Source organism: Bufo gargarizans, chromosome 1 (assembly GCF_014858855.1).
Source record: "Bufo gargarizans isolate SCDJY-AF-19 chromosome 1, ASM1485885v1, whole genome shotgun sequence".
NCBI classification, from domain to species: domain Eukaryota; kingdom Metazoa; phylum Chordata; class Amphibia; order Anura; family Bufonidae; genus Bufo; species Bufo gargarizans.
In genome coordinates this window covers 480,129,269-480,417,626 of record NC_058080.1, presented here as the reverse complement: position 1 = coordinate 480,417,626, position 288,358 = coordinate 480,129,269, and the positions used below count along the sequence as shown (strand labels likewise).

At 43.6% G+C, this 288,358-nt stretch overlaps 1 protein-coding gene across 6 annotated transcripts; it reads right to left on the bottom strand.

Annotated features, from left to right (window-relative positions):
- Positions 1-101,900: 101,900 nt before the first annotated feature.
- On the bottom strand, positions 101,901-284,809 carry AGTPBP1 (ATP/GTP binding carboxypeptidase 1). 6 transcript variants are annotated; one of them, XM_044273638.1, is made up of 26 exons: positions 284,734-284,809; positions 277,580-277,646; positions 228,698-228,828; positions 219,553-219,620; positions 214,963-215,026; positions 211,480-211,626; positions 208,430-208,561; positions 204,007-204,100; positions 197,703-197,740; positions 195,586-195,794; positions 188,277-188,454; positions 187,207-187,304; positions 184,115-184,231; positions 177,320-178,020; positions 171,349-171,432; positions 168,455-168,541; positions 168,227-168,375; positions 163,473-163,560; positions 154,172-154,316; positions 148,783-148,936; positions 145,481-145,661; positions 145,241-145,370; positions 143,120-143,251; positions 142,072-142,248; positions 124,405-124,565; positions 101,901-102,916 (listed from the first exon to the last, which is right to left on the bottom strand). In XM_044273638.1, the coding sequence occupies exons 2-26, from the start codon at positions 277,609-277,611 to the stop codon at positions 102,691-102,693; spliced, it is 3,723 nt and encodes a 1,240-aa protein (XP_044129573.1). In that variant the 5' UTR covers positions 277,612-277,646; positions 284,734-284,809; the 3' UTR covers positions 101,901-102,690. The 6 variants fall into 6 exon arrangements, with proteins under 6 accessions (XP_044129573.1, XP_044129579.1, XP_044129566.1 ...); XM_044273644.1 differs by having other exon boundaries at positions 284,730-284,776; XM_044273631.1 differs by lacking the exon at positions 284,734-284,809 and adding an exon at positions 284,617-284,721.
- Positions 284,810-288,358: the final 3,549 nt, after the last annotated feature.

The window sequence follows — 288,358 nt, the reverse complement described above, 5'->3', positions numbered from 1 at the left end:
TACCTGGTGAATTTACGTCGCAGGTACAAGGGCCCCACGCCATGGAATACCCTATGCATGAAGCATCCAAGCTTGAACATCACCCGTTGTTGGACAGGGAGCCAGTGCAAGAGAGGGAGTGATATGCTCTCGGCGGGCAACACCCGTTAGTAGCCTTGCTGCAGCATTCTGCACAAGTTGAAGTCTATGCAAGTTCTTTTTAGGGAGTCCCATGTACAAGACATTACAATAGTCCAACCGACTGCTGATCGCTGCTCCAACCAAGGCTTTCCTGAGAGGGGATTTGATGTATTTTAAGATCCTCCTCAGAAGTTTCAGCTAGTAGTGGCAGGTACTAACCACCTGACTAACCACCAGGGAATTTCACCCACTGAATTTATTTTTTGGTGTGCTGCTCTTTACTTTCCTATTTTTTGTAGATAGATAAATAGATAGATAACCTGAACTTGAATCCCGGCCAATGATGTGTGTAAATCAGCAATATGAAATTAAATAGGTGCCTTCAAATATGACAGCATGAGTAAATGACAAGACTCAATATCTATCAACAAAAATGAGTCACTGCAGACCAAAAATGTGAAAAATAATAATATACTTAATAAATGCATAGAAAAAAATGATAAACCAAGGAGTTAAAAATGAGTCATACATGGAAACGTGGACACACCAGGGTATTAATAATAACGATGGTAAGAATAATCAAAATACCAGCATAATTACAGTATACTACCTACTTGTGTACTAATACCACTGAAATACAAATACAGTAAGTTGTAAGTGCCACTTATAGGTATCACATGAAAAATACAAATTGTTGATATATTAATAATTAACAGAGTAAACCTTTCCAGACTATATCAACCCTTGGTTTACTTGGAGTGGAGGGAAAATATACAACTAATAAACAAAATATTCAACCACATTGTAGGCATTTACATACCCAATACCCATTCTGTATGTGTGATTACCTAAATGCAGCTACCTTGATGCCCAAGGTAAAAGGGCTGGTTGGGATTGCTACCTCTGCATCCCCTATAGCTATCCCTGCCCCTGGATTTAAAAAAAAAAAAAACAGTAGGGGAACCTTCACTGGAGTTTACCTGTGGTAAATTCAATTGATTGGACATGATTTGGAAAGTTTGGAATTTGAAATAAAAAAAAGCACCTAAAGGATTCTCAGACAGTGAGAAACAAGATTCTCTGTTCTGATTAAACCTAGGTTGAAATTTTTGGCCTCAATTCTAAGCGTCATGTCTGGAGGAAAACAGATACTGCTCAGTCATCACCAGCCCATTACCATCCCTATGGTGAAGCATGGTAGTGGCAGCATCATGATATGGGGGTATTTTTTAGCAGTTGGGACAGGGAGACCGGTCAGGGTTGAGGAAAAGCTGAATAAAGAAAAGTACAGAGATATTCTTAATGAAAACTTGATCCAGAATGCTCAAGACCTCTTACTGGACCAAAGATTCACCTTCCGACAAGACCCTAATCACACATCTAACACAACACAGGAGTGGCTTAGGGACAACTCTCTGAATGTCCATGAGTGCCCCAGCCAGAACCCTGACTTGTACCCAATTGAACATCTCTGGAGAGACCTCAAAATGGCTGTCACCGACAGTCCCCATCAACCCTGACAGAGCTTGAGAGGATCTGCACTGAAGAGTGGCAGGAAATCCCAAATCCATGTATGCAAACCTTGTGGCATCATACCTAAGAAGACTGGAGACTGTAATCACTTCTAAAGGAGCTCCAACTAAGGGTACTTTTACACTAGCGTTTTTCTTTTCCGCACTGAGTTCCGTCATAGGTGCTCAATACCGGAAAATTACTGATCAGTTTTATCACCATGCATTCTGAATGGAGAGAAATCATTTCAGGATGCATCAGGATGTCTTCAGTTCAGTCACTGGACGGTGTTCTAGATGGAGGAAATACCACAGCATGCTGCAGTATTATCTCTCTGTCCAAAATTCTGGATCAGTTGCCGGAATGCTGCATCGCCTAAACTAGACTACACTTACCTTAGAAACAGGCTATATAGAATACACTTACTCAATACAAACACTATGTAGACTACACTTACCCTATACACACACTATATCGCCTGCAATTACCATATATACACACGCTTTATAGACAACCCTTACCATATTACAAACACTATATAGACTACACTTGTCCTACACACTATATAGAATACACTTAACCTAGAGACATGTTATATAGAATACACTTATTCAATAACGCACTATATAGACTACACTTACCCTATGCATACTATATAGACGACCTTATAAACACACGCTATATAGGCTACACTTACCATATACAAACACTATATAGACTACCCTACACGCTATATAAAATACACTTTTTATTCACACACTATATAGACTACACTTACCCTATACACACTATACAGACTACACTACCCTATATACACATGCTATATAGACAAAACTTACCATATACAAACACTTTATAGACTACTCTTACTGTAAGAAACTTACCTGTCCAGGCTCCAGGGGCATTTACATACGACTCTGGCATTGTGTTTGTCTTTGGTAGCATAGGCAACGTCAACCAGTCGTGGTCTAGCTATCTAGGTCATGTACTGCAAGTAGGTAGGGAAAGCAATCTGGGTTCTAGCCTTAGGGCTCACTGTCCTTGTCTGTCCCTACCTAGAGGCGTATACAAACTCTATATAGACTAAACTTACCCCAGCCACATGCTATATAGGCTACACTTATCCTATACATTGGATATAAAAAGTCTACACACCTCTGTTAAAATGTCAGGTTTCTGTGATGAAAAAAAAATGAGACAAAGATAAATCATTTCAGAACTTTTTCCACCTTTAATGTGACATATAAACTGTACAACTCAATTGAAAAACAATGAACTTCATCTTTCAGCATGACAGCGACCCAAAGCATACATCCAAATCAACAAAGGAATGGCTTCACCAGAAGAAGATTAAAGTTTTGGAATGGCCCAGCCAGAGCCCAGACCTGAATCTAATTGAAAATCTGTGGGGTGATCTGAAGAGGGCTGTGCACAGGAGATGCCCCCACAATCTGACAGATTTTGAGTGTTTTTGCAAAGAAGAGTGGGCAAATCTTGTCAAGTCAAAATGTGCCATGCTGACATTTTAACAGGGGTGTGTTGACTTTTTATATCCACTGTATATACACACTTTATAGACTAAACTCACCCTATATACACGCTGTATAGACTTAGAAACATAGAATGTGTCGGCAGATAAGAACCATTTGGCCGATCTAGTCTGCCCAATATATCTGAATCCTATGAATAGTCCCTGGCCCTATCTTATATGAAGGATAGCCTTATGCCTATCCCATGCATGCTTAAACTCCTCCACTGTATTTGCCGCTACCACTTCTGCAGGAAGGCTATTCCATGCATCCACTACTCTCTCAGTAAAGTAATACTTCCTTATATTACTTTTAAACCTTTGCCCCTCTAATTTAAAACTGTGTCCTCTTGTGGTAGTTTTTCTTCTTTTAAATATGCTCTCCTCCTACCCTATGCACACACACTATATAGACTACGCTTACCCTAGAAACACACTATATAGAATACAATTACCCTAGAAACACACTATATAGAATCCACTTACTCAATATTCACACTATATAGACTATGCTTACCCTATACACACACTATATACACTGCACTTACCGTATATACACACTATATTAGCTACCCTTACCATATCACAAACACTATATAGACTACACATACCCTACAAACACACTATATAGAATACACTTAAACAAGAGACCCACTAGAATACACTTACTCAATACACTTACTATACAGACTACACTTACCCTATACACACAATACAGACTACAGTACCCTATACAGTATATACACACTATATAAATTACACTTACCATATAAAAACACAATATAGACTACTCTTACCGTAGACAAACACTATATAGACTAAAATTACCCTAGTCACATGCTATATACAGTAGACTACACTTACCCTATATATACAATATATAGACTATACTCACCCTAGATACACACTGTATACACTACACTTACCCTATATACACACATTATATAGACTACATTTACCCTAGCCACATGCTATATCGACAACACTTACTCTATATACACATGGTATATAGTCTATACTCACTCTATATACACACTGTATAGTAACATAGTAACATAGTTAATTTTGATAATCTTTCAGAGTATTGTAGTCCAACCATTCCCGTTATTACTTTAGTTGCCCTCCTCTGAACCCTCTGCAGCTCTGCTATGTCTGCATTGTTCACAGGTTTCTACAGCTTAGTTTGTGGTTAGGGATGAGTGAACCCTTTTAAGTTCGGGCTCACCGGGTTCGGCCGAACTTCAGGTCAAAGTTCGGGTTTAGGACCCAAACTTGACCCGAACCCGGACCCTATTAAAGTCAATGGGGACCCGAACTTCACTTTATTATTTTTCGTTCTAACATGGTACATACTAAATCGTAACACTGGATAACACTGACATTGAAAAGGACCTAGGAATTTTGGTGAACCACAAATAGGGATGAGCAAAACCAAACTGCAAAGTTATTTGTGGGTACGGGTACCCAGACCCGAGCCCGGACTTTTTCACTGAAGTTCAGGTTCGGGTTCGGTGTTCGGGTGATTTTATTATTTTCCATCATAACATGGTTTTAACGGAAAATAGTCACATTCTTAAGACAGAATGCGAAATAAAATGGCCATTGAGGGGTTAAAAATAATTTTCAAAAAACTCACCTCATCCACTTGATCGCGCAGCCGGTATACTATTCTTTCTTCTTTCTGCAGGACCTGCAAAAGGACCTGCGATGACATCACCACGCTCACCATGAGGTAAACACGGCAATGTCAGTGCAGGTCCTGATGAATGAAGATAAAAGGACCTGCAGTGACATCATCGCAGGTCATTTTGCAGGTCCTGCAGAAAGAAGAGGATACCGGCTGTGTAATCAAGTGGATGGGGTGAGTTGTTTTTTTTAACCCCACAATGGCCATTTTATTTTGCATTCTGTCTTAAGAATGCAACTATTTTCCGCTATAACCATAAGACAGAATGCGAAATAAAATGGCCATTGAGGGTTTAAAAATAATTTAAAAAAAACTCACCTCATCCACTTGATCGCGCAGCCGGTATACTATTCTTTCTGCAGGACCTGCAAAAGGACCTGCGATGACATCACCACGCTCACAATGAGGTAAACATGGCAATGTCATCGCAGGTCCTGATGAATGAAGATAGAAGGACCTGCAGTGACATCATCGCAGTTCATTTTGCAGGTCCTGCAGAAAGAAGAGGATACCGGCTGTGTAATCAAGTGGATGGGGTTAGTTTTTTTTTTTAACCCCACAATGGCCATTTTATTTTGCATTCGCTCTTAAGAATGCAACTATTTTCCGCTATAACCATAAGACAGAATGCAAAATAAAATGGCCATTGAGGGGTTAAAAAAAAACTCACCCCATCCACTTGATTACACAGCCGGTATCTTCTTCTTTCTGCAGGACCTGCAAAATGACCTGCGATGATGTCACTGCAGGTCCTTCTATCTTCATTCTTCAGGACCTGTGATGACATTGCCGTGTTTACCACGTGGTAAGCGTGGTGATGTCATCGCAGGTCCTTTTGCAGGTCCTGCAGAAAGAAGAAAGAATAGGATACCGGCTGCACGATCAAGTGGATGAGGTGAGTTTTTTTTATAATTTTTAACCCCTCAATGGCCATTTTATTTCGCATTCTGTCTTAAGAATGTGACTATTTTCCGTTAAAACCATGTTATGATGGAAAATAATAAAATCACCCGAACACCAAACCTGAACTTTAGTGAAAAAGCCCGGGTCCGGGTACCTGTATTCACAAAGTCCGGTACGAACCCGAACTTTTCAGTTTGGTTTTGCTCAATCCTATTTGTGGTTCACCAAAATTCCTAGGTCCTTTTCCATGTCAGTGTTATCCAGGTTTTACGATTTAGTATGTACTGGTGACTTGCATTATTCCGTCCCATGTGCATAGCCTTACATTTGTCGGTGTTAAACCTCATCTGCCACTTCTCTGTCCAAGCCTCCAATCTATCCAGATCCATCTGCAGCCGTATACTGTCTTATTCCTTTTTAATTACTTTACACAGTTTAGTGTCATCTCCAAAAATTTATATTTTACTGTGCAAGCCTTCAACAAGATCATTAATAGATATATTGAAGAGAATATGGCCCAATACTGACCCCTGTGGAACCCTACTAGTGACAGTGACTCAATCTGAGTGTGTGCCGTTAAAAACCACCTTCTGTTTTCTATCACTGAGCCAGTTACTTACCCACATAGAGACATTTTCTCCCAGTACAAGCATTTTCATTTTATATACTAACCTTTTATGTGGTACAGTGTCAAATGCTTTGGAGAAGTCCAGATATATGACATCCATTGATTCGCCACAGTCAAGTCTAGAACTTACCTCCTCATAGAAACTTATTAAATTAGTTTGACATGACCGATCCCTCATGAAGCCATGCTGATATGGCGTTATTTGCTTATTTTCATTGAGGTACTCCAAGATAGCATCTCTTAGAAAACCTTCAAACAGTTTACCCACAACAGATATTAAACTTACCAGCCTATAATTTCCGGGCTTTTTGGACCCTTTTTGAAATATTGGCATCACATTGGCTATGCGCCAATTCTGTGGAACACTCCCTGTCATTATAGAGTCCTTAAATATCAGAAATAAGGGTTTGACTATGACATTACTTAATTCTCTTAGGATACAGGAGAGTATGCCATCTGGTCCTGGCGATTTGTCTATTTTAATCTTTTTAAGACGCCGCTGTACTTCTTCCTGGGTCAGACAGAGCAATTTTAATAGGGAATTTGCTTTTACATTCTGCACTTTCATCTGACTTTATTTTTTTCTGTGAATACAGTGGAGAAAAAAATATTTAATAGTTTTGCTTTCTACTCATTGCTGTCTGCAGCTCCCCCCCCCCCCCTCATTACTCTGTAAAGGTCTGACACCTTCAGATTTATAATTATTATGATTTTTATAATTGAAGAACATTTTAGGGTTAGTTTTACTGTCTTTGGCAATTAATCTCTCAGTCTCTAGTTTGGCTGCTTTTATTTGTCTTTTACATATTCAATTTTTTTCCTTATAGTTTTTCAATGCTTCCTCTCTACCTCTTCCTGTTTTAGTGATTTAAATGCTTTCTTTTTGTAATTTATTGCTTTCTTTACAATTCTATTTATCCACATTATTTTTTTCTTGTTCTTTAACCTTTTATTCCAATAAAGTATGTACCTTTCACATTTAGATTTTAGGATGGTTTTCTAAATATTTTATTTTGTGGCTGTATTTTTATTTTTGAGGACTTTGTCCTGGTTAGTTCGGCCTATGGCCTCTCTTAGTTGGCTAAATTTAGCTTTTTTGAAGTTTGGTATGTTTGTTCCTCCCTGAAGAAACACTCTTTTAAATGACAATTGGAAGGTTATTACTTTATGGTCACTATTTCCTAGGTGTCCCCCAACCGGCACATCTGTTGTTCTATCAGGTCTATTGGTTAATACTAAGTCCAGTGTGGCCGTCCCTCTAGTCGGGTCCTGAACCAGTTGAGAAAAGTAATTGTCTTTAACTATTGCCAAGAACCTGTTCCCTTTATGAGATGTACAGGCTTCAATTTCCCAGTCTATATCTGTGTTGTGGAAGTCCCCCATAATGACCACCTTATTATGATTTGCCGCCTCGACTATTTAGTTTAGCAGTAGATATTCTGTGGACTCTGGTATATTAGGTGGCTTATAATAAACTCCTATTAGTATTTTATTATAGTTTTTTTCCTCTATGTATTTCTATCCACAGTGACTGCACATGTTCATGTCCCTCACTTATATCTTCCTGGAGTGTGGGCTTTAGACAGGACTTTACATAAAGGCAGACCCCTCTCCCTCTCCAGTTTAGTCGATCCTTTCTAAACAGACTGTAACCCTGTACGTTGATCGCCAAGTCATAGCTATCTCTCAGCCATGTCTCAGTTATTCCCACTATGTCATAGTCCTCCTCACATATCACTACTTCAATTTCACCAGTTTTATAGGTCAGGATTCTGACATTAGTATACATACAATTAAGAGGTTTATGTATATTTTTTACCCCATACCTTTCCTTCTGAACTGTTCTAGTGCCTCCTTCCATTCCTCCCCCCAGTCCCATTACGTTGCCCCAGGTATCTATCTACACTATCTTCCCCTCCTATAACGTAATTGCCCTCCCCCCCAGTTCCAAGTTTGAACACTCCTCCAACCTTCTAGCCATCTTCTCCCCAAACACAGCTGCCCCTTCCCCATTGAGGTGCAGCACATCCCTACAATAGAGCCTGTAGCCGACAGAGAAGTTGGCCCAGTTCTCCAGGAACCCAAACCCCTCCTTCCTATAACAGTTCTTGAGCCACTTGTTAACCTCGCTAATCTCCCACTGCCTTTCTTGTGTGGCTCGTGGTACAGGCAGTATTTTGGAAAACACTACCTTTGAGGTCCTTGCCCTAAGCTTGTGACCTAAATCCCTAAAATCGTTTTTAAGGACGCTCCACCTACCTCTAACTTTGTCATTGGTTCCGATATGGACCATGAATGCTGGATCTTCTCCAGCCCCTCCCAGTAATCTGCTAACTTAATCCGTAATGTGCCGAACTCGAGCGCCAGGAAGACAACACGCGGTTCGACAATCCCGGTCAACAGCCCAGGAAAGGGCTAGAGGGCTGCAAAAGGCAGCAACATGTAGGTAAATCCCCTGCAAACAAATGTGGATACGGAAATGAATAAAAATAAAAATAAAATAAATAAAAATTAACCAATATCAATTGGGAGGTCCCATAGCAGAGAATCTGGCTTCACGTCACCCACCACTGTAACAGTCCATTGTCATATATTTAGGCCCCGGCACCCAGGCAGAGGAGAGAGGTCCCATAACAGAGAATCTGGCTTCATGTCAGCAGAGAATCAGTCTTCATGTCATAGCAGAGAATCATGCTTCACGTCACCCAACACTAGAATAGTCCATTGTCAGATATTTAGGCCCAGGCACCCAGGCAGAGGAGAGAGGTCCCGTAACAGAGAATCTGGCTTCATGTCAGCAGAGAATCAGTCTTCATGTCATAGCATAGAATCATGCTTCACGCCACCCACCACTGGAACAGTCCATTGTCAGATATTTAGGCCCCGGCATCCAGGCAGAGGAGAGAGGTCCCGTAACAGAGAATATGGCTTCATGTCAGCAGAGAATCAGTCTTCATGTCATAGCAGAGAATCATGCTTCACGTCACCCAATACTGGAACAGTCCATTGTCAGATATTTAGGCCCAGGCACCCAGGCAGAGGAGAGAGGTCCCGTAACAGAGAATCTGGCTTCATGTCAGCAGAGAATCAGTCTTCATGTCATGGCAGAAAATCATGCTTCACGTCACCCAACACTGGAACAGTCCATTGTCAGATATTTAGGCCCAGGCACCCAGGCAGAGGAGAGAGGTCCCGTAACAGAGAATCTGGCTTCATGTCAGCAGAGAATCAGTCTTCATGTCATAGCAGAGAATTATGCTTTATGTCACCCAACACTGGAACAGTCCATTGTCAGATATTTAGGCCCAGGCACCCAGGCAGAGGAGAGAGGTCCCGTAACAGAGAATCTGGCTTCATGTCAGCAGAGAATCAGTCTTCATGTCATAGCAGAGAATTATGCTTTATGTCACCCAACACTGGAACAGTCCATTGTCAGATATTTAGGCCCCGGCATCCAGGCAGAGGAGAGAGGTCCCGTAACAGAGAATATGGCATCATGTCAGCAGAGAATCAGTCTTCATGTCATAGCAGAGAATTATGCTTTATGTCACCCAACACTGGAACAGTCCATTGTCAGATATTTAGGCCCCGGCATCCAGGCAGAGGAGAGAGGTCCCGTAACAGAGAATATGGCATCATGTCAGCAGAGAATCAGTCTTCATGTCATAGCAGAGAATCATGCTTCACGTCACCCAACATTGGAACAGTCCATTGTCATATATTTAGGCCCCGTCACCCAGACAGAGGAGAGGTTCATTCAACTTTGGGTTGCCCCGCAATATAATGGTAAAATGAAAATAAAAATAGGATTGAATGAGGAAGTGCCCTGGAGTACAATAATATATGGTTAAGGGGAGGTAGTTAATGTCTAATCTGCACAAGGGATGGACAGGTCCTGTGGGATCCATGCCTGGTTCATTTTTATGAACGTCAGCTTGTTGTCACGGACGGTGTACAGGAAACAAGACAAAGCAACATGCATATATGACTTACTGGATCCAAAGCTAAGGAACCAAAAGGGAGACCCCTGCACAAGACCTAGCACTTTCCCTGGCTGCTCAGCCTATGCAAAGATTCCAAAGGTGGATGGTTGCATATCCACGTACCTCGACTATATAACCCCTGAACACCCTACAATAGTGAGGGGACACAACCACCGGCTCCCTACACCAGACATGGAGGGAGTCAGGGTCACCTGGGATCCAGCAAACAGAAGATAACAGATAAATGTACAGCACTTAACTTAATAGCAGACTGGGAAACAGGATCAGCATGCACACACACTCCAGGAAGAAGTATAAGCCGCCCAGTAATGCATTATGGAGCGGAATTTAAAGGGATGCAATCAGTCCAACTACATGACAGCTGAGAGAGGCTAACGTGATGAGGAACTGAACACCACAACAAAGAAAACTCAAGGAGGAGGTTCTGAAAGGCTTCTGTCAGAGCTTCTCAGCTGTCTGGTTGTGACACTTGTCCACATTGGCTGTAGACAGGCGGCTGCGTTTGTCTGTAATGACGCCCCCTGGCGTGCTGAATACATGTTCAGACAAAACGCTGGCCGTCGGGCAGGCCAGCACCTCCAAGGCATAAAAGGCTAGCTCTGGCCACGTGGACAATTTAGAGACCTAGAAGTTGAATGGGGCCGAACCATCAGTCAGTACGTGGAGGGGTGTGCACACGTACTGTTCCACCATGTTAGTGAAATGTAGCCTCCTGCTAACACGTTGCGTATCAGGTGGTGGTGCAGTTAGCTGTGGCGTGTTGACAAAACTTTTCCACATCTCTGCCATGCTAACCCTACCCTCAGAGGAGCTGGCCGTGACACAGCTGCGTTGGCGACCTCTTGCTCCTCCTCTGCCTTGGCCTTGGGCTTCCACTTGTTCCCCTGTGACTTTTGGGAATGCTCTCAGTAGCGCGTCTACCAACGTGCGCTTGTACTCGCGCATCTTCCTATCACGCTCCAGTGCAGGAAGTAAGGTGGGCACATTGTCTTTGTACCGTGGATCCAGCAGGGTGGCAACCCCGTAGTCCGCACACGTTAAAATGTGGGCAACTCTGCTGTCGTTGCGCAGGCACTGCAGCATGTAGTCGCTCATGTGTGCCAGGCTGCCCAGAGGTAAGGACAAGCTGTCCTCTGTGGGAGGCGTATCGTCATCGTCCTGCGTTTCCCCCCAGCCACGCACCAGTGATGGGCCCGAGCTGCATTGGGTGCCACCCTGCTGTGACCATGCTTCATCCTCATCCTCCCCCACCTCCTCCTCATCCTCGTCCTTCTCGTCCTCCAGTAGTGGGCCCTGGCTGGCCACATTTGTACCTGGCCTCTGCTGTCGCAAAAAACCTCTCTCTGAGTCACTTCGAAGAGACTGGCCTGAAAGTGCTAAAAATGACCCCTCTTCCTCCTCTTCCTCCTCCTCCTCCTGGGCCACCTCCTCTTCCATCATCGCCCTAAGTGTTTTCTCAAGGAGACATAGAAGTGGTATTGTAATGCTGATAACGGCGTCATGTCGGTGGAGTACTCGAAACAGTGCAACAGGGCACACAGGTCTCGCATGGAGGCCCAGTCATTGGTGGTGAAGTGGTGCTGTTCCGCAGTGCGACTGACCCGTGCGTGCTGCAGCTGAAACTCCACTATGGCCTGCTGCTGCTCGCACAGTCTGTCCAGCATGTGCAAGGTGGAGTTCCACCTGGTGGGTACGTCGCATATGAGGCGGTGAGCGGGAAGGCCGAAGTTACGCTGTAGCGCAGAGAGGCGAGCAGCGGCAGGATGTGAACACCGGAAGCGCGAACAGACGGCCCGCACTTTATGCAGCAGCTCTGACATGTCGGGATAGTTGTGAATGAACTTCTGCACCACCAAATTCAGCACATGCGCCAGGCAAGGGATGTGCGTCAAACCGGCTAGTCCCAGAGCTGCAACGAGATTTCGCCCATTATCGCACACCACCAGGCCGGGCTTGAGGCTCACCGGCAGCAACCACTCGACGGTCTGTTGTTCTATACCCCGCCACAACTCCTGTGCGGTGTGGGGCCTGTCCCCCAAACATATGAGTTTCAGAATGGCCTGCTGACGTTTACCCCGGGCTGTGCTGAAGTTGGTGGTGAAGGTGTGTGGCTGACTGGATGAGCAGGTGGAAGAAGAGGAGGAGGAAGCCGAGTAGGAGGAGGCGGCAACAGGAGGCAAAGAATGTTGCCCTGCGATCCTTGGCGGCGGAAGGACATGCGCCAAACAGCTCTCTGCCTGGGGCCCAGCCACCACTACATTTACCCAGTGTGCAGTTAGGGAGATATAGCGTCTCTGGCCGTGCTTACTGGTCCACGTATCTGTGGTTAGGTGGACCTTGCCACAGATGGCGTTGCGCAGTGCACACTTGATTTTATCGGATACTTGGTTGTGCAGGGAAGGCACGTCTCTCTTGGAGAAGTAGTGCCGGCTGGGAACAACATACTGTGGGACAGCAAGCGACATGAGCTGTTTGAAGCTGTCTGTGTCCACCAGCCTAAAAGACAGCATTTCATAGGCCAGTAGTTTAGAAATGCTGGCATTCAGGGCCAGGGATCGAGGGTGGCTAGGTGGGAATTTACGCTTTCTCTCAAATGTTTGTAAGATGGAGAGCTGAACGCTGCCGTGTGACATGGTTGAGATGCTTGGTGACAGAGGTGGTGGTGTTGGTGGTACATCCCCTGTTTGCTGGGCGGCAGGTGCCAACGTTCCTCCAGAGGCGGAGGAAGAGGCCGAGGCGGCAGCAGCAGAAGAGGCCTAGGCAGCAGCAGAAGAGGCCGAGGCGGCAGCAGCAGAAGAGGTAGCAGATGGAGCCTGAGTGACTTCCTTGTTTTTAAGGTGTTTACTCCACTGCAGTTCATGCTTTGCATGCAGGTGCCTGGTCATGCAGGTTGTGCTAAGGTTCAAAACGTTAATGCCTCACTTCAGGCTCTGATGACACAGCGTGCAAACCACTCGGGTCTTGTCGTCAGCACATTGTTTGAAGAAGTGCCATGCCAGGGAACTCCTTGAAGCTGCCTTTGGGGTGCTCGGTCCCAGATGGCGGCGGTCAGTAGCAGGCGGAGTCTCTTGGCGGCGGGTGTTCTGCTTTTGCCCACTGCTCCCTCTTTTGCTATGCTGTTGGCTCGGTCTCACCACTGCCTCTTCCTCCGAACTGTGAAAGTCAGTGGCACGACCTTCATTCCATGTGGGGTCTAGGATCTCATCGTCCCCTGCATCGTCTTCCACCCAGTCTTGATCCCTGACCTCCTGTTCAGTCTGCACACTGCAGAAAGACGCAGCAGTTGGCACCTGTGTTTCGTCATCATCAGAGACGTACTGAGGTGGTATTCTCATGTCCTCATCATCAGGAAACATAAGTGGTTGTGCGTCAGTGCATTCTATGTCTTCCACCGCTGGGGAAGGGCTAGGTGGATGCCCTTGGGAAACCCTGCCAGCGGAGTCTTCAAACAGCATAAGAGACTGCTGCATAACTTGAGGCTCAGACAGTTTCCCTGGTATGCATGGGGGTTATGTGACAGACTGATGGGCTTGGTTTTCAGGCACCATCTGTGCGCTTTCTGCAGAAGACTGGGTGGGAAATAATGTGAACGTGCTGGATCCACTGTCGGCCACCCAATTGACTAATGCCTGTACCTGCTCAGGCCTTACCATCCTTAGAACGGCACGTCCTCTCCCAGCACCAGAGGGTCCACTAACACCACCACGACCATGTCCGCGTCCGCGTCCCTTACTAGATGTTTTCCTCATTGTTACCGTTCACCACAATAAGAAAAATATTATTTGGCCCAATGTATTGAATTCAAATTCAGGCCTTTTTTTTTTTACAGACACCTAACACTATCTGGCTATCTATTTAGGTACCGTATTACGCTAATACAGGCACAGCAGTAACGACAGATTTAGCTGAATATAAATTGTAGGCCTAGTATTTAGGCGCTGGATGACAGGTATACGTTTACGGACAGAATTAGACTTGGAAATGCACAGTAGCGTGTGTGTGAAGTTATTGTGGATGACCCTATCAGCACCTTGAATCTAATATACCCTTTTATGGATAGATTTAAAGTAGTCCTGATACAGCAGAAACCACTAATTTAGGGAATTGCTAAGTTGGGAATTGTATTTCAGCCCAGAACATAAACTGTGCTTTGAAGGACACAAAATAACTTGACCAGCTACAGCAATAACCACAGATTTAGCTGAATATAAATTTGAGGCCTATTATATAGGCGCTGGGTGACAGGTATACGTTTACGGACAGAATTAGACTTGGAAATGCACGGTAGCTTGTGTGTGAAGTTATTGAGAATGACCTTATCAGCACCTTGAATCTAATATACCCTTTTATGGATAGATTTAAAGTAGGCCTGATACAGCAGAAACCACTAATTTAGAGAATTGCTAAGTTGGGAATTGTATTTCAGCCCAGAACAAAAACTGTGCTTTGACGGACACAAAATAACTTGACCAGCTACAGCAATAACCACAGATTTAGCTGAATATAAATTTGAGGCCTATTATTTAGGTGCTGGGTGACAGGTATACGTTTACAGGCAGAATTAGACTTGGAATTGCACAGTAGCGTGTGTCTGAAGTTATTGAGAATGACCCTATCAGCACCTTGAATCTAATATACCCTTTTAATGAATAGATTTAAAGTAGCCCTGATACAGCAGAAACCACTCATTTAGGAAATTGCTAAGTTGGGAATTGTATTTCAACCCTGAACAAAAATATATCCTTTGCCAGACAGCAGACAGTATTACAATTGGCTGGCCACAGCTGAAACACCAGATTTAGGGTACTGCTATTTTGGCAATTGTATTTCACCCCTCAATAAAATAGCAAGCACAGCCAAGCCCCTGATGTAGGATATAGCCAAATAATAACCACACTATTGATGGTTAAATGCACTTGGTGACAGCTTGCCCCTGATGTAGGATATAGCCAAAAAATAACCACACTATTGATGGTTAAATGTACTGGGTGGCAGCTTGTGCTGGCGCACCACAAGACACAAAATGGCCGCCGATCACCCCAGAAAAAAGTGACTGGAAAACGCTCTGGGCAGCCTAAAAACAGTGAGCAATTGAATAGCAGCAGTTCAATGATCCACAGCTGTAGATCGATCACTGAATTAAGTGTTTTGGAGGAGTTAATCACTGCCTAATCTCGCCCTAACGTCGCAGCTGCAACCTCTCCCTACACTGTTCAGAGCAGAGTGACGTGCGGCGCTACGTGACTCCAGCTTAAATAGAGGCTGGGTCACATGGTGCTCTGGCCAATCACAGCCATACCAATAGTAGGCATGGCTGTGACGGCCTCTTGGGGCAAGTAGCATGACGCTTGTTGATTGGCTGCTTTGCAGCCTTTCAAAAAGCGCCAAGAAAGCGACGAACACCGAACACCGAACCCGAACCCAGACTTTTACGAAAATGTTTGGGTTCGGGTCCGTGTCACGGACACCCCAAAATTCTATACAGTTCGGGTTCGCTCATACCTATCCATGACACTTTTCTGGATTTATCATACATTGGATATCATCATCAGGGTACCATTGTGGTGTCCAATAGGAAGAGATACAGTCACTAAACCAGCATTATGCAAAATCATTTTTCAGAGTCTAGCCAAACCTAGCTGGCCATTAAAGGGTTAAAGCCATCTAGTACTGATCTAGTAATTTGATAAAACTGCAAAATAGATAATTTGGGATAAATAATACACAACTTTGAACTGTAAAGTAAATTCTAGCTATATCCAATGAACTGAAAAAAGGCAAAATCTTATTTAAAATTGTTATCTTATTGTAACTCTATTCTTATTCTGCAAGAATAGCAACCCCCACCCCACCGCTTATAATTCGGGGGGGGGGGGGGGTATAAAACATTTTAAGTGTTCACAGTGAGCTCAGGTTGACTATTTATATATTTAGGCAGCTTATCCAGACATTATAATTCCATCAAAACATTCCCTCTCATTAATACAATGCAGAAATGCAATCAACACACAGATCAATAATGGGTAAAAAGAACATGTACATAAATCAAAACATTGGTGAGACAGATTTATAGCAGAGCAATGAGAGGCTAATTCTATTAACTTGTATACAATTACATACAACACTCAGTCCGTGGGATGTGTCATCAGTTAGTGTTTTATATATACACATAATGGCAGGAGACGTAACCCAATGTCTAAATGATATAACGAAGAAGACGTAATTATATCAGTATAGATTTCAACAATTTATACGTATATAATACTTTCGAAATGCCTTCAACTAAAATGGATAATTCCACATGCAAATGTACAGAGGCTGAACAAACAACTTGGTACTAGATGACCAATAAAAAAAAAGAAGAACGCAAATTTTAACCATCTCGTGCCACTCATCTTAAGAGTTCTCCAGCCAGAGGAAAGGTGAAGAAGGACCTAGGTAACAAGGCAGCACTCCGGTCTTATAGTGAAAAAAGTGGATCTTTTATTCAGCCCAATGCAACATTTTAGCTCATCTCAATGGAGCCTTTGTCAAGCAGTTAAAAGGGTTACGCCACAAAAAATATTCTCCTTTTTTAAAACCAGCAACTGGATCTGAATACTTTGGTAGTTGGATGTAATTAAATTAAATTAGTATATCCACTAGGTTAGGGTCCATTCACACGTCCGTTTTTTCTTTCCTGATCTGTTCCGTTTTTTGCGGAACAGATCAGGACCAGATCAGGACCCATTCATTTTCAATGGGTCCTGGAAAAAATCGGACAGCACAATGTGTGCTGTCCGTTTCTGTTGTTCCGTTCCGCATGTCCGTTTAAATATAAAACATGTCCTATTATGTTCCTTAAAAATCGGATCCTGGTACAATGCAAAGTCAATGGTTCCGCAAAAAACGGAAGACATTCGGATGTCATTCCGTATGTCTTCCGTTTTTTGCGGAATCCGTTCCTGGAAACACATAGCAAATAATTTTTTTTTTTTTTTTTTTTTTTTTTCAAAGAAATCCAAACAACTTTATTTGATTATTGAAATGTATACATGTTTCCTGTTTTTTGCGGATCCGCAAAAAACGGACCGAAATTCGGATTATAGAAAAATACTGACGTGTGAATGTAGCCTAATAGTAGCTATGTATCTGTATAGGGCCACCTGCTGTTTTTTGTTCTTTTTCCAATTTTTCTGTTCACCTTAATGAGATGGTCATGTATTTCACCTCCATCCTTTAACTGTCATCAGCCCTGTCTGTGGCAGTTCAGGGAGTCAGCTACAGCAGAAAGGATATATCCCCTGAGAAAGAACATCCCCCTCCTCCCTGAGCTGCTAGCTTGAAATAAATCCCTCAGAGCAATTGGACAGTGTTCACACACTATAGGTAGGTTAGCGGTAGGTCCCATGCTACACTGAGATACCTTGGCGGGGTTCGCGGACTCTGATACGTTCCTGACAGGAATATATTGGCTAATATCTCATTTTAGCCTTGTATTGAGGGTTTAGCCTTGTATTGTCAGTTGCATGCTATTGTGGTACACCATTTGCAGTGATCTATTTACTCTTATATTTTCATCCACACATTATTCCATAATGTGTAGGATGTTTTTGTGGTGCATGTGGTCCGCTGCTGGGATCCTCCATTGTATGCAATTTTGCTGGGGATTGCCATTAGCAATGGATCTCATGTGGAGGATCTGCTTCTCCGGTTATAAATACGCTACAGTATTTAGGGTTTAAGCATTTCATCCCAGTTAGGCCACTCTATTCTGTGATTTTTCTTGATATGTATTGAATGTGTGGACGCTTATTGTTGGTAACATTCTAGTGCACCTGGTAGCCTGTGTCACATGGCCTGCTATAGGTGGGGCTCGCAGCCTCCTCCCATTATATTAGTGATCTAAGGCTACTTTCACACTAGCGTTCGGGCGGATCCGTTCTGAACGGATCCGCCCATAATAATGCAGACGGAGGCTCCGTTCAGAACGGATCCGTCTGCATTATATTAGCTAAAAAAAGCTAAGTGTGAAAATAGCCTGGGACGGATCCGTCCAGACTTTCAATGTAAAGTCAATGGGGGACGGATCCGCTTGAAGATTGAGCCACATTGTGGCATCTTCAAACGGATCCGTCCCCATTGACTTACATTGTAAGTCTGGACGGATCCGCACGCCTCCGCACGGCCAGGCGGACACCCGAACGCTGCAAGCAGCGTTCAGCTGTCCGCCTGTCCGTGCGGAGGCGAGCGGAGCGGAGGCTGAACGCCGCCAGACTGATGCAGTCTGAGCGGATCCGCCTCCATTCAGACTGCATCAGGGCTGGACGGCTGCGTTCGGGTCCGCTCGTGAGCTCCTTCAAACGGAGCTCACGAACGGAAACCCGAACGCTAGTGTGAAAGCAGCCTTACTTTGGAGGTATGTGAGAGTTTGGCTATGAGTCAGACTTTGGCACATATCAGACAGTGTTCACACACTATAGGTAGGTTAGCGGTAGGTCCCGCGCTACACTGAGATACATTGGCGGGGTGCACGGGCTACAATATGTTCCTGGCAGGAATATATTGGCTAAAATCAAATTTTTTAACATCAGTGTGAGGGTTTAACCTTGTATTGTCAGTTGCATGCTATTGTGGTACACCTTTTGCAGTGATCTATTTACTCTTATATTTTCATCCACACATTATTCCATAATGTGTAGGATGTTTTTGTGGTGCATGTGGTCCGCTGCTGGGATCCTCCATTGTATGCAATTTTGCTGGGGATTGCCGTTAGCAATGGATCTCATGTGGAGGATCTGCTTCTCCGGTTATAAATACGCTACAGTATTTAGGGTTTAAGCATTTCATCCCAGTTAGGCCACTCTATTCTGTGATTTTTCTTGATATGTATTAATGTGTGGACGCTTATTGTTGGTAACATTCTAGTGCACCTGGTAGCCTGTGTCACATGGCCTGCTATAGGTGGGGCTCGCAGCCTCCTCCCATTATATTAGTGATCTTACTTTGGAGGTATGTGAGAGTTTGGCTATGAGTCAGACTTTGGCACATATCAGACAGTGTTCACACACTATAGGTAGGTTAGCGGTAGGTCCCGCGCTACACTGAGATACATTGGCGGGGTGCACGGGCTACAATATGCTCCTGGCAGGAATATATTGGCTAAAATCTAATTTTTTAACATCAGTGTGAGGGTTTAGCCTTGTATTGTCAGTTGCATGCTATTGTGGTGCACCATTTGCAGTGATCTATCCATACCCTTCCTGCTGAATTCAGAAATAAATAAATACAATCTGAATTTATTAAATCATCCTAGCATATGGTCCTTCCATGAAATTCATTCATAAATTGCAACCATACATTCAGATCTTCTTTTAATTTGGATGTAATTCTAATATGAGAATATGGATTGAGTTTACCTTTTGTTGAAGCATACAGCTGACTGGAAAATACAGTATTCTACCCACTGGTATTACCCTAGATATAAAATGAAGGTGTCCCAAAACAGATTGAATATCTTTTTAAGTAAGCTTTTTTTTTTTCACGCAAAAGCATACTAAGTTTTTTCATTTTGTTTTGATGATTTTATCCTCGTGGATATGGAATTCAATTTTATTTGTATCTATGGTAATATCAAGGAATATAAGTGACCAAATGGGTAGAACAGTTTTGTCCTCTGCTAAAGGGATATTAAACTATGAAGCTACCTCCTTAAAAGCGTACATTATCGATAAGCAAACACCTGTGTCAGCAGGGACGAACATCGGCCGGGATGATGCACGAACGCGATCAAATATTCGCGAACCGCAAGTTCGCGGCGGACCCCATTCACTTCAATGGCAGGCGAACCTGAAAAACCTTCAGGTCATATTGGCAGCCACCTACTAGAAATGAACAAATCATCCCACAACATGGAAAGTGACATACCAGATGTATTATGCAAATTTGTGATTTCCATTCATTATTTTTTTCATTGCGAAATATCAGCAATGTAATTTCCGCATATGATCAAAATTGGTGTGGCCTAATACAGAAACTGGTTTCCACCGACCCGAAGTTGGATGCGATCAGAAAAGATGGTTCACGACTTTGAGGAAGAACTCCTGATCATTTTAAGTAATTTGACATTAAAGCAGTGTATTTGATTACATTTCACATGCATGTTATAACAATCGCTTTATATGCAGATAGAGTGTTAACTAAAATGCAGTATTTGGCAGAAACAAGTATATGGCACCCCTCAATCAGTATTTTGTGGAAGCAGGCGTATCGCAGCCCTCAATCAGTATTTTGTGGAAGCAGGCGTATCGCAGCCCTCAATCAGTATTTGGTGGAAGAAGGTATATGGCACCCCTCAATCAGTATTTGGCGGAAACAGGTATATAGCACCCCTCAATCAGTATTTGGCGGAAACAGGTATATGGCACCCCTCGATCAGTATTTTGTGGAAGCAGGTGCATCACAACCCTCAATCAATATTTGGTGGAAGAAGGTATATGGCACCCCTCAATCAGTATTTGGCGGAAACAGTTATATAGCACCCCTCAATCAGTATTTGGCAGAAACAGGTATATGGCACCCCTCAATCAGTATTTTGTGGAAGCAGGTGTATCATAGCCCTCAATCATTATTTGGCAGAAACAGGTATATGGCACCCCTCAATCAGTATTTAGCTGGAGTAGGTGTATTGCACCCATCAGTTTTTGTTGGAAGAAGGTATATAGCAATAGCATCCCTCAATCAGTATTTAGTGGAAGAAAGTATATGACACCCCTCAATAAGTATTTGGTGGAAACAGGTATATAGCACCCATCAATCAGTATTTGGTGGAAACAGGTATATAGCACCCATCAATCAGTATTTGGCAGAAACAGGTATATGGCACCCCTCAATAAGTATTTGGCGGAAGAAATTATATGGCACCCCTCAATCAATATTTGGCGGAAACAGGTATTTAGCACCCCTCAATCAGTATTTGGCGGAAGAAATTATATGGCACACCTCAATCGGTATTTGGAGGAAACAGGTATCTAGCACCCCTCAATCAGTATTTGGCTGAAACAGGAATATGGCACCCCTCAATCAGTATTTAGTGGAAGTAGGTGTATTGCACCCCTCAATCAGTTTTTGGTGGAAGAAGGTATATAGCAATAGCACCCCTCAATCAGTATTTAGTGGAAAAAGGTATATGACACCCCTCAATCAGTATTTGGTGGAAAATGGTGTATAGCACACCTCAATCAGTATTTGGCAGAAACTGGTAAATAGTACCCCTTAATCAGTATTTGGCGGAAACTGGTAAATAGTACCCCTCAATCAGTATTTTGGATTTTGTGGAAGAAGGCATATGGCACCCCTCAATCAGTATTTGACGGGAAACAGGTATATAGCATCAGAGAGAATCAAGAGCACTCCCGCGCTCCCATACAAAAAATCCCTCCAGTTAGAGGTCCGCTGCACAGTGTATTTAACGGGCTTTGCTGCTGCCGCCCAGGATACAAAATTGATAGAATGTAGTTACCTTACGGTATAAACTTACACTGGCACTGGTAGGTAGAAATATAACAGATTGAGTACAGTGGCTAGATAAATGTTCTGCTATAATAGAGAATAAGTATCAATTGACGATGCGATTAAATAATCACCGCGGTGGTAGTTACCTTTTCTTTAGATGTGAGCTGAAAAAACAATCTAGTTCCTTTGGATGCTTACACAGTTACCGTTCCTGTGTGCAGGGAAGTGTGGAGAAAACAAATCTTCACTGCTCACCTACCAGCATTCACACTGCACCGGCCGGTAGCTGTGTGGTGCGAGGGAGCAGCCTACAGATTCGGCGTCCAGGATCTTCTGTGCGTGTGACGTCACCGCAAAGTACTACTGCTGCTCCCAGAGATCAAAGTTCATCCGACGCGTTTCTGAGCAGTCGGGCTCCTTCATCAAGGATGGTCTAACCCTTCAAGTCTTGAAGGGTTAGACCATCCCTGATGAAGGAGCCCGACGGCTCAGAAACGCGTCGGATGAACTTTGATCTCTGGGAGCAGCAGTAGTACTTCGCGGTGACGTCACACGCACAGAAGATCCTGGACGCCGAATCTGTAGGCTGCTCCCTCGCACCACACAGCTACCGGCCGGTGCAGTGTGAATGCTGGTAGGTGAGCAGTGAAGATTTGTTTTCTCCACACTTCCCTGCACACAGGAACGGGAACTGTGTAAGCATCCAAAGGAACTAGATTGTTTTTTCAGCTCACATCTAAAGAAAAGGTAACTACCACCGCAGTGATTATTTAATCGCATCGTCAATTGATACTTATTCTCTATTATAGCGGAACATTTATCTAGCCACTGTACTCAATCTGTTATATTTCTACCTACCAGCGCCAGTGTAAGTTTATACCGTAAGGTAACTACATTCTATCAATCAGGTATATAGCATCCCTCAATCAGGATTTTGTGAAAGAAGGTATATCGCAGCCCTCAACCAGTTTTTTGGGGGGCAACAGGTATATCACAGCCGTTGCAATTAGTTACTCCAATAACGTTTGTCCCTCTATCTAGCTGCGGTATCGCAGAGGAACCGCACACAACTGCTGCACAATACAAATACACTATAATATAATTTCTATGTTAGAAAGTATATTATATTATAAGTATATCACACCCCTTAGTATGTCACACCTATCAATAGCAAGCCTATACCAGTCCTTAAAAGGACTTTTGTGGCCCTATTAGCTAGCGTTTGGTGGCCCTAACAGTCTGTTCCTGCTCCACACAGCAACCTCTCTCTACACTGGCAAAAAAAACTGAATGTAAAATGGCTGCCATATTGGGTTTGTTTATAAGGTAGGGGGTGTGTCCTTGTGCTGAAATGTCTCAATTGGCTGCCCTGTCCCACCTGATAGATGTGTCATGGGTCAAAGTTCGGCGCTATGCAAAAAAAATATGGCATATGCGAATATCGCCATATGTTCGCATGTTCGGCAAATCGCGAATGAGCAAAGTTCACAGCGAAACGACCGCCGGGCGAACAGCAAGGCCATCTCTAGTCAGCATGTCCTATAAATCAAAAATCATCGAGATAATGCATCATGTGACCTTTATTAGTATTTTGCAATACTACCCATTGTATAAAGGTTGCAAATGCCTCGACATAGAAACAGGATAAGGTGAAGCCAATAGGAAGAGCCTTTTCATAATAAAATTGTCTGCCAAATTGAAAGCCTGATGAATTATAACGTTTTGGATCGATCAGGAGCAATCTAAAAGCTGACTTTATGTGAATGTTGACCATAAAGTCTCAACAGTTTTATCGCCTCATCAAATGATGACTATTTCACAGAGGCAGTCATCATATCAACTGAGTCTTTTAAAGAGTCATTTTTAGGGAAAGACAAATGGTGGATTTTTTTTTTTTTTAGTTTTTTTCTTTTTTGGTAATAGACCAAGTGTTGAAATTCTGTGAATGGAGTGAGAGCTAAAAGATCCTGCGAACCTACCTGCTTTAATACAAGTTTTTCTTTAACAATGTTCTTATTTTTAATTACAAATTTGAGGTTTTTAACTAAATTACAACCTGGGCCTATAAATTCAGGTATGTAAAAAACTCTCTAGTTACCAAACTGGCCATCTCCCTGTTTGGGTATATTTTTAACCATTGTATTAATCTTGGGATTATCAATGGTGTTACCAGCTTTGTAAAATTGGTTTGTGTTTGTTACCATGTCTTTTGAAACATCTAACTACTGGGTTTGTTCTACCACAAAAGGAACACTCGTGTCTGTATTTTCAATTAGCAGACCGTTTGCATTGGCGTTCATTGAAGGCAAAACATAACCTTTTTTGAATTAATCTGATTAGTATTTAATTGCCTAGACATGGATCTCTGCGGGAACATTATGTTTAACCATACGTCTAGACCCCTCGTCACTGTCGGACACACAGCCATCTTCTGCCTGTAAATTTTATCATATGAATACTAAGGTGTTCCATCAAAATTGTGAAATAATTCCAGGATGGTATCCATATGATGAAATAATCCGCTGCAAAGTTGCGGATGTTTTTCTCCCAAAACTGCTGCATCACGGAGCAGTTATGTCATGGTCTTACCTTCTCACTGTTCTCCTTCGTTTGACATGTGCTGGCGGCCATCTTGGTTTCTGGGTTTCTTGTAGCCTCCCACCCTGCGGCTTCTCCTTCCCACTGGGAGGAGCTGGATGCCTAGCTCATATATATAGGAGGTCTGTGGCTTCAGTTCCTTGCTTGGTCCTCCTGTGTTCACATGCTTCTAAGACTGCTGCTGCTTCTGGTTCCTGATCCTGGCCTCGTCTGACTACCCCGTTGGTTCCTGATCCTGGCTTCGTCTGACTACCCCGTTGGTTCCTGATCCTGGCTTCGTCTGACTACCCTGCTGGTTCCTGATCCAGGCTTCGTCTGACTACCCTTCCTGACCTCTGTCTACGCAAGACCCTGCTTCGGTTTAGCCATCCGTTTGGACTTTTGCTTACGGCTTGATTTTCAATAAAGCCTTCTTATTTCCACTCATCTCTTGTTGTACGTCTGGTTCATGGTTCCATGACATTAGGACCAAGCCATGAATTCTGACGGTACAGGGCCATCCTCGCTACCTACGCTGGTTGCCAGACTTGATCAGCAGGATCACCTGTTGGGTCGGTTCGCTGTGGCGTTGCAAACCCTGCTTGAACGCACGGCTCATTTCGCTTCCGTTGCCGATGGGTCAGTTGTCGCTCCTGGGCCCGCTCCTACTGCCGCTCCGGTTGTTGCGCCAGAGTCTACCCCGACACCTGTTGCTGCGCCTGCGGTGTCTCGGGGTATGACCGGTTCTGCCCCCCTTCCACAGCGCTTTGGGGGAGAGCCAACTCAGTGCCGAGGTTTCCTTAACCAGGTGGGCATTTATTTCGAGTTGCTGCCACATGCCTTTCCTACTGAGAGATCAAAGGTGGGCTTCTTGATCTCGCTGCTCTCGGACAAGGCCTTGGCCTGGGCCAGCCCTTTATGGGAGAACAACAATCCGGTGGTTGCCGAGTTTTCCGGTTTTGTTGCTTCTCTTCGGAAGGTATTCGATGTGCCGGCTCGTGCTGCCTCTGCTGCGAAGCTCCTTATGTCCATCAGACAGGGTTCACGATCCGTAGCTGAATACGCCATTGAGTTTCGTACCCTGGCAGCAGAGGTGGGCTGGAATAATGAGGCTCTGGTCGCTGCTTTCTCTCATGGTCTCTCGGATGCCTTGAAGGATGAGGTTGCAGCTAAGGACCTACCAGTGGAGCTCGAGTCTCTTATTTCTTTCCTGATTTTGATTGACACCAGACTCAGGGAGAGACCTTCCTTTAAGGAGAGCCTGCGGAGGTCTTCTAACAGATTGGCGCCTACGTTTTCTGTCCCACCCGTGCCTCCCTCTCCTCCCACGCCTCCTGGGGATGACTCGTCTGGGGGTGAACCCATGCAGCTGGGGTTTGCTCGCCTGTCCGAAGGGGAGAGGGTACTCCGGAGACGCGAGGGCCGATGCATGTACTGTGGTCTCGGTGGGCATTTTCGGTTGGCATGTCCAAACCGTCCGGGAAACGCTCGCACCTGAGATCCTGTCGGGGGCAGATCTTGGGTGGAGTCTCCTCGTCCCCGGTTTCCCGTGTTGACAAACCACTGATCACTGTTGTCCTCTCCTGGGTCGGGGGCTCGGTGACGACCCAGGCGTTGGTGGACTCTGGTGCTGGTGGTTTGTTCATTGATAGTGTGTTCGCTGCCGCCAATTCCATTCCTCTGCAGCCTCGAGGTTCCCCACTGGCTCTTGAGGCGATAGACGGCAGACCCCTTCTGCCGCCACACGTGACTCTTGAGACCCTTCCAGTGGGGATAGCCATTGGTGCTGTTCACAGAGAGTCGTTCTGTCTCCAGGTGATTTCGTCTCCACACTACTTGGTGGTCTTGGGGTACCCCTGGCTCCAGAAGCATAATCCGACTTTCGATTGGAGATCGGCCGAGATCCTCTCGTGGTCACCGCAGTGTGGGGCTAGTTGCATCCATGGGCCTGTCAAGTTGCTGTGTACTTCCTCGGACTCTCTGTTGCCTCCTGAATACGAAGAGTACCGGGATGTATTCGATAAGGTGCGCGCGGTTGCCCTACCTCCGCACCGCCCATACGATTGTGCCATAGAGTTACAATCTGGTGCCGTTCCTCCTCGTGGCAAAGTCTATCCACTGTCGGTAGCGGAGAATGAGGCCATGGAGGAGTACGTGAGGGAGGCGCTTTCACGCGGACACATTCGCAAATCCTCGTCCCCGGCAGGGGCTGGATTTTTCTTTGTGAAAAAGAAGGGTGGTGAGTTGAGGCCTTGCATCGATTACAGGGGTCTCAATCGCATCACGATCAAGAACGCTTACCCGATACCCTTGATTTCCGAGCTGTTCGATCGCCTCAAAGGGGCCACGGTCTTTACCAAACTCGACCTGAGGGCGGCATATAACCTGGTAAGAATCAAGGCGGGCGATGAGTGGAAGACCGCGTTTAACACCAGGACCGGTCATTATGAATCCTTGGTTATGCCCTTTGGGTTGTGCAATGCGCCCGCAGTCTTCCAGGAATTCATTAACTATGTTTTCCGTGACCTGTTGCAGCAGTGTGTGGTGGTCTATTTGGATGACATCTTGGTATATTCTGAATCCATGGAGGCCCACATTTTGGATGTCAGACGAGTGTTGCAACGGTTACGAGAGAACAGGCTGTTCGGTAAGCTTGAGAAATGCGAATTTCACCGATCCCAGGTAACCTTCTTAGGTTACATCATTTCCGCTGAGGGGTTCTCCATGGATCCTGAGAAGGTTTCGGCTGTCTTACAGTGGCCCCAGCCCAGTGGTCTCCGTGCCCTGCAGCGCTTTTTGGGCTTCGCCAATTATTATCGGAAGTTCATCAGGGACTTTTCTATGCTAGCCAAGCCTCTCACGGATCTGACCAGGAAGGGCAGTAATTTCCAGGTCTGGCCGCTCGAGGCCATCCGAGCTTTTGAGGCTCTAAAGTCCGCCTTTGTGTCGGCTCCGATTCTGTCGCATCCCAACCCTGGGTTGCCCTTTGTCCTCGAGGTGGACGCGTCTGAGACGGGAGTAGGCGCCCTTCTGTCTCAGCGTAGAACACCAGAGGGTCCTCTGCTTCCTTGTGGGTTTTACTCCCGGAAACTGTCTTCCGCGGAGTGCAACTATCAGATTGGTGACAGGGAGTTATTGGCCATCGTGCAGGCCCTTAAAGAATGGAGGCACTTGCTCGAGGGTTCGGTGGTTCCGGTTCTCATCCTGACGGACCACAAGAATCTGACCTACCTTTCTGAGGCCAAGAGATTGACACCACGTCAGGCCAGATGGGCTCTGTTCTTGTCACGTTTTAATTACGTGGTCTCCTACCTACCCGGTTCCAAGAACATCAGAGCGGATGCCTTATCACGGCAGTACTCCGAGCTGTCCGGGGAGGAGTCGATTCCGACCTCGGTCATACCTCCGAATCAGATCCTGGCCGCCATTCGCACCAGCCTGACCTCTCCCCTGGGTGAGCAGATTTTGGCGGCTCAATCTGGTGCTCCCTCTGGGAGACCCAACGGCAGGTGTTTTGTGCCTGAGGAGTTGCGCACTCGGTTGTTGCGAACCTACCATAACTCCAAGGCCGCGGGGCATCCTGGAAAGAATCAGCTGTCCTGGGCTGTTTCACGTCTGTTCTGGTGGCCTTCTCTACGTTCCGACATCGCCGCATATGTAGCGGCATGCTCCGTTTGTGCCCAGAGTAAGTCCCCTCGGCACCTTCCGTTGGGCCTTTTGCAACCCATAGCCACCGGGGAGCGCCCATGGTCACACCTGGGGATGGATTTCATTGTGGACCTCCCTGCATCCCGAGGCCATACGGTCATTCTCATGATAGTGGATCGGTTTTCCAAAATGTGCCACTGTGTTCCTCTCAAGAAGTTACCCTCTGCACAAGAGTTGGCCACGATTTTCGCCAGGGAGGTCTTCCGGTTGCACGGTTTGCCCAAGGAGATTGTGTCGGATCGGGGGAGTCAGTTTGTGTCCAGGTTCTGGCGCGCCTTTTGCTCCCAGTTGGGGATTCATCTCTCTTTCTCCTCGGCCTACCACCCTCAGTCCAATGGGGCCGCAGAACGATCCAATCAGGCCTTGGAGCAATTCCTTCGTTGCTATGTCTCCGATCACCAAGACAATTGGGTTGACCTCCTGCCTTGGGCTGAGTTTGCCAGGAACACGGCGGTGAACTCTTCCTCTGGGACGTCTCCCTTCATGGCCAATTATGGGTTCCAACCTGCCGTGTTACCGGAGGTATTCTCTCCCCAGGATATTCCGGCTGTGGAGGATCACCTTTCCGTCCTACGTGCTTCTTGGGTACAGATCCAGAGGTCCCTTGAGGTCTCTGCGCAGCGCCAGAGACTCCAGGCTGATCGCAGACGAGCGCCCGCTCCTTCCTACCAGGTCGGAGACCGTGTATGGTTGTCCACCCGCAACCTCAACCTTCGAGTGCCCACTCCCAAGCTGGCGCCTCGCTTTGTTGGTCCCTTCCGAGTGCTTCGCAGGGTAAACCCGGTAGCCTATGCCCTTGCGCTTCCTCCTGGCATGCGGATCTCCAACGTGTTTCATGTCTCCCTGTTGAAGCCATTGGTGTGTAATCGTTTCACTTCCTCGGTTCCTCGGCCCCGTCCGGTCCAAGTGGGCAATCGTGTGGAATATGAGGTGAGCAATATCCTGGACTCACGCCTGGTCCGCGGTCGGTTGCAGTTTTTGGTCCATTGGCGTGGTTATGGTCCAGAGGAGCGTTCCTGGGTTCCCTCCGCAGATGTCCATGCTCCTGCTTTGCTCCGAGCCTTCCACGCACGCTTCCCTCAGAAACCGTTCCTTACTCCGCGGAGGAGGGGCCCTTGAGGGGGAGGTACTGTCATGGTCTTACCTTCTCACTGTTCTCCTTCGTTTGACATGTGCTGGCGGCCATCTTGGTTTCTGGGTTTCTTGTAGCCTCCCACCCTGCGGCTTCTCCTTCCCACTGGGAGGAGCTGGATGCCTAGCTCATATATAGGAGGTCTGTGGCTTCAGTTCCTTGCTTGGTCCTCCTGTGTTCACATGCTTCTAAGACTGCTGCTGCTTCTGGTTCCTGATCCTGGCCTCGTCTGACTACCCCGTTGGTTCCTGATCCTGGCTTCGTCTGACTACCCCGTTGGTTCCTGATCCTGGCTTCGTCTGACTACCCTGCTGGTTCCTGATCCAGGCTTCGTCTGACTACCCTTCCTGACCTCTGTCTACGCAAGACCCTGCTTCGGTTTAGCCATCCGTTTGGACTTTTGCTTACGGCTTGATTTTCAATAAAGCCTTCTTATTTCCACTCATCTCTTGTTGTAAGTCTGGTTCATGGTTCCATGACAAGTTACTGATGGAATTCATCGATTATCTCAATTTCTGCCATGAAACTATAAAATTTCAACAATATATTGTTATATTCTAGCTATCACCCCCCACATGTATTCAAAAATATACCAAAAGGTCCATTTATTAGAGCAAAACACATTACTAAATCCTATCACGAGTATGACAAGCATAATAAAAATGTGCTAAAAAATTCACTGATCGTGGTTACCCAGGGAGATTGATTAAAAACATTAGTAGTGAAGTAAATAAAATTTTACGTGAAGATCTATTAGTCAGAAAAGAAAAAAAGGCCAAGGATAATCGCTGCATGTATATAGGGACTGTAGGAAGGAACAAGGGGACATCATTAATGGTCGGTACGTGTCACTGAGGTTCCTGGCCTCGGTGAGGTAAGAGCCGTTTTTCCCCCCTAAAGTGTCATTATTGCTTTGCAGTCTGACACTTCGACTGTTTAGTATGGCTGTAAAGCAGATCCGGGATAGCTGTTACTGGGAGAAGCCAAAGTGCTGGGTGGGTGGCTACTCCTCACGTTCCAGGCCGGGTCTTGGGAGGCTGATAGAAAGCAGTCACCATTAATCAGTTGTGGTGGATTATCCTGCATCTCACAGTGAAGCTGTGGATTCTCTGTGGTTTGGGATCTAAAGATGTGTGCCGTGCAAAAGGGCTGAGAGCCGCATGCTGGAAAACAGGCCCCTAAAGCCTGCTGGGGACCACTGATGAAAAACTGCTAACAAGGGGAATGTTTGTGTTCTGTGGACTTTCCATGGTGTGAACAAACACCAAGACTGCAAACTGTTATTTTGTTTTGCTTCTGTGTGAATAAACACTGAACTGTTTTAGTTAAAGACTTTGTGATTGCCTCTATACTGTGTCCGCTAACCTGCCTACCAGAGCGAATCCCCACAGGACTTATGATAGACATGCAACTCCCATAAAAAAATGCTATAAATAAATATTGGGGATTATTAAAACATGATAAAAAAAATGGCAGTTTATTTAAAGAAAACTCTAGTTTTTTATATCGGAGAGGTAGAACTGTAGGGAATACACTTATCAGAGGTGATATCAGAACAAAAAAGAAAAACAGACTTTTTTAGCTGCAAGGAAGAAAGGAACTTTCCTATGTTTATCCTGTACTAACTGCAATTCCATTTTAAAAGGAGATTCGATATATCACCAAATGCGCCATTTTTCTACATGTATGACAAAAAATGTTGTTTACGGCATTCGATGTCCATGTAGTTTATGGTATCGGACAGACAAAACGAGAAATAAAGGTACGATTAAACCAACATAAATCTAATAATAGACGATATATGAAATAGCAGGAGGTAAAAGCAGGAAACAAAGGAAAGCAAGTATAGTGAAGCTACATTGTTGCAACACTGTTATGAAACAAAACATAAATGACATGATTTAAAATGGCTTGTGCTGGATTGCTTTAATCAAGGTATAAACAGAGATTGCTACAATACGACTAGAAGGGTAATGAAAATAGAGACACTATATCCAAAAGGGTTAAATTAAATCTGCAACTTTAAGGTATTTCTATGATCAGTATCTCAGTAACTGGTTTTAAATGCAACATAAATATTTTGTGTACGTCTGTGAAAACTGAAGCTGTATGAATATATGTAAATGTAAAATGATGACGATGGAAAGAGATTGCATTAAAGCGCATGGTTACAGCCCACAGGCATGCATGATTAAGGGGGCGTGACGAAACGTCACGCAGCATGGGGTAGCAATCAGTTCAGCTCTCTCAGGATTACTATGCATTATATTATAGGTTATATGATTTATTTATATGAAAAATAAAAGGAGTAAAAAAATACAAGCAAAGCTTTAAAAGAGTGAGTATTATTTATACCTTACAAACAACTTTTGAATAAGACTAATACTACTGAGTGGATTATGTGGATATAATTGTGGAGCCTGAGTGAGGTTCTGAATCAGGTCGTGGTATACTACAGGTTGCGCAACAGTTGATAATTTCATAGCTAAACAGAGCCACGGAACCCCAACGGAAGCACCACAAAGTGCTTCCGTGGGGTTTCTGTCCGTACCTCCTAACTGAAAAAAAGTAGTGCATGCTGCACTACTTTTTTGTGATGTGGAAGGAATATGAACCCATTCAATTTGAATCCATCCGTGGAATCGCAAAATTGCGCTCCCCAATGCATGGAAAGGCTGATCAACGGCCATGTGCATGAGGCCTTATAGGTCTCTCTCGTTGGACATTGTGCTCCTGCTGTCTCTATGTGTTATCTTCCTGTCTCATGCAATAAAATGTACCATCCTGAACTTCTGCATTCAGGTAAGTTAACCCATTACACTAAACACCACCAACACATCATATACAGTTGCAAAAAAAGTATGTGAACCCTTTGGAATGATATGGATTTTTGCACAAATTGGTCATAAAATGTGATCTGATCTTCATCTAAGTCACAACAATAGACAATCACAGTCTGCTTAAACTAATAACACACAAAGAATTAAATGTTACCATGTTTATTGTAAACATTCACAGTGCAGGTGGAAAAAGTATGTGAACCCTTGGATTTAAAAGTTGGTTGAACCTCCTTTAGCAGCAATAACTTCAACCAAACGTTTCCTGCACAACGGTCAGGAGTAATTCTTGACCATTCCTCTTTACAGAACTGCTTCAGTTCAGCAATATTCTTGGGATGTCTGGTGTGAATCGCTTTCTTGAGTTCATGCCACAGCATCTCAATCGAGTTGAGGTCAGGACTATGACTGGGCCACTCCAGAAGGCGTATTTTCTTCTGTTTAAGCCATTCTGTTGTTGATTTACTTCTAAGCTTTTGGTCGTTGTCCTGTTGCAACATCCATCTTCTGTTGAGCTTCAGCTGGTGGACAGATGGCCTTAAGTTCTCCTGCAAAATATCTTGATAAACTTGGGAATTAATTTTTCCTTCGATGATAACAATCCATCCAGGCCCTGACACAGCAAAGCAGCCCCAAACCATGATGCGCCCATCACCCTACTTCACAGTTGGGATGAGGTTTTGATGTTGGTGTGCTGTGCCTCTTTTTCTCCACACATAGTGTTGTGTGTTTCTTCCAAACAACTCAACTTTGGTTTCATCTGTCCACAGAATATTTAGCTAGTACTGTTGTGGAACATCCAGGTGCTCTTGTACAAACTGTAAACATGCATAAATGTTTTTATTGGACAGCAGTGGCTTCCTCTGTGGTATCCTCCCATGAAATCCATTCTTGTTTAGTGTTTTATGTATCGTAGATTTGCTAACACAAATGTTAGCATATGCCAGAGACTTTTTTTTTAAGTCTTTAGCTGACACTCTAGGATTCTTCTTCACCTCATTGAGCAGTCTGCTCTGTGCTCTTGCAGTCATCTTTACAGGACGGCCACTCCTAGGGAGAGTAGCAGCAGTGCTGAACTTTCTCCATTTATAGACAATTTGTCTTACCGTGGACTGATGAACAGCAAGGATTTTGGAGATACTTTTATAACCCTTTCCAGCTTTATGCAAGTCAACAATACTTAATCGTAGGTCTTCTGAGAGCTCTTTTGTGCGAGGCATTCTTGGGAAAAGCAAACCCCGAAACTGGTGTGTGTTTTTAATAGGGCAGGGCAGCTGTAAGCAACACCTCCAATCTCATCTCATTGATTGGACTCCAGTTGGCTGACACCTCACTCCAATTAGCTCTTGGAGATGTCATTAGTCTAGGGGGTTCACATACTTTTTCCACCTGCACTGTAAATGTTTACATGGTGTGTTCAATAAAAACATGGTAACATTTAATTCTTTGTGTCTTATTAGCAGACTGTGATTGTCTATTGTTGTGACTTAGATGAAGATCAGATCACATTTTATGACCAATTTGTGCAGAAATCCATATCATTCCAAAGGGTTCACATACTTTTTCTTGCAACTGTAGATATATTATATTATACCTTACACATAATTTACACATAGGTCCCCCCATTGTATTCACATTGTTGTGGGAGCTGACATTCATGGTTAAAGAGACAATAACAGATCAGCATCATTCTGTGTGATGTCTGTTGTCACTGTGCGCTCCTCCAGCCTGCTTTCTGTAACTTAAAGGCTATGTACACTTTTGGTGGTGATTTTCTATTATTTTTTCATTGTACTTATTTTGAGCTACAAATCATTTTTTAATTGGTTGGTTGTTATTAAAAATATTGAGCCATTTTCTCTGTACAGCTTTAATATTCTCTAGTAGCCTGCTGTCTGTTTTCACTCTGTTCTGTCAGGCAGCTCAGCTGAGCTCCTTATCGCCTCCAAAACACTCTTACTGATAAAAATGTGGCTTAGGGTACTTTCACACAAGTGTAAGAGGATTCCGGCAGAGGATCCAGAATTCCGTATGCGGATCCGTCTGACAAATGCATTAAAATACCAGATACGTCTCTCCAGTGTAATCTGGTATTTATCTTATTCGCATTTTTAAAGGTCTGCGGATCCATTTTTCTGGAACACTTGCTACTGGATCCAGCATTAATACATTTCAATGGAAACTAATGCTGCATCCAGCATTTCGGCAAGTGTTCCCGAATTTTGGCCGGAGAAAATGCCAAATACCGTAAAAGTGACTGAACTGAAGACATCCTGATGTATACTGAATGGAATGCTTTCCATTCAGAATGCATTTGGTTAAAACTGAAGTGTTTTTTTCCGGTATTGAGCCTCTAGGATGGAACTCAATACCGGAAAACCTTACATTAGATTATCATGCATAAGTCCATTTATTTCAGTAATGCAAATTAAAAGGAATTGCATTAATGCAGCTTAAAATTAGAATATTGTGAAAAGGTTCAATATTCTAGGCTCAAAGTGTCACACTCTAGTCAGCTAATTAATCCATACCCCCTGAGCAAAGGGTACCTCAAAATTGTGACTTTGGGGTTTCATAAGCGGTAAGTCATAATCATCCAAATTATAAAAAATAAAGGCTCGACATATCTCGCTTTGCATGTAATGAGTCTCATATATTAGTTTCACCTTTTAAGTTGCATTACTGAAATAAATTAACTTTGCACAATATTCTACTTTTTCGAGTTTCACCTGTAGAGATAAGGGTTATTAGATGACCAGCACCAAGTGAAAGTACAAACAGTTACCCTTTGTGACAGAAGGGCTGAATATTTTTAATGAAGACCAATTGAAAAAATAATAATTTTAGCCTAAAATTCATAAAATGCGGTAATAAAAAATTGCCCCAAAAGGTGTACATAGTCTTTAAACATAATGCATGATGCATGATACTGCTAATGAGAAAACTGAAGTCCACCAGACTAGACCAGTGAATCTAGATGTGAGTGGACCTGTGTGCACTTCATTCCTCCAGAGGATGTTTCCTTTGTAGTGATTACCGTTCTACTTAGGTATAAAAAGATCATGAGCAATATTTCTGTACTGTCCATTTATATAACTGTACATTGTAATTACATCTCCACTAAACTGCCTCCCCCCCCCCCCAGACTGAATAACCTCAAGCTGACATGTCTTGGTACTGCAATACACCCATTCTGTTAATTATCTTGGCCTCCCTCTTCTGTACTCAATAATGGGGGGGATTTATCATGAAGGTAATAGTTGTCAGTTTTGCCTAAATCTGTGTCGGCGTAGGTTGCAATGCTACTCCAGATTTGTCAGCCACTCCCAACTGGAAGGAGATTGTAACTTTTTTGCAGCTTCTTTGAAAGTCATAATGATAAATCTTGTATGCACCCAATTAACATCTCCAACTTTTCCACCCACTCAAATTGGGCAAGAGCCATGTACAATTGCAAAAAGTTGCATAAATGAATGATAACTCCCCCCAATATTCCATGTGTGGTCTAAAAAGTTATTTGCATGGAGGCAAAACAATGTTCATGTCATGAGTATCTATGTTTTCATGCATCCCATAATTTTATTTTCCTTAGAGGCAGTTACCTGGCACTGATTACTAAAGTTATGTTTAACAGTATAACAGTATCTGTAAGTCTTTGTCCATGGCAATTTTACCCAGTGTTTAATATTTAAAGTCACTTTTTAAAAAAAATAAAATCGGATGGATGGTTGCCTGGATATCAATTTTTAAGTCTTTCAGTGTTCTACTTCCTGTACTGTCTCTTTAACCCCTTCACGGCTTGCAACGTGCCGGGGATCCTGCGGGGAACCCCCGAGATGTCAGGCAAGACAGCACACAGCAAAACAGGCTAAGGAACACAGAAACTTTAATGAATGACAAACGTGCCGCAGAGTACTGTTACAGATCAGCGGGTGAAAACCCACTGTGCTACTGACGCCCCTTCAGGTATGTACCCTGAAGGGGCGTGACTAAGTAGCTACCTGGACTTGACTAGAGCCCTTGATGTGGGGATAGACTTTGCCAGGTACCACTCCAGAGCCGCACCTGTACAGTACCAACTGGTCAGGAGGACCAGAAGATACCTACGAAGGTATCTACAGTAGTAAAGGCATGACAGAAACCAGGAATAGACAGGACAGAGTCAGAAGCAGTTAGGGTACTTTCACACTAGCGTTTCTGTTTTCTGGTATTGAGTTCTGTCACAGGTGCTCAATACCTGAAAAAAACTGATCAGTTTTACCCTAATGCATTCTGAATGGAGAGCATTCTGTCCAGGATGCATCAGTTCAGTCCCTCTTACGTTTTTTGCATGCTGCAGTTTTCTCTCAGGCCAAAAATACTAAACACTTGCCGGAATGCATTAATTTACATTGAAGTGTATTAGTGCCGGATCCGGCATTAAGTGTTCCGGCAAAACGGATCCGACACGCGCAGACCTTTAAAAATGCAAAAAAAAATTATACCGGATCTGTTTTTCCGGATGACACCGGAGAGACGGATCCGGTATTTCAATGCATTTGTCAGACGGATCCGCAACTGGATCCGTCTGACAAATTCCATCAGTTTGCGTCAGGATTGCCGGATCTGGCGACGGAACTGCCTGCCGGAATCCTCTGCCGCAAGTGTGAAAGTACCCTCACCTTCGCCGCAAGTAGTGGGAGCTAAGCAGCCCCAGGCAGAGCTGCACACAGATGGCGATTCCCCCCCTCCCTCGGGGAAGCCAGGAACCCATGGCATACAAACTGGACAGAACCCATGGACAGAACATGGCATACAAACTGAACAAAAACAACAATGCAGAGCAAGGCGTAACCACATCAAAGTATGGCAGACAGAACCGCAAGGATCAGCAGCAAGGGGAAAAACAAATCATAACAAGGAAATGACTACAGAACAGAATGAACTAGACTGACCAAGAAACACACGGCTTACAGGGAGAAAAACCCGCCCAACAAGTGCACCTGTGAGGAACACACCCACAGAGCAACTCAGGGGGATTAACCTTTACAGGTCAGGGAACCAGAACAAAGTGCAAGGCTGCAGTACCGGGCATTTCCCATGGCAACCAGGAACACTGAACAGAACAGGGCATGGACCTTGGCAACCAGGATACACAGATACAGACACAGTCAAAGGGGTACACACGTACACGGGTAAGTTCACACCAGATACCGCAGCCAGCACGCAGCCCCTTGCAACCAGCCTGCTCAGGATTTCAGCCTGCAGCCAGTACGCCAGGCCTCATGCAGCCAGCTTGCACGGCATCATACGGCAAGGTGAACCGCACCATGACACAGTTATATACATGCTATCTGCAAATGCCCCGTGCAGATAGCATGCACATATATAAACGTTATGGCAGCTCTTTATTCCAAGCTCTGGAAGTGTCCATTTTATATATAATTGTAGTATTCGTTTTCTGAACCCAAATGTATGAGCTTTATCCACATTAAACTTAATATACTACTTCACACCTAGTTCTTGAGTGTATTGTTTTCAGATACAACGTCCTTTTTGTACACCTTTGGTTGTGCCATGTTTCATTTTCATTGGAAAAAAACTACATAAATATGTAAATTAGAAAGCAATATTATAGGAGCCGGACAACAGGCAATATGAATTTATGCCTTGTAAGACGAAGTAATAGGCTGACCCAATGTTATCTGGCACATTCCAGTCTTGCTAGCTACATTCCTGTAAAAGACTGCAGCCCTCTGAGCTGACAGTGATTGGAGTATATCTTGGGTTGGAGGAGACAGTTAACATAAAACAGCAACTACATGGTCCTCAGAGAGGAGAGGTCATAAAGTAAAGTATCCGAAGAGGAGGTTGGGAGGTAGAGAGGTTTCAGTCTTTGTGTCAGATACCAGTAACCATAAGGAAACACTTCATCATCATTAAGTTTATGTCTGCATGTATAAATCTAAACTGGGTCACTTAGGCTGAGATTGCTTAGGCGCTACCATTACCTAACAGGTCAATGTTGCGCTATTTGGATTGTTTTACACTGTACGGCACTATAAGAGAAAAAATACAAATAAATCCAGCTAGGATGTAGAAGTGATGGCATCCAAGATGGTTCTTCCATCATTCAAATGTATAGTGAGTGGCAATACAGGGTAGCCACATATGTCTAGCAACTGCAAATATTAAAGGGTTTTTTCTAAGATTTTTAAAAATTGTCAGAGAGAAGAAGGCTATATGGAATACAGAAAAAAACCTCACTCACCTTTTAAATGTCCTGCTGTTCTTGTGCCATCTGTCCAATTACCACTGCTCCACACCCAGCTGGGTCTGTAGAGGTCATGTGTTGTTCATCATTTATGTGACCACTACAGCCATTCCCTAGTCTCAGTAGTCATGTGCCTTTCATGTGCAGTGACCTGTTGGTTCACTGCTAAAGGGTTAATGCTATAGTTCACTACTAAAGTTGTTTTTATGTTTACGGAGATGCTAACTATGCACTTTCAGTGGTACTTATGCAGTGTCGGACTGAGGTACCTACCACGAGTAAAATTTATTTTGGGGGCCCACCGTACGGATACATTCAAATATAATAAATAAGCTAACAAGTTTTTTATATGAACACAGGCTGGTAGAGGTGCTGTACATTGAATATATGTATGTAGTGTACAAAATCTAATCTTATGTGCCACTTGTGCAGGGGGTGGGAGACTAGGGGCCCACCTTGCTCAGGGGCCCACCCGGGGATTCCCCTGTACCCCTGTGGGCCAGTCCGAGCCTGTACTTATGGCTAATGCGACTTTACTATGCATTCTGTATTCTACAAGGCTGTATATGGGAAGGAATTAGTTAAGTGGCAGTCCTTAGTGAAAGCTGCCAGGTTGTGGGCTGGTCCCACTTCCCCTGGTTGGGAGTTCCTGTTAGGCTACTTTTACATAATCATTTGCATTCCTGTTTTGTAATCCGGCAAAACGCTTCAGTTCATTTACTACATCAGAATGCATCCGATCCATTTGGATGCAGTTGTATTAAATTGAAACTGAACAAACTGGATCTGGCACTAAAAACAATGTAAGTCAATGGGTGCCTGATCTGTTTCTTTTCAGAATCGGCACCATTGACTTACATTGTTTTTAGTGATAGATTTGGTTTGTTCAGTTTTGCAGGGCAAACACAAAACTGCAGCTTTCAGCGGTTTTCTTGTCCGGTCAAAAAAAAGTAAGTATCCTGATATGGTTTGTTCTGTTATGTCCCCATTGACTATGAATGGAGACAAAACTGAAGCATTTTGCCCTGGTTTTGATATTCTCTGATGGATCTCAAAACCAGAATGCAAAATGCATATGTGAAAGAAGCTTTAAGTAAACCAAGAGAAAGGATGTGTATAGTGCTGCTGATTGTGATCCTGACAAGCTCAAGCAGAAGAAAATAATTCTTATCCAGGGAGACACCATCCCAGTGAGTGTAAAGTTGAGAAGCAACTGTGCTAATAACCAACCTCTAAGGGAGAGTGCTTTGAAAAATTCAGTGAAAGGTAATGCATGTTTACAGCTGTAGACTTTACTGCATGTGGATTGAGGTACTTGCTTCTGGCACTCTTTCACACTATTGAGACAGACCGGCCATCCATTCTAGGACTGCACTCTGCAGTTGGGCATTGCAGAGAAATATAAAGAGAGTTTGCACGCCTTTGGTCATTTGGTAGGATTTCTTGTGTCTATAGAGAAATACTCAGGAGGACTATCATAGTACCCATCCTCTATACATAGCTATTGGAAAAAGCTTAGTCTGTGAGATATCTGAGAACTGTGCCTACTACCAGTATTTGTATAGTGCCACCCATAACCCACTCAAAGAGAGACTATATTTGGCTTTACCCATGCCAGCCTTGTCATTTGTCTCCTTAAGCCTGACCCCCTGTTCTTCTGCCTTGCACCCTGCTGTTCGGCTAACACTGCAAGCCAGTGCATGGCACATGTACACATGACTCCTAAAGCCAGTTATTTCCTGCTGCTGTCATGTGAATGATAACAGCATATAACCACTGCAGGCCTAGAGGGATTCAGAACGGTAGGGCCTATAGCAGGAGGACATTTAAAAGGTGGTACAGTTTTTTTTTTTGCTTTGTTTCATACAGCTCACTGCTCTGACATGTTTCAAAAAGCACAAACTAACTATGGAGCCCCAGTTATAGGTCTTCAACACAGTGAAAAGGAAGGGAAACCAAGCAAAGTGTTGAAGACCCATAACATATTACTGTTTACAGGGAGCTTTGCACTTTGGATTGCTGTGTTGAGACTCTTAAATGAGACTCCACTGTGTTTTTTGTAGCTGGTATCCCTAAGATCAGCTATTGTTTTGTTTGAGTAGTCTCCAAAGCCATTGCTCCTGGTTACCAGAATTCTACTCCACACTCATGAGGGGCAATACCCTGAAACAGCTGTCTGTGGATGGATAACTGGTTTAGGTCTTCCCCTGTCACATCCTTTAAGTGTAACTGTCATTTTTTTATTTTTTTGTAATGTATAGGGGCAGTAATACTGACCATTTTTGCAATATACTTTAATTACTGATATTGTACATTTCTATTACAAAAATAGCTCTAAAGTGGCCCATTTTGAGCCTTAGCAAAGCTCCTCTGTTTACTTAAAGCGGATATTCCATGATTAATGTAAAAAATTAAATTCAGACATCATAAACTACAAGACCAGCCCTGTAAACTACAAGCTAGAACCAGCCCTGTACCTCACATGGATCCAGAGATCTCCCCATTCATTGCGTGTGCATATATTGCCACTTAATCTCCAACCTCATCTTTGTAAAAAGATGAGGTTGGAGATTAAGTGGCAATATATGCACAGTAGAGTCGGCATTAAGAATTGGCTTTCTAAGACGTAGCGCATGAGCATCCACTTGATCTTGAAGACAGACAGGTGAAAAATGCATTCTATTCATAATATATACGTATAAGAAACTTACGTCCGTAAATAAAAAGTTCTCGCGCAAGCGCACGGACTTAGAAGAAAAAGCATTCCATCCACAGCATACGCGCAGAACAAACCTATGACCATAAATAAAAGATCTTGCGCATGCGTATGTACTTAGAGAAAAAATGCACTCGATCAACAGTACATGCGCAGAGCAAACTTACGATTATAAACCAAACTAAAAGTTCTTGCGCATGAGCATGGACTTAGAAGACATTGGCGATACGCAATTATGACGAATCAGTATCGACTGTAGTGACTGGTTAGATTGTATCACTACCACATGAGCGCCGCATATTCGATTGGATACATGATAAGGAAAGATCCGCCCACAGTAGTTAAAAATAGTGACTCCAATGGCGCTCGTGTTGTCAGTAGCTCCATTTCCCCTGAAGACGCCACATCAGTGGCGAAACATTTTGGGGGAGCTGCAATCCAGATTTTAGTTTAGGCGCGGCTGTAACTCAGTGTCTGGGCTTGGTGTAACTGCCGTACTAGAGCATACACAAAAAAGTTAAGTCTGGGACTGAGAAACAATCTGACCAGACATGCTGCCTCCCTGAATGCTACCCATATAGATACGGATTTAAGATCCTGGCTGATAGAATAGAATAGAATAGAATTTACTTATCCAGGCTATTCTGAGATAGTTTTACCACTGTCATGAAGTACAATATGTGATGAGAAAACAGTCAAAAAATTTCATTTTTATTTATAAAAAAATGTGCACATTTCCAAATTTCAATTTCTCTACTTTTATAATAGATAGTACTAACTCCAAAAATAGTTATTACTTTACATTCCACATATGTCTACTTCATGTTTGGATCATTTTGTGAATGCCATTTTATTTTTTAGGTACGTTAGAAGGATTAGAAGTTTAGAAGCAAATCTTGAAATTTTTCTTAAAATTTCCAAAACCCACTTTTTAAGAACAAGTTTTGGTCTGAAGTCACTTTGTAAGGCTTACATGATAGAAACCATCAATGTATTTAAAACTAATTTTACAAGCTTTGTTAACCCTTGAGGTGTTCCTCAAGAATCAATGGAAAATGGAGATTACATTTCTAAAATTCACTTTTTTGGCAGATTTTCCATTTTAATAAAAAAAAATTCCCGCTAACAAAGCAAGGGTTAACAGCCAAACAAAACTCAATATTTATTGCCCTGATTCTGTAGTTTACAGAAACACCCCATATGTGGTCGTAAACTGCTGTACGGGCACACGGCATTGCGCAGAAGGAAAGGAACGCCATATGGTTTTTGGAAAGCAGATTTCACTGGGATAATTTTAAGCTGTCATGTCACATTGGAAGACCCCCTGATGCACCACTAGAGTAGAAACTCCAAAAAAGTGACCCTATTTTAGAAACTACACCCCTCTAGGTATTCAAAACAGATTTTACAAACTTTGTTAACCCTTTAAGTGTTATACAAGAATTAAAGGAAAATGGAGATTACATTTCATATTTTAACTGTCACGGCGGGGAATGGGGAAAACCCCCCACCGTGCAATAGCTGAGGCTGCAACGCCAGATAGCAGGGCACAGGGAGCTGGTCACCACCTAAAGTAACCCTGAGCTCTCACTGGACTCCTAGCGCATGAGCCACCTCAGATGGTAAGGGGGCTCATGCTCACGAACCTAGGACCCTACTATCCATTCATCCTACACCACAGATGAAAAGGTGTCTCTAGAGGCCCAGTGGCAGACAGGAAGCAAGACCATGGATAAACAGTACGGCAGGTAAGTTACACAGCAACATAACTATGCTATCCACACTTACCTGCCGTAGCCAAGATAGAATGCGGCTCAAGGCTGGGAAACCCACAGTCTTGTCTTCGCTTAAACCCCTCCGGGAAAGCACGCCCCTTTCGGAGCCAAGACACGACCAGAAAACCTCCATACACAAACCACGCCAATACAACATACACCAGGTGGGGGAGGAAAACAGAGACACACTGGAGGGGACACACAGCCAGGGCAAGGAAACAATATAATAAATAAGGGTGACTCACACAGACACAAAGACATACCGCCAGGGAGCAGAGCTCCTACTCAGGCCGACAACAAAATAAGACTGACCACAGGCTCCAACACATCAACATATAAAGAGGCCTGAGGTCACACCAACCACACCTAGCAGACACACCTAAATTAACCCAGTGACAACCAAAACAGGGAAAACACCAACTAAAGGAAAGTGTACGTGCAAACAGCAAACTACTCGTTGCCCCCGGCAACCAGTCTGCATGCAACAGCGTCACGGTCAGTAATTTGACCGTGACATTAACTTTTTGGCAGATTTTCCATTTTAATAAATTTTTTCCAGTAGCAAAGCAAGGGTTAACAGCCAAACAAAACTCAATATTTATTGCCCCGATTCTGTAGTTTACAGAAACACCCCATATGTGGTCGTAAACTGCTGTACGGTCACACGGCAGGGTGCAGAAGGAAAGGAACGCCATATGGTTTTTGGAAGGCAGATTTCACTGGTATAATTTTAAGCTGCCATGTCACATTGGAAGACCCCCCTGATGCACCACTTGAGTAGAAACTCCAAGAAATGACCCCATTTTGGAAAATATGGGATAAGGTGGCAGTTTTGTTGGTACTATTTTAGGGTACATATGATTTTTAGTTGCTCTATATTACACTTTTTGTGAGGCAAGTTAACAAACAATTGCTGTTTTGGCACAGTTTTTATTTTTTGTTATTTACATTTATTTACATCTGACAGGTTTGATCATGTGCTATTTTTATAAAGAAGGCTGTTACGGATGTGACAATACATATGACTTTTTTTGGTTGTTTGTTTCAGTTTTACATAATAAAGCATTTTTGAAAAAAATAAAAATAAATTGGGTCTCCGTATACTGAAAGCCATAGTTGTTTTTTTTTTTTTTTGGGCAACTGTCTTATGAAGGGTATTTTAGGGTGCGTATGAGTTTTTGATTGCTTGGTATTACACTTTTTGTAATGTAAGGTGACAAAAAATAGCTTTTTTTTTTACACACTTTTTACTTACGGTAATTTCTTTTTACGGTGTTCACCTGAGGGGTTGTATCATGTGATATTTTTATACAGCAGTTTCTTACGGACACGGCGATACCTAATATGTATACTTTTTTTTATCATGTTTCAGTGTCTCCATATTCTGAGAGCCCTAGTTTTTTTATTTTTTGGACGATTGTCTTGTTTAGGGTCTCATTTTTTGCGGGATGAGATGACGGTTTGATTGGTACTATTGTGGGGAGTGTATGACTTTTTGATCGCTTGGTATTAAACTTTTTGTGATGTAAGGTTTTTTTATATTTTTTTATGGTGTTCACCTGAGGGGTTAGGTCATGTGGTATTTTTTTTTATCAGATTGTTACGGACGTGGCGATACCTAGTAGGTCTACTTTTTTTATTTTATTTTTAATGTCTCCATAGTCTGAGCCATAGTTTTTTTATTTTTTGGGCGATTGTCTTAGGTAGGGGCTCATTTTTTTGCGGGATGAGGTGATGGTTAGATTGGTGCTATTTTGGGGGGCATATGCCTTTTTGATCGCTTGGTGTTGCACTTTTAGTGATGTAAGGTGGCAAAAAAAAGTTTTTTTAGCACAGTTTTTATGAATTTTTTTTGACAGTGTTCATCTATGATATTTTTATAGAGCTAGTCGATACAGACGCAGCGATACTTAAAATATCTACCATATTTTTCACCGTATAAGACGCACTTTTTCTCCCCCCCAAAATGGGGGGAAAATGCCCCTGCATCTTATACGGCGAATGCTGTCAGTTTTACATCGCAAGCTGCGATGTAAAGCGAGCGGGGACTCGGGGAGGGACTGGGAGCAGGGCCGGCCTTTGGGGTGTGCGGGCTGTGCGGCCGCACAGGGCGCCATAGCAACAGGGGCGCTGGGCGGCAGACAGCTCGCAATGTAATATGCGGCAGGCGAAGCTGCACTTGTGTTCTCCCTCGGGGGGCCCCCTCCATCTTGCCCTCCCCTGTCTGACCTGATTCGTTCCTCCTCCCCTGTGTCTGACCTGCCTGCTGCCCCCGCAGCTGCCAATAAGAAGAGAGATGGGAGGAGGAGGGGAGGGGCTGAGGCCACTGCGCCACCAATGAAGATAACTGACCTGTAATACAAATACAGGAGGCGGGTGCCGGAATCAAATAGCCGGCACCCGACCTCTGTGACAGGGAGCTGCGATCAGCTGCAGTTGAGTTAACCCTTCAGGTGCGGTACCTGAGGGGTTAACTGCCGCTGATCGCAGCTCCCTGTCACAGAGGTCGGGTGCCGGCTATTTGATTCCGGCACCCACCTCCTGTATTTGTATAAGAAACGTTGGTGGCACAGTGTGCCCCCCCCTCCTCAACACCCCAGTATAAGAAACATTGGTGGCACAGTGGGAAGTGCCAATGAGGGTTAAAGAATAATAAAAAAAATTAACTCACCTCCTCCAGTTGATCGCGTAGCTGCCGGTCTCCTGTTTCTTCAGGACCTGTGGTGACGTCACTGAGCTCATCACATGGCCCATTACCATGGTGATGGATCATGTGATGCATCATGTGATGAGCACAGTGATGTCACCACAGGTCCTTTGACAGGTTCTGAAGAAAGAACAGGAGACGATCAATTGGAGGAGGTGAGTTAATTATTTTTTTATTTTTTAACCCTCATTGGCACTGCCCACTGCGCCACCAATGTTTATTATATGGGGGGGGGGTGCACTGCGCCACCAATGTTTATTATACTGGGGTGTTGGGGGGGCACACTGAACCACCAATGTTTATTATATTGGGGGGCGCACTGCGCTCATGTTTGTTATATTGGGGGGGCGCACTGCGCTCATGTTTGTTATATTGGGGGGCGCACTGCGCTCATGTTTGTTATATTGGGGGGGCGCACTGCGCCACCAATGTTTATTATACTGGGGTGTTGGGGGGGCGCACTGCGCCACCAATGTTTATTATACTGGGATGTTGGGGTGGCGCACTGCGCCACCAATTTTTATCATACTGGGGGGTTGGGAGGGGCGCACTGCGCCACCAATGTTTATTATATTGGGGGGGCGCACTGCGCACAATGACGGGTTAGGGAAATTTCACAGCAGAGTGCGCATGCGCTGGGAGCCTCGCCGGCGGTTAGGGTAGGGAAAAATTATGGGCCAGTGCACAGGTGCGGTGATCGGATGGATGTTCTCAGCTGGACACCGGCCGACACTGCGCATGCGCTGGGAGCCTCACCAGCGGTTAGGGTAGGGAAAAAGCACTGGCCCATACGTAATTTTTCCCTTCCCTAACCGCTGGTGAGGCTCCCAGGGCATGCGCAGTGTCGGCCGGTGTCCAGCTGAGAACATCCATCCGATCACTGCGCCTGCGCACTGGCCCATAGTTTTTCCCTACCCTAACCGCCGGCGAGGCTCCTGGCGCATGCGCACTCTGCTGTGAAATTTCCCTAACCTGTCGTTGTGCGCCTGCGTGGCGCTGCACACCTCCTCACGTCATGTCCGGTGCGACCGGAAGTGACGAGGGTAGGGAGATCTCACGAAGTAGGGAAGTATAACATTACACCGGCCTTTGGGGTGTGCGGGCTGGTAACTACTTGGTTGGATAGTCAGCCAGCCTATGCCATGATGCCAGCAACAAGCAGTGTTTTTTTTTGGGGGGGGGGGGGCGCCACAAGGTTAGCTCGCACAGGGCACCTGAACACCTAAGGCCGGCCCTGACTGGGAGGAGGAGCTGGGGCCGGCAATAGCGGCGGGGCGGTGCAGTCACTGTACTATAGCCCCGCCCCTCCGGTATACTAATATAATATGTCATATTCAATTAATGGTTATTAAATATGCCCCTTTATGCCTAATAGTACCTTAAATCCTAAGCGCTTCAGTACAATGCAGGCCCGGCGGGCGGCAGCGTAACTCCCTGATGTCACGTGCCTGCGCCGCCTACTTTATGAATGAAGCAGGCGGCGCAGGCAAGTGACGTCAGTGAGTGACGCGCCGCGCCGGCCGCCCGGCCTGCCTGCCGGCATTGTACTGAAGCGCTTAGGATTTAAGGTACTATTAGGAATAAAGAGGCATATTTAATAACTATTAATTGAATAAGACATATTATATTAGTATACTGGAGCGGCGGGGGATCTGTGGATGGCACAGTTATGGGCTGGGAGGGTCTGTGGATGACACATGTATAACAGTGCCATCCACAGATCCCCCCCTGTAACAGTGCCAGTCACAGATCCCCCCATAACAGTGTCCGTCATCCACAGATCCCCCATAACAGTGTCTGTCATCCACAGATCCCCCCATAACAGTGTCCGTCATCCACAGTTCCCTCATAACAGTGTCCGTCATCCACAGTTCCCCCCATAACAGTGTCCGTCATCCACAGTTCCCCCCATAACAGTGTCCGTCATCCACAGATCCCCCCATAACAGTGTCCGTCATCCACAGATCCCCCATAACAGTGTCAGTCATCCACAGATCCCCCCATAACAGTGTCCGTCATCCACAGATCCCCAGTAATAGTGCCATCCACAGACCACCATTAGTTCCAAACCCACCAAACACACAGCACACCTTTTGGTTAAAAATATTTTTTTTCTTATTTTCCTCCCCAAAAACCTAGATGCGTCTTATACGCCGGTGCGTCTTATACGGCAAAAAATACGGTACTTTTCTTTTTTATTTACTTTATTTTGGGAAAAGGACGCTTTTTTTTTTTACTTGAAACTTAATTCTTTTATTATAAAAAAAAACCTTTTCAGGGTTTGATTGCCATTTTAATTCTGTACAATACATTCTGTATTGTACTGAATTGAACTGTCAGCGTCTTACACAGTAAGACGCTGACAGTTGCCTAGGAGACCCAGCTCTAAGGCTGGATCTCCTGGGATTTCATAACTGGCAGGCCCCGATGCCTGTGTCAACCATCCGGTCCCCGCCACCGCAGCGCGGGGACCTGATGGCTAAGGAGAGGGAGCGCTGACCACGGCATATGAGAGGTTAATCCACCGGCATTAGCGTTATCACCGATGCTGGTCCGTGCTGCTGATCGCAGCAGCGCACATGGGGGAGAAAGGATCGCAGGACAAGAATGAAGGATGACTATCGGCCATTTAGGACGAGCATTCTCATCCTGGGCCATTAAGGAGTTAAGCATTTACTTCATTAAAAAGGCCGTCAAGGACTAGAAAAAGATAGCTATGTTCTTCCAAAAATAGCACCACACCTGTCCAGAGGTAGTGTGTGGTATTACAGTATGGCAGTACCTGGAACAACCCATGGACAGTGGGGACAGCAGATGAGGTTTCCTAAATCCTGGACAAGCTCTTTAACATTACCAATCATCATAGCAACTACGGTATGTTTAAACTTTAAGGCTATGTACTCATTTATTATTGTATTGTACTCATTTTGAGCTAAAAATCATTTTTTCAAATGATCTCTCAAAATTTTGAGCTGTGCAGGATTGAGATTCTCTAGTAGCCTGCTCTGTATTTTTACTGTTTCCGTCAGGCAGCTCCTTATCTCTGATCTCTGACCTTCTAAACATTCATTACAGCTCAATTCTTATCTTACTGATAAGAATGTGGCTAAGGCTTCCTTCACATCACCGTTCAGCCTTTCCGTTCTCCAGCTCTGTTTAGGAGGTTGACGTGCCAGAAAGTGGTCATGGCTTAAGATGTGAAAATGCTCACCAAAATTGTGCGAAAAATTCTGGAACACAGTAAGCCAAAAAATGTGATATAAATTTGGACGACTGTGAATTGATAACAGGTTTCCAAAAACTGCTGACATGATTTTACAAATTGTGTATAGATAATTCCATAGATATCCTCGATTCATTTCAATAGATACCAACATTTCTTCAGTTGACATGGCATCTTCATTACCATTTTAATTTAAAGGGGTTGTCCAGGATTAGAAATAAAATTCTAAGGAAACAGCATTACATCTGTCCATGGGTTTGTCTGGTAATGCAGCTGATCCTCAAATGAAAGAGGTAAAGTTGCCAGATTCAGACAATTCACAGATGAGGCGCAGTTTCTGGGGAAAAGAAGGTAGGAACTATTTCCTAATCTTAAAAAAATCATTTAATAATTTTGAAGCACTAGAGAATTTTGAAGCACTAGAGAAATTATACATAGACTCTATAGGTTCCTATGAGCCAGTTCAGTTTTGATATATGGCAAGTTATTGTTATTGCTCTACACTCTCTAGGTTCTCAACTTCCCCAGGGAGTACACTCCATGTCACTATGGAGTATGGTCATAGTTTTCGAGTACCCCCTGGGGTTGAAGTACCAATGTTTTTCAGATGAAAAGGAAGTACTCAGCTTGAGAAACACTACCTTTCTATTCATAGTATCCTATCTGTGATCTTCTGGGCCAAATTGGTAAATCAGTCAGTTCCAGGAGACAATTTTGTTCTAAAACTATAGTGGAGGAAATAAACTCATCCAAAAAAGCATTTACTTGCATTATGTGTTTTATAACCATTGAGCTACATTTACACATACAATATGTTAGCTATTGTTGTACACATTTGTCTTTTATATCATTTGGTTTCACAGTTTATTGCACCCAAGTACAATATAATATTTTAATAACCATGGAAGTTTAGTTTACAAGGAACCTTCCAATTCAGAACTATTTGTTCCTGGAGGACAAGATCAGAAACTTGAGTAAATGACAATGTTAGCTGTGTATGCTTTTCTTTGTAACCACATTGTCAATATAGGAAACAAATGGCCAGATGTATAATGTGACAATACTTTGTTCCAATAGGATCAATCAATATGGCGGCTCACCTGGCTAAGATCTGATGTCATTTAAAGGAGTCCTCCCACAAATTTCCTTTTTTCACCTTAGCTGTTTCAGCCCCATAGATTTTGAATTGAGCCAGATCAATATATGCATGATTGCCGCTCCAAATTTTATTCACTGTGTTCACGCAATATGGAGGACTGAGAGACTTGGGACTTTGTTCTAAAGACTGGATGGGGTCCTAGCAGAGGGGTCCCCAACAATCAAAATGTTCTCACCTAGTCTGTGGGGAAATCTCTTTAAAAGGGAGTCAGACAGCAATTTTGACCATGCTCAACTGCTGACAGAACAAAATAGTGGCATCATTCTGACACATTCCATTGAGTTTTACATTGTTAAACTGTTCTATCTTCTAAAATTACTTAGACCTCTCTCATATTTACCTAGGGCCGAAAAAATATCCTGCATTGTATAAAATATACCCCCATATTAAAAGAATATTCATAATAAAGCAGAAATATTAAAATAGGTTCGCTGGGAATTAAAAAAAGGAAATTTTACAGATGTAGAGGAAGTCATTGAAGTTACCTTAAAACACCATGTTGTTTTCAGGTCCAACATTTTGCGCTGATTAATTTCATAATATTTATAGCAGTTGAGGCTTAGTTTTTCTGAAACACAGCCTCAAACCTAGTACATTGGGAAAATTCTACATTAACTTTTTGAGAAGTGAGGAGCTTAAAGAAACAAACACTTATTCGCTGTCCACTGTGTTCTGCTGGGAGAACAGTGACTAGTGATTACACAGCTAGTCCAGAACATGTTCAGCAGAAGGAAAGGAGAGGTTGAGCACAAATCCGACACCATGACGAGCTAGTGCGGCACAGCCGCGTTATATACACCCTGTATGCGGGCGATTGTCAGACAAGGCCTGCTGCAACACAGCCGTAAGGGAGCAGGTACAACTGGGTGTATCTCCTGAAAATGTGGTGTTGTGAGAGACGCATTCATACCCCTGCAATGGGTGCACCAAAGACTAAGCTGCAAACCAAGCCTAGGAGAAGGCCTCATGCCAGGTATTAAGCAAGAACCCTAGCTGGGACAGGGAGCAGCAGTCACCGTGGCTGCAGTGACACAAAGATGGTCACAGTATCAGAGAAATCTATGATGTAAAGTAGCTGCTGGTGCTGTGGAGTGGGATGAGAGACCCCCTAAAGGTGTGTCACTGAAGTAAATGAGGCAGCTGCAGTGACTGCAGTTGAGACAGTGGCAAATGTGATCAACTGCAATGATGACACCCAGAGATGAGAAAAGTGACCAAAATGCCAGCTGGAAAGCTTGGCTCCCTGAGAAAGAAAGCCTCTATAGGTCTGGAACAGATCCAAGTGTATGTGCCTCTGTGAGTACAACCAATAAGTGTGCTGTGTCTTTAAGAAACAGTAACGATTACATGTTTGTGCGCTCACTCAAGAGATGCATGGCTTATTTCCGCGCCATCCAAAGAAAGCATTGCATGAATTTATGTATGTAGAGAGGGAATTACAAGTGAGGGGTGCCCTAGAAACTCGTCCAGTCTCCTGTCTCCTACAGTGCATACAGCATTTTTACGTTCCTTCCCTTACCACAGCGTCTGCATAGCATGCTCTAATTGAAGCAACTAGTCGTCACTGCCCATGTGTCTTTTACTGTCGACCATTTAGCGCCAGCAATAAAGAACGCACTCTACATATATAATTGTAAAAATTAAGATACTTTATTATGATGCATGATTAAAAAACACATATAAGGTATTGACACACACCACAGGTGAGGCACCAAATACATGGTCAAAAATGACACAATAATAGCAGCAAGATATAATTAAGTAAAGCAGGACATCCAAATTGATATACAAAACTGCACACACAGATAAGTAATACAGACCCAGTACGGTCACTCAAAACAACCTCAGCACATGTTTTGCGTTGTGCTTCCTAAGGGGATAGAGGAAGCACAATGCAAATTTTTGACCATGTATTGTGTAATTTTTGACCACACATTTGGTGCCTCACCTGTGGTGTGTGTCAATACCTTATATTTGTTTTTTAATCAGGCATCATAATAAAGTATCTTAATTTTTACAATTATATATGTAGAGCGCATTCTTTATCGGTGTCACTAGTTTGTTATATTAATCTGCATTGTTTCCAATGGGCCCTATGTTTATGGGTGTCCACCATTTACCAACAGCTGCCTTGTAGCAAGTAAGGCCTCTTACACGAGCAGGCCGTTATCAGGAAGGAACAGTTCCTTCCCTATAATTACCTGCTTAGTCGGTGCACATAGATGCACCCCAACTTACCGTTTTGTTGTTGTAGTATGCATTTGGCTGCCTCCATCTTGGTTTTGCACTCCCAATCAACCATCTTTCCCACAGGCAGATTTTAGTTAGTGCAGTATATATGTGGAGAGTGCTCTCCCTGAATTCATTTGAGGCCAGTTGGCACAAGAAGAGGAGTCATTATATAGAGTAGGGTCCCATCTAAAAGAGCTCACATTGCTGTGGTGGATGGGCATAAATGATTTTGAGCTAAATATATTTGCTATGTACCTGAAATTCATTACATATGGTGATTATAGCATATAAGTGACATTTATAACCTATGTATTCAATGTTTGCAGAGTGCTGTTTAAGGCTATTATCACATCGGCGTTTTTGCTGAATACAGCAGGGATCAGCAAAAACGCTTCCGTTATAATAATACAACCGGCTGCATCCGTTCTGAATGGATCCGTTTGTATTATCTCAAACATGACCAAGACGGATCTGACACTAATACCATTGTAAGTCAATGGGCGACACATCAGTTTTCTTTTGTGTCCGAGAAAACGGATCCGGCACCATTGACTTACATAGTGTGTCATGCTAGATCAGTCTTGATCAGTATCCCATGACACACTCAAAAACGTTGCTTTCAGTGGTTTTTTGTCCGGCATGGGAGCACAACCAAACAGAACGGAATTCATTCTGATGCACTCCATTCAATTCAGTTCAGTTTTGTCCTCATTGACAATGAATGGGGACAAAACTGAAGCATTTTCCTCCGGTTTTGAGATCCTATGATGGATCTTAATACCAGAAAGGAAAACGCTGATGTGCAAGTAGCCTTACTTTTATACAAACAGACAGATATATATATCGATAGATAGATGATAGATAGATAGATAGATAGATAGATAGATATGAGATAGATTCAGATGAAACTCGAAAAATGAGAATATCGCGCAAAGTTCATTTATTTCAGTAATGCAACTTAAAAGGTGAAACTAACATATGAGATAGACTCAGTATATGCAAAGCGAGATATTTCAAGCCCTTATTTGTTATAATTTGGATGATTATGGCTTACAGTTTATGAAACCCCAAAGTCACAATTTTGAGGTCCCCTTTGCTCAGGGGATATGGATTAATTAGCTGACTAGAGTGTGACACTTTGAGCCTAGAATATTGAACCTTTTCACAAAATTCTAATTTTAAGCTGCATTACTGCAATTCCTTTTAATTTGCATTACTGAAATAAATGAACTTTTGCACAATATTCTAATTTTTCGACTTTCACCTGTAGATAGATATGAGATCGTCAGATAGCTAGATAGATAGATAGATAGATATGACATAGATAGATAGATATAGGATAGATAGATATGACATAGATAGATAGATATGACATAGATAGATATGACGACACCGACGAGTAAGCAGCACTGAAGATGAGCTCCTGAGTTAACACAAGTTTATACCTTGTAATGAGCTAATTGGAGGACACAACCGAGAAATTTACGACAAGGATAAAAAGACTAAACACGGTGGATAAAGATTTGAAGGAATTTTTAGATACAACAACAAAAAACAACAAAAAAAAGGACAAAAGCTGGGAACACACAGAACTGCAGAGAGGACAAGCAGCAGAGCACAGCAACACCTGAGAGGAGCCCGAGAACAGAGCACCGCAAGGTAAGGGCTTCCTGGCATCACACTGCAAGATTTGAACAGACTGTATAGAATAGTACCTATATATCTAATATATACCTAAAAGGATAAAGTATATATCTAAAAGGATAGAGGATAAAGTATTCTTAAACTGAAACAAGGAAATAACACATCATGCAGGACAACTGTGGAATGCAGGGCACAGCCAGCAGGGGGTCGGAGGTTTTAGAGATAGCGTTCCCAAGCACAGCCAGATCCAAGGAAGCGAAAAAGGCAAAAAAAAATGCCCTGATCATGCAAAGCCCAGAGGAGCTGTTCACAAACTTTGATAACCAGAGGGAGAAAACAGATAAATTATTCTACACAGAGCGCCATCAATACTGGTCTGACACCCTGTGTGATCATTACAAGAACATCACAAAATGTGGGATTAACAGTGGGAAGCAGATCAAGGTAAAACATAGTGATGGTGAAACCTCCCTCATCATCAACGTCTACAATAATGGCACCATCATGGTACAAGGAACTGAGCCCAAATTAGAAGAATTCCAGCAGCTCTTCTCACACATAAAACAACAAGTAAAGACCATCAGAGACATAAATAATCCAGCTGATGCCTCAGCTCCATCACAGATGGTCTCCAGGGACAAGTCTGCATCGGGCCCCACTCTGGAGACACTTAGAGACTGTCTCTCAGTATTGGAAATAGACCTTATTCAATTAAAGGAAGCCAAAAAGTAATAAATGGCAGCGACCATCTAAGAGAAGAGATAGCCAGACTGAAGTCTGAGCACAGTACAGCCCTGCGTGACATCCAGATATCCCTTAACACACTCAAACAAGAGAATGCCCAGCTCAGAGAGGAGGTAACCCAACTGAAAAGATTCAATCAACCCCAAGAGCTGGAGGAGGCCCCACAAAATGGAGGCACCATCACTAGTCCTGTGCCATATTCGATTTCGACAACATTTGTGAATATTCGCTAGAATATTCGTTTCATATTCGTCGAAATCGAATATTCGTCATTATTCTAGTTATCGCGATTAATATGCGATTTAAATAATCGCATATTGCGATTATAACTTAAGGCTACTTTCCTATTGGTTTGATATCTAGAATTAGCGAAGATGGCGAATATGACGAATGTATTCGTCATATTCCTCAAAACGAAGATAACAAAGTATTCTCCATCTTCGTTTTAGCTACCTATTCGTCAACTTCGCTAATTCTAGCAATCAAATGTCAACTTTCCTATTTGATTGCTAGAATTATCGAAGTTGACGAATAGGTAGCTAAAACGAAGATGGAGAATACTTCATTATCTTCGTTTTGAGGAATATGACGAATTCATTCGTCATATTCGCTAATTCTACCAAGCCAACCATAGTAAACAGGTCTAAGTTGAAATCGCAATGCGATTAATTCAAGTTATATTAATCGCATTGTGATTACAACTTAGAGCAGGGTTTCAAATGGGTCGATTTGCTAGAATTAACGAAGTTAACGAATATGGAATATAGCAGTGCTAAGTTGTAATCGCAATGTGTTTAATTCGCTATGCGATTATATTACTTAGCTTTTTTTAAAAAAATAAACAGAATTATAATACTTGATAATTATTATAATTATTCTATTTATAAAAAATAAAAAAAAGTAATATAATCGCATAGCGAATTAAACACAGCTGTCTTTATAGTCAACTTTCCTATTTGATTACTAGAATTTTCGAAGTTGACGAATAGGTAGCTAAAACGAAGATGGAGAATACTTCGTTATCTTCGTTTTGAGGAATATGACGAATACATTCGTCATATTCACTAATTCTACCAAGCCAACCATAGTAAACAGGGTCTAAGTTGAAATCGCAATGCGATTAATCCAAGTTATATTAATCGCATTGCGATTACAACTTAGCAGTGCTATATTCCATATTAGGCTAGAATTAACGAATATGGAATATAGCAGTGCTAAGTTGAAATCGCAATGCAAATTTAACGTAATTCTCAAATACGACAGTACATTCTAGTATAGAGACGTTCCCGGAAGTCGGCAGAAGCGGCAACGGGCACTGACTGGAGCAGCCAGGAAGCCAGGAATCCTAAGGACAGGTAAGAACTGCTTTTGGGAAATATAAAAAAACTAATATTCGAAATAGTGAATTTATAGCACTATATTCGAAATATTCGCTAATTAGCGAAGTGCCGATATTCGCAAAAAAAATAAAAATCGATATTCGAATATTCGCGCTCAACACTAGTCCTGTGCAGGCACATGCCATAACACATAGCGCACACCCCAAAATGAACTTACCAGAAGTCAGTGAAAGCCAGAGTCACAGGAACCCAACAAACATCTTGACCAACACCCAGAAACCACCCCTAAACAGAGAACAAATGGCTGCAATAAATCACCCTGCCTGGACATTGTCCTTATTATAGACTCCAATGGAAAGTACCTCAACACAAAGAGACTCTTCCCTGGGAAACAGGTCACAAAAATCCGCTGCTCAACCAATACACAAGCCGTGGAGGTGATTAACAATCCGTACTTCACCAACCCCAAGCACCTCATCCCACACACCGGCACAAATGAAACGCAGCAAGAGAGCACCACCGACAAACTGTCACAACTAGCAAAGGCTACCCAAGAAAAATTCCCCAGCACAAAAATAATCATGTCTGCCCTGCTCCCAAGAAAATACATATTCCCTAGTATAACCCAATAGATCAACACCGAGCTGGCCGCCAATATTACACAAATACCAAATATAAAACTGGCACAACACCCAGAAATTACACTCAGTCACCTGTACGACGACAAAAACCTTGATAAACAAGGGGTGAGCCATCTTGCCAAAGAACTTAAGGATCTAATACTAGACAGACCCCAGAGACCCCGACCCCAAGGAAGCCAAAGTCCCAAAAATAGATGGCAAACTACGGGAAACAATTAACCCAGACCCAGCCCACAAAGATTGCAGAGGTGGAGGTAACCACCAGCAACACAATGGCAACATACCGCAACAGAGAATAGCAGTATGGCGGAAATAAGAACCCTGCTCAGCACACTCTGTAGCAAACTAATGTAACCCTCAAAACCACCTGCTATGTCTGATGAAAATGGTGCTCATTACAAGGTATACCGACTCACAATGACATCCCTTATTATCAGCAGCTGGAATATCCAAGGGCTTAACGTTTCAGCTTTTGAATCCAAACCTAATGATCCAGACCTCAAAGAAAGACTAAAAAACATTGATATCCAAATCCTCTTGGAGACATGGACCCGGGCAGAGGATGAATCCCTAGCACCCATGGGCTACAAGGAATTTTCCATCTCTGCCCTGAAAAGCAAGACCACCAAACTGGGCCGCCGTTCAGGAGGCATATTAATATGGTACAAGGAGGAGCTTAAAGAGCATGTGAAAGCTATCAAACGAGGAGACAACCATATCTGGATAAAAATAAGCAGCTCCATCCTCAGCTGTCAGTATGACATCTACCTCTGTGCAGCATACATCCCTCCCTCACAGTCCCCCTACTACAACCCAGACATCTATGAGGTCCTAAAAGGGGAAGCTGCCCAATTCCAGTCACGGGGCAGGGTGCTGATCTGTGGTGACCTCAATGCCAGAACTGGCACAGAAAAGGGCTATCTGACCTCTGATGGTAACACAAATATCCTTGGGGGCGAGACCCACTACCTGGACTCTGTACAGACAATAAGAAACAGCTATGACAGAGTTGTCAACAAGAGCGGGAAAGCACTGCTGAACCTGTGCCGTAGCTTGGTTCTGTACATAATGAACGGGCGTATCAGGGGTGACTCGTTAGGACGGTTCACATTAAACTCCCATGTGGGCAGAAGTGTGGTGGACTATGCCATCACAGACGCAGTACCAGCAGACATAAATGCCTTTATAGTCACTCCTGATACACACCTTTCAGACCACAACCAGATCCTGCTGCACATGAGATCCACCGACAAGCCAGCCACACAGCTGCCCCATCAGTCTGGTCTCTACAATCTGCCACCATCCTTTAAATGGGTCAGCCAGTCTGCCAACAAATATGCCAACGCAACCAACCGACCTGAAATCAAAGAACTGCTCACAAACTTTTACATGAGCTTTTATGAGTCAGACCAACAAGGGGTCACCCAGGCAGTGAAGGACATTAATAACATCCTGTACACCATGGCAGAACTAGCAGGCCTGAAACGGACCAACCTCAAACTACCTAATAACCAACAGTGCCATAAATGGTTTGACAATGACTGCAAGGCTCTGCAACGTTTCCTAAGCGTAGCCTCCAACCAAAAACACAGAGACCCCCAACAGGGATGCGAGGGAGGCCTACGACACTCTATGCAGGTGATACAAACGCACCCTCAGAGAGAAAAAACAGAGGCACCTCTCCCACAAACTCCAGCAGCTCGAGGACTCCCTCCAGGACAACTCATTCTGGGAGACCTGGCACCATATGGGCACAAAACCCAAGAAAAACTCCCTCCACATTTAAAATGGCAGCATCTGGCTCAGCTACTTCAGGAACCTCTACAAAAACATCCCTGAAGAAGACCAAACCCCGGAACTGTAAAAGATAACCACAAAACTGAGGGACATGGAGGAGGCCATCAAGAACTTCCAGAACCCACTGGACTCCCCAATAACCATGCAAGAGATACAGGAAAGAATCGCCCTGCTGAAAGGCTAAAAGGCCAGTGGTACTGACGGCATCCTGCCAGAGATGATTAAATACAGCCTCCCAGACATAAACATAGCAATGGCAAAATGATTCACCCTAGTCCTCAGTGTGGGACACTTCCCCCAATACTGGAACCAAGGCCTCATAACACCCATCTACAAGAATGGGGACCAATATGATCCAGCCAATTACAGAGGCATGTGCGTCAGCAGCACTCTGGGGAAACTGTTCAACAGCATCATCAATAAAAGAATACCCACCTTTCTCACATAGCACAATGTTCTCAGGAAAAGCAAAGCCGGGTTTATGCCAAACCACCGCACCACTGACCATATCTACACCCTGCACAGCCTCATCAAGACACACGTCCATGATCCCAAATGTGGCAAAATATTTGCCTGTTTTGTGGAATTTAAGAAGGCGTTTGACTCGGTGTGTCACCCAGGCCCGTTCCTTAAACTTCTGGAGAGCGGAATAGGAGGGAGAACGTATGATGTCATCAAGAGCTCATACACCAGGAACCAATGCAGTGGGAAGGTGAACGGAAAGAGGATGGCCTATTTCCAGCAGGCCCGAGGGGTCAGACAGGGCTGCAGCCTGAACCCAACACTCTTTGACCACTTCAACCCCGCTAGCTGAAACCCCCTTAATGACCAGGCCACTTTTTACACTTCTGCACTACACTACTTTCACCGTTTATTTCTCGGTCATGCAACTTTACACCCAAATTAATTTTACCTCCTTTTCTTCTCACTAATAGAGCTTTCATTTGGTGGTATTTCATTGCTGCTGACATTTTTACTTTTTTTGTTATTATTGAAATTTAACGATTTTTTTGCAAAAAAATTACATTTTTCACTTTCAGTTGTAAAATTTTGAAAAAAAAAACGACATCCATATATACATTTTTCGCTAAATTTATTGTTCTACATGTCTTTGATAAAAAAAAATGGCTTGGGTAAAAGTTATAGCATTTACAAACTATGGTACAAAAATGTGAATTTCCGCTTTTTGAAGCAGCTCTGACTTTCTGAGCACCTGTCATGTTTCCTGAGGTTCTACAATGCCCAGACAGTACAAACACCCCACAAATGACCCCATTTCGGAAAGTAGACACCCTTAGGTATTCACTGATGGGCATAGTGAGTTCATAGAACTTTTTATTTTTTGTCACAAGTTAGCGGAAAATGCAGATTTTTTTTTTTTTCTTACAAAGTCTCATATTCCACTAACTTGTGACAAAAAATAAAAACTTCCATGAACTCACTATGCCCATCACAAAATACCTTGGGGTGTCTTCTTTCCAAAATGGGGTCACTTGTGGTGTAGTTATACTGCCCTGGCATTCTAGGGGCCCAGATGTGTGAGAAGAAGTTTGCAATCAAAATCTGTAAAAAAAAGACCGGTGAAATCCGAAAGGTGCACTTTGGAATGTGTGCCCCTTTGCCCACCTAGGCTGCAAAAAAGTGTCACACATCTGGTATCACCGTACTCAGGAGAAGTTGGGGAATGTGTTTTGGAGTGTCATTTTACATATACCCATGCTGGGTGAGATAAATATATTGGTCAAATGCCAACTTTGTATAAATAAATGAGAAAAGTTGTCTTTTGCCAAGATATTTCTCTCACCCAGCATGGGTATATGTAAAATGACACCCCAAAACACATTCCCCAACTTCTCCCGAGTACGGCGATACCAGATGTGTGACACTTTTTTACAGCCAAGGTGGGCAAAGGGGCACACATTCCAGAGAGCACCTTTCGGATTTCACAGGCCATTTTTTACACATTTTGATTGCAAACTACTTACCACACATTAGGGCCCCTAGAATGCCAGGGCAGTATAACTACGCAACAAGTGACCCCATTTTGGAAAGAAGACACCCCAAGGTATTCCGTGAGGGGCATGGCGAGTTCCTAGAATTTTTTATTTTTTGTCACAAGTTAGCGGAAAATGATGATTTTATATATTTTTTTCCTTACAAAGTCTCATATTCCACTAACTTGCGACAAAAAAAATAAAAATTCTAGGAACTCGCCATGCCCCCCACGGAATACCTTGGCATGTCTTCTTTCCAAAATGGGGTCACTTGTGGCATAGTTATACTGCCCTGGCATTTTAGGGGCCCATATGTGTGAGAAGTAGTTTGCAATCAAAATCTGTAAAAAATGACCGGTAAAATCTGAAAGGTGCACTTTGGAATGTGTGCCCCTTTGCCCACCTAGGCTGCAAAAAAGTGTCACACATCTGGTATCGCCGTACTCAGGAGAAGTTGGGGAATGTGTTTTGGGGTGTCATTTTACATATACCCATGCTGGGTGAGAGAAATATCTTGGCAAAAGACAACTTTTCCAGTTTTTGTATACAAAGTTGGCATTTGACCAAGATATTTATCTCACCCAGCATGGGTATATGTAAAATGACACCCCAAAACACATTCCCCAACTTCTCCTGAGTACGGCGACATTTGGATCCCAGACTTCTTCTCACGCTTTAGGGCCCCTAAAAAGCCAGGGCAGTATAAATACCCCACATGTGACCCCATTTTGGAAAGAAGACACCCCAAGGTATTCAATGAGGGGCCTGGCGAGTTCATAGAGATTTTTTTTTTTGGCATAAGTTAGCGGAAATTGATTTTTTTTTTTGTTTTTTTTCTCACAAACTCTCACTTTTCGCTAACTTGGGACAAAAATTTCAATCTTTCATGGACTCAATATGCCCCTCAGCGAATACCTTGGGGTGTCTTCTTTCCAAAATGGGGTCATTTGTGGGGTGTTTGTACTGCCCTGGCATTTGAGGGTCTCCGCAATCATTACATGTATGGCCAGCATTAGGAGTTTCTGCTATTCTCCTTATATTGAGCATACAGGTAATGATATTTTTTTTTTTCGTTCAGCCTCTGGGCTTGTCACGAGGGTATCGAGAACCACGCCTGACTCCGTTATACCCGGGGTCAGGAAGTCGCAGCGGTTGGCTGCACGCTCTATTTAAGATAGGGCTGTTTTCCTTATGGTAGCTTTCTGGGTTTGCTTTGCAAACCCTTTTGGCTCACTCAGGGATCCGTAGCTCCTTCTCCTCAGCTGTTCCTTGTCCAGCACTCCCAAACCTCCTTATATTCCTCTCTCACACTTCTCTGGTTGCCAGAGATAGAGCTTCCTGCCTGGACATCTATTCTGACCCACTGGAGCGGTGTTGCTGCGTTCTCGGATGGTTGTTTCAGAACGCTACCCTCCGGATCCCTGTTGGACCTTTGTGGACTGCTGTGGTCGCCCACCTGGGTGTTTGTGTTTGTTTGTATTTGTCTGTCCTCTCCCTGGTGTTTCCCTCTTAGTGCAGTGGTGCGGACTAGCGATCCCACCGGCCCGTTCACTATCTAGGGCTCATTTCAGGGAAAGCCAGGGTTTAGGCACGTGATCGCCGCACGGGTGAGGAACCCGTCTAGGGACGTCAGGCCAGTCAGGTGCCAGCCGCAAGGTGAGTTAGGGGTCACCACCTTTCCCTCTCCCTTGGGCAGGGCTTTCCCTGTTTTCCTCCCTGTGTGTGACGCCGGTCATTACATTATCTCTGGCCCTTATTTTGTGTAGGTAAAAAAAAATAAAAAATAAAAGTTTTACCTACTTAGAATCCAGTATGGATCAAATTGCTGCTCTGTCCAAACAATTTCGTGGCCTGTCTTTGGAGGTGGTAGGATTGAAGGCGTCGGTCCTCCAGCAACAGCAGCAATTACAACCGACCGCAAGCCCAGCGGTTGCTACTGGTAACCAGGTTGTTGCGGAACCCAAGGTCCCTCTCCCTGACAGATTTTCTGGGGGAAGGGACAAGTTTTTGACGTTCCGTGAGGCCTGTAAGTTATACTTTAAACTGCGCCCTTACTCCTCTGGTAATGAAGATCAGCGGGTGGGGGTTGTTATTTCCCTGCTGCAGGGGGACCCGCAGTCCTGGGCGTTCTCTTTACCTACTGATTCCCAGGCTCTTCGGTCAGTGGATGAGTTTTTCGGGGCCTTGGGTCTCATATATGACGACCCTGACCGAGTAGCACTGGCTGAATCAAGATTACGGAGACTCTTACAAGGAGAGCGGCCGGTAGAGGATTATTGCTCTGAATTCCGTAGGTGGGCTACGGATACCCAATGGAACGACCCGGCTCTCAGGAGTCAGTTCTGCTCTGGGTTATCCGAAAGGGTTAAGGATGCGCTTGCATTATATGAGACCCCCGTTTCCCTTGATGCGGTTATGTCCCTTTCTATCCGTATAGAGAGACGCCTTAGGGACAGGTAGAAAGAACCGGAGAAATTGGTAACCCCTCCCAAGCAGCAGTTAGTCTGTACGGACTTAGACGAGCCTATGCAGCTAGGAGGAACTACTCGTCAGGTCCGTCCTCCTGAGGCTCGCCGTAGGCGTGGGGTTTGTTTTTTTTGTGGGGAGAGGGGTCATTTCATTAATGTCTGTCCTTCTTTCCTCAGAAACAAAAGACCGTCGGAAAAACTACTAACCCCAGGCTGTGTGGAGGATGTCAGCCGGGGGGTATACGTCTCCTCCATACGTACATCGCAATTTGTGTTGCCAGCGGTTATTATTTTTGGTGATAAGACAGAGACTATTTCTTTCTTTCTAGACAGTGGAGCAGGGGTAAATTTGATAGATGCCAATTTTGCCCGCTCTTTGGGTTTGTCTCTCTGTACGTTACAGAGACCCATTCCCATATTCGCTATTGATTCTGCTCCCCTGTCTCAGAGAAACCTCACCCACATCGTTCATAATTTACACCCTCGGGTAGGGGACCACCATAACGAGATGCTTTCAGGTTATGTTCTGGAGGGGCTTCCCACTCCAGTGGTGCTGGGCCTTCCCTGGTTGGTAGCGCACAATCCAGTGGTGGATTGGCAGGCCAGGGAGATATTGGAGTGGAGTGAGCAGTGCAGAGAAAATTGCTTAAATAGCAATTGCTTAGTCGCCTCCATAACTACCCTACCTACATTTATTTCGGATTTTGAGGATGTTTTTTCTGAAAAAGGTTGTCAGAAGTTACCACCTCATCGTCCTTATGATTGCCCGGTTAACCTTATTCCTGGCGCAAAATTACCCAAGACCAGGTTATATAATCTTTCGGGTCCAGAGAGACAAGCCATGAAAGATTATATCTCCGAGAGCTTGGCTAAGGGACACATCAGACCCTCTTCTTCACCCGTGGCTGCAGGGTTTTTCTTCGTTAAAAAGAAAGATGGGGGCCTGCGTCCTTGCTTAGATTTTCGCGAATTAAATCGGATAACCATCCGAGACCCATACCCTCTTCCTCTCATTCCTGACCTGTTTAATCAGATTGCGGGTGCTAGGTGGTTCTCCAAACTTGATCTTAGGGGGGCCTACAATCTGATTCGTATTAAGGAGGGGGATGAGTGGAAGACAGCGTTTAACACCCCTGAGGGGCATTATGAAAATCTAGTTATGCCTTTCGGTCTGACCAATGCTCCTGCCGTCTTTCAACATTTCGTTAATGACATTTTTAGTCATCTAATCGGCAGGTTTGTGGTAATATACCTAGATGATATTTTAATTTATTCATCTGATCTGAAAACACATGAGGTGCATGTCAGACAAGTACTGCAGGTCCTACGGACGAATGAATTATATGCTAAGATTGAAAAATGTGTCTTCGCCGTTCAGGAGATACAATTCCTGGGTTATTTTTTATCTGTGTCAGGTTTCCTTATGGATCCTAGGAAGGTCCAGGCAATTTTAGATTGGGATCTTCCTGAGAACCTCAAAGCACTACAACGGTTCTTGGGCTTCGCAAATTTCTATAGGAAATTCATTAAAGATTATTCACTTATTGTAAAACCGCTTACTGATATGACTAGGAAGGGGACTGATTTTTCTAAATGGTCTGACGCCGCTAAAGTTGCTTTTTCCTCTCTAAAAGAGAGGTTTACCTCAGCACCTGTACTAGTCCAACCTGATGTCTCTCAGCCTTTTATTGTTGAAGTCGATGCGTCAGAGGTGGGAGTGGGGGCTGTGCTGTCTCAGGGTCCGTCTCCTGGCAAATGGCGCCCTTGTGCTTTCTTTTCTAAAAAACTATCTGCAGCAGAAAAGAACTACGATATTGGCAATAGGGAACTATTAGCTATTAAACTTGCGTTTGAGGAGTGGCGTCACTTCTTAGAGGGGGCAGTCCACCCCGTCACTGTGATTACGGACCACAAAAATCTCCTGTACCTCGAATCAGCTAAGCGTCTCACCCCTAGACAGGCTAGGTGGTCGCTATTTTTTACCAGGTTTAACTTTGTGATTACCTATCGTCCTGGGGCAAAGAACACCAAGGCTGATGCACTATCTCGTTGTTTCCCTGGAGGGGGTACTGTGAGTGATCCGGTGCCCATTCTACAGAGAGGAGTGGTTGTCTCTGCGGTACACTCTGTTTTGGAGGGGAAGGTGCTAGAGGCCCAGGGGGACGCCCCGGTCTCTTGCCCCTCAGAGAAATTGTTTGTACCGTTGAACCTGCGTTTCGAATTATTAAAGGAACATCATAATTCGGCACTTGCTGGGCACCCGGGTAGTAAAGCAACCTTGGAGCTATTGTCTCGTCGTTTTTGGTGGCCAAGGTTGCGTCAGGATGTATTAGATTTTGTGTCTTCTTGTTCTACCTGTGCGCGCGCAAAAGTTTCACATACACGTCCTGCAGGGTCTCTATTACCACTCGTCATTCCCAATAGACCATGGACACATCTGTCAATGGATTTTATCACTGACTTACCTTTGTCTGCGGGTAAAACAGTTATTTTGGTAGTAGTGGACAGGTTTAGCAAAATGGTACACTTCATTACCCGCACTACCTAATGCTAAGACTCTTGCTCAGGTATTCGTCAGTGAAATCGTGAAGCTTCACGGGGTCCCCTCCGATGTTGTTTCGGATCGGGGTACCCAGTTTATTTCTAAATTTTGGAAAGCTTTTTGTTCCCGTTTGGGGGTACACTTATCCTTTTCCTCAGCTTTCCATCCTCAGTCGAATGGACAGACTGAGCGTACCAACCAAAACCTTGAGACATATCTAAGATGTTTTGTGTCTGAAAACCAAGAGTTGTGGTCATCATATTTACCGTTAGCTGAGTTTGCCATAAATAATCGTCGTCAGGAATCCACTGGCAAGTCACCATTTCTTGGTGCATATGGTTTTCATCCCCAATTCTGTACTTTCAAAGAGGGGGGGGTCTTCTGGGGTTCCCGAAGAGGAACGTTTTTCGTCATCTCTTTCATCGGTATGGCAGAAGGTGCAAGCTAACTTGAAAAATATGGGAGGTAAATACAAATGCATGGCTGATAAGAGACGGTCGCCAGGTCCGGACCTAGGAGTGAATGACTATGTGTGGTTGTCTACTAGGAATATTAAATTGAAGGTTCCCTCTTGGAAACTGGGTCCTAGGTTTATTGGCCCTTACAAAATTGTAGCCATCATCAACCCCGTGGCTTTTCGCCTGGAGTTACCTCAGACTTTTAAAATTCATAATGTTTTTCATAAGTCGTTACTCAAAAAATATGTTCCACCTCTAGAACCATCACCGCTGCCACCCCCTCCTGTTGTCGTGGATGGTAATCTAGAATTTCAGATATCCAAAATTGTTAATTCTCGTCGGGTCCGCCGCTCTCTTCAATATCTGGTGCATTGGAGAGGTTACGGTCGCGAGGAAAGAATGTGGGTTCCTGCGTCTGAGGTAAACGCCGACAGGTTAGTTTGGGTTTTTCATGCCTCTCATCCTGAGAGACCTGGTCCTGAGTGTCCGGAGGCCCCTCGTAGAGAGGGGGGTACTGTCACGAGGGTATCGAGAACCACGCCTGACTCCGTTATACCCGGGGTCAGGAAGTCGCAGCGGTTGGCTGCACGCTCTATTTAAGATAGGGCTGTTTTCCTTATGGTAGCTTTCTGGGTTTGCTTTGCAAACCCTTTTGGCTCACTCAGGGATCCGTAGCTCCTTCTCCTCAGCTGTTCCTTGTCCAGCACTCCCAAACCTCCTTATATTCCTCTCTCACACTTCTCTGGTTGCCAGAGATAGAGCTTCCTGCCTGGACATCTATTCTGACCCACTGGAGCTGTGTTGCTGCGTTCTCGGATGGTTGTTTCAGAACGCTACCCTCCGGATCCCTGTTGGACCTTTGTGGACTGCTGTGGTCGCCCACCTGGGTGTTTGTGTTTGTTTGTATTTGTCTGTCCTCTCCCTGGTGTTTCCCTCTTAGTGCAGTGGTGCGGACTAGCGATCCCACCGGCCCGTTCACTATCTAGGGCTCATTTCAGGGAAAGCCAGGGTTTAGGCACGTGATCGCCGCACGGGTGAGGAACCAGTCTAGGGACGTCAGGGCAGTCAGGTGCCAGCCGCAAGGTGAGTTAGGGGTCACCACCTTTCCCTCTCCCTTGGGCAGGGCTTTCCCCGTTTTCCTCCCTGTGTGTGACGCCGGTCATTACAGGGCTGAAAGAAAAAATAATTCTTCATTCGCATCGATCAATGTGGATGAAAAAATCTCTGCCAAAAAAAAAAAAGGAGGGGAAAGGCATCTGCCAGGACATAGGAGCTCCGCCCAACATCCATACCCACTTAGCTCGTATGCCCTGGCAAACCAGATTTCTCCATTCACATCAATCGATGTGGATGAATAAATCATTGCCGGGATTTTTTTTTTATATACAAAGTGTTTGCCAAAGCATAGGAACACCGCCACCTCCTCAGCTCATATGCCTCGGCAAACGTATCTTTTACTGCAGAGGAGAAATCTCGTCTTGCAGCGCCGCATACACCGACTTGTGTGTAATCTGACAGCAGCGCAATGCTTCTGTCAGAATGCACATCAGTGCTGCAGCTAGTCGATCGGTTGGTCCACCTGGAAGGTAGAAAAAAAAAAAAAAACAGGCTGCAACGCAAAAATTTTATTAACTTTTGAACAGAACATATAAACTTTAACTTTTTGAACTGAACCTTTTTGCTTACTGGTGATTTTTTTATTGTTTTTTACCTTTATAGGACAAACCTCTCCTTCCCCATGGGACAATGTGCAAAGCGCAAATCGCCCAAAGATGTGGCGAAGTACATTATGCACTTTATCCCAGGTGAAAGGAGAGGTTTGCAGCAGCTCTGTGTGTAAATGGGCCCTAATAGCCCTGTGTGCCTGTCCTGGTGAGATGTGATCCTTATGCTAGGTGTACCTGTGTGTGGTACTTCCGGAAACACTCTCCAAAGCATAGGGCAGGGTGGTCAGGACAGAAATAACGGGTGTCACGCCTTATTCCACTCCTGCTACAGACACGACATCTTTTTGGGGGTGACGGTTGGGTTGAGGTACCAGGAACGACATTGGGGAAATGTCGCTCGTGTAGACGGCTAACTACACTGGTGGATGGGGCCACGGAACCTCCTGGATACAGGAGGTTCTCGATGATCTCTTCCTGAAATTTGAGGAAGGATCCTGTTCTCCCAGCCTTACTGTAGAGAACAAAACTATTATACAGAGCCAATTGAATCAAATATACAGACACCTTCTTATACCAGCGTCTGGTGCGTCGGGAAACTAAATACGGAGACAACATCTGCTCATTGAAGTCCACCCCTCCCATGAGCGCATTATAGTGGACTAGTTCGCGCGGTGTTACAGGCGCCATTCTGTTCTAGAAACAAATGCCTGAAGAGGGCCACACTTGTGTAGAAATTGTCCACATAAAGATGGTACCCCTTGCCGAATAAGGGTGACACCAAGTCCCAGACTGTCTTCCCACTGCTCCCCAGGTAGTCAGGGCAACCGACCGGCTCCAGGGTCTGATCTTTTCCCTCATAGACACGAAATTTGTGGGTATAGCCTGTGGCCCTTTCACAGACCTTATACAATTTGACCCCATACCGGGCGCGCTTGCTTGGGATGTATTGTTTGAAGCCAAGGCGCTCAGTAAAATGTATAAGGGACTCGTCTACGCAGATGTTTTGCTCAGGGGTATACAAATCTGCAAATTTCTGGTTGAAGTGGTCTATGAGGGGCCGAATTTTGTGGAGCCGGTCAAAAGCTGGGTGGCCTCTGGGACGAGAGGTGCTATTGTCACTAAAGTGCAGGAAACGCAGGATGGCCTCAAATCGTGCCCTGGACATAGCAGCAGAGAACATGGGCATGTGATGAATTGGGTTCGTGGACCAATATGACCGCAATTCATGCTTTTTGGTTAGACCCATGTTGAGGAGAAGGCCCAGAAAAATTTTAATTCCGGAAACTTGGACTGGTTTCCACCGGAAAGGCTGGGCATAATAGCTTCCCGGGTTGGCGGATATAAATTGAGTGGCATACCTGTTTGTTTCTGCCACGACTAAGTCCAAGAGCTCCGCAGTCAAGAACAGCTCAAAAAATCCCAGGGCCGAACCGATCTGAGCTGTCTCAACCCGAACTCCAGACTGGGCGGTGAAAGGGGGAACTACAGGTGCGGCTGAAGTTGGGGACTGCCAATCAGGGTTTGCCAGCACCTCTGGGATTCTAGGGGCTCTACGGGCCCATCTGTGCGGTGGCTGCGACGGGGTAACTAATGCACGTGCCACCGTACCAGCTTCAACTGCCCTTCTGGTGCTCGCCACTTCACCATGTTCTACGGCAGTGCTGGTACTAGGTCCAGGGAGGGCTGCACTGCTGGTGTATGCCTCACCACGTAATCCGACAGCGCCAGCCCCACTCTGCTGCCCTTGAAGCGGATCCTGCACAACCTGTGGTCTAGCGACACGGGGCCAGGTATGCCTGGTGCTATCAGGGACCTCAACCTCCTCGTCCGAACTTTGGGTCAGAGTGCCACTGCTTTCTACAGATTTATATTCATAACCTGCTAGATTCATCAGATGAGGGTTCCCATTCCTCATCCGACTGGGTCAGAAGCCTGTAGGCCTCTTCAGAAGAATACCCCCTGTTTGACATTTGGGCAACTAAATTTAGGGGTATTCCCTGAGACTACCCAAGAAAAAAAGCAAGCCAAGCAAATGGGAGGCTAGCGAAGTACCGGAGGCCGCTGCGGTTGATAAAAAATATCAAAACTGATTTTTTTATCGCCGCAGTGCGTGTAAAGTGATTGTTGTGCAGTGATAAAAAAAAAAAAAATAATTTGTCACTGCGGTGGGGCGGGCGTGGGCGAACGCACGTGTGGGCGACCAATCAGGCCTGATCGGGCAAACACTGCGTTTTGGGTGGAGGGTGAGCTAAGATGACACTAATACTATTATAGATCTGACTGTGATCAGTTCTGATCACTTACAGATACTATAAAAGTACAAAAGCTGATTAGCGGTACGCTAATCAGCGAATAAGTGACTGCGGTGCGGTGGGCTGGGCGCTAACTGATCCCTAAACTACCTAACCAAGGGGCCTAAACTATCCCTAAAACCTAACAGTCAATACCTGTGGGGAAAAAAAAGTGACAGTGTGCGCTGATCACTTTTTTCACTTTCACTAGTGATTGACAGGGGCAAGAAGGGGTGATCAAGGGGTTAATTGGGGTGCAGGGGGGTGATCTGGGGCTAAGTGTAGTGTTTGGTGCTACTCACTGTGAAGCCTGCTCCTCTGCTGGATCCAACCGACCAAAAGGACCAGCAGAGGAGCAGGGCAGCCATATAACACATCATATTTACTAATATGATGTGTTATCTGGCTTCTCATTGGATTTTTTAAAAATCAGCAACCTGCCAGCGACGATCATTGGCTGGCAGGTTGCTGACGTGACCCCCCTCTAACTTTTGCCGGCCCGCGATGCGCATGCGCGGGCCGGCAAAGCGCGTCATCTCGCTTCTCGCGAGATGACGCGTATATGCGTGACTCTGCGCAGCACTGCCACCTCCGGAATGCGAATCTGCGTTAGGCGGTCCGGAGGTGGTTAATATCTATATCAATGAACTGGCTGCAGCTCTGGAGGCCTCCCCCTGCATGAGGGCAAGGTGAAGTTCCTGCTGTACGCCGATGACCTCCTGCTTCTGTCCCCAACAGAGAGAGGCCTGCAAGACAGCCTGGCAGTACTGGAAAAATTCAGCACCACATGGGCACTACTCATTAATCCTAAGAAGACGAAAGTCATGGTGTTCCAGAGGAAGGGCCAGAATAAAGCCCCCATTTGTTCGTTCACATTAAATGACTCCATACTGGAGAAAACCAATAGCTACACCTACCTGGGGCTGGAGCTTAACCAATCAGGGAGCTTAAAAGCAGCAATAGAAACACTGAAAGGAAAAGCCTGCAGAACCTTCTATGCCATCAGAAGGCAACTGTACCACCTCAAACCACCAGTGAGGGTCTGGCTGAAAATATTTGGTGTCATCGCCCGATCCTGCTCTATGTCAGTGAGGTGTGGGGCCTGGCCACCTACCCAGACCAGTCAAAGTGGGATTCCAGCCCAACAGATACCTTCCATCTAGAGTTCTGCAAATACCTCCTCCAAGTCCATCGCAGCACCTCCAACATGGCGTGCCGGGCAGAGCTGGGCAGATTTCCACTATGGCTCACAGTGCAGAACAGGGCAATATCATTCTGGGCGCACTTAAAGGACAGCAGCCCCGGCTCTTACCACCAACAAGCCTGGCTGAGCCACAGGGCCCAGAGCAAACCCTGCGCCCTCCAACTGAGTGTCAGCTGTCTGCCCAACCAAGACCCCCAACATGCCCTGAACAAAAGCACAAATAAAGGGGGTCATAGAGAACTGCAAAGAGTTATACACAGAGGAATGGAGAAGCGAAATAAACACCTCCCAGAAACTGTATACAAATCACTGCAAAGGGACTATACCATGGCGCCCTACCTGGAGAGGATACCCAACCCCAAACACAGACAGACCCTGTACAGAGACTGAGCGCTCACAGCCTGGAGATGGAGACAGGGCGGCACAGGCAGACATACAAGCCGCGGGAGAGCAGACTGTGCCATAACTGTGTGCAGGGGGCCCTGGAGGCTGAGGCCCACTTCCTGCTACACTGTAGCAAATTCTCACCTGTGAGGGTTACTTACTTCCAGAGACTCTCCGCTCATATCCCGGATTTCACCTCCATAGATGAGCAAAGGAAACTCCACATCCTACTGGGGGAAGAGGAGTTCACTGTGGAGATCGCTGCCCAATATGTCTCTACCTGTCACAAACTGAGAGGAACATGAGACACCATGGACTATTATACCCCCATACTGCCCCATTAACCCAACATCCACTCCCTTTAATTCCCACATCAAACCCCCCTCCACAATACCTATTATTTATTTTGCTTTGGCAATGCTAAATGTTTTACTTGGATGTGCCAATAAAGCTTTATTGAATTGAATAGATAGATAGATATGACATACATAGATATGAGATAGATAGATAGAGAGATAGATCTGACATGCATAGATATGAGATAGATAGATAGATACATCTCAGAATACAGAAGCTATCACAGTCATTAATGGGATTATAGCATATGGTATGTCAGCAACACTTTTGAACTGCTGGTTTCACTCAAGTAAACTTTTATTACAAGCTTGCCAATGGCGGAAGAAACACTGTTACTTCCACCAAGGATGTTTACTGAACATGAAGAAGAGGTTATGTGTAAAGTCCATTAACTCTAGCACTTACAGCGTTCAGCTTCTTGTCCAGTAAAGTCTGCAGGCCAGAGAACTCCCAAGTGTCGTAATATGGATTACATTAACTTCTGTAGTAAAATGGACTCCTACAACATCAAAAAAGGTTAATAAAACATCTGTACTAATCATAAAGCACTAAAGAATGGGAAAGATAATAGCATTGCAGAACAGTTCCATTGCTTTGCTTCTGAAAAGTGGTAAATGTCATGGTTTTGATTATGGAATAGCTTTGTCATCTTCTAAAAATACAGTCTGTACAGTAGAGGAAAAATGAGATCTGAAAATTGCCCCCCATAAACGGAGACAGAGCAAATTAGTTTACTGAAAATAGCATAGACCTATTTGGGCTTAATTACGTTATATGCATTACAATTTTCCTTTTGATCGCACAAATTATGTTAGAAGGGCCAGAGATTGGGATATAAATGTCATCCAGAACAATAAATACAATTGAATTTACAGAGTCAACATTTGATTTGTTAACAAGACCTCTACTCAGCAGAAGGGCATCTGACACATGTCTGTGGTCTTCCCCACAAATCTCTGAAGAACAACACTCATAACAATAGTGATCTCCAGTCTAGATCTCTTCCAACCTCTATGAAACATAGATCTGTGGTCTGGATGTATCAATAAATAATAGAAAATTGAACAGTGGGAGACGCCATATTCCCAGATGCAGAGATTATCTTCATAACTGAAAGCTAAGGTTACATGAGTTATGATGCATTGCTAGAAAATGTATATTTATCTTACTAATCCATAGTAACCAAATAGTCAACCATTTTCAAGATATTTGTTAGGCTACTTTCACACTAGCGTTCGGGTGTCCGCTTGTGAGTTCCGTTTGAAGGGGCTCACAAGCTGCCCCGAACGCATCCGTCCAGCACTAATGCATTCTGAGTGGACGCGGATCCGCTCAGAATGCATCAGTCTGGCAGCGTTCAGCCTCCGCTCAGCAGGCGGACACCTGAACGCTGCTTGCAGCGTTCGGGTGTCCGCCTGGCCGTGCGGAGGCGTGCGGATCCGTCCAGACTTACAATGTAAGTCAATGGGGACGGATCCGTTTGAAGATGACACACTATGGCTCAATCTTCAAACGGATCCTTCCCCCATTGACTTTCAATGTAAAAGTCTGGACGGATCCGTTCAGGCTACTTTCACACTTAGAAAATTTTTAACAATATAATGCAGACGGATCCGTTCTGAACAGAGCCACCGTCTGCATTATATGAGCGGATCCGTCTCAGACGGATCCGCTCTGAACGCTAGTGTGAAAGTAGCCTAAGTGGACAGTAAATGAGAAGAATATTGCTGGGCTCTCCTACACAGATGGATGACCAAAAACGAGCACCAATATTCAAGTTGATTACTCCACGTTCAAAAGGCCTTTCACATGACCTGATGCAAAATGGACAGAGGAGTAGAGATGGCCTTGCGGAACTTTGACCCATGACACTTCCATCAGGTGGGACAGGACAGCCAATTGAGATGTTTCTGCACATGGACACACCCCTACCCTATCAAAGAACCCAATCTGGCAGCCATTTTACATTCAGTGTTTTGGCAGTGTAGGGAGTGGTTACTTTGTGGAGCAGGGATAGTCTCCTTTGAAAGACTGGTATAGGTGTGCTATTGATAGGTGTGATATACTGAGGGGTCTGATATACTTATAAAATACTTTCTAACATAGAAAGTTTATTATAGTGCATTTGTATTGTGCAGCAGTTGTGTGCGGTTCTGCTGCGATACCGCAGCTATATAGAGGGGCAAACGCTATTTGAACTACTAATTACAATGGGTGTGATATACCTGTTCCCCCAAAAAATAATTTGATTGAAGGGTGTGATATTTCTATAATATACTTTCTAACATAGAAAATATATAGTACAATTGTATTGTGCAGCAGTTGTGTGCGGTTCTGCTAAGATACCGCAGCTATATAGAGGGACAAGACCTATTGGAACAACTATTTGCAACGGGTGTGATGTACCTGTTGCCTGCAAAAAAACTGAGGGGTGTGATTATCCATTCTTCCACAAAATACTGATTGAGGGCCTAGATATACCTGTTGCCCCAAATAAGCAGGGTGATGTGATATAACTGTTGTGGCAAAGAAAATAATTGAGGGGTGTGATATACCTGCTTCCACAAAATACTGATTAAGGGATTCAATATACCTGCTTCCACCAAATATTGATTGAGGGCTGCGATATACCTGCTTCCACAAAATACTGATTAAGGGGTTAGATATACCTGTTTCCACCAAATACTGATTGAGGCCATCCATATACCTGCTTCCACAAAATATTGATTAAGGGGTTTGATATACCTGCTTCCACAAAATATTGATTGAGGCCTGCGATATATCTGCATCCACAAATACTGCTCTTCTTAGGGGGTTCGATATACCTGTTTCCACCAAATACTGATTGAGGCCTGCGATATACCTGCTTCCACAAAATACTGATTAAGGGGTTTGATAGACCTGTTTCCACCAAATATTGATTGAGGCCTGCGATATATCTGCATCCACAAATACTGCTCTTCTTAGGCACAGGGTCATTTTGAAAATGACAGGCAGGGGAAGAGGCAGGCCGTTCCACAGATGTGGTAGGGGTCGGGAAGGTGCACCTCACTCACCCTTCCGTTTCTGCATCCTCCTCATCCTCTGTATCTGCACCCTCCTAACTCTCTACTGTGTGCACCCCCAAATACACCACCACCACTATAGCCCCTTCACTCGAGTCAGACAAATTATTTTGCCATCCATTCCCATACCATACCGATGCGCAGCCATTCTTGACATCGGATGAGGAAGAGGAGGTAGCAACGGCCGACACCCAGCGGTCTGACGACATTACCCAGTTCAGGCCAAGGAGGGAGGTCCCCACTGGTGCTGCCTACTCCGAGATCTCAAATGACAGTGGTGGTGAAGGGGACGATGATGACTTATCGATGGATGTCACGTGGGTGCCCACAAGAGAGGAAGAGGAAGAAAGTTCAGAGGGAGAGACGGAGCAGCAGAGAGGGAAGAGAAGGAGGAGAAGCAAGCAGAGCTTACAGGGCACAGGATGCAAAAAGAAGACGGCAAATGTATCTGGAGCGAGTCATCCACCATGCACGGTCACTTCTGGCGCTCCCAGGACAGCGGCACATGGCTCCGCAGTGTGGGCTTTTTTAACGTGTCAGCTGCTGACAATAGTGTTGCCATCTGCATCCTGTGCTGTCAACGCATAAGTCGCGGTAAGCCCAACACTCACCTAGGGACGACCGCCTAAAGAAGGCACCTAGCCTCCGCTCAACGTCCTGCCTCTTCTCCTCTCTGCTTCCATCTTCTCCATTCCACCTTCCACCGTGCAGTCATCGCGTTCATCTGGCAGAAGGCAGGCTTCTGTGGCCCAAATGTTTGAGCATAAAAAGTTGATGACGCTAGATAACCCTCTTGGCCAACTGCTGACCGCTGGCTTGTAGGATCTGCTAGCCCACCAACTATAAACCTATAAACTGGTGGACTCGGAGGCCTTTAGATAATTTGTGGCCATTGGCTCACCGCAATGGAAGTTCCCTGGAAGGAAATATTTCTCCCAGAAGGGTATCCCAGAGCTAAATGGCCACGTTCAGCGGCAAGTGAATATATCTCTGACACACAGTGTCAGTGCCAAGATACATCTGACCACAGACACGTGGTCTAGCAAACACGGGCAGGGAAGGTAAATAACTTTTACTGCCCACTGGGTGAACCTTCTGACGGCCGTCAAACATGTAACCCATGGCTCACGTGTGCATTTGGTGTTACCGCCAAGGATTGCATGCAGGCCTGCCTCTTCTCTTCCTCCTCCATCCTTCGTCTCTCCTCGGCCGAGTCCTTCTTTTCCACTGCTACCGACTCTTCCGCTGCACCCCCCAAAACCTATTTGACATCCCAGGTGATACATTGCCATGCTGTGCCGCGGCTGTTGTGCCTGGAAGCCAAGAGCCACATCGGTCCTGCACTGCTTTCAGATCTATGGTCACAGGCCGATCAGTGGCTAACCCCGCTCAATTTGACAGTTGGTGAAGTGGTGTGCGACAACGGTGCCAATCTGCTGAGTGTGCTGAAACAGGGCAAAATGACACACGTGCCATGTATGGCACACGTCCTGAACTTAGTCGTGCAGCGATTTGTTGCCAAATACCCCGGGGTGCAGGACATCTTGCGGCAGGCCAGGAAAATCTCTGGCCATTTTAGAATGGCCATGGCTCGCCTTGCTGACATTCAGCGGCAACACCACTTGCCCGTCAGACGTCCGATTTGTGACAGCCCGACACTCTGGAACTTCACCTTGTATATGCTTGATAGGCTGCTCCAGCAGCAACGTGCCGTTAACGACTACCTGTACGAACTCTGCAGCAGGACAGGTTCTGTGGAGCTTGTATTCTATTCACCTCCCCAGTGGCTGCTCATGCTGTGGCCATTTAATGAGATCACCAAACTGGTCAGTCGCAGCCAGGGCGCCATTAGTGACATTGTACCTTATGCCTTCTTTCTGGAGCATGCATTGCACAGTGTCATTTATCAAGCCGTCGAGGAGCAGGAGCTCGAAGATGAGGCAGTCGCAATGTTGAATGAATTCCTAGGGGACTCTACTCCATCTGAAACAAGTCAGCAGGAGTCTGAAGAGGAGTCAGAGGAGGATAGTGGATGGGGGGAGGAGGAGGAGCAAGAAGAGCAGGCTTTGAGGGGGACTTTAAACTTTTCGGGGATCTCTGGTGTTGTCCATGGCTGGGGGGAGGAGACCGAGGATGACATTCTCTTGGGCGACGAGCAGGAGCCAGAGCGCTCCACCGCTTCCAATTTAGTGCAAATGGGGGCCTTCATGCTCCAGTGTTTGAAGAGGGACCCCGTACAAAAAGCATAAAGGGCAAGGACCAGTACTGGGTGGCAACGTACTTAGACCCCCGTTTCAAACACAAAATGGCGGACATGTTACCAGCATCACAGAGGGCTGGCAGAATGCAGCATTTCCAGGCCTTGCTGCGAGAGATGCTGCATTCTGCTGTTGCAGGCGCTGGCAGAGGAATTTACACCCACAGCGAAACAGGTGCGGGTACCAATCCTACCGCGCCTGCAAGAAGAGGGTGGTTTGAAGATGTGTTGGACACTTCGGATATGAGATCATTCTTGCAGCCAACCCATCGACAGCTGCCCTCTGGATCCAGCCTCAGGGAACGCCTAGACCGACAGGTGTCCAACTACATCGAGATCCATGAACAAAGAATTGTCCTTGTCTTATGTATATACAGCGGCATATAAGGCCTTTTCTGTCAGATGAATGCCTAATTTTTGGGACCTGTACTGGCCTACAGTAAAATTTGTATCCAGTGACCGCCTAATGTACCTCCAGCCACATCATCACAAGTGCTTTTCTGTCAGATGAATGCCAAATTTTTGGGGCCTGTACTCCCGTGGCCTACAGTAAAAATTTTATCAAGTGACCGCCTAATGTACCTCCAGCCACATCATCACAAGTTCTTTTCTGTCATGTGAATGCCTAATTTTTGGAGCCTGTACGGTCCTACAGTAAAATTTTTACCCAGTGACCGCCTAATGTACCTCCAGCCCAGTGGCGTACCGCCAATATAGGCAGACCACGCCGTTGCTATGGGGCCCGCAGCGCAGGGGGGCCCGGAGCGCAGGGAAGGCCCCGCCCCCTCTGTTTATTTTAGCCAGTACTAGTAGTACACTACACACACTGTGGCGCAGGCGCAGCGGGCCCGCTGCACTTGTCTTTGACTTTGATCGGTGGCCCCGCCCCCCTCCTGTCTTGTATTAACTTGCCTCATTGCATGAAGTTGATTCTCCCGGCCAGGCTGCAGGCGTGTTCTCTTTTCACACTGGCCAATCAGCACAAGTCAGCAGCACAAAGAGGCAGCTGCTGATTGGCCAGTGTTTGCAGGCAGCAGGAGCGGGCGCCGCTTAAACCCATTCATTCTCTGACCTGACCCTGCACCGAGCTCAGCCCCAGCCTGAAGGTCTGCCTGCCTGCCCGCCCACTCCTGACCGGACACGGAGTCCCGGACGGTGGTCACCTTCTATTGATTGGTTGGTGTGCCGTTTGTTGTTCTGTATGGGAACGGGAAGGGATAGATTAAGGCAGCATTGCCTGCCACTGCCAGGTAGCAAGAGAACTCATAGGGAGGGGGCTCATAGAGGACAGTCTGCTTTCCTCCTACTCTGTCCTGTATTAGCTCCCCCCCCCCTGAGTCCTCTATGAGCCCCCCAACCCCTAATGCCCCCCAAACTGCCCAGGGCTAGGGGAAGAGGAGTAGAAGGAAAGCACACTGTCCTGAGCATTTTGGGGGGCATTAAGGGTTTGGGGGGCTCATAGAGGACAATCTGCTTTCCTCCTATTCTGTCCTGTATGAGCCCCCCCCCCCCTGAATCCTCTATGAGCCCCCCAAAATGCCCCCATTACCCCAAAATGCCCAGGGGGGGGGGAGTAGGAGGAAAACACACTGTTCTGAGACTCCCCCCCCCCCCAGTCCTCTATGAGCCTCCCAACCCCTAATGCCCCCATTACTCCAAAATGTCAAGGGGGGGGGGGGGGGGAGTAGGAGGAAAGCACACTGTCCTCTATGAGCCTCCACCCCCCCCCCCCTCCTGAGTCCTCTATGAGCCCCCCAAACCCTGATGCCCCCCAAAATGCCCAGGGGGGGAGAGGAGTAGAATGAAAGCACACTGTCCTGAGCATTTTGGGGGGCTCATAGTGGACAGTGTGCTCTCCTACTCCTTCCCCCCCCCCCGGGCATTTTGGGGGGCATTAGGGATTCTTTAATGGGGTGTGGCATGGGAGGAGCCAGGACAGGAGGTGGGATGGGCTAGGGGTGGGTAGTGGGCGGGGTTAAGGGGCCCAATTCAGATGCTTGCTATGGGGCCCAGTGATTTCTATGTACGCCCCTGCTCCAGCCACATCATCACAAGTTCTTTTCTGTCAGGTGAATGCATAATTTTTGGGGCCTGTACTCCCGTGGCCTAAAATAATTTTTTTCTAAGCTCCAGCAGGGCACATTTTTGAGAGTTTTCCATTAAGATGCATAAAAATGGCCCCTGATTAGAGTTGAGCGAACACCTGGATGTTCGGGTTCGAGAAGTTCGGCCGAACATCCCGGAAATGTTCGGGTTCGGGATCCGAACCCGATCCGAACTTCGTCCCGAACCCGAACCCCATTGAAGTCAATGGGGACCCGAACTTTTCGGCACTAAAAAGGCTGTAAAACAGCCCAGGAAAGAGCTAGAGGGCTGCAAAAGGCAGCAACATGTAGGTAAATCCCCTGCAAACAAATGTGGATAGGGAAATGAATTAAAATAAAAATTAAATAAATAAAAATTAACCAAAATCAATTGGAGAGAGGTTCCATAGCAGAGAATCTGGCTTCCCGTCACCCACCACTGGAACAGTCCATTCTCAGATATTTAGGCCCCGGCACCCAGGCAGAGGAGAGAGGTCCCGTAACAGAGAATCTGTCTTCATGTCAGCAGAGAATTAGTCTGCATGTCATAGCAGAGAATGAGGCTTCACGTCAGCCACCACTGCAACAGTCCATTGGCATATATTTAGGCCCAGCACCCAGGCAGAGGAGGGAGGTCCCGTAACAGAGAATCTGTCTTCATGTCAGCAGAGAATTAGTCTGCATGTCATAGCAGAGAATGAGGCTTCACGTCAGCCACCACTGCAACAGTCCATTGGCATATATTTAGGCCCAGCACACACACAGGCAGAGGAGAGAGGTCCCGTAACAGAGAATCTGGCTTCATGTCAGCAGAGAATCAGTCTGCATGTCATAGCAGAGAATGAGGCTTCACGTCAGCCACCACTGCAACAGTCCATTGGCATATATTTAGGCCCAGCACACACACAGGCAGAGGAGAGAGGTCCCGTAACAGAGAATCTGGCTTCATGTCAGCAGAGAATCAGTCTGCATGTCATAGCAGAGAATGAGGCTTCACGTCAGCCACCACTGCAACAGTCCATTGGCATATATTTAGGCCCAGCACCCAGGCAGAGGAGGGAGGTCCCGTAACAGAGAATCTGTCTTCATGTCAGCAGAGAATTAGTCTGCATGTCATAGCAGAGAATGAGGCTTCACGTCAGCCACCACTGCAACAGTCCATTGGCATATATTTAGGCCCAGCACACACACAGGCAGAGGAGAGAGGTCCCGTAACAGAGAATCTGGCTTCATGTCAGCAGAGAATCAGTCTGCATGTCATAGCAGAGAATGAGGCTTCACGTCACCCACCACTGCAACAGTCCATTGGCATATATTTAGGCCTAGCACACAGGCAGAGCAGAGAGGTCCCGTAACAGACAATCTGGCTTCATGTCAGCAGAGAATCAGTCTGCATGTCATAGCAGAGAATCAGGCTTCACGTCACCCACCACTGCAACAGTCCATTGGCATATATTTAGGCCTAGCACACAGGCAGAGCAGAGAGGTCCCGTAACAGACAATCTGGCTTCATGACAGCAGAGAATTAGTCTGCATGTCATAGCAGAGAATGAGGCTTCACGTCAGCCACCACTGCAACAGTCCATTGGCATATATTTAGGCCCAGCACCCAGGCAGAGGAGAGAGGTCCCGTAACAGACAATCTGGCTTCATGTCAGCAGAGAATTAGTCTGCATGTCATAGCAGAGAATCAGGCTTCACGTCAGCCACCACTGCAACAGTCCATTGTCATAAATTTAGGCCCAGCACCCAGGCAGAGGAGAGAGGTCCCGTAACAGACAATCTGGCTTCATGTCAGCAGAGAATTAGTCTGCATGTCATAGCAGAGAATGAGGCTTCACGTCAGCCACCACTGCAACAGTCCATTGGCATATATTTAGGCCTAGCACACAGGCAGAGCAGAGAGGTCCCGTAACAGACAATCTGGCTTCATGACAGCAGAGAATCAGTCTGCATGTCATAGCAGAGAATCAGGCTTCACGTCAGCCACCACTGCAACAGTCCATTGTCATAAATTTAGGCCCAGCACCCAGGCAGAGGAGAGAGGTCCCGTAACAGAGAATCTGGCTTCATGTCAGCAGAGAATCAGTCTTCATATCATAGCAGAGAATCAGGCTTCACGTCACCCACCACTGTAAGAGTCAATTTTCATAAATTTAGGCCCAGAACCCAGGCAGAGGAGAAAGGTCCCGTAACAGACAATCTGGCTTCATGTCAGCAGAGAATCAGTCTTCATATCATAGCCTAGAATCAGGCTTCACGTCACCCACCACTGTAAGAGTCAATTTTCATAAATTTAGGCCCAGAACCCAGGCAGAGGAGAAAGGTCCCGTAACAGACAATCTGGCTTCATGTCAGCAGAGAATCAGTCTTCATATCATAGCAGAGAATCAGGCTTCACGTCACCCACCACTGCAACAGTCAATTGTCATAAATTTAGGCCCAGCACCCAGGCAGAGGAGAGAGCTCCCGTAACAGAGGATCTGGCTTCATGTCAGCAGAGAATCAGTCTGCATGTCATAGCAGAGAATGAGGCTTCACGTCACCCACCACTGCAACAGTCCATTGGCATATATTTAGGCCTAGCACACAGGCAGAGCAGAGAGGTCCCGTAACAGACAATCTGGCTTCATGTCAGCAGAGAATCAGTCTGCATGTCATAGCAGAGAATGAGGCTTCACGTCACCCACCACTGCAACAGTCCATTGGCATATATTTAGGCCTAGCACACAGGCAGAGCAGAGAGGTCCCGTAACAGACAATCTGGCTTCATGACAGCAGAGAATCAGTCTGCATGTCATAGCAGAGAATGAGGCTTCACGTCACCCACCACTGCAACAGTCCATTGGCATATATTTAGGCCTAGCACACAGGCAGAGCAGAGAGGTCCCGTAACAGACAATCTGGCTTCATGTCAGCAGAGAATCAGTCTGCATGTCATAGCAGAGAATGAGGCTTCACGTCACCCACCACTGCAACAGTCCATTGGCATATATTTAGGCCTAGCACACAGGCAGAGCAGAGAGGTCCCGTAACAGACAATCTGGCTTCATGACAGCAGAGAATCAGTCTGCATGTCATAGCAGAGAATGAGGCTTCACGTCACCCACCACTGCAACAGTCCATTGGCATATATTTAGGCCTAGCACACAGGCAGAGCAGAGAGGTCCCGTAACAGACAATCTGGCTTCATGTCAGCAGAGAATCAGTCTGCATGTCATAGCAGAGAATGAGGCTTCACGTCACCCACCACTGCAACAGTCCATTGGCATATATTTAGGCCTAGCACACAGGCAGAGCAGAGAGGTCCCGTAACAGACAATCTGGCTTCATGACAGCAGAGAATCAGTCTGCATGTCATAGCAGAGAATGAGGCTTCACGTCACCCACCACTGCAACAGTCCATTGGCATATATTTAGGCCTAGCACACAGGCAGAGCAGAGAGGTCCCGTAACAGACAATCTGGCTTCATGTCAGCAGAGAATCAGTCTGCATGTCATAGCAGAGAATGAGGCTTCACGTCACCCACCACTGCAACAGTCCATTGGCATATATTTAGGCCTAGCACACAGGCAGAGCAGAGAGGTCCCGTAACAGACGATCTGGCTTCATGTCAGCAGAGAATCAGTCTGCATGTCATAGCAGAGAATCAGGCTTCACGTCAGCCACCACTGCAACAGTCCATGGTCATAAATTTAGGCCCAGCACCCAGGCAGAGGAGAGAGGTCCCGTAACAGACAATCTGGCTTCATGTCAGCAGAGAATTAGTCTGCATGTCATAGCAGAGAATCAGGCTTCATGTCAGCCACCACTGCAACAGTCCATTGGCATATATTTAGGCCTAGCACACAGGCAGAGGAGAGGTTCATTCAACTTTGGGTAGCATCGCAATATAATGGTAAAATGAAAATAAAAATAGGATTGAATGAGGAAGTGCCCTGGAGTCCAATAATATATGGTTATGGGGAGGTAGTTAATGTCTAATCTGGACAAGGGACGGACAGGTCCTGTGGGATCCATGCCTGGTTCATTTTTATGAACGTCAGCTTGTCCACATTGGCTGTAGACAGGCGGCTGCGTTTGTCTGTAATGACGCCCCCTGCCGTGCTGAATACACGTTCAGACAAAACGCTGGCTGCCGGGCAGGCCAGCACCTCCAAGGCATAAAAGGCTAGCTCTGGCCACGTGGACAATTTAGAGACCCAGAAGTTGAATGGGGCCGAACCATCAGTCAGTACGTGGAGGGGTGTGCACACGTACTGTTCCACCATGTTAGTGAAATGTTGCCTCCTGCTAACACGTTGCGTATCAGGTGGTGGTGCAGTTAGCTGTGGCGTGTTGACAAAAGTTTTCCACATCTCTGCCATGCTAACCCTGCCCTCAGAGGAGCTGGCCGTGACACAGCTGCCTTGGCGACCTCTTGCTCCTCCTCTGCCTTGGCCTTGGGCTTCCACTTGTTCCCCTGTGACATTTGGGAATGCTCTCAGTAGCGCGTCTACCAACGTGCGCTTGTACTCGCGCATCTTCCTATCACGCTCCAGTGCAGGAAGTAAGGTGGGCACATTGTCTTTGTAGCGTGGATCCAGCAGGGTGGCAACCCAGTAGTCCGCACAGGTTAAAATGTGGGCAACTCTGCTGTCGTTGCGCAGGCACTGCAGCATGTAGTCGCTCATGTGTGCCAGGCTGCCCAGGGGTAAGGACAAGCTGTCCTCTGTGGGAGGCGTATCGTCATCGTCCTGCCTTTCCCCCCAGCCACGCACCAGTGATGGACCCGAGCTGCGTTGGGTGCCACCCCGCTGTGACCATGCTTCATCCTCATCCTCCTCCACCTCCTCCTCATCCTCGTCCTCCTCGTCCTCCAGTAGTGGGCCCTGGCTGGCCACATTTGTACCTGGCCTCTGCTGTTGCAAAAAACCTCCCTCTGAGTCACTTCGAAGAGACTGGCCTGAAAGTGCTAAAAATGACCCCTCTTCCTCATCCTCCTCCTCCTCCTCCTGGGCCACCTCCTGTTCCATCATCGCCCTAAGTGTTTTCTCAAGGAGACATAGAAGTGGTATTGTAACGCTGATAACGGTGTCATCGCCACTGGCCATGTTGGTGGAGTACTCGAAACAGCGCAACAGGGCACACAGGTCTCGCATGGAGGCCCAGTCATTGGTGGTGAAGTGGTGCTGTTCTGTAGTGCGACTGACCCGTGCGTGCTGCAGCTGAAACTCCACTATGGCCTGCTGCTGCTCGCACAGTCTGTCCAGCATGTGCAAGGTGGAGTTCCACCTGGTGGGCACGTCGCATATGAGGCGGTGAGCGGGAAGGCCGAAGTTACGCTGTAGCGCAGACAGGCGAGCAGCGGCAGGATGTGAACGCCGGAAGCGCGAACAGACGGCCCGCACTTTATGCAGCAGCTCTGACATGTCGGGGTAGTTGTGAATGAACTTCTGCACCACCAAATTCAGCACATGCGCCAAGCAAGGGATGTGCGTCAAATTGGCTAGTCCCAGAGCTGCAACGAGATTTCGCCCATTATCACACACCACCAGGCCGGGCTTGAGGCTCACCGGCAGCAACCACTCGTCGGTCTGTTGTTCTATACCCCGCCACAACTCCTGTGCGGTGTGGGGCCTGTCCCCCAAACATATGAGTTTCAGAATGGCCTGCTGACGTTTACCCCGGGCTGTGCTGAAGTTGGTGGTGAAGGTGTGTGGCTGACTGGATGAGCAGGTGGAAGAAGAGGAGGAGGAAGCCGAGAAGGAGGAGGTGGCAACAGGAGGCAAAGAATGTTGCCCTGCGATCCTTGGCGGCGGAAGGACGTGCGCCAAACAGCTCTCCGCCTGGGGCCCAGCTGCCACTACATTTACCCAGTGTGCAGTTAGGGAGATATAGCGTCCCTGGCCGTGCTTACTGGTCCACGTATCTGTGGTTAGGTGGACCTTGCTACAGATGGCGTTGCGCAGTGCACACTTGATTTTATCGGATACTTGGTTGTGCAGGGAAGGCACGGCTCTCTTGGAGAAGTAGTGCCGGCTGGGAACAACATACTGTGGGACAGCAAGCGACATGAGCTGTTTGAAGCTGTCTGTGTCCACCAGCCTAAATGACAGCATTTCATAGGCCAGTAGTTTAGAAATGCTGGCATTCAGGGCCAGGGATCGAGGGTGGCTAGGTGGGAATTTACGCTTTCTATCAAATGTTTGTGAGATGGAGAGCTGAACGCTGGCGTGTGACATGGTTGAGACGCTTGGTGACGGAGGTGGTGGTGGTGGTGTTGGTGGTACATCCCCTGTTTGCTGGGCGGCAGGTGCCAACGTTCCTCCAGAGGCGGAGGAAGAGGCCGAGGCGGCAGCAGCAGAATAGGCCGAGGCGGCAGCAGCAGAAGAGGTAGCAGGGGGAGCCTGAGTGACTTCCTTGGTTTTAAGGTGTTTACTCCACTGCAGTTCATGCTTTGCATGCAGGTGCCTGGTCATGCAGGTTGTGCTCAGGTTCAGAACGTTAATGCCTCGCTTCAGGCTCTGATGGCACAGCGTGCAAACCACTCGGGTCTTGTCGTCAGCACATTGTTTGAAGAAGTGCCATGCCAGGGAACTCCTTGAAGCTGCCTTTGGGGTGCTCGGTCCCAGATGGCGGCGGTCAGTAGCAGGCGGAGTCTCTTGGCGGCGGGTGTTCTGCTTTTGCCCACTGCTCCCTCTTTTGCTACGCTGTTGGCTCGGTCTCACCACTGCCTCTTCCTCCGAACTGTGAAAGTCAGTGGCACGACCTTCATTCCATGTGGGGTCTAGGACCTCATCGTCCCCTGCATCGTCTTCCACCCAGTCTTGATCCCTGACCTCCTGTTCAGTCTGCACACTGCAGAAAGACGCAGCAGTTGGCACCTGTGTTTCGTCATCATCAGAGACATGCTGAGGTGGTATTCCCATGTCCTCATCATCAGGAAACATAAGTGGTTGTGCGTCAGTGCATTCTATGTCTTTCACCGCTGGGGAAGGGCTAGGTGGATGCCCTTGGGAAACCCTGCCAGCGGAGTCTTCAAACAGCATAAGAGACTGCTGCATAACTTGAGGCTGAGACAGTTTCCCTGGTATGCATGGGGGTGATGTGACAGACTGATGGGGTTGGTTTTCAGGCGCCATCTGTGCGCTTTCTGCAGAAGACTGGGTGGGAGATAATGTGAACGTGCTGGATCCACTGTCGGCCACCCAATTGACTAATGCCTGTACCTGCTCAGGCCTTACCATCCTTAGAACGGCATTGGGCCCCACCATATATCGCTGTAAATTCTGGCGGCTACTGGGACCTGAGGTAGTTGGTACACTAGGACGTGTGGATGTGGCAGAACGGCCACGTCCTCTCCCAGCACCAGAGGGTCCACTAACACCACCACGACCATGTCCACGTCCGCGTCCCTTACTAGATGTTTTTCTCATTGTTATGGTTCACCACAACAACAAATATATTATTTGGCCCAATGTATTGTATTCAAATTCAGCGGGATATAAATTTGAGGCCTAGTATTTAGGCGCTGGGTGACCGGTATGGATTTAGTGACAGAATTAGACTTGGAAATGCACAGAAGCGTGTGTGTGAAGTTATTCTGAATGACCCTATGTGCACCTTCAATATTATATACCCTTTTAGGGATAGATTTCAAATAGCTCTGATATAGCAGAAACCACTAAATTATGAAATTGCTAAATTGGGAATTGTACTTCAACCCAGAACAAAAAATGTGCTTTGACGGACACTAAATATCTTGCCCAGCAACAACAGTACAGCGGTGGGTAACGAGAGATTTAGAGGGATTTAAATTTGAGGCCTAGTATTTAGGCGCTGGGTCACCGGTATGGATTTAGTGACAGAATTAGACTTGGAAATGCACAGAAGCGTGTGTGTGAAGTTATTCTGAATGACCCTATGTGCACCTTCAATATTATATACCCTTTTAGGGATAGATTTCAAATAGCTCTGATATAGCAGAAACCACTAAATTATGAAATTGCTAAATTGGGAATTGTACTTCAACCCAGAACAAAAAATGTGCTTTGACGGACACTAAATATCTTGCCCAGCAACAACAGTACACCGGTGGGTAACGAGAGATTTAGAGGGAATTAAATTTGAGGCCTAGTATTTAGGCGCTGGGTCACCGGTATGGATTTAGTGACAGAATTAGACTTGGAAATACACAGTAGCGGGTGTGTGTGAAGTTATTCTGAATGACCCTATGTGCACCTTCAATATTATATACCCTTTTAGGGATAGATTTCAAATAGCTCTGATATAGCAGAAACCACTAAATTATGAAATTGCTAAATTGGGAATTGTACTTCAACCCAGAACAAAAAATGTGCTTTGACGGACACTAAATATCTTGCCCAGCAACAACAGTACAGCGGTGGGTAACGAGAGATTTAGAGGGAATTAAATTTGAGGCCTAGTATTTAGGCGCTGGGTCACCGGTATGGATTTAGTGACAGAATTAGACTTGGAAATGCACAGAAGCGTGTGTGTGAAGTTATTCTGAATGACCCTATGTGCACCTTCAATATTATATACCCTTTTAGGGATAGATTTCAAATAGCTCTGATATAGCAGAAACCACTAAATTATGAAATTGCTAAATTGGGAATTGTACTTCAACCCAGAACAAAAAATGTGCTTTGACGGACACTAAATATCTTGCCCAGCAACAACAGTACAGCGGTGGGTAACGAGAGATTTAGAGGGATTTAAATTTGAGGCCTAGTATTTAGGCGCTGGGTCACCGGTATGGATTTAGTGACAGAATTAGACTTGGAAATGCACAGAAGCGTGTGTGTGAAGTTATTCTGAATGACCCTATGTGCACCTTCAATATTATATACCCTTTTAGGGATAGATTTCAAATAGCTCTGATATAGCAGAAACCACTAAATTATGAAATTGCTAAATTGGGAATTGTACTTCAACCCAGAACAAAAAATGTGCTTTGACGGACACTAAATATCTTGCCCAGCAACAACAGTACAGCGGTGGGTAACGAGAGATTTAGAGGGAATTAAATTTGAGGCCTAGTATTTAGGCGCTGGGTCACCGGTATGGATTTAGTGACAGAATTAGACTTGGAAATGCACAGAAGCGTGTGTGTGAAGTTATTCTGAATGACCCTATGTGCACCTTCAATATTATATACCCTTTTAGGGATAGATTTCAAATAGCTCTGATATAGCAGAAACCACTAAATTATGAAATTGCTAAATTGGGAATTGTACTTCAACCCAGAACAAAAAATGTGCTTTGACGGACACTAAATATCTTGCCCAGCAACAACAGTACAGCGGTGGGTAACGAGAGATTTAGAGGGATTTAAATTTGAGGCCTAGTATTTAGGCGCTGGGTCACCGGTATGGATTTAGTGACAGAATTAGACTTGGAAATGCACAGAAGCGTGTGTGTGAAGTTATTCTGAATGACCCTATGTGCACCTTCAATATTATATACCCTTTTAGGGATAGATTTCAAATAGCTCTGATATAGCAGAAACCACTAAATTATGAAATTGCTAAATTGGGAATTGTACTTCAACCCAGAACAAAAAATGTGCTTTGACGGACACTAAATATCTTGCCCAGCAACAACAGTACAGTGGTGGGTAACGAGAGATTTAGAGGGATTTAAATTTGAGGCCTAGTATTTAGGCGCTGGGTCACCGGTATGGATTTAGTGACAGAATTAGACTTGGAAATGCACAGAAGCGTGTGTGTGAAGTTATTCTGAATGACCCTATGTGCACCTTCAATATTATATACCCTTTTAGGGATAGATTTCAAATAGCTCTGATATAGCAGAAACCACTAAATTATGAAATTGCTAAATTGGGAATTGTACTTCAACCCAGAACAAAAAATGTGCTTTGACGGACACTAAATATCTTGCCCAGCAACAACAGTACACCGGTGGGTAACGAGAGATTTAGAGGGAATTAAATTTGAGGCCTAGTATTTAGGCGCTGGGTCACCGGTATGGATTTAGTGACAGAATTAGACTTGGAAATACACAGTAGCGGGTGTGTGTGAAGTTATTCTGAATGACCCTATGTGCACCTTCAATATTATATACCCTTTTAGGGATAGATTTCAAATAGCTCTGATATAGCAGAAACCACTAAATTATGAAATTGCTAAATTGGGAATTGTACTTCAACCCAGAACAAAAAATGTGCTTTGACGGACACTAAATATCTTGCCCAGCAACAACAGTACAGCGGTGGGTAACGAGAGATTTAGAGGGAATTAAATTTGAGGCCTAGTATTTAGGCGCTGGGTCACCGGTATGGATTTAGTGACAGAATTAGACTTGGAAATGCACAGAAGCGTGTGTGTGAAGTTATTCTGAATGACCCTATGTGCACCTTCAATATTATATACCCTTTTTGGGATAGATTTCAAATAGCTCTGATATAGCAGGAACCACTAAATTATGAAATTGCTAAATTGGGAATTGTACTTCAACCCAGAACAAAAAATGTGCTTTGACGGGCACTAAATAACTTTCCCAGCTACAACAGGACAACGGTAACGAGAGATTTAGAGGGATTTAAATTTGAGGCCTAGTATTTAGGCGCTGGGTGACAGGTATGGGTTTAGTGACAGAATTAGACTTGGAAATACACAGTAGCGGGTGTGTGTGAAGTTATTCTGAATGACCCTATGTGCACCTTCAATATTATATACCCTTTTAGGGATAGATTTCAAATAGCTCTGATATAGCAGAAACCACTAAATTATGAAATTGCTAAATTGGGAATTGTACTTCAACCCAGAACAAAAAATGTGCTTTGACGGACACTAAATATCTTGCCCAGCAACAACAGTACAGCGGTGGGTAACGAGAGATTTAGAGGGAATTAAATTTGAGGCCTAGTATTTAGGCGCTGGGTCACCGGTATGGATTTAGTGACAGAATTAGACTTGGAAATACACAGTAGCGGGTGTGTGTGAAGTTATTCTGAATGACCCTATGTGCACCTTCAATATTATATACCCTTTTTGGGATAGATTTCAAATAGCTCTGATATAGCAGGAACCACTAAATTATGAAATTGCTAAATTGGGAATTGTACTTCAACCCAGAACAAAAAATGTGCTTTGACGGGCACTAAATAACTTTCCCAGCTACAACAGGACAACGGTAACGAGAGATTTAGAGGGATTTAAATTTGAGGCCTAGTATTTAGGCGCTGGGTGACAGGTATGGGTTTAGTGACAGAATTAGACTTGGAAATACACAGTAGCGGGTGTGTGTGAAGTTATTCTGAATGACCCTATGTGCACCTTCAATATTATATACCCTTTTTGGGATAGATTTCAAATAGCTCTGATATAGCAGAAACCACTAAATTATGAAATTGCTAAATTGGGAATTGTACTTCAACCCAGAACAAAAAATGTGCTTTGACGGACACTAAATATCTTGCCCAGCAACAACAGTACAGCGGTGGGTAACGAGAGATTTAGAGGGAATTAAATTTGAGGCCTAGTATTTAGGCGCTGGGTCACCGGTATGGATTTAGTGACAGAATTAGACTTGGAAATACACAGTAGCGGGTGTGTGTGAAGTTACTCTGAATGACCCTATGTGCACCTTCAATATTATATACCCTTTTTGGGATAGATTTCAAAGAGCTCTGATATAGCAGGAACCACTAAATTATGAAATTGCTAAATTGAGAATTGTATTTCAACCCAGAACAAGAAATGTGCTTGAACGGACACTAAATAACTCGCCCAGCTACAGCACTAGGGACAGATTTAGCTGGATATAAATTTGAGGCCTAGTATTTAGGCGCTGGGTGACCGGTATGGATTTAGTGACAGAATTAGACTGGGATATGGCCAAAAAATGAACAGACTATTGCTGGTTAAATGCACTTGGTGTGACAGCTTCACCCTGATGTAGGCTTTAGCCAAAAAACAACCACACCATTGAGGGTTAAATGCACTTGGTGACAGGCGCAGCTTGCCCCTGATTTTGTATATGGCCAAAAAATGAACAGACTATTGCTGGTTAAATGCACTTGGTGTGACAGCTTCACCCTGATGTAGGCTTTAGCCAAAAAACAACCACACCATTGAGGGTTAAATGCACTTGGTGACAGGCGCAGCTTGCCCCTGATTTTGTATATGGCCAAAAAATGAACAGACTATTGCTGGTTAAATGCACTTGGTGTGACAGCTTCACCCTGATGTAGGCTTTAGCCAAAAACAACCACACCATTGAGGGTTAAATGCACTTGGTGACAGGCGCAGCTTGCCCCTGATTTTGTATATGGCCAAAAAATGAACAGACTATTGCTGGTTAAATGCACTTGGTGTGACAGCTTCACCCTGATGTAGGCTTTAGCCAAAAAACAACCACACCATTGAGGGTTAAATGCACTTGGTCGCAGCTTGTGCTGGCGCACCACAAGACACAAAATGGCCGCCGATCACCCCAGAAAAATGAGACTGACAAACGGTCTGTGCAGCCTAAAAACAGTGAGCAATTGAGGATCAGCAGCTCAATGATCCACAGTTGCAGATCGATCAGTTAATCAAGTCCTTTGGAGGAGTTAATCTGCCTAATCTCGCCCTACTGTCGCAGCCGCAACCTCTCCCTACGCTAATCAGAGCAGAGTGACGGGCGGCGCTATGTGACTCCAGCTTAAATAGAGGCTGGGTCACATGGTGCTCTGGCCAATCACAGCCATGCCAATAGTAGGCATGGCTGTGATGGCCTCTTGGGGCAAGTAGTATGACGCTTGTTGATTGGCTGCTTTGCAGCCTTTCAAAAAGCGCCAAGAAAGCGTCACAAAAGCGCCAAGAAAGCGACGAACACCGAACCCGAACCCGGACTTTTACGAAAATGTCCGGGTTCGGGTCCGTGTCACGGACACCCCAAAATTCGGTACGAACCCGAACTATACAGTTCGAGTTCGCTCATCCCTACCCCTGATTAAAATACATATTTTTTGTGGGAATTTTTGCCAATGATCCCCCTCTGGTATGTCACTGTCCATGTTGTGGGATTATTTGTGCAGTTCTAGTAAGTATTTGGTGGCTACAAATTCAAGTTAATGGGGCCCTGCTATTCAAGTTAATGGGGCCCACCGCGAAAGTGCGGTTCACAAACATTTGATCACGAACACGCTTTCGCGAACTGTCCTGGCCGATGTTCGTCCATCACTACAGGGGAGGAACAAAAATTATTACAATAGTTTGTCCCCCATCCACTTAACATATTGGCATATTGTTTCTAGAGGGCGATGTGCTGCCAACAAATTAAGTGCTCATGAAACATGCTATCACCTGGCAAACAAGCATTTAGTTGTTTGTCGGGTGATTGGCTTTATCTTTACATGAGCCAATTATCGGGAATGATCGGTTGTTCCCGATAATTGACCCAATCCTTGGGCCCTTAGGGTGGGTTAACATATGCAAATTGAACTCCAGCAGTCTGAAGGAACAGACTGCCGGAGTTCAACGTGTCCAGCACTGCCAGATCCCCCTTCACTGTAATGGGATCTGTCAGGGTTTCTGATGCTTCTCGACATATATACCGGCTTTTAGATGGACAAAAAAAAAAATGCTGTGTGTAGTGTTTTTGTCCAGCCAAAAAGCCAGCATGTATGCCAGACACAGTGAACTCTCGTAGTCTGTTCCTCCACTGGAATAGACTGCCAGACTTCAAAGCACATATGTGAACACAGCCTTACCCAATGCTGCTCTCAGCTAAGAAGTGGATTTCATTATATTCAATCTAGGCAATGCTCTGTTACCTAAACAGCCTGGACTGATAATGTATAATGGGGGAGATTTCTTAATAATGTTGTATTATGCACATTAATATTTTGCTTCCACCATTTTTATTTTGTGCCATATTTATGAATAGTTGATGAGCATGTTAAATGTGTTGAAAATTGTGAATGAAAAGTAAAAGGTGTTGGCGGTTAAAGGCACTCGACATTCAGATTTCTTTTTTTGTTATGGCAGTCTGTAGGGTTTCTGTGACAAAATGCACCACAGGACGTTATACTAACGGATTTCTATACAACATTTTGGAGTGCCTTGGAGGTGGTTACATAGTTGTTAAGGTTGGAAAAAGACAAAAGTCCATCAAGTCCAACCTGTAATTCTGCTACATTGATCCACAGAACAAATTCTTGGATCAATGTCATCTTCCTTTTATAAAGGGGTTGGGCCAAAGGGAAAGGGTGTGTAGGTTATGATGCAAAGTTACAAACCTATCTAAAACTAGGACAAAATAAGGTGCATATTAAGTCAAAATGAAAAAATTACTTTGAGTGTTGTGTGTAGCATTTGGTGGAGGCACTTCATATATTCCTCACAGGGAGCATTGCACATTCAATTCTAGGTGCAGGACCGTATAGGCGAGGGGTTTGCTGATTGTGACTGTAAACATGAATGTCCTTGTTCAATTACAGCAAAGAAATACCCTGAAAATGGTAAGGAACTGAACCATAAAATGCACTCATTGACCAAAAAAAAAATAACACACCAAAAAGAAGTTGTTGGAATCGAATGAAACTTTATACGTGTGAATGTAATGATAATATACAGGTATGTAAATGATTACAATATTAAAGAGAAAGGATATGTTTATTGGTTGAAAACTATACTATTGAAAGGAGGCTCTAGGACCCTGCTGAGCCACATCTAGCCTGGATACAAGATGAGATACGGTTGGGCATGGAGGCACACAGGTTCTGTATAGTATCCTGCAGCACATTTGCCTATAGAGGTTGCAGCTGGGCTTGTAGATCTTGCATACTTGTAGGTTGCTGAAGCTTGTGTCCCAGCTGGTCCCATAACTACTTGATTGGCGATAAATGTGGCAACTGAGCAGGCCAAGGAAATGTTGCAACCTGGCAGAGACATTCCTGGGAAACCCTTGAGGTGTGTGGCCAAGCATAATCTTGCTAAAAAATGCCACTTTGAAGCCCGGCATGAGAGGCAACACACATGGCTGTAGGATACCCGCACATATCGCTGAACTGTTAGTGTCTCTTGTATCACTACTAGGGGTGACCGATTGCCATATGTGATGGCTCCCCAAATCATCACACCAGGTCTCCATGATTGAAACTGACTGTCATTGGATCCCAAACAGAATCTGGATTCATAGATAAAGGCAATACAGTGGCATTTGCAGGGTAGTGCTGACTGGTGAAGAAAACGGTTGAATAGTTTAACCAAGCAAAGCTGGAGGTCAGTACCAGATAACAGAATGCGGGAATGTCTAAGCTGTCCTAAAGTAGGCAGAGATCCTAAAGTAGGCAGAGCAAAGTCAAGACCAGAAGGAACTATAAGTGACAGAATGGCAGGGAAATAGCGACTGTCTGACTTTCTATCACTCTGATCTTTGCAGTGGTGACTAGTACAGAAAGACATTGTAGAAGCACCACAAGGTAAGTAGGTTCTAAGTTCCAGCTCTCCACCATCAGTTGTGCAATTCTGCACTGGATACTGATTCTCCATTGACCCCCCCCCCCCCCATATATTTCACTGTAATGTGGTTGTCATCTTGCTAGGAGAATGAGATCTTATAAAGCTTTCAATACAATGCCATATAGACACTGGTTCCTTATGTTACCATGTGTGGTGTTATTCCGCAGCCTCTATTATCCATTCAAGATTTTACTAAGCACAGGTTAATTTGAAAGCAACACCACTTGGAACCAGCAAGAATAAAACATTGCTGTTCAGGAAAATAGCCCTTCAGCATGTAAATAATAACTAGCACAATTATGGGATAAACTAGAATGTTTTGTTGTTTTTAGGGTTAGGTTTTTCTTATTACTTACCTTTACAATAAGATTCTGCATTTTTTCAGGTTGTCTTACATTTTACATCAAAATGCTCTAGGTGTTTTAAGGGGGTCTTTCAGGTTTTTGACACTTTTTGGAACCCCCATCCCTGCGGGACCTGTGGAGTGAAGCATACTTACCTGCACCCTGTCACTCAGTTCCAGCTCTTTTGGTCCACCACTGTCACTGGGTCAGGTGACGTTTGGGGGAAAACCCAACACTGAACCCAGTCATTAGCTGCAGTGGCACACGTGAACCCTGTCTGTGCTGGAAGTTTACAAGGAAGTACTGGAGGTGCTGTGGACCATAGAGCTAGAACCAAGTGGTCCAGTGGAGAGGGGAAAAGCGATACAATGTTAAAAAGCTTGAGAACCCTTTCAAGGAAGTGAAACAGGCGAGAACATTGCACTGGTAACCATATATGGGGTCATTTATCAAACTGGTATAAAGTAGAACTAGCTTAGTTGTCCATAACAACCAATCAGATTACACCTTTCATTTTCCAAAGGAGCTGTGAAAAATGAAAGGTGGAATCTGATTGGTTGCTATGGGCAAATAAGCCATTTCTACTTTACACCAGTTTGATAAATGACGCCAGTAGTTTCTAAATGGCCATAGGAAAATGAATGTAAACTAGAGCGTTCCAGCACTTTTAGCCCTGCACCCAATGACAGCTCCGGCTCCGTGCTTGACTTGTCTATTTAGTGCCAAGGTTAAGATCAAATATTATCCTTTACAGAGAAGGAAAGTTGAAAACATAAGCAACAGAAATGAGTCTATTTTTTTTTTCTGAAATGAAAACCTTTCACTGCTTCATCTCCAATGGAGACCAAGCGAGTAAAAACCATGTCCTCCCCACAATGCATATCAAGAACAAGAACGTTCCACAGATTTCTATCGCACAATTTAGGAAGTAAGTATTTGTGATATCTTTCCTGCGGATGCGCCACACTGTGGGCAGCAACAGCGTTCAACGTAATGCGCATGCATTGCTTACTGGCCTCTCTATTGCACAAGCAGTAAGCGGCACATGCTTGAACAGAGGCGCTACCCACAGTGGCGCATGCATGGGCCGCATTGGTGTTCACAGGTACATTACATGGATACTGGGCAGTCTAACTGTGAGAGAGGGGAGGCGTTTTCACCGAGTAACGCTGGGGCGTCTGGGCGCTTGGAGCAGCAACACCGCCCTTGGGCATTTGCAAACCCCATTTGTATATGGTTTAAACTTTGTTTTTGGAACACTGCAGCCACAGAAGTAGAGAAAAAAAGGTACCATGTGTTATCCGTGTGTGTGACCCACAATGTGGTCTGACGTTAGTGACAGACTCCCTTTAACTGTTCACACTGTATGCAATGTGTTAATAAGAGCCATCTGGATAATTAGTCATCTGGAACTGAATGGGTAGGTTCCTATGTATTAATTGTCCCTATAGCCATCCCCTAATATAGTAGACTGCTCCCATTATGAGTCGGTGGTGATGATAGAGAACAATCTTTGTCAGCCTGTATTCTGCCGATGGAGCAGCAGGCTCAGACTTTCATAAAATATCCTGTATCTTCAGACAGGGCACTTTGGTTTTGGTTTCCCTGTAGCTATCAGATCATATTAAGGAATCGCTGTAAATGCAATGCAAAGATTAATTGTATTTGCTCGAAAGAAGCATAAATATGGCTTGCATGAAAAAACACAATCAATGTGATTTTGATTCCAGTTTCTATTTTCACATAAAATGATACAATAAAGGTAAAGCTGATGGTTAATACAAGTTTTTAAAGTATACAGAATAAGGTGCACTTCAGGACAGCAGTGTCCAAGGCGTAACGTAATCCAACAGCACACAAAGAGGCTAAGATAATAAACACACGTAACACATTGAATTGGTCAAACTATAAGACACGTCACTAGCTTTTTATCTTGAGAATGAAATAAAAATGAGTCAAATTGAGTGGCTATAGATGTAAGAAGATTCCCGTCCTTCCTTCTCGAGTCAAAAAGCTGAATAATTGGTGTCCTGTAAGCTCAAAACTTTCACAAAAAACATTCTGATCAATGTTTGCATTTTGAAGAAATGATTGGTCACTGCTGTCCTTACCAGACCAACTATCCAATTTACATTCACTATAATATACGAATTCTGAATGTAGAAGCTGGCACTTTGGAAAATTTCAACCTCATTATTCATAATGCAAAGAGTCTTTCAAGTCACCGTTGTGAATAAATATAAGAATATATACTTTACAATAGAATAAAGCACACCCATCTAAAACTATAATACACAAGTAAATACATATTGTTCACATTGTTGCTATTGGACATGTATATTGCACATAAAAAAAAAATATAATAATAATAAAAGAGTAGCAATTTCCCAAAAATGCAATATGTCCTAATTGGCCTATGATGTTAATAACTTAAATTTGTACCTGAAGTTCTGTAACGTTATACTTTGTAAATCCCTGCTACTTTTATGAATGTTATATATCTTCAAGAACACATCCAGTGTCAGAGAAAACAAGCCTAACTACAATCACCAGAATGTTTGTTCTCACCATATCACGTTCATGGAAGTCCAGGAAGCTGTGGTATAGGGTGCTGCTTGATAGGGCCCTCACGCTGAAGAGCCACTTTGGCTGTCTGTACATGCATGGAATGTAGTGGTACCTTCTTCCCTTGCTAAAAAAATTACTTTGGCAGCTGAACGTTTCAAAAAGTGTTCTTTTTACACTACAAAGTTGCTAGTTTAATAAGGAAAGAAACTTACCAGTGACGAAAGTGTCCCCTTCTATGTCACAGTCACAAACCTAGCTAAAGTAGCTCTAAAGTGTTAGGACCTCAAAAATAAATTTGCCCATTTTTTTACTCTGATGAGTGCATTGGAATATTGGAAATAACTGCAGTGACATTGAAAAATGTCAGGCAATAGAGAGCATCTATCATTACAAACTAAACCCAGAATCCTTCCTTACATAGTGGTACACATGGGACCACCGGATCAAAGGTTGTTCTCTGCAATAAAACAGCAATGAATGGCCATAAAGTAGGTGTGCCCCCTACCAAGCTCCGGGAGTAGTTCCTTTAAATCCTGTGTTAACAGAAAATAACAGATTTACTTGAAAGTCATTTTAGTAATCCCTGCTTAAAGGGGTTATCCCATCTTAGACAATAGGGGCATATCGCTAGGATATGCCCCCATTGTCTGATAGGTGCGGGTCCCACCTCTGGGACCCGCACCTACAAGGAGAACGGAGCCGGGGAGAGTTGTGGCTAGAGGACCCCGTGTTTCCCGGGGTCCATCCACCACCAGGCGCAGCTCCCCGCCTCTCCCCTCTCTGCTATTTTAGGCGGCTCCATAGGAATGGAGGGCGGCTGCGCATGCGCAGTGCGCCTGCCTCCACTTTCTCCTCTCCGTTCTCCTTGTAGACAATGGGGGTATATCCTAGCGATATGGCCCCATTGTCTAAGATAGGATAACCCCTTTAAAGAATCTCTTAAACGTTATGGGGGATATTTATCAAATCAGATAAGTCAGTTTTGTGGCTTAAAAAAGTTGCAAGTCATGGCGATTGTGCTATTTTGTGAGACATTTGGTCAGTTTTTGCGCCATTTGGTTTATGAGGGCTAAAACAGAGAGACTAGACCTTAATTATGACTCAGTTACTATGTGCAACCCCCTGGTGTACCTTTACACATAAAGGTGTAAACCCCATTGCGCTCACGCCAGATATATTTTTAAGGTGCACCATTTAAAAAGTTTTGGCACACAAAGCAAAGGCAGACTTATAATTGACACAGAAAACAACCGGAAACGATAAATCTCCCCCTATATTCAATAATATTATTGTATTTTTCTATTTCCCTCATTAGTTTCTAAGAAGATGTTTTTTTCAGTCTGTAAATGTACAAAATGTTCTATCCAAAATACATGTGATCCACTTCCAAAATGTTTCTGTATCCTCACAATACAGCATCTTTTACCAGTATGTGCAGTATAATCTTTAAATGAAAAACAGCCATACCAGAGTCTGCTTTTAAATCTAGTCCAGGACTAAGGCTGACCATTCACTTGAGATATCTGAACATTTGTTTGGTTCATAGCGATCTTTCCCAATCCCTCTTCCCCATACACATGCATTCTTGACTTCTCCAAGCATGCATATGTTCTAAATGGGAAGAAGGGGAAAGCTGCTGCTAGACTTCTCTGGTGGTGCCGTCCCAAGAACAAAAAGATTGGGTGTGCTGAAATCCAACAGCCTGATCCTTAACTCCCTGACATCTGCCATCCCATACACATCAGCTAATCCTGCCAAAATCATTAGGTTCAGCGTATATACATCCAATTTGTAGGGCCAGATGTACATCAATATTTCTAGCAAACAGACTGTGGTATGACTGAAAAAGTAGAAGAGATACACATAGAATTGCGGTGAGATCAGCAACTCTACACCTGTCTGGCAGGAACTGTATAGCAGGGCTGGCCAACCTGCGGCTCTCCAGCTGTTGCAAAACTACAACTCCCAGCATGCCCAGACAGCCTACAGCAGGGCATGGTGGAAGTTGTAGTTTTATAACAGCTGGAGAGCTGGGGTGAAAAGATACCTAGGTGAGTAACATGTTTTCATGAGATAGCACACAAAACCTGCAAGACAGATGCAACAGGGATTCTAACCCAATTCATATTTCACCAGGACACAATTACTACACCTAGTTGTGTTTGTGGTCATTGCAATTTTTGTGTGCTGCTAAATATTGATACAGAATTAAATCATGGAAAGTTTGGATCTGGAGTGAATTGTGTTTCTTTCTTAAGGAAACAAGACACTTGTGTACCGGTATGTAGTTACTGTATAGAGAACCCAACACGGTTATGCTTGGATATCACATATCAACAATCCATATATCAAATTTAGGATACTCTTTAAATGTACTATTGTTGTGCTTCATTGGGGATCCAGATACAAAGCAACCAGATCTAACCTATTCCTTCAATTCATGAATGAAGTTAACAAGTCAAACCAACCGATCCAGTATTAAGGGGAACCGGTCACCATGAAAATGCAGTTGGGCAGATTGATATATAGTTTTATGGGAAAATATTCAGTATAACTTGCAATTTATTCATTTATATTGCTGCTCATTCTGGGCTTTTAAGTCCAGGAGGCGGTCCTATCAGTGATTGACAGCTATCTATGTATACACAGTCATAGAGGGAAGGCTGTCAGTCACTGATAGGACCGTTTCCTTGTCTTCAGTCAGTGACTGACAGCTATCTCTGTATACACAGTCATAGAGGGAAGGCTGTCAGTCACTGATAGGACCGTCTCCTTGTCTTCAGTCAGTGACTGACAGGTATCTCTGTATACACAGTCATAGAGGGCAGCCTGTCAGTCACTGATAGGACCGTCTCCTTGTCTTCAGTCAGTGACTGACAGCTATCTCTGTATACACAGTCATAGAGGACAGCCTGTCAATCACTGATAGGACCGTCTCCTTGTCTTCAGTCAGTGACTGACAGCTATCTCTATATATACAGTCATAGAGGGAAGGCTGTCAGTCACTGATAGGACCGTCTCCTTGTCTTCAGTCAGTGACTGACAGCTATCTCTGTATACACAGTCATAAAGGGCAGTCTGTCAATCACTGATAGGACCGCCTCCTTGTCTTCAGTCAGTGACTGACAGCCATCTCTGTATACACAGTCATAGAGGGAAGGCTGTCATCACTGATAGGACCGTCTCCTTGTCTTCAGTCAGTGACTGACAGCTATCTCTGTATACACAGTCATAAAGGACAGTCTGTCAATCACTGATAGGACCGTCTCCTTGTCTTCAGTCAGTGACTGACAGCCATCTCTGTATACACAGTCATAGAGGACAGCCTGTCAGTCACTGATAGGACCGTCTCCTTGTCTTCAGTCAGTGACTGACAGCTATCTCTGTATACACAGTCATAGAGGGAAGGCTGTCATCACTGATAGGACCATCTCCTTGTCTTCAGTCAGTGACTGACAGCTATCTCTGTATACACAGTCATAGAGGGCAGCCTGTCAATCACTGATAGGACCGTCTCCTTGTCTTCAGTCAGTGACTGACAGCTATCTCTGTATACACAGTCATAGAGGGCAGCCTGTCATCACTGATAGGACCGTCTCCTTGTCTTCAGTCAGTGACTGACAGCTATCTCTGTATACACAGTCATAGAGGAAAGGCTGTCATCACTGATAGGACCGCCTCCTTGTCTTCAGTCAGTGACTGACAGCTATCTCTGTATACACAGTCATAGAGGGCAGCCTGTCAGTCACTGATAGGACCGTCTCCTTGTCTTCAGTCAGTGACTGACAGCTATCTCTGTATACACAGTCATAGAGGGCAGCCTCAATCACTGATAGGACCGTCTCCTTGTCTTCAGTCAGTGACTGACAGCCATCTCTGTATACACAGTCATAAAGGACAGGCTGTCAGTCACTGATAGGACCATCTCCTTGTCTTCAGTCAGTGACTGACAGGTATCTCTGTATACACAGTCATAGAGGACAGCCTGTCAGTCACTGATAGGACCGTCTCCTTGTCTTCAGTCAGTGACTGACAGCCATCTCTGTATACACAGTCATAGAGGGCAGCCTGTCATCACGGATAGGACAGTCTCCTTGTCTTCAGTCAGTGACTGACAGCTATCTCTGTATACACAGTCATAGAGGGCAGCCTGTCAGTCACTGATAGGACCGTCTCCTTGTCTTCAGTCAGTGACTGACAGCCATCTCTGTATACACAGTCATAGAGGGCAGCCTGTCATCACGGATAGGACCGTCTCCTTGTCTTCAGTCAGTGACTGACAGCTATCTCTGTATACACAGTCATAAAGGGCAGTCTGTCAATCACTGATAGGACCGCCTCCTGAGCTTCAAAGCCCAGAATGAGCAGGAATGTAAATCAATAAATTACAAGTTATATAGTTTTCTGGGAAAAGATTCAGTAAATCAATCTGTTCAGCTGCTTCTGCTCTATAACATGCTGCCTGCAGATTGCATTGCATTTTCATGTATAAGAGGTTCCTTTTAATACAAGAATCGGTTGGTGTGACTCAAACTTTTCTCATGAATGGAAGGAAGAAGTTGTTTCTGGTTGATTTGAAGTATCAATTGCAAATTTAATTTACTGACTTTGGAGGGATAGGACGCAACACTTTCACTTGTTAAATGATTTCTAGGTCAGCGACATGCACTCTATTTTGTCACTGTAATATACATGATTCATGTGTGCCAGAATATACAATTTTCAAATCATGCTGTTAAAAAAACACAACTCCCCAAAAAACTCACATAAAACCCCAAAGCCCTCTCTCTGACTCGAGTATGATCTGGAACACAAAGGTAAAGATAGTAGTGAACTGTGAACACATAGCTATGACCAGTAAGCCTTTAAGAAAGTTTCCAGCGGAGTGGAATAATCAGCAAATATTACACCTAAAAGTATATGTGTCTGTAGCAAGATGTACTATAAACACTGTGCAAGGAACAATACTGAGTGTGGCTTTTCATGAGTGTCAGCCGTTTGTATAGGATGAAGGTTGGAGAATTCATCTGAAGTGGTTCCTGCAGGGGAAAAACATGCAACATAGGCAGGAGAACAAACAACTCCACTTTATATGCCCATAGCAGGACCAAAAAAGTCAGCAATACTACATTGTTTTCATTGGTTCAAGTAACTCTTGTCTAACCATCGCTTAATGCTTCATTGCCAAAACGAGGCATTCCTGATGCCTTTGTGCACTCTTCAAGCAAGTTTGTGAGATTTCAGAATCTGAGAATCCTTCGTCTTCTACTGCTGAGGTTTCAAGATCTACAGCAGTGTCTGGGAGATCAGGGTCTGCTTCATCATTGCTCTCTGCGCTGTAATCCACTTCTTCCAGGAAACGAGGCTCATCATCTTCCAAAACATAGGTAGTTGGACTGAAATTGGAAATAAAGATACATATAAAAATATATCAGTCAATGAAAAGTGAGATCCACGTATTTGGTTCACAGTCAATAACTAGAATTTCCTATCTGCAGTGTAAAATGGTAAATTGGGGCTTTTGAGATGATCTTCAAATCAGTAGTGACCCTTTGTGTCTTCTGAAGTTCTGCTTTGAGATTTACCTCATGCAGCACCTAGTCTACCATATCAGCCATGAGCATGAGGAGCAGATCTTGGACCACTGATCAGTAATAACCACTAGATGCACTCATATGCCCTCATAACTAGTGAACACAAAGTAACTTTGTGACAAACATGTTCTTTTCAGTAAGGATATGTTCACATGGTGCAAATTTGTGCAAAAATCCATGTGAAGTTTGTTTCCGATAGGTTTCATTGGGAATCTGCACTGTAGTTCATACAAGTAGCCACACATAGGTTAGCCTTTAAATGGACCTAATCCACATGCAGATCCCTGATATAGTAGACTGATGTCAGTTTTGCGTTCTACTGCAAATACACAAAGGGTTTTTCCACTGGAAAAATCTGTCAGATGAACATAGCCTAAACTTGAGAAAACCCGACCGCAATGGTAGAAGACGATTCTCTGATCATAAAAAGCAACAGTATCAATTTCTTGTACTGTTTACCAATTCTGAATCTGCTTACCTTCATGACTAACTCTTTTTCACTGAGATTTCATAAAACCTTTGATGTCATAGAAACATATTAAAAATGTTGACTGTTGCGAGGTCCAAGTGCAGGGACTCCTACCGATTGCTAGAACCAGAAGAGCTCGCCTATCTCCTTGCTTTAAGGCAGAAAGCGAGAAAGACTCAATAGAAAGTTTATGGGCCAATCTCATTTCTGTCCCATGCAGTATGTGAGCACTTCTCTCTCCTTGTTCTAGCGAGAGGGAATAACCTTTGACATATCCAAAGTTTTATGAAAATGTTGTGACCCATTAACTAGAAGGTATTTTTCCTTACTGCTCTAAGTTAGCCAACTAATGTTTGATAACCAAGCACTAGCTGGGTCCCATGGGTGGTGGATTAAAGGAATTCTACTGCACTAACATATGTGTTCCTAGTGAAAAAATGTCCACGATGTTGCTTGAAGGTTCTGGGCACAAAGAGTTTGCATTGAAAAGAAAGAAGCAAGCTCTCTACACCCAGTTTCATTGCTCTCCTGTGGGGCTAGATAAACATATTTGCGGAGAAGCTTTAAGTGCTTCTAAATATTTCATCGGATAAGTATCTCAGACAAGCTTCTACAGCCTGCTACATCTTCATTTTATTCATAATCAAATAATACACATTATATTGATCTAAAGCACTGTGCACAGATGAGTTTCAAGCATCCTAATATATTAACAGAAAGCCACAGAAACGGCCAGGTCTGAGGACGAGCATGTCTACAAACTACAAGTCCAAATCATATTGGGCAAATGAGGTCAAGATAAGGAATGGAACAAGAGACAAAGAAAAATGATAATAAACGTAAATAGCTGCTTACATATATTTACAATGACACATCAGAAAATAGGATGGAAATATTGTAAACGGCATACGAAAAGGCACTAAATCAGGGGTGCACAACCCGCGGCCCATTGAGCCAAGGCTTGCGGCCCCCGTCTTCCTGGACAGAAACACAGCTGTTTCTGCCCGCAGCACCGCATGATGGAGCATTACAGCTCCGCACTGTAGCAGGAGCAGGTCTGTTCCCGGCTGTCAGTGACAGTGGGGGAGCTGAGGAGAAGGCAGAAGCAGTGTATCAGCGCTTCTGTCTTCTCAGATCGGTGAACGCTATGCAGGGTGGACCTGGCTTGGGGGCAGAGCTGCAGGGTCAGGAGACCCTGATCAGCTCTGCCTGTGCATAATGCCCCACAGCAGGCTGGTTTGCCCGGTAACTGGGACTCCTTTAGATGCCCCGGTTACAGTGGAAATAGTGCAAAAAAAGTCTGTGTCCCCAAAGGTCTTTCAGTGACCTCTTGGGGACAAATTATGTGGAAATAATAAGTTAAAAAATTATTTTAAAAAAATTAAAACAAAAAAATATAATAAAACACAAATAAAATACAAAAAAATAAAAAAAATATAATGTGGCAAAAAATAGAAAATTATAAAAAAAAATACAAAAATAAAATACAAATAAAAAGGAAAAAAATAAAAGGAAAAATTGCAAAACAAAAGAGTGTTCACTATCCCCTAACAGTCTTTTTATGATCCCTTGTGGGGACACATTATGTGGCAAAAATATATTTAAAAAATAATAGAAAATAAAAAAATTAAAACAAAAAATACAAATAAAATAAAAAAAAATAAAAAGTGCGAAATAGTACAGTGTTCATTGTCCCCCAACAGTCTTTTTATGACATATTATGTGGCAAAAATATATTTAAATAATAAGTAATAAACCAATTATAAAAAAAATAATACAATAAAATATTAATAAAATACAAATAAACCTAAAAAATTAAAAGGGAAATTAACAAAAGGTGTCAGTGTCCCCCAAAGGTCTTTTTATGACCTCTTGGGGAATATTATTTGTAGCAAAAATATAGAAAAAATTAAGTTAAAAAATAAAATATAATAAAATACATAAGAAAAAAAACACCCACACCAACTAAAACCGTCACCATTATAGCCCCATTCACGTGAAACTATACGTATTATAACAGACACAAAATAGGGAACTAATTAAAATAATTTATTTTGTGGATGTTTGCATATTTAAAGAATAAGGAGCTATAGTTTTTTTTTTAAAAATACTTAAAAAAATTTGTATACAGTTTCCCCCAAAAAACTAAAAAAAGGAATTATAAGGTCCTATGTATCAAGTGAAAAATTGTTGCAAAAATTATTTTGGTATTCCCAACACACAGAAACGATACAACCATTCGAACCACCACGTGCGCTCAATCACAAAAAAAAGTGTCTGTTCAGGCCTGGTCATTAAAGTGCTAACTAATAAGCGCTTTCCCCACTATTAAAGGAAAATGTTTACTGGTTATTGTATGGCGCCTGTAACTGGCAGGAGGTGGTAATAACCAGGGAGCACCGTCCTCTTATTTGCGGCCCATTGAAATAGAGCAATGTGACAATGCGGCCCTCAGACCAAAAAAGGTTGTGCACCGCTGCACTAAATGATATATCTTGTAGACAGGACCCTCTCTCTGTACCAGTCTATTAATCTGTAACCTCAAGCCATGTATTGTACTTGCTTGTTTTTATCGTTAAGTCACATTATGTTTTTATGTATTTCATATGTACAGTGCCCTGGGGGCTAACATGTTCTTTCTTTCATCGCACAGACAACACATTGATTTCATTCCTGAGGATAGGTCACTAATAAAATAACTTGTATATTAATTATCTATGCCCAGGATAAGTCATTAATATTAGATTGGCAGGGGTGTGACTCTCTGCACCCCTGCCGATCAGCTGCTTGAAGCATTAGTAGCAGTATTGCTGTCTACTAACAAGTTAGAATTGTCCAATATGGAATATCCCTTTAACGACACTTAATTATGATAGAGCTCTACAAAGAGGGCTATGTGTTCTCTTTTTAAAATAGGAAGATAAAGAAAAACACAACTGTTTGCACAGATTTTTTTCCAGAAATAACAGACTGTACCAGTATCTGGTGTGTGTGATGGAATATAAAGGCTGTTTTTATTGGGAAAATCCAGTTTTTTTTCTCTGAAGACAGATATGGTAATTCTGGCTGCAGAAAAACACATTATGCTAAGTGGCAATGTTTTAACTTTTTATTGAGCTCCTATAGGAGATCCCCATATACATAAAAACTGCTCATTCTTAGCCCAGGACAGCAATCCCACAGGGACTGGCAGATTTGTATTCCTTCATTTGGATTGTTCATATAGTGATTGCTTCCTAGTGAATATACTAATATTTGCCTACTCAATGGACACCAATATACAGCTTACCAAACCTACTCCAAAGAGCTGAACCTTGGCTGGATAATCTAGTATTTTTTGAATACCCTTTTTTGAATACCAGGAATCATATTTTACTACATTTTTCACCCTGGAACACAAAGTATCAGGAGGTCCTCTCCTTGTATTCTTCACCCCATGTAACCAGAAGGGACTATAAAGGTGGCCCACGAAGGAGCAATAGGGATTTGGTCACTGGCTATACCACTGACCTAAATGAACCAGATGTTGCATGTACCATCTGAGAACCAGTCCTTACCACTGACCACTTGCTAAATATATACTCAAATATAGCAAAGAAGCTGAGATCCTTCAGTGGAGGACTTGTCTGAACTATACAATATTGGTGACAATCTGGTCATGCTAAGCACAGCTATTTCATTATACATTTGGTTGCTTCATATGTATACCTTTATAGCTCCTTAGGCTACTTTCACACTTGCGGTAGAAGATTCCGGCAGGCAGTTCCGTCATCAGGATCCTGATCCGTATGACAAATGCATTGAAATGCCGGATCAGTCTCTCCGGTGTCATCTGGAAAAGCGGATCCGGCATTTATTTTTTTCTAATTTTTTGTGGTCTCAGCATGCACAAACAGCAAAAACGGATCCTTTTTGCCGGGGCCGGATCCGGCATTAATGCATGTCAATGGGAAAAAAATGCAAGTGTTCTGGAATTTTGGACGGAGATAAAACTGCAGCATGCTGCGAGATTACCTCCGTCCTGAAAAGGCAAAAAGACTTAACTGAAGACATCCTGAACGGATTAATCTCCATTCAGAATGCATGGGGATAAAACTGATCAGTTATTTTCCGATATTGAGCCCCTAGAATAACGCTAGTGTGAAAGTGCCCTTAGAAGGGCAAACACAGCAGTCAATTAATACTGCTTGCTAGTTACAGGAGGTGAAAGCTACATTTACATGCAGCTATCACCCTCCACTATATGGGGATGAGGGATCACTGTTCCAATCGCCCGTCCCCATAAAGAATCACTGTTTATACAGCACGATCTGCCGCACCAGAAGTGCTTTCACCTGATGAACGAGTGTTTGCTTGTTCATCGGGTGATCAGTGGCACCTTTAGGCAGCACAATGATCAGGAGTATTCCTGGGAACCCTCCTTCCCTATAATTGTTTCTATTATTGGCCATGTAATGGGACCTTAACACAGGTACGTACTATTTCTTCAGGGTTCTTGGGATAAATTCAAAGCTGACTCTTAACAAAACCTATTTGTTATTAATCAGGCACAAGGGACTGGGACGTAGACAAATTCAGTAGGCGGTAAAGCTAGACACAAAATGCAGCTATTTGATCTCCTGTAATGTACTGTATATTTAAAAGGTCTTTTAAGTTAGGTTTTAATGCATTTTGCACATGCTTAGCTTTTATTATAAATCATAACTCTCCCCTGAACACATACTGCATCTCACATAAAAATCATCTCAATGTATGCTCTCTCTGCATGGACACACAGGGAGCAATTTATCACTGCTATATGCCAGCTTTCTTACATACAAGAGTCGCTGATTTTTGCTCAAGCACAAAAAGTATTGTTTTCTGGTACTGTATTTTCCACACTTATGTCAGTTTTCTTAAAAAAAAATAAAAAAAAAATGGGTGGGACTTAGAGAAAGGAGCAGAACCAACTCGCCCCAACACATTTATTATAATTTGGCAAAAATGATAGCGGAAATCTACAGCAGCAAGAGATGTGTGGCTCTTAATAAATTTGGTGTACCTTAATCCAACTGACTGAAAAATTTCCTAACTCCGGTCCTCAGGACCCACCTACTGGTCAGGATTTGAGAATATCCCACAGAATGAATACCTGTATTATGTCACCTGCTCAATACTAAGGAAATCCTGAAAACATGACTGGTAGGTGGGTCCCGAGGACCGGAGTTGAGAAACCCTGCCCTACAGAGTTCAAATAAAAACTGGCCTGTAGTAATTGAACTGATCCATTTACATATAGCAGTTTCATATTTGTATGAATCTACTGGGAAGCATACAAATATCATACTAATCTATGTCTCTTTTGGGCTGTATTAGACCCGCCGATGATCGGCCAGATCATTGATAACGAGCATTTGTAGAAACGCTCTTTAGTAAATGATCTCGCTGTAATACAGACCTAAAAGTGCCACCGATCACCTGCTGAACGAGCATACGCTCATTCATTGGGCAATTGAAATTTTAAGGCATGCTTAAAAATCACGGTTTGCCGGTGGTAGATCATGCTGTCTAATCACCATCTGCTGCCAGCAAACAACGAGCAATGGCATTAGCAATCGCTCCTCCCCATACAGTGGAGAAGATCGCTGTATGTAATAGCAGAGGTCTCCTCCAATAACGAGAAGGTGATTGCCAGGAAGGAAAGCTGACCCCAGGGACCTCCATGATTCTTAAAATGAAAGAGCCACATCACTGGTTCTCCTACTATAATAATTTATCAACTATCCACAGGATAGGCGAGAGGTTTTTGATTGCTGGTGGACCTACTCAATGATTACAACAATGGGGATCCTGATTCTTAAATAGTCCTGCAGTAGGACATGCATTCTGCCACTCCATTTATTCTTCTGGGACTGACAGAGATAGGAAAGCATTAAACTCGGCAATCTCTGTCAATCTCATATAGAGAATGGAGTGACAGTGCACATGTGTGATGATTATTCCAATCAGACTAGGGACTCAGGACCCCTATTCTTGGAATCAGTGGTGGTCCCATTAGTAGAACCCTCAATGTCAAAATCTTCTGGATCACAGGATATGTACAGCTCCATTCACATAAATGAAAAAGTGTTTCAGTTCCCTGCGCAACAGGAGGGCTTGAGCAGGGCTGCATTGCCAATTAGGCGAGGTAGAGCGATCGCCTCAGGTGGAGCGGCCCTGGTGAAAAGTAGGGGGTGGCGGCAGCAGGGCACAGGGGGATGAGCGCTTCCATTGTGTAAGAGCTCAGGACAGCGATACAGATGGATGCCGTTAGGCAGTGGAGAGGCGTCCTCCTTCCCAGTTCCTCTGATAGGCTGCAGGCCTAGTGCCTGCAGCCTATCAGAGGCTGGTGCAGGCAGAGCGATGACATCGCAAGAGGCCTGCATCACATCTCTGGCAGTTTGATGGAGGTAAGTATGTGAGTTTATTTATTATTAGTTTTTTTGGGTACAATACAGGAGAGAAGCACTGTGGGGGCACTTGTTACTGGCACATGATTGGGAGGGCATCAATGGGGGGCACTTCTTACTGGCACATGATTATTAAATTAAGATTTTCGCAGAGACGAGAAATGGCTGAAAAATGGTGGTCTGGTCTGAAGGTCTGAAAGTAGAAGATAAGGAAAGAGAACGTCTACATCAAATGAGATGTCACTGGATGAAAGAGGTATGGGGTGCTGTATCAGCCTGTATGTTCTGCAGTGATATATGTAATATTAGGAGGGAAGGGGTTAGGTTGAGAATTCAGGCAGCAGAAAGGCTAGGTGCACCCCTGGGTTTGAGGACTGCTGCACAGGGAAAAAGCCAAGTAAACTTTTGTTCTCAGGATCAGAGGGGTCAAAAGTGACAATGTCCCACATATTCCCTAACCTTACTGTTACTCATATGTCCAATATGCTGGCTTCTGCATTTACACAGCTGGGGAGCTGTTATAGTATCACCATATTAGAGCTTGCCACAATGTACTCATCTAGAGATTAATTCAAAAATATAGATCTGTATTTTAGACAGAAACCTCAACCTATGAGATTTCTTAAATGGAATCTTTCAGCTCCAGTGCATGCCGATGAGTCCTGATTGATATTCATGAGCTCCTGACTCTGCCCACCCCTGTAGCTCATTGACAGCTTTTTTCCTATTGCAGTCAGCAGCATTGGGTGGGGAGAGAAAGGAGCTTATGAATATCAAGACTCATTAGCATACATTGGAGATGTCCGGTACAAGAGTTTAGCAAAGCGGCTGGGTCAATAAAAGACAGTGATCCAGTGTTTAGCTGAGGATATATATCACTAGTTTATGCTTCCCCAGGGGTAGACACACACAGCTGAGGGCCCCTGTGTAAGAACAGTATATGGGCCCTTTGCTCTCTAATCAGAGAGCATACTCCTTATCTGAGAACGCTACCCATATGTCTCTCCAATAATTCACCAGTAATTGTGAGCTGTGAAATTCATAGCTCAATCCCTTACATCCAAGCTTATAGACAGTGGGGTGCTGCTTATTGCTTTAAAGGGGGTCTCCAGGATTTACATATTGATGACCTATCCTTCGGGACCCCCTGCTGATCAGCTGTACAAAGAGTTTATGGCACCCCATGAGTGCTTAGGCCTCTTCCTAGGCCATGTGCCATAACATTCATTGGCCACATGGCCTAGGAGCAGCTCGGTCCCATTCAAGTGTATGTATGGCACTGTGCTTGGCAAGCTGTAAGGAGGCAGCGGTGCTCACAGAAGCGCCTCGGCCTCCTCAAACAGCTGATCGGCGGAGGTGCTGGGATTCGGATCCTCGACGATCTCATATTGAAGACCTAACCTGAGGATAGGTCATCAATATGTAAATCCCAGAGATAGAGGGCCCCCATTCCTGCTGGGCACATATGGTATGTCTGTCCCTGTGCTGCCGTTAGTTAGGACAGCATAAAACTGGTGACAGATTCCCTTTAAAGTGAAGTAAACCGGCTAGCCAAGCATGATTCCTTGCCCAACAATTGATTTGACCAAGTTATCAATGGCAGGAGTCGACATGACTGCTGGATGCTTGAGACCTACAACCTCACTCTCACCTTGCCTTGTATCTTTTCTGGGGACGATGGGGCAGATTTATGAAAACTGTGAACATAAAAAAGTTGTACTGTAGTTGGTTGCTTTGAGCATGAAATGCAGTTTTTCCTTTAAACAGCGTCATACATCTGCCCCAATAGTTGTAGCCAGCAGTGGACAGCTCTATGGAAAAGAGGTCTTGTACAGGAAAATCGCATGAGTCACAGTCATTATAGATTAGAGCTTTACTTTAAAGTATGAAAATAAGGTAAGAATGGAAGAAGAAGCCTTTTGTCTTTGTGATTACAGAATATATATTTTATTGATGCTTTCGTGGGAAGAGGCCACCATAATATATCAAAGGAAAAGCTCTGCCAATGTCGACTTAAATTACTTTCTGATTAAAGGTTACACCACAAAGCTCCTCTGTTGGTTTTAATGAATCAAGATATTCTATACGACTGTGCAGTTTGTTTGCTTTTTTATATAAGATGAAAGACGTACAGACAGACCGCTATCTTTGCTGTAGAATGAAATCAGCCACATAATGCTGATCTCATCGAATACATCAGGTTCCCAGATTCTAAGGAGAACCTTCTTATGCATTATATATTGCTAGCACTGAAGGGTGGCATAGTACACTGTAATAAAAAGGCTTATTTGGCTGTATATACCATATACCAAAGCCTCTACAATATATCCACACATACCTCACGGGACCAGTTCAGCTAATCCCAGCACTCAACTGGACACAGTGGTGTATGACATGTGACCATTATCGGCTGCAGTGGTAAATGACATGTCACTGCTACAGCCAAGTAAACAAAGCTCAGCAGGGAGGACTGGAGCTGAGGTGCTACATATCTGAATGTACCTAAAATGTGAACACAAGCTGGAGCTATATATTAAAGGGGTTCTGCAGTTTATTTAAACGGATGATCTATCCTCTGGATAGATCATCAGCATTTAACCGGCCGGGGGTCGGACACCCAGGACCCCCGCCGATCAGCTGTTTGAGAAAGTAGCGGCGCTCCAGCAGCGCTGCGGCCTTCTGTTTACCGCAGGCCCAGTGACGTCATGACTAGTATCAACTGGCCTGGGTGTGGCTAAGCTCTGTTCACTTGAATGGAGCTTAGCCGCGCCCAGGCCAGTTGATACTAGTCGTGACGTCACTGGGCCTGCGGTAAACAGTGAGAAGGCTGCAGCGCTGCTGGAGCGCCGCTGCCTTCTCCTGGGTGTCGGACCCCCGCCAGTCAGATGCTGATGATCTATCCAGAGGATAGATCATCAGTTTAAACAAACTGCAGAACCCCTTTAATTTAAAAGTATAAATCAAAGCAAACCTACACCTAAACAAACCACGGAGCTCCCCGTGATCCTGTTCATATTTTCTTCTATACAAATGCTCCCAACCCAGCATTATATAGGAACCACATGGCAGCCCTGTCCCTTGAAAGGGGCTGCGTTTTAATGCCAGGTAGCAGTCAGGTAGAATCATCACTGTGCCAAAAATCTTTGTGGCCCCAGGGGTCAAAATAAAATACCATCACATGCCATCAATGTATTTTATTGGACAACCCTTTAAGATTGTCACATTACTTATAAACCAGCAACATATTGCATCTAACATATTATAAGAAAAATATCAGTATGAAGCCAGGTTATAGGCATAACTAGTAGGGAACCTGTCAATTTAAACAAATTATTTTTTCACCTTAAAATGTCACCTTCGAAATAATCCTTATGTGGTCAATTTAAAGAAAATGTGTCATCTGGAAATGACCTATTTTTTAAATCAAGTTTTTATGTTAAACATAATTTTTAAAGGGCATCTGTCAGCAGCTTTGTAGCCATGACACTGGCTGACCTGTTACATGTGCACTTGGCAGCTGAAGGCATCTGTGTTGGTCCCATGTGCCTGCATTAATGAGGAAAATTATATTTTAATATATGCAAATTAGTAACTAGGAGCAATGGGGGGGGCGTTGCCATTACACCTAGATGCTAACTTTCTATATTTTTAAAACATCTTAAAATCCTGAATTTCTCACACTGGCCACTAAGACTAATACCAGACTGACACCTCCTGTTCTATACAGATCACTTTTCAGCAGTCATCTCATTATCACTGCAGGAAGGAACACGATCCACCATTCACAATAGGTGATGTCACAGCTCACCTTCGCCCCCTCCCAGCACAGGTTACAAAGCATGCTTAGAAAACTCCCCCAAATAAGTCACCTCTGTCTTTCGTGTCTATGGTCCATGTTAACAGCAGTTCAGGCAAGGTGGCTGCCCCAATAAACATGTACAGACAATACAATAAAAAAAAAAAAAATCTACAATCAGAAAATAAAAACAGTAATACAAGTAAATACAAGTGAAGAAGTATACCAGCCAATCTACAACTACAAACGTAGAGCTCGCGTTCAGCGTGCTACTAAAGCTCAGGGAAATGAAAAGCACCATTCTTTTTTAAAATGGCTTTTTGTTAAGGTAGTAATCTGAGATGCATTATAATAAATCGCGTTGTAATCACTTCATCAGGCATTAGTCTGTGTGTTTAACCTACAATATGGTTATACCTTTTAAACAGAACTGCGTGGCCGAGTGACAACAGTGCAATCTGTGCATTAATTATTCTCCCTATCTGCATGCTATCCAACACTTAGCAGCGTAAAGCGGAATGGGGAATTGGCATAGTTACAAACAAGGCAGCTGTTTTATACTTCTGGAGTTTCAAAGGGACAACATGCACATAAATTCATTCTCTCTTAAAAACGGCGGAGAGCTGCTGCGGTGATCAATTCCCGCACGCACCCCTCCATGCTATAATTTCACTGCGCTGGCTGGCTTCTTTTCATAACAGCAATATCATTCACATCTGTGTCGGAGACACTGAACAGACGAGAGGGAAATGCTGACAGAGCTTCCACCGGTGTCTTGGGGTAGAATAAAACCCCACCATTCGTCGATGCCACTGGACAGCTACATGAAAAGTGCTGACTAAGGACACGGAAAGCTGTATGCAGAGGGTTGTGAAAACTACACTGAAAGGAGCAAGCTCAATAGCCAGTCCATAGTTACCCATGTCTAAAGGCGGAAGCGTTCCTTCCCAGCAACCGCCTTTTCAGCGAAGGAGAGCGCTACTTTTACATGCAGTGATCTCCTCCACAGTATAGGGAGGAGTGATCGCTAACGTCATCCCCATACAGAATCATTTTTTTCCTGCATGATTATGCCGATATGCTCTGCTGCCGGCAAATGATGATTTTGGTGACCACAGAAAAGATTATGTTACCTGATGAACAAGCAATATGTTCATTGAGTAATCAGCGACGCCTTTGCCAATAATCGCTAACGAGCATTCCTATGAACGGTTGTTACCGATTAAAATGCAAGAAAATCTATACAAATGTGGTATGGTTGTAATCGTACTGACTGGTAGAATGAAAGTAACAGATCAGTTTTACTACATAGGAAGTCCTGTAAAAGCAAAACCCATAAAACAGTTTTTTTTTATAATTCCACCTCATTTGGATTTTTTTTTCCCCGCTCCCTACGACATTGTATGCAAGGGTTATGGTGCTATTGGAAAGTACAATTTGTCCCGCAAAAAACAAGCATAGGGCTATGTGAATGAAAAAGTAAAAAAGTTATGGCTTTGGGAAGGCTGGGAGTTAAAAAAAACTAAAATGAAGAAATGAAAAAATTGCCCGGTCATTAAGGGGTTAAAAACGCTGGAAAGTGTATTGAGCAGATTCAGAATACTTCTTACTTTTACCTTCATCAGGTCTGCTTTACAATAAAGCCCAATATATATCTGTTAAGGACATATTTTTTTCCAACTGTACAATCTATCTATGTAACTACGTACTGTATAACTAGGAGTTTTCCCTTTAATGATATATTAGGATGAAGCATCCATTTGTGATAGTTAGGGGTCTGACTTCCTCTGAACAGAGAGAGGCCATGGCATTTTCTGATGAATACAGTTCCTTCCACTGCTGTCCTCTCATCCATGAAACCGTGTATGGTACTGCAGCTCGGCCTCATTCATGTCAATAGGTTTGAGCTGCAGTACCTGAAACGGCCACATAGGTATATCTCTGTGTCAGGCATTGCAGTGGAGGAGTTGTCCCTTTGTTGTTGATTGGTGGAGTCCCAGAGGTCACACTCCCACCGATGACACAAGGATACTCTGTCCTATGGACAGCTTGCCAGACCTCGTGAGGAGCTAAGAATACGCTGGATATGCGGTTTCATGTTGCTGGGTTTCAAACTGCACCAAGGTATGCTAAAGGAATGTGTAATCAGAAAATAAGCTATTTTTTAAGTCAAGTATTTATGTTACATATAGTTTTTATAATCGTTTGTGATGTTATTTTTTATTTTATATACCACTATCTATATTTAAAAAAAATAATCCTGCTGTTTTCTGCACGGACCACCTAATAATCTGACCATTCCTGTTGTGCAGAGATCACTCTTCCTATCGCGTCACCTCATCATAGGCAGGCCTACAATGGAATCTATCACCTCTGTATAATATAAGACAGAATCCACCATTCACATTAGGTGATGGTTGTGACGCTTCGCGATCTCAGCAATACGAAGAAATCGTGAATGCGTCCGGTTTTAAAATCACAAAAAATAAATAAATCACAAGAGCCCTCTCCTGCACACAAAGAGTTAAAATCTATTATTTTTTTTCAACCCAGAAGTAATTTACCTTGCTAGCACAGCTCACAGATCAGAGTCAATTAGCACCTCCATGCCAAAAGAATCTTCCAGGACAAAGGAGCACCTCCTGCCAGGTTATACATCCATCACTCTGATATCATCATGACAAAACCTCATAAAAAGTGCATCTTCCCAGTCTGTGTGGCTCCTGCATCGCAGGAGGTCTCACACCTTTAGCCTGGGCAGCGAACTTCAGAAGAAAAGGACAGATCCTTATCACACAGCTGGTTGGTACAAGAAGGAAGATGACCTGAAAGTCACCTCCAATCCATAGATTTCATATTTTTACCATATTTTCCTCATATTTCAGAGGTTGAAATATGAAAGGAACCATCTCTTCAGAGGTTGTTCAGGTTATTGAAATCTGCAAACCAATCTGAAATTCCCTCTCTGAGATATGACTGTTCTCAGGCACACTGTATTGTCTTCCAGTCATAATTGATATCAGATGATACGCAAAATTGTCCTTCATCAACCATCTGACGTCGACTAACATCACGACCGCCCGCTGGACACGGGCACCCCGCCATGTTGGATTATTCCTTACAAAGACTTTGGGCCAGATTTATCATGACTCTGACAGCTCACTCCACTTTAACATATGGCTAAAGTCAGTTTTAGCCAAGTCAGATTTATGATCGGCCCTTTAAGACTGTAATAAATGTGGTTTGACGGTAGCAGTTTATCCGTCAGTAAGCAGCTTTACAAAAGTCGCACATCTTTACGAAAAAGTCGCATGTTCTATTAAAAAGTCTCATAAGATAAGCATGGTCCTCACTGGAGTGAAATTGCGCATTTTTTTGCGACTTTTTTGCGACTTTTTAAGTAGTCGCAATAGTAAATCTGTCTAGAGATTAATCTACATAAGAAAACACGCCCACTTTCAGAAAACTGGCGAGCATAGTGCAGAGCAGAAAAAAGTCACAAATTTTTGCGCAGTTTTAGTGATTGCGCAAAAATTTGCGACTTTTTCACTCCATTATTCTGACTTGAGCTAATGATAAATCTGGCCCTTTATCTTTTACTAGAGACTTTACCACGGTAATTCTGAACTTACAGACATTCTATTCCCTTCCACCTCTTACCTATTTCTATCCAACCAATCTGTTCTAATGGCAGGTATATTATCTGTTTTAATGTATATATTTTTTGTGTATAGTTTTTAGAATAAAACTAACAATTTAATCGTTACAGTTTTGCCCTCATTACCTGATTATTTGGTCTATGCTAAGAACTCTGTCCTCAGAAGAGACATACTACCGCATTGTCTTATTTTTATAAATTGTTAATTGGTTAGCTAGGTTGCAAATAACCGTTTCTTCCCTTTAGGACTAGCTAGCCGGGGTCTCTTCGCCCGATTCAATACGAAGAGTGGTGGCAGCAAATTCATTTGATTTCCATCATGTATGGGCACATCAACCAATCTTAAACGTCTACTGTGCTCACAGTGGATTCGCCTCCAGAGTGGTCTATTGGACGAGACCTGTATGACAACTGTGGCATAGTACGACGGGATTGGCAGGTGGTTGTCACAATGGTCACAACTTATCTACTCCCCTTCACTGCACAATGAAATTTCCACAGGCCACACAGCCAATCCTGAAAAGCAGGTGGCCCACTCCCCTGTCCAGATGGATCAGCAAGTCAAGCGTGCATCCTAAGGTTCGATTTATTCTCTATGGGACTGCCGAGTACTGTACTTGGGTCCAGCAGTCTCACAGAATAAACTGAGCAGCCAGGCCTAAGCTCAACCTGCCGCTTCCTCATGAGAAGTGAATGAGACCCCCAATTCCTTCCAGCAGTAATATCCCTGAACCTATGGATAGGGGATACATTTTAATCATGCCTTTTAAGGGCAACTGAAGCAAGTTGGATGTCTCTATAATCATGTAAATAAAATAAAATGTAAAAACAAATTAGAAAAAAGGAATACATTTCACTCTCTCATTTCAATTGCTAAAAAATACAGGTCATTCAATAACACTATAGGAAATTCAGAAAGTATTATACTAAAGCTGGCTAGCTGTGCAACGAATAAACATATGTTGTACCTGGGAAAATATATTTTTATGGATTATGAATATAAGGTTCTCAGGAGTGGAGCTCCTGTGCGCAATTCTTTTAATAGACATACATATAAAACTTTCCACTTATTTCCCTACAATATGAAATGTATTCTATATAGTTCTAAATAACCTCACTAAGCTGAAAAAAACATGGGATAGGGCAAAAACTTCATTGTGTCCTGAAAAGCCCCAGAACATATAACTTAATACAGAAAGAGAGCAACAGGAAGACTAATGTTCCCTGTACGACTAATGTTCTCTGCTGGTCTAATGATTTCACCATTTTAGAAAGTATTAGTTGGGATTAAAGTAACAAAATAAAATCAGCAACATATCAATAATTCAAGTGCTGTGTTTGGTGCTTACTCACGATCAATTATACTCTTCGCAATTGGGAATCAATGTAACCATCATAGATTACTTAGAGTCGTGTAAAGTGAAACCATAGAATGCTATAATATAATGAAGCAATGGATAATTGGATAACGTTCATTTTCTTCTATTATACTGTAGTTACCATACAAAAGCTTTGGTTTTAGGCTATAAATAAATATACTTTGATATCTTGCATTATGGCCGGCTTCAGTGAGACATTAAAGGGGTATTCCAGGATTTTAATATTAACGGGCTATCCTTAAGATATGCCAACAATATCTGATCTTTAGGCGTCTGACAACCTGCACCCCCACCAATCAGCTGTTTCAGAGTAGCTCCAGCACTGGACGTTGGCACCAGAACTACGCAACCCTTGCATAGTGTAGTGGACAGAGTCAGTTACTGCAGAGCTTCTCCCATTGAAGGCACACAATAGTGGGAGCTGTGTAGTTCAGCAGCCAATTTCTAGCACCAGAGCTACTATGAAATAGTTGTCCTGAGGGGGTGTAGGGTGTGGGACTCCCAATGATCAGATACTGATAGCTTATCCTAAGGATAGGCCATCAATATTAAAATCCTGGACAACCCCTTTAAGTTGTAGTTCATACCTACACAAAGTACATGCACAGTAAGACCAAAAAGGAAGATTTGCTTGTGTGTAACACAGCTATAGGTTTCCATAAATGTGCCATAAGTAAATGGAATTATCTCCTGTATTAATTTCTATTGCTGTATTCCAATAACCATAACATTTTTATGCTGACATAGTTGTATATTACCATTTTCAGGTACATAACATTTATTGTTTACTGTAACTTCTATATTTTGGAGGAGAAAGGGAGAAACACAGCAAAGCTACCAATATTTTTTCTTGTTATCTTTATTGTTCGAGTGGGTGACATATATCAAATTTTTTATTGTTCACTATTTTTAAAAACCGTAAAATAATTTTAGACAAGAAATGGTTTGCCTTTTTTACATTTTTTTCTTAGGGGGGAGAACTTTTTCGTCAAAGGAAGCTAAAGGGATGCTAGATTGAGCCCCCTCACCTTTTTCAAACAATGCCTACTACTGACCATGGCATGTGTGCTACAGTCACTTTTTCCTGGGTACACTGGGGATTACCCATGAGATTCTAGTGATGAATATACCCATTGTTGACTGAGATTAAGCACCTGCCAGCAGTGAATAGTCAAGCAAAAGGGTAACAATGTTTAAAACTTTTGACTTTCAGACTCCATATCTCACTGTCCACTACAGCTTCGAACGTGAGGCTACTATCATTTTATTCACGGAACAAAAATATAAACGCAACACTTTCGGTTTTGCTCCAATTTTGCATGAGCTGAACTGAAAGATCTGAAACATTTTCTACATGCACAAAAGACCCATTACTCTCAAATATTGTTCACAAATCTGTCTAAATCTGTGTTAGTGAGCACTTCTCCTTTGCCGAGATAATCCATCCCACCTCACAGGTGTGGCATATCAAGGTGCTGATTAGACAGCATGAATATTGCACAGGTGTGCCTTGGACTGCTCACAATAAAATCCCACTCTGAAATGTGCACCGTTTTGCCTTATTGGAGTAAGAGGGGGGGGGGGGGGTGCAAGAAAAACAGTCAGTATCTGGTGTGGCCACCATTTGCCTCACACAGTGGAACACATCTCCGTTGCATAGAGTTGATCAGGTTGTTGATTGTGGGCTGTGGAATGTTGGTCCACTCCTCTTCAATAGCTGTGCAAAGTTGCAGAATATTGGCAGGAACTGGAACACGCTGTCGTATACGCCAATCCAGAGCATCCCAATCATGCTCAATGGGTGACATGTCCGGTGAGTATGGTGGCCATGCAAGAACTGGGATATTTTCAGCTTCCAGGAATTGTGTACAGATCCTTGCAATATGGAGCTGTGCATTATCATGCTGCAACATGAGGTGATGGTCGTGGATGAATGGCACAACAATGGGCCTCAGGATCTCATCATGGTATCTCTGTGCATTCAAAATGCAATCAATAAAATGTACCTGTGTTCGTTGTCCATGACATAAGCCTGCCCATACCATAACCCCACCGCCACCATGGGCCACTCGATCAGCAAAGTTGACGTCAGCAAACCACTCACCCACACGACGCCAAACACCCTGTCTGCCATCTGCCCTGAACAGTGAAAACCAGAACTCATCCGTGAACAGAACTCCTCTCCAACGTGCCAGACGCCATCGAATGTGAGCATTTGCCCACTCAAGTCGGTTACGATGACGAACTGCAGTCAGGTCCAGACCCCGATGAGGACGACGAGCATGCAGATGAGCTTCCCTGAGACGGTTTTGGACAGTTTGTGCAGAAATTCTTTGGTTATGCAAACCGATTGTTGCTGCAGCTGTCCGGGTGGCTGGTCTCAGACAATCATGGAGTTGAACATGCTGGATATGGAGGTCCTGGGCTGGTGTGGTTACACGTGGTCTGCGGTTGTGAGGCCGGTTGGATGTACTGCCTTTGGAGATTGCTTATGGTAATGAAATGAACATTCATTGTATGGGCAACAGCTCAGGTAGACATTCCTGCAGTCAGCATGCCAATTGCACGCTCCCTCAAACGTTGCAACATTTGTGGCATTGTGCTGTGTGATCAAACTGCACATTTCAGAGTTGGCTTTTATTGGGGGCAGTCTAAGGCACACCTGTGCAATATTCATGCTGTCTAATCAGCACCTTGATATGCCACACCTGTGAGGTAGGATGGATTATCGCAGCAAAAAAGAAGTGCTCACTAACACAGATTTAGACAGATTTGTGAACAATATTTGAGAGTAATGGGTCTTTTGTGCATGTAGAAAATGTTTCAGATCATTCAGTTCAGTTCAGTTCATGCAAATGGGAGCAAAACCGAAAGTGTTGCGTTTATATTTTTGTTCAGTGTAGACAATCATCTTGGCTATCTCATACATAAATTAGACTTGCAACTAATTAGCATATTATTAGTCATGCAGATTATTGTCATGTAACTGCAATGTTACCGTTTTGATCCAAAAATTTTTAATTTTAATTTGTATTATTTTGTTAGTATTTTGTAAATCCCTTTTTGGCTTTCAACACTGCCTGAATCCTTCTGGGCATGCTCCCGACAAGATTCAAGCATGTCTCGACCAAAATCTATTCCCAGGTCTCTTCTACACATTCCCACTGTTGTTACGACTCACTTGGGTACGAATACAGCTTTTTCTTCAACTGTACCCACAAATGTTCGATTGGGTTGAGGTCTGGAGACTGTGGGGGCCAATCCAGCAACTCTACTTCATTGTCATTTAACCATTTCTTCGCCAATCTTGACGTATGCTTTAGGTCATTGTCCTGCTGGGACACTATGTCGACCTTTTCATACCCATAGTACTCAAGTGTACGAAGTAACTCATCATGTAGGATACTCACATATACTGTAGCTCAGCATTGAGAACACCATCGATCCTGGTCAAGTATCCAACGCATTTGGCTGTGAAACAACCCCATATCATCAGGCTTCCTCCACCGAACTTGACAGTTTCTTCAATTTCTCGATCCATTAGCCCCCTTTTCCCTTGTTTCTTCCAGAACCATTTTCGCCCAGAGTTCCAAATCACCTGTTTCCAATTTTCTACTGTCCACCGATGCTTCTTATGATGATATTGAAGTTGAGGCTTCACCTTTTTTAGAGCCACCATTCCAGACTTGTGGAATGCAGGTTTCACAGTGCTTGCATGGACGTCTGTGATCTCTTATTACAAAGCATGTGAGCCACCTCCACTGCCATGTTTGTTGCACCAGAAATGTTAGACCTTGTGCTGAGCCGACTTGTTGACTCTGATATTTTTCCTGGATGTCCACCTCTTGGCTTTGGAATGTATGGACGGACTTCATTTTGTATTCTTTCAACTGTCATGGCACTCACATGAGGCAGTTTGGCAATTTTCTTGGCCATGTTACTGCTATCTATGAGCTGGATGATGCCGTTTCTCTTTTCTTGGGAAATCTTCTTGATGGCTGCTCCTGGATTCGAATCAGTTTCCTTTCGCTTGGAAATCAACCTAATAACACACTGAGCTATTAGGGAATGTGAAAACAGGTTGTAATTTGTAGTTAACAAAAATAAAAAGATTGTTCCACCACCAAGAGCAAAACAGTAACAATGCAGTTACATGACAAGAATCTGCATAACTAATTGTATGCTAAATAGTTCAAATCATAGTAGAGATAGCCAAGATGATTGTCTATAAAATGATGGTAGTCTCAAGTTCGAAGCTGTAGTGGACGGTGAGATATGAAGCCTGAAAGTCAAAAGTTCAAAACATTATTATCCTTTTGCTCATCAGTGTATATTGGTCAGTGGCAGTTAAAGAGTTTAAGATAGGGATTTTTTTTACACCAATACAGTAGGATAATGGTCTTTGCATATCTCCCTGCTGAAAACTACAGAACCTTTTTATTTATTTTTTGCATGATGTCCATCAATAACACTGGAAGCCTAATGAAATAGCAGTCAGCACAAAAATGAACTAGGCTCATGCTAAAAATAATAGAAAAGAGGAAATCCTCTGTTAAATGTGTTGAAAAAAAAGTTTGTCTAATCTTGGTCCAACTGTTTATTCCAGGGAAGGTCAAAAACCCTCTGGCAAACTGTAATCAATTTTGCATTATGGGGAAAAAATCCTGACCCTATAAAGCAGCTTTATAGTTTCTCTGGATCTTTGTTAATATTTCCATTGTTTCCACCATTATTATCTCATGCAAACAATGCCTCCTGGTCCTTTGTACATTTCTTGGAAATAATAAATTAAGAGCCAGTTCATTTGTAGTGACTAAACATACCTATATACATGTCAATTACATTACATTAAAGGGTTTGGTTTGGGTTTCGTCAGAATAGGTAATCAATATCTGATTGGCGGGGGTCCAACACCCAGCACCCCTGCCGATCCGCTGTTTGACTAGGAGGCGGCGCTCCATGTGAACACCACTTCCTTGTTATTACACTACATTCACTTCAAGTGAATAGAGCCGATACTTTCACTACACTTCTGAGACGAAGTGCAGTGTAATGAAGAGAAAGCAGCACTAGCATGGAGCCCTGCCTCCTCTTCAAACAGCAGGGGTGCCGGGAGTCTGACCTGTCCTGACTATAGTCATCAATATTATCGGCTGGACAACCCCTTTAAGGTTTATTTTTTGTTCAAATGAACTATGAGAGGAAAATTGCTCTTGAAGTTTTGAGCCTTCAGATGCCCTTCCTGCTCTAAACTGAGTAACCATAAAGGCACATAAGCTACTTGTGGCTTTTAAGGGATCACCAATCCTTCTTAGATGCCATTTACAAAGCAAATTGTTTTAGAAATAGATAAATTCAGTGCTATCCCTAAATTCTACGCAAACTTATGACATATTTTTTATCAGAGCAGTGAAGTAAGTAGAAAGCTCTAGGTCAAGCAGGTGAATTTGTCATCTAAAAAGTACGGCAGGTCACGGCACACTGACAATAGAAGGAAACACACTATACTTGAACAAAGTCAAATATTTTGACAGTCAACCATAAAAATAAATTACATTACCTTGCAACCTTGCAGCTGGACTCGATCAGATCACTCTCGATATCCAGGAGGCTTGGAGGCAGGCTGAATTCCATGGGAGAGGTCAGCCTTTTTAAGCGAAGTAATCCTATGCAGAATTTGGCACCCATCTCTTCAAGCTCCTTTGTCCCGATCTGTAAACCCTAGGGCAAAAAGAAATGTGTTTCACTTCAACTACATGGAAAACAGATAATCTGTAACAGTTAATAAATCACTTCTTAAACTATTGATCTAGTAACTCAGATTTAGCTTACCAACCAAATTAAAAAATACTCTAAAGCGGAAAACAATTAAAGGAGGACTCCCTCCAGCCAAATACATGAGGTCATGTTTTAAAAATTTCCTCCAACACAGAGAATCAGAATTGGCTCCATTTCATGGGACCTTTAAAAAAACTTAGAGATCATTTCCACGTCTAAAAGAAGTGACCCACTTCTAAAAGAGAGAACTAATCTTTAATTACATATGGCAGTAATATTTTAAACTTAAATGTTTTGTAGAAGGACATGATGTGGACATCAGAATAGGTGCTTACAGAAGAAAGCACCCCTAGGCTTTCTATACTGGGCAGGAAAACCTCTCGATTTAGTATAAAATGAATAAGGCACACCCAACAAAGTGTCCGCGAGCATATGGTACTGTCTGAGAAGGTTTGCCACAGCAATCAGCTGTAATCCGTGGGAGAACTTTTTAGTGACTGTTCAATTTCCCTGCAGCACCATTACAGGAGAAATGAGGCATTACACATGTCCATTTGTATCAATAGAAAGTCCATCAACAAATGGTGGAAAACCATATTTGATTTAAGCAACCTGATCTGTCATACAAATATACAGATGTCCCCGTCATTAGCTTTACTCAATATTGACATCCAAACAGTACCTCCCCACCCCTCTTTTCTCTTTAGACAATTACTGATTGCTGCCCGCCTGCTAGTGCCTAAACTCTGGTTATCAACCTCAACTCCGTCTTTAGAACAATGGAAATTGAAGGTCGACCAATTGTTCAGGTTTGAGGAAATCTCCTCCTGGGAAACACGTACTCACAACACATTTTCTAAACATTGGAAGCTATGGTCTGAATATAGACATCCTCAATCCTCATCTCTACATTAATGTGGGAGTTGATTTAGAGTTCATTCCGATACGAATGTCAAAGCTAGAAACACCATCACCTTGGATCCGATATGCCATAAATGTGACTAATGTCTTCTCGTTTGTATACCTGTACACTACTTGATATTGCTTCCTGTCGCTATGGAATGTTTTCAGATGTACAAAATTTACGTCATGCTTGACGTCCGAGATACCTATATATGTACCTTGCTACGTTATATTTTATAAATAAATAAATAAAAAAATAAAAAAAGAAAGTCCATGTAATGTCTGAATATGCCAGATCCTCTAGAGTGAGAGACACAGATGAGAACTGTTTTTTTCCCTAGTGTAAAAATCTCAGACCTCAATAGTGCATGCAGTATTATGTTTTTGCATGGACCTATTGTCCATATAGAAAGTTGGACATGTGAATTGGCCCATTCATGGGCTGCTTGTCAGAATTAGCCCTAAAAGGTAAGGGTCCTAAAAATGGGACACCATCTTATTTTACCCATATATTAAAACAAGAAAACATTTTAAATGAGTTTTAGAAATCAGATAGGACTTTTAAAGGGCTTGTTTGAAGCTTCCTAAAGAGAGAAGCTGGAAAGAAACTGTAGAGATGATATACATGGCACCATTAAACAAAATTAAGTGTCACGTGGAAGAATCAAAGAGTCAAGGTAGAATAAAAAGGCCTTTGTGAGGTCATATATTGTTACAATAATTACTCTACAGTGATTGTTTTGTACCATTAGCTTTCCATGGCAAAGTTATCATTCTGTTTTTACACTTTTTTTTTTTTTTAATCAGATCATTTTTATTAAACATTTTACAACATTGTACAATAAAAAAGAGCCAACAAAAGTTGGGAAGAACAAAAAAAAAAAAAAAAGGGCAAACCCCCACCCCCCAGCGTAGAGACGGATCCACCATTCCGGGTAGCCATCCATACAGATTTTTCCACTTTTACTTTTTGGGTGGCCTATGCCTAGTTAGGAGCCTATACTGTTATTTCTCTACTAAAAACATAAAGCCAACATGTCCTATTACTACTTCTTGCTGATCCAGGTGTTTTAAACAAGTAGGTTTTAATTTATAAGACAGATTGTTCCGAAGAGAAGGACAATGCATCAATCAGATGACCGCATCGAGTATTATCAAGGAATCAATGTGCTGGCATGATAATAATTTGTCTCTGTCAAATCTAAAACCACTTACTGACCATGAGGATACACAGTGCAAAATCATATAATGTAAAGTGTAACATAAACCTGGGTAGGTCTGGACCTTTTGGAGAAAACTAATGAAGGGAGGTTTTGCTTATCGGAAATAAGAGATTTATGTCCATCTCCGTATTCTGTCCCTATTCTATTCCTAGACTGTTGTATTTGCTTCCTATATAACCAGCTTGTTCTGTGTATTATTACACACCTCTCCAGTTCTTCATACACCCCAGGAGTAACATACAACCGTCGCAGATACTTATATATAAAAATAGTTTACTGATAACATAGCGATGACAAAACAATGGACATTATACATAAAGATACAGACACTACAAATAAGACAGTACATAGAGGACACCACCACACCCCCCCCCCCCCTCCCTCCGTTTCTGCCCTCCCTGGATGCTAAGCAATGTGAGTAACTGCTACCTGCTTCCTTATTTTTATGGACTTGTGACCCTTTAGTAAACCCTGCCTGACCTGCTCTATTATCATTGCTGCCTCCATCAGAGATGTCTCCTTAGCTATATTCACAGAAATTGTGGTATTAAGATATGGAAACTTCACAAACATACGTATCATGCCTAGTGGGGCCTCCTACACCATGATCCTTTGTCACCTTCTTATACTTAGCTTCAAACCTTCCACAAAGCGACAAGGGCTTATCATAGATGGTAGGCCCGAAGTTACTTAGGACTTCTGGGGTGACGTCCGTATGCCCCGTTACCAATTTCATAAGGATGGAAAGTCTGTCTTCCTCATCATGATATAGGCCATTCCTGGGGGCAGTTAAATGAAAAAGACGGGGGGCACTCAATAACTAGCAATACATGGACCTCAATGGCATGCGGGCTCCGGTTGAATATATATATATATATATATATATATATATACACACACACATACATATACACACACACAGTACAGACCAAATGTTTGGACACACCTTCTCATTCAAAGAGTTTTCTTTATTTTCATGACTATGAAAATTGTAGATTCACACTGAAGGCATCAAAACTATGAATGAACACATGTGGAATTATATACATAACAAAAAAGTGTGAAACTACTGAAAATATGTCATATTCTAGGTTCTTCAAAGTAGCCACCTTTTGCTTTGATTACTGCTTTGCACACTCTTGGCATTCTCTTGATGAGCTTCAAGAGGTAGTCACCTGAAATGGCTTTTACTTCACAGGTGTGCCCTGTCAGGTTTAATAAGTGTGATTTCTTGCCTTATAAATGGGGTTGGGACCATCAGTTGCCTTGTGGAGAAGTCAGGTGGATACACAGCTGATAGTCCTAATGAATAGACTGTTAGAATTTGTATTATGGCAAGAAAAAAGCAGCTAAGTAAAGAAAAACGAGTGGCCATCATTACTTTAAGAAATGAAGGTCAGTCAGTCCGAAAAATTGGGAAAACTTTGAAAGTGTCCCCAAGTGCTGTCACAAAAACCATCAAGCGCTACAAAGAAACTGGCTCACATGCGGACTGCCCCAGGAAAGGAAGACCAAGTGTCACCTCTGCTGCGGAGGATAAGTTCATCCGAGTCACCAGCCTCAGAAATCGCAGGTTAACAGCAGCTCAGATTAGAGATAAGGTCAATGCCACACAGAGTTCTAGCAGCAGACACATCTCTAGAACAACTGTTAAGAGGAGACTGTGTGAATCAGGCCTTCATGGTAGAATATCTGCTAGGAAACCACTGCTAAGGACAGGCAACAAGCAGAAGAGACTTGTTTGGGCTAAAGAACACAAGGAATGGACATTAGACCAGTGGAAATCTGTGCTTTGGTCTGGCGAGTCCAAATTTGAGATCAGAAAAGGTGAACGGATGGACTCTACATGCCTGGTTTCCACCGTGACGCATGGAGGATAAGGTGTGATGGCGTGGGGTGCTTTGCTGGTGACACTGTTGGGGATTTATTCAAAATTGAAGGCATACTGAACCAGCATGGCTACCACAGCATCTTGCAGCGGCATGCTATTCCATCCGGTTTGCGTTTGGTTGGACAAGTCTCTTCTGCTTGTTGCCTGTCCTTAGCAGTGGTTTCCTAGCAGATATTCTACCATGTACTGTATATATATATATATATATATATATATATATATATATATATATAGAGAGAGAGAGAGAGAGAGAGAGAAAGACAGAGTCTCAGTTAGGTAAGTACCCCTCTTTTCTCGGTGTATAATCTTCCAGCGAGGTTGTCCATCTTTGTACCGCTTGAAGAAATCACTTAATGCAACAATGTACCAGGTAAGTCTTTCTGCATATAGGTGCCTAATATCCGGCCCTCATTCAACAAAAGCGGTATAATAATTATAGCAGACTCTGTGCCGTCAATGTCCCAGAATATACGGCCAACATACTGCATACACATAGAATAAAAACAAATTATGGCTGTAAGTTCAGTACTTTACCACTCCACGCAGCCGGAGCCGTCCGGGAGATGTATTTTGTCCTTGCGCTGCCAGGACCTACGTGGCATCCTACTTGGTCCGCATGCCTCCTTGTGGCGTCCCACGTGATGAAGGTAATGAAAATGTACTGGGACCTAGCGTCTGGACCGTAAGGTGAAGAACTAGGTCCTAGCGACCGGACCGTAAGGTGAAAGGTGGACAACCTCGCTGGAAGATTATACCCCGAGAAAAGAGGGGTACTTCCCTAATTGAGACTCTCTATATATATTCAACTGGAGCCAGCGTAGTCCAGCACCCCCAATATCTTCACAGATTTACAAGAGGATTATACCCCTACAATAGGGGTCAGTTTACACAATTGGGACTATACTGTGCAGTACTCATAATACCTCTATATAGGGGATTATCTGGTAGAGACTACGCATTCAATTGTTCTTGTTTGTTTTATAGTTTTATAGTTGCATTTTATATATTATTCACTTTTTATTAGGAATAAAAGGGTTTTATGCCATTGACATATATATTGAGGTCCATGTATTGCTAGCTATTGAGTGCACCCCGTCTTTTTCATTTAACTATTTCCTTTCATTACTACGGCATTGGGGGTGCCGTGGGGTGTGCACCAGTCCTCTTTTCTGGATTCTGGGTGGAGCCGCTAAGTTTTTATTCACTTTTTTCCGCATTCCTGGGGGCAATTTTCTCTATGACCTCAAATCTTTGAAAAAAATGTTTTGGCAACCAAAGCTTAAACAGTTCCATGCGATATTTTGTAAGGACAGAAAGTTTCTTGCAATGTCCCTCAAAAATATCACAGGAAGTGAACGAATCTGCATCTGGATCATATGTAGGAATCAGTTTACATATCTTTAGCAGAAATTGCATCCTCTCTATGTTATGGAAATAGTGCAATTCTGCCGTATTGCTGTGCCAAGTCCGTGAGTTGGGAGTGGTCTGTAAATTTCCCATGCCACTTCCTAATCCACGAACTGTGTCACCAGCAGCACTTTGTACAGCTATTAGAGTGGTATCATTCTGATCTGAGGCAGCCATAGGAGCAGTCTCTCTCTCATCTGTCCCCCTGTTTGCACTCAAAACACTAATTTGCTTTGAGTGCAATCTTTGTGATGTGGGAGCTCAGTTATTGTCTTCTGTATATTACTAATTGTCTCATCCCTCTTTGTTAACTCAGTCCTCAGGTCAGCCATTATCACCTCTGTAGAGGCTGCTTTTTCCTTATAGCCCATTATCTCCATATGCAGCTGTATAAAAACTTTATCAACATCTGCATAATATTTTTCTTTCTCAGCTAACTGAGACTGCAGCATGCTGATCTGACTCTTTTTCTAGAAGTACCTCTTCTTTTTCTTTAAACCCGTTTAACCTCTTCTGTATGCAGCGTCCCACTACGTGTGTGTGGGGGCACTGCTTAAAAGTACTTTTTGATCTTAATAATTGCATTGTACAGTATAGTATAACTTTGCATTTATGTATCTGCAAAATCCCTGTTAACAGGCCTACTAGGTGTAATTTATACACCCCACCACTAGATGGGGGTAAAGTTCAGGCCATATATATATATCCAGGTCAGGCCTAGTGAGACAGTTCAGTTCAAGTCAGTTCAGAGTAGTTACAGGTTCAGTTGAGACCACAGGTCAGTGTGAAGATCAGAGAGTGAAAAGGTGCAGATCCAGCACTTCAGCTCTGAAAATAAGTTTTAGTCCAGAAAGGGACAAGAGAAAAGGACAGATTCAAAATCATCCAAAGGATAAAAGCCGTAAACCAGGCAGAAAAGGACCTTTGGGATATTCATGTGAAGGACACCCTAGCCTCCGGCAACCTCACCAAAAATTACACTGACATTGAAGCAACCCACTGCTCCAAAACCCAGAAACCTGACAAGCCTAAAACAGTGGATTTGCAGAATTGACTCTGTACTATCAAGAGACTGCATAATTGTACTACTGCAACCAAAAGACATCCAAAGTAAAAGTTGTGAGTTGCATCTATGGTTGTACCACCATTAACGGTACTGGCGTCACGACAAAAACCATCAAGGGACTCAGCCGCAACAAGCACCCTAAGCACCCCTAACATCAAGGGCACCTCAACCACCATCTTGGCTGATGCTTCCCTACACAGAGCGTGCCCCGGAGGATTTCGTGCTGTCCACCTCAACACTGTGCTGCCAGCCCAGGGAGGCTATCTGCTAACCGTGAGTAAACTGATGAACTGTGTGTTATACTATTTGGCCCCTCATCGGTCCACCATGCACCTCACGTGTTGCCCCGTGCGACTGGCTGGCTGCATGTACAACAACAACAACAATGCAAATTTGCAGGGACCTTTGTCTCTTCACTTGGGCCCACCTTCTCCAGCTTGCTAATGGCATCATGAAATATGCACATCAGCTTAGCAAGCATGTGGAGCCGCTTGGATGTTTATTTCAACACACCACGCTTAGCAATGTGCAACTTGTCATAGGAATCAGCTTGATCTACCAGAGATTCCCATAACATTTGCACAGATTCATTTGTTCTAGGCAATACTGGGTTAAACGTACTGTAACTACTTAACTTTTTAAAAAGTCCCATGTCCTGCTTTGTCACTCATGGTTATCCCTGCGATCTGCGTTACTCCTGTATTCTGCTGCTTGGGTCCAAGAAAGCCTTGTTTACCAACCAGCAGGATTCTACTGAAGGACTGGAAAAAAATGAAAGAAAAAACTAAAAATACTAAACAAAAACAAACACCTCAAAGGTTACAATAGGAAACAAAGGAAACAGTCAGTATCCTAGGAACTCTGTCATTAATTTAACTCACACTTGGACTCAATGAAACTGTGTTAGGCTACTTTCACACTAGCGTTCGATCGGATCCGTTCTGAACGGATCCGATCATATTAATGCAGACGGAGGCTCCGTTCAGTACGGATCCGTCTGCAGTAATAACTTAGAAAAAATTCTAAGTGTGAAAGCAGCCTGAGCAGATCCGTTCAGACTTTCAATGTAAAGTCAATGGGGGACGGATCCGCTTGAAGATTGAGCCATATGGTGTCATCTTCAAGCGGATCCGTTCCCATTGACTTACATTGTAAGTCTGAACGGATCCGCTCGCCTCCGCACGGCCAGGCGGACAGCTGAACGCTGCAAGCAGCGTTCAGCTGTCCGCCTGTCCGTGCGGAGGCGAGCGGAGTGGAGGCTGAACGCCGCCAGACTGATGCAGTCTGAGCGGATCCGCTCCATTCAGACTGCATCAGGGCTGGACGGAGGCGTTCGGGTCCGCTCGTGAGCCCCTTCAAACGGAGCTCACGAGCGGACCGAAGAACGCTAGTGTGAAAGGAGCCTTACCTGTCTGAATCTCCCAGGTCTAAAAGCCAAGATTCACAGAATAACAGCAATTTCAACAGTATGTATATCCTAATAGAGATTAATTAAAACAGTTGGGCCTGGCTCACCATTGATGAAGGGAATCTTGCTTTTCGGAAATTAGAGATTAGATATTCCTACACTGTTGCCCTTGTTTCCTATATAACCAGCTTATTCTGTGTATTATAAACACCCCTCCAGTCCTTCATACACCCCAGGAGTAACATAACTCTTGCAGATACTTACTGTATATATAAAATAGTTTACTGATAACATAGACATGACAAAGCAATGGACATTATACATAAGGATACAGACACTACAAATAACATACAGGATACCACCACACACAGCCGCCTCCGTTCCTGCCCTCCCTGGATGCTAAGCAATGTGGCTTATAATGTGTATGTATATACAGTATATCCAGAGTCCACCAATATACCGTCTACTGGATCTACTCTTCTAACCAACTCACAACCAGTACCTGACCATTAGTACATGTACATATAGTGACTCATGCATAAATAGCATATATATCTACACGTCTGTAGACAGGTATAATAGAATACAAACACAGACTACAAATATCTATATGTACACATATAAAGTCTACTGGGATATTATACTTCTATACATACACACATATACCATACATATAACTTAGCTTGCTCCTGAAGTCCTGTTGTTCCATGGGCTGGCAGGAAGAGAGAGAGAGAGAGAGCGCGACTCCCAAGCTTCATGTCACCTATGTGTTCCTGTGCCCCAGCCCCCACCATGGACTCCACCCTGTGACCACCCAAATATCTTCCCAAGCTGTTAGCATATGTGCCTTTGATATGCTAACAAGGGAAACAATGACCAAATGGCTACTGGCCATACTGATATCACTAAATGCGTGAATACCACTGGATATCAATATACACTACATCCAATTATTAGGCATATTTGTGTGGTCATCAGGCTGAGGTTCTGGCTAAGAGCCATATTTTCCTGTAACAAAAACAATAAACTATGTCAAGCTTTCTAAAGATATGACAGGACTGTATACCAGTCAATAAGGTAACAAATGGAAAAAAGCTTATCAAATCCCATGAATCATCACAAAAATAGCATGTGACACACTATAAAAAAGTGCAAGAGGACCTCTGCTGGACAGACCTTGAACAGGATTACAAAACTTTGTTAATTTGAAGTCAGAATATCAGAAAAGGGAGATTGTGCTATCACGGTGCAATTTCCTATGGAACTTCTCCTTGCCAACTTCAGTACAACTCTGGCAATACCACATGTATTTACACTTGGATTCTGTGGGGTGGTAGTGCTACAGCATCCTGACACATCAGTACAGTCTAGGCAAGCTGTCCGATAAAAAACTATGGGGGCATTCATCAATGCTACATCATAAGAGACCTATAGTCGCAGTTACTTTAATGGGAAACTGCCAGGAGCCTCCCAAACCAAAGGCAGCATGGTTCCCTTGCTACAAACAACTATGTTTGAAGGTGGAAATGCTGTAGCAGAGAAAACCAAGTGGGAAGGGGAAATTTATTAAGACTGGCATTTCATACACCAGTCTTGTAAAATGTGAGGCTAGGTGCCGCAACCCTGCTGATCAGCTGTTTGAAGAGGCGGTAGTGCTGATGCCTCTTTCTAGGCCAGTGAGGGGACATTCATTGGTCACATGGCCTAGGCGCAGCTTAGTCCCATTCAAGTAAATGGGCCTGGGCTGCTATACCAAGCACAGCCGTTATCCAATGTATGGTGCTGTGTGTTGGAATACTGTGCAAGCGCCAGCCAAAGCCTCTATAAACAGCTGATTAGTGGGGGTGCCGGGTGTCAGAACCCCACCAATCAGATATTGATGACCCATCATCTATTTATTGAATATGTGATCAGAGGAGATCCTCTGCGTCTGGAGGAAAGAAGAGTTGTACACAAACATAGAAGTGGATTCTTTACGGTAAGAGCAGTGAGACTATGGAACTCTCTGCCTGAGGAGGTGGTGATGGTGAGTACAATAAAGGAATTCAAGAGGGACATGGATGTATTTCTGGAGTGTAATAATATTACAGGCTATAGCTACTAGAGAGGGGTCGTTGATCCAGGGAGTTATTCTGATTGCCTGAATGGAGTCGGGAAGGAATTTTTATTCCCCTAAAGTGAGGAAAATTGGCTTCTACCTCACAGTTTTTTTTTGCCTTCCTCTAGATCAACTTGCAGGATAACAAGCCGAACTGGATGGACATATGTCTTTTTTTCAGCCTTGTAAACTATGTTACTATCCTGAGGACAGGTCATCAATATTCTATTCCTGGAAAACCCCTTTAATAAGAGGAGTACTGGAGTAATATGTACCAAGTATATTAAGATACACTGGCCTCTTAATAAATTTGATGCATCCCCTACACCAGAAATACAAACTGATGCCATGAGCTGGCATAAATCTGCCATATAATTTGCACCAGTTTCTGGTGTAAATTACAGTAAAGTGTTGGCTGCGCAAGACTACATACCATTAATGTTTGGGCAGCAGGACCGCCAGACAGGTTCCCTGCAACTTGCCAAAATGCATTCATGTAAAGGTGGTAAAGCGGATTTAAAGAGCCTCTGGAGCATGATGAACCAGGGTACTGCCTGGTATGATGGATCATGCTGATTAAATGGATACCTTTCTTTTGTTTATAGGTTGAACCGTTGCAGAAATATGTTTATTTATATGCAAATGAGTTATACCGAGCACCGAGGGACTGGCCATAGCTCTTGGAGCACTACTACTGCTATGCTCCTGTGTTCCTGTACACTCCACCCTCCTCTTTGATTGACAGGGCTAGACGAGAGGTCTCGTGCCTGCACTGTTTCTTACAAATAGTCGTTGGTAGTCCGGCAATATTATTATGATGTACCCAGTCATTGGTGTCAGCGTGTTTTAGCAAAATCATGTATTCCATTAGGAATGCAGGATCAAATGTTTTAGTTTAGCATAATCAGAACCTTAAACTGGACAGAAGCAGATGTGTCAGGACAGTAGTACGAAGCAGTGAAACAGGCTACATCCTGGCTGCAGGCTTGGAAGGAACCTGGTAGTGGTATTCATTTCCATTTTACTTTACAAGGAAATGTATATACAAGACAGTGGCACTGCTCAGGAAATCATATTAAGAACATTCCCTATAGCCATAAAACATAGCAATTTTAGCAGCCCTAGTCTTTGAAAGTGGAAAGACATGATTAATTAAAAAATAAGGTACTTTAACCCCTTCTCACACCATAACATGCGTCACTGGAGAGCAGGGACTGTACGGAGAGGGCTCGGGGGTTCAGCACATTCTATATGCAGTGGCTGCCAGCTGTGTACAGCTCATTCTCGCCTTCAATCAGACATAGTTTCGATCCCAGACATTTAACCCCTTAGATGCCGCAACCATGGCATCAAAGTGGTGAGGCAGAGAGAGAGACTATAATTGGGTAAAGTAGGTATCAAGTGCCTAAAAATGTCCAAAATAAGGAGGGGTTATTTACTATCCATAAATACGCCTATATTAGGCGTATTTCTGGCACAGATTGCACCACAAAAGGTTATTTCTGCCACAATTTGCGACTTCTCCCCACTGATGCCAGGTCTAAAAACGTGGGTGTGGGCGGGACTCTTTAAAACATTGGCAGAGCCACCACCAGCTATGGGCATTATTAAGACCGGTGTTTAAAACGTCTTGATAAATGACCCCCTATATATATATATATATATATATATATATATATATATACATATACACACACACACGCATACACACACACACTGACTTGCAGAATAAGGTTATTATGTCCACCCAAAAACATTCATTCTACTTGCTTTAAAGTTTCCCAATACATTATATGAAACATTAAATGGTCGGCCTCAAATAGAAATGTGCTTTTAACAGCCTTCCATTTGAATACATATGTGAGTGTAGCAGGTCAATCTATATCATCAAAAGATTCATATAGTTAACTTCAAAAAACAAAAGCTAAAAAATTGATATAAAATGAGGGTAAGTTTTTATAAAACAACACAGAAAATCAGCGATACAGTATGTCATTGGCATGTCCAGCAAAGACTGGAAGAGTAGGCAAATAAATAATTTAAAAAAACTATGTACTGGAACATAGCTGTAGAGGGGGAAAAGTAGACATTGCGCAACACATATCATTACACAGATACATGGAAAATGAAGACAAGGCCCTCTAGTGGAAATTTACAGAACTACATGGGAACATCATTACATGAAAAATGTACTGAATAAGGATTTGCGGAATGTGAATAGCCACACTCAAAGGATCGCCAAAATTATAGGGCAGCTGGGAGCAGACTGTTGTTTTTCTGTATACAGTGCACAGAAATATAATACGATTGTACACTTAGAGCTTCAATGGATCTGTTAACAGGGCCTGTCAGGAGCCTACATGAGAGATTCCATCACATTTGACAGGAAGAAAAGTGCAGCATGCAGAGCTATTCTTCCAATCAAAATGACAGCCCCTGTGGTGGAACACAACAGACCCTATTAAATGTCAAAGGGGTATGTCGGGCGCTGTTGGTGTCTGACACTCCATTTTTATTTTATTTTTCTCTCGTCGCTGAATAGAGAGATGGAAAACTTGATGGAAGTGTGAACAGAGCCTAGCTGAGCACGCTACCATTAGCTTTTTGTTTGTGAGTGATGACCATCTCTGTACAGCACTGTGCAAGAGAGGAGAGCTATAAAAATATACAGAGATACATAAAGGTATATCATAGTATAAGGGTCCATTCACACGTCCGTTTTGGTGTTCCGCATCCGCTCCGATTAAAAACGGAACGTTATGCGGATCCATTCATTTTCAATGGAATCAGCAAATAATCGGACAGCACTCATGGTGCTCTCCGTTTCTGTGATTCCGTTCCGTGGGTTCCGTTATTCGGATCCTGGAAAAAAAATATACCCTGTCCTACTATTTGTCCGATTTTGCGTTCCGTCATCCCATTCTAGTCAATGGATACGTCGAAAATCTGGAAGACATGCTAAAAGCATCCTCATGTCATCCAGATTTTCGGATCCGCAAAAAACAGGAACGTTTATCTGGAAAGGTAAAAATACTGACGTGTGAATGCACCCCAATACCGAAATCAAATGATGCACTCCAAAATAGTGAAAAAATTATGACAATGTATTCACCCATAATGAGACATTTCAGCCCAGCACAAGGACGCCTTAGTCTAGTCCAGTGTTTCCCAACCAGTGTGCCTCCAGCTGTTGCAAAACTACAACTCCCAGCATGCCCGGACAGCATTTGGCTGTGCGGCATGCTGGGAGTTGTAGTTTTGTAACAGCTGGAGGCACACTGGTTGGGAAACACTGGGACTCTAGTCATACTGAGCTGGACTGAAACATCACATTATGGGGGAATATATTGCCTACTTACAAGTACTGCCTCATTTTTTTATTTTTTACTGAGAATATTGTGTCTTGGAGGATATTTCCACCCCCTTTTCCTTTAATGGCACTGCCAACTTTACACTGTTCTGTAAAAATTAACTACTGAATGTACATAAGCATGTCGTTGATAGTTATCATATGTTGCCGACAAAACATGATTTGTTAATGTGCGCGCAAAGTAAGAACATGTCCCAAGGCAGGTGGAACAAAAATCTACGAGGAAAAAAGGAAACCGTTCACACCCCAAAGGGAAATCAAATTTCCTTCAGCTCTAATGGAAAAATGAAATTCAGAAGTGATCTTTAATGGTAGGAGATTGGAGAAAATGGAAGAGTGTAATGAAGTAGACAGGTAAACAAGAAACACATGGAATGCCATGAATCCATTTAGGCAACGTAAGCAAAAGCAGAATAAATGTGCTACTAATAATACAGAGGGTGAATATACGGGTTCTGTGAACAGATTTGCAACAGCAAGTTCAGAACACATTAATGGTATTGGATCCTATAGTTGTTAAAAGCTATGAAAACCAGCACGACTAAATGTTGTTATTAGACTAGAAAGGGGTGACTATCTCAAACTGCCTCTCGAATTTTGAGGCTATATGGGGTCCCTGAATTGATAGATCCGGAGTCTGCAGTCCGTGGTTGGCACTTACGAGGTGACTTATACATCCGTATTTGAGAGGGAGTACTGCCTAAATCCAAGGGTATATCTGTAAAGAATAAATCAAGGCAACTGGACGTACTGTAGATTTCTTGAATACGTTTTACTCGTTCTTCCAACGAGCTTTCTCAATTCTGAGTGAATGTTTCTCAGAATTGAGAAAGCTCGTTGGAAGAACGAGTGAAACGTTTTCAAGAAATCTACAGTACGTCCAGTTGCCTTGATTTATTCTTTACAGATATACCATGACCTGGATAAATGAGAACCTTCACAGACAATTAAGGGTATGTGCTAATGACTGGGCCTTTCAGCTACCCCGGGGGAGCCTCTTCATTCTCCTGCTCTTCAGGGAGTAAACCCTGAATCTTTATCTTATTTCTCCTCTTCTTTTTGGCAGCCAACTGTTACTGTGCTTGTCTCGTGGGGGTGGAGGGAGTTTGTTGTGGACTTACACTTGATTAATACTTTTGAGTCAATTATGATTGTAGTGTTAATACTCTATCCTACTATGTCTGAACTGTTTTGGACACTGTAAACTCAATAAAAAGATATCTGATAAAATAAAAAAATAAAAAGCTATGAAAACCATTGAGGGCAGTTTTTTTAATCAATGCATTCTACCCATTTTGGTCTAAGAATATTTTGGAATTGGTCTTTTGTAATACATTTTCACAGTTTTTATTTTACTGCTCTCACTTTCAGTGCATTTGCAAACTTTTTGCTTCCCCCTTCTCAGTGAACCCATTGGAGAGAAGCTCTGATGACTTGATGTAAATCAGTTATCATGATGACTTGATATAAATCAGTTAACAGTATTTTTTTTCTAACAGCTCATAAACACTCATTATAGCTAAATTTTTTGTTTGATACAAATTTAGCTTCAGTTGTGTTCAAAATAATATCAGTCAAACATCACTAACCTGATCAATCACAGTTTTTGGCAGAAATTATATTCCTACATGGCAAATAATTTACTAGCAGGTGTAGTAGAGTAATAGAAACCCAACAGACCCAACAGTCATGCCATGCATGCTGCTGATTCTCTGTAATTCAATCACTAATTGAAAGGGGCATGTTCAAAATAATAGCAGTGTGGAGTTCAATGAGTGAGGTCATTAATTCTTTTAAAAACAGGTGGCAATTATTGCCCTTTTTTAAGGAAGGAAGGCAGCAAATGTTGTACATGCTGGTTACAGTGCATTTCTCTCTGAAATTCTGAGGAAAATTGGTTATTCCAGACATTGTTCAGAAGAACAGCGTACCTTAAATAAAAAGTTGATTGGAGAGGGGAAAACATATAAAGAAGTGCAGAAAATGATAGGCTGCTCTGGTAAAATGATTGCAAATGCTTTAAAATGGCAACCAAAACCTGAAAGACGTGGAAGAAAGCGAAAAACTACCATTCGAATGGATAGAAGAATAGCCAAAACGGCAAGGACTCAGCCAACATTCAGCTCCAGGAAGATCAAAGAAGGTCTAAAGTTACCTGTGAGTACTTATATAATTAGAAGACGCCTATATGAAGCCAAGCTATCTGCAAGAAGCCCCCGCAAAGTCCCACTGTTGAAAAAAGGACATGTGCTAAAGAGGTTACAATTTGCCAAAGAGCACATTGACTGGCCTAAAGAGACATTTTGTGGACTGATTAAAGTGAGATTGTTCTTTTTGGGTCTAGTGGCCGGAGACAGTTTGTCAGATGACCCCCAAACACTGAATTCAAGCCATAGTACACTGTGAAGACAGTGAAGCATGGTGGCGCAAGCATCACGATATGGGGATATTTCTCATACTAAGGTGTTGGGCCTATTTATCGCATACCAGGAATCATGGATCAGTTTGAATATATCAGAATACTTGAAGAGGTCATGCTGCCTTGTGCTGAAGAGGAAATGCCCTTGAAATTGGTGTTCCAACAAGACAATGACCCCAAACACACTAGTAAACATGCAACATCTTGGTTCCAGACCAACAAGATTGATGAGATGGAATGGCCAGCCCAATCCCCGGATCTTAATCCAATAGAAAACTTGTGGGGTGACATAAAAAATCCAGTTTCTGAGGCAAAACCAATAAATAGAGAAGAAGTGTGGAATGTAGCCCAATCATCTTGGGCTGGAATACCTGTTCACAGGTGCTAGATGTTGGTTGACTCCATGCAACACAGATGTACAGCAGTTCTCAGAAACGTATACAACTAAATGTAGTGATTCAAAGGAAAACAAAATCTTCAAACATTTTTCAGTTTATATAGTGAATGTTTGTATTCTTCTTTACAAACTCAAACACTGCTATTTTTCTGAACAGTCTAATATTCACTTTTCTTAACTTTCTCACATTTTTTTTTAGAGGAACAACACAAATTTAATATATTTTTCTTCATGTTTTGAATGATTTTGAGCTTTATTCACTTTTTTAAACACACTACTATTATTTTGAACACAACTGTACAATGACCTACAAATTTAGTAACAATGATGTTATGGCAGTGGGTGTGAAACTACTGTGTTAACAAACAGATTTGGTTTATCCTAAGGGCACTCTTTAACCCCTATAAAGGGATCTGGACTTCACTGCAGGGGAGCCACCAGGCTGCTACCTCCTGGAGTACTCTCTGTGTGGGTAACAGCTGATCCAAAAGTCAGGTTAAATTGTAGTCAGGGACAGGCTAAGGTCAGGGCTGGCAGATTATGCGCCATACAGTAACAGGTTCAAGGTCAGGTCAGGCAGCAGAGGGTCAAATACTGGTAAATGGGCAGAGGTTGGTACACGGGCAGACAAGAAACCACACACCTAGCAGGAACTTAACAAGATAGGAGACCTATTGCTCAGACACACTCCGACTTCGACTGAGAAAAGTGCCTGAAATACCGCAGGTTGCCAGCCATTGTCTGGTGAAGATTAGGGCAGACGCTGGCCCTTTAGGAGCCAAAGGGATTGTGCACATGCCCTACTGGTACATCAGGAGAGTCCTTGCCGGCAAGCAGGCCACAACCTGCCTGAAGAGATGGAGTGAGCCCAGGCCTGTCCAGATGAAGACTGAGCGGTCCCTCACAATACTCTACAGATGTACTAAAAGTGAAAATTGTAAAGAAAAAACTTTTAAGGAAGACCAACTGGAGAAATTATTTTTAGCTTGAAAAAAGTTGCCCCCAAAAGTGTCCATATCCTTTCAATAGTATTAATGAATACTGAAACAATAAAGAGGTAATTCTAGCAGACTGTGGATTTGTGCACACAGCAGGTAGTTTTCAGAAGCTGCAAAGAATAATGAAGTCCAGCTGTGGCATCAGTCTAGACTGGCTACACTGAAATCTAATAGATATGAAAATTTAATTCCATGTTATTATTGTAGCGGTATTATACATAGTCACCACTGTTAGCATAGAGACACAAGCAGATTATGAATTGCCATACCTTGTACTTGCCCTGGTCACAGCCACACAGCGTGCTCTCCATCGTATAACTCCTCTGAACGCCCAATTCTTGCCATACCACAACACGAGCAGTAGACTCTTTCGATTTTTCCACTACGAAACTACAACTGCTCATGGAAAATGCTGGGGCTATCTGGCTCAGTACTTTCGGAAGAGTCTGCTTGTAAAAAAAAGACATAGACAGAAGTTATGAGACTTAAAGGGAACCTGTCACCAGTTTTATGGTGTCCTAACTAAGGGCAACATAAATAAGTGACTGATTCTCTTAGCAAAATGCTGGGTCACTTTCTTTAATTGACCCAGTCAATCTGCCAACATCTTGTATTGAAAAGCTTCAGCTGATAATGATGAGGCCTGAATATTCATGAGCTCCTGACTCTCCCCGCCTACCGGCTGCTGAATGACAGTTTTTTTCCATATGAATCAGCAGCAGTTGGGCAGGGGAGTGGCTATAGCTCTGAATTAAATATACGCTGGACTCACTGACATCACGCTGGACTCAAATCAGCTCATTAGCATGCGGCATGTGGCATCTTTGTGTGTATATTATGAGGTAACCATCTGTCACACCAGTAAGTGAATACATCTAAGGTACTTTTTAGTAGTTAATGATTGTATATAATTAGTTCGATTATAATCAAATATCCACATGACAGGTTCCCTTTAAAGAGGTTGTCCTCTTGGATGAGCCCTAAAATGGGCAAAAAAAAAAACAAAAAACACAAACAAACATGGTTTTCTCACCCTCACTATGCGGTAAAAATAACAAGTTACATTTATTCTATGGGTCGATACAAATACAGAGATAAAAAATATGTCATGGCATAGAATAACTTCTGTAGCTAGAGACATACTGTATCTGGGCTGAGCTAGAGCCAAGTGAATTGAAAGCTGCTTGATGGCGCTGCAGATTAGTGGGAGGGAAGATCTGAAAAAGTATAGTGGAAGACGGGGATCATCTAGACCAGGCCCTTCTCCGTGTATGGGTTTAGGGACGAGGAACAGGTGGAGATATTTCTTGTACTCACCCTGTATCCAGTATCTTCTACTATATCACGTGAGGCAGCACTGGCATTGGTGTGCCATACTGTCTCTTTAATACTGCAGCCATACATAAACACATTTTTCTTGCGGGAATGTCCATGGTAATCACAGTAAACCTAAATCAAAACACAAAAAGTTAAATGCAAAGTGTAGCCGACACACAATGGGGAGAATGGAAACAAGCACAAGGGAAAAGGTGAGGGGTTGCTCAAAGCAACTAAAGGGCCCCTAAAAAATGAAAGCTAATATCTGATATATTGCTAAAGGCGTATGCACTAATGCATAAAAACTGAAATCAAGAAGTGACAAAATGGTCCGTAGTAACCTGTCAGTTGCTTTTCAGCCCAACCTTGTCAAATGGTGAGATCTTGTTTTCAAGTTCATCAAGGACCATTCAAGGTTGAGTTCACGATTCAGTTATTTGATGAGTTATTTCCATCAGTTATTGTGAGCCAAAACCAGTAGTGACGCCTACTCAGAGATCAAGTGTAATGATTTAATTAGCACTTATTCTGTGTTTTTGACCCACACCTGGTTTGGCTTACATAACCGATCTAAAAAACTGACCAAATAACTGAATTGTAAACTCAGCCTTAAGAAGTTTTGTTTATGAGGTCTATTGAGAGCTCTGTACAAAAATGTATGGATTGCCACTGCAACTCTTTCAGATTCTGACTTTCCTTTTCCTGTGTAGCTTACAACATTATATTCTCCCTGGATAGTATGGGCGCTCTTTTTGTATTAGCCCCAAAAGGATTTTTGTGTAGTGTAGGGAGTTGTTTAAAATGGTGTTGCCCTATAGACTACAGAAGGGTATGATGATTTATCTAAATAAGTAGAAAAGACACAGGAAATGTATCACATCCTGCACCCCAGAATTCAGGCTTAAAAATCACAAACCGGTTGCAAAATAAGCCTAAAACTTTTTGGACTTATTTGGGCAAAAAGTTGCGACTTTCTGTGATTTTAGACCCGTCATTACAGTTTTGAAAAGTGGGTGAAAAAGTGTGCATGGTTAGCTATGTTAATTAGTTTTATGTCAGTGTGCCTCCAGCTGTTGCAAAACTACAACTCCCAGCATGCCCGCACAGCCAAAGGCTGCACTAGGGAATGGAGCTTTTTGTTTAACCAGTGTAAAGCTGTAACCCTTTAAGAAAGAGGTCAGACGCTCTTTCTACGAGGGGACACCTCCTGTAGGGACCTAATCAGTGTTTTCCCGATCGAGACTGACTGCTTTAGCTGAAACAGCTTCCCAGCTGATGTCGCTGTCAGATGATGTGAACTCTATCGGTGATGTACGCACCTTCATTCTGGATGTAGTCAGGACTCCAGATGAAGTGTTGATGTAATTGAGTATTATGTTCTTTATCCTTTGTATATAGATAAGTGCAAAAGAAGGACATTATATCGCTATATGTATATACTACGTATTATATTTAATAAAATCATATTATAAAACTTCCTTTGAAGTGTAGCTGTAGTTCAGTTAAAGGTCTCTCTTTAAAAGTATCCAAACCGGAAGTCTTGCTCTGTACAACAAAACAATCACGGAGATTTAAAAAAAAAAAAAAAAAAAAAAAAAAAAAAAAAAGGAGGCGAAAAATGTTACAATTTTCCCCAGTAGGAGGGTGGTTTAAAAATACTGGAGTAGGATTTCTAGACAAAAGTGATACGTTTAAAGATGCGCCAAATTTAACAATGTTTGCAGATTAATATATTTGGTTAAAGTACTCCAACACAGAATCAAGCAAAACGGACTTCAAATATTACCCTCGTGAAAATGTTTGGTAAATTGTACGGATAATGCATTGCAGTGTCAGTTTATTTGGAACCTATGGTAACACTGGGAACTAGTGGGTTCTGTTATATAACGTTTCCTTCCCTGCCTGTATGGAATAGTCTAGTGCATTGCATCACACCAATAGAGCATCTTAAGTAACGAACAGAAAAATGCTATAAAACTCAACTTTGAAGTCATATCCCTTTTACTAGCACAAAAGATGACAAAGTCGGTTAAAGTCTTACATTTCATTTGCTGCTTTGTCTTCTGTATGTTTATCAATTTACATAATACATTTTTTTCACTTTATGCCAGCGTTACATACCAGAGGAACACGTTTGATAGATGCCAAATACTGCAGTAGGCCCTTGGTGTGGTAAATTGTAGGATGCAGATCTGCATTGGGGCTTTGCCACTGCCTGTTGAGATCTTCTCCACTTAAAGAACAACGATGGCTAGGAAGAAAAGGTTTCCAGACCCTTCAATAATTCCTTATTTCTTTTCACACAATACACAAAATAATAGGTCATATATACCTTTAACTATATTACTGCCTACTACTTACTTTCCATTGATGACACCATCTGGGTTAAGCATGGGAACAATTTTAAAAATGTAGGAATCCCGAAGGTTCTGTGCAGTAGGGCTGTTCCCCATAAGAAATTCCAGTGTTCCTTTCATTACCCAGCTAGCATTTGTCTCTCCTGGGTGAACCCTGGATGTTAAGAAGATATAAGGTCGGTTTCCTGTACACAAAGATACAAAATAAAAGTATTTTAAAATACACAGCAACCCCTTATAAGGTACCAATGGTTTATCATATAATTTATACCAAAACAGTAAAAGTTACTCCATCTATTAACTGTAATAAATCTCTGTCTCAAAGTGTACAGTTTTTAATACTTAAAGGGGTTGTCCCCTTTACTCACAATGTACATCTAAATAAAGGCCTCCATATATTTTCTGCTATTTTCGCCTCTTCTATGTGGCTCCAACGGTCCCCCACTCATTGTTTATATATATGTTTATCTTTCGTTAACTTCCGGCTGCACTGCCCTGTGGGTCCTGGGGCAGCGCAGCATCAGGTGGTTACAGCGGTCTCTCTGCTCCGCTGTAACTCCACCCCCTCATCAATATTCACCTCCATTCATTCTAAAGCTCCTTGCCTGGTGACATCACCGGACTGGAGGGACGGAGCTTAGCGGGATATTACGGGGCAGGGCTTAGCGGGATATCAAGGGGCGGGGCTTAGCGGGATGTCAGCCAGCCACTGTAACTCCACCCCTCATCAATATTCACCTCAATTCATTCTAAAGCTTCTTTCCTGGTGACGTCACCGGACTGGAGGGGCGGGGTTTAGCGCGATGTCGGCAAGCCTAGTGACTGCCCCTCCATTCTGCATAAATTACTTATGCTGCCAGTGACGTTACCGGGCTCCCTGAGCAGCGAAAGAGGAAGCTTTGCTTGCCTGCAAGGGACCAAGTACGTCAATAAGGAGAAGAAAACAGTAACTTCCGCCCATGAATTTCAAAGATGAAAAGGGGGCTGCAGAAATCTGTGTCAAAGGTACTACGTGCTTGTATGTAATGTGTATGCCACACTTGTACTATTAGAGCAATGTCCCCAATCCCGGACAAGCCCTTTAATTGTCTCTCTCGCTTTTCTCTACTATATACCTACATGCAATAGGGAAAGGTAATGTGTACCTAATAAAACCTAACTTTTCTTAATAAACTTAAAAGATCATATTTTCTGCAGAGCCCATAAAAATATGTGGGTCAGGTTTTACAGGGTATTAGGAGCGAATGCGCTCTAGGTTTCCATTCATGCACCAGAACAGAAGTCACTAAATTCTGGGGATACTATGTTGCCCTATATGCAGGCTAGACAGTAAATAGATATCCTTATTCTAGATATACAGCGGAGCACCCGTCCTGAAAAGATCGACCTCGAATCCAGTGACGGGCCCTATCCTTGTCCTGAATAAATGCCCCTCATTCTAAATTATTTACTGCATGCGTTCCACTCATTTCGACAGTTATTGTGAATGGCTTGTCAAGGAGCAACTGGGCAGCATGTCCAATTATAGCTAGTGTGAGGATTCGCTCTTTGTAGACAGGCTAAGCGGACGCAGTATAGAGGCACCAACCAGTTCTTAAATCAAACAGTTCAGTGTTTATTCACACTTTTGGCAAGTTCATAAACAAAAAGTGACATTCAACAAAAAAAGTCACCTTCTGGTTTAGGTGTTAGTTCACACCTTGCTGGCAGTTCTGCCTCAAAGAGTCCATGAACAGGCTTAAGGCGGCCTGTTTCCCCTCACACTGGTCTTATCCCTCGAAGCCCGGCACAAACCTCAGATCCCAATACAGAGATCCTTTCTGCTGAACCCAGCTGTCTTTTGAAGGCAGCTAGGTGTTGCCAAAACGCGGACCGGCATATAAGTCCAGTCTGGTGTTTGACTCCACCTGGTGGCTAATCAGTCCAGCAGCACACAGTGGGAGGAAAATACCTGCCTCCCCATACAACTCCCTTTACTGTGTCACGCTAGCCAGTATACGGTATAAGGTGACATAGGTATGGTGTGATGTCAGGTATGATGAAGTGACATCACAAATGGGTTTCTGTCAGGTATGATGCTGTAACATCGCAAGTGGGTTCCTGTCAGGTATAATGCTGTGACATCACAAGTGGGTTTCTGTCAGACAGGATGGTGTGACATCACAAGCGGGTGGGTTCCTATTAGGTAAAATATGGTGACATCACAAGTGGGTTCCTGTCAGGTATGATGCTGTGCCATCACAAGTAGGTTGATGTGAGGTATGATGCTGTGAGATCATAAGTGGGTTAATGTCAGGTATGATGCTGTAACATCACAAATGTAATTCTGTCAAGTATGATGCTGTGACACCACAAATGGGTTTCTGTCAGGTATGATGATATGACATCCCAAGTAGGTTTCTGTCAGGTATGATGCTGTGACACCACAAGTGGTATTCTGTCAGGTATGATGCTGTGACACCACAAGTGGTATTCTGTCAGGTATGAGGCTGTGATATCACAAGTGGGTTCCTGTCAGGTATGATGCTTTGATATCACAAGTGGGTTCCTGTCAGGTATGATGCTGTGATATCACAAGTGGGTTTCTCTTTGGTATGATGCTGTGATATCACAAGTGGGTTCCTGTCAGATATGATGCTTTGATATCACAAGTGGGTTCCTGTCAGGTATGATGCTGTGATATCACAAGTGGGTTCCTGTCAGGTATGATGCTGTGATATCACAAGTGGGTTTCTCTTTGGTATGATGCAGTGACATCACAAGTCGGTTCCTATCAGATATGATGATGTGTCATCAAAAGTGGGTTTCTGCCGTCTTTAAACAGGTTTCCCAGCTTGCAAAGTTTCTTTAATTGTGTTCTTTTTAGCCTAATAATAAACTTACCCTATGACTTACCGTTATTTTCGCTATGTCCCCCTTCTCTCCCTATTTCTAATTCTTATTTCCCTTAAATTATCGCTTACAGGGGTTACCATGAGCGTTCTTACCATGAACGTTTGTGAAGACCCTGTAGGAGTCCTGCTCTAACACTAATGATAGAAACGGCTAGTAGCTGCATTGGGAGCGCGCCTGTATAGGCAAGCTGGTCAATGACATGAACAACTCACCACTTGCCTATACTATCAAGTTTGTTGGTAACCTCCCCCAGAAGATTTAGGAAGCAGTAAGACCCATCATCAGTAGTCTGACATGGTACCAATCGCCAGCTTAGAATGCTTGTAACCTTACAGAATATTCTTCATAGTTGAAAATTAGTCTCTTGAATGATTTATTCATAAATGATATTGCAGGACAATTTCAACTCACGAAACTGATAGACATGCTCGTAGAAATTGGACTCTGGCATAGCAGTTATGGTGACCACTGGGCATCCATTTCCAGCTAGAGTTTCACATAATGCATCATGGCGAAAATAGATCATCTGGGGATTATGTAGAGACTCCAGTTTTTGAAGGTGCATCTTTGAAAAAATAAAACATCATATTGTTTTTAAATTAGTTTATAAAGAAATAGCAGCAATTACAATTATAAAATGAAAACAACCTTATTGAAATGTCCTGGACCATTCTTTTTATAGAAAATGTGTCAGCATGATCAACCCTATTAAGCCAGGAACACTGCTTGGTAGGGTCGATAATACGGATTAAAACAATGCCTCATTTATGTCTGTACGAGGTACCACTTCAGAGAAAACTGCTCTTTTATTAAAGGGTTTCTGTCACCTGAAAAATGGGTATTAAGCTGGCTGACGTTAGCGATGTGCTAATGTCAGCTGAACATAACTATATTACTACCATCTCACTGCCTGAAGCCTTTATTGAGAAAAACTAACTTTTATAATATGCTAATTAGCCTCTAGGAGCAGGGGGGGTGTTGCACCTGCTCCTAGAGGCTCCGTTTGCCCACCTCTTTTCACACCCTTCTCTTGATTGACAGGGCCAGGGCAGCGCTGCTCTCCTTCCGCCGGCTGTGTCTTACAAAGGGCTTAAAAATCTCGCGCCTGCGCCGCCCTGTTCAGTATTCTGTGCAGGTGCAGTGAGGGAAGGACGTTCTCCGGCAGCCAACTTCCTCACTGTGATGTATTCAGCGAAGGCGCAGTGAGGAAGCCAGCAGCCGCCGAGCGTCCTTCCCTCACTGCACCTACGCCGAATACTGAACGGGACGGTGCAGGCAAACAGAGCCTCTAGGAGCAGGTGCAACACCCCCCCCAGCTCCTAGAGGCTAATTAGCATATTATAAAAGTTAGTTTTTCTCAATAAAGGCTTCAGGCAGTGAGATGGCACTAATATAGTTATGTTCAGCTGACATTGGCACATCGCTAATATCGGCCAGCTTAATACACATTTTTCAGGTGACAGAAACACTTGAATATGCCAATTGGCTAGTTGGAGTACCAAGGGGCTGCAAGAGTCCTTGTAAACACCCCTGATCCCACGCAATGTCTAGCCCTGTCAATCTAGGGTAGTTTGGAATGGCTATAAGGCTGCAGGGGTGCTCACGAAATGGTGCTCCCAGGGCTATGACCAGCCCCTTGTTGATCCAACTAGCCAATAAGCACGTTAATAAAAGCACAATTTTCTCTGGAATGGTAAGTTTATTCCTTTAGGTAACAAGTATAAATGGCTAAAATTAAACCCCCCATGGCTTACAGCTACTGTAAAAAGGGCAATAAATGACAAAAAAAAGGGCATTTAAAAAATACAAATCTGAGAGGTCAGCTGTAGCCTTTGAAGTTTACAAAGGGCTTAATAAAATCTGTAAAAAGGAGATAAAATTTGCAAAAACACAAAAACTACCGGCAGGTGGAAAAAGAGAGCAAAAAAAATCCCCAAAAATCTTTAAAGGGAACCTGTCACCTGGATTTTGTGTATAGAGCAGAGGACATGGGTTGCTAGATGGCCGCTAGCACATCCGCAATACCCAGTCCTAATAGCTCTGTGTGCTTTTATTGTGGAAAAAACACGATTTGATACATATGCAAATTAACCTGAGATGAGTCCTGTATGTGAGATGAGTCAGGGACAGGACTCCTCTCAGGTCAATTTGCATATGTATCAAATCGGGTTTTTTCCACAATAAAGGCACACAGAGCTATGGGGACTGGTTATTGTGGATGTGCTAGCGGCCATCTAGCAACCAATGTCCCCAGCTCTATACCCTAAATCCCGATGACGGGTTCCCTTTAAATATATAAATGCTAAAAAAAACAAAAACAAAAAACAAAGGTCTGAGCAGGTAGGTCCCCTAAATAATGGTAAAGGGGGGATTAGTCACTGAAGATAATGAAAAGGCAGAGCTACTAAATGTTTTTTTTTAGCTCTGTATATACAAAAGAAGAGAAAGGAGCTGATATCTGTGGTGCTGGGGCTGTTAGTACATCCAGTAATATACTCAATTGGCTAACGGTAGAGAAGGTCCAAGCTAAGTTAAATAAGGTAAATGTGAACAAGGCTCCGGGTTCAGATGGATTACACCCAAGAGTTCTTAAAGAGCTCAGTTCAATCATTGGTGTGCCTCTATTTGAAATTTTTAAAGATTATCTAGGTACTGGTACAGTGCCAAGTGATTGGTGCAAGGCAAATGTGGTGCCCATATTCAAAAAAGGATCTAGGTCCTCCACAGGTAATTATAGACCAGTTAGTTTATCTTCTGTTGTGGGAAAAATGTTTGAAGGACTCTTAAAGAGGACCTTTCACTCGTATACAAACTAAAAACTAACTCTATCTGTGGGCAGAGCGGCGCCCAGGGGTCCCCCTGCACTTACTAGTATGCCTGGGCGCCGCTCCGTTCGCCTGGTATAGGCTCCGGTGTCTCAGCTCCGTCTGTTGTACTGGACTGATTTTTTTGTAGGAGGCGTGTCCCAGTCTATGAGCTGTGTGCTGGGATTGGCCAGCACTGCAGCAAGGGACACGCCTCCTACAAAAAATCAGTCCAATACAACAGACGGAGCTGAGACACCGGAGCCTATACCGGGCGAACGGAGAGGCGCCCAGGCATACTAGTAAGTGCAGGGGGACCCCTGGGCGCCGCTCTGCCCACAGATAGAGTTAGTTTTTAGTTTGTATACGAGTGAAAGGTCCTCTTTAAGGGACTATATACAGGAGTATGTGACTGTAAATAATATTATACTGTAAGTGATAACCAACATGGGTTTACCAAGGACAGAAGTTTCAGACTAACCTGATTTGTTTTTATAAGGAGGTGAGTAGAAGCCTGGACAAAGGGGCAGCTGTGGATGTAGTGTTTCTAGATTTTGCAAAGGCTTTTGATACTGTCCCTTATAGATGTTTAATAATAAGTAAAGTAAGGTCTGTAGGCTTGGAAAGTATAGTTTGTAATTGGATTGAAAACTGACAGAGTTGTGTAAGGAGGAATTGTCAAGAATTACTCCTGACCGTTGTGCACGTCTGATCTGCAACTACAGGAAACGTTTGGTTGAAGTTACAAAAGTTCACATACTTTTTCACCTGCACTGTGAATGTTTACATGGTGTGTTCAATAAAAACATGGTAACATTTAATTATTTGTGTGTTATTAGTTTAATCAGACTGTGATTGTCTATTGTTGTGACTTAGATGAAGATCAGATCACATTTTATGACCAATTTGTGCAGAAATCCATATCATTCCAAAGGGTTCACATACTTTTTCTTGCAACTGTATGTCTTTTTTCAACCGTATTAACTATGTAACTATGTAAATCGCAAATCAGCATGATCAACTCGAACAGACAGTGTGCTTGGTTTAATAGGGTTGATCATGCCAACAGATGCTCTTTAAACTAAATTCTCTTAACATAAATTATATCATACATTCCATTGCATCAAGGATTCTATTCTTTAGATTTTAAGAAAAATCTGATTAATACTGCAGCCTAAAATTAGGAATGGTATGGCTTGACTAGTGCCAAACTACTTTGCCTGCTTCGCAGGCATCAGTACAGTGACAAAGAGTTAGTTATTTGAGTTGAGGGCAAAAAGTTGAGGTTCTCAGGAGGCCTGAAAGAACTCAAACTAGATGTTTAGCTATCCCGCTATTATGGTATGAATCCCCCTATTATGGTATTATTTTTGGAAACATAGGTTAAGGAGAACAACTTTTGTCTCACTGTATTTTAGTCAAACAAATGCAGCTAGAACACAAGTCACATTCTTTATAGCAGTTTTCTGAGCATTCCATCCTCGGGATAGGTCATCAGTATCTGATCTGTGGAACTCTGACTACCTGTACCTCCATGATCAGCTTTTTGAAGAAGCTACGGCGCTCTGTTAAACATCAAGGCCTCTTCCTAGGCCAGTAACGTCATGTTCATCGGTCACACGGCTCAGGTGTAGCTCACTCCCATTCACGTAAATGGGCCTCAGATGCAATACCAAGCACAGCAAATATCAAATGGTCAGTGCTGTACTTGGTAAGCTGCAAAGAACAGCTTGGGAGTCATACCCCAAAAGATCAAATATTGATGACCTACAGCAGGGATGCTCAACCTGCGGCCCTCTAGCTGTTGCAAAACTACAACTCCTAGGATGCTCTAATAGCTGTAACCTGAGTAGGCATGCTGGGAATTGTAGTTTTGCAACAGCTGGAGGGCCGCAGGTTGGGCATCCCTGACCTACAGGGGGCTGGAACACATGCGGGCTGCCATCTTGACTCACAAGTCCGGCGATGCACAGGTAAGCCCTTACCTTTGCCGAGAGCCAGTCTGAAATCAAAAGCAGTCACCGGGAGCAGGCAGTTCCGACAACAGCCGCCGGGGGCCTTCATCGGGCTGTTCTCGGAACTGCCTGCTCTCGGTGACCGCATTTGATGTCAGACCGGCTCCCGGCACAGACACAGGTAAGGGCTTACCTGTGCATCGCCGGACTTGTGAGTCAAGATGGCATCCTACAGTATCCTGAGGATAGGTCATTAGTATAAAACACTCAGAAACCCCATTAAAGATTCAGACATTGGCTAAGTAGTCATCTATACATGGAACCAAAGAAACTTTTCTTCTAGAACAGAGCTATTTTTTATATTTATCCATCAGTGCACTTCCCTAGACTCCACAAGTATCTTTTTTTTACCTTTTAACCCCTTGTGCTGTATTTGTACAAATATGCTGATACAGTTGTTTAAATCAGTGAAAGAACCAATGACCAGAAACACTTTCGGAATATTTAGTGCAACCAAAGTTTTCTAACTCTCAAATCAAAATGCCTTAACACGGCCTCTAAACAGTTAAATTGGTTTTCCAGAGAAGTATTTAAAGAATAAAAAATAAACCACACTCGCCCTCATTGATCCCCCCAATGTTGGTCCGGTCCCGGCTGTTCTTCACTTACTGGTGTCAGCTTGACACAGTGGGAACACCAGTTCAGCGAATCAGTGACAGACAGGTGAACATTAAAGCCAATGACTGGTTGTAGAGGCCTTTCCAGGTATTCCTGGACCTGGGACCAGGGAGTGAAGAACGGCAAAGCCCTGACCAGCGTCAGAACGTCATCTGAGGTTCAGTCACAGTGAATATGACTTACAGTATGTTTTTATTTCAACCATGTGAGCCCCATTCAAAATAATGCATTTTCCTGGGAAACCCCTTTAATTACAAGAAAGTTAAATTTCTGTTAAATGACATTCCCAGAAGAGGCACAATACTGTCTCAAGTTATAAAATCTTTTATTGAAAATACTGCATATCCAAATGAATAATCTTACCTTTAATGTGGAATATGTGTAAGGATAGTGATATGCAAAATAGCAGACGTCATCTTTGTGAAGAAAACTGACAGTGAATGTCAGGGTATAGTAGGACTTTCCCTTCTGACCCCCTGTAGCTATTGAACTTCTAGAGAAATGGTTTCTGTCAGGAAAGACATAAAAAGTTAATATCAGAAAAGGCTTGGTATGTTTCTTTTTGTTTTTCTCTTTATATTAGTCTACTTTGTACAGCTTTGTTGCTGCACATGGTTTATGGATTCTGTACTTTGCCGACTAGCTGGAAATATAGGTGACCTTGGTATGGAATACAGTAATGACTTGAATGTCATGCAAACCCCAATATCTATCCATTGTGTATTCCCCATAATTGGACATACCATACAGTGGTGCTTGAAAAATTGTGAACCATTTAGAATTTTCTATATTTCTGTATACATTTGACCTAAAACTACATCAGGTAGATAAATTACATAAAATTAGAATGCTTGGACTGGAGGAAAATGTCTGTATGTGGGTAAGAAACTGGCTCAGTAATAGAAAACAGAGGTTATTAACGGTACACACTCAGATTGGGTCACTGTCACTAGTGAGGTACCTCAGGGGTCAGTATTGGGCCCTATCCTCTTCAATATATTTATTAATGATCTTGTAGAAGGCTTGCATAGTAAAATATAAATTTTTGCAGATGACACTAAACTGTGTAAAGTAATTAACACTGAAGAGGACAGTATACTGCTACAGAGGGATCTGGAAAGGTTTAAGATCGTGGACAGAATCAAGGTGGGCTCCTCAATAGTGGTAGAGGATTTTAATAAAATGATATGGACTCTACTAATTCAACGATTTACCCCAAACCCATATCTTTCTCAAACCATCTCATCACTTATGGGTTATACGGCATGTGGCTTTTGCAACCCCCAACCAAAAGTAACTTTACCTTTTTCTCTTATTCCCATAAGGTATACAGAACAAGAAGAGCTACTGACTTTACGATTGAGTCTCTTGACAAGAGAGTCCTGTGATATGATACCAGAGGATAAATCCGAGATCCCTTCACTAGAAGTGGCCCTTCATCATCCTCATCTCAATTCAATATCTCACCTCATTCCAGCTATCCAGACAGATGCCTCTATTAGTCTACTTCTCGGAAGAGAAATTCTACAGGTACATAAGGTACTCCAACAAATGGGTCCTTTAATGCCCCCTATGCTCAAAGACTTGATCTAGGGTGGGTTATAGTAGGAGAAGTTTGTCTGGGGCAGCACCTTGGCCTGACCGTGTCAACACTTAAAGACATCTATGCTAATGAGTGGGCGCACATCCCTTCTTAGTCCATGCTTAGTCTCCTAGTCACAATAGGGACATAAGTAGTGGCATGAAGACTGACACTTTAGGGGATTAATTGTTCCAGAGAACAAAAGATGATGACAAACAAGCAATGTCTATAGATGATCAAGCCTTTCTCCATATCATGGATAAAGAGACTTTCCAAGATGAAAACAACAATTTGGTAGCCCCTTTACCTTTTCGCACACCAAGGTGTTATTTACCTAGTAACAGAGAGCAAGCCATGAATCGCCTGAACACACTACGTAAAACTTTGCAAAGAAAACCTGAAGTGAAAAAAGACTTTACAGAATTCATCAAAAGGATGCTTGACAATAATCATGCTGAAGTAGCACCATCACTGGATGAAGGTTAAGAACACTGGTATCTGCCAATGTTTGGCATTTACCATCCACACAAGCCAGACCAAATAAGAGTTGTGTTCGATTCCAGTGCTCAACATGAAGGTGTTTCATTAAATGAGAGAGGACCATCGTGACTACCTGCGTTTCCTGTGGTACAAGGATAACGACATAGATAAAGAACTAACAGAGTATAGAATGAGAGTGCATGTTTTTGGTAACCAAGAAAACGAATGATGATCAACCTGGAAGCTGGGGAGTATTCCATGAAAGGGTCAGTTTAGAAGAACTTTCACAAGCCGAGACAGTTATAATTTATTTTGTACAACACACATATTTCAGGCAAGAATATGACTGTATTGAACAACTAAAGACACTTCCAAAACAGAGCAGTCTTACAAAATTCAGTCCCTGGTGGCCGCTTATCATTAGCCTGCATCTCCTCATCTGATAGTGTGGCAGTCATCATCCCTCATGATCACCATATTGCCACATTGATTGCAAGATATTATCACAATCAAATAGTTCACCAAGGGCACCACATAACAGAAGGGGCAATCAGAGCTGCAGGTTTCTGGATTCTTGGTGGAAAACGTCTAGTGTCTACAATCATTCACAAATGTGTCATGTGCCGTAAGCTCAGAGGGAGATTGGAAAGCCAAAAGATGGCAGAGTTACCAAAAGATGGAGTCAATCCAAAGCCTCCATTTACTAGTGTGGGTGTTGATGTGTTTGGTCCTTGGGCAGTTGTAACACGCCGCACTAGAGGAGGTAGCGATGACGGCAAACGCTGGGCTGTTCTTTTCAAATGTCTTTCTACAAGAGAAATGCATGTAGAATTGATTAAGTCCCTGTCAGCATCCAGTTTCATCAATGCTTTAAGAAGATTATTTTCTGTTCGTGGTCCAGCTAAGTTGATTCGCTCAAATAGAGGTACTAACTTTGTAGAAGCATGCAAGGAGCTGCATATGTGCTCAAATGATGCAGAACTTCAAGACTATCTTCAAGACATAGGATGCACATGGATCTTTAACACTCCACACTCATCTCACATGTGAGGTGCTTGGGAGAGATTAATAGGTATAGCTAGGTGCATTTTAGATGCAATGTTACTCCAAACTAAACCTACTTGTTTGACTCAGGAGACTTTAAGTACTTTCATGGCAGAAGTTATGGCTATCATTAATGCGAGACCTTTAGTACCACTATCTACAGATCCAGATAATCCAACAGTTTTTACTCCTGATAAGCTCTTGACCAAAAAGGTAGACTCTTCATCTGAACTTCATGTAAAGCAATGGAAACAAGTCCAGTGCCTGGCTGTTACGTTTTAGAAGAGATGGAGGAGAGAATACCTGTTTACCTTACTAAGTCACAGGAAATGGACTAAGACCAGTCCCAATGTCAAAGTTGGAGACGTTGTGTTGTTGAAAGATAGTCAAGAAAGCAGAAACAACTAGCCTATGGGAATTGTCACAAATACATTGCCAAGTAAAGATGGTAATGTCAAAAAGGTTGAAGTCAAAGTGACAAAACAAGGGACTGCTAAAGTGTATACCAGACCAGTTTCAGATGTCATTGTTCTCCATTGAATAGGTATTTCTATTATGTTTCTGGCACAATACATAACATAGAGCTTGTCACTGATAGCTTTCAGACGTGATATTCGCCATGAGTTAAATTCCATCCTGTGGATTACAATTGGCATTGGAGTTAGTTTGGCCTAGTGCGGCTTCTCCAATCCGAAGATGGGTTTATGGACAAAGCTATTTCTTCATGTGGGCTACCAGCTTGAAGTACCACAGTGAAGAGACTCAATATTGTGGACTCATGTTATAGTTTATGTTATCAGTTCTAGTCGGGAATGTATTTTCTTATTAGTGTCTTTTCCCTGTACAGTAGATATGTATAGGTAGTGATATAATGTATTATATCAGGCAGGGAGTGTGCTGCCTTTACAGGCTAATAAGTTATAGTTATCTATATAGGCTATGTAGTTTATCACTGCCATCTAGTGGCAAAAGTGAATGGCAGCTTTAACCAGGTTATGAAAATCACTTAGGCAGGAAGTGACCATTGGTCTAGGAAGTGTCTTCAGCCATTTTAGATTGCTATTCTCTATGGATGCAGCCTGTCTGCTTCTCTCCCAAGGGGCTTGAGACATCATCACCTGTAAGCGCCTTTTCTGTTAGTTATGCTATACTAGTTTATTCTATGTATACTGATATGTTGTTATTGTATTGTATTTCAGTTTCACAAAAAAATAAAATAGAATAAAGTTGAATTCCTTTGGTAGACAACACAAGCAGTGGGCTTCTGTTTACTGGAGTCTTGGACAAGTGTTTAGCTGTCCGTTTAGAACCACACATAGTCAGTGTTTTGAGAGCGGAACAATCATAAAATATAACATTATATGAAATAATGTGTCATTCATCATCCAGGGGCCAGAAAAACACACAACTGAGAAGTTGTTGAAGTGCCTTGCAGCAATATCCTTAAAGGGGTTCTGCACTTTCAGTTAACTGATGATCTATCCTCTGGATAGATCATCAGCTTCTGATCGGTGGGGGTTCGACACCCGGGACCCCCGCCGATCAGCTGTTTGAGAAGGCAGCGGCGCTCCAGCAGCGCCGTGGCCTTCTCACTGTTTACAGCCGGGCCGCCGGCCCACTGACGTCACGAAAAGTATCAACTAGCGTGGGCACGGCTAAGCTCTGTTCACTTAAACTGAGGTTAGCCGCGACCACGCTAGTTAATAGTTGTGACGTCAGTGGGCCGGCGGTAAACAGTGAGAAGGCCGCGGCGCTGCTTGAGCGCCGCTGCCTTCTCAAGCAGCTGAACGGCGGGGGTCCCGGCTGTCGGACCCACGCCGATCAGAAGCTGATGATCTATCCAGAGGATAGATCATCAGTTAAATGAAAGTGCAGAACCCCTTTAAGTAACACCAATATACCACTCCCAAACTTCTCGGAAGCAAACCGAGACTTAGACCTGAGAGGCCCAGGTATATTCCCTGTTGTCCTCCCCACCGCCAACTATCCAAGAGTTTCCTTCAAGTTCTCTGTCGCACACGAATCTCTTCCCTTGAAAACTGTCGAACTATAAACGGCTTCCACCGATCAAAGAATTTATTAGAGTGGGATTCTTTGTGACTCTCAACCTCATTTTTTTCCAAGATCATCAGCTTATATAAGTGGTCAACCAGTTCCTTAACAGATGGGAAGAGGGTCCAGCCAATGGATAAACAGAAGCCGCAGGGCGCTCAAAAGTATTGCATGAAGCAATAAGGGAACAGCCCTAATTCCAGGGTTTTGTAAATTTTCGATCTTTATTGAGTGAAAGAGCAAAATAAATGGATCTTTAGGTAGAGAAACGTTCCAGAGGAAAGATCTATATTGTATGACCATATCCCAGTAGATATCAATCTGTGGGCATTGTCAAATGCCATGACACAGATCTGTAAAGGGGGTGTTACATCTCGGACAGGCAGTGAGTGTATCTGGGTTGGTTGGAGATGGAGGTAAATTAAAACAATAAACCACCCTATGATTCAATTTAAAACGTGTTTCCCTCCATCACTCTCCAATCACACTTTTCTTCACCCTTTCCTAGCCCTCTAATATCCTTTCATAAATGTCTTGACTTTGTAGTATTTGTTCCAATTTTTTAAGAACTTTTTGGGTAAATTGACAAGAAGTGGTTTCACTCTGATAAGGGAGGAAATGGTGTGTCCAGGGGTTCTTGGAGCCACCATTGCATCAAATGTATTTCAATGTGCTTCATGTTCGGGGTTGTCTAAGCATGATTTACAGAAAGACTGTAATTGTTAAAATTGCAAAAAGTGTCTGCTAGTTACTCCATACCGCTTGGAGAGTTCCTGGAAACGACACCAGCGTCTCTTATCTGGACATTTCATCTGCAGTGGGATATGTATCCCTTTTTTCTCCCACTCCCTTAAAAATTTGTCAGACCCTCCCACATGAAACTCTGTATGTCTCCAAAATGGCATATGTTTTGATAGCAGACTATAGTACACTTCAACACAGTGAAGCATTTCACAGTTGGAAGTAACAAGTATGTAACAAGGTGTGAAGGTCAGCTAACTCCTATTCTATTGAAAGAGCTGAATAGAAGGAGAATGTAATCAATAGCATGGCAGAATAGGCAGATTATATTATAACCACGGATATTCGGCATATATATCCCTCCCTCTGGCCTGCAAAGCATTTGTTTTTCCAAAGCTATTCTCTGTTTTCCACCTGCCCATATGAATTTTGTTACACATTCTTTGTGTCCTTATACTTAAATAATAAAGGTAGGGTCTGCAAAGGATATAAAAGCTTAGGGAAGGCAATAAGTTTGACCAAATGACATCTGCCCAAAAAAGAAAAAGATAAGGGAAGACACCACCACCTGGTCAAGTCCCCATGAAGTTGTGCAAAAATAGGTGAATAATTCAGGGTATACAAGCTATCTCAAGACCCCCTAATTTTAATACCCAAGTAAGTCAGGGACGGCTTGGGAAAAAAGTCTCCTCCAATCCCCTCCAGAAGGAGGATGGGTTGGGACAACCTATCTTCGATAACCTTATAGTTTCCAAATTGTTCTATGGCCTTGAGAACCTTGGTCAGATGAACATTGGGTTCACTCATAAATGGCAGCATGTCATCGGCAAATAATGCTATTTCCAGTTCCCGAACCCCGATTCTTATTCCCTTATAGATGGAGGAATCCTCCAGGCATGCCTGGTGCTCTTGGTTAGTGTCAACTTAGCTCTTTGATGGTTGGAATTCAATTACTACTGGTATGGTAACAAACAAAAGGCTCTTTTCTGGCCAGACAACTTAAAGGGGTTATCCCATGATTAATGTAAAAAATGAAAATCAGAGATCATATAGTACATGCCAATCTCTTTCTAACAAAGCTAGAACCAGCCCTGTACCTCACATAGATCTACAAATCTTCCCATTCATTGCTCTGCTAGATTTATATCAAGCTGACAGGTCAAGTGGAGTATTGATTAAGAACAAATGGACGGCACAGTGCTTCCTTTAAGGTCCAGGTGCGCGGTCAGCAGGTCGAATCCCCATATACTTGTAATAGATTGTCAAGTGGAGTGTCTTTTCTGGTGCAGCTCAGAAGGAGTGTCCTTTCTGTTGGAGCTCTCTCCCTATCGCAGCTCAAGAGGCAGCTGAAGGATCAAACTGAGCACGTGCGGCCTTCTGCATGAGCGTGAAAAAGAAATAAAAATAACAAACAGCAGGCGGTGCTATACAGCTATATTTAATTGAATAACTCAGTGGCTATACAAATTTTTTTTATTACATTCAGTTACAAAAGTATTCAGATCCAGGTGCTGGTTTGAAAACTGTAGAATATTTTTCGTGGGACAACCTCCTTAAGTTTACATCGTCATGGGCTCACATCTCCTTTAGTTATGATACTTTGACCCTTCTGGCATATCTAATACCTTAGGCTTTAATTATGCCTCCTTTTATAACTTGGCAGATGATCACCATAGGGGATAATTTACATGATATTTATGTAGTGCGGGTCATTACGGACACGGCGATACCAAACATATGGGGGAGATTTTATTTGCTTTTTTTTTTCATTTAAAAGAGTATTTTCAATAAAAAAACTTTTTTAATTAGAATTTTTTTTAATTTAATATATATATTTTTTTTGTTAACCACTTAAAAGTCCCACAAGGGGACTATAACAGACATTTAATTTTAAAATAAAATGCACTATACCTACAGTGCACTGGATTTTAATGTCAGTACTATACTGACATTGACCAGCAGGCTGCCCCAGAGAGTCACAGCCTGCTACATCGGCACTGCTTTGCATGTGGCAGGCACCATTGCCTGCAGCAAGTAAAGTGTTGAACAACCCGGATCAGCACTCCTGCCGGTCCGGGCTGCTAGAGCAGTAGCACGGCTCTCATGTAAGAGCTGGGCCCCCGCTCCCCACTACACGGGTCCCCTAAGGCCCTTTAGTGACCTCTGTATGGGTGGTCACTAAGGGGTTAATACAGGGTTACTCTCTGATGTCCAATCACAATTTCAAAACTACTTTCCTTATAAATGGTCTAATGGTACTGTTTCTTTGTTTAGGTCTTCTTGCTCTTCAGCTACAGAGGCAAGAATTTGGGCATGGAGGCAATTATAACTCCTTTCTGATTCCCCCATATGCCTTTATCTGTTTTTAATGAGAGTTTACCCAACAAAGATTATACCAACTAGTTTCACAACAATGTAACTGTCCTGGTGACCTTATGCAAAATTCTACCCTACATTTCTTTTAACATTGCTGCCACTCACAATGTTCCCGTAGAGATTTTTTTTTTTTACAAATATCTGTAACAGCGGCACTTTCTTTCATCTCTTCCTCACTGGGATCCATGCGATAGTTCGCCATATGAGTTATAGGTTTGTAATTTAAAAAAAAAAAGTCTCCACATGCTTTAAGCCCCCAATGGGGGCAAGACCTTGCCCTTTCCTTTACGGATGATCAGTTTCACCTTTTACCCTCCCTTGCATCTAGGAAACGACTGCAATGTTGGTATTATAACCCTTATGGTATTTCACACATTTTCAAGACAACTTCTCCCATATGCTAGAGATATAAGAACCAAATAGGATCCCTAATGCATATACGGTGGACTTGATACTCACTTAAATCATTGTGGGACACTATTTACAAACTACTATCTACCATGGGGACTGAAGGTGGTATTACTCTCCCTTACACTTGAATCATTACCCACTGGAGATCTCACAATAGTTTCCACATCTTGACAACTACTAGGAATAAGCTGGCTAACAACTGGAAAACTGTTTCTAATCCTTCTTTCTCATAAATATTACATACTATTAATCATAATTGTATTATGAAATACCTAATTGCATGTAGGCTGCATACCCTATCTGTATAAAAATATTTCTTGGGAAAATCGTTTTCCTTTATTGGTCAATCCAGCGTGTGCAGTAACCAATCATATTTTCAGGATATGAGAAGGGAAGAGGGGGATAGAGAATGGTCTGTATTTATATTATATTGGAGGAATTGAAAAAATTCTTATGCTTATATTTGTGACCTCTTCTACCTCCTATAATACTGTATGTTTTATCATGCTTATGGACCCAGGAATAACGGTTTCTCTTTTTGGTGCTACTTTACGCTCACCAGTTCATTTACTGATGCAAATAAAATCTTATCAGTATCCCTTTGTAATATCTTTAGTATGTACTCGCCTTTTAAAGTAAAAAAAATAATAATACGTTTTATAAAATTCCTCAAAGCCGATACACAGGACTTTACCGTAAGCATTTAGTTGCAGTCATAAAGGCTCACATAATTTTGCCACTCTAAGACATGTGATACTGGATCATTTTCCTCAATAAATAAATGACCAAGTCTAATATTTTTTACAAAATTTGTTTGATTTGGTAATTTGTATCTACTTTTAGGACTTTATGGAGAAATATAGAAAATTTTGAAGGGTTCATAAACTTTTAAGCACCATTGCATATTTATACACTTAAAATACTTATAGAAGCAGATGAGGACTGGGATAAATATCAAAGTAAAAAGGACTCACTTACTTATAATAACATATATCTGTTCCAACACGGATCCACCACGGCCGGGAAGCCAAAGCCTCCTGTACGGAATACATAAGGGGCTGCATACCTTTTGTATAAAACAAAAACATGCAATATTATTTTTCTTTTACTACACACCACATAAATCTATTTTTCACCCAATGATGGATGTTAAACTTAAATTATTTTTGAATCAATTATTCAACATATCACATTAATCATAACTTAAGGAAGATAAGGAAGGGAAATCCGGGTGCTGTTATGTCGGACTCCTGGAAATACAATTACCGGTAGGTCTAATTCCTACTTTCCAGGACGTCCTCCATGACAGCACCACATGGAGCAATAGCAGATTAGTACACTCATTAGGGAGGGACCACGGCCTGGAGGACCTTACGTCCGAACCTCTGGTCATGGTTTCCTGCAATGTCTAATCTAGTGTTTACAAAATGTATGCGAACTAGACCACGTTGCTGCTTTGCAAATCTGATCGATTGAAGCTTACGCATGTTCTGCCCAAGATGCCGCCACCGCTCTGGTAGAATGGCTCTAATATTTTGTGGACAAGCCAGTCCCTGCAGACAGGATTCTATAATTGCCCTATTTACCCATCTGGCCAATGTTGTATATTGGAAGTTTTCCTGCCTTTATTTCGGCCAGCAAACTTTATGAACAGATTTGTATCCTTCCTAAATCTGCTAGTAACCTCCAAATATTCCAGAAGAGTCCGTCTGACATCTAGCATGTGGAAGCTCTTTTCCATGTCATTTTTTGGATCTGCACAGAAGGAAGGTAATACTATTTCCTGATTTAGATGAAACGTAGAGACTACTTTCGGTAAAAAGGTAGGATCCAGCTTTAGAATGACCCTGTCATCTAGAATCTGAAGGTAAGGTTCCCGGTTGGTTAAGGCTTGTATCTCACCTAATCTTCGGACCGATGTCATTGCCACTAGAAAAAACAGTCTTCAGAGAGAGATGTTTTAAAGAGCAATTCTGTATTGGTTCAAAGGGTTCTTTAATTAAGCCATTGAGAACTGTCGATACAGTAAATCCCAAGGAGGAACAGTTGATTTCGGAGTTGGTCTAATTCTTGTTGTTGCTTTTATAATGCTTACCCATCTATTCTCTGCCAAGGAATAATCTAGGAACCAGCTTAAGGCTGCTATCTGAACCTTCAGGATGCTGGGTTTAGGACCCTTATCAAACCCTTCCTGTAAAAAATCCAATATTTCTGCCAACTTCGGGAGCAGAGGATTTCAATTTTTTTATACCACCCAGGAGTAATTTTTTTTTTTACATATTTTGTTGTAGATAGCAGAGGTTACCAGTTTATGGCTCCAAAAGTTGATATAACCTTGTGTGATAATCCCTGTAATCTTAACAAGTCCCTTTCAGGATCCATGCTGTCAATCTTAGGCCTTGTTCACACTTCAGTGTTTAGTCAGTGATTTCCATCAGTGATTTGTGAGCCAAAACCAGGTGCAACTCTAAACACAGAACAGAAGCAGATCTTTCCCTTCTACCTCATGTCTGTGGAGGCTCCACTTCTGGTTTTGGCTCACAAATCACTGACCAAACACTGAAGTGTGAACGAGGCCTTAGTCTGTTTATTTCCAGATTCCAGATCGGGCCTTGAGAAAGAAGGTCTGGTCTAAGAGGGAGAGTTATCGGATCTTCTGTAGCCATGGATATTAGGACTGTAAACCATGATTGTTTTGGCCAGAATGGGGCTACTAAAATTACTTTTGTTGCCTCCGTCCTGATTTTCCTAAGGACTGCCAGTATTAGGGGAAACTGAAGGAACGCGTATGCCAGCTTCATATCCCATTTTTGAGATAAGGCTTCTATCTACCCCAAGCCTACAAACATTGCATCCTGCACTGATCTTTTTTGTTGTTGTTCTTCTTCTATGTCCATAGTTTCTCTAATGGCCAATAGCAGAGAGTCCATATGTTCTGAAGAGAAGCAGTATTTCCGCTGCTCATCATAGGATGTGGAAGGCATAAACTTGTCTCCTTCCTCTTCCCCTTCATCGGACTGAGTATATCGGAATTCTAAGTCTCCTCCTGGTCTTTTGGCCCTAGGGGCGCAACTAACCGCCAGAGAGGGCATAAATGATTAAACAGACGCTTTCACTTCTTCTAATAATCGATCTGAGGTTTGTCAATAGTGACAGCTGTTTCTTCTTTACGATTTTACTGATACAATCACTGCATAGTTGTTTAGTGTAAGTATCTTGAAGCCTCTTATTGCATGTAGCACATCTTTTAGGCTTCTTTATAGGTTCCACCTTATAGGTAGCTTCCCCCCCACCCCCCCTAGGAAGATATGACGGACAGTCTTTTAGAGTAGAGTAGAGTAGATACCCAAAGAGATAAAGAAAGGGACCGGATAAGATATTTACTTACATGTCCCTGCACAGGAGGCTCTGGGGATTGCTCCCTGCGGATAGCGGAGGTATCCATAATGTAAGGACCATGATGCTAGCTCCCCTGAGGTTTAAATACCACTGGCACTTAACCCTCCTATTGCCGCAATGCCCCTCCTCTTCCTTCCGGGACTCATCCTGGGAGAGTCAACCAGATGGAACAGGAGGCCGGAAGCGGGCCGGAAAGCCAGGCCTCCAGCGTCCCCTGCCATGCTGGACGCTAATGGACGCCGCAATCCTCCATACCGGCTGAGGTTATATCGCTGAAGCCACTATGGGCGCCACCATCTTGTTTCTAGCTGCCCTTCCGTGGCCCCGGAAATTACGTCAGACGCCCTGCATCTCGTGCGTACCACATCTTCCATGCCGTCCCGGCATCCGTCGATGAGGAGGAGGAAGCCTGGTGCCCAGAGCCCCCCGGGGTTACAGCAACCAACTCCCCAGCCTGTGACCTACTTGGAACTCTGATCTTTCTACAGCCACTTGGCCATCAGGTACCGGAGGGGCTGGGGAAACAGCTAAGGGACCCCCGGCTTAGAGGGTTTTAGCATGGCACCTTACCGGGAGGGAAGGAGAGGAACATGCCCCCCGATCCAACCCCTGCCACTCTTCGGGTTCAGTGACCCCTCTCTGTCCCCGTCCATTATTGGGACAAGAAAAAAAAACACTGGTGGGTGTGTGTGTGGGGGGGGGGGAGCCTTTAACCTCTCTTTGTTTCTGTCCCAAAAGTGGGCGGGGAGACATCCTCCATGTGGTGATGTCCTGGAAAGTTGGTTTAGAAACCCTTATGTTCTGTGTGGAGGGACTGGTTTGATCCTTGCTATGGGGCCCTAACTTCTCCATGTACGCCACTGATTGGAACACACCCCTTAATCACTGAATTCAGTCTCCTTGCCACAGGTATATAAAATCATGCCCCAAGGAATGCAATCCGCCTTTACGAACATTTGTGAAAGAATGGGTCATTCTAAAAAGCTCACTGAATTTAAGCGTGGTACCGTAATATGATGCCACAATTGCAATAAGTCAATTTGTGAAATTTCTTCCCTCTTAGATGTTCCATGATCAACAGCGAGTAGTATTATTGCAAAGTGGAAGCGTTTAGGAACCACAGCAACTGAGTGGCCGACCATGTAAAGTTTCAGAGAAACGTGTTTTGTGGAGTGATGAATCACAATTCAATGTTTGACAGTCTGATCGAAGAGTCTGGGTTTGGCGAATGCAAGGAGAAAGTTACCTGCCTGACCGCATTGTGCCAACTGAAGTCTAGTGGTGGAGGATAATGTTATGGGGTTGTTTTCGAGGGGATGGCCTAGGCCCCTTAGTTTCAGTGAAGGGAAATCTTAATGCTTCAGCGTACCGTACCGTAGCGAGTTTTGTATGCTTTTAGTATTGTGGGAACAGTCTGGTGTGGAGTTTGGTGTGAAAGAACATGAATAGCCTGCGCAGAGTCCTGACCTGAACCCCAATGAACACCTTTGCGATGAACTAGAACAGAGTTCGTGAGTCAGGCCCTCTCTTTCAACATCAGTTTCTGACCTTACAAATGATCGTGTGGATGAATTGACAAAAATTCCCAGACACCCTCCTAAATCCTGTAGAAACTGTTCTTAGACCAGTGGAATAATGCTTATGGATTTACAATGGGATTTCATAAAAGCTCCTGTAGGTGTAATATGTAGGGGTCTCAATACTTTTTTCCATATAGTATGCCTTACTAAATTCCCAAAAGAAAAATGATACAGATTAGATATACTAGTATTGTCTCATCAGTAAGAATCTCATCAGTTACACCTACAACAAGGTGGCGATGGTTCCTTCATCAAATTTTTTACATAAAACAAAAAATAAAGCACACTAAACCCAACAATGTTAACATTGCAATATAACCCTGTTGATTAAAATGGCAGATGAGCTAAATATGCCAAGGAAATATTGTTCTAGGCACTGGAGGTGTCTAGTGGGCAGATATCCTCTGATAAAGACTAATCTATATCTAATCAATATGACATAAATGCTTATGAAGAGAAAAACCTTTTTTTGAGGTCCACACTTTTTACACACAAATAACATGTAAAAGAGTCTTAAAGGTGTGCTGCATTAGCTAACATTCCCCTCTGAAAGTGCTGACCACTTGTATTCCAAATACCCTACTTCCCGTTATTGAACTGTATGGAAAGACTTGTATGGCCATCCCTCTATCTACACATAGGACTCCAAAGCAAGGGTCAGATGTAACACACTCTGGGAGACCATACTTTTTAATAGTCATGTACTCAGAACACTCTACACCAGTCCAAAATGATTTTCACTCTGGGCCTTACCATAATTGAACTGACTGTTGGACTTTTCACAATTGATGATGTTAAAGCGATAAGCAGTACCGGTCTTCATTCCACTCACTTCAAAGTAAAACCACTGATGGTAATGATTGCTATTTATATCAGAGTTCAAGATGAGATCATATTCATGTCTGTAAAATAAATCACAGGTGCAGTTTTTGTCCTTTTAAACATGATTACTGAAGCGGGAGAATCAAGAAGAGGTCTTACTTTCTTATCTGAACAACCTTCCGCAGGTTTCCAGATTCAAACTTAGAATTGAACTTGAGAACTTCACTCTCATCCGGTATGGAACAGCTGAATTGCATTAAGAAGAAGTAAAAAGATGTTAATCCTCAGTAGTCCTGAATATCCTTTCCTGCAAGCTACTTTATTCCCTAGGAGACGAATGTGAAGTGTGCAAACAATGTCTGTAACATCTATCCTCAACCAGAAAAATCAAGAATTAGGTGAACACTATAATCTGTCAATGTAAATTTCTACCCAAATGACTATTCTATTTGTAAAACTGCAACGAGACCTCTTCATAAAGTAAAGCCTATGCTTAGGTTTGTGCAAGAATAGGGCGGTGGGGGTGGCAAACCTCCCCACTTGCCTGACCTGTAAAGGGAAGCTTACTTACTTGCTCCCTGTCACCGGCTTCCCGCTTCTTCTCCTCTCAACCTGTGATGCTCCGCTGGTCTCCTTCGCTGTAAACATACAGTCTGACATCATCTGCAGCCAATCACTGGCTGCAGTGGAGACTGGATCCCCTTGCATCATGTGACAATTTGCCATGACATATGGGGAGCCAGTCACGGCCATGGCCAGTGATTGGCTGCGGTGGTCAAACTGGATGTTTACAGTGAGGGAGACCAACGTAGCATCACAGGCCAGGAGGAGAAGCAGATGGTAGTCAGTGTCGGGAAGCAGGTAAGTAAGCTTTCCTTTACAGGTTCGGCAAAGTGGAGGAGGAGGAGGAGAGGGGGTTTGCCAACACCCCCCCCCCCCCCCCATTCTTGCACAACCTATTTAAAGTGGTATTACGGTTAGAGAAATGTATTCCCTGAACTATTAGATCGGCGTGGGTCCTACCGCTGGGACCCCAACTGATGACTAGAACAGGGCCCCATACCCCATGGAGCCCCCTAAAAAGCATAGAGCGGCTGGTCAGAAATGTGTGCCACCGCTCCATTCATTTCTATAGCAGTGTCGGAGATAGCCCAGTAGAGCACAGGGACATTTATCAATGGGCTTAGTTGCTCATAGCAACCAGTTAGATTCCATGTTTCATTTTTCACAGCCTCTTTTGGAAAACAAAAGGTGGAATCTGATTGGTTGATATAGGCAACTAGGCCAGTTTCCTAAGCACCAGCACAAGTCTTCAAAGTATGCTGCAAAAACTGGCCTGTAATAGCCATATTTAATGAGACATTACTGTAGTATGATACTCAAAGTATGAATGGAATTCACAGATTAGACCATGGAGAGCTTCAGTCAGCAACACAAACTAGTAAATGCCATAAAACAAGCGATTAGTGATTTGCGGGATTTCCATATAAACTGCTTAGTCCTGTTGTATAATGTGTCCTCCATTACTGTTGCTGCTGCTGAGGGTGTGCTACAGAAAGCAGTATCCCCGTTCAGACATGAAAGCAGCTAGTCTCTGCCCACAAGCGCAGACAGATGGTTGGGGGGAAAACTTCTAAAATGCCAGATACTAATTATACATTTATACTAGCACAGTATGCAGGAGAATACACAAGTGCAGGTGGAGTATGCTTTGTCATGCTTTTAAATTAAAAAGGTTTTCTGATATTTTTTTTTTTTTTACTGATGACCTCAGGATAGGTCACCAGTATGTGATCAGTGGGGGTCCGACACCTGGGACCCCCGCCAATCAGCTGTTTGAGAAGGCAATGGCACTCCGCGGTCCTCTCCGTGCTCACCAAGCACTGCACCGTACATTGTATCGCAGCTCAGCCCCATTCATTTGCTGCTCCTAGGCCATATGAATGATGAATGTGACATCAATGGCCTAGGTAAAGCAGAGAGAAGACCGAGCCGCTGCCTTCTAGTACAGCTGTTCAGCCGGGCTAGATTCACATTTCGGGCAGTTTTCCGTTTCTCTATTCTGGTCTAGTGACAAAAAACATGGAAATGCTAGATCTGTGATATGATGGGCACCAACTGTGATCGGGGGCACCCCACCAACTATAATGGGGTCTGTTGAGTTTCCATTAAGGTATCGGTCATTCTGCTGAACAAAATATCACAGTATGCTGCAATATTTTGTTCTATAACTGAGGCTCCTAACTGAACCTCCATCATAGATGTTAACCTAAGCTTTAGGCCTCATGCACATGACCAGTCCGTTTTTTTGCGGTCCGCAAATTGCGGATCCGCAAAACACGGAAGCCGTCTGCGTGCCTTTTTGCAATTTACGGAATGGAACAGGCGGCACATTGTAGAAATGTCTATTTTTGTCCGCAAAACGGACAAGAATAGGACATGTTATATTTTTTTTGCGGGGCCACGGAACGGAGCAACGGATGCGGACAGCCCTATTAAAGTGAATGGGTCCGCATCTGGACCAGAACAACGGTCGTGTACATGAGGCCTTAGTCAGTTATTATCATTTTTAGTGACCATTTTGATTAATTTGTCAAAGGGCTTATCCGACCCCCGAATTGTCGCCCCCATATGCCCGGGCCCCTAACACACAATGTATTTACCTCGCTCACCGGCACCCGCGCCGCTTCTGAAGCCTGCATGGCCACCACTGCATCTCCGCGTCAGGGGGGTGGCAGCCAATAGCAGGTGGTGACGGGGACAGCTTCCCTAGCGTCACCAGCAATGCTAGGGAGGCTCATCCCTGTTACCGCTATTGGCTGCCTCCGGGGAGGTGCAATGGCAGCCATGCAGGCTTCAGAAGCTACGAGGGTGCCGGTGAGCGAGGTAAGTACATTGTGTGTGAGGGGCCCGGGCATATGGGGGGGGGGGGGCATTTCAGGGGACAGATAACCCCTTTAATTTCTAGATTGCTCAAGATGCTACTAACAATATCCAATTTAAATGCACATCATTGTGTGGAGTCAAGATTACAATGTAATACAGCAACTTACTTGGGACTATCAAGGTCATATATAACTCGGTCTATTATGTCATTGGAATGAATCATTCTTTCAATATCTTGAGCTATTTTTGTCCTGTGGCAAATATTAAAAAGGAAATAGTAAGGCAGGACCACAAACTAAACAAGTATGAAAGAGTAGTAGTTTATGGCACATTTATCAATAGGCAATAAATGATATTTAGCACATTTTAGAAGGAAATATACAGCTGCTGGTAGCGGGTTCCTATGGCAGACTTAGGAGCCTTCACAAGGTCCCAGGCTGCCACTGTAGCCAATTGCAGCCTCCACCTTCTGCCTAAGGGCTGTTTCACACGAGCGGATGCCGTGCGTGACATCCGCTGCGTGAATGACAGCCAAGACCCGCTGCGGACAGAAGAAGCACGGAGCAGTAACATGACTGATAATGCTCCGTGTCTCTCTGTGATCTCTTTACTACGAAATCACAGTGAGATAAAGTTGTCATTGTGATTTTGTAGTAAAAAGATCAGAGAGGCACGGAGCATTATCAGTCATGTTACTGCTCTGTGTCTCTGCAGTCCGCATCGGGTCTTGGCTGTCATTCACGGAGCGGATGCCACGCACGGCATCCGCTCGTGTGAAACAGCCCTAAGGGAGAGTTCACATAACCATTATTTTTCCATTCTTCTGAACCGTCAGAAAAACAGGAAAAAAAATAGGATCCTGTAAAACAATGAATCCTGTGCATATTTGGAACGTGTTTGATCCATTTCCATCTGATATCCATTTTTTTAAACAGAAAAAAAGTCCTGCAATGGATCTCAGAAAAAATGGCTGAAACAGATGCCAAATGTGCATAATTGATGACAGAATTTGTTTTGTTTTTTAGAGGATCCTGTTTGTTTTTTTCTGTACATCTGACGGATCAGAAGAATGGAAAAATAATGGTGATGTGAACTCGCCTTAACCGCTCAGATGCCCCAGTTCCTATTAAATGTTGTATCTGAGGGGTTAAATGATCAGGATCAGAGTGATCTTCAACCCCAGTCATTGCTAGTGGGTGTCACCTGTACTGCAATGCTGGAACCCACCATGTAAGGGGTGAGCTCAGATGGTGAACCCACTCCACACATCCCTTACACGCAAATGACATATAGTTACGTTATTCTGGGGGTTAAAGGGGTTCTCCAGGATTACGGATTTTTTCGCCTGCAGCCTTTATACTTATCTGCTTCAAGTCACTTCAGTGCTCTGCGATGTTTTAGCCCCCGGCATGTTTTCTTTTACCACTGCATGGGCATGGATAGATGATTTGCTGCATCCAAAAACTGGCTTCAGCAGTGATGTGCCGCTTCTGTTCATGTCACCGCTAAAGCCAGTCATTGGCTGCAGAGGAGCGTTTGACCATGCCCATGCAAAGCCAAAAGAAGAAAAGCTGAGGACTGAAGCGGTGGGCAGCAGGTAAGTATGAATCTTCTGTTTACAGAGGCAGGCTGCGGGCACTTGCTAAAAAATAAAAATTTGCACATCTGGAGAACCCCTTTAAGGGGTTGTCCAGACTCTAAGGCCTCTTTCACACGGGCGTCAGTTTTTTTGCCCGGATAAGAGCCGGATGCGTTGCGGGAAAATGCGCGATTTTCCCGCGCGAGTGCAAAACATTGTCATGCGTTGCACTCGCGTGAGAAAAATCACGCATGTTTGGTACCCAAACCCGAACTTCTTCACAGAAGTTCGGGCTTGGGATTGATGTTCTGAAGATTGTATTATTTTCCCTTATAACATGGTTATAAGGGAAAATAATAACATTCTGACTACAGAATACATAGTATAATAGTGCTGGAAGGGTTAAAAAAAATAAAAAAGTTAACTCACCTTATCCTCTTGTTCGCGTAGTTCGTTCCCGGTCTGTAGTTTGCTAGCTGTGGGCTTGGGCTAAAGGACCTTTGATGACGTCAGATCACATGCTCCAATCACATGGTCCATCACCATGGTGATGGAGCATGTGATCTGATGTCATCAAAGGTCCTTTAGCCCAAGCCCACAGCTAGCAAACTACAGACCGGGAACGAACTACGTGAACAAGAGGATAAGGTGAGTTAACTTTTTTATTTTTTTAACCCTTCCAGCACTATTATACTATGTATTCTGTAGTCAGAATGCTATTATTTTCCCTTATAACCATGTTATAAGAGAAAATAATACAGTGAATAGACTGTCACCTAGAACCCATGCGTGAAAATCGCACCGCATCCGCACTTGCTTGCGGATGCTTGCGATTTTCACGCACCCCCATTCACTTCTATGGGGCCTGCGTTGCGTGGATTATCGCACCGCAACGCACAAAGAGGAGCATGCTGCGATTTTCACGCAACGCATAAGTGATGCGTGAAAATCACCGCTCATGTGAACAGCCCCATAGAAATGAATGGGTCAGGATTCAGTGCGGGTGCAATGCGTTCAACTCACGCATCGCACCCGCGCGGAATACTCGCCCGTGTGAAAGGGGCCTTAAAATATTTGTTTCAAAAGCTTAGGCTACTTTCACATCTGTGCTTTCCATTTCTATTAAGATTCATCACAGGATCTCAATAGTGGGGGAAAACGCTTCTGTTTTGTCCCCATTCATTGTCAATGGGGACAAAACTGAACAGAACGAAACGGAATGCCCCAGAATGCATTCCTTTCCGTTTGGTTGCATCCCCATCGCGGACAGAATAGTGCTGCAAGCAGCGTTTTTCTGTCCGCAACGTGGTGCGGAGCAAGACGGATCCGTCATGACTCACAATGTAAGTCAGAAGGGACGGATCCATTTTCTCGGACGCAATCTGACACAACAGGACACGGATCTGTCCCCTGTTGACTTTCAATAGAGTTCATGACGGATCCGTCTTGGCTATGTTAAAGATAATAGAACCAGATCCATTCATAACGGATGCAGACGGTTGTATTATTGTGACAGAAAACATTTTTGCTGATCCATGACGGATCCAGCAAAAATGCTGGTATTGAAAGTAGCCTTAAAAAGGTATGACTACGCAAACTAAGTAATACTTATCTTCTCAGGTCCCCTCCACTCTACAGCGAAGACATTTCGACACAGAAACTTGATTGGCTGCAGAGGTGACCACAGTGCACCACTACAGGCAGTTTGTGTATGGAAGGGTTCATTAGTGTGGTTTCTCCACTTTAAGACTGTTCACCAAAGTCAATAGATATCAAGATTTATGTCTGTTGTGCCAAGTATGGACAAACACTAGACCAAGGCCTCTTTCACACAGGTGTTACGGATTGGGGCCGGATAGGATGCGGGTGCGTGGCGGGGAAATCGTGCGAGTGAGCACACAATTTCAGTCAGTTTTGACTGCGATTGCGTTGCGTGGTTCAGTCTTTTCCGCGCGGGTGCAATGCGTCTTGCACACGCATGAGAAAAAACTGAATGTGGTACCCAGACCCGAACTTCTTCAATAAGGTTCAGGTTTGGGTTAGGTGTTCTGTAGATTTTATTATTTTCCCGTATAACATGGTTATAAGTGAAAATAATATCATTCTTTAATACAGAATGCTTAGTAGAAGGTCAATTGAGGGTTAAAAAAAAAATACAATGTACTCACCTCCTAAATAGCTGCCAGTCTCTGCTCTTTCTTCAGGACCTGTGGTGACATCACTGAGCTCATCACATGGTCCAATCACATGGTCCATCACCACAGTGATGGACCATGTGATTGGACCATGTGATGTGACGTCACCACAGGTCCTTTAGCCGGCAGCTCATGATTAAAAAAGTAAGAAGAGATCGGCAACTATGCGATCAAAAGAAGGAGGTGAGTTAATTTTTTTTTTTTTTAACCCCTCAATCCACATTTTACTAAGCATTCTGTATTGAGAATGCTATTATTTTCCTTATAACAATGTTATAAGGGAAAATACTAAAGATCGGGTCCCCATCCCGATCGTCACCTAGCAACCATGCGTGAAAATCACACCACATCTGCACTTGCTTGCGAATGCTTGCGATTTTCACGCAGCCCCATTCACTTCTATGGGGCCTGCGTTGTGTGAAAGACGCACAATATAGAGCACGCTGCGATTTTCAGGCAACGCACAAGTGATGCGCCAAAATCACCGCTCATGTGAATGGGTCCAGATTCAGTGCGGGTGAAATTCATTCACCTTATGCATTGCACCCGCACGGAAATCTCGCCCGTGTGAACGAGGCCTTAACTGTTACTGAATACTATCATTGAAATTATCACTGAATACTACCGCTGAATTTACTTGGTATGCCTGCTTGATTCTTGATAATTATTCACTTGATTACATCTTTTATTCTTGTTCACACATTGTATTACTTTGCTGTACTTGCATATTTAGTACAGTCACTTGGTTTTTACCGAATTACTGATGTGTTGCATCCTTGTTTCTCACCATCTTTAGAAATCATCACACAACACAGTTACAAGCTGCAGCTGCCACAAGTTCATCTTGAAATGTTATTGCAGCTTGGAATTGGTAACGTGAGTATTACTCAGTTTATTATTTTATAGCATTCTAAGACTTTTGGTAAAAACTTTCAAGAGGCTGAACAACCCTTTTTAGGCTACTTTCACACTAGCGTTCGATCGGATCCGTTCTGAACGGATCCGATCATATTAATGCAGATGGAGGCTCCGTTCAGTGCGGATCCGTCTGCATTAATAACTTAGAAAAATTTCTAAGTCTGAAAGTAGCCTGAGCGGATCCGTTCAGACTTTCAATGTAAAGTCAATGGGGGACGGATCCGCTTGAAGATTGAGCCATATGGTGACATCTTCAAGCGGATCCGTTCCCATTGACTTAGGCTACTTTCACACTAGCGTTCATAGGTCCGTTCGTGAGCTCCGTTTGAAGGAGCTCACGAGCGGACCCGAACGCCTCCGTCCAGCCCTGATGCAGTCTGAATGGATGCGGATCCGCTCAGACTGCATCAGTCTGGCGGCGTTCAGCCTCCGCACCGCTCGCCTCCGCACGGACAGGCGGACAGCTGAACGCTGCTTGCAGCGTTCGGGTGTCCGCCTGGCCGTGCGGAGGCGAGCGGATCCGTTCAGACTTACAATGTAAGTCAATGGGAACGGATCCGCTTGAAGATGACACCATATGGCTCAATCTTAAAGCGGATCCGTCCCCCATTGACTTTACATTGAAAGTCTGAACGGATCCGCTCAGGCTACTTTCAGACTTAGAATTTTTCTAAGTTATTAATGCAGACGGATCCGTACTGAACGGAGCCTCCGTCTGCATTAATATGATCGGATCCGTTCAGAACGGATCCGATCGAACGCTAGTGTGAAAGTAGCCTTACATTGTAAGTCTGGACGGATCCGCTCGCCTCCGCACGGCCAGGCGGACACCCGAACGCTGCAAGCAGCGTTCAGCTGTCCACCTGGCCGTGCGGAGGCGAGCGGAGGCTGAACGCCGCCAGACTGATGCAGTCTGATCGGATCCGCTCCATTCAGACTGCATCAGGGCTGGACGGAGGCGTTCGGGTCCGCTCGTGAGCTCCTTCACACGGAGCTCACGAACGGACCTATGAACGCTAGTGTGAAAGTAGCCTTAGCTGTAGTAGTCACCTTGGAATCTTCATTTCACCAAAGTTACCCTTTAGGCTACATGCACACGACCGTATGTGTTTTGCAGTCCGCAAATTGCGGATCCACAAAAAAACGGATGACATCCGTATGCCATCTGTTTTTTTTTGCGGATCCATTGTAACAATGCCTAAAACGGACAAGAATAGGACATGTTCCATTTTTTTTTTGCGGGGCTACGGGACGGACATACTGATGCGGACAGCACACGGTGTGCTGTCCGCATTTTTTGCGGACACATTGAAATGAATGGGTCCGCATCCTATCTGCAAAAAAAAACAAAACTGAACGAACGCGGAAACAAACAACGTTCGTGTGCATGTAGCCTTACCCAGATAGTTCCCTTTTGTAAAGCACCTGTCAATGTTATTAACTCACCTTTGCACACCATACGGCCTTTCTAATATAGGCTCTTTGAAAAATGGTGGCACATGACCAAAATAATCTGGATATGCCACTTCGGAGTATTCAGGTACTGATTTGGTATTTTTCACCATCTCAATGTAAAGATCTGGATCATGGAGGGGCAATAAGCTTTCCTCGTCTAGCACATTTTGCAGTCCTCGGGCATCCAAAGGACTTGCATCTTCATCATCATCAGGAAAAACTCCAGAGCAACATAAAGGTCCTAGATTCACAGAATGTTTCTCAAACAAGTTGTTACCACATGACATATTCTGAGCAGTCTTACTACAGGAGTGAGATAAGGCATTGGGATTGTCTTTAGTGGGTACACATCCATTTTTGAAATGGTTGTTGGATGAAGACTTCTGTAAGGAGAGTTTGTCAAGATCCTTGACTGTATCATTGTTCAAGTACAAGCATGAGGACCTCTCGGTTTCCCCCCGAGTCTGTAGAAAGGAGTTGTTACGGTCTCTCCTACTGTCTTTCTTAGACACATCTAAAAACGTTGGTCTTTTATTACATTCATCTTCCAAAGAAATGCTACTAGTTTTCCTTGATAGTTCCTTCATGATATGTCTTGGCTTATATGGTGGTTCCTCTCCTGCTGTGGGAACAATAATAGGTCCACCATGCTTTGCTCCAGGCACTGGTTCATTTGACACCAAGTCAAAATCCTTTTAAAAAAAAAATGGAAACAATAAATAATTCTGCAAAGTAAATACACTGTAAGGGCTCAAGCACATGGCGGATCCGCAAAACACGGGTCCTGGGCAAGTGGATGCCACCATTTATTTTTTAACGTCTGTAGAAAATGTCCCATACTTGTCTGCAAAACGGACAAGAATAGGACATGTTCTATATATTTTTTTTTTGTGGAGCCGCAGAAAGAACGTGCAGATCTGCATCTTTTGCTGTCCATTGACACGTGCATAAGGCCTAAAGAAGTAAAAATCCTCACTTTCAGAGATCGCTGCTCTCACTCGGTGGAAGAAATCACAGCATGTAATAGCAGCGGTCTCCTCTGCGGACGAGCAGGCGATTGCCGGGGAGGAACGGTTCCTTCCCGGTAATCGTCTGCTACATCGCTAGGGGTAATTCCGTTTCCGTATTTCCGTTCAAAGATAGAACATGCCCTATTATTAAGGATAGTACTGTTCTATCAGGGGCCAGCTGACGTCATCCATATTTTTTGCGGATCCGTTTTTTTGGCGGACTGTAAAATACTGAAAAAGCCATACGGTCGTGTGCAATAAGCCTAAGGGTACGTCCACATATTCAGGTTTCTAGATGCGGTTTTGGAAGCCAACTGAGGAGTGATTTATAAAAGGAGAGAAAGTATTAGGGACAGATACGACTTCTTTTTTTATTTTTTTAGTTTTATTCACCCCTGGTTTGGCGTTCAAGAAACCTGATTATGTGGCTGAACCCTTAGGATGGTCTATGTAATTGGGGGGAGGTCATTGAGGAAGCCTTGCCAGTGGAGACTGCAGCTTCAAAGCGCGTCTTGCTCTCTATCACTGGAGAACCTGGTATTTCCATGCTGTAAATGAACAGCTCATTATTTTTTAAAGGAACAGTGTAAGGGTCCATTCACACGTCCGTTTTTTCTTTCCTGATCTGTTCCGTTTTTTCAGGAACAGATCTGGACCAGATCTGGACCCATTTATTTTCAATGGGTCCTGAAAAAAAACGGACAGCACAATGTCAGATTTTTTTCAGGACCCATTGAAAATGAATGGGTCCAGATCTGGTCCAGATCTGTTCCTGAAAAAACGGAACAGATCAGGAAAGAAAAAACGGACGTGTGAATGGACCCTAATACTTTGTTTCACCTGTGGGGGCAATGCAGTGGATTTAGGTACTTACTGTCAGGTCTGCCCACATATTAAAGGGAATTCATCACCACAGAAACCCCCTAAACTACTGTAATTTCTGGATAGCATAAAATACTCAGATTTGGAATATGTAATATGTATGGTAACGTATACGGAGGACTCCTAAGCATGGAAATATAAGTGCTTCAGGACACTAACCCTTTCCAAGCTTACTGTAGGAGGAGACTGCAATTCAGAAGAAAAATAAAATGACATGTTCTGAATCTGTGTATTTTGAGTTATGCAGCCATACAGTCATTTAGGAACGGGTGAGATCCGTGGTGACAGATCCCCTTTAACACTGATCACAGGGGGGATTATCAAAGCAGAAAACCACTTTAAAAGGAATCAGTCAGCAGTTTTTTAATGTTAGGTTCTAACAGCTCCAGCGCACGCAGAGTCCTGATATTTGGCTTTCTCCACCCTCGCCGCTGATTGATAGTTTTTTTCCAACTGAATTAGCAGCAGGGGGCGAAGAGAGCCAGGAGCTCATGAATATTCAGGAGTCAATTAAAAAAAGTGACCCACCATTTTACTAAGGGGATCTGTCATTAGTTTATGTTGCCTTTAGTCAGGGCCACCGCCACCAGTAAGGCGACTTAGGCAGTCGCCTAGGGCGCCATTTAGCAGGGGGCGCCCGTTGAGGTAAAAAAATTGGTTATGTAGGTTCGGGCGGCCGGCCGGCGGCGTCCCTCATGCTGCGCCTCCTGAGCGGCCGGCCTGCTGACTGCACACTAAGTGAGCACTTCCTGTCAGTCCGGCCGGGTACAGGAAACAAAGCTCCTGTACCGCGGACCGAACAGAGCTCGGCCACGCTACATTAGAGGTGACAAGGGGGAGGAAATGAGAGTGACAGGGAGGGGGGGGAGGGAGTAGAATGAGAGTGACGAGGGGGGGGAGGGAGTAGAATGAGAGTGACGGGGGGGAGTAGAATGAGAGTGACAATGACAAGGGGGGGGGGGTAGAATGAGAGTGACAATGACAAGGGGGGGGGGAGTAGAATGAGAGTGACAATGACAAGGGGGGGGAGTAGAATGAGAGTGACAATGACAAGGGAGGGGGGGGAGTAGAATGAGAGTGACAATGACAAGGGAGGGGGGGAGTAGAAAGAGTGTGACAATGACAAGGGAGGGGGGGAGTAGAAAGAGTGACAATGACAAGGGAGGGGGGAGTAGAATGAGAGTGACAAGGGAGGGGGGAGTAGAATGAGAGTGACAAGGGAGGGGGGTAGAATGAGAGTGACAAGGGAGGGGGGTAGAATGAGAGTGACAAGGGAGGAGGGGGGGGGAGAGAGTGACAAGGGAGGGAGGGAGAAGAGAGTGACAAGGGAGGGAGGGAGAAGAGAGTGACAAGGGAGGGAGGGAGAAGAGAGTGACAAGGGAGGGAGGGAGAAGAGAGTGACAAGGGAGGGAGGGAGAAGAGAGTGACAAGGGAGGGAGGGAGAAGAGAGTGACAAGGGAGGAGGGAAGAGAGTGACAAGGGAGGGAGAAGAGAGTGACAAGGGAGGGAGGGAGAAGAGAGTGACAAGGGAGGGAGGGAGAAGAGAGTGACAAGGGAGGGAGGGAGAAGAGAGTGACAAGGGAGGGAGGGAGAAGAGAGTGACAAGAGAGGGGGGGGAGAGAGTGACAAGGGAGGGGGGTGGGAGAGAGTGACAAGGGAGGGGGGTGGGAGAGAGTGACAAGGGAGGGGGGTGGGAGAGAGTGACAAGGGAGGGGGGTGGGAGAGAGTGACAAGGGAGGGGGGTGGGAGAGAGTGACAAGGGAGGGGGGTGGGGGGGGGGGAGTGACAAGGGAGTCCCCAGAGCCAGACTGCAGCCAGAGACCAGATCATCTTACTGTCCTGGTGGTAAGTAGACAATGCAATATGTTTATTATTTAATTGTTTAATTATTAATACTACATTGGAAACTAATTTACCTCACATTTAGGGTCCATTCACACATCCGTGTGTGTTTTGCAGATCCACAAAACACGGACAGCGGCAATGTGCGTTCCGCATTTTGCGGACCGCACATTGCCGGCACTAACAGAATATGCCTATTCTTGTCCGCTATTGGGGACAAGAATAGGACATGTACTATTTTTTTCAGGATCGGAATTGCGGATCCGGGTCCGCAATTCCGGATCGGATAGGGGGGGGGGCGTCAATTTTTATCTTGCACCGGCCCTGCCTTTAGTTAGGACACCATAAAACTGCTGACAGATTCCCTTTAAACTGTGAAATGTTTAAAATGGATTTCCATTTTAAAGTTAATGTCACCTTTGAATATTTTTGAATATATATTTTTATCTAAATAGATCTGTAATTCTATGCAGATTAGTTTTGAAAATATCTGTAAACATATATTTTAGTGTCTTAGAAACAGAACTCTGTATCCCTCTCATAGACACAGTACAGTGGCTACCTGCAGTCACCACTAGAGGGAGCTTAGGATGCATGCTGTATGCAGTTATATATACAGTTTAATAATAACACAGTATACAGTGGCTTCCTGCAGTCACCACTAGAGGGAGCTTAGGATGCATGCTGTATGCAGTTATATATACAGTTTAATAATAACACAGTATACAGTGGCTACCTGCAGTCACCACTAGAGGGAGCTTAGGATGCATGCTGTATGCAGTTATATATACAGTTTAATAATAACACAGTATACAGTGGCTACCTGCAGTCACCACTAGAGGGAGCTCAGGATGCATGCTGTATGCAGTTATATATACAGTTTAATAATAACACAGTATACAGTGGCTACCTGCAGTCACCACTAGAGGGAGCTTAGGATGCATGCTGTATGCAGTTATATATACAGTTTAATAATAACACAGTATACAGTGGCTACCTGCAGTCACCACTAGAGGGAGCTCAGGATGCATGCTGTATGCAGTTATATATACAGTTTAATAATAACACAGTATACAGTGGCTACCTGCAGTCACCACTAGAGGGAGCTTAGGATGCATGCTGTATGCAGTTATATATACAGTTTAATAATAACACAGTATACAGTGGCTTCCTGCAGTCACCACTAGAGGGAGCTTAGGATGCATGCTGTATGCAGTTATATATACAGTTTAATAATAACACAGTATACAGTGGCTACCTGCAGTCACCACTAGAGGGAGCTTAGGATGCATGCTGTATGCAGTTATATATACAGTTTAATAATAACACAGTATACAGTGGCTTCCTGCAGTCACCACTAGAGGGAGCTTAGGATGCATGCTGTATGCAGTTATATATACAGTTTAATAATAACACAGTATACAGTGGCTACCTGCAGTCACCACTAGAGGGAGCTTAGGATGCATGCTGTATGCAGTTATATATACAGTTTAATAATAACACAGTATACAGTGGCTACCTGCAGTCACCACTAGAGGGAGCTCATGATGCATGCTGTATGCAGTTATATATACAGTTTAATAATAACACAGTATACAGTGGCTACCTGCAGTCACCACTAGAGGGAGCTTAGGATGCATGCTGTATGCAGTTATATATACAGTTTAATAATAACACAGTATACAGTGGCTACCTGCAGTCACCACTAGAGGGAGCTTAGGATGCATGCTGTATGCAGTTATATATACAGTTTAATAATAACACAGTATACAGTGGCTACCTGCAGTCACCACTAGAGGGAGCTTAGGATGCATGCTGTATGCAGTTATATATACAGTTTAATAATAACACAGTATACAGTGGCTACCTGCAGTCACCACTAGAGGGAGCTTAGGATGCATGCTGTATGCAGTTATATATACAGTTTAATAATAACAGTATACAGTGGCTACCTGCAGTCACCACTAGAGGGAGCTTAGGATGCATGCTGTATGCAGTTATATATACAGTTTAATAATAACACAGTATACAGTGGCTACCTGCAGTCACCACTAGAGGGAGCTTAGGATGCATGCTGTATGCAGTTATATATACAGTTTAATAATAACACAGTATACAGTGGCTACCTGCAGTCACCACTAGAGGGAGCTTAGGATGCATGCTGTATGCAGTTATATATACAGTTTAATAATAACACAGTATACAGTGGCTACCTGCAGTCACCACTAGAGGGAGCTTAGGATGCATGCTGTATGCAGTTATATATACAGTTTAATAATAACACAGTATACAGTGGCTACCTGCAGTCACCACTAGAGGGAGCTTAGGATGCATGCTGTATGCAGTTATATATACAGTTTAATAATAACACAGCATACAGTGGCTACCTGCAGTCACCACTAGAGGGAGCTTAGGATGCATGCTGTATGCAGTTATATATACAGTTTAATAATAACACAGCATACAGTGGCTACCTGCAGTCACCACTAGAGGGAGCTTAGGATGCATGCTGTATGCAGTTATATATACAGTTTAATAATAACACAGTATACAGTGGCTACCTGCAGTCACCACTAGAGGGAGCTTAGGATGCATGCTGTATGCAGTTATATATACAGTTTAATAATAACACAGTATACAGTGGCTACCTGCAGTCACCACTAGAGGGAGCTTAGGATGCATGCTGTATGCAGTTATATATACAGTTTAATAATAACACAGCATACAGTGGCTACCTGCAGTCACCACTAGAGGGAGCTTAGGATGCATGCTGTATGCAGTTATATATACAGTTTAATAATAACACAGCATACAGTAAGCTGCCAAGCTCCTTCTAGTGGTGGGAATGACTACTGAAAACCACATGCAATAATACCTGGTACCACTTTCTAAAGCAGTGACTGTAAACCAATCACGTTACAGGGGCCTCAAATGTGTGAATGATTCACATCGATTGACACATGCCCTGCTGCGTCATGTCCAATGCCATATAGCCGATGCATGAAGGGGCCACCAGCTGGTCACCAGTGTTATCATGATACATTTTTCTTACCTGAAAATCATCAGAAAGCTCGGGAAAAAAGCGTTCATACATCTTCAGATCTTCTAAAGGCCTTCCCAGTTCTTGTGCAGGTTTGAGCTTACTGATATCTGTCTCTATGTCCTCATTCTGCGGGAAAGGGGGGGAAAAATATTAAATGTGTTTTCGATAATGATGGCTGGTGTTGAGCAAATCGAAGCCAAACGAGCTAACTTCGATTCAAATTTCAGAGGCCATTACGGCCATCTTGATTGAAGATACCGTGCAAAATCTCGCGGGGGGTGACATGTGACGTCACCACACCAGAGTGCTGGCCGGAGGTGGTGATGTCATCAGTGATGATTTTACCACCCCTGGCCAGCATTCTGATGTCATCACGTCACCGTGCAACATTTTGCACGGTGTCTTCAATCTTCAATCAAGATGTCCGCGATGGCCTCTCCGTGAGCAAAATGATAAAGTGAGTTTATTTTTATTTTTAACAGATTACCCCTGAAAGCCAACAAATGTAGCATCAGATGCCGTGATCAGTGATTAATGCAGCACCTGAGGGGTTCAATGATAAGGGGGGGGGGGGTGTTGCGGCGTGATCTCAGTTCCCCATCATTGCGCCCACTACACACAAAGGAAATTCGTCACAAATCGAATTTATTTCTGAATTCTGAATCAAAGTTTTCATAACTTCTCTCATCTATAATGGCCTATCATTAGGGGTTCCAATTCCCTGCACCCCCACCTGTGAGCGGCCTCTTCCTGGGCTAGTGACATCACGTTCATCAGTAACATTGCCTATTTGCAGCTCAGTCCCATTCAAGTGAATGGGCATGGGCTGCAATGGCAAGCACAGCCACTATGCAATGTGCACACTGTACTTGGTAAACTGTGGGGAGGCTGCCGTATTTATTAGGAGGCCGGTGCCTCCAACGCACTTCTTGACTGATATTTAATGGCGATTATTTTGTGGATCTGTCAAGTCTCATATGCTCTCCTAAAGAGGGTGAGATGTTGATTTTGGATACTTTTTCTATTATTTGATTCTGCAATTTCATGTCAACTATGGTTAAGAGGGGTTATCCCAAGAAAATTATTTATTTATCACCTATCCCCAGGATAGATGATAAAAATAGTTTAAAGGGAGGAACTGACCACTAGTAACCCTTGCGATCCCAAGAATGCGCGGTCCACAAGTCCTTTCTCTGAAAACAGAGGTAGTGCAAATGTAGACAGTGCTCAGTCAGCCGCACAGAAGTGAAGAGATAGGTGGACCAACATGGGCATTACAGCTCCATTCAGACAGGGGACTCTGGAAACCGATACGACTGCGAGCACCGGCGCATGAGCAGATGATATGTCTACGAATCCTCATTAATGGATTAAACTAATTTTAGCATGCACAACTGCTAATTTATTTTTTAAGGCATATCCTCTGCATATGTGCTGATACTTGCAGTAATGGCATGTGCACAACATTATCAAGGCCGAGCAAGATGTGCAACCATGTTAATCTGCCGGGACAGTGAGGAATCGTCTGTAGAGGGACAATTCCTCCCAGACGGAGAATTCGTTCAGATGAAAGAATCGATTCCCTCATCCCAAGCTTCACTCTAAAGAGGTTGAGGAATAAAAATCTGTTTTTCAATGTTCCCACGATGTGCACTATGTTTTCCTTTTATGTTCAAGCTGACCAGTGGGAAGCATATACCACCTGAATGCAATTTTGGTTCCTGCCATTTAAAAGGACCATTCACAGAACACCCATTGATACAAACTGTATTGGGCACAAAAAATTGTTATCACAATCTTTTGGTTCCCAAGTTTGGATTCTGTTGGCAGCACACCTTCTGCTTACATGGGAAGATGTGCTGCCTCATTTGTCAACTGATTATTGTCATGTTCACCAACGGGAACAAGTTCATCCAATTATCGACCCGTGTAAAAGGGGCCTTTAAGGAGTTCTCTGGTCTTTAGATATTGATGACCTATCCTTAGAACAGAAATCAATATAAAGGAATGGTGGGCACTGCCAGAAATTCCTCAGTCTGCTACATATGTGTCAACACCATGAATGATACAAGAACAGATAAAGGTACTTTCACACTAGCGTTTTTCTTTTCCGGCATAGAGTTCCGTCACAGGGGCTCAATACTGGAAAAGAACTGATCAGGTATATCCCCATGCATTCTGAATGGAGAGCAATCTGTTCAGGATGCATCAGGATATCTTCAGTTCAGTCATTTTGACTGATCAGGCAAAAGAGAAAACCGCAGCATGCTATGGTTTTATCTCCAGTGAAAAAAAGACTCCGGTGAAGACTTGCCTGAATGCCGGACCCGGCATTTCGGTCTGCGCATGTGCAGACCTTTAAAAATGAGAAAGAAAAAAGAAAAGGATCCGTTTTGCCTGATGACACCAGAAAAACGGATCCGGTATTGCAATGCATTTTTCAGACTGATCAGGCATTTTTCAGACTGATCAGGATCCTGATCAGTATGAAAAATGCCTGATCAGTCAGAAAAAATGACATCCGTTTGCATACAGTTTGCCTGATCAGGCAGTCAGTTCAGGCAACGGAACTGCCTGCCGGAATCAAACAACGCAAGTGTGAAAGTAACGCAAAAAGCAGATGTGCACACCTCACATATTTTATTAGGTCAGTAAAAAATAAATGGAAAAGCATCAGCACAAGGACATAAAAACGCTTACAGACATGAGCAATATCACAGAGTACAATGAGACTCCCCACTAACTATGGCAACTAACGAGAAGTGTGTCGTGCAAATTGCTATATAAGATTTGAGCACGGAGCATCTTTTTGTTGCTGACCTAATAAAATATGTGATATTTTTGCTATATATCCAGGTATGCACAATTGCTTTTTTGAGTTGATTGTCTGTTCTTGTATTACACTCAGAATAGGTCATCAATATCAGATCAGAGGGGGTCTGACACCTCCACCAATCAGATAGCTCTGTCCACCGTACAGTGGTCATGCTCAGTTCCCATTCACTTGTGTGCTCCCAGCTCAGTCCACTGTGTTGTTTCCTGTGTTGGAAGCCCTTTAAGGTTTATACATGAAGACCACTGAACACAACCTGGTAACACACCTTAAACAGTTGATCACCATCATCTTCATTTTCAGCTTCTGCCTCTGTGTCTGCTTCAGTATCCTCGTTGTCATCGCTTTCATCCACTACATCATCCACTAAATACATAAAGGGTATTTGCTTAAAGGAGCAAGATATATGTGGTATAATCTATTGTGACACAGAGTATATGGCCTATGTTATGTCACAGTTCTGATATATAAGGCCAGAAAGGAAACCAAAGCAAACCAAACCAATGGGTCACGTGCTGGCTTCATGACAATTTTTATCATAAAATGTATGATAATTATTAAAATCATAAAATGTTCATTGTTGTAGGGATATACTTTCACAGGTCTTGTTCTGGCACTTTTGAATCTTCAGTTACTAGTAAGCCTATTAAATCTACTTTCACATGGCCATATGTGATCCAATAAAAACACTCTATGTGACACCTGCAAACTCGATGGAGGATACTGATCCGTGATGCTTTGAGTTCCAGCCCGACCATTCGTCTACTATCCAGGACTTGCAGCATCATTTGAGTACAGAATATTATACCCACGGCCGGGGGTCAGTCCGGAAAATGGATGGTTTTTCCTCTACCACACACAGCCATTTGAAAGCAGCCTTAGTGAGAATCTGTAATTTTTGTAAAATGTTGTAGAGAACAGTCAATCTGCAAGAGTCCAACAGAAAAAGTGACTTCTCCACCACCCCATAAAATCTTCATCCTTTATTATGAATGTATTCGAAACATCTTGTCTTGTACAAAGTGATATAAAAACCAGACTAGGAGAAAACCGCTGCGCCATAAGTAAGGACAAATATTACTGTGCCCGAAATGCGTCTGCTTTTTCAGCCTTTTGTACAAGATGCTAGGTTCATAATAAAGGACTGAGATTTTATGAAGTGCTGGAGAAGTCACTTTTTCTACTTTGATTTAGACGTTGGTGCCTGTCTCCAGTTGAGGATTCCCCCGTGCACCCAGGTCCGGACATTATGTACCAGAGATACAAGCAGTGAGCGAATTCTACCTGTTTTCCTTTTTATTACATGAATGTGATAGAGTGCTGTCTTGTACCATTTACCTTCAGGAGGCATGCTGAAGATCTGAGCCACAGGCCCACTGGTGGGGATGATGGGCAGTTGAAACTGAAAAGCACTTTTGATGGTTGGTAAAGGAAGACGATTCTTGGGAAAGCATTTTCTCATTATCAAGCTAGATGTATTGACGAGAGGATCTAAAGTTCTCACAGCTTGGCATTCCTATAAAAGGTAGGCAATGTACAATCGTCTTAATAAATTCTTTTCAATATCTCAGTTCTTTAAAGATAGCGTTATTTAAACCGCCCGTGAACAACATAAACAAATGCAAAAACTAATGTAATTGCTATCCTACACCCCCCATAAAAAATAAAAAAAAGGACAAATAAATGTTAATCAATAAGTCCCATGTATCCCACAATAGTACTAATGAAAATGACATCTCATCCCATAAAAAGCCAAAGTCATATACGGCTGGTGGAAAAATTAATTAGTACAGCGGCAACCTAAAAAACTATTGTTTCATGAAATGTGTCATTGTGTGGAAAAAAATAAAATAAAAATAATATTCATATTTGGTACTTTGGTAACTGTATTGATGCACAGAATAAAAATAATACAATAGTTATTCCCCACCATGATAGCCAAATATTTAAAGTGTAAAAAAAAAAAAAATGGAAGAACTGCTTTTTTTCCCTAATCCTCCCCCTCAAAAAAATAATAAAAAGTTCAGATATGCACTCCAAAATTGTCACTAAAAATACAAGCTCCCATATAGCTACATAGGCAAAGAAATAAAAAAGTTGTCACCAGAAAAAGATCATCTGTAAATATTTGATAATTATCCTTAAACTGAAAATAATTGATTGTTTTGCCAAAGTTGTCAAAAAGAAGGATCCCAGGCAACCGTCATAAGCCGCAGCAGAGGGCCACTAAGAAAGAGCAGATGCCACTCTAGCGGACTGGGCCCAGCCAAGTACTACACAAACCCTCATTCATAAATGTGTGGCTGGTCTAAACTTCATCGTCAAGGGTAGCAGGAGCTGGACCTCATTACCTAGCTGGAGAGGCTGCCGAGGAGGGTTTGTCATGAGAATGCCTACAATATAAACCATTTCAACAAAAAATGTTGTGGTTGCCTATTTTCAAGTTCATTGGTCCTCTTCCTAGCACCATGTCTGTTATAAATTGAAGCAGGGAACAACAAATCACTAAAAATCACTAGTAACTACTAGTATGACCTTATCTGAATATACTTTAATAGTAATACCCATTAATAATAAAATGTGAGTGGACTCAGCAGCGCAATCTCCTGGTCAGAAATCCTGGAAATTCTCCTGCATCCCCTTTAATATTACCGGCCACGGTCAGCCAAAGTGGTTTTAATACACTTCGGAGCCCAGCAGCTTCGGTGGATCCGCTATGACGCGCCACACTAAGAAAGGAGGCGATGGAAAGGAGAGGGGGACTGCAGCGCGCGGTAAGCAAGATGGCGGAGGCGCGGGAATACAGGCCGCTGAGGTGGCAGCGCGGCTTGAACAATATGCCCGAGTAGATCCTGTATGCCCTCCGTCCACCGCTACAGATGAGACTTCTTCTCGGGGAGACAACGCTGCGCAATGGGTGTACTCCCCCTTAACAGACGAATCTTCACATGTGGAGGGGAGAGAGCGCACTAACATGGCTACGGACCCCCAGAGCCACACTGAAGAGGCAGCATCTGCCATGCCTGCACAGGCGCCTGCTGAGCCAACAATGTCTGATGTATTTAAAGCAATAACTGCAGTGCAACTTTAATCTCTCTGACCACTCAGGTGGGCGGCCTGAGTGAAAATGTATCATTTCTCAAGCATGACATGAAAAAGGTGTCTGAAAGAATCAAAGCAGTAGAAGACCGCGTTAGTGGTCCGGAAGATAGAGTTTCTCCATTGAAGAAAGCCATGGGGACAATTAAAAAATCACAGAATAAACTAAGATAAAAACATCCTGCACGATATGATACAAATTTGCGGATGTCCCTGGCCATGTTATTGAAGAAAACCACAGAAATAAGATAATAATGCACTTATTAAAGCAGATGCAAGCACTATATATGGACTAAGTCCTCACTCTGATATGATAATGTCTGAGACACTTAGTCAATATATTTTGATCAAAACATGGGGACAATTATTATGTTTCATACCTGCTTGATAAGTTGGACGACATGGTAAATAGACTCAGGAGGAACAATTTGCGGCTCATAGTGTACAGGAAAAGTCTGAAGGCACAAATGCTGTGCTGTTCTTAGAAAAATGGCTAACGGAAAAGTTTGGGACTGATACTTTATCCCCCATGTTTGCCATAGAGCGTGTTCACCGGGTGTCATTCAGAGCTCCTCCACCAGGGGGCCCTCCGAAACCACTTCTCTTTAAACTACTACACTTTCAGCACAGAGACGCCATCCTGCGGAAAGCAAGAACCCATGGGGCTCTCCTGATAGATGGCAACAGCAACAGAGTACTTATTTTTTATTTTTTTATTTATTCGGCCAAGGTGCAGAAAAGGAGAGCAAAGTATGTTGAGGTGAAACGTCGGCTGAGAGAGAAGCAGCTACATGTTGTACCCGGCCAAGCTGAGAGTTGTATCCGGCGGCAAAGTACATATCTTTGATACTCCTACTGCGGCGGCTCAATGGCTGGAGTCTACACATCTGACGGCGAATCCTGAACCATCTACGGGCTGACTCCGTAATGCAATAATCGTATGTGGGGGTCCAATCGCCGTCCGTCGCTCCACAGTCCGGGAGGATAAGTATATCATGGACTCAATGTTTTTAGCCTGAAGTGTAGGGCAGAGCGGTTTTAGACTTTGCAATTAGTCTTTTCCAGTTCAGAGTATTGCATAATTGGGGGCTAACTGGGATAGGTCTTCTAAATGGCTATTGCATTCTGTTATACTGTAGGGGATACGTGCTACTTATACATTTTTTATTAGGCTGGGAGGGAGACAAGCTGAAGCTAGAATTACTGAATTTAGCACGTACTTGCCAATAGCTTCACTGTTTTCTCCACTCACGTTGCCCACGATAGCTGGGTATTGTTTTGACTTACTTGTTCTAATCCCCGTGTTATTAAGGGGTATGTATTGATGCTGTGATATTATTTCTGTTAGTTTGGGGAACCGCACCAGCACCTGTATACTGCTACATTCAATGCCAGATGGGATGCTTTGGATATCCGTTACTTAGCTCTTTTGCACTTTTCTAATGGGGTTAATGTAATAGCGTGGACCGTGAGGGGTCTGGGCGATGCCTCCAAAAGATACGCAGTGTTCAATTCAATGAGACAGTTTCAGCCTGCCATTTGTTGTCTTTTAAAAACTCACTTGACCAAAGACACATTGGCTATGCTGAAACGGGCGTGGATAGGCCAAGCGTACCATTATGTGTATTCCAGCCACGCCAGAGGGGTTAGTGTACTAATACATACGCAGATCCCATTTCGGTGCATTGAATCTTGTATTGATGTACATGGTAGGTTTATATGCCGGAAGTGTGTGATCTATCAAGTCACGATGCTGCTGATAGCAGTGTACATTCCCCCTCCATATACGGATGAGGTCTTGAGGCAAATATTGTCTTTCTTGGTGGCATCGCCGAATACTCCTGCACTTGTTTTGGGAGACTTTAATATGGTATTAGACTATACCCTGGATAGGCATAGGGGGAACTGTGATCTTAGAGGACCAAGGCCTTCTAATATGGCCAAATTACTTGCAGAAGCAGGGTTAAGTGATATCTGGAGGATACGTAATCCAGACATCTACCAGACATTTCTCTTGTTAATCAAGTTCCCATAACTCGCTGTCTCGCATAGACTTAGCGCTGAGTACACAATCTCTGTTGGAGCGTGTGCAGCGGGTGGAGTATATGCCTAGAAGCATTTCCGATCATTATCCTATCAGAGTGGAGTTGAGCCTGGATCCTCATACTGTCAAAACCAGAGTTTTATGGAGGCTTAACCCTTTTTGGATTACTCTGCTGGGGGATGATGAGGGATTGCTGGTGGAAATGCAGGAATTTATGTCGGTGAATATCGGCTCAGCGTCCGCGGCTGTGGTCTGGGACACTTTTAAAGCTTTTCTTAGGAGAATATATATCGGGCGGATTTAGCTACATAAATCGAAAAGTAGAGACCTGTTACAAGCAGTACAATCTAGAGTTGCCACCACTGAACGCGCATATGTAGAGAATCCTACGTTAGAGAACCAATCCGCGTGGATCGAAGCGCAACAGACGTATAAAGATCATCAACTTGAATGTGCAGATCGCAAACGTTTATTTGGGAAGCAAAAATATTTTGAAGAGGGAGAGAGTGTGGGACATATGCTGGCCAGTTATTAGGGCCCAGGAGGGAACCCCCTATGTGGGTTGCCTACAAACTGCTGCAAGAGTTACTGTTTGTGATAGTCAGGATATCCTAAGAGTGTTCAGTGACTACTATAAAACATTATATTCCTCCAGGTTACAGCGTAGTGACAGCGAGATTAGAAGTTTCCTTGCTTCCTTAGGTTTGCCAGCTTAGACAGCGGAGCAGATAGTCTGGAGGCTCCTCTTCGTGTGGAGGAACTTGCAGGGGCGGTACAAGGGCTCTCAAACGTGAAAGCGCCCGGGATAGATGGGATTCCGGGGGAATTTATAAAAAAAAATATGCTGACTTTGTCCTGCCGCATCTTCTTATGGTGTTTGAGCAGGCCGCCTTTTTAGGCACTTTGCCAGATACTATGGGTGAGGCTAGTAGAATCGTTCTGCCCAAACCGGGTAAAGATCCCACAAACCCAGAATCGTATAGGCCCATTTCACTCCTGTGCACAGATGTTAAAATCCTGGCCAAAGTGCTAGCCAAAAAGATGAGCACTGTTATTCTTAGTTTAATTCATCAAGATCAGACTGGCTTCATGCCGGGAAAGTCAACAGCCATCAACATCAGACGACTGCAGCTTAATTTACAGATGTCAGGGAGTGTGACAGGTCGACGGGCAATTCTTTCACTCGATGCTGCAAAAGCTTTCGACAGCGTTGAGTGGAAGTTCTTGTGGGGGGGTAATGGAGACAATGGGCTTTGGACCTAAGTTTTTGTCTTGGGTTAGACTATTGTATGACCGACCTCGAGCACGGGTGCGCGTTAATGGGCAGTTGTCAGAGCCGTTCGCCGTTTGCTTTTTGCGTTAGCCATAGAGTCCCTAAATCAACTGATACGCGATGACCCTCAGGTGACCGTTCTCCGTTATGCCACCATAGAGGAAAAAATAGCACTTTATGCTGACAATATGTTACTCTTCTTAGATAATATTTCCCACTCTATACCATACGTAATGAAGCTGATAGAAACATTTGGCTCCTATTCAGGCCTTGCTATAAACTGGGATAAGTCAGTTGTGCTCCCCATTGATCCCATATCAAGGGAAGTACGGGATAGGATAACTCCCTTACACGTAGATACTTCCTTCAAATACCTAGGGATAATAGTCTCCTATAGAGTGCAGGAATATATTGCATTGAATCTACTCCCGTTAATAGATAAAAGTATACAGAAAGTGAACAGCTGGTGCAAGTTACCGCTTTAACTTATTGGTAGAGCCAACTTGGTAAAAATGGTACTCATGCCCCAGTTCTTATATGTACTACACAATAGCCCGATTTGGATTCCAATGAAATATTTTTACAAAATTCAAGGCTTATTCAGATCTCTGATCTGGAATAAAAAATCCCCTAGAATTAGACTGGAAACTCTACAGAGAAATAAAGATAATGGGGGGTTAGCAATACCTAACCCTTGGCTGTATTTCCTGGCTTCACAAGCTCATCAATTTCAATCCTGGGGGGCTGGCGGCGGTATTAACCCTGTTGGAACCTTGGTGTCTTGTCTCTTGGGACGTAGACCACCAGCCTATATCTTGGAACTCAGCTCTGACACACGTCCGCCAGATATTATTCCTAGCATCACGCTATTCCGCAAAGTGTGGCAGAAAGTGAAAGAAATTACAGGAGTATCGGGGTGTACCGAGGTCACTCCTCTCTGGGATCATGATGATCTGCCGGAGGTAAAGAAGCTGGTGGGTCTTGGGATTTGGAAGGATAAGGGGATACTCTGGCTATCACAATTGTATGTTAATGGAATCTTTAAGAGTTACGATCATCTGAAAACAGAATTTAACCTAGCTAACTCTAACTTCTATCAGTACCTACAGTTGTGTCACGCTTTAGTAGCGCAAGGACAAGCGAAGGACCTCACGATAAAGATATCATTGATAGCCGATCAGGTTAGAGAAGGTGTAGATACTAAAGGGGTGATATCGGCATTCTATAAGATTCTGCTCTCGTTTTATCAAGATTATTTTCCATTGCAGGTGAAAGATAAATGGAGTGCAGATCTGGGGCCTCTGTCCGACTCCCAGTGGTCAGAGGTGTTAGAGAAGGGTCCTATGCTATCATTATGTGAACCACAAAGGGTGTCGCAATTGTACTTAATACATAGAGTGTGTAGAATGCCCATGTTCCTTCCTAAGTTGGGCCTGCGAGCTACGTCTCAGTGCCCGAAATGTGATATTCCAGATGCACACATCATGCATATGTTTTGGGAGTGCACGGCGCTGGGCCCCTTCTGGAGGGATGTTTTAGACGTTATATATAAGGTCTATAAGGTTAGACTTTCAGCAGATCCTTTTATATGCGTATTGGGTCTTTTACAGGATGATTCTATAGAGGGCACAACTATAGGTACTAGCAGAATATTGTATAATGCCAGAAAACTGATAGCCAAGTATTGGATAAGCACTGATGTACCTACCAAGCGGGAATTTATTGCTCGCATGAACGTAATCATTGAAATGGAAAGGGGGAGTGTATATCAAAAGGGGTACTTTTAAATTTATTTATTCTATCTGGGGATCGTGGCTACAAACACCAGGTGTACCATCTGGGCGACTTCTACTTACCAACATGAGGAGGAATATCCTGGGATAGGGAACAAAGAAAATATAGGCGTCATTGGTGCTGGTATATTGATCTATGCATCGGCATTGAATGTTGGAGAAGGGAGAGGATAGTGGACTATACTTTATTTGGTGCAGTTGGGGGCATTGTAATGCTTTTATTTATGTGCATGTGACATATTTCATTTCTGTCCCGTTTAGATTGGATTCAATTTGGAATCTTTAAGCATGTACATTGATACTTGTTGTATTTCTGTTGTATATGTGCTTTGTACCCAAATAATAAAAAAAGATCTGATTAAAAAAAATATATAATAAAATCTCAGCAAACGTGTACAAATATATGCAAATTAAATCTGCATTTTGAAAGATACTTACCTGTGAGGTGTTATATAAAGTCTTCATACCATTAGCATCTATGAAAGCTTTTCTACCCAACTTGATGTTTGTAATGCTTTTAAGACACTGCAGAATGCCTTTCCGGATCAACATGTGCCGATGTCGAGTGTCATGACGATGCCAGTCCAAATATATTGTTAAGAGCCCTTGAACGTATCCTCGGTCCACCGCTTTTCTGGAATTTGTCTCTAAAGTTAAACATTAAAAGGGAGAAAGAAAAATCATTCTGTATCCAACTGTAAAATAATGGAAAGTAAAATATATAGCGATGGTGGAAATCTCGAAACCCAAAATAATTGTACAATCATGACCAGCATTTCAAAGCCACCATAGAGGTCAGAATAGACATTTCTTCCAAATGTATGCAGTATTTGAAACATATCTTATAATCTAGTTAAAGTAACACTATCACAAAAAATATTTATTCTCTGACATGTTAGAAAGGTACATGATGTAAACTGTAGTGGCCACCAATGAGTTAAAAACAGGGGGGGTCTGCCCCCTGCTGCCTGCCAGGCAGCAGGGGGCAGTCATGTACACAGTTCGTAGTATATTCTAACTAGAAGCTTCCCCATCACTATGGGAACGCCTCTGTGTTAGAATATACTGTCGGATCTGAGTTTCACAATGTAGCTCATATCCGACAGTATATTCTAACATAGAGGCGTTCCCATGGTGATGGGGACACTTCAAGTTAAAATATACCATCGGATTGGAGAAAACTCCAGACTTTACATTGAAAGTCAATGGGGACGGATCCGTTTGAAATGGCACCATATTGTTTCAACGTCAAACGGATCCGTCCCCATTGACTTGCATTGTAATTCAGGACGGATCCGTTTGGCTCCGCACGACCAGGCGGACACCAAAACGACTTTTTTTCATGTCCGTGGATCCTCCAAAAATCAAGGAAGACCCACGGACGAAAAAACGGTCACGGATCACGGACCTACGGACCCCGTTTTTGCGGACCGTGAAAAAATACTGTCGTGTGCATGAGGCCTTAGTTTGAGGTTTGCTATAATAACATTTCTTACTTAGACCGGTCAAATTACATTAAGACAACAGAAGTCAAAGGAACACATTTGTCAAAGGGTTTATGATACCAAAGTGGCATAAAAAGAAAGTTGCAAATTATGGGCACTTTTGCCCATTTTCAAAAGTGGTGAGAAACATTGGCAGTGCTTAGCGGGAGGTGGCAGGGCCTCGTGCTGCCTGTCAGATTTATAGGGGTAGTCCCATCTCAGACAATGGGGGCATATCGCTAGGATATGCCCCCATTGTCTGATAGGTGAGAGTGCCAGAGGTGGGACCAGCACCTATGTCTAAAACAATGCCGGCAAAGTGATGGCCAGCAGTGCCAGGTCTGGCCACCACCAAACTGCATATAGTTGCAATCTATGGCAGCTCTTAGCAGGTGTCGATTAGAATTTTTGTCACATATCCTGCTGGAATATGCACCTGTGCCTCTTAATACATTTGGAGCATTTTGCGCCAACTGACTTTTTACTAAGACTGGCATATGTTACGCTAATCTTAGTATATCTGCCCCAATGTGTCATTTTATCTTCTCTCCCTTTTCTTACATCGGACATGCAGAGATGCAAGTAGTACCATGTGTAGCACAGTTATCTTAAGGCATGCGCACAAAACTCCTTAGGCGGTGTACGGCTGCCTCAGCAACTACACCACCCAGTGTGCTGCCTGCATCGCTCTACATCTGATGTCAGACCATGTGGCAAACCAAAGCTATTTTATATACAGTTATGGTACATGATTATATACTGTATGATGTTGCTTTTGCATCCAGAGGTTGATAAACTCTCCTAGTCACATTGGCAGGGGTGCAGGATGTCAGACACCCTCCGATCAGATATTTATGGCCTGACCGAAGGATAAGCAATGAGTAGTAACATCCTGTTATACCCCTCAAAGAACAGCACTGCATTCAGCAACATTTTTTCTGTCAAAATGGAAGACGCAATGACAGGACTCAACGGACTCCATTGTAAGTCGGTGGGGTCCTTCAGCCACACATGTGAGCATAAAACTGTATATGTAAGGATGAAGGTGGTCTACATAATGTGAGTACTTACTTGATTTTAGCAAAGCGGCAAGTGTATCTAAAGAGACTCTGCAACAGTAAGACAAGAATATTAGCTGTATTGACCACATTCAAGTAATACAAATTAGCAATATCTATGCCGTTCATTAATAATTCCATCCAATGTCATACATCCATGCACTGTAAATATGTGCAAACAAATATGTGCAGCTACAGTACAAGCTGTTGGTAAAAACACTTTGATTTTTCCTCTTTGACTTCTCCTCCCTTGGTCCTTATTTTATTGTATTTTGTTAATTATCTTTTCAAATTTTTATTTTTATTCTGTACATTGATTGTCATCACTCCTATCAGTCCCTGTCCCCATAGTGTGACAACCTCGATGGCAGTCATTTTTGAGATGGTCATCCAGCTTTCCACTGAACTCAACTGGGATGTTATTCTAAATTGTTTGCAAAATTAGAATCGCTCAGGATAAAAAAAAATCTTACAGACAGGAAAGCGCTGTGGTGCATGGAATTGAAGCGGGAAACAAAAAAAAAAGGCATAAAAGTAGTCAGAAAGGGATACTTTTTTGACAATCAAATTGGAGTTCAACTGTGGTTTAGTTCACTGGACAGGATTTGGAAAGATACTCCCCTGTCTAAGGTCTCACAGCTGACAGTTCATATAAGAGCAAATACCAAGCCATAAGGATAAAAGAACTGCCTGTAGGGCTCAGGGAGAGGATTGTGTGGAGGCATATATCTGGGGAATGGTACAACAAATTTCTGCTGCTTTGAAAGTTCCCAAGAGCACAGTGGTCTCCATAATTCTTAAATGGATTACATTTGGAATAGCCATGACTCTTCCTAGAGCTAGCCGCCACATCAAAATATGTATTGAATATCAATGCAATATTTTAGTTTTTCCTTTTCAATAAATAAGTAAAGAGTTTGAACATTCTGTTTTCACTTTCTTATTATGGGATAAATAATGCAGAATGATGCAGAAGTTCGCAACATAAAAAAATATCAAAAAAAAAAGTTAAAGGAACGGAAGACTGAAATGCGCTGCATCCCAAAATCGCATAACTTGAGTCACTGGTTATCAGAATCCAATGGCTATTTCTGTACTTCTATTTCCCCTTCTTTTACCAATATCTTACAAGACCATGAACATGTTATGTAAAACACTCTCGTACCACTAAGGTGAAGCATGCCACCACAGTATGGTGGAAAGAAAAAGGAAAAAGTCTGGTACCGTGTTAGCCAATAGAAAACTAGTTTAGTTTAGTGCTCCCATTAAGAGAAACAAAATAAGAGTATTGCAGGTTTGATGCCTTTTAATGGCTAACAAAAATAGAAGTAATGATGCTACATAGCGAGCTTTCGGGACATCACCAGTCTCTTCATCAGGTGTACTACAAGAATATAGTCCTTAATTATCTCACAGATAAGGGGTGTGAAAGTTTTATGGTCTCTAATTTAGGGCTCTTTCACACTTGCGTTGTCTGGATCTGGCGTGTACTCCACTTGCCGGAATTACACGCCGGATCCGGAAAAACACAAGTGTACTGAAAGCATTTGAAGACGGATCCGTCTTCAAAATGCGTTCAGTGTTACTATGGCAGCCAGGACGCTATTAAAGTCCTGGTTGCCATAGTAGGAGCGGGGGGAGCGGTATACTTAGTCTGTGCGGCTCCCGGGGCGCTCCAGAATGATGTCAGAGCGCCCCATGCACATGGATGACGTGCCATGTGACCACGTCATCCATGCGCGTGGGGCGCCCTGACGTCACTCTGGAGCACCCCGGGAGCCGCACGGACGGTAAGTATACTGCTCCCCCGCTCCCCACTACACTTTACCATGGCTGCCAGGACTTTAGCGTCCCGGCAGCCATGGTAACCATTGAGAAAAAGCTAAACGTCGGATCCGGCAATGCGCCGAAACGACGTTTAGCTTAAGGCCGGATCCGGATCAATGCCTTTCAATGGGCATTAATTCCGGATCCGGCCTTGCGGCAAGTCTTCAGGATTTTTGGCCGGAGCAAAAAGCGCAGCATGCTGCAGTATTTTCTCCGGCCCAAAAAACGTTCCGGTCCTGAACTGAAGACATCCTGATGCATCCTGAACGGATTTCACTCCATTCAGAATGCATTAGGATAAAACTGATCAGGATTCTTCCGGCATAGAGCCCCGATGACTGAACTATGCCGGAAGAAAAGAACGCAGGTGTGAAAGAGCCCTTAGAGACCATAAAACTTTCACACCCCTTATCTGTGAGATAATTAAGGACTCATTCTCAAGATCTTTGATATGTTGTTCAGTTTTTTTTTCAAATGTCCATTCATTCCCCCCATGTCTCTGTTCTTATTGTATATATATTGCTGTTTCTTCATATATTCTTGTAGTACACCTGATCAAGAGACTGGTGATGTCCCGAAATCTCGCTATGTCACATCATTACTTCTATTTTTGTTAACCATTAAAAGGTATCAAACCTGCAATACTCTTATTTGGTTTCTCTTAATGGGAACACTAAACCACAGTATGGTCACACTAGCATTATAGGTGCAATTCATTTGCTAGGAAAGTGAAAGGGAATCTGTCAGCTATTTTGACCATATAAAACCGTTAACATAGCAATGTGGAATAAAGTACCTTCTTACCTACATGTGTCTTCTTTCTTTTATTCAACTTTTCATTCTTATAAAAAAAAGCGATTTTTCTGATATGCAAATGAGGTTCCAAGGTGCCCAGAGGGGCGTTATTACTCTGCTCTAGTGCCCAGTAACGCCCCCCTGCAGTGCCCAGCCGGCCTCCTAAGAAATAAATGTCCTCCCACATACTTGCCGAATGGCGCCGCCCCCTCCCCACTACGTCACTTAATTTATTCATTGCACCATCGTGCTTCCTCCTCTCTTGGCCCACGGTGCCGCCCCCTCCCGATTACATCATTTAAATTTATTTACTGCATCGGGCGTTCCTTCCTCCTCTCTTGGGCCACGGCGCCGCCCCCTCCCCATTACGTCAGTTATTTTATTCATTGCATCGGACCTCCCTTCCTCCTCTCTTGTCCTCCGAAATCCCGTGCAGGCGCAGTATCGGTGAGTGCCTGCGCCTGCACGATTCTCCTGTTCCAGAGGGCAACAGCCTCCGATTAAGACACTGGGCTCGGCAGTGACACTATTGAGGCTGTTGCCCTCTGGAACAGGAGAATCGCGCAGGCATTCACCGATACTGCGCCTGCGCGGGATTTCAGAGGACAAGAGAGGAGGAAGAGAGGGCCAAAGCAATGAATAAAATAACTGACGTAATGGGGAGGGGGCGGCGCCGTAGGCCAAGAGAGGAGGAAGGAACGCCCGATGCAGTAAATAAATTAAATGGCGTAATCGGGAGGAGGCGGTGCCGTAGGCCAAGAGAGGAGGAAGCACGATGGTGCAATGAATAAATTAAGTGACGTAGTGGGGAGGGGGCGGCGCCGTTCGGCAAGTATGTGGGAGGACATTTATTTCTTAGGAGGCCGGCTTGGCACTGCAGGGGGGCGTTACTGGGCACTAGAGCAGAGTAATAACGCCCCTCTGGGCACCTTGGAACCTCATTTGCATATCAGAAAAATCTCTTTTTTATAAGAATGAAAAGTTGAATAAAAGAAAGAAGACACATGTAGGTAAGAAGGTACTTTATTCCACATTGCTATGTTAACGGTTTTATATGGTCAAAATAGGTGACAGATTCCCTTGAAGTTAGTAGATTAGGTTTAAAATTTAGAGACAAAAGGTCAGAGTAGGAAATCTATATAGCATCTGTAAAGAAGATAGAAAGTAATAATGTATAACACTGGGTGCAATATTAAAAATCAGGAGATTGTGTCTGCCAGATAAAAGAGGAAGGACAGCTGGACATAAACAGTGACTGGGCAGTTTCACATATATATAGTGACAGAAGGACAAGGTCGGAAGTGAAAACAAGATGGTGTATTGTGACTTTATGTGCAGTGAGAGATGTGAGGGCAATGTGAAACAAGAAGGATTCACTACAGGTGTGCAGGGTGGATACCTTTCGACCTGCTGTGCATACCTTGTTGTTCCTGGCACTTCGGATCTTCACCACAGCTAGTCATAGTAATTAGTACACTTTCTATTTGAAAACTATTGATGGACCATAATGCTCCCCTATCAATGGGATTTCCAGATCTGCTGCTTACTAATAAAATGTACAGATTTACTTTGGTTGAAGTCAGTCATTACCATCACTAAGGAAGGCTACACAGTCCTTAGCAGTTCTCTGTTTTCCTAACTTCTCATCACGTAAAAGCTACAACTACAATGTTGAAACACTTCTTCACGTACAGGTACAGCTACAGCTACTTCACTTACATACTGAACCTAATGCTCAATGTCAGGTAGAGAATGACTAACCATTTTCAGAGTTAACTGGCATTAAAAGGATGCCATCTTTAAAGATCATTCTGCTCCACTGTTAGTATAGGAAAACTAGACTACTACAAAGTAAGTTTCTACTTATTCTGGACCTAGCACTGACTTTAAAGGTGCCTGTACATATAAGTGCAAAGTAGGCCAAACCCTCCAATTTCAATAAAACCAGTCACCTACCTTATTTCTATGGGGACATGCCTAATCCCATCCCAAATGACCCACCCAATCCTTTAAAAACGCAGCTCCCCTATCTGCACCCTGATAGTAGATGGTCCAGATAGAGCTCTCTGCACTGGCTAATAAAGCATGGTGCCAAGCAGGGGCTCCCTCTCAATATCATGCCAATGCTGAATGTACATATCGACAAGGATCGTCTTCATGGGACAAACTAAACTACGAATGTACAGGGATCGTCTTGATGGGATAACTTAAGTCTGTTTAACTCTCAATATGTAACAGCTCTGGTGCCTAAATATTAAATTTTTAAATCAGCTTACAAATCTGCACCAAAATCATGGATATTTGGTCGCAAATAGGGCTGTAGAAGGTCACTGTCACGCCCTTCCCTGTGGGTGTTCTGAGGAGATCTGTCAGAGTTGCTGCACGTGACTCGATCTGACAGTTTGTTTTGTTGTGGGTTTGAACAGAATCCCACCTCCTCCCAGGTGTTGTTCTTTAGGTAATTGGTGAGGCTATTTATTCCTCCCTCTGCCTATAGCCTTTGTGGGTTATAGTTCTTCCTTGTGTGAGCTCTGGAAGTTTGGTGGATTGTCTGCTCCAACACATCTCTAGATAAGTCCTTTTCCCTTTTTCCTTCTCTGTCTGTTTTTACTAGGCCCCTAGAGTGACGCTAGCTCCTTTGGTTGTTGAAGATGATGGGTGTTTTTTTTTCCTTCTTCCCTACAGCTGAGGGTTTGGTTCAGTGTGTTTTAGTCTTAGGTACGTGGGCATGTGCATATCTACCATTGAGATATGCACATGGGCATAGCAGCTTAGGGAATGTGTTTTAGGGATTCCTAGGAGGTCATCCCTTTGTTCCCTAGATTTTGGGCCATAGTCAGTTGTTTTGTTTTGTTTGCCGTGTTCTGTTTCCTTCCCTTATCTTACCTACCGTGACAGTCACTTACTGCACTACAATAAACATAATCTGCAACAGATAGGGCATGCTGCAGGTTCAAAAAGCCTCAGTATGTCTAGAATGCAGATTTTTTTTTTTTAAAGTGTTTCGTAAATGTTTTTGAAGTTTGTTTTTAACATCTCACTAATATACATTGTATGCATACATTGTTGGGTGATCTCCCAAGAAATACTACAACCTATACACAATGTTTGAATCCGAAGTTGCTAAATTTTTACAAAACTAAATTTTTGCCAAGATTTTGGTACAAAATCTGCGCTTTCCCTTTCTGCTATTGAGATCAGTCATAGGGTCTCCATATCGGATGAAAATGCTTGTCTCCATTCATTGTCAAGGAGGACAAAACTTAACTGAACAAAGCTGAGTGCACCAGAATGTATTCCGTGAGCATCATTTTTCTGTCCGCGATGTGGGGCGGAGCACAACACAATGTAAGTCAATGGGGAAAGATCCGTCTTGGCTATGTTAAAGATGATACAACCAGATCCGTTCATAACGGACGCAGATGGTTGTATTATCATGACGGAAGTGTTTTTGCTGATCCATGACGGATCCAGCAAAAACGCTGGTGTGAAAGTAGCTTAAAAAAAATAATAAAAAATAATAAAAAAAAGGGGTAAATACGTCGCAATATAAAATGAGTAAACATACTCCCCAGCTCTTTACACCAACCACCTAGAAGATATTAGCCAACTCAAAACTGTAAAAGAAAGACACAAACAAAAAGCCCCATGGGTATTACAACTGGGACACACAGTATACAGATAACTGCACTTACTTGATAAGGCTGGTGTTCTTTTTACTGAATGGCCCTATGATCTTGAAAAGAAGATCCACAGCCCCATTTTTGCCAAGATATACAGCATTTACAGCTGAAATGCAAAAACACTCACATGAGGCAAAACAAATAATATGGTCACTTACAGCACTTCTATATGTATGATCACTTACAGTGCTTCTATATGGTCACTTACAGAGCTTATATATGTATGATCACTTACAGTGCTTCTATATGGTCACTTACAGAGCTTATATATGTATGATCACTTACAGTGCTTCTATGTGGTCACTTACAGTGCTTCTAGATATGTATGATCACTTACAGTGCTTCTATACGTATGATCACTTACAGTGCTTCTATATGGTCACTTACAGTGCTTCTATATGTATGATCACTTACAGTGGTTCTATATGGTCACTTACAGAGCTTATATATGTATGATCACTTACAGTGCTTCTATGTGGTCACTTACAGTGCTTCTATATATGTATGATCACTTACAGTGCTTCTATACGTATGATCACTTACAGTGCTTCTATATATGTATGATCACTTACAGTGCTTCTATATATGTATGATCACTTACAGTGCTTCTATGTGGTCACTTACAGTGCTTCTATGTGGTCACTTACAGTGCGTCTATGTGGTCACTTACAGTGCGTCTATGTGGTCACTTACAGTGCGTCTATATGTATGATCACTTACAGTGCTTCTATGTGGTCACTTACAGTGCTTCTATAGGTATGATCACTTACAGTGCTTCTATAGGTATGATCACTTACAGTGCTTCTATGTGGTCACTTACAGTGCGTCTATGTGGTCACTTACAGTGCTTCTATAGGTATGATCACTTACAGTGCTTCTATAGGTATGATCACTTACAGTGCTTCTATGTGGTCAATTACAGTGCTTCTATACGTATGATCACTTACAGTGCTTCTATACGTATGATCACTTACAGTGCTTCTATACGTATGATCACTTACAGTGCTTCTATGTGGTCACTTACAGTGCTTCTATGTGGTCACTTACAGAGCTTCTATGTGGTCACTTACAGAGCTTATATATGTATAATCACTTACAGTGCTTCTATGTGGTTAATTACAGTGCTTCTATATGTATGATCACTTACAGTGCTTCTATACGTATGATCACTTACAGTGCTTCTATACATATGATCACTTACAGTGCTTCTATACATATGATCACTTACAGTGCTTCTATACATATGATCACTTACAGTGCTTCTATACATATGATCACTTACAGTGCTTCTATGTGGTCACTTACAGTGCTTCTATATGTATGATCACTTACAGTGCTTCTATACGTCTGATCACTTACAGTAATTCTATATGGTCACTTACAGTGCTTCTATACGTATGATCACTTACAGTGCTTCTATACGTATGATCACTTACAGTGCTTCTATACGTATGATCACTTACAGTGCTTCTATGTGGTCACTTACAGTGCTTCTATATGGCCACTTACAGTGCTTCTATACGTATGGTCACTTACAGTGCTTCTATATGGTCACTTACAGCGCTTCTATATGTATGATTACTTACAGTGCTTCTATACGGCCACTTACAGTGCTTCTATATGGCCACTTACAGTGCTTCTATATGTATGATCACTTACAGTGCTTCTATGTGGTCACTTACAGTGCTTCTATGTGGTCACTTACAGTGCTTCTATGTGGTCACTTACAGCGCTTCTATGTGGTCACTTACAGCGCTTCTATGTGGTCACTTACAGCGCTTCTATGTGGTCACTTACAGTGCTTCTATGTGGTCACTTACAGTGCTTCTATGTGGTCACTTACAGCGCTTCTATGTGGTCACTTACAGCGCTTCTATGTGGTCACTTACAGTGCTTCTATATGTATGATCACTTACAGTGCTTCTATGTGGTCACTTACAGTGCTTCTATACGTATGATCACTTACAGTGCTTCTATATGGTCACTTACAGTGCTTCTATACGTATGATCACTTACAGTGCTTCTATATGGTCACTTACAGTGCTTCTATATGGTCACTTACAGTGCTTCTATGTGGTCACTTACAGTGCTTCTATGTGGTCACTTACAGTGCTTCTATGTGGTCACTTACAGTGCTTCTATATGTATGGTCACTTACAGTGCTTCTATGTGGTCACTTACAGTGCTTCTATGTGGTTACTTACAGCGCTTCTATACATATGATCACTTACAGTGCTTCTATGTGGTCACTTACAGTGCTGCTATGTGGTCACTTACAGTGCTTCTATATGGTCACTTACAGTGCTTCTATATGTATGGTCACTTACAGTGCTTCTATATGTATGGTCACTTACAGTGCTTCTATATGTATGGTCACTTACAGTGCTTCTATGTGGTTACTTACAGCGCTTCTATACATATGATCACTTACAGTGCTTCTATGTGGTCACTTACAGTGCTGCTATGTGGTCACTTACAGTGCTGCTATGTGGTCACTTACAGCGCTTCTATATGGTCACTTACAGTGCTTCTATACGTATGGTCACTTACAGTGCTTCTATATGGTCACTTACAGTGCTTCTATACGGCCACTTACAGTGCTTCTATACGTATGAACACTTACAGCGCTTCTATTTGGTCATTTACAGTGCTTCTATATGCATGATCACTTACAGTGCTTCTATATGCATGATCACTTACAGTGCTTCTATACGTATGATCACTTACAGTGCTTCTATACGTATGATCACTTACAGTGCTTCTATACGTATGATCACTTACAGTGCTTCTATACGTATGATCACTTACAGTGCTTCTATATGGTCACTTACAGTGCTTCTATACATATGGTCACTTACAGTGCTTCTATGTGGTCACTTACAGTGCTTCTTTGTGGTCACTTACAGTGCTTCTATACGTATGGTCACTTACAGTGCTTCTATACGTATGGTCACTTACAGTGCTTCTATATGGTCACTTACAGTGCTTCTATACGTATGGTCACTTACAGTGCTTTTGTTTCCTAGCAAAAGCAATTCTAATGCAGGTTGGTGGTGAAGCACCTGCAATAGGCCTCATGCATGCTACTGCATACTACAATGTGTACCACACAGTACAATGCTTAGTCCAGTACCACAAGTATGGAGGTATTTCTTCCCATAAGCTTCATAAATACGTTACATGATGAAGCATTGAGCAATTGAACATAGGGGGATACAGAGGTAAAGTAAAGGTTTCACACGCCTAGGTAGCAGCAAAAGATTTACAAAGCTTTAATAAGTCAAATGCATGAAGCCTTATGGTTCTCAGTACTACGTTGCCACACCTTTTAAAGTGGTTGTCCCATTTCCACTGTGAGATAGGACTAAACGCTGGCCCAGTGACTGGGCTTATGGAAACTGCCAAGCGAGCTGGTTCTCCACTGTTTCCATAGCTCCCAGTGCAGTGAAAGGAAGCTACATGAACAGAGTAGCAGAACAAGCTAGACTGCTTCCATAGCACAACAGTATAGCTTGCTATGCTATTTACATAGCTTCCATTCACTGCACTGGAAAATACAGAAACAGTGGAGTACTGAATCAGTAGGCAGCATTCATAAACCCAGCCACCTAGGGCCATTGCGTAGTCCCATCTCACTGCGGATATGGCGAGATGGAGTACCTCTAGAGGCTCATTCACACGACTGTATGGTTGTTGTGCCCATATTGCAGACCGCAAACAGCGGGTCTGCAATACACAGGGTCTGACCATGTAAACTTTGTGCTATGGACTTGAATAGTTCCGCAATCCGCAAAATATGGCAAAAGATAGGACATGTATCTTTTACGGTGTGGAAGCATGGCTCGTAAGCCCACGGAAACCCTTCTGTGGGCTTTCAGGTCCGTGCCTCTACACCGCAAAAAATAGGACATGTCCTACCTTTTGCCATAATTTGCCGATCATGGACCCATGCAAGTCAAGACCGCTATTTGCGGTCCACAGCACGGGCACAGCGGCCATTTGGACGTGTGAATGAGCCCTAAAAGCTCTTGCACATGACCATACTCTGTTTTGCGGTCCGCATTGCAATTTGCAGAACGAAACAACCAGGCCATAATAGAACAGTCTCATCCTTGTCTGTAATGCGGACAAGAATAGGACATGCTCTATTTTTTGCTGGAACGGACATATGGATGCACACAATGTGCTGTCCACATCTTTTGCAGCCCCATTGAAGTGAATGGATCCGCATCTAAACTGCAAAAAATGTGGATTGGATGCGGACAAAAAACACGGTCGCCTGCCTAAACCCGAACTGTGTCTTTGAAATACAGCTTTTGTTAGAGCTATTAGAGCTATGCTGAAGCCATGTTTTTCACCTGTACAATTCTCCAAGTAAAAACTTGGTCTTGTTAATTAAAACAGCAGAAATCCCCTCGAGACTCCCAGTACTCACAATTCATACAGTACACACGTAGCACCTGAAGACATGGAAGCAACAGCTTTGCACATTGAAGGTTTTGTTTGACCAGGTTGAGAGAGATGTTCAAAGCTCCACTGACTCGTGCTTTTATTCCAAACTTTTTGTCTACGAAGAGAAATAATAATAAAAAACAATCAATTCTGGAGCCTTTTCCTTAAGAACTCTGTTGGGTGAATTACTTACTTCTTTAGCATCACAAGCCAATTTTGCACATCAGGTTTCAATTTATCTTTTTTTTTGCATATATCAGCAGCTAGTTTTAGTTCTTTCACTCACAAAGTCTTGCTTTCGGCATTATTTTGGTGTATTTTAAGTACGCTACTGTTTAGTTTATATATTTTTTTTAAAAGGAAAAAGAGGAAAAAAAAGTGTTTCCACATAATAATAGGAACATCAATTAGGGAATACTTGGGCTGTTTTCACATGTTGCAGTTAAAACACTACAACATTACAAACTGTGATTCGACTTCAATGTGTGAACATTGCTTTAGAAGAAAACCGAACACACAAAAAAATCCCAACAATTCTTTAGTTAATCCAGTCCTTTCCTTTGATCCTATTTTGTCTCTTCATACATTAAAACTGAGCAGTATATTAAAAGAAAAAAATATATGTACAGTACAGATCAAAAGTTTGGACACACCTTCTCATTCAAAGAGTTTTCTTTATTTTCATGACTATGAAAATTAAAGATTTACACTGAAGGCATCAAAACTATGAATTAACACATGTGGAATTATATACATAACAAAAAAGTGTGAAACAACTGAAAATATGTCATATTCTAGGTTCTTCAAAGTAGCCACCTTTTGCTTTGATTACTGCTTTGCACACTCTTGGCATTCTCTTGATGAGCTTTAAGAGGTAGTCACCTGAAATGGTCTTCCAACAGTCTTGAAGGAGTTCCCAGAGATGCTTAGCACTTGTTGGCCCTTTAGCCTTCACTCTGCGGTCCAGCTCACCCCAAACCATCTCGATTGGGTTCAGGTCCGGTGACTGTGGAGGCCAGGTCATCTGGCGCAGCACCCCATCACTCTCCTTCATGATCAAATAGCCCTTACACAGCCTGGAGGTGTGTTTGGGGTCATTGTCCTGTTGAAAAATAAATGATGGTCCAACTAAACGCAAACCGGATGGAATAGCATGCTGCTGCAAGATGCTGTGGTAGCCATGCTGGTTCAGTATGCCTTCAATTTTGAATAAATCCCCAACAGTGTCACCAGCAAAGCACCCCCACACCATCACACCTCCTCCTCCTCCATGCTTCACGGTGGGAACCAGGCATGTAGAGTCCATCTGTTCACCTTTTCTGCGTTGCACAAAGACACGGTGGTTGGAACCAAAGATCTCAAATTTGGACTCATCAGACCAAAGCACAGATTTCCACTGGTCTAATGTCCATCCCTTGTGTTCTTTAGCCCAAACAAGTCTCTTCTGCTTGTTGCCTGTCCTTAGCAGTGGTTTCCTAGCAGATATCCTACCATGAAGGCCTGATTCACACATTCTCCTCTTAAAGGGAGTCTGTCACCACATTTGAGCATTTTAGACTGATCAAATAGCGTTATATGTGCCACCAAGAACTTAAAAACGGTACCTTTGTTGTAGCTAATGGAGTTTTATTTCAGCCAAAAATGAACTTTTAAGATTCTGTAAATGCGCCCTCTCAAGTGCCCAGGGCGGCGTCTCAATCGTCCGAGCCCCTCCATAACGGCTCATAACCCCGCCCTCCGTGTGCCTCTGCCCGCCCGTTTACTCTCCTCCTCTCTCCTTTTCCACTGCGCCCGCTATGAATTTGACCTCGCAGCCGCAGTGGAAAAGGAGAGAAGGAGAGTAAACGGGCGGGCAGAGGCACACAGAGGGCGGGGTTATGACGCGTTGAGGGGGTGCTGCCTGGGGCCCGGACGATTGAGACGCCGCCCTGGGCACTTGAGAGGGCGCATATACAGAATCTTAAAAGTTCATTTTTGGCTGAAAGAAAACTCCATTAGATACAACAAAGGTACAGTTTTTAAGTTCTCGGTGGCACATATAACGCTATTTGATCAGTCTAATATACTCAAATGTGGTGACAGACTCCCTTTAACAGTTGTTCTAGAGATGTGTCTGCTGCTAGAACTCTGTGTGGCATTGACCTGGTCTCTAATCTGAGCTGCTGTTAACCTGCGATTTCTGAGGCTGGTGACTCGGATGAACTTATCCTCCGCAGCAGAGGTGACTCTTGGTCTTCCTTTCCTGGGACGGTCCGCATGTGAGCCAGTTTCTTTGTAGCGCTTGATGGTTTTTGTGACTGCACTTGGGGACACTTTCAAAGTTTTCCCAATTTTTCGGACTGACTGACCTTCATTTCTTAAAGTAATGATGGCCACTCGTTTTTCTTTACTTAGAATTTGTATTATGGCAAGAAAAAAGCAGCTAACAGTCGATTCAGTAGGACTATCAGCTGTGTATCCACCTGACTTCTCCACAACGCAACTGATGGTCCCAACCCCATTTATAAGGCAAGAAATCCCACTTATTAAACCTGACAGGGCACACCTGTGAAGTGAAAACCATTTCAGGTGACTACCTCTTGAAGCTCATCAAGAGAATGCCAAGAGTGTGCAAAGCAGTAATCAAAGCAAAAGGTGGCTACTTTGAAGAACCTAGAATATGACATATTTTCAGTTGTTTCACACTTTTTTGTTATGTATATAATTCCACATGTGGTAATTCATAGTTTTGATGCCTTCAGTGTGAATCTACAATTTTCATAGTCATGAAAATAAAAGAAAACTCTTTGAATGAGAAGGTGTGTCCAAACTTTTGGTCTGTACTGTATGTTCAATGAACTCAGGTCATTTCCTTCCTATTCCTTCTCACAATTCTGTGAATGGCTGTAAGACAACTGGCTGCTGCAGGAGCCCCCCTCTACATCTTTTTACCAGAGGAATATGGAATAGATCAGAAGGAAATTATGGGAACATGGAGAAAACAGGGACATAATGTGGGCAACCATTTAACATTTTAATGTTCTTCAGACAAACCTTTTGGTCCTATCTTTGCGAGTAAGCTGTGAAGAAGTACCATTAACTCTTCATTCGGAGAAGAGTCCTTACTGGCACTAAGCAGCAATTGTAGCAAGATCTGAGTACCTCCTTTAGAAATCAATACATTTATTCTTCTTCCACCACCTAGAAAGAAAAAAAAATGATTCAAACAAAACACGTCTTCACACCCCAACCTATGAATCCCCTTATAACGGAACAAGATTTTCAGCTTTTACATGTCACCGTAACATTAGTTTCCTTGAGAAGAATAGATATGTGCACCATAAATGGGGGAGAACAATTATTAAATGATTTTCGGTTACCTCCTGCTGAAAACTCCAACAGTAACATAGCACCCCATGCTTTCTACCTACCAGTGTCTTTTTCAGAAATTCTCAAGGGTAGTTTTTATTACTGGACAGGACCTACATTCTAAAAGTACTATAGATCCCTTATATACCCTACTAAGAACAACCTAATCTACTCCAGAATCACAAAAAAATACTATATTCTACACTCTATATGAGATTCAGATTGTATAGTATTTCATCTAGATATGTACTGCCTTCTGAGATTCTCTCAGGGTCTGTTCAGGAAAAAAACATGCAGGTTCAGTCAGTTTTGTCTGCGATTGCGTTCAGTTTTTGTTGCAATTAGTTTTAGATGCGTTTTTCAGGCATGTGGAATAAAATTACAATCTACATCTCCTGGAACCAGAGCTGTGTGAAAAACACAGAATATAGAACATTTTTGTGATTTTTTTCCCTGAACCTAGAAATGATGCATGAAACACAAATGGGTCAGGATTCAGTCCGGATGCTATGCATTTGCTTCACGCACACCGTGATGAAAAGAGGCCTAGGGCTACATTCACACAAACGTATTTTGTTTCCGTGTCCATTTTGTTTTTTTTGCGGATAGGATGCAGACCTATTCATTTCAATGGGTTCGCAAAAAATGTGGACAGCCCACCATGTGCTATCCACATCTGTATGTCCGTTCCGTAAACCCGCAAAAAAAAAAATAGAACATGTCCTATTCTTGTCCGTTTTGCGGACAAGGATAGGCATTTTGCAATGGATCCGCAAAAAAAAACAGATGCCATACGGAACGTCATCCATTTTTTTGCGGATGGCAAAACACATACGGTCGTGTGAATGTAACCTAAGAGTGATATATTAAAGTCTATAAAAAATCCGATAAATTAAAGGGGTTCTCCATAATCATAAGGGGTTGTATGTGGTAATGCAGCTCAGTCAAATTCATTTCAACGCAGCTCAGCTACAATATCAGACACAACCCATGGACAGGCGTGGCACTGTTTCTGGAAGAGGACGGCCATGTTTTTCTAATCCTGGAAAATCTTTTTAAACTCTGATCTAATGCATTCAAAACACCTCAAATTACCTCCATCAAATATCTGATATATGCATTTTATATTTACTCTACACCAGCCATACCTTTATTTTTTTAAACTCTGTAAGATGATAATTATTCCATAAAGGGGAATATCTTGTTGAACCTTTATTCCCCCCCAAAACCTCAATCCATGACCATAACTTTTTTTTTTAACTAAATAACATAAGGAATGTTCACTAGATGGGGGTAGCCCTAACAATCCTGACTCCTAAAAGGATATAAAGATATTTATCAACTTTTGAAGTGTTGATGATTAAAAAAAAAAAAAAAACAACAACAACAACAACAACATGTGGATTCCTTACAAATTCAGATTCATGAGTCACAAGTTTAGATTTGGGAGCTCTGTGATTGGCCTGGAGACTGATATTAGCCCCCTAACATGGTTGATAGGAAGGAGCCTCTTGTGTAAGAAACTGAAGGCAGGAGAATACTCCTGATCTCTAAAGCTGGCCATACACATTAGATAGAAGTTGGCCGATAGTTGAACAGACATCTGGTGAACGGCTGTTTCACGCACACAAGGCCAGACACACTTTAGGCCATACTGGCCTCTACAGTTGTTCACCAAGCCCGTACATGTTCAGTGAAACAGAGCGCTGGATGGAATATCTTTCTGGGAAAGTTCTTTCAAAGATCTTTTATTCACGAATGATCTTTCTTTGAATGAAGGTTATTTCATCCGACTATCGGAGGAAAATATTAAACAAGACCGATTTTGTTTTAAACGATAATAGTCTATCATCTTTCGGCTAAGGCTAGTTTCACACTAGCAGCAGCCTTCTCCGGCAGGCTGTTCCCCGCCCGGAACCATGCTACCAGAAGTCGGCTCCGGCCCCATTCGCTATAATGGAGGTGGGCCGAAGGTCTGGCCACAGCACGGCAAACATGCCGAGAGGCGGCCAGAAAAGGGGTACTTTCACACTAGCGTTTTTCTTTTCCGGCATAGAGTTCCGTCCTAGGGGCTCTATACCGGAAAAGAACTGATCAGGCATATCCCCATGCATTCTGAATGGAGAGTAATCCGTTCAGTTTGCATCAGGATGTCTTCAGTTCAGTCTTTTTGACTGATCTGGACGGAGATAATACCGCAGCACGGTTTATCTCCGGCTAAAAAAACTGAACACTTGCCTGAATGCCGGATCCGTCATTTTTTTCCCATAGAAATGTATTAGTACCGGATCCTGCATTCAAAATAGCGCGATGCCGGATCCATCCTTGCAATGGTAAAAATGTGGAAAAAATATATAACGGATCTGTTTCTCCGGATGACAAATGGAGAGACGGATCCGTTCTTGCAATGTGTTTGTAAGACGGATCCGCATCCGGATCTGTCTACATATGCTTTCCTTTTGCATGCAGATTGCCGGATCACTCTGCAGCAAGTGTGAAAGTAGTCTAAAACTACGACATGTAGTTTTATTCCAGCCGCCGTGCTGCGGCTGGACCTCCGGCCCTGCCCCATTATAATGAGTGGGGCCGGAGAGGACTTTTGGCGGCACGCATGCACTAGCGGCAGCACGGATCTGCAGGTGAACAGGCTGCCGGTAATGTCAAAGTAGCCTAAAACAATTGTTTATTGCCAAGTTTCACCTGACAAACTTTTGTGTTAGGTTGAAATCATCCGTTTTGATAAACTTTAGACTAATGTGTATGGTCATCTTAAGACACCAAACACAAGGATGGATTGAAGAGCAGTTTGAAATATAAAACGACGGGTCTCCAGATAATTCTGCACACAATGCAGTGACATGGAGCGACTGCACTGGATCAATGTGATAAAAACAAATGTGCTTGATGCTAAACATACATCTTCACGGGAGGAGGCCAAATGGAAAGAGCACTGCGCTCAGAGATGGCTATAGCAGTGAACGCTCAAAGCTTTTTCCAGCAGTCTACGTAATATGCAGAATAGAAATCTGGAATCAATATTCCGAAGCATCTCAAAGCGGCCAGTTGACCTCGAAACCCATGTTAATACCACAGTAAACATTTGATTGGAAAATTACAAAACATTTGCATCCCATTTGAAGCTAAAGCTATGAAGATACAGAAACTTACCAGCTGACATCAGTTCATTGAGGATATTTATAATGTTTAATATTGTCTGATGGTCCCTGGTATTCTGGAGAAACAATGAGAACGTCTTAAAAACTCCGGTATTACAACAACAACATGGACAAGCAATGTTCTTGATACTACAGAAAATAACAGCACTCATTTGCTGACTTTTAGTTTTTTATTTAATAATGTATTGAGTTGTAGAACATCATACAACTCACTCTTCTACTGCTCTACCCATGAACGAGATGGCAGAGCTACAGCAACTCACTGTACTTTGGGAAAAGTCTCGATATGTCATAACGCCATAGGACAAGTTGTGATTGGTGGGATCCGGGTGCTGAGGTCGCTGAACAAGGAGAGGGAAGCGCTCATATACCTTGTACTCTCTCCTTGCTGCAGGAGACTGATCCAAAACAGGCCCAAAGACTTTCTATTGTTTCCGTCTCCGGCAGTGAGGAGAGAGAGCGCACTATGAGAGCACTTCTCTCTCCTCGTCATAGTGATCGCCACTGGCGTCAGCACTCTGACTCCCACCAATCAAAACCTTTGATATGTCGCTACAACATATCAAACGTTTTCCGACCCAAATCCACATAAGAGTCTAGTCAGCTATCTACAGTGTATGTTGGCCTACCAAATGATGGATTAGATATGCTGAATGTTCATTCCTAATCCTTTTGTTCTCTTGCCATTGTGAACATATACATGCTATTGCAGGTGTATAGAGTTATCCCACAGATTCAAACAATCAAATAACATTTCTGATATCATGCACATCGTTATTTGAATTATATCAATGGAAAAAAAATGCTGCTCTCCTGTGCAGGGTGAACTTTTGCAGGTTCTTTGCTCACTCTGCAGCTCTGGTCCCTTCAATTTCTATGGGTGGCCAGGAGCTCGTGACAGGTGACCATCAAGCAGCTGCATCTCCCAGGAGTTCACTGGAATTAGCTCCTTTTAACCCTTCTCCTGTTTTCCTCCCCCAGCTATTCCTCTAATAAACAGCACTGTGTTATGTAATGTCCTCCCAAGTTCCTTCTCCACTGTCCAGAGAGATATAGCCATATATTTCTATGAATTCAAAAGTAGGGATGGATGAATGAATGAAAGGCACTTCACCTGCTTCACTCAGAGATCCCTGGGCAATAAGAGGAGGAAGGGAGCCGGGAAGCTACTGAGCATGTCGGTCCACCACTGAACGTAGGAGAAGGTAGACCAGAATTTTAGCCACAGGATAAACAGCAGGGGGCGTTGCCAGAGAGAAAAACATAATCTTACAGTATTTTTATTGTATGTATATTACAACAGGTCTCCTGTTCTTTCTTCAGGACCTATGGTGACGTCACTGAGCTCATCACATGGTCCATCACCATGGTGATGTATCATGTGATGTCACCACAGGTCCTTTGACAGGTCCTGAAGTAAAAACAGAAGACCGGCAGCTAACGCGATCAATTGGAGGAGGTGAGTTAATAATTATTTTTTTTAACCCTCAATTGACCTTCTACTAAGCATTCCGTATTAACCACTTCAACCCCGCTAGCTGAAACACCCTTAATGACCAGGCCACTATTTACACTTCTGCACTACACTACTTTCACCGTTTATTGCTCAGTCATACAACTTACCACCCAAATGAATTTTACCTCATTTTCTTCTCACTAATCGAGCTTTCATTTGGTGGTATTTCATTGCTGCTGACATTTTTACTTTTTTTGTTATTAATCGAAATGCAACGATTTTTTTGCAAAAAAATTACATTTTTCACTTTCAGCTGTAAAATTTTGCAAAAAAAACATCCATATATAAATTTTTCGCTAAATTTATTGTTCTACATGTCTTTAATAAAAATAAATAAAGGTTTGGGCAAAAAAAAAATATGGTTTGGGTAAAAGTTATAGCGTTTACAAACTATGGTACAAAAATGTGAATTTCCGCTTTTTGAAGCAGCTCTGACTTTCTGAGCACCTGTCATGATTCCTGAGGTTCTACAATGCCCAGACAGTAGAAAACCCCCACAAATGACCCCATTTCGGAAAGTAGACACCCTAAGGTATTCGCTGATGGGCATAGTGAGTTCATAGAACTTTTTATTTTTTGTCACAAGTTAGCGGAAAATGATGATTTTTTTTTATTTATTTATTTTTTCTTACAAAGTCTCATATTCCACTAACTTGCAACAAAAAATAAAAAATTCTAGGAACTCGCCATGCCCCTCACGGAATACCTTGGGGTGTCTTCTTTCCAAAATGGGGTCACTTGTGGAGTAGTTATACTGCCCTGGCAATTTAGGGGCCCATATGTGTGAGAAGTACTTTGCAATCAAAATCTGTAAAAAATGACCGGTGAAATCCGAAAGGTGCACTTTGGAATGTGGGTCCATTTGCCTACCTAGGCGGCAAAAAAGTGTCACACATCTGGTATCGCCGTACTCAGGAGAAGTTGGGGAATGTGTTTTGGGGTGTCATTTTACATATACCCATGCTGGGTGAGAGAAATATCTTGGCAAAAGACAACTTTTCCCATTTTTTTATACAAAGTTGGCATTTGACCAAGATATTCATCTCACCCAGCATGGGTATATGTAAAATGACACCCCAAGACACATTCCCCAACTTCTCCTGAGTACGGCGATACCATATGTGTGACACTTTTTTGCAGCCTAGATGCGTAAAGGGGCCCAAATTCCTTTTAGGAGGGCATTTTTAGACATTTGGATCCCAGACTTCTTCTCACGCTTTCGGGCCCCTAAAAAGCCAGGGCAGTATAAATACCCCACATGTGACCCCATTTTGGAAAGAAGACACCCCAAGGTATTCAATGAGGGGCATGGCGAGTTCAGAGAATTTTTCTTTTTGGCACAAGTTAGCGGAAATTATTTATTTAATTTTTTTTCCCTCACAAAGTCTCCCTTTCCGCTAACTTGGGACAAAAATTTCAATCTTTCATGGACTCAATATGCCCCTCACGGAATACCTTGGGGTGTCTTCTTTCCGAAATGGGGTCACATGTGGGGTATTTATACTGCCCTGGCATTTTAGGGGCCCTAAAGCGTGAGAAGAAGTCTGGAATATAAAGGTCTAAAACATTTTACGCATTTGGATTCCGTGAGGGGTATGGTGAGTTCATGTGAGATTTTATTTTTTGACACAAGTTAGTGGAATATGAGACTTAGTAAGAAAAATAAAATAAAATAAATTTCCGCTAACTTGGGCCAAAAAAATGTCTGAATGGAGCCTTACAGGGGGTGATCAATGACAGGGGGGTGATCAGGGAGTCTATATGGGGTGATCACCACCCTGTCATTGATCACCCCCCTGTCATTGATCACTCCCCTGTAAAGCTCCATTCAGATGTCTGTATGATTTTTACGGATCCACGGATACATGGATCGGATCCGCAAAACGCATACGGACGTCTGAATGGAGCCTTACAGGGGGGTGATCAATGACAGGGGGGGTGATCAGGAAGTCTATATGGGTGATCACCCCCGTGTAAGGCTCCATTCAGACGTCCGTATGTGTTTTGCGGATCCGATCCATGTATCCGTGGATCCGTAAAAATCATACGGACATCCGAATGGAGCCTTACAGGGGGGTGATCAATGACAGGGGGTGATCAGGGAATCTATATGGGTGATCACCCGCCTGTCATTGATCACCCCACTGTAAGGCTCCATTCAGACGTCCGTATGCGTTTTGCGGATCCGATCCATGTATCCGTAAAAATCATACGGACGTCTGAACGGAGCCTGACAGGGGGGTGATCAATGACGGGGGTGATCAGGGAGTCATCAGGGGTTCATAAGGGGTTAATAAGTGACAGGGGTGGGGGGGGTGTAGTGTAGTATAGTGTTTTGTGGTACTTTACACAGCTACCTGTGTCCTCTGGTGGTCGATCCAAACAAAAGGGACCACCAGAGGACCAGGTAGCAGATATATTAGACGCTGTTATCAAAACAGCGTCTAATATACCTGTTAGGGGTTAAAAAAAATCACATCTCCAGCCTGCCAGCGAACGACCGCCGCTGGCAGGCTGGAGATCCACTCGCTTACCTTCAGTTCCTGTGAACGCGCGTGCCTGTGTGCGCGTGTTCACAGGAAATCTCGGCCCTCGCGAGATGACGCGTATATGCGTCACTCTGCGCAGGGCTGCCGCCTCCGGACCGCACATCTGCGTTAGGCGGTCCGGAGGCGGTTAAAGGATGCTATTATTTTCCCTTATAACCATGTTATAAGGGAAAATAATACAGTGAATAGACTTTCATCCTAGCAACCACGCGTGAAAATCGCACCGCATCCGCACTTGCTTGTGGATGCTATGCCATTTTCACGCAGCCCCATTCACTTCTATGGGGCCTGCATTGCGTGAAAAACGCACAATATAGAGCATGCTGCGATTTTCACGCAACGCACAAGTGATGCGTGAAAATCACCGCTTATCTGCACAGCCTCATAGAACCGAATGGGTCCGGATTCAGTGCGGGTGCAATGCGTTCACCTCACGCATTGCACCCGTGCGGGAAAACTCGTGTGAAAGGGGCCTAAGAGTGAAGAGAAAGAATGCACACCAAGTATGTCCCCTCACCTCCAGTGTACACAGGATAACTTCCACTCCAGTGGACCCTTTGGCAGTCATTTCCTTTCTTGTTTTTTCTACAAAAGGAGAAAAGAGTTATAAAACACCAATTTAGTATACTGACGTACCAGAAGATACCACGTAAGGTATCACTACCAGTTTGCAATTCATGAATTATTTCTTAGCTCCCAAAAATTAAATATCAAATCTATAGGGCAGCCTGACTTAAGCCTCTTGCACACAACCGTTGTTCTAGTTTTTACGGCTCGGGTGCGGACCCATTCACTTGCTGTCCGCATGCGTTCCTCCATTCCATGGCCCCGCAAACAAATATAGCATATCCTATTCTTTCCATTTTGTGGACAAGAATAGGCATTTCTACAATGGGCCGCCTGTTCCGTTCCGCAAATTGCGGAAGGCACACGGGTGGCATCCGTGTTTTCCGGATCCGCAAAAACTGAACGTTCGTGTGCATGAGGCCTTAGACTGAGTTCAGACTTCAGTTATTTGGTCAGTTATTTCCATCAGTTATTGTGAGCCAAAATCAGATCTGGGTCAAAAACACAGAACAGGTGGAAATCTTTCCATTGAGGCTACATGCACACGACAGTCGTTTTTCTCTGCGTCCGTTTCGTTTTTTCGGGGCTGATCGGATGGTTTCCCATGCATTTCTATGGAGCCTTTAAAATTGCGGTGTAGTCAACCATTTCTTTTCCGCGTCCGCAAAAAAAGTATTGCATGTCCTATTCTTGTCCGCAATAAATGTTTTGCGGAACTATTGAAGTCAATGGGTCCGCAAAAAAATGCGGATGACCATCCGTATGTCATCCGCATCAGTTTTCTTTTTTTTTTTTGCGGATGGTTGCTGGGAAACCTGCATATACCTGTATCTTGGGTGGGGACATTTCTATTTTAAGAATTATAGCCTTCAGGTTTTTTTAGCGAACCGCAAAAAAAAAAAAAAGACGGCACAAGGAAACACAACCCACAAAATTTGCGGACAAACGGAACGGAGGTGGATAAAAAAAAAAAAAAAAAAACAGGAACACGGATCCACTATATGCGTACCGCAAAATACAACGGTCGTGTGCATGAGGCCTAAACCTAAACCTAATCTCTGCGTAGGCTTCACTACTGGTTTTGGCTCACAATAACTGATGGTAATAACTGACGTGTGAATTCAGCCTTAGGCCTCATACACACAAACGTGTCCGTTCTGGTTTTTTTGCGGATAGGATGCAAAAAATGTGGATGGCACACGGTGTGTCCGTTCCGTAGCCCCGCAAAAAAAAATGCCTATTCTTGTCCGTTTTAGGCATTGTTCCAATGGATCTGAAAAAAAATAACGGATGGCATATGGATGTCATAATTTTTTTTTTTGCAGACCGCAAAAGACATACGGTCGTGTGCATGTAGCCTTAGGCTACTTTCACACTTGCGTTTGGTGCGGATCCGTCATGGATCTGCACAAACGCATCTGTTCAAATACAACCGTCTGCATCCGTTCAGAACGGATCCGTTTGTATTATCTTTAACATAGTCAAAACAGATCCGTCTTGAGCACCATTGAAAGTCAATGGAGGACGGATCCTTTTTCTATTGTGCCAGATTGTGTCAGAGAAAACGTATCCATCCCCATTGACTTACATTGTGTGCCAGGACGGATCCGTTTGGCTCAGTTTCAATGCTGCAAGCAGCGTTTTGTTGTCCGCCGCCAAAGCAGAATGGAGGCTGAATGGAGCCAAACTGATGCATTCTGAGCGAATCCTTATCCATTCAGAATGCATTGGGGCTAAACTGATCCGCCAGTGTGAAAGTAGCCTTACTTAAACAAGGGTCAGGCATGTTGGATTTGAACATGTCCAGTGCTGTGTTCCCTCTGAGATAAGCAATGTCATGGGTGTCTGACAGCCACCTGTCCCTCTGCCTATAGCATATGCTCGGCTAAACGTCACCGGCATATTTATGGGGGAGTTGGAGAGACGGCAGCCGATAACTGATATCCTAATAACATAAGCCTGTCCACAGCCTAAGGCCTCATGCACACGGCTGTTCTGGTCCGCATCCGAGCCGTTTTTGCGGCTCGGGTGTGGACCCATTCACTTCAATGGGGCCACAAAAGATGCGGACAGCACTCCGTGTGCTGTCCGCATCCGTGGCTCCGTTCCGTGGTCCGCAATAAAAATAAACTGTCCTATTCTTGTCCGCGCTTTACGGACAAGAATAGGCAGTTATATGTAAAGGCTGTCCGCGCCGTTCCGCAAATTGCGGAACGCGCACGGATGCCATCCATGTTTTGCGGGATCCACGATTTGCGGACCGCAAAACACACCACAGTCGTGTGCATGCAGCGTAAGGCATTATGCACACGTCATAATGCCTTACTCCATAGACAGCACACATACCCATAGACTTTTAGGCCTCTTGCACACGACCTCGCTGTGTTTTGCAGTCCGCAAATTGCGGATCCACAAAACACAGATGCCGCCCGTGTGCATTCTGCCATTTGTGGAACGGAACAGACCGCCCATAATAGAAATGCCTAATCTTGTCCGCAAAATGGCCAAGAAAAGGACATGTTCTCATTTTTTCGCGGGGCCACGGAATGGAGCAACGGATGCGGACAGTACACGGAGTGCTATCCGCATCTTTAGCGGCCCCATTGAAGTGAATGGGTCCGCATCCGAGCCGCAAAAAATGTGTTGATTCACACATCAGTGATTTTCTACTGACCAGAAGTCTATGGGTCAGTGTAAACATGGATGGCATCTGTGTTCCGTCAGTGGCTTTCAGGAACCTCTGGGAGGACATGCTCTGAGAATACAATGTCTGTGGAATGTGGGGGACACACAGAGGGGAAAAAACTGACCCTTCACAAACAAATTCTCAGAAGAACCACTGACCATCTTGTCACAGATGTCATGACGGACATGGACTTGTGATTAAGGCCTAGCTCACATCTGTGATTTGGGCCCCATACACATTTCCGTGTTTGTAAAGCGATCCATGTGTCTGTTTTAGGTTTCTTTTGCACTCTGTGAGTTATCCGAATTTCAAGTACACTGCTAGGTTGAAAATTTGTTTCCAGATCATCTCCTACCAAAGGTCAGTGAAAAAACACTGACAGAACATGGATGGCATCTGTGTTGTGTCAGTGTTTTTTTTTTTTACAGACCCATTGACTTCAATGGGCATTCTTGGTCTGCATCAAAGACCAACGTAGTGCATGTGTTTTTCCACTGGCCCACGTACAGTGGAAAGCTACTAATATGTGAACAAACACATTAAAATCAATAGAACTTTGTTGTGTCCATGATGAACATGGAGAGCACATGTGTGAAAGAGGCCTGGTCAGTGTTTGGTCTGTGATCAATGACTTGGAGCCCTGGAACATCAGCCCACAGCAGGTTTGGCCAAAAAATACCGTAAAAAAAAAAAAAAGGTCACCAAAAAGGCTGTGTATGAATGCAGCCAAAGACGTTACACATAGTGAAATCACAGAGAAGCCAATTTACAGCTGTAGCAGAGTAAGGCCTCTTTCCCACAACCGTATGGCTTTAGCTTCATGCACACGACCGTGGTGTGTTTTGCGGTACGCAAATCGCGGACGGTGTCTGTGCGCGTTCTGCAATTTACGGAATGGCACGGACAGCCTTCAATATAAATGCCTATTCTTGTCCGCAAAGCGCACAAAGTGCTGTCCGCATCTTTTGCGGCCCCATTGAAGTGAATGGGTCCGCATCCAAGCCGCCAAACCAGCGGCTCGGATGCAGACCCAAACAACTGCCGTGTGCATGAGGCCTTTTTCAGTGTTTTGCGGTCCGTTTTTCACGGATCCGTTGTTCCATTTTTTGTTTCCGTTTCTGTTCCATTTTTCCGTTCCGTTTTTCCGTATGGCATATATAGTATACAGTAATTACATAGAAAAATTAGGCGGAGCATAACATTTTGAATAGATGGTTCCGCAAAAACGGAACGGATACGGAAGACATACGGATGCATTTCCGTATGTGTTCCTTTTTTTTTTTGCGGACCCATTGACTTGAATGGAGCCACAGAACATGATTTGCGGGCAATAATAGGACATGTTCCATCTTTCAACGGAACGTAAAAACGGAAATATGGAAACAAAATGCATACCGAGTACATTCCATTTTTTTTTTTTTTTCGGAACCACTGAAATGAATGGTTCCGTATACGGAATGCAAAAAACGGCCCGTAAATGGTTGTGTGAAAGAGGCCTAATGCGGAGCAAGATATCACGCACTACTGGTTCACAAAGAAGATTTGTAGGGTTTTTATTATGCTTATTGCCCCAGCTGCTGCAGCGCTTCACACTACAAAAGGATCTAAAAAGAAGAAAGAACCGTATGGCGCTATGTCAGAGATTGGTATTCAGCTACATATACCTGTGAAACTGTAAAGGAACAGACATAAGGTACTAAGGTCCATGGTGTTACATACAATACATGCACGGTAACAGCTTTGCCATAAATGAAAGATATTCCCCAGTCACGCATGCGACCCCAGGCACGACCACGTCCACCTATGCACACTGCCGTCTACACTTACCATCCACACCAAGTGCTTCCCAGATATCACTCATTGCTATGATCCCAGCAAGGTGCCGTGGACAGTGCGGTTCCCGTACAGCACCTCTGACATGCTGACGAATGCTGACAGATGCCAAGCCACCCCTCCTGAGAACGGCACTGAGCCTCCCTACGACCAACGCACATTATTTTTAGCCATCATGATTTTTTCCACTACATGTGATCTTTATTTTCTTTGGCTTGAAGACAAATGAAGGAATTCCACACTAGAAGTGCTTTCCTTGTAATCCAGCAGAGCTCGGAGCCAAGGGTTAAAGGCTAATAACAGGCAAGTAATAAGCAATTTATCGCAGTTTAATTAGAGATGTGTCAACTGGGACTAAAAATGCCCCGACTGTGCCTGAAAATGGTGCAGCCCGGCCACGGGGGCCACGTGCAGATTACCGCTAATTGCTGAGGTGCACCTGGAAGTGCCATTGTTTTACTGGTAAGTGCACTGCCAGCAGTAAACCAGAGTTCCAGAAGCTGAGCCGCACCAGGTATATAATATATGGGTATTCACAGCAATATACACCAGACCGTGTATGGGCACCAGTATATGGGTATTCACAGAATTATACACCAGACAGTGTACAGGCGCAAATATATGGGTACTCACAGCAATATACACCAGAACATGTATGGGTGCCAATATATGGGTATTCACAGAATTATACACCAGACAGTGTACGGGCGCCAATATATGGGTATTCACAGCGATATACACCAAACCATGTATGGGCACCAATATATGGGTATTCACAGCAATATACCATACACCAGATTGAGTATGGGCACCAATATATGTGTATTCACAGCCATGTACACCAGACCATGTATAGGCAGCAATATATAGGTATTCACAGAATTATACACCAGGACATGTATGGGCGCCAATTTATGGGTATTCACAGAATTATACACCAGACAGTGTACAGGCGCCAATATATGGGTATTCAAAGCAATATACACCAGACCATGTATAGGCAGCAATATATGGGTATTCACAGCAATATACACCAGATCGAGGGGTACTCACAGCAATATACACCAGATCGAGTATGGGAACCAATATATGGGTATTCACAGCAATATACACTAGACCATGTATGGGGAGCAACATATGGGTATTCACAGCAATATACACCAGACCACGTATGGGCACCAGTATATGGGTATTCACAGCAATGTACACCAGACAGTGTATAGGCAGCAATATATGGGTATTTACAGCAGTGGCGCAGCCCATTATCGGTGAATGGCAAATCCCGGTATCGTATCGGTATAGGTATTCACAGCAATAAACACCAGACCGTGTATGGGCACCAATCAGGGCCACATTTAATGAGTCTGGACCCCCCATTCCCCCTTAGAAGCCATCCATTTTTTTTTTTATTGACCCAGGTGCTGCTGCCTGCTTTTACAGGGCTGTAGTGTCAATTAGGCGAGGTGAATCGATTACCTCAAGCAGCGTGGCCCTGGAGATAAGTAGGGGGGGTGAGACCTCATGTCTCTACATTCATCTGTATCGCCGTCCTCAGATCAGTGATACAGTTGCTGCGGCGGGGCCGGCGTCTCCCCTCCCTGTTTCTCTGATAAGTTGTAGGCACTAGGCCTGCATCCTCTCAGAGGCCGGCGCAATGAATCCTCATCAGTGCGCTGCTTGAGGCGGGCAGGGTACAGCATGGGACACAGGAAGGAAGAGGCCTGCATCGCATCATTGCCAGAAGCATGGAGGTAAGAACTAGTGCTTTTTTATTTTTTTTATTTGGCACAATGCTGTTGGGCGCACTATGGGTGGGAGAGGAACACTATGGGGGCACTATATAGGGGCATTTTTTATGGCAAATTATGGAGGCATCTACTGGGGGCACTAAGAAGGGGTATTTTATACTGGCACATTATAGGGGACAGTATGAGGGCATCTACTGGGGGCACTATATAGGGGCATTTTATACTGGCACACATTATGGGGGGTACTTTGGGGAAGGGTGAAAGAGGAGCACTATGGAGGCATCTACTTGGGACACTATATAGGGGCATTTTATACTGGCATAACATTATGGTGGACCCTATGAGGATGGGGAGCACTATGGGGGCATTTACTGGGGGGACTATATAGGGGCATTTTATACTGGCACACGTTATGGGGGGGCATTATGGTGAAGGGAGAGAGGCGCACTATGTGGGCATTTACTGGTGCACTATATAGGGGTATTTTATACTGGCACACATTATGGGGACACTAGCTCAACTGGGGCACTAAGAGAGGGTATTTTTTGCACTGGTACAAAGAACAGGGGCATTTTTGTTCACATTATTAGGGGGAATTTTTTGTACTGGCACACATTAGGGGCATTTTGCTACTGTCACATTATAAAGAGAATTATTGCTACTAGGGGGCATTGTGAAGAACTTTATTACTACTGGAGGACTATGGGGAATATGGTTACTAGTTTGGGCACCTTGGGCATTATTGCTTTTGGGGCACAGTGGGGACATTATTACTATTGGGGGCACTATTTCTACTAAGTGCGCTCTGGCCAATTACTATTGGTTGGACTTTGGGGAGCACTATTAATGTGGGGGGCACCCTGGCACAGTATCAGCTTACCACAATCATTTTTGGGGAACATTATGTTTACACTATTAGTGTCAGGGGCAGTATTTGCTGGGAGCAGTTATTTTTTGGGCACTGTGTGCCAATAATTATTGAAGGGGGCACTATCTGAGTGGTACTAGTATTTTCAGGGGGAACGTTTCTGCAGTATAGCATTGGGGAGCACAGCGGGCACAGTATTGGGGGGGGGGTGACAGGATGGGGTGTAGAAAAGGTGTGAGGATGGAAAAGTAAGAAACTAAGATGTATGTTTGTCAAACTCTGCAGAGAGAAGGGACGGCTGAAAAATCATCATGGCGGTCTGGTCTGAATGGAGAAGTCAAAGGAGACGTCACTGAATGTAACAGATGTGTGGGGCTGTATTATCCTGTATATTTTGTAATGAGGTATGCAATGTTAGGAGGGAAGGGGTTAGGTTGAGAATTTGGCATGGGGATTAGTGGGTGGAGGAGCGGTTTAAATTTTTGCCTCAGGTAGCAGAAAGGCTTGGTGTACCCATGTGATTTTAAAACTGTGCAGGGATCACTATGTGGCAGCCGGACAGCAGGCACGCTCTATGTAGGAGAGGAGACGCTCCAGATCCTCCCCCTGCCATCTGCAGAGGGAGGATTCAGAGAGTGGCAGCGCCAGCCACCCTACTGCCCTGGGTAGCTATAAGCATGGTGGTAGCTGCAAATGCGGCAGAGGGGCTTCGGCCTGGTGAGGACGGCCCCAGGGGGGCATTAGGCCACGGACATGTTGTGGGGGATGACAAGCTGTAAGCAGGATCTGGGGGAGGGAGAGGGGAGGAGCTTCCTGGGTGTAGCCTGCTGTGGTCTATTGTATAATGTAAAGGCAGGCCCTCCCCTCTCTGTATGATGTGTAGAGATGGGCTCCTCCCACCCGGACCAACACACCTTCAATATCGCGCAGCTCTTCCCCCAGTCTTCTTTTGGCACCTTCAGGACTAGGAGGGAGGAAGCAAAGCTGCAACAGTTCCTACCAGAGCCAGCTAGTCCTTAGACACAGCTGCCATATACTAACACTCATAACTAATAACATTTTTTACATGTAACATTGGGAAAGGGGGTGAATTTTAATATCTTTGATTCATTTTTTTCTGTAACTTTTAGTCCCCCTTGAGGGGACTCGAACATGCAATATTTTGATAGCTTATACTATAGACTGCAAAACAATACTATTGCAGTCTATGGGATTCCTCCAAGCTTCCCCTTAAGCCCTGCTGCAGGCAGTGCTTAACAGGCACTTTAGCAGGCCTGAGAGCCTGGTCAACCAACTAGCACAGCGATCAGTCATTTCCAGAATTCCTAGAGAAATCAATGGAATGGCCACGCACATGCCCAACCAGCCGCTCCGTTCATTACAGGGGGTTGAAGGGGGTAGAGGGCCCCTATTCTAGTGATCATAATATTCAAAACATGTTGATTTCTTCAGTATTGAATATGAGCACCACCAATGTTTAACAGTGCTGACCTCTAAGCCTAGGTGTGTAGATCTGCTGGAGTGATAAACCAATGTCTTTCAGTTCATGGATTCTGTCCTTCTCAATTTGCGGCAAGTAATGATAACTGGCATCGATGAACGGGGGCATTGGACAATCAACCCATATACCTTGATCTGATTTTTGAGGTTTCATGTGGCCAAAAACCTTTGCTTTTAATCTGGTTTTTATGCCCCTCCGAAATGCCACAGATTGGAGATAGATGCTTGAAAATGTCATCACAAGCAGATTTTAGTGACACCTACTGCTTCCTAGATTTTTTTAATCACTGCTTGTCCATCTTGGTGTTGCAATTTCAATGATGGGAAATTCATAACTGCAATTGGAAGCGGGGGGGTCCACAAAGAATAGCTCTATTAAATCTAAAAGCAAGTGATTTCTGGAGGTGCCACAGTTTTATTGTCACCTTCAAAACACACATTAATAAAAATAAAGCCATACCTTGGGTCTGTGTCAAGTGGAGGATTTTTGCAGTGACAAATCTTGCATTATCTATATCCACGGCTGATGACTCTGTGTTGATCTTCTCCAGCTGTGACAGAAGACTCATAATCCGGGAATTGTTGGATAGGCTGCACAATAAACAATGGATATTCAATATCAAAAACTCATGAAAAATGCATGTCGACAGTCCACACTATAAGAACACTCTTACAAGTCATTTTCATTAGTTGGCCTGTTTTAGGTGTCCTCAACAAAACAACTCATGCTGTAAAAAGAAATTCACCAAAATAGAAATCATGAGCCATAAATTATACTAAAATTATGTTTTATGGTAGCAGACCAGGAAAATTATATATCCAACAAAGTCCCTCTGTTACATAATTATAAAATAATTAAAGAACTTGCTACTAGCAGAATTAAAAGAGGGTATGAGCCAGGCAAGGACAAGTTTCACACAGGTCTAAGAGCCTGGAACCATATACCGTAAAGCAGGGTCCCCAAACAATCAGTTGAGGAACAACTGCTGCACATTCAAATAATATCCAGAAACTGATCTGTAACCATGAATAATGCAAGCCTGGCCTTACAGGTCACTTGTGTTTTTTGCATCAAAATAGAGCTCTATTTAAATGGTAGTGTCCGCCTCTCTCTTCTACTTTTCCAATTGTCACGGCAGGTTTACCCCGCTTCCACTAAAGTCATAGAATGCTTCTACCACTTCCAAAACAGTCAAAAGTACCCCCACCTCTCCAGTAAAAACAGCAGCCCCTCACCTCCCTTATTCCACTAGTGATCACAGCAGAGAGTAACAGTAGGGTTTCCTTCCTCCCATACTAGTCTCCTACAACACCTGCTAAATGCCAAAAATCTGGCCACCAGAGACAATTTTCTATTTGTCATGGCGCTCTGAATTTTGGCCAGCCCCAATATTAGCACTGTGTAAAGCCCTTGCATTTTTTAATCACTGGTGGTCCCACAGCACAGACACCACCACTTAAACCACTGTGACCTTTGCTCATATCAGAAGATTATTTTAACCAGACTACCTTTTTATAGGGAACCTATCACCATGAAAATCCAGTGCAATCTGCAGGAAGCCTGTTGAGTAGCTGAGCAGATTGATATACAGTATACAGTTGCAAGAAAAAGTATGTGAACCCTTTGGAATGATATGGATTTCTGCACAAATTGGTCATAAAATTTGATCTGATCTTCATCTAAGTCACAACAATAGACAATCACAGTCTGCTTAAACTAATAACACACAAAGAATTAAATGTTACCATGTTTTATTGAACACACCATGTAAACATTCACAGTGCAGGTGGAAAAAGTATGTGAACCCTTGGATTTAATAACTGGTTGAACCTCCTTTGGCAGCAATAACTTCAACCAAACGTTTCCTGTAGTTGCAGATCAGACGTGCACAACGGTCAGGAGTAATTCTTGACCATTCCTCTTTACAGAACTGTTTCAGCAATATTCTTGGGGTATCTAGTGTGAATCGCTTTCTTGAGGTCATGCAACAGCATCTCAATCGGGTTTAGGTCAGGACTCTGACTGGGCCACTCCAGAAGGCGTATTTTCTTCTGTTTAAGCCATTCTGTTGTTGATTCAGGCTACTTTCACACTAGCGTTCGTCGGTCCGCTCGTGAGCTCCGTTTGAAGGAGCTCACGAGCGGACCCGAACGCAGCCGTCCAGCCCTGATGCAGTCTGAATGGAGCGGATCCGCTCAGACTGCATCAGTCTGGTGGCGTTCAGCCTCCGCTCCGCTCGCCTCCGCACGGACAGGCGGACAGCTGAACGCTGCTTGCAGCGTTCGGGTGTCCGCCTGGCCGTGCGGAGGCGTGCGGATCCGTCCAGACTTACAATGTAAGTCAATGGGGACGGATCCGTTAGAAGATGCCACAATATGGCTCAATCTTCAGGCGGATCCGTCCCCCATTGACTTTACATTGAAAGTCTGGACGGATCCGTACGAGGCTATTTTCACACTTAGCTGTTATATGCTAAAAATAATGCAGACTGATCCGTTCTGAACGGAGCCTCCGTCTGCATTATTATGATCGGATCCGTTCAGAACGGATCCGATCGAACGCTAGTGTGAAAGTAGCCTTACTTCTATGCTTTGGGTCGTTGTCATGTTGCAACACCCATCTTCTGTTGAGCTTCAGCTGGTGGACAGATGACCTTAAGTTCTCCTGCAAAATGTCTTGATAAACTTGGGAATTCATTTTTCTTTCGATTATAGCAATACGTCCAGGCCCTGACGCAGCAAAGCAGCCCCAAACCATGATGCCCCCACCACCATACTTCACAGTTGGGATGAGGTTTTGATGTTTGTGTGCTGTGCCCTTTTTCTCCACACATAGTGTTGTGTGTTTCTTCCAAAAAACTCAAATTTGGTTTCATCTGTCCACAGAATATTTTGGCAGTACTGCTGTGGAACATCCAGGCGCTCTTGTGCAAACTGTAAACGTGCAGCAATGTTTTTTTTGGACAGCAGTGGCTTCCTCTGTGGTATCCTCCCATGAAATCCATTCTTGTTTAGTGTTTTATGTATCGTAGATTCGCTAACAGGGATGTTAGCATATGCCAGAGACTTTTGTAAGTCTTTAGCTGACACTCTAGGATTCTTCTTCACCTCATTGAGCAGTCTGCGCTGTGCTCTTGCAGTCATCTTTACAGAATGGCCACTCCTAGGGAGAGTAGCAGCAGTGCTGAACTTTCTCCATTTATAGACAATTTGTCTTACCGTGGACTGATGAACAGCAAGGCTTTTGGAGATACTTTTATAACACTTTCCAGCTTTATGCAAGTCAACAATTCTTAATCGTAGGTCTTCTGAGAGCTCTTTTGTGCAAGGCATCATTCACATCAGGCAATGCTTCTTGTGAAAAGCAAACCCAGAACTAGTGTGTGTTTTTTATAGGGCAGGGCAGCTGTAACCAACACCTCCAATCTTATCTCATTGATTGGACTCCAGTTGGCTGTGACACCTCACTCCAATTAGCTCTTGGAGATGTCATTAGTCTAGGGGTTCACATACTTTTTCCACCTGCACTGTGAATGTTTAAATGGTGTGTTCAATAAAAATATGGCAAAATTTAATTCTTTGTGTGTTATTAGTTTAAGCAGACTGTGATGGTCTATTGTTGTGACTTAGATGAAGATCAGATCACATTTTATGACCAATTTGTGCAGAAATCCATATCATTCCAAACGGTTCACATACTTTTTCTTGCAACTGTAGGTGTATGGGAAAAGATTAACCACTTAGTTACCAGCCTGTTTTTGGCCTTAATGAGATTTTTTTATCATAGTCTTACAAGAGCTATTTATTTTTCTTTTTTTTTCATCGATGTAGCCGTGTGAGCAGGGCCAGCGCTACCATAAGGCATGCCCTTTTTTTTTTTTATCACTTACTTGACTTGAATTTGTGCCGCAGCGCCGCCGTCCACCCGCCCCCAGCCTGCGTGTGCCGGCCGCTGGAAGTCACGGCAACAGGGTCACATGGGCTCAGCCTGCCATGGGGGCGTGACTAGTGAGTGAGCGGCGCCGCGGTGGCGGGTAGCGCAGGGACTATAGGCGAGGCTCGAGCTGACTGATTGTGTTGTGTCTGACAAGACTGACTCACACAGACACACACAGCCGTCAGCAAGATTAGAGCAGTCCAGACGCACTCGCACTGGCAGGCAACCAGCAGCAGCAGGAGTCAGGACAAGTTAGGGTAGGTGAACGGTTCAATGGTATATAATATGATCATTTATAATAATTTATACCAGAACCACACAGAGGAGAAGCCATGCAGACGCGCCAAAGTGTAGCTTCGCTTGTGTTGGCAAAAATCCTTGCACCTGCCCTGCGTGTGAGGTTTTTTTTAATTTATTTTAGGTTAAATCAGATTTTATTTAGTTTAGACAATCAAAGAACAGCAGCGAGCAGGACGAGAGACAGCACATGCACACTGCTTGTGCTGTCCCCTCATACAGCTGATCGGCAGGGGTCCCACACTCGGCATGTTGATGACCTATGCTGAAAGGCAGAGGCCTGCAGCTCCCGTCTCTCTCCTATGCTGATAGAAGAGGGACATTTCAGACCAAGTTTTCTACCACAAATAAACGTCTTCCCTAAATAAAGTATATTACAAAAATGTTCCCTGTCACTGTCCCTACATATTAAAAAAATATATATATATTTTCTAACAGCAGTTACACTTTAAATGGCCTGTTCAGCGCTTCTGTCGGTCCAGCACCCGCTCTCTAATGCATAGAAAAAATACATAAGTCCAAAGAGACTTGGAGTGTTTTATACCAACTTTCTAGCCAATTGCAGCATATTTGATTCTTTACGAAAGAAAGAAAGAAAAAGAAAAGAAAGCCTAGTATGCTACTCTGGGTTTCTGGCAATATATATGTGTTGTCTGGGGGGTACTCTTTCTCATCGTGAAGAGTGCCTAGTATGTGTAGTATGTGTGCAAAGTATTGTATGAGAGGCAACACCTCTTTGGGTTTTTCAGAAAGATATTCAACTTAGCTTTCCTAAGCCTATCTGATGCCAGCAGATGTAAAATGTGCTAATTCTCCCTCTCTCTCCTGAAACGAATCACGGATCATTTTTGGGAAATTCACAATTAGTGTTGAGCGAACTTGTGTTTAAAGTTCGGCGTTGGGTTCAGGTCATCGAAGAATCCTTATGGATTATGAATTGTTATTGTCCATGGTAGCAGCTTAAAACAAGTTTACTCAACACTATTCAAAATTAATTCCAAACCGGTTGAATTGATTCCCTCATCCGTAATAAATATATTTGATCAGATCCTCCTGATCTATAACATGCTGCCTGTGGACTGCATTGTATACCGCTTCAGGACCGCCGTACGCAGGATTGCGTCCTAGCGGCGGCCCTGCTCTTCTGGGTGGACGCATAAACGCGTCCTCCCGCGAGAGCCGAGATTTCCTGTGAACGTGCGCGCACACAGGCGCGCGCGCTCACAGGAACGGAAGGTAAGCGAGTGGATCTCCAGCCTGCCAGCGGCGATCGCTCGCTGGCAGGCTGGAGATGTGATTTTTTTAACCCCTAACAAGGTATATTAGACGCTGTTTTGATAACAGCGTCTAATATACCTGCTACCTGGTCCTCTGGTGGTCCCTTTTGTTTGGATCGACCACCAGAGGACACAGGCAGCTCAGTAAAGTACCACAAAACACTACATCCACCCACCCACCCACCCCCCCCCCCGTCCTGGTTTAAAGGTCTTATTTTCATTAAAGCTTACAGTAGAGTTGTGCCTGCCGGAGCACAACTCCATTAGGTGAGTTTGGATACTTCTCACTTTGATATCCTTATCCGGTTGAACATATTACACTATTGTGCGCTCTCTCTCTTTTTCTGTTTCCCTGTTTTCGAGGGGAAATTAGATTTGTCCGTGACCTACATGTCTGCTTGATATGGCTTAGCTGTTTGTCTGAATTGGGGCTTGGCAGTTACACGTTTCTCTGGAGGTAGATTGTAAATCTACTGGGGGTAGTTTTGTTGTGTTACACAGTGTAGAATCTCAAAAAGTGGTCATACGGTTGGTCTTCCATGGTTCTCAAAGTTGGAAAAAGTTTGATGTCATAGAGAGCAGAGAGAAAGATACATAACAAGTTACAATACAACTGATGGGGCAGCGCCACCTAGTGTCAGTTAAAATCCAGTGAAATGATAACATTATTGCCTGAGGGATATATTCTGGCCTACTCTTTTTTACACCCCCGGGTATAGAGTTTATCCCCCTGGGTATAATTTGGCATGAAGGAGTATAGTTTGCCTTAGGCTATTTTACACCCTGTGGGATAGTTTGGCCTCGGACAGTTAACACCCGGGGTATACTCTGGCCTGGGCCAAACTATATCCAGGTTTAATCTGAGAAGGGGTAAATTTGGCCTGCTACACCGGGACCACTGGCCTGCCCCCTTCTAGAAAAAGTGGTGAGGGCAGCGTACAAACGCCACCTGCATCTAAATGTAGGCTTTTTACCACTAGAAAACTGGAATGAGGGGTATAAATTCCCCTCTTTGTTCTTGTCCATTGTAATGGTTACCACCTACAACGATTACCAATTGTCTAGAGTGAAAGGCTGTGACAGACTGGTTGTGTTATCTCAGACATCCCAGAATGTTATTGTGAACAACCAGAAGGAACACAACATACCCTGCTATGACAGTAGGATATGTGTAATATGTGGCATAAAAGGAGAAGATTTTTAACCTGTTGCCAGGAAATTCATAGTTAAACCAATGCCCAATGCCTTGTTGAGCTAGTTCAGCTAAATGTAATGAAACCTTTGCTCCATTCTGGAGAAAAAATACTTGTAATCTATACGTCAATGAGCAGTTATATGAACCGAGGGAAGGGCCAAGCCACTGGTGCAACTCGCTCCTCATGCTTCCTCTTCCAGCCCTTCTCTCTAATTCTTGATTGACAGGGCCAGATTCGTGCATAGTCATGCCTCCTGACCATGTCAATCAAGGAGAGGGAGGGGATGGTAGAGGAAGCAGGAGGAGCAAAGGTGCATAGAGTGACTTGGGTCTGAGCACTTAATACTTATGCAAGTGAGCAATTAAGTATTCAAAACAAAAAAGAAATACAGCAACAGCAGTAATCAATATTACATAGGGCAGTGGTGGCGAACCTATGCCACGAGTGCCAGAGGCGGCACTTGGAGCCCTCTCTGTCGGCACCCATTCCCTGGAAAAAATCTATGGTGTATCAATATGCCTTAGGCTTTTCCTGCCTGTGCATCGAATGTAGGCAGGCTATTATAGCTAAATGATAAAGTACATGGAAGATATACTATATTGGTATTCAGGTTAAATTTCCGTGTTGGCACTTTGCAACAAATAAGTGGGATCTGGGTTACAGTTTGAGCACTCGGGGCCAGATTTATCATCACACTTACATCTTACTCCACTTTTACATATGTCCAAAGTCACTTTTGGCTAAGTCAGATTTATTAATGGTCCTTTAACCTGTTGGCGACACATGACGTACCGGTACATCATGATGCCCTGGCACTTAAGGACACATGACGTACCGCAAGGTGGGAGGTTTAAACTTACTGCAGCTCTGCCTCCTCTTCCTTTCTTTGACCAGAGCCCGTGGAGAGAGGAGCCTGCGTCGGATCTGTGTCCAGCAACCCCCTTCTGACCGTCTACAGTGCCATCTGGCACTAAAAGGTACATAGGGAAAGGTTAGGTTAGGCAGGGATATTCAGGGAAAGTTTAAGGGGAAAAAAATAAAAAACTCTGTGACTCTAGACCCCCAAGGGGGGCTGCAGCTTGCCCCCCTGCCACCCCCCACACATTTTTTGGGGAGCAAGCGTTTTTTTTCCGCTTTTTAATTTTTGCGTACACTGACTGTGGCCGGCACTATTAGCGCATCGCCCACCCCACCGCTGATCAGCTTCGGACGGCTGATCAGCGAGTTTGAAATGTATTTTTTTTTTTGCTTTTTTGGGGGTTTTCACTTTTTATTTATTTTTTGTTTTTTCTGCTAGGTTTAGGGCACAGTCCGCAAACACCCGTGCCCCCACACACACGCATACTTAATAAAGTTTTCCACACACACACTCCCCTCCGGCCCGCCGGATGTTCTCGGCCGAGGAGGCATACGCCCAGTTTGCCTCCGACTCAGAGAGCCCCAGTGAGGATGACCCCACTTTTGTCATCCGCGTCCTCCTCATCATCTAGCGATGATGATGAGCCCCCAAGGCGGTGGAGACGCGGCCAGGCGGAGCAAGGGGACCGCCATACCAGGGACTCTGTGGCTCACACTAGTACGGGCAGCTCTGGGGCTCGTACTAGTTTTTTCCGGCCCACCAGATAAGTCCACCTGAGCCCCCTACCGGTGAACTTGCATGGTGTACCCCAGAGGATTTTGAGCCTGTGATTCCTGATTTTGTTCGCCAACCAGGAATCCAGATTTCCACAGTGGGCTTCACTGAATATGACTATTTTAGTCTTTTTTTCAGTGACCACTTTGTGAATCTGATGGTGGAGCAAACGAACTTGTACGCCCAATAGTTCATTGCTCAACACCCGGACTCCTTTTTGGCTAGGGCCGGTAGCTAGACTCCGGTCAGTGCAGCCGAGATGAGGAAGTTTTGAGGCCTCGTGCTACACATGGGCCTAGTCAAAGAACCCAGTGTCAGGCTGTACTGGAGTGGGGATGTCCTCTACCAGACCCCACTTTACAGTAAGGCCATGACACGTACCCGGTTTGAGGCCATTCGGAAATGCCTGCATTATGCACATAATGCAGCATGTCGTCCTCCCCCCAAGGTAATCCTGCCTATGACCACCTGTACAAAATCAGGCCCGTCATCGATCACTTTGGGGCCAAGTTTTTGGAGACCTATGTACCTGAAAGGGAGGTCCCAGTTGATGAGTCTCTCATTGCTTTCAAGGGAAGACTCATTTTCCGCCAGTATGCTCCCTCTAAGCGGGCAAGGTATGGCGTGAAGCTGTACAAACTTTGTGAGAGTACCTCAGAGTATACGTACAAGTTTCGTGTGTATGAGGGGCGAGATTCCCGTATTCAACCCCCAGAATGTCCCCCCCCACTCTGGGTGTTAGCAGGAAACTTGTGTGGGACCTTATGCACCCACTGCTAGATAAGGGTTACCACGTGGATAACTTATACTAGTATCCCCTTGTTCCAGTCCCTCGCCGCCAGATCCACGTCCGCTTGTGGGATCAACGCGGCCTCCCTACCCACCCCCTCCAGGTACCTATCCCTAGGGGTGAGACCCATGCCCTTGCCAGTGGAAACCTGTTGCTGGTCAGGTATAAGGACAAGAGGGATGTCCTTATACTGTCCACAATTCACGGTAACGGCATCACACCTGTCCCTGTCTCCCGGTCCTCAAGCCTGATTGTATCGTCGACTACAAATCGGTACTGTATATGGGAAGAGTTGATCTCTCTGAACAAGTCCTCAAGCCATATAACGCCATGAGCAAAACCCGGGCATGGTACAAAAAAAAAGTTGCGGTCTACTTGGTACAGGTTGCCTTGTACAACTCTTTTGTGCTGTCCCGGAGCGCTGGCAACACAGGGAAATTCCTCCAGTTCTATGAGGCAGTCCTCAAGGCCCTGATCTTTTCTGACCGGGAAAGAGCAGGTTGGAGTACCTCGGGAACTGGAGGCGCTCGGATCGTCCCTGGCCAACACTTTCCAGGTGTGGTCCCCCATACTGGAAAGAAGGGACGGACCCATAAAAGGTGCAGAGTGTGTCACAGGAGGGGGATACGGAAGGACACCACTACTCGTGCGACACATCCAAGCCTCTGCATTGTTGGTTGCTTCAGGGAGTACCACACTTCCATGGAGTACTAAATTTATAATCCCCTTCCCCAATTTTAATTCCATTTAGCCACTGACAATAGAAAAAAAACTATGGTTCTCAGACTTGAGACACTAAAACAAATTATTATTATTATTTTTTTTTAATATTATTTTGTAAAACTAAAATAAAAAAAATTAAAAATACATATTAGGTATTGCCGCGTCCGTAAAAATCTGCTGTATAAAAATACCCCATGAACCCAACCCCTCAGCTAAACACGGTCAAAAAAATAAATTAAAAACGGTGCCAAAACAGCTATTTTTTGGCAAATTTTCCATTTTAATCAGTTTTTTTCAGTAACAAATCAAGGGTTAACAGCCAAACAAAACTTTATATTTATTACCCTGTTTCTGCAGTTTACAGAAACACCCCATATGTGGTCGTAAACTGCTGTATGACCAAACGGCAGGGCGCAGAAGGAAAGGAACGCCATATGGTTTCGGGATTTTGATGGCCTTTTTTTATGGCACCATGTCCCATTTGAAGAACCCCTGATGCACCCCCTAGAGTAGAAACTCCATTAAAGTGACCCCATCTAAGAAACTACAACCCTCAAGGTATTCAAAACTGATTTTACAAACTTTATTAACCCTTTAGGTGTTCAACAGTTTATGGCAAATGGAGATGAAATTTCAGAATTTCTATTTTTGGTAACCTTGCCTCACAAAAATGTTATATAGAGCAACCAAAAATCATATGTACCCTAAAAATAGTCCCAACAAAACTGCCACCTAATCCTGTAGTTTCCAAAATGGGGTCACTTTTATGGAGTTTCTACTCTAGGGGTGCATCAGGGGGGCTTCAAATGGGACATGGTGTAAATAAACCAGTCCAACAAAATCTGCCTTCCAAAAACCACACGGCGCTCCTTTCCCTCTACGCCCTGCCGTGTGCCCGTACAGTAGTTTACGACCACATATGGGGTGTTTCTGAAAACTAAAGAATCAGGGCAATAAATATTGAGTTTTGTTTGGCTGTTAACCCTTGCTTTGTTAATTGAAAAAATTGATTAAAATTGAAAAATTTGCCAAATAATTGAAATTCTGAAATTTCATCTCCATTTGCCAATAACTCTTGTGGAACACCTAAAGGGTTAACGACGTTTGTAAAATCAGTTTTGAATACCTTGAGGGGTGTAGTTTATAGAATGGGGTACTTTTTGTGTGGTTTCTATTATGTAAGCCTCACAAAGTGACGTCAGACCTGAACTAGTCCTTAAAAAGCGGGTTTTTGTAAATTTCTTAAAAATTTCAAGATTTGCTTCTAAACTTCTAAGCCTTGTAACATCCCCAAAAAATAAAATGGCATTCCCAAAATGATCCAAATATGAAGTATACATATAGGGAATGTAAAGTAATAACTATTTTTGGAGGTATTACTATGTATTATAGAAGAAGTAGAGAAATAGAAATTTGCTAATTTTTTCAAATTTTTGGTACATTTTGTATTTTATAAATAAAAATGAATTTTTTTTACTCCATTTTACCAGTGTCATGAAGTACAATATGTGACGAAAAAACTATTTCAGAATGGCCTGGATAAGTCTGTTATAAATGTGGTTTGACGGTAGCAGTTTATCCTTCAGTAAGCGGCTGTAAAGTCGCACGTCTTTATGAAAAAGTTGCATGTTATATTAAAAAGTCACATAAGATAAGCATGGTCCTCACTGGAGTGAACTTGTGCAATTTTTTTGCGACTTTTTAAATAGTCGCAATAGTAAAGCTGTCTAGAGATTCATTTAAATAAGAAAACACGCCCACTTTCAGAAAACTGGCGAGCATAGCGCAGAGCTAATAAAATTTGCTAATTTTTGCGCAGTTTTAGCGATTGCACCAAAATTTGCAACTTTCACTCCATTATTTTGACTTGAGCTAATGATAAATCTGGCCCTCGGTCTCTAAAAGGTTCACCATCACTGACACAGGGGTTGGTGCTAGTACAATAAACCTTCATCCGAGGTCACCTCTGACAAATATCTGAATAAAGTTGCAGCAATCTAGAAGATCTATAAGCAATTACAGTGCATTTGGAAAGTCTTCCGACCCTTTCACTTTTGTTGCAGCTTTGCAATAAAAAATAAATTAAAAAAAAAGGTAAAATCTTTCCCCATCATTATGCACTCAGCTCCCTATAATGACAAAGCGAAAACAGAATATTTGAAATCTTTGCTAATTTATTGAAAAGAAAAACTAAAATATAACACTGATGTACGTATTCAGACTCTTCACTCAATACTTAGTTGAGGTGATTACAGCCTCCAATCTTCTTGGGTATGATACCATTTGCACACCTGGATTTGGACATTTTCTACTATTTTTCTCATCAGATCCTTTCAAGCTTTGACAAGTTGGATGTGGAGCGATTAGGGTGCAGATTGATGGGGGAAAATGTGAATTTTAGCACGTTAGTAATTTTAGCACAAGGCCGCAACTGAACAAAATGTGAAAAAAGTGAAAGGATCTGACTTTCTGAACGCATTGTATGTCTGTAACAGTGAGCGTCTTCAGTGTACAGTACTATTCTGGGTTGAATACTGAAGACGGGTTTTCCTTAAAGGGATTATGTCACCAGGTTTGGGGCTATAGAGCTGCGGACATGCACGGCTAGATCGCCGCTAGCATGTCCGCAATATATGTGTCCTATAGGGCTGTGTGGTTTTAATTTCTTTAAAAAAGGATTTTATAGATATGTAAATGAGTGTTGAATGTGTCCGAGGGGCTGTACGAATGTTACTTGTGCCCAGCCACGCCCGCCTGTGAAGGAGCCCAGCACCGCCTCCTCCTTTCATCAACGATAGATAGCCGCGAGCTCGCGCATGCGCAGTTCTTTCCCTGAGGCTGATGCCAGCACAGGGAAGGAACACTTTACCGGCACTGCGCATCGCGAGATTACGGCTATCTATCGTTGATGAAAGGAGGAGACATAGGCAGTGCTGGGCTCCTTCACAGGCGGGCGTGGCTGGGCACAAGTAACATTCGTACAGCCCCTTGGACACATTCAACACTCATTTACATATCTATAAAATCCTTTTTTAAAGAAATTAAAACCACACAGCCCTATGGGACACATATATTGCGGACATGCTAGCGGCGATCTAGCCGTGCATGTCTGCAGCTCTATAGCCCCAAACATGGTGACAGAATCCCTTTAACAACCCTCATTTTGAGAGCACTGCTAGAGGACAACGTCAGAGAACCGGGAACCGGGCCTGCCTGGAACCTAAGGCTGCTCTCCCGGATAGGTTTTCCGGGGGAAGTGACAACTTTGTTCGGTTCAGGGAGTAGTGCAAACAATATTTTAGACTGAGTCAAAGAGTGGGGATTATTATTTAATTACTGAAAGGTGACGCTCAGTCTTGGACTTTTTGTTTGCCGACCGGATCACAAGCTCTCCGGTCGCTAGATGAATTTTTCAGAGCTCTGGGACTTATCTACGATGACACAGATAGGGTCTCCCTGGCCGAGACTAAGTTGCGTGGGTTACGGCAGGGAGAGCGTTCTGCTGTGTCCTATTGCCTAAATTTAGCAGATGGGCAACTGATACTGAGTGGAATGACCCAGCCCTCAGTAGTCAATTCTGTCAAGGGTTAACCGAGAAACTGAAGGACGCATTGCAATTTCACGAATATCCAGAGTCATTGGAGGCAGCCAGGTCTCTGGCTGTACGTATAGATAAACGCCTGAGGGAGAGATCTAAGGTTCCTCTCGCTCGGGACGCACTATCATATGGGGAGGAAGCCTCTTCTGACATTTTGGGTAGGGAGGCACTTGAGCTCATGTCTGATGATGAGTCAATGCAGTTGGGGGAAGTCACTCCTGGACCTGGTAATAAAAACGTTAGGGTTAAGAAAAAGACTGCTTTTTCTGTGGTAAAGAGGGACATTTTGTTTACGTATGTCCTTATGTTAAACGTTAAGGTGAAAAAGGAAAAGAAAACTAATGTGTTTAGTCCTCTTCTCACTCTTGGTGGTGTGGAGAATCTGAGAATGTACTTTTGCCATTTACCGGTAGTACCCGATTTCTCCTGCCAGTCAAGGTGGCGCTAGACTCCAAAACTGTGGAAATTGAAGTATTTGACAGTGGGGCAGGGGTTAACCTAATGGATGGCCAATTCGTCCATATGCATGGTTTGACAACAAGCGCATTAGAGAAAAATATTTAGGGGTTTGTGATTCCGCTCCACTCTCACAAAAGTATTTGTCACAAATGGTGCAGGACATTCGCCTAAAGGTGGGAGATTCTCATCAAGAATCCATTTCATGTTTTGTGCTAGAGGGTCTGCCAGCTCCTCTGGTGCTCTGTTTACCGTGGTTATCCAAACATATCCCTACCATAGATTGGCAAGCGAGACAGATTCCTGTCCGTGATCTCTATCCCCTTCCTATGATCCCAAATTTGTTAAATCAGATTGTCGTGCCAAGGTGTTCTCTAAGTTGGATTTGAGGGGGTATAAAATCTGGTAAGGATCAAGGTGGGGGACAAATGGAAGATGTCATTTATTACCCCTAAAGGTCATTTTGAGAATTTGGTCATGTCCCTACGCATCTGAGGTAGGGTTTGGAGCAGTCTTGTTGCAGGGTCCTTCTCCTAGCAAATGGAGTCCATGTGCTATTTTCTCTAAAAAAACGGAGTCACTGGTTGGGAGGAGTGATTCATCCCATTACGGTAATTACTGATCATAAAAATCTGGCTTATCTGGAGTCGGCTAAACATCTGAACTCAGGGCAAACCAGATGGTCATTGTTTTTTACCAGATTTAATTTTGTTGTCACCTATCGCCCTGGAGTTAAGAATGTCAAAACAGATGCTTTGTCGTGTAGCTTTCCCGGGGATGGAGGGGAGTGATTTGGAGGATCCTGGCCCGATATTAGCTGATGGAGTGGTTGTATCCACCCTTTATCCTGAACTTGAGGCAGAGGTGTTGGAGGCCCAGGGAGATGCACCTGATTCTTGTCCTCTAGGGAAGTTGTTCCTTCGGAACTACAGCAGGTGTTTCAATTCAAGAACATCACTGTTGATCTCATTTCCCGGAGATTCTGGTGGCCAGGATTGCGTAAATGTATTGAGGGGCATGTGTGAGCTTGTGAGACTTGTGCGCGTGTCAAAGTGTTCTCAGCCTTCAGGATCTTTACTTCCCTTGTCTATCCCGTCCCGACCATGGACTCATTTGTCCATGGACTTTATCAGAGATTTGCCTAATTCCTCATGGAAAACTGAGATTCTGGTGGTTGTTCGCTTCAGCAAGATGTCACACTTTATAGCATTATCAGGTCTACCTAATGCTAAAATGCTCGCACAAGTGTTTGTTGATAACATCGTGAAACTACACAGTATCCCCTCTGATGTGGTGTTTGATAGGGGGACTCCGTTTGTTTCCAGATTCTGGAAGGTGTTCTGCATTCGCCTGAGGGTCCAATTTTCCTTCTCTTCGGCTTTTCATCCTCAGTCGAATGGACAGACTAAGCGCACTAACCAGAATCTGGAGACTTATTTGAGATGTTTTGTCTCAGAGAATCAGGAGGAGTGATCTTCATTTTTGTCGTTGGCTGAGTTTGCCATAAATAACCATAGGCAGGAGTCCACTGATAAGTCGCCATTTTTCGGAGCATATGGGTTCCATCCGCAGTTTGGCACATTTTCTGGTACTGAGACTTCTGGTATACTGGAAGAGGAAAGATTTTCCTCTACGTTGTCATCTATTTGGCAGAAAATTCAAAACAATTTTAAAAAAATGGGCACAAAGTATAAACGTATGGCTGACAAGAGACGTATGAGTGGTCCGGACCTGAGAGTGGGTGATTCTGTATGGCTGTCCACAAGAAACATTAAGTTTAAGGTACCTTCTTGGAAGTTAGGGCCAAGGTTTATGGGGCCATATAAAATCTCTGCTATTATTAATCCTGTTGCTTTTCATCTTGAACTTCTGCAGGCTTTAAAAATTCATAATGTTTTTCACAAATAATTACTGAAAAAAGATATGTAGAACCTGCTGAACCGTCCTCCTTACCTCTTGCTCCTGTCTTGGTGGACGGTAATCTTGAATTTCAGATTGCCAGGATAGAACTCACAAATTCTCAAATCGATCTCTTCAGTATCTTGTGCACTGGAAAGGTTACGGTCTAGAGGAAAGAATGTGGGTTCCTGCGACTAACGCTAATGCCAGTCACCTTGTGAGGGCGCATCCTGATAAAAGCGGCCCTGGGTGTCCGGAGGTCGCGCATAGAGGGGGGGGGGGGGTTACGGTCCCTCCCATAACAGAGGTGAGAAGATCTGAGAGACTGGGGCACATGAGGGTACCTGACAGTCTCTCCATTTTCTCCTTGCAGTGTTGTCGTTTGGTAATGACCACACCTCTTGTCAGGTGCAGCTTGTGGTCATTACTGAGGCTCTATTTAGTTCTGACGCACACTGCTTACCATGCGGTTGATATTTCCTTCTGGAGTTGGTTGAGCTAGTGTGTTGTTCCTTTGGATCTCCTGCTACGCTATTCTTCTTTAAGTTAAGTGCATTTTGTTTAGCATTTTGTTGTTCGCTTGAGGTTGTTTTCTAGGCCTCAAGGAGACACTGGTTCTTTAATCTGGGAAGGAACCAGTAGTCTCATTCCCTGCCACCACTCCTAGGGATTTCCAGGGTCTCCAGAGGCTAAGGGTCTATTCATATTTGCAGGAGTCAGGGAGAGGTCTAGGGATTCCTAGGATGTCACCATTCCTCTCCCTTAGCTTTGAGGCCTAGACTCCGGTCTATTTCCTTCTGTGTGTTAACTGGCGGTTTCCCCTCCCCATTACCTGTGACAAATGGTTATGGATATGACCTGAAACAATTACACATTCTGGAGGAAGATCAACCACATACTATCTGTAAGCTGAATAAAAAGTTGCCAAACAAAGAGATCCCAAAGATTTGCAGCAATGCATATTAGCGGAGCATGTTATCCCAAGTAATCATCACCTGTTAAGGTTCCTCTGTCAAATCCTACAAGACCGCTAGAGTACAATCTGTCACCAGGCTCAGTTGTCCTCGTGTGAATACCAAAAAAATATGTGCTTGCCAGAAACATGGATCAGATATCATACTAATATGTTATTCTGCATTATGGAGGCTTCTAACTGTATTAAATATCACATATCTTTACATATAACAAACCAAGCCCCTGCAAACAGTCTTATAGAAAGCTATTACAGTGTATTTGCTCACGTTCCCTTACATTGTGGCTATGGACCAACTAAAGGAGCAGAGGGGTTTAGGAAAGAAGATGGCCTTTGCTTGGCTTTTGTTGGTAAGTAGTGCTGCTTCCAAGCTATTAGACTGGGGAGGGGGATTGGACACTAAAATGAAGGCTACCCAGTGTACTGAATTTTTTTCATTACCTGGATTGAGAAAGAAAAGATTATCATAGCCAGAGTTTATATTTTATTATAATGCACATAAGTTCAAATCTAAGAGCTTGTTCACAGCTGCATTGAAGGCTCCGTTTGGCGCCTCCATTGCAGTTTCCCTAAAAAAGTAGCATCCTAAACGGAAACCAAATTGTCTGGCTCCGTTCAGTGTGCTGAATCTGGCACATCCATTATTTTAACAGTAACATATGCAGGTTAGTCAATAGTGGTAAACCTACCAAAGAACCAAGTGCACCGGCAGACCAGAGGGTGAAGAGCCAGTGAGCCACGTTCTTCACAAAGCCCCTGGAGGTGGGAATGAACTGGGCCAAGGGCTCACTGGTCGCACCTCCAGGAAGGTCCCGGTACACATGGCCCCTACCTGCAGAGAACTACGTTGGAGAAACCAACAGCGGAACAGACAACTGAACTGGAACCCAAACAAACTTAGGACATGGATAGGACAAATGGGAACCAGCACAGAAGCAGATGCCTGGACCCAATGTGGAACGGAAGCATGGCGGTCTCAGGCACAGCTGCACCCAGACTAGAGATCCTCCCTCCGGAGAACCCAGGAGCCCTCTCACAAAGGCAGGACAAACACAGGAACAGAAGCAATAAGGCACTACAGGACAGACATGGGAGACTGGATCAGAAGCAGAAGGCACTGCCAGGCTATCAGACGCAGTTAGAGCACTGCTAGGTTAAACATGACACAGACAGGATCAGGACACAGAACAGGTACAGAAGATCAGGCAAGGGAATAACATCAATTCATTACCAGACGACACCACAAACAAGGGAAGATGTCAAAACCCCCTGGGTCAGCAGCAAGGGGCTACACCCAGTAAGGCACAGGACAGACTGACCCCCTATATGAGCCGCAAGGTGCTACACCCAGCAAGACCCAAGACAGACTGACCACAACCCCTACAGCTCACAAATAGATATAGCTGGATAAGAGGGCACCCGATAAGCCACACCCAGGAACAGATCAGGGAATGTTAAACTCATCAGAACCAGGATTAAATAAGAAGCACTGAACAAATGATACAGGCCACAGTTCACACACAAGGTCGCAGCCAGCACGCATCACAAAACCAGCATACATGGGAAAACCCACAGCCAGTGCACAAAGCACATGCAGCCAGCCTGCACGGCACCTGTTACAGGAGCCACAAACACAGGCCACAGTTCACACACTACACCGCAGCCAGCACACAGCCCCAAGCAATCAGCATACACAGGAGGCAGCCTGCAGTCAGTACGCATGGGCATGCAGCCAGCCTACACGGCCACAACTGTCACAGTGAACTGCACCGTGACAGTGACCTTATATAGCCAGGGGTATATCTTTCCAAATCATGTCCAATCAACCAAATTTACCACAGGTGGACTCCAAGTGTAGCAACATCTCAAAGATGATCAAGAAAAATTAAGAGGTCCCCAGAGCTAAATTTCAAGTGTCATGGGGTCTAAATAGTTATGTCCAGTCAAAATATTAGTTTTTTCTTTTTGATACGTTTTCAAAAAAAAAAAATATTCTTTTTTCACTTTCTCATTATTGGGTACCGAATGCAGAATGGTGGAGGAAAACTTGATTTTTTTTTTTTTTATTTTAGCACAAGGGTGCAACATAACAAAATGTGAAAAAGTAAAGGGGTCTAAAGACTTTCCAAATGCACTGTATGTTAAATGCATAGTGTTCTAATATGTTAGCCTTTTGGTTATAGATGCCACTTTATGACATCTGTCATATACATCTGTTAAATGTATAGGTCTAAAACTGTTTAAACTGTATCCATTAAATGAATGCCATGATAGCCTACGGGTGACGGATGCAATAAAATTAACAGTGTCATCCATCATCCGTAGGCTATAATGGAATCTGTTGAAAAGCTCATGGTGCATCTGTTAAATGAATATCACTACAGCCTATGGGTGATGGATATGATTGTTAGTGAATGGAGACCAAAGTGAACATAGCCTCCCTGGTAAATTCCTCACAGTTTTCAACATTTCTTCTTATGGTCAATGAATTGGAATCTTTATTGTCTACTCTAAACTACCGTCGATCTCCTGCTGGCCCTTACATCGGGTGTAGAGAGGGACACAAGTAGTAGGTACCGTGGCTGATCAGCCTTATGGTGCCTAAGGAGTCTAGTGCATGGGTCCTACTATTTAAAACCTGCCCTGTTCATGTGATGCTCACACGGCAAAAACTCTGATACATAGTACTGTAACAAGCCCTACAACGCGTGATTGTCACATAATCATACTGATGGACCAGAACCCAATTCTTAGCTTTGTAGTTATGCTGCATTTACACTAAAGTCAAAAAGTAATCACTATGTTAATATGTCGGGAATATAATTCATCCTGGTTACATAGAATAATGCCCCTAGAAAGACGAGTTTTTTTATTTTATTTATTTATTACAAAGTAGAGGTAGCCAACTCAAGAGCGTTTGGTGATAATATCCAGGGACTTCAAATTTGTCATAAATAACCGTGCTGTAGACTGGATTCTTCTGATATGACAAACTTATTCCATAGGGAAGTAGTGATCTGGAGGTATGGAAGGAGTATAACAATGTGGAAATATCTACAACTGACATACAGTTATGTCTAAATGAATGCTGGAGAGACACGTGTCATGAGGTGAGCTCCAGGAAAACGCGCTGCTCAAACTTGGCATATATAACCAAGCGCTTAGTTAGCAGTAGCCAACGGTGCCTCTATGAGAAGGCTGCCAACACTGAGCTAGTGCCAAGTAGTTATTAGAACAGGAATTTTCTAGCGGTGACAAGTTCTTGTGCTGCTGGTAAAACTCATACAAGTGATGGATCCCGTGTACGTCTCTATTTGCAGAATTATTAACCTGTTAAATCAGCCAGGGTCATTCATATAGCCTAATGACCAAAGCAATCTGAACACCATGTGCAGTTCTGCAATCACTTAAAATTATTAAAATAAAATAATTCAAATAATTCAGCAACCCTAACAAAAAAAAAAAAAAAAAAAGTTAATTAACTACATGCTACTAGTTTTTAACGCTACTTCGGTTGATTGCCATTTCTCCCAACTCCCCCATACATGTATCGGATGAGCCTATATGATTTTTCAATAGGCAAATAGGCAGCGAAGAAAAAGTTGCAGCTAGATACATCAGGAGCCGGTTTATCTCAGTGGAGGATCAGGCATTGAAATTCAACAAACCCAGTTACAATGCTAGTGCCTGGTCCCGAACATCGCAACAGTTAAATACTGCCGAGTCACACATGGTTCCCTGGCCCGCCAGAAATCACTTCCACAGCCCTGAGGCCTATTAGAGGATGCATCAGCAGAGCAGGGTGCACAACAAGATGCAGGCAGCTCAGCCCTTCGGCCTTAAGAGTCACACTGCAGAGTCTGCTGGCTATGTGACCATGTGAAGCCGGATCCCCCTGACAGGTGTCACGGAAGGTGTGCAGGAAACTAGAAAAACACAAAATGAATATACGACTGACTGGATCCAAAACTAAGGAACAAAAAGGGAGAGCCCTGCATCAGACCTGGCTCTCTCCCTGACTGCTCAGCCTATGCGAAAATCCCAATGGTAGATGATTGCATATCCTCGTACCTCGACTGTATAACACCTGAACACCCTATAATAGTGAGGGGACACGACCACCGGCTCCCTACACTAGATACGGAGGGAGTCAGGGTCACCTGGGATCCAGCAAACAGAAAAACACAAGTGAATGAACAAAACTTATCTTGTAGAAGACTCAAAAGGAGGAACAGCATGCACACACTCCAGGAAGGAATATAAACCGCAAAGTGTTGCACTATGGGAAAGGATTTAAAGGGATGCAATCAGTGCAACTACATGACAGCTGAGAGAGGCTAACGAGATGAGAAAATGAAAGCAAAAACACAGGAACCTCAAGGAGGAGATTCTAGACGTCTGTCAGAGCTTCTCAGATGTCTGGTGGTGACAACAGGCTGAAGGTGTACCTTTTTAATAAGAATAGAAAAGAAAGCCTTGTCTTGGCGGATAAAAGGAAGTGACTCCCAGGGAAAAGGTACAGGTCCTTCTCAAAAAATTAGCATATTGTGAAAAAAGTTCATTATTTTCTGTAATGTACTGATAAACATTAGACTTTCATATATTTTAGATTCATTACACACAACTGAAGTAGTTCAAGCCTTTTATTGTTTTAATATTGATTATTTTGGCATACAGCTCATGAAAACCCCAAATTCCTATCTAAAAAAATTAGCATATTTCATCCGACCAATAAAAGAAAAGTGTTTTTTAATACAAAAAAAGTCAACCTTCAAATAATTATGTTCAGTTATGCACTCAATACTTGGTCGGGAATCCTTTTGCAGAAATGACTGCTTCAATGTGGCGTGGCATGGAGGCAATCAGCCTGTGGCACTGCTGAGGTGTTATGGAGGCCCAGGATGCTTCGATAGCGGCCTTAAGCTCATCCAGAGTGTTGGGTCTGGCGTCTCTCAACTTTCTCTTCCCAATATCCCACAGATTCTCTATGGGGTTCAGGTCAGGAGAGTTGGCAGGCCAATTGAGCACAGTAATACCATTGTCAGTAAGCCATTTACCAGTGGTTTTGGCACTGTGAGCAGGTGCCAGGTCGTGCTGAAAAATGAAATCTTCATCTCCATAAAGCTTTTCAGCAGATAGCTAGCTGCATTGACCCTGCCCTTGATAAAACACAGTGGACCAACACCAGCAGCTGACATGGCACCCCAGACCATCACTGACTGTGGGTACTTGACACTGGACTTCAGGCATTTTGGCATTTCCCTCTCCCCAGTCTTCCTCCAGACTCTGGCACCTTGATTTCCGAATGACATGCAAAATTTGCTTTCATCCGAAAAAAGTACTTTGGGCCACTGAGCGACAGTCCAGTGCTGCTTCTCTGTAGCCCAGGTCAGGCGCTTCTGCCGCTGTTTCTGGTTCAAAAGTGGCTTGACCTGGGGAATGCGGCACCTGTAGCCCATTTCCTGCACACGCCTGTACACGGTGGCTCTGGATGTTTCTACTCCAGACTCAGTCCACTGCTTCCGCAGGTCCCCCAAGGTCTGGAATCGGTCCTTCTCCACAATCTTCCTCAGGGTCCGGTCACCTCTTCTCGTTGTGCAGCGTTTTCTGCCACACTTTTTCCTTCCCACAGACTTCCCACTGAGGTGCCTTGATACAGCACTCTGGGAACAGCCTATTCGTTCAGAAATTTCTTTCTATGTCTTACCCTCTTGCTTTAGGGTGTCAATGATGGCCTTCTGGACAGCAGTCAGGTCGGCAGTCTTACCCATGATTGCGGTTTTGAGTAATGAACCAGGCTGGGAGTTTTTAAAAGCCTCAGGAATCTTTTGCAGGTGTTTAGAGTTAATTAGTTGATTCAGATGATTATGTTAATAGCTCGTTTAGAGAACCTTTTCATGATATGCTAATTTTTTTAGAGAGGAATTTGGGGTTTTCATGAGCTGTATGCCAAAATCATCAATATTAAAACAATAAAAGGCTTGAACTACTTCAGTTGGTGTGTAATGAATCTAAAATATATGAAAGTCTAATGTTTATCAGTACATTACAGAAAATAATTAAACTTTATCACAATATGCTAATTTTTTTTTTTAGAAGGACCTGTATATACCCCCGATAAGGCGGTGGAGAGCGGTTTGTGAAAAGAAAGAGCAGCGCTGTCCGATTATTTTCATTTGACTCTTGGTGTGAATTGGACAAACTTTATTGAGGACCTTGCAGCGCTCAAAATAGGAGATATAACTTGAGATTTTATATTATTTTTTGGGACTACCATTTGTGTGTTTATTAAAGACATAGTAACACCATCAAACCAAAATAATGTAAAAACTGCAAATAAGTGACATTCTTTTACATATCATTTTATTTATGTTTCTAAGTTTTTAATTAACAGAACAGTTCACCATATTTCATCCAGGCATCCATGTCTGCATACACAACTGCAGCCCTGGTTTTGTGAAACTAATGCCAGGAAGAACTACATCAGCCCACTCAAGTTCCTCTCCCTGTGGTATCATGTCATGTAAGGCCATGCAACACGGATAATACATATAGTTTCTGGAACTGGTCATTAAAGTTCCCAATGGGGTTTACACACAGATTTCCTAGACCCCAGAATGACACATTTATCCAGTTATTCATCTCTCCTGTTCTCATAAGGCTAGAAGAAAAGTAGTAACCCACTTGGGAGCAGATATAACAAACAGTTGGTACTTGTCCAGATTTTTCCGAAGGTGTACTGTAAGAAAGTTCTGAACATATAAAGAGGATAAGTAAGGTTCTATATCTACTGATCTGGTAACAAAATATCTAACGAAATGAAAAAGTCACAGGCTTAGTTATAATAATACTACTAATCATCAGTATTCCCCAGTATACCCCCCTTCCACACTATAATAAATTATTAAAATAACAGAAACAGGATTAAAAAAAATAGTTTTGAGGACTAAAATTAACCGAGACCATATTTAGGTATAGAAGTAAGCAAACTCAATATTACTGAATATGGTCTTTTAGGGAAAATGTCCATGATTACTAAATAAAGCTGAAAGCCAAATGGGAAATCTGCGCTATTCAGAATATGATACCAATATTGTCAAACGTAGAACCTAATAGATATTACTGGTTATTTACTAACATTATTATGTCAGTTTGTGTTGTAAAAAAAGTCACTAGACCCCTTTTTGTGACTTTTTAAATGCCTGTGCAACGATACTTTTACACCATCCTCTCCACTTGGGAGTGGTGAGAGAATGGCGGGAGCCATCAGCTCCAGCGATTTTACTAAGAATTACGTCTGAAAACAGGAATAAAAAAAAAAAAAAAAAAAAGGACTGAAAACTACTTCAGTCAGGGACTGGCGTAGTTTTCACTCCAAACGCCTGGACTGCTGCAGGTGTGCCTAGTTTAAGAAGAGGCCTGCACCTAAACATTACTTAGGTGCTACCTCCAGCAGCGCAGGGTCTTATCAAAGACCAACTTAAAAAGAGTCAGTCTTTAATAAATGACCCCCATTGTCTTTTGACATTGTAATCTCTGTAATGAAACCAAAGATGAAGTAATGTTAGCACCAACAAGATGACAATCATCTCAGACAGATGTCTAATCCTACCTAATGCTTCCAGAGGGCATCAACCAGTAAGGCACCATGTATGAGAGCAAGAGAAATATGTCCATGGATCAAAGAGGTTGCACAGAATTTCAAAGATGAAGAACCAAAGAAATAGGTTATTGCTTGAAGATGTACATTATTTTATTTGCTAGACTGCACAATGTCAAACCATCAACATTTTACGTCACAGATCGATACCACAGAATGTCCTATCATGGTAAGAAAATCTTACCACCCTGTACTAACAAGACTTCTGTGGTCAGTATGCAAGCATCACTACAAACCACATAGTTATTATACTGCAAGGTATACCTAAAGCTGGATCTACACGGGCCGACTGAGCGGCCGATTGTCAGGAGGAAAGTGTTCCTTCCCGACAGTTGGCTGCTCGCTCAGTGAAGGAGACTGCGCATTTACATGCAGAGAACATCTTCACAGTATGAGGACAAGGGATCACTAGAGCGTTTCACTCGTTCATCTGGTGATCGGTGGAACATTTACATGACCAGATTGTCAGCAATGAGCATTCACAGGAACCGTCATTCCCAATAATCTGCCCGATTCTCGGCCTGTGTAAATGAACCTTTACCTTTTCAGGAAAAGGTTAATTTTCTCTATTTTTTTTCTGCCTGCCAAGAGCCATAACTTTTTTACTTTTCAGTTCATATAGCCATATAATGGTTTTGTTCATTGTGGGACAAGTTATATTTGTACAGTAAATGCCACCATTTAAACTGGAAAAAAAAACATAATTCCACTACTGTTTTGGGGGATTTGTTTTTACGGGTTCAATGTGCACTAAAAATAACAAGATGACCTTATTCTGCAGGTCAGCGATACAAAATGTATATAGTTTTTTATGTTTTACTACTTTACTGGATTTTCTTGTACACAGGCAGCAGAGTAATTTCTGCTATTATGCAGGCTGGCCTGCAAGAACTGATGAACAAGAGGCTGGCTTTTTTCACCAGCACTGGACACATTAGGTGCATCTGCAGTGAGCTCCTGAGGAGCCGGTGCAGAGGATGGAAGTAGTAGTGGCCCTGATGGTGTTGTGACACGAAGTGCTCCCTCAGGTCGTTGCTCCCTGGGGATCAGTGCAGTGGAAAGATTATTTTAGACTCAAGCCAGAGGTAAGGCTAGTTTCACACTAGCGTTCGTCGGTCCGCTCGTGAGCTCCATTTGAAGGAGCTCACGAGCGGACCCGAACGCCTCCGTCCAGCCCTGATGCAGTCTGAATGGAGCGGATCCGCTCAGACTGCATCAGTCTGGCGGCGTTCAGCCTCCGCTCCGCTCGCCTCCGCCTGTCACCACCCTTGACATGTCCGTTTTATAAACTACTTGCATTCCACATGTAATACCAATTCTGGAGCCCTATGACTCTATGTTGTGCCATTCTTCTATTTCCTACTAGAAGTTTATCAATTAATTGCCAACTGGGTGTTACCAGTAGGGGATGTGGCCCTCTACAGTATGACATTTTCCAATCAGCGCTGCCAATGTTCACAAACACTGCTAATTATGCACAAAATGTGTTCTCAAGAGAGACAGAGACACATGAGGACATTGTAGAGAAAGGTTTCAGGTATGGAATTGGTGAAAATAAAATGTACCCTCATATATACATATAGATTAGCCCTGAATAATATAAGAAACATTACAAAGATTTGTGTAATTTCCACAATGATTTGTGTAATTCAATGTCAATATTCCATGGAGATGAGGCTGAATAAAGTAGCGTACAGTAGTCCATCAAATTACAATATTATCCCAGCCGCTTGTGAAATAGTCATGTTAATTGGTTGGATCTGAGGCTGAGACATTGTATGTTGAGTCTAGTTTCAACTTACGATAGCCCAGAAACGACCATTGTATATTGAAAATATTGTATCCTGAGGGAACACCTTTATTCCCCCCCCCAAACCTAAATATCCAAGATTCCAATAATGAAAGTCAATTGGATCACATTGTTACAGCATCCACTTACGAGGGTTTATTTTACCATCGCTCCTTAAGATTCTTTGTAAGAGTCTCTAAAGCCTTTAAGGGTTTGTGCCAGTTAATTTTACAAGCAATTTATAACAAAAGCGGCACATGTCCAGTCTCCAGAGTAGCATGATAGGTGAATTTCGGCTCCGTTAAACAGGCCCTTTGTCTCATGCATTGCTAATATATAAACAATGGCTTGGATCCCATCAGTGCAGACACTAACAAGGAGAAGCTCCTGCTTCTGTGTGACGCAGAGAGCAAACATCTGCTTGGCCGATAGCAACCGTTATAAATGATCACATCCATTTTTCCTAAACCTAGGTGCAGAATCCCTGCCAAATAGTGTCACGTGTCAGAATTATCTTACTAGTTGTATAACAAGTCACCAGAGGATTTAGGTCAAAACTGTTGTCTGAAAACAAGTGTCAATTTCCTTTATAGGCGAGATGCCTCCTGCTGGACAGGAAGAAGACCCCTCCCAAGGTCACCACGGAGGTCAGAAAATGGGTTTGACCTTGTTGTATACAAGTTGGAGATCTATAGAGGATGGAGGCCATCCCTTTTATTATAAGCTGGCCAGACACGTAGATTGAAGAAGGGTGATGCTTAAAACAATCCTTTTCTGAAGTTGTTTTTTATTTCTTTTTACGAGGGAGGTGAGTAGAAGCCTGGACAGAAGGGCAGCTGTGGATGTAGGGTTTCTGGGTTTTGCAAAGACTTTTGATACTGTCCCTTATAGATGTTTAATAGGTAAAGTAAGGTCTATAGGCTTGGAAAGTATAGTCTGTAATTGGATTGAAAACTGGCTGAAGGACCATGTCCAGAGAGTTGTGGTCAATGATTACTATTCAGAATGGTCCCAGGTTATAAGTGGTGTACCCCAAGGTTCAGTGCTGGGTCCTCTATTATTTAAATTTATTTATTAATGATAAAGAGGATTGGATTAATAGCACCATTTCTATTTTTGCAGATTACATTAAGTTATGTAGAAATGTACAGTCTATGGAAGATGTCCCTAAAATACAAGCTGACTTGAACACTCTGAGTGATTGGGCATCAACTTGGCAAATGATGTTCAATGTGGATAAATGTAAAGTTATGCATCTTGGTAGTAATAATCTCTGTGCTTTATATGTACTTGGGGAGGTAACACTGGGAGAGTCCTTTATAGAGAAGGATTTTGGTGTCCTTGTAGATCATAGATTAAATAACATCATACAATGTCAATCAGCTGCTTCTAAGGCCACCAGGATATAGTCATGCATTAAACGAGGCATGGACTCGCAGGGCAGGGATGTAATACTACCACTTTACAAAGTGTTGGTGCGGCCTCATCTGGAATATGCAGTTCAGTTCTGGGCACCAATCCATAGAAAGGACGCACTACAGCTGGAAAAAGTACAGAGGAGAGTGACTAAACTGATAAGGGGCATGGAGGGTCTTGGTTATGAAAAAAAGATTAGAAGAATTACATTTATTTAGTCTTGAGAAGAGACGTCTAAGGGGGGGGGGGGGGCATGATTAACTTATACAAATATATATGGGCCATACAAAAAATATGGTGAAAAACTGTTACATGTAAAATGCCCTCAAAAGACAAGCGGGCACTGCCTCCGACTGGAGAAGAAAAAGTTTAGTCTCCAGAAGCGTCAAAGCTTCTTTACTGTGAGAACTGTGAAGCTGTGGAATAGACTTCCTCCGGACGTGGTCATGGCAGGAACAGTGGACAGTTTAAAAAATGGTTTAGATTAAGTCTTAAAAGTAAATGACTTTAATGCTTATGAAAACGTGTAGAGTCTCACTTCCTTATGGGCTTTGCATCTCCACCTATCCTGTGGTTGAACTTGATGGACTTATGTATTTTTTTTAACTGTATTATATTAACTATGTAATACTCGTTATGCCGATATAAAAATCAATATCAGATCGGTAGTGGCCCAAATCCAGCCCCCTCCCCCCCCCCCCCCCCCGATCAGCTATTTGAAGAGGCCACAGAGGAAAACCAGTTTAAGCAAAACTGGAGGGTGCTCATATCTACGTCCTATTGCTGCACACAAAAGCATCTGTTTACTCTCTGCCTTTGTGGGTTGGTATTACACAACATATATTTGGTCACCAAAGTGACCCATACCCATTTAAAGGACATCTGTCAGCAGATATGCACCTATGAAACTGGCTGACCTGTTGCAGCAGTGGTTTTTCGTCTGTCCGACTCTTGGCATATTTGCCAGGTTGCAGACGGATTTCCGCCAGTCCCAATTATAGTGAATGTGGCCGGACGGAGATGCAGTAGCTTCCAGCAATGTCTGCCAGATCTCAAAGCGCTAGTGTGAAACTAGCCTAATAGATGCAATCGAAGAATACAGGAAACATGTAGTTTATGAGTGGCAGAAGTCATAGCTGAAGTCTACACCAGCCTATAGCTGACATACCCTTCAGTTCCTGGGGCACAGCCGGGCAGAGATGCATCTGCTTCTTAATAAATTAGGCGCATCTCATACCAGTGCAGGGAGATCAAGACAGTCTTGATGAATGTTCCTCAATGTGCTCACCAGAGTAAAATGCAGCAAATTATTAAGAGGCACGGGCCTCTTAATACATGGGTTGCATCTTGAGCTTCCCATGCAACACACACCCTAGCTATGAGCTGATGGGGTGAGAGCAGAGAAGAACTGTCAAAAGTTTTTGGGCATTTGTACAGATCTATCAAGCACTAACATCAGGGGGTCAACGTGTTAACCAGACAGTGTATGAAGTTTGCATATTGATAGACTAAGCCAGCATGATGAGCTTGTGTGTTAGCGTGCCAGGAATTACTTTAAAGTCTCCATCTGTATTCCAATAAACTGCCATACAACATTTGAAAATATGCCCCAAAATATATTGCAGACCTGTCCGTGTACTATGCTGCCCTTACATGGGACCACGTAGTTTTAAAAAAAAAAAAAAACACATACAGACGTGGACAAAATTGTTGGTACCCTTTGGTCAATGAAAGAAAAAGTCACAATGGTCACAGAAATAACTTTAATCTGACAAAAGTAATAATAAATTAAAATTCTATAAATGTTAACCAATGAAAGTCAGACATTGTTTTTCAACCATGCTTCAACAGAATTATGTAAAAAAATAAACTCATGAAACAGGCATGGACAAAAATGATGGTACCCCTAGAAAACACAGAACATAATGTGACCAAAGGGACATGTTAATTCAAGGTGTGTCCACTAATTAGCATCACAGGTGTCTACAACCTTGTAATCAGCCATTGGGCCTATATATATGGCTCCAGGTAATCACTGTGTTGTTTGGTGATATGGTGTGTACCACACTCGACATGGACCAGAGGAAGCAAAGGAAAGAGCTGTCTCAAGAGATCAGAAAGAAAATTATAGACAAGCATGTTAAAGGTAAAGGCTATAAGACCATCTCCAAGCAACTAGATGTTCCTGTGAGTACAGTTGCACATATTATTCATAAGTTTAAGATCCATGGGACTGTAGCCAACCTCCCTGGACGTGGCCGCAGGAGGAAAATTGATGACAAATCTAAGAGACGGATAATCCGAATGGTAACAAAAGAGCCTAGAAAGACTTCTAAAGAGATTCAAGGTGAACTTCATGCTCAAGGAACATCAGTGTCAGATCGCACCATCCGTCGTTGTTTGAGCCAAAGTGGACTACATGGGAGACGACCAAGGAGGACACCATTGTTGAAAACGAATCATAAAAAAGCAAGACTGGAATATGCCAAACTACATGTTGACAAGCCACAAAGCTTCTGGGAGAATGTCCTGTGGACAGATGAGACAAAAATCGAAGTTTTTGCCAAGGCACATCAGCTGTATGTTCACAGACGAAAAAATGAAGCATATCAAGAAAAGAACACTGTCCCTACTGTGAAACATGGAGGAGGCTCTGTTATGTTCTGGGGCTGCTTTGCTGCGTCTGGCACAGGGTGTCTTGAATCTGTGCAGGGTACAATGAAATCTCAAGACTATCAAGGAATTCTAGAGAGAAATGTACTAGCCAGTGTCAGAAAGCTTGGTCTCAGTCGCAGGTCATGGGTCTTGCAACAGGACAATGACCCAAAACACACCGCTAAAAACACCCAAGAATGGCTAAGAGGAAAAAATTGGACTATTCTAAAGTGGCCTTCTATGAGCCCTGACCTCAATCCTATTGAGCATCTTTGGAAGGAGCTGAAACATGCAGTCTGGAAAAGGCACCCTTCAAACCGGACACAACTGGAGCAGTTTGCTCATGAGGAGTGGGCCAAAATACCTGCTGAGAGGTGCAGATGTCTCATTGACAGTTACAGGAAGCGTTTGATTGCAGTGATTGCCTCAAAAGGTTGCGCAACAAAATATTAAGTTAGGGGTACCATCATTTTTGTCCATGCCTGTTTCATGAGTTTATTTTTTTACATAATTCTGTTGAAGCATGGTTGAAAAACAATGTCTGACTTTCATTGGTTAACATTTATAGAATTTTAATTTATTATTACTTTTGTCAGATTAAAGTTATTTCTGTGACCATTGTGACTTTTTCTTTCATTGACCAAAGGGTACCAACAATTTTGTCCACGTCTGTAGCATTTTTTTTGCTGACCCAGACACAAGCATAGGGACCAAAGGTCATCAATATCAGATCAATGGGGTCCAACGATCGGCCATTCCCTGGAGCATCTGGCCGGAAGTAGCACTTTCAACAGAGCTGGAAGGACAACCCTGTTAGAAAAAGTGGTGGCCATGCCGGGTTACGGAACTCAGCTCCTATTCCAATGAGGCCGTCAATATCTGGAGACTGGAAAACTAACTCTAGCAGAAAACAATGATCTGTTAAAGCTACTTACATGTAGCTACAAATGGCCCCCTGCTAACACAGGACTACGCGGTTGCCTGTTCATGCATAAACAGCAGCTTCTTTTAAAGGGACGATCCATCCCAATTTTTTTTTTATCATATATTAACAACCTATATGTAAATATTCTATGTAATCGTTTTTATAAAACAAATCGGGTGGATGGTTGAATGGATATAATTCTTTGACGTCACTCTGTGTATTCTACTTCCTGCCTTGAGGGGTTGTCTGGGTTCACAGCTGAACCCGAACATATCCTCCTCCTTCACCCAGGCAGCCCCTCTGAGTCACGCAGGGCGAGGGGCAAGGGCTTTTTCCGCAGATCCAGTGACGCACCCGGTCTCTGCAAGGTGGGGTCTTCCACCTAGCAGCGCTCCCGGCGACGTCGCCGGCACTAATGGGTGGGCTTTAGCGCTGCCCTAGCCTGCAAAGCCTCCGCATAGCAGTGTAGAAATGTAAACAAAAAAAGCAGGAGGATGAAACGCTACGATGCTCATCTCAGAGGGGCTGCCTGGGTGAGAAAGGGGATACGTTCGAGTGAACCTAGACAAGAACCTAAGGCCGTATTACACTGGCAGACAGTCTGTCAGATCATCGCTAACGACCGTTCGTAGTAATGTTCTTTAGCGATCATCTTGCAGTGTATCACTGTCGCTGATTGCACGATGAACGAGCAAACGATCTGCTGCTGGCAAACCACTGTAGAGCATGGGGACAAGCTATGGCATAAAGATTGCTTCTCCCCATGGAGCATGTAATAGCAGCGGCCTCCTCAACAAGCGAGCAGGCGACTGACGGGAAGGAACGTTTCCCTCCTGCCAATCGCCTGCGTGATCGGGGTGTCTAATACACTCTTAACTCTTGACTTTTTGCAATATAAGAAGTCAGGCCATTCATTCTGAACAGAGAGAGACTGAAGGAGACTGGATTTACACATGACACTAATAAGTACAATGATCTTCTGTTGGCAACTTTATCTAGGCATTTCAAGAGAACAATAGAGCCATTATACTGTCATCCCTATTCTAAGTCTTCTGTTATCATTAGGGCTATCCGTCACCCCCCAGGAGCAGTAAGCGGACAATGGCCTACCTACCTAGGAGTTTTATCACTCTGAGCTGACTGCTACACAAAGAATATTGAATTTTCAATGGTATAGTATTGCCTAAATGAAAAAAATAATTCTAAAACAATTACTTTCTATGAATATAGAATGTTAAAAAATACCCCTTTCTGAAAGAAGTGTTCCTTTAACTCATAGCATCCATAACTTTGCATGGCTGTAAATCTATTTTGTTATATTTAGTCCAAAATTGCTCTTTAAGATTTCTTTAAAAGACAATTCTCTAAATCTTGCATATTTGGTCTTCTAATAATCGTGCATATTTAATAATCTGGCACCTATAATGTCCTATTAAAAAGGAATATTATTTTATATATGTCACAAAACAGTTGCTGGGCAGAGAAGATGTTTGCTGAAGACCACGATGAGATCAGAGGGACCATACTCCCATTGCTCAGAAATATTTCTCATTTTCATGTACTCTCAGCCAGTGCAAAGAGAGAGAGACGATTTCACTAACACTTCACGTTTCTAAAAAGAGAAGGAAACGTCTGCTTTCCGCAAACAAACAGTCTCGCAGTTTTATCTCAGGTTTATACAACGAGCAAGAATTAAAGGGAACCTGTCACCGGGATTTTGTGTATAGAGCTGAGGACATGGGTTGCTAGATGGCCACTAGCACATCCGCAATACCCAGTCCCTATAGCTCTGTGTGCTTTTATTGTGTATAAAACAGATTTGATACATATGCAAATTAACCTGAGATGTGTCCTGTACGTGAGATCAGTCAGCAACAGGACTTATCTCAGGTTAATTTGCATATGTATAAAATAGTTTTTTTTTTACACAATAAAAGCACACAGAGCTATGGGGACTGGGTATTGCGGATGTGCTAGCAGCCATCTAGCAACCCATGTCCTCAGCTCTATACACAAAATCCCGGTGACAGGTTCGCTTTAAGAGCACACAAGGATCAATCCACCAATCCAAAAGAAACTAAAGCTACTAAGGCCTCTTTCACACGAGCGAGTATTCCGCGCGGTTGCAATGCGTGATGCGAACGCATTGCACCCGCATGAAATCCTGACCCATTCATTTCAATGGGGCTGTGTACATGTGCGTTGGTTTTCACGCATCACTTGTGCATTGCGCAAAAATCGCAGCATGTTCTATATTCAGCGATTATCACGCAGCCCTGGCCCCATAGAAGTGAATGGGGCTTCAGTAAAAAAACGCATTGCATCCGCAAGTAAGTGCGGATGAAATGCACTCTTCACTGATGGTTGCTAGCTGTTTTTTATCACGCATGTGCAAAACGCAATAAATCGAATTGCACCCGCGCGATAAAAACTGAACTGAATGCAATCACAGGCAAAACTGACTGACTTTACCTGGGAAATCTCGCAATTCTCACTGAACGCATCTGGACCTAATCCGGACACGCTCATCTGCAAGGGGCCTAAGAGTTTAGCTGGATTGACAACATCTTCTTGGAGCTGACAAACGTATGCCTCAGATCTATGCAACTCTATGCCTCTACATGTCTGCATTAAAAGTTTTCCGGTATTGAGTTCCGTCATAGGGGCTCAATAACGGAAAAAAAAACGCAACTGAACAGAACCAGGTGCTCCAAAATGCATTCCATTCCGTTTAGTTGCGTTCTCAGACTGGAGAGCAAACCGCAACATGTTGTATTTTGCTTTCCATCCTGGGAAAAACTGAAAAACAGATCCGTCATGAGCCCCAATGCAAATCAATGGGGACGGATGCATTTTCTCTGACACAATCTGCCACAATAAAAAACGGATCCGTCCTCTATTGACTTTCAATGGAGTTCAAAACGGATCTGTCATTGCTATGTTAGAGATAATACAACCGGATCCGTTCATAACAGATGAAGGCGGTTGTATTATCAGTAACGGAAGCGTTTTGGCTGAAGCCTGCCGGATCCAGTAAAAACGCTGGTGTGAAAGTAGCCTAGGACATGACAGTGCTCTTCTTTAATATGGTTAAAGCACGGACGTACCAATGTATAACAGCAAAACATACGCCTAAAGGCCAGTGTAGTGACCTAACAGAAATGTAGAGAAAGTAGAGACTATGGGCCAGATTTATCATTAGCTCAGGTCAGAATAATGGAGTGAAAAAGTCCCCAAAAAGTCCCAAACGCTAAAACTGCGCACAAATTTGCAACTTTTTTCTGCTCTGCACTATGCTCGCCAGTTTTCTGAAAGTGGGCGTGTTTTCTTATGTAAATGAATCTCTAGACAGATTTACTATTGGGACTATTTAAAAAGTCGCAAAAAAGTCACTAAAAAGTCGCAATGTCACTCCAGTGAGGACCATGCTTATCTTATGAGACTTTTTAATAGAACATGCGACTTTTTCGTAAAGATGTGCGACTTTTGTAAAGCTGCTTACTGACGGATAAACTGCTACCGTCAAACCACATTTATTACAGTCTTAAAGGGCCGATCATAAATCTGACTTGGCTAAAACTGACTTTAGCCATATGTGAAAGTGGAGTGAGCTGTCAGAGTCATGAGAAATCTGGCCCGTTGTCTTCCCTACACAGGGTACTAAATGCAGATACAATGCAGCCATCAGGTACTGGTGATGGCGGTGGATGGGGCAGGGGAAGGATTCCCCTGATTATAAGTGTTAACTTTGAGGGTACATGCACACGTTCAGGATTCACGTGCAGAGAATCCGCACTGAAATCCGCAGGTGTTCGCAGGCAAATCCGTGCGGTCAATCCATTCCACATCAATTGGTGCGGATTTGGTGCCGATTTTCCGTATGCAGATTTTACTAAGTGAATGAAGAAAATCCGGTCAGGAAAAACAAAAATAATTGACCGCAGGTCAAAATCCGCGCGGAAAGAAAACTGCATCGTGTGCATTGAGAATTTCAAATTCTCATAGAATACAAGGTACATGACCTACGGTGCGGATTATCCGCACGCAATCCTGATCATGTGCATTTAGCCGAGACTGGTGTATTATTTGGAAACCTCTTTTAGCCATAGGGCGCACACAGGGTATTCTATATGGAGGAGGCAAGGTCTGCTGTCACTAATGGAACTATCTCCAGAAGAGGTCACTGGATAGAAGTAACTTCACAAGCAAGGAGTGACTAAATAACTCTGTTTACACGTCAGTGCAAATCTCTTCATTATACCTGATCTCTGAGTAGGCTTCACCACTGGTTTTGGCTCACAAAAACTGAAGCGTGAACTCAGCCTATAATGCCTTAGGCCTCATACACACGAACGTTGTTTTGGTCCGCATCTGATGAGGACCTATTCACTTCAATGGGGCCGCATCCGTTGCTCAGTTCCGTGGTCCGCAAAAAAAATCTAACCTGTCCTATTCTTGTCCGTTTTGCGGACAAGAATAGGCAGTTATATTAATGGCTGTCTGTGCCGTTCTGCAAATTGCGGACCGCAAAACACACAACGGTCAGTGTGCATGTAGCCTTATTCACACATCAGTGATTTTAATCAGTGATTGGGAGCCAAAACCAGGAGTGACACCTACACACAGTTCAGGTATAAGGGCCCTTGCACACGATTGTATGCCCTCCGAGACATACGGTCCATGAGCGGGCCATATGTCCTGGAGTGGCATTGATCGTGCGCACGGGAGTACACAGCATCATAGATTACAATGATGCTGTCCACGTCAGGCCGCCTGTGGAACTATTGTCCCGCACTCATAAGATCATATGACTGTGGGACAATAGCCCCGTGGGCGGTCCGACGTGGACAGCATCATTGTAATCTATGATGCTGTGTACTCCCGTGCGCACGATCAATGCCACTCCAGGACATATGGCCCGCTCATGGACCGTATGTCTCGGAGGGCATACAATCGTGTGCAAGGGCCCTAAGGGAAAGATCTGCACCTGTTCTGTGTTTAGAGCCGCACCTGGTTTGGGCTCAAAATCACTGATGGAAATCACTGACCAAAACACTGATGTGTGAATAAGGCCTAAGGGGCAGAAAGTCTCCTGATCTGGCTAATTCTCTATGAAACCAGCATATGCTTACGTTATCCACATGTTTTTTCAGCAAGACGCTGACCGAAAATAGCTAAAACTGAAGAATTTCTGGGAAGATTTAGTAAAGGTTTTATGCCAACTTTCACATCATGCTCCCAATTTTTGTGAAAGTGGGCAGGAAGGGGCAGGGTCTGTTTGGCCCAACAGTTTTAGGGTCCATTCAGACGTCCGTAGGTGTTTCGCGGTCCGCAAATTGCAGATCCGCAAAACATGCGGACCGCACATCACCAGCACTATAACAGAAAATGGCTTTTCTTGTCCGCAGTTGCAGACAAGAATAGGACATGTTCTATTTTTCTTCGGGAACGGAATTGCAGATGCGGTCGGCACATAGTGTGCTGTCCGCATCCGTTCCAGCCCCATTGAAAATGAATGGGTCTGGTCCGGACCTAACTTGACATGTGAATGGAGCCTTAATCTTCTGACCCAGCTTTCTAGGACCAGCTTTCTGGTGCCCAGTGTAGCCGAGGTGTGCCAAGTTTAAGAATTTTGGCCCATCTCATGCCATCGTCCAACTAGATCAAGAGTTGTGTTAGAAGTGCCAGTCTTGATAAATTCACCCATTTTTTTTGGAACAGGCATATCAAAATAAATAAAAAATTATAAGAAAATGTAACACAGTGTTCCTCAACTCTGGTCCCCAGGGACCACCTGCGGGTCATGATTTGAGAATATCCCACAGAATTGATTCCTGTGGTAAGTTCTGATGCATGGACACTAATTATATCACCTGCTCAATACTAAGGAAACCCTGAAAGCATGACCGGTAGGTGGGCCCTGAGGACTGGACTTGAGGAACACTGATGTTACATATTTACCTTTTAGTACTCCTGCCAAATGCCACCGCTCTGATCTCCTGGGCGGTAGTGGCAGAATGCTAGGCACTGTGTGCACAGAATACACAGCCATATGGCCTGTATAATGACAGAGCCGTTCCTCTGGTTAGGAGGAGCAGCTGCTCGGCAAATCAGGGGATCCATCCAGTGGACCAATCAAGGGCCGGGATAGGAGGACCAATGAGAGCACCTGGCATTCTATAGGAAGATGGCTTGCCCTGATAACTTTGAAAGTTATTGTATCCTACAACCGGGTATTGCTGGTATATTCATTTTGTATTGCTATTAGATTCTTGTTTTGTGACTTGGCTTCCCTAGAGAAATATCATGGATTACCCTTCCTCAGCCTACTGGTATCGACTTGGACTATCTGACTTACCTTTTGTCTACTTTTCTCCTCTCATTTGTAGTTCCTGCCTAGTTTTGACTCTGTTATAGACCCCCTACTCTGAATTTAGACTCCATCTAGCTTTGATGTTCTATCTGCTGTTACCCGGTACTGACTCTTGGCTCCATATGGTTATGCCCCATCCTGTTTGCTCCACCAGTCCATAACTACTCTGCAGATGCAACCTGAAGATTCAAAACATTGAAGGCCAGATCACTGCAAAGGATAAATACCTGCAGTCCCTTAGATTTTGCTAACCACAGACTAGATGATACCCAAAACCCACCTATAGAAAGAAACAGATAGAATAGCGAGCCAATATTCCTGACTGATTATTAGTTACTATAAAAATTTGGTTGAAGGCATTACTGATCACTGGTCATGTAGGGATGCTACACTATTCCAATCTAAACATAGAAAGGAGCTGTCCACCTTTTCGATACTGATCACTGATATTTTGGATAGGTCAGCAATACTGAATTGGTGGAGGTCTGACTCCTAACAACCCCACATTCAGCTGTTGTGGCAGCCGCTGAAATATGTCATCAAGAACATTACAACCAGACCCATTCATTATTGTTTCCAGCGTTGGTGGCTGTCATAAATAGCAGGTGTCATACTCCCACAGATCTGATTTTGATGACCTAACGAAGGATAGGTCATCAGTATCTAAAAGATGGAAGTTTCTAGGATACTATGTGCACTAAAATCCTGGGTGACATAGTGTCTGTAGTGCAATGACTCCTGTTCGTCACTTGACACATAGTCCAATGGCTTAGGACCCGATAAAACCCATTTCGTGATGGATAGTCTGATAAATATAAGAATGGGAAAAAGAAAACTATCCTTTTTATTTCATTTAGGGCTTTAATTTGATGACTTTGACAAGGATCTGGTCAAAATGAAAGCAGAGTTATGCAGAAGTTTATAAAACGCTAAGGGACTAAAACGTCCTCGCCTTACTGTATGCTTTAGTATAATCCACATTTCTAACTATTGCTCTCAGTACTTTTGCTTTTCCTTTCCAATCTAATCAAGTGTTTGAGTACTAGGAATTCAGTGATAACACAAGCAGAAACATTCTGTAGAACATGGGAACTCTGCTTTTCTCATGAAGGTTGCAAAGGTCATGTAGAGACTTTATGTTCCATAACCATCCCAATTTAGAAAGAGAAGGTTAAAGGGGTCGTCAGAGTTATTTTTTTGTTCTTTGTATGTTTCTAACTAGGCAAATGTAAGGACTTTACAATTCACTTAGGCTACTTTCACACTAGCGTTTTAGTTTTCCGGTATTGAGATTTGTCATAGGGTCTCAATACCGGAAAAAAAATGCTTCAGTTTTGTCCCCATTCATTGTCAATGGGGACAAAATGTAACGGAACAGAATGGAGTTCTGCAAAATACATTCTGTTCCGTTTATGTCACTACCAGAGCTTTGAGACGTTCTCACAGCTCTGTGTCTCCACCCCTGTGATGATGTCACTTAGAGTTTGGAGGTGTTCTCACTGTTCTGTTTCTCCGCCCCTGTGATGAGGTCATCACTCCCAGCTGTTCCTCCTGCGTTTGATTTCCCTGCCTTTAAATCACTCCTCCTCCTATTGCAGGGCGTGGATTATATTTCTCTTTTCAGTTGTATCTTCACTTGTTTAGCTATTAGTTCTCTGGACCTGTGTTCTGTTGCTGCAAGCACTCCGGATATTGCCAGCGGCCCTTAGGATCCGTCTTCTCTGCGGTTGCAGCTCCATCAGCTAAGTGTGCAGACATTGTTGTGTACCTGGTGATTTTCTGACTGGATCTGAGGTGGCCACGGTTCCCTCCATATTCTGAGCAGGGCATCAGTGGCCGTGCCCCTTCCACTATTGTAGGGGGTTACAGGGCTCATCAGTCTTAGGTACGCGGGCATGCCTCGTTCCACCACTTGGATCCAGGCATGTGCTTTAGCAGCATAGGGAGAGTGTTGAGGGTCTGACAGGGGTCACCCTTTCCCTTCCCTAGTTTGGGTCCGGTCAGTAGCTCTTTTACTGTGTATGCTCTGGTTACCCTTAAACAGCCGTGACATTATAATCCACCAAAACCGTCCTTGTTGACATGGATCCGCTTTCTGGCTTGGTTGACGCATGCAGGGTCTTTCTTTGGAAGTAGCGGATCTCCGTCAATCTGTGACTCAGCTACAAGCATTGGGCTCTGCTCCGGCTCATGGAGTCTGTTGCGAGCCAAAGGTCTCACTTCCGGAAACGTTCTCCGGGGGCAGTGAGAATTTTGTTCGCTTCAGAGAGGCATGTAAACTCCATTTTTGTTTGTGTCCCCACTCCTCTGGTAATGAGGAACAGAGGGTGAGGATTGTCATCTCCCTGCTCAGGGGTAATGCTCAGACTTGGGCTTTTTCGCTGCCATCAGGGGATCCCTCCCTTCGATCCGTGGAGAGATTTTTTGTGGCCCTGGGACAGATATATGATGACCCGGATCGTGTTGCTCTGGCAGAATCGAACTTACGTGTTTTATGCCAGAACAAACTGTCTGCGGAGCTTTATTGTTCTGAATTTCGGAGATGGGCAGCTGATTCAGGCTGGAATGATGCTGCACTCCGAAGTCAGTTCTGTCATGGTCTCTCAGAGGGTTTGAAAGATGCCTTTGCTTTCCATGAGAGACCAACGTCCTTAGAGTCTGCCATGTCATTGGCGGTACGCCTTGACAGGCGTCTAAGAGAAAGAAACAAGACCTCTCCGTCCAGCCATTGTCAGTCTAGGGGCAATGGTGCGGACTCATTCAGTATGCAGGGGTCTCATCCTGTCTCGCTCCCCTCTGAGGAGGAGCTCATGCAGCTAGGCCGACTTGCCCCTGATAAAAGAGGATTTAGTCCTCAGAATATGGTGTGTTTTTGTTGTGGGGGCATAGGTCATTTGGCAAATGTTTGTCCATCTAGGAGATTCCTGAACTGTACTAAGAGCGATAATAAGAGAAAAACCTCAAGAGGTAGATCATCAAGTTCTGCTTCATCTGTTACTTTGGGCAAAGTTGATGTGGGAATTGATGCTATTCCTCTGACCTGCAGTTCCCGTTTTCTCCTGTCTGCCAGGGTGGCGCTAGAGAGCAAAGTCATTCCTTGTGAGATTTTTGTCGATAGTGGAGCGGCCGTCAATCTTTGTTAAAAAAAAAGATGGCTCTCTGAGACCTTGCTTAGATTTTAGGGAGCTGAACCGTATCACGATTCGCGATCCCTATCCCCTTCCTCTGATCCCGGACCTCTTCAACCAAATTGTTGGGGCCAAGGTGTTTTCCAAATTGGATCTGAGAGGCGCGTACAACCTGGTCAGGGTCAGAGAGGGGGATGAATGGAAAACGGCCTTTAATACCCCTAACGGGCATTTCGAGAATCTCGTTATGCCTTTCGGCCTGATGAATGCTCCGGCCGTCTTTCAGCATTTTGTTAATAGTATTTTCTATCATTTAATGGGGAAATTTGTATTGGTGTCTCTTGATGATATTTTGATTTTTTCCCCTGATGTTCAGACCCATCAGGATCATCTTTTTCAGGTCCTGCAGATACTGCGGGAGAATAAACTGTATGCCAAGCTGGAGAAATGTCTTTTTATGGTATCGGAGATTCAATTTCTGCGTTTTCTCCTCTCTGCTTCTGGTTTTCGCATGGATCCGGAGAAGGTCCGTGCTGTGCTGGAGTGGGAGCTTCCTGAAAATCAGAAGGCATTGATGCGCTTTCTGGGTTTTGCTAACTACTACAGAAAGTTCATTTTGAATTATTCCTCTATTGTCAAACCCCTTACTGACATGACAAAAAAGGGGACAGATTTTTCCTCTTGGTCGGAGGAGGCGGTTGCAGCCTTTTCTAAGATTAAAGAGAGTTTTGCGTCTGCTCCTATCTTGGTGCATCCCGATGTTTCCTTACCTTTAATTGTTGAGGTGGATGCTTCCGAGGTGGGTGTGGGTGCAGTTTTGTCCCAGGGCCCCTCTCCTGCCAAATGGCGACCTTGTGCCTTTTTCTCTAGAAAACTCTCCCCGGCAGAGAGAAACTATGATGTGGGAGATAGGGAGTTGTTGGCCATCAAGTTGGCTTTCGAGGAATGGCGCCATTGGTTGGAGGGGGCCAGGCACCCTATCACCGTTTTTACCAACCATAAGAATCTGGCGTACTTGGAGTCGGCCAGGCGTATGAATCCGAGACAGGCCAGATGGTCTCTGTTCTTCTCCAGTTTCAATTTTGTTGTTACTTTCCGCCCTGGGATCAAGAATGTGAAGGCTGATGCTCTCTCTCGCTGTTTTCCGGGAGGAGGAAACTCCGAGGACCCGGGTCCCATTTTGGCGGAAGGGGTAGTTGTTTCTGCTCTATATTCCGATTTGGAGGCCGAGGTCCAGGCTGCCCAGACTGAGGCACCTGCCCGTTGTCCCTCCGGGAAGTTGTTCGTGCCTCCTGAGCTACGTCACAAACTCTTTAAAGAACATCATGATACGGTTCTTGCTGGTCACCCCGGGAGTAGAGCCACGGTAGATCTCATTGCTCGGAGATTTTGGTGGCCGGCTCTTCGTAAGTCTGTGGAGGGTTTTGTGGCTGCTTGTGAGACGTGCGCTCGCGCTAAGGTCCCTCGTTCACGACCTTCAGGTTCCCTTCTCCCGTTACCCATACCTTCCCGTCCTTGGACACACCTGTCCATGGACTTTATCACGGATCTTCCTCGTTCCTCGGGGAAGTCGGTGATCCTGGTGGTCGTGGACCGTTTTAGCAAGATGGCTCATTTCGTTCCTTTCCCTGGTTTACCCAATGCTAAAACGTTGGCGCAAGCTTTTGTCGACCATATTGTTAAATTGCACGGCATTCCCTCTGATATTGTTTCCGATAGAGGCACGCAGTTTGTGTCTAGGTTCTGGAAGGCTTTCTGTTCTCGCCTGGGGGTTCGGCTGTCCTTCTCTTCTGCTTTTCACCCGCAGTCGAATGGTCAGACTGAGCGCCTTAATCAGAATCTGGAGACATATTTGCGCTGTTTTGTGGCAGAGAACCAGGAGGATTGGTGTTCATTTCTCCCTCTTGCTGAGTTTGCTTTGAACAACCGTCGTCAGGAATCTTCTGATAAGTCACCATTTTTTTGTGCATATGGGTTCCATCCGCAGTTTGGGACATTCTCGGGAGGGGCTCTTTCTGGTTTACCTGAGGAGGAGAGATTTTCCTCATCTTTGTCTACCATTTGGCAAAAGATTCAGAGTAATCTCAGAAAGATGAGTGAGAAATATAAGCGTGTGGCTGATAAGAGACGTGTGCCTGGTCCGGACCTGAATGTGGGTGATCTGGTGTGGTTGTCTACAAGAAATATTAAACTGAAGGTTCCCTCCTGGAAATTGGGTCCCAAGTTTATTGGGCCTTATAAAATTTTGTCAGTCATCAATCCTGTTGCCTTCCGTCTTGATCTTCCACGGGTTTGGAAGATACATAATGTATTTCACAGATCTCTCTTAAAACCATATGTCCAGCCCTCGGTACCCTCCTCTTTGCCTCCTCCTCCGATTTTGGTTGATGGCAAACTGGAGTTTGAGGTTTCCAGAATTGTGGACTCTCGCATTGTCCGCGGTTCTCTTCAGTACCTCGTTCATTGGAAGGGTTATGGTCCTGAGGAGAGGATGTGGGTTCCGATGTCTGACATTAAAGCCACTCGCCTTATCAGGGCATTTCATAGGGCTCATCCTGGGAAGGTGGGTCCTGGGTGTCCGGAGTCCACCCGTAGAGGGGGGGGGGGTACTGTCACTACCAGAGCTTTGAGACGTTCTCACAGCTCTGTGTCTCCACCCCTGTGATGATGTCACTTAGAGTTTGGAGGTGTTCTCACTGTTCTGTTTCTCCACCCCTGTGATGAGGTCATCACTCCCAGCTGTTCCTCCTGCGTTTGATTTCCCTGCCTTTAAATCACTCCTCCTCCTATTGCAGGGCGTGGATTATATTTCTCTTTTCAGTTGTAGCTCTGCCTTGAGTATCTTCACTTGTTTAGCGATTAGTTCTCTGGACCTGTGTTCTGTTGCTGAAAGCACTCCGGATATTGCCAGCGGCCCTTAGGATCCGTCTTCTCTGCGGTTGCAGCTCCATCAGCTAAGTGTGCAGACATTGTTGTGTACCTGGTGATTTTCTGACTGGATCTGAGGTGGCCACGGTTCCCTCCATATTCTGAGCAGGGCATCGGTGGCCGTGCCCCTTCCACTACTGTAGGGGTTACAGGGCTCATCAGTCTTAGGTACGCGGGCATGCCTCGTTCCACCACTTGGATCCGGGCATGTGCTTTAGCAGCATAGGGAGAGTGTTGAGGGTCTGACAGGGGTCACCCTTTCTCTTCCCTAGTTTGGGTCCGGTCAGTAGCTCTTTGACTGTGTATGCTCTGGTTACCCTTAAACAGCCGTGACAGTTTAGTTGCGTTCCCATACCGGAGAGCAAACCGCAACATGTTGCTTTCTGTCCTGGGATACGGAGCAAGACGGATCTGTCATGAACCTCAATGCAAGTCAATGGGGACAGATCAGTCTTCTCTGACACAATCTGCCACAACAGAAAACAGATCCGTCCTCCATTGACTTTCAATGGAGTTCATGACGGATCCGTCTTGGCTATGTTACAGATGATACAACCGGATCTGTTCATAACGGATGCAGGTGGTTGTATTATCAGTAACGGAAGCGTTTGTGCTGAAGCCTTACTTTATCTCCAGTGGCTGGTTTCTCAGATTTCACATGACCTGTGATGTCAGCCTCTCTCCCTGCTCTGATGATGTTTCGTGCACAAGCCTGAGAGAGCAGATCTGTGTCTGTACTGCCAGCTGCTGCTGTCTGCTCTCTCCCTGGATTCTTAACCCCTTCAGCAGCACAGACTCAGGGCTGAAGGCAAATGCTGGGCACAGGAGCTGACAGACTAGAGAAGTTCTGCAGAGCATTGCACAAGAACAGGTAGGGGGGAGATCCTGTGTATCAGCAGTGTCATTGTATAGCTGGGACTTGTAGTCCTACACATACAACATGCTGCAGAGTCTCCCAGCAGGCAGACATGTCACTCAGGACAGCACTTATATTCACTCCCTTTGCAGAACAGGGGGAGGGGCAGAGATTGTTGTTATTGCAGGTAAACAAAGGGCCAGAAGAGAACCAGGGAAATGAGGAAATAGATATTTTTTTGCCTAAAACTTGCTTAACTTAGTTATATATTGCTGACCATCAGATTTACAGTGCTATATTATTATTTTTTTTCATAACTCGGACAACCCCTTTAAATGTATCCACATATTTGGGTACCTTGATTATTTTCATATTTGCAGAATATTTTCAGTAATCAGAGAAAAAAAAAGCTTTAATAAAACAGATGAATCCCTAAACGTGTCAGCGTTTTCATTCAGTACAGAAATTTCAATGCTATTAAGAATAAATTATTATCATTATTCATATGGCTGATGGCAGACTTCTGTTTGTCGAAAATGTGACCCACCAGTTTGGAAAATATTGGCTAGAGTAGGCCTAAATTACATGTGTATGGAACCGGGCCTCATTGCCGTCAATGGGGATCTGGCGGTGAAGTAGAAGATCCGTCAGGCTTTGTGCTGGAACAGCCTGCCGGATCCACAAATGGAGATGTGAACGAAGCCTAAATTAGGCTGATGATTTGTCACTTTACAACAGGACCAGAGAGTCGATTTTTGTAAACTCCCTGGTTAGCCAGGTTAGTCGGCCACATTGCTGGTGGTATCATTCGTATATACAGTGACGGTGACGTGCAAGCTGACTTACTGCATGTAACCCCTGCAGCCAATCACTTTTCTCAATGCTGCGGACAGTGTTTGGCTGCAGCGGTCACATTTCGTGCATCTGCACGTCACTATTGCAGTTTGCAAACAAGCAGCAGAAGGACCAGATGGATGATTCAGAGGACAGCACTTGGGAAAAAAAGTAAATATAACTTTTTCTTTTTTTTTTTTTAGACTGTTTGGGGGCTTGTCCGAGATTTTTTATTATCTCAGACAACCCATTTAATGCTAGTTTAAAGGGAACCTGTCACCGGGAGTTTGTGTATAGAGCCGAGGACATGGGCTGCTAGATGGCCGCTAGCACATCCTCAATACTAAGTCCCCATAGCTCTGTGTGCTTTTATTGTGTAAAAAAATAATATTTGATACATATGCAAATGAACCTGAGATGTGTCCTGTACGCGAGAGGAGTCAGGGACAGGACTCATCTCAGGTTAATTTGCATATGTATCAAATCCGTTTTTTTACACAATAAAAGCACACAGAGCTATGGGGACTGGGTATTGCGGATGTGCTAGCGGCCATCTAGCAACCCATGTCCTCAGCTCTATACACAAAATCCCGGTGACAGGTTCCCTTTAACATAATGTTTATGTGAAAAAATGCCAAATTTTTCATGACTATGTTTCTTGACTAGGGCTGAAACGATTATTCGAATAACTCGATTAAATAGAGTCAAAAAATTCATCGATGCAGTTTCCCTGCATCGAGTAATCGTTTACATCACATGATCACGGAGCGGGAGTGAAATTAAGCGTCTCGCTCACCGCTTCCGTGTCCTCCGGAGGCCAGAGAGGCAGGACTGAGCCGGCCGGCACAGCGGAGGGAGGAGGAGGGAGTCCCTCCCTCCCCACTGTGCACGGCTGCCGCTGAACACCAATGAGGACAGAGTAGGAGGAGGAGGGGAGGGACTGTGGCCACTGCGCCACCAATGAATGTGCCGGCCATATCCCACAGGGTCCCCCTCCTACCCCCCATCATTGGTGGCAGTGGCCACAGGGTCCCGTCCCCGTCCCCCCCCATCATTGGTGGCAGTTTGCAGTTCCGATCGGAGCCCCAGCAGTGTAATGCTGGGGCTCCGATCGGTTACCATGGCAGCCAGGAGTCACGCTACTGAAGTCCTGGCTGCCATGGTATGTTAGTGAGCAGAGAGCAACGCATTATACTCACGTGCGCTGTGGCCGCCGGTCGCTCCTTCTTCTGTCTGTGCGGCGGATTGCTAATGCTTACAGCATTAGCAATGCGCCGCACAGACCTATGAGAAGGAGCGACCGGCGGCCACAGCGCACGTGAGTATAATGCGTTGCTCTCTGCTCACTAACATACCATGGCAGCCAGGACTTCAGTAGCGTGACTCCTGGCTGCCATGGTAACCGATCGGAGCCCCAGCATTACACTGCTGGGGCTCCGATCGGAACTGCAAACTGCCACCAATGATGGGGGGGGACGGGGACGGGACCCTGTGGCCACTGCCACCAATGATTAATACTGGGGGGGGGGGGTTGCGTTACCAGGGGGGGCAGGCAGATCAGAGGCTGGGGGGAGGCAGATGGAGAGAGAGTGGTTAATGGAGGCTGCAGGCACCACCTTGGCATGTATAAAGTTATTGGTTTAGAGAGGGGTTAATGAAGGCACCTCCAAGGTGCTTTCATTAACCTCTTCAAACCAATAACTTTATATATGCCTAATGCCAAGGTGCTTCCATTAACCCCTCCAAACCAATAACTTTATACATGCCCATTGGGTTTGGAGGGGTTAATGGAAGCACCTTGGCATTAGGCATGTATAAAGTTATTAACCCCTTCAAACCAATAACTTTATACATGCCTAATGCCAAGGTGCTTCCATTAACCCCTCCAAACCCAATGGGCATGTATAAAGTTATTGGTTTGGAGGGGTTAATGGAAGCACCTTGGCATTAGGCATGTATAAAGTTATTAACCCCTTCAAACCAATAACTTTATACATGCCTAATGCCAAGGTGCTTCCATTAACCCCTCCAAACCCAATGGGCATGTATAAAGTTATTGGTTTGGAGGGGTTAATGGAAGCACCTTGGCATTAGGCATGTATAAAGTTATTAACCCCTTCAAACCAATAACTTTATACATGCCTAATGCCAAGGTGCTTCCATTAACCCCTCCAAACCAATAACTTTATACATGCCTAATTACGTACGTTATTTTAAGTAGCTTTTTCTTATTAGATTACTCGATGAGTCGAGAAATATAATCGATAGAATACTCGATTACAAAAATATTCGTTTACTGCAGCCCTATTCTTGACAATGATGTTATTTAAAAAGTCTATATCAAACACAGTACATTCATAGCGTTTTGGTTTGTACCATTCTGTGTTTTTTTTTTGTTTTGTTTTTTTTTAAACACAGCATGCTCTGTGTATGCTGTTTTTTTCTAGTGTTTCTTCCCCATAGGCTTCTCTATAGGACTTTATAAAAACAACTATAGGAAAATGCATGCACAATATGTGAGTATAAGTACAAAACGGCACTAATAACACCATAAAAATACATTGCATTTATAATATTACGTGTTTTTTTCATGAGTGTATTTTTTTTCCCATTTAAAATCCAAGAAAATAACACTGTGCGAAAGATGAAAGAAAAATCATTTAAAAGGGAGTCGGTCAGCTCATTCTTTATTATTAAGCTACTACAATCATACAGCAGGCAACATAAACAGAATGAAGATTATACATTTTTTGCCCCCTGAAAAAAAGCAGGTTGATCCCATATGAAAATTAATTGAGAGGCTCATAGCGGGGTACGTGCTCAGGCCCTCCTGTCCTAAAGGTCCAAACACAGGGGAAGTTATAAGCATTCATTATAGTTACATTATTATTAAACTGGTAAGAATTGAGATCCGTCATAGGACCTCAATAGTGGGAGAAAACGCTTCATTTTTTGTCCCCATTCATTGTCATTGGGGACAGAACGTAACTGAACGAAACGGAATGCACCAAAATGCATTCCGTTCCGTTTGGTTGAGTCACCATCGCGGACAGAATAACAGTGCAAGCAGCGGTTTTCTGTCTGTGATGTGGTGCGGAGCAAGACGGATCCGTCCTGACACACAATGTAAGTCAATGGAAAACTAATCCGTCCCCCGTTGACTTACAATGGTTTTAGTGAAGGATCCGTCAGGGCTATTTTAGAGATAATACAACCAGATCCGTTCAGAATGGATGCAGGCGGTTGGCTCATCAGAACTGAAGCGTTTTTGCTGATCCATGACGGATCCAGCAAAAACACTGATATGAAAGTAGCCTTAAATGAGTGTTTAAAAATGTCAGGAGATCAGAGACAAGGCTTCACGTGAGCCGGCAGCTGACTGAGGAGGGGAACTCTGCAAACAGACTGATGTTTAAATCCCAGTATCACAAGAATGGCTCAATGTTTTTAATAAAGACCAACTTAAAAAATTATTTTTAGGCCAAAATGAGTAAAACACCATCTTAAGAAATTGCCCTGTGCCCATTGCCTTCAACATCTTATTTGCTTGGACTTTTAGCATGGCGACCAGTCTTGCTCAACCCTCAGTCAGACCACTGCAATAACCAAGAGACAGCCACTCAATTAGAGCATCACACAGAAGAGCATTGCACTATCTAGGCTTGTCAAGAAAACTGAGCTTTCATAATGTTATCTCAATGAAACACCTACTCTGAATATTGAGGATTACAGATAACACCTTCCCCTCACAGCAGCAGTCAGCTGACAATGGGTTACCCATCTATACAGGTCTTATCATTTGTGCTGACTGCTACAGGACAGTTTTCAATGGTATAGTATAGTACAAGAAAAACCTCCAAAAAGTCTAAAACAAAAAATGTTTGCTGCGAATACAGAGTTTAGAAAATATTCTTAAAAGGGTTCCTATATCTTAGCATTTACAATCCAGATGTGTTATACCATGAAATGCAACGCCCAAGAGCAGTTATCCACACTTACCATTTTTCCGTAGGCACTCTTACTTTATTCATTTTGAAGTCTTATTTTTATTCCACCATTTCATTCCCTAAAACAAGGAAAAATGAACAATTTATAGACTATAATATTTTCATTAGTCATCAGAATCTGTACATTTAGGGTACTTTCCCTTTATCGGCAGGGGACTCCGGCAGGCTGTTCCGGCGGGTGAACAGCCTGTCGGATCCGTCCTGCTGCTAGTTCACGCGTGCCCCCGGACTGCCGCTCTATTCCCATTGATAATGGGGGCGGGGGAGGAGTTCCGGCGGCAGCCGGACTAAAAGTACGACATGCAGTACTTTTAGTACGGCTGCCTCTCGCAGTGCGCTGCCTTGCTGCTGCCGGAACTCCACCCCTGCCCCCATTATAGTCAATACGTACGGAGCGGCAGTCCGGGGACACGCGTGAACTAGCGGCAGGACAGATCAGACAGGCTGTTCACCCGCTGAAACAGCCTGCCGGACTCCCCTGCCGCTAGTGTGAAACTAGCCTAAGCATAGCCTTCTTGCACCACCAGATGATGTAGCACTAACTATTGCACATGCTCCTTAAAGGCATTGTAAGAGACAATAAAAAATAAATCTCGGGCAAGCCCCTCAAGTGGTATACAGTAAGAAAGCCTACTTCCCTCTTTCTCCAGTGCTGGTTCAGTCCTCCTGCCGCGGTAACATACTGGTATATAGCACGTGACTACTGCAGCCAATCGCTATCCTCACCATCCTACCATTTGAGTGGGTTGTCTTAAATTTTTTTATTATCTCGGACAACCCCTTGAAGGTGGCCATTCACCTCAGCTACCATTCAGTAAACCATCAGATGGTTGGCCTGTCCTACTGAAATCAGTGGTGTATGGTCATCTTGCAAAACATGGGCGCTCTGAAGCAGATACTCCCCCATAAGTTCTATCTGCAGTAGACAAAACAACTGTTCAAGCTGTTTTCCACTTTTTACATATGGATGAACTATCCTTCAGAAAGGCCATCAATACCTGGTTGGTGGGGCTGCGACGTGAGGCACTTGCTCATTCATGGGGTGATCAATAGCACCTTTACACAGGAGGAATTATGTAGAACAAGTGTTCCTGGGAACATCCCTTCCCTAGAACTGCCCTAATTGTCGATTTCTGTAAAGGGGTCTTCAGTCTAAATAGTTGTGAGAGAAGGGAATTAGATGGTTACCCTCTTTGGAGAGATCTCTATACACCGCTGCAGAATATGTTGGAACTATATCATCTAAAGGAAACAAATAAGGTACAGTTCTAAACAGCACAGTCCACCTCCAACCGCATCCATACACAGATTCACCATTATTTTATACTTCATCTTTAGAGTAGATCAACTGCAAGGTCACGATGAGCATAGAAATCTGAGCCTAACAGACGTGGAGGATAATCTAGTGCGCTCTACATTTTAGCATGAAACCACATACAAGAAACGTTACGGCAGGTCATACTATAAGACTACATGCACATGACCGCATGTCTTCTGCGGTCCACAAACTGATGCCATGTACATCCCAAACTTTCCTAAGCTCTTATTATAGAGACAGCTGTTCTTTTCCACAAAACGGACAACAATAGGAAATCATTTGCAGAACGGCTGCATGGACACGGACAGCACAAGGATCTCATCTATCTTTTGCACCCCCATAAAAATAAACAGAAATAAAAGGACCAAAAGTGCTGTCGTGTACATGAGGCCTTTCACTAATTAGACCGTATATTTTTGCCAGGGCTTTAAAGGGCTTCTGTCACCCCACTAAAGTGATTTTTTTTTTTTGGGCTGGTGAAATTAGTTATATTGCGATATATGACAATATAATTGTGTTACTTACTTTGATCCAGCAGTTTCTTCAAAAAACGAAGTTTTATCATATGTAAATTCGGTCTCTAACAGCAAGTAGGGCGGCTACTTGCTGGTAGCTGCTGCAGAAATCCGCCCCCTCGTCGTGTTGATTGACAGGGCCAGCCGGGATCTCCTCCTCCGGCCAGCCCTGTCGGCATTTCAAAAATCGCGCGCCTCTGTTGATTCGGCGCAGGCGCTCTGAGATGAGGAGGCTCGTCTCCTCAGCACTCCCTCAGTGCGCCTGCGCCGATGACATCACCGAAATAGAAGACGTCATCGGCGCAGGCGCACTGAGGGAGTGCTGACGAGACGAGCCTCCTCATCTCAGAGCGCCTGCGCCGAATCAACAGAGGCGCGCGATTTTTGAAATGCCGACAGGGCTGGCCGGAGGAGGAGATCCCGGCTGGCCCTTTCAATCAACACGACGAGGGGGTGGATTTCTGCAGCAGCTACCAGCAAGTAGCCGCCCTACTTGCTGTTAGAGACCGAATTTACATATGATAAAACTTCGTTTTTTGAAGAAACTGCTGGATCAAAGTAAGTAACACAATTATATTGTCATATATCGCAATATAACTAATTTCACTAGCCCAAAAAAAACAAAACACTTTAGTGGGGTGACAGAAGCCCTTTAAGGCGACAAACATTGCATAACCTCAAAGATAGAGGAAAAATTGTAAGCACAAGACAGACACAATAATCCTGACCTTGTATTTATGCTGAAGCTGTCATCATGGAGCTACACAGCCAGAAGTATATCCCTGTAGTCTGAGGTCTTCAGAAATGTCAGACTACATAGCTTTGCATCAAGGCATGTGCCACCACTATCCCTGCCTTCACCTACCATAGCGCTTTTCCATAGGGAGCGTCCAATCAATAGGTTACACTAGGTGTTTTTAAGGGACAATTACTCTTATTTGATCATCAGTATAGAAAACGCAGTAAGAGAAGGGCTCTAAAAGCTGCCATACACATCAACGCCCCCATAAACATTACTGTATTTGTCTGACAGTCAAATTTGCATGAGGAACTCCTGAGTCTCCCCCAACAGATGATGATGGGGAGAGAAGGATCGGGTAAAGTGTTTTTTTTTTTTTTTGCCCCATCCTTTGGCTCTTCCAGCAGATAAGCCTCCACCAGAGGTGCCTGTCAGTGGCTTTCTCCTCCCTCCCCATTGAATACACATGCACATTCGGCCAAACCGAACGAGTATGTGGGAGAGTTAGAAGGGAGTCGGGAGAATAAAAAGGACTGGGTATGTTTAACATGCACATGTTTTGGCGCTGGAAGGGCTATGGATACTGTAGGCAAAGGACTAAGTTCCCATTCTGTCCTATGTTGGAAAATGAAAAAAAGAACACCTGGAAAATGTTATGAGATTGAGTTGAGACGGACAAAATAAAAGCTGCTAGTGGAGCTTGGTCAATGATCACACAACCAAGGTGGGCCCCTTTTATTTTGGGTTTTGCAGCAGGGTATATGTTAAGGCAGGGTCACATTAATACTGTGGCATCTCCACTCTGATATGGCACCAGTTATGCAGATGATGGATATCCTCCTGGATGTCATTCCAAGCTCTTTCAACTTGAACCCGTTGTTCAGCCAAGATGGTTGTTGGCTGCTGTGTATGGAAGATCCATCGCGCTATGCAGTCCCATAGATTCTTGATAGATGATCTGGTGATCAATCTGGCCAGGGGAGCTGCTGGATACCCTGAAAAGCATGTTGTGTAGCAGTGTGTCGGCAGATATTATCTTGATGGGACACCACATCTCTAGTAGGTCTGGTTCCACAATGTCCTGAATATACCAAAGGTTGGTCAAAGTCCCTCCACTAATGTCAGACTGGAACAGGCATTGAAGCTAATGGCGCGCCGTGACAACTGGTGTTGGTCATGTTGGTCACCTATGCATGATGGCAGTAGGCACTCTCCAGCCCTCTTGCAAATTTTGATGCAGTCATCATTAGTACCAAAGCAGAACCTGCTTTTATTGGTTTATTATAACCAACCTGGCGTGAGTGGGAAAACTCGCAGATTGCAACACAAAGGACCTTTGTGCCACAATCTGCGCCAGAAATACGCCTAATTTAGGCGTATTTTCATTTGAGAAGTTACCCCCTATATTTTGCAATTTAGGCCTCCAATTGACCTATTTCTGCACCAGTGCAGATGCTCTTGGCAATGGTAAGGTCAGTGGCAAACAAGCTAGTGGGATGCGTGAATGCAGTCCTGCTTCATACAGACGGTTTCTTATGGTCCGAGTGGTCGCTGCAGGGACTACTGCAGAATCAGTCTGTGATGCCGTGGCTTTGAGCAGCTCTTATACAGTGACCATTCATTTCTATGGGGCCGTACGGTGTTCGGCCCGGATCTGGAAATGCGGACCCGAAAAAAAATAGAATGTGTCCTATACTTGTCCGCAATTGCGGACAAGATTAGGCATTTTTTAAATGCCGGCAATGTGCGGTCCACAAAATGCAGAACGCACATTGCCAGTATCCGTGTTTTGCGGATCCGCAAAACACACACGGATGTGTGAATGGACCCTTACTACGAGGCCCATGTTCTAAGCCAAATGTAAACTAGCCAACCTTACTAGGATAATGTGGTATCAGGTTGTAGATGAAGTGTCCTGCTTCCATTATTAATGGATCTTCATACCTTCCTACCACCGGACAGTAGATAATGCAGAAAGAAGGAAAGGTAAGAGAAAGGATGCTAAATAAAACCTGTCACCCCAATTTTGGACTATTATCGGCGGTAATACACGTATAGTACTGCAGATAAGTCCTGATCATTACTTTTTATTTTCCTACTGTCCCCGGTCCGCCCGCTGTCAGCACTCAAAGCTGCACTGAAATACACAGTCCAGACTGCTGTGCTGTTTTAACATAACGGACGGGACACGTGCGCATGCACAGCGGTCCTGACAATGTATTTCAGTGCAGCTATGACCACTGACAGCAAGAGAACGGGCATAAGAAGAAAAAATAGAAATGTGATCTGGACTCTAAATCTGCAGCACTAATAATGTATTACTGTAGATACCGGTAATGGTCCAAAATCAGGGTGACAGATTGCATTTAATTATCCTCGCTGCTCATACCTATTGAGCCCAAAGGCTACTTGTTACGTCCATGGTCTAAGGCCTGCTGCACACAACCAAATCCATTTTGTGGTCCACAAATCACAGATGCGGCCATGCGCACCCTGCAATTTTCACAGGACCCACTGTAAAAAAAGAAAAAAAAAAAAGTATATTCTTGTCCACAAAACAGACAAGAATAGAACAGGTTCTATATTCTGCAGCCCAGCATAAACATGTGCACAAGCATCCAATAGATGAAGTAGAATCATGGCAAAGAGAGGGACGGCGTACAATAAAGTAAAGAGAGAGACGACGTACAATAAAGTAAAGAGAGGGACGGCGTACAATAAAGTAAAGAGAGGGACGGCGTACAATAAAGTAAAGAGAGGGACGGCGTACAATAAAGTAAAGAGAGGGACGGCGTACAATAAAGTAAAGAGAGGGACGGCGTACAATAAAGTAAAGAGAGGGACGGCGTACAATAAAGTAAAGAGAGGGACGGCGTACAATAAAGTAAAGAGAGGGACGACGTACAATAATGTAAAGAGAGGGACGACGTACAATAATGTAAAGAGAGGGACGACGTACAATAATGTAAAGAGAGGGACGACGTACAATAATGTAAAGAGAGGGACGACGTACAATAATGTAAACAGAGGGACGACGTACAATAATGTAAACAGAGGGACGACGTACAATAATATAAACAGAGGGACGACGTACAATAATGTAAACAGAGGGACGACGTACAATAATGTAAACAGAGGGACGACGTACAATAATGTAAACAGAGGGACGACGTACAATAATGTAAAGAGAGGGACGACGTACAATAATGTAAAGAGAGGGACGACGTACAATAATGTAAAGAGAGGGACGACGTACAATAATGTAAAGAGAGGGACGACGTACAATAATGTAAACAGAGGGACGACGTACAATAATGTAAACAGAGGGACGACGTACAATAATGTAAACAGAGGGACGACGTACAATAATGTAAACAGAGGGACGACGTACAATAATGTAAACAGAGGGACGACGTACAATAATGTAAACAGAGGGACGACGTACAATAATGTAAACAGAGGGACGACGTACAATAATGTAAAGAGAGGGACGACGTACAATAATGTAAAGAGAGGGACGACGTATAATAACTAGGGATGAGCGAATTTCATATTTTGACATTTGTTTTCGGTTCGGGTTGAGGCAAAATGTGAACTGCGTTACGGATTCCGTTACAACGGACCATAGCGCAATTTCATGACGTAATGCATAACGAAATACCTTTAGAGGCAATCCGTTAATTATTCCGTCATAATAGAAGTCTATGTGCAGGGGAGGACTCCCCAGCATAACGGAAACGGGACAGATCTGTTTTGCAGGCCATAGACTTCTATTATGACGGAATGAAGAACGGAATGCCTCTAAAGGGATTTCGTTATGCATTACGTCATGAAATTGCGCCATGGTCCGTGGTAACGGAATCCGTAACGCAGTTCACATTATACCACAACCCGAACCGAAAACAAATTTCAAAATATGAAATTCGCTCATCCCTAATAATAACGTACAATAAATGATGTAATAAACAGATGTAACGGAACAGAACAGATCATTGGTCAGGACTAGAGGGCAGGACTGCTAGGGGGTCAAGAGGGGAGGCTCCAAAATACATTCTCCATCATCATATTCGCTCCTGCTTTCTGGTAAGTGACTGTGCATAACTACCAACCAGGGCAGCGATCACTTTCCGTGGCCCTACTGCTGCACTTGTGTGACATCAGCATCTGCGACTCATCTACCCCACACAACAGTACTAGACCGCCCGTAGCCATGACAGGGGCCGCTCTGCCGGACATCACCCTGCCCATTCCACAGAGGCTTCTAGACAGGAGGACGCATTGTGTCTCCATGGCAACACACAGCGGCTCTGCCCGCTCCCGCATACAAACACACAGCAGGCAGGTGCGGCTACTGCAAACCTCCTCCCCCCGGCCGGTGCCGCAGCACCCAGGCCTCATCACCTGACACATGTGACCCCCGGCCGCCCACCGCTCTCACGTCCAGCTTGTCACCTCACCAGACTGCAAGAAGCCCGCACACCTCACCAGAAGGAACCCGAGGTACCGCACAGGAATCCTGCTAGAATAAATTAAGATGATAGCAAAGGGGGCGTGACGGGGAGCCACACACCTACCGCACTCAGGGTGGAGCCGCCGTTCACATGAGCGTAATACGCCTGAACAAGCGTGCCGGTGCCGAGCTGGGCGTGGTGTAAAGCCGCGGGCGTGTTTAGAACGTGCAGTGGGCGTGCCTTAGCATCTTATTGGAAGCAGAGTGGTAGTGGGCGTGGTGTATAGCCGCGGGCGTGTTTAGAACGTGCAATGGGCGTGGCTTGGCATCCTATTGGAAGCAGAGTAGTAGTAGGGCGTGGTGTATAGCCGCAGGCGTGTTTAGACCGTGCAGTGGGCGTGGCTTGCCATCCTATTGGAAGCAGAGTGGTAGTGGGCGTGGTGTATAGCCGCGGGCGTGTTTAGAACGTGCAATGGGCGTGGCTTGGCATCCTATTGGAAGCAGAATGGTAGTGGGCGTGGTGTATAGCCGCGGGCGTGTCTAGAACGTGCAATGGACTTGGCTTGGCATTCTATTGGAAGCAGAGAGGTAGTGGGCGTGGCCGGCTGTGGTTACAGGGGAGGGAGGTGAAGAGTAGGGTAGTTGTATACACGTTACTATGAACACAGACGTGCACAGAATACACACACCAGCACTGCTAATGTTACTATGAACATATACATGTACACAGAATACACACGTTACTAGGAACACATACATATACACAGAATACACACACCAGCACTGCTAATGTTACTATGAACACAGACATGTACACAGAATACACACACCAGCACTGCTAATGTTACTATGAACATATACATGTACACAGAATACACACGTTACTAGGAACACATACATATACACAGAATACACACACCAGCACTGCTAATGTTACTATGAACACAGACATGTACACAGAATACACACACCAGCACTGCTAATGTTACTATGAACTCATACATGTACACAGAATACACACACCAGCACTGCTAATGTTACTATGAACACAGACATGTACACAGAATACACACACCAGCACTGCTAATGTTACTATGAACATATACATGTACACAGAATACACACGTTACTAGGAACACATACATATACACAGAATACACACACCAGCACTGCTAATGTTACTATGAACACAGACATGTACACAGAATACACACACCAGCACTGCTAATGTTACTATGAACTCATACATGTACACAGAATACACACATCAGCACTGCTAATGTTACTATGAACATATACATATACACAGAATACACACACCAGCACTGCTAATGTTACTATGAACACATACATGTACACAGAATACACACATCCGCACTGCTAATGTTACTATGAACACATACATATACACAGAATACACACATCAGCACTGCTAATGTTACTATGAACATATACATATACACAGAATACACACACCAGCACTGCTAATGTTACTATGAACACATACATGTACACAGAATACACACATCAGCACTGCTAATGTTACTATGAACACATACATGTACACAGAATACACACACCAGCACTGCTAATGTTACTATGAACACAGACATGTACACAGAATACACACCCCTACACTGCTAATGTTACTATGAAGACATACATATACACAGAATACACACACCAGCACTGCTAATGTTACTATGAACACATACATGTACACAGAATACACACGTTACTAGGAACACATACATGTACACAGAACACACACACCAGCACTGCTAATGTTACTATGAACACAGACATGTACACAGAATACACACATCAGCACTGCTAATGTTACTATGAACACATACATGTACACAGAACACACACATCAGCACTGCTAATGTTACTATGAACACATACATATACACAGAATACACACACCAGCACTGCTAATGTTACTATGAACACATACATGTACACAGAATACACACATCAGCACTGCTAATGTTACTATGAACATATACATATACACAGAATACACACGTTACTAGGAACACATACATATACACAGAATACACACACCAGCACTGCTAATGTTACTATGAACACAGACATGTACACAGAATACACACACCAGCACTGCTAATGTTACTATGAACATATACATGTACACAGAATACACACGTTACTAGGAACACATACATATACACAGAATACACACACCAGCACTGCTAATGTTACTATGAACACAGACATGTACACAGAATACACACACCAGCACTGCTAATGTTACTATGAACTCATACATGTACACAGAATACACACATCAGCACTGCTAATGTTACTATGAACATATACATATACACAGAATACACACACCAGCACTGCTAATGTTACTATGAACACATACATGTACACAGAATACACACATCCGCACTGCTAATGTTACTATGAACACATACATATACACAGAATACACACATCAGCACTGCTAATGTTACTATGAACATATACATATACACAGAATACACACACCAGCACTGCTAATGTTACTATGAACACATACATGTACACAGAATACACACATCAGCACTGCTAATGTTACTATGAACACATACATGTACACAGAATACACACACCAGCACTGCTAATGTTACTATGAACACAGACATGTACACAGAATACACACCCCTACACTGCTAATGTTACTATGAAGACATACATATACACAGAATACACACACCAGCACTGCTAATGTTACTATGAACACATACATGTACACAGAATACACACGTTACTAGGAACACATACATGTACACAGAACACACACACCAGCACTGCTAATGTTACTATGAACACAGACATGTACACAGAATACACACATCAGCACTGCTAATGTTACTATGAACACATACATGTACACAGAACACACACATCAGCACTGCTAATGTTACTATGAACACATACATATACACAGAATACACACACCAGCACTGCTAATGTTACTATGAACACATACATGTACACAGAATACACACATCAGCACTGCTAATGTTACTATGAACATATACATATACACAGAATACACACATCAGCACTGCTAATGTTACTATGAACACATACATGTACACAGAATACACACACCAGCACTGTTAATGTTACTATGAACTCATACATGTACACAGAATACACACATCCGCACTGCTAATGTTACTATGAACACATACATGTACACAGAATACACACGTTACTAGGAACACATACATGTACACAGAACACACACACCAGCACTGCTAATGTTACTATGAACACAGACATGTACACAGAATACACACACCAGCACTGCTAATGTTACTATGAACACATACATGTACACAGAATACACACACCAGCACTGCTAATGTTACTATGAACACATACATATACACAGAATACACACATCCGCACTGCTAATGTTACTATGAACACAGACATGTACACAGAATACACACATCAGCACTGCTAATGTTACTATGGACACATACATATACACAGAATACACACACCAGCACTGCTAATGTTACTATGAACACATACATGTACACAGAATAACCACACACCAGCACTGCTAATGTTACTATGAACACAGACATGTACACAGAATACACACATAAGCACTGCTAATGTTACTATGAACACATACATGTACACAGAACACACACACGCGCACTGCTAATGTTACTATGAACACATACATATACACAGAATACACACACCAGCAC

Bases quoted from the DNA above. Each gene is read 5' to 3' on its own strand.
- AGTPBP1 (XM_044273638.1), bottom strand. From the start codon at position 277,611: ATGAATAAAGTAAGAGTGCCTACGGAAAAATG. The intron at 211,627-214,962 runs GTAAGTTTCTGT...TTTTCTTTCTAG, and splicing joins CAATGAACTGATGTCAGCTG to GTGGTGGAAGAAGAATAAAT. The intron at 195,795-197,702 runs GTAAGTACTCAC...GTTTAACTTTAG, and splicing joins TGCCGCTTTGCTAAAATCAA to AGACAAATTCCAGAAAAGCG.